General features: G+C 41.0%; 28 protein-coding genes, 3 long non-coding RNA genes and 4 pseudogenes across 47 annotated transcripts in view; 12 read left to right on the top strand and 23 right to left on the bottom strand.

The window, feature by feature from the left end:
• Nucleotides 1-3,480: 3,480 nt before the first annotated feature.
• On the top strand, nt 3,481-4,029 carry LOC115750178. Its single transcript, XM_030687362.1, has one exon. The coding sequence runs from the start codon at nt 3,481-3,483 to the stop codon at nt 4,027-4,029; it is 549 nt and encodes a 182-aa protein (XP_030543222.1).
• A 13,043-nt stretch (nt 4,030-17,072) lies between these two features.
• Nucleotides 17,073-21,157, bottom strand: LOC115750189 (transcription factor MYB11-like). 3 transcript variants are annotated; one of them, XM_030687376.2, is made up of 4 exons: nt 20,879-21,157; nt 20,182-20,311; nt 17,991-18,265; nt 17,073-17,957 (listed from the first exon to the last, which is right to left on the bottom strand). In XM_030687376.2, exons 1-4 carry the CDS (start codon nt 21,009-21,011, stop codon nt 17,338-17,340), a joined length of 1,158 nt encoding a protein of 385 aa, XP_030543236.1. In that variant the 5' UTR covers nt 21,012-21,157; the 3' UTR covers nt 17,073-17,337. The 3 variants fall into 3 exon arrangements, with proteins under 3 accessions (XP_030543236.1, XP_030543234.1, XP_048128968.1); XM_030687374.2 differs by having other exon boundaries at nt 17,073-17,963; nt 17,997-18,265; XM_048273011.1 differs by having other exon boundaries at nt 17,073-18,265.
• Nucleotides 21,158-38,371: 17,214 nt separating this feature from the next.
• On the top strand, nt 38,372-42,469 carry LOC115750188 (phospholipase A1 PLIP2, chloroplastic). The gene is made up of 5 exons (XM_030687373.2): nt 38,372-39,451; nt 40,222-40,728; nt 40,874-40,933; nt 41,046-41,462; nt 41,701-42,469. Exons 1-5 carry the CDS (start codon nt 38,726-38,728, stop codon nt 42,280-42,282), a joined length of 2,292 nt encoding a protein of 763 aa, XP_030543233.1. The 5' UTR covers nt 38,372-38,725; the 3' UTR covers nt 42,283-42,469.
• Nucleotides 42,470-44,056: 1,587 nt separating this feature from the next.
• On the top strand, nt 44,057-46,727 carry LOC115750190 (pre-rRNA-processing protein TSR2 homolog). Its single transcript, XM_030687377.2, has 4 exons — nt 44,057-44,308; nt 44,497-44,585; nt 44,702-44,815; nt 46,411-46,727. Exons 1-4 carry the CDS (start codon nt 44,128-44,130, stop codon nt 46,615-46,617), a joined length of 591 nt encoding a protein of 196 aa, XP_030543237.1. The 5' UTR covers nt 44,057-44,127; the 3' UTR covers nt 46,618-46,727.
• A 498-nt stretch (nt 46,728-47,225) lies between these two features.
• Nucleotides 47,226-48,687, bottom strand: LOC115750180 (annotated as a pseudogene).
• Nucleotides 48,688-50,202: 1,515 nt separating this feature from the next.
• LOC115750181 lies at nt 50,203-52,776 on the bottom strand (annotated as a pseudogene).
• A 9,993-nt stretch (nt 52,777-62,769) lies between these two features.
• On the bottom strand, nt 62,770-65,865 carry LOC115750236. The gene is made up of 3 exons (XM_030687453.2): nt 65,446-65,865; nt 64,730-65,169; nt 62,770-64,152 (listed from the first exon to the last, which is right to left on the bottom strand). Exons 1-3 carry the CDS (start codon nt 65,593-65,595, stop codon nt 62,850-62,852), a joined length of 1,893 nt encoding a protein of 630 aa, XP_030543313.1. The 5' UTR covers nt 65,596-65,865; the 3' UTR covers nt 62,770-62,849.
• Nucleotides 65,866-90,171: 24,306 nt separating this feature from the next.
• LOC115750143 (probable beta-D-xylosidase 2) lies at nt 90,172-95,001 on the bottom strand. The gene is made up of 7 exons (XM_030687322.2): nt 94,516-95,001; nt 93,283-93,564; nt 92,236-92,405; nt 92,019-92,116; nt 91,550-91,900; nt 90,987-91,400; nt 90,172-90,792 (listed from the first exon to the last, which is right to left on the bottom strand). The coding sequence occupies exons 1-7, from the start codon at nt 94,933-94,935 to the stop codon at nt 90,200-90,202; spliced, it is 2,328 nt and encodes a 775-aa protein (XP_030543182.1). The 5' UTR covers nt 94,936-95,001; the 3' UTR covers nt 90,172-90,199.
• Nucleotides 95,002-99,228: 4,227 nt separating this feature from the next.
• On the bottom strand, nt 99,229-100,164 carry LOC115750145. The gene has a single exon (XM_030687324.2). The coding sequence runs from the start codon at nt 100,149-100,151 to the stop codon at nt 99,552-99,554; it is 600 nt and encodes a 199-aa protein (XP_030543184.1). The 5' UTR covers nt 100,152-100,164; the 3' UTR covers nt 99,229-99,551.
• Nucleotides 100,165-108,739: 8,575 nt separating this feature from the next.
• On the bottom strand, nt 108,740-111,663 carry LOC115750146 (GTP-binding protein SAR1A). The gene is made up of 3 exons (XM_030687325.2): nt 111,293-111,663; nt 110,650-110,781; nt 108,740-109,256 (listed from the first exon to the last, which is right to left on the bottom strand). The coding sequence occupies exons 1-3, from the start codon at nt 111,419-111,421 to the stop codon at nt 108,936-108,938; spliced, it is 582 nt and encodes a 193-aa protein (XP_030543185.1). The 5' UTR covers nt 111,422-111,663; the 3' UTR covers nt 108,740-108,935.
• Nucleotides 111,664-113,394: 1,731 nt separating this feature from the next.
• Nucleotides 113,395-115,020, bottom strand: LOC115750148 (universal stress protein PHOS34). The gene is made up of 4 exons (XM_030687326.2): nt 114,621-115,020; nt 114,188-114,297; nt 113,922-114,040; nt 113,395-113,653 (listed from the first exon to the last, which is right to left on the bottom strand). Exons 1-4 carry the CDS (start codon nt 114,826-114,828, stop codon nt 113,566-113,568), a joined length of 525 nt encoding a protein of 174 aa, XP_030543186.1. The 5' UTR covers nt 114,829-115,020; the 3' UTR covers nt 113,395-113,565.
• Nucleotides 115,021-124,124: 9,104 nt separating this feature from the next.
• LOC115750144 lies at nt 124,125-126,904 on the top strand. The gene is made up of 7 exons (XM_030687323.2): nt 124,125-124,335; nt 124,490-124,561; nt 125,128-125,195; nt 125,590-125,731; nt 126,209-126,289; nt 126,423-126,518; nt 126,645-126,904. Exons 1-7 carry the CDS (start codon nt 124,141-124,143, stop codon nt 126,744-126,746), a joined length of 756 nt encoding a protein of 251 aa, XP_030543183.1. The 5' UTR covers nt 124,125-124,140; the 3' UTR covers nt 126,747-126,904.
• A 4,455-nt stretch (nt 126,905-131,359) lies between these two features.
• LOC115750182 (histidine kinase CKI1-like) lies at nt 131,360-134,096 on the top strand. Its single transcript, XM_030687365.2, has 5 exons — nt 131,360-131,582; nt 131,674-132,248; nt 132,489-132,660; nt 132,709-133,622; nt 133,875-134,096. The coding sequence occupies exons 1-5, from the start codon at nt 131,360-131,362 to the stop codon at nt 134,094-134,096; spliced, it is 2,106 nt and encodes a 701-aa protein (XP_030543225.2).
• A 388-nt stretch (nt 134,097-134,484) lies between these two features.
• On the bottom strand, nt 134,485-136,712 carry LOC115750239. The gene is made up of 2 exons (XR_004016457.2): nt 136,579-136,712; nt 134,485-135,040 (listed from the first exon to the last, which is right to left on the bottom strand). It is a non-coding gene; the product is annotated as an uncharacterized LOC115750239 (long non-coding RNA).
• Nucleotides 136,713-142,463: 5,751 nt separating this feature from the next.
• Nucleotides 142,464-162,325, bottom strand: LOC115750156 (bromodomain and WD repeat-containing protein 1-like). 2 transcript variants are annotated; one of them, XM_030687335.2, is made up of 25 exons: nt 162,108-162,325; nt 157,996-158,364; nt 157,278-157,432; nt 154,479-154,718; nt 153,793-153,902; nt 153,615-153,692; nt 153,420-153,526; nt 151,693-151,787; nt 151,477-151,607; nt 151,195-151,298; nt 151,003-151,080; nt 150,737-150,815; nt 150,421-150,589; nt 149,812-149,882; nt 148,296-148,376; nt 148,136-148,206; nt 146,999-147,095; nt 146,836-146,895; nt 146,341-146,395; nt 145,853-146,247; nt 144,970-145,760; nt 144,017-144,893; nt 143,346-143,918; nt 143,160-143,218; nt 142,464-142,825 (listed from the first exon to the last, which is right to left on the bottom strand). In XM_030687335.2, the coding sequence occupies exons 2-25, from the start codon at nt 158,352-158,354 to the stop codon at nt 142,630-142,632; spliced, it is 5,031 nt and encodes a 1,676-aa protein (XP_030543195.1). In that variant the 5' UTR covers nt 158,355-158,364; nt 162,108-162,325; the 3' UTR covers nt 142,464-142,629. The 2 variants fall into 2 exon arrangements, with proteins under 2 accessions (XP_030543195.1, XP_030543197.1); XM_030687337.2 differs by lacking the exons at nt 154,479-154,718; nt 157,278-157,432; nt 162,108-162,325 and having other exon boundaries at nt 153,793-153,843; nt 158,324-158,347.
• A 5,132-nt stretch (nt 162,326-167,457) lies between these two features.
• On the bottom strand, nt 167,458-175,002 carry LOC115750231 (DNA replication licensing factor MCM7). Its single transcript, XM_030687449.2, has 15 exons — nt 174,844-175,002; nt 174,672-174,739; nt 174,307-174,366; nt 173,991-174,214; nt 173,437-173,614; nt 173,078-173,200; nt 172,849-172,938; nt 172,025-172,167; nt 171,090-171,267; nt 170,516-170,707; nt 170,090-170,262; nt 169,779-169,982; nt 168,870-169,035; nt 168,293-168,514; nt 167,458-167,851 (listed from the first exon to the last, which is right to left on the bottom strand). The coding sequence occupies exons 1-15, from the start codon at nt 174,872-174,874 to the stop codon at nt 167,747-167,749; spliced, it is 2,157 nt and encodes a 718-aa protein (XP_030543309.1). The 5' UTR covers nt 174,875-175,002; the 3' UTR covers nt 167,458-167,746.
• Nucleotides 175,003-176,204: 1,202 nt separating this feature from the next.
• Nucleotides 176,205-179,032, bottom strand: LOC115750134. Its single transcript, XM_048281904.1, has 5 exons — nt 178,926-179,032; nt 178,748-178,862; nt 177,341-177,511; nt 176,586-176,717; nt 176,205-176,471 (listed from the first exon to the last, which is right to left on the bottom strand). The coding sequence occupies exons 2-4, from the start codon at nt 178,841-178,843 to the stop codon at nt 176,634-176,636; spliced, it is 351 nt and encodes a 116-aa protein (XP_048137861.1). The 5' UTR covers nt 178,844-178,862; nt 178,926-179,032; the 3' UTR covers nt 176,205-176,471; nt 176,586-176,633.
• A 1,557-nt stretch (nt 179,033-180,589) lies between these two features.
• On the top strand, nt 180,590-181,809 carry LOC115750132 (bZIP transcription factor 53-like). Its single transcript, XM_030687304.2, has one exon. The coding sequence runs from the start codon at nt 181,068-181,070 to the stop codon at nt 181,503-181,505; it is 438 nt and encodes a 145-aa protein (XP_030543164.1). The 5' UTR covers nt 180,590-181,067; the 3' UTR covers nt 181,506-181,809.
• A 994-nt stretch (nt 181,810-182,803) lies between these two features.
• On the bottom strand, nt 182,804-189,546 carry LOC115750130 (putative disease resistance RPP13-like protein 1). 5 transcript variants are annotated; one of them, XR_007198382.1, is made up of 3 exons: nt 185,537-189,546; nt 183,063-183,955; nt 182,804-182,935 (listed from the first exon to the last, which is right to left on the bottom strand). XR_007198382.1 is itself a non-coding variant. In XM_030687303.2 (2 exons), exon 1 carries the CDS (start codon nt 189,415-189,417, stop codon nt 185,581-185,583), a length of 3,837 nt encoding a protein of 1,278 aa, XP_030543163.1. In that variant the 5' UTR covers nt 189,418-189,546; the 3' UTR covers nt 182,804-183,955; nt 185,537-185,580. The 5 variants fall into 5 exon arrangements, 2 of the variants coding, with proteins under 2 accessions (XP_030543163.1, XP_030543162.1); XR_007198383.1 differs by having other exon boundaries at nt 182,804-182,926; XR_007198385.1 differs by having other exon boundaries at nt 182,804-183,570; nt 183,702-183,955.
• A 1,251-nt stretch (nt 189,547-190,797) lies between these two features.
• Nucleotides 190,798-191,429, bottom strand: LOC115750133 (calvin cycle protein CP12-1, chloroplastic-like). Its single transcript, XM_030687305.2, has one exon. The coding sequence runs from the start codon at nt 191,336-191,338 to the stop codon at nt 190,955-190,957; it is 384 nt and encodes a 127-aa protein (XP_030543165.1). The 5' UTR covers nt 191,339-191,429; the 3' UTR covers nt 190,798-190,954.
• A 5,341-nt stretch (nt 191,430-196,770) lies between these two features.
• LOC115750161 (probable glutamyl endopeptidase, chloroplastic) lies at nt 196,771-203,847 on the top strand. Of its 2 annotated transcripts, XM_030687347.2 has the most exons (12): nt 196,771-197,169; nt 198,283-199,267; nt 199,926-200,054; nt 200,301-200,600; nt 200,694-201,152; nt 201,278-201,343; nt 202,048-202,108; nt 202,196-202,345; nt 202,504-202,641; nt 202,846-203,003; nt 203,037-203,159; nt 203,650-203,847. In XM_030687347.2, coding segments are annotated over exons 1-12 (2,877 nt in total). In that variant the 5' UTR covers nt 196,771-196,862; the 3' UTR covers nt 203,651-203,847. The 2 variants fall into 2 exon arrangements, with proteins under 2 accessions (XP_030543207.1, XP_030543205.1); XM_030687345.2 differs by having other exon boundaries at nt 202,846-203,159.
• LOC115750162 lies at nt 196,796-208,940 on the bottom strand. Its single transcript, XR_004016449.2, has 2 exons — nt 208,768-208,940; nt 196,796-196,988 (listed from the first exon to the last, which is right to left on the bottom strand). It is a non-coding gene; the product is annotated as an uncharacterized LOC115750162 (long non-coding RNA).
• On the top strand, nt 208,768-215,326 carry LOC115750129 (annotated as a pseudogene).
• Nucleotides 215,327-217,315: 1,989 nt separating this feature from the next.
• On the top strand, nt 217,316-219,836 carry LOC115750183. The gene is made up of 2 exons (XM_048278726.1): nt 217,316-217,830; nt 219,059-219,836. The coding sequence occupies exons 1-2, from the start codon at nt 217,389-217,391 to the stop codon at nt 219,607-219,609; spliced, it is 993 nt and encodes a 330-aa protein (XP_048134683.1). The 5' UTR covers nt 217,316-217,388; the 3' UTR covers nt 219,610-219,836.
• A 485-nt stretch (nt 219,837-220,321) lies between these two features.
• Nucleotides 220,322-228,256, bottom strand: LOC115750191 (histone-lysine N-methyltransferase EZA1). 6 transcript variants are annotated; one of them, XM_048278685.1, is made up of 17 exons: nt 228,126-228,256; nt 227,666-227,767; nt 227,253-227,506; nt 226,940-227,101; nt 226,447-226,531; nt 226,152-226,307; nt 226,010-226,057; nt 225,855-225,926; nt 224,747-225,480; nt 223,736-223,892; nt 222,738-222,955; nt 222,284-222,415; nt 222,120-222,207; nt 221,977-222,024; nt 221,633-221,761; nt 220,849-220,938; nt 220,322-220,783 (listed from the first exon to the last, which is right to left on the bottom strand). In XM_048278685.1, the coding sequence occupies exons 1-17, from the start codon at nt 228,162-228,164 to the stop codon at nt 220,598-220,600; spliced, it is 2,700 nt and encodes an 899-aa protein (XP_048134642.1). In that variant the 5' UTR covers nt 228,165-228,256; the 3' UTR covers nt 220,322-220,597. The 6 variants fall into 6 exon arrangements, with proteins under 6 accessions (XP_048134642.1, XP_048134654.1, XP_048134661.1 ...); XM_048278697.1 differs by having other exon boundaries at nt 220,849-220,926; XM_048278704.1 differs by having other exon boundaries at nt 224,747-225,468.
• Nucleotides 228,257-233,046: 4,790 nt separating this feature from the next.
• On the bottom strand, nt 233,047-235,518 carry LOC115750184 (annotated as a pseudogene).
• Nucleotides 235,519-236,532: 1,014 nt separating this feature from the next.
• Nucleotides 236,533-238,552, bottom strand: LOC115750185 (DELLA protein RGL1-like). Its single transcript, XM_030687367.2, has one exon. The coding sequence runs from the start codon at nt 238,550-238,552 to the stop codon at nt 236,849-236,851; it is 1,704 nt and encodes a 567-aa protein (XP_030543227.1). The 3' UTR covers nt 236,533-236,848.
• Nucleotides 238,553-240,857: 2,305 nt separating this feature from the next.
• LOC115750186 lies at nt 240,858-241,724 on the bottom strand. The gene has a single exon (XM_030687368.1). It carries the CDS (start codon nt 241,722-241,724, stop codon nt 240,858-240,860), a length of 867 nt encoding a protein of 288 aa, XP_030543228.1.
• A 1,586-nt stretch (nt 241,725-243,310) lies between these two features.
• LOC125312757 lies at nt 243,311-250,030 on the bottom strand. Its single transcript, XR_007196805.1, has 3 exons — nt 249,896-250,030; nt 248,754-248,755; nt 243,311-243,323 (listed from the first exon to the last, which is right to left on the bottom strand). It is a non-coding gene; the product is annotated as an uncharacterized LOC125312757 (long non-coding RNA).
• On the top strand, nt 248,362-249,928 carry LOC115750234 (probable WRKY transcription factor 65). The gene is made up of 3 exons (XM_030687452.2): nt 248,362-248,693; nt 248,866-249,003; nt 249,187-249,928. Exons 1-3 carry the CDS (start codon nt 248,608-248,610, stop codon nt 249,800-249,802), a joined length of 840 nt encoding a protein of 279 aa, XP_030543312.1. The 5' UTR covers nt 248,362-248,607; the 3' UTR covers nt 249,803-249,928.
• Nucleotides 250,031-257,842: 7,812 nt separating the features above from the next.
• Nucleotides 257,843-261,921, bottom strand: LOC115754565 (ATP-dependent Clp protease proteolytic subunit 5, chloroplastic). 2 transcript variants are annotated; one of them, XR_004017004.2, is made up of 11 exons: nt 261,546-261,921; nt 260,843-260,956; nt 260,646-260,760; nt 260,447-260,539; nt 260,211-260,256; nt 260,035-260,107; nt 259,292-259,326; nt 259,108-259,196; nt 258,489-258,721; nt 258,342-258,402; nt 257,843-258,216 (listed from the first exon to the last, which is right to left on the bottom strand). XR_004017004.2 is itself a non-coding variant. In XM_030693619.2 (10 exons), exons 1-9 carry the CDS (start codon nt 261,671-261,673, stop codon nt 258,518-258,520), a joined length of 897 nt encoding a protein of 298 aa, XP_030549479.1. In that variant the 5' UTR covers nt 261,674-261,921; the 3' UTR covers nt 258,056-258,402; nt 258,489-258,517. The 2 variants fall into 2 exon arrangements, 1 of the variants encoding a protein (XP_030549479.1); XM_030693619.2 differs by having other exon boundaries at nt 258,056-258,402.
• Nucleotides 261,922-264,910: 2,989 nt separating this feature from the next.
• Nucleotides 264,911-265,709, bottom strand: LOC115754566 (probable pectinesterase/pectinesterase inhibitor 13). The gene has a single exon (XM_030693620.2). The coding sequence runs from the start codon at nt 265,651-265,653 to the stop codon at nt 264,961-264,963; it is 693 nt and encodes a 230-aa protein (XP_030549480.1). The 5' UTR covers nt 265,654-265,709; the 3' UTR covers nt 264,911-264,960.
• Nucleotides 265,710-269,241: 3,532 nt separating this feature from the next.
• On the top strand, nt 269,242-273,738 carry LOC115754576 (DEAD-box ATP-dependent RNA helicase 24). Of its 3 annotated transcripts, none has more exons than XM_030693636.2 (5): nt 269,242-270,025; nt 270,496-271,724; nt 272,584-272,623; nt 272,925-273,324; nt 273,416-273,738. In XM_030693636.2, the coding sequence occupies exons 1-5, from the start codon at nt 269,437-269,439 to the stop codon at nt 273,459-273,461; spliced, it is 2,304 nt and encodes a 767-aa protein (XP_030549496.1). In that variant the 5' UTR covers nt 269,242-269,436; the 3' UTR covers nt 273,462-273,738. The 3 variants fall into 3 exon arrangements, with proteins under 3 accessions (XP_030549496.1, XP_030549495.1, XP_030549494.1); XM_030693635.2 differs by having other exon boundaries at nt 273,413-273,738; XM_030693634.2 differs by having other exon boundaries at nt 273,410-273,738.
• Nucleotides 273,739-274,500: 762 nt separating this feature from the next.
• On the bottom strand, nt 274,501-277,299 carry LOC115754582 (beta-carotene isomerase D27, chloroplastic). Its single transcript, XM_030693650.2, has 9 exons — nt 277,259-277,299; nt 276,934-277,063; nt 276,763-276,855; nt 276,418-276,522; nt 275,969-276,068; nt 275,719-275,810; nt 275,518-275,598; nt 275,228-275,296; nt 274,501-274,931 (listed from the first exon to the last, which is right to left on the bottom strand). Exons 2-9 carry the CDS (start codon nt 277,048-277,050, stop codon nt 274,797-274,799), a joined length of 792 nt encoding a protein of 263 aa, XP_030549510.1. The 5' UTR covers nt 277,051-277,063; nt 277,259-277,299; the 3' UTR covers nt 274,501-274,796.
• Nucleotides 277,300-280,179: 2,880 nt separating this feature from the next.
• Nucleotides 280,180-280,457, top strand: part of LOC115754579 (pentatricopeptide repeat-containing protein At1g02370, mitochondrial-like) — a 3,199-nt gene continuing 2,921 nt past the window's right edge. The window contains exons 1-2 of the mRNA XM_030693644.2: nt 280,180-280,269; nt 280,301-280,457. The exon at nt 280,301-280,457 is cut by the window's right edge and continues 140 nt beyond it. Of these exons, the coding sequence (XP_030549504.1) occupies nt 280,331-280,457 (127 nt within the window). The 5' untranslated portion in view covers nt 280,180-280,269; nt 280,301-280,330. The remainder of the gene's footprint in view (nt 280,270-280,300) is intronic.

The following is a 280,457-nucleotide window of genomic DNA, read 5'->3' as shown; positions in this document are numbered from 1 at the left end:
AGTCAAACTTCAGTTCGGTTTACATTTGTGTAATTACTTTCAAGTATGTATTAATTTCCTTTGAATTGTGCTTATTAAGTCTCTCCATTGAATTAAACTTTGCGTGAGACCATGTTTGTGTAATTTTATCGGAATCTTAATGGTTGGCAATATCACTTCCAATCATGATATCTTTATTTGTTCCATTTCCCCTGTTGTTTTTGTTGTTACTTCAATTTCACTTCACGTGATAAAAAGAAGGGTTTGCTTTTTGATTTTTCTACAATCATGGTTCAGGACTTCGTGCTACTTTGCACGCACTTTGATTGATCCACTTCCTCAGAAGGGCGCACTCCCACGCATGGGATTGGTGCATTTTGGATCTTACTCCAAGAGTGCAAATAAGAAAATTTCGGGAAAATTATTCAAAAAGTCCTAAACTTATTATACTTTTGCTAGTTCAATCCTAAACCTTTTAATTTTGTCAATATTTTTATCAACAATTTTGCCAAACTTTCATGCCAACCTATGCCTTATTGGATTTTGTTTGGATGTTTTGCAGGCCAGCCTCTATAAAGTTCAAGCTCAAGAAGTGTTTCTTTCTGTCCCCTTAAAGATTTGTCCCTTGTTTGCCTCATCTGTGCACACCAGAAATTCTCCGGGAAATTGTCTAAAATGTCATATACTTATTACATACTTGCCAGCTTAGTCCTAAATCTTTTCATTTTTTGCTAATTGAGTTCATCCGACCAATTTTGATCGAAAATCACCGACGTTGACGGTAGTCTTCCTATGTGGCACGACTAGCATTGAGGTAGACATTTGTTAAACAATTTGTAATATTTTTTTATTTTTTTATTTTTCTTTTCCTTCTATTTTTTTCCCTCTTTGGACCAAAAGGCCGATGACCCCCGCCAGCCCTTGGGCGAGGGCTACGATCGACAAGGGACCACAAAGAGGGCAATAGAGGTCGCCGGCCCTCATTCAGTGCCACCAAATCATTGAACAGAAAAAGAAAAAAAATGGAAAGAAAAGAAAAAGAAAAGGAGAAAGAAAACAACAAAATAAGAACTTCAAAAAATATATTAAAAATTGTCCGTGTTAGTGCCAGCTATGTCACATAGGACGGCCGACGTCAACGTCGCCTATTTCCGATCAAAATTGGTCGAATGGACTCAATTGGTAAAATGTGCAAATGTGGAGGACTCAATTGACAAAAAATAAAAAGATGTATGACTAAATTGACAAGAATGTAATATTAGATGACATTTTGGACGATTTCCCGGAGCATTTCTGGCGTACACAGATCAGGCAAACAGGAAAATCTTTAAAGGGAGAGAAAGAAACAATTCTTGAGCTTGAACTATATTACGGGCGGGCTTGCAAAACATCCAAACAAAGGCCAATAAGTCATCGGTTGGCATGAAAGCTTGACAAGTCAGGCATCTTCTTCTTACGTGTGAATTAGGTTAACGATTTAAGGGCGACGAACAGCTAGCAAATTGGCGTCAGAAAATTCTTTTTTCGAACATGATTGCATGTAGTGTTAGAGTAAAACCAATATCATTTCGGTTTTCAAAATGTAAAGTTTACAGAAAATTACGTGAAGGTGCATATGCGAATGCGCTATTGTCTTAAACATTGATCTTTCTACTCCTTCTAGCGGAGGCATTGAGGTACATATGGGGACATTCTCATTCCATGTGCATGGATTTTTTTTTTTTTTTGGATGGTTACTATGTGTGTTGGGCCTGCTGGGAAGGCGCAGCAGAAATCCAATACCTTCATCCGGGAAGATCACTAAGAGGGAGTCAAAGTCCGAGTCTGTCAACATATCAAATTGGATTCAAATTCACTCAAAAATTTAAGCTAGTGAGTTATGAGCTAACTATTTGGATGCACGTGTGAGTGAATTGTGTTAAAAAAAAATCTCACATCGGAGAATCTAGGTGGTATAGAGTAGTTAATATATACATGTAAGCCTATAACTTATTAGCTTAAGCTTTTGAGTAAATGTGGATTTGACCGTCAACATATTCAATTACACCCACATTAATTTAAAAGCTTAAATCAATGAATTACGAGCTAGTTTGGATACATCAACCGTTTCACACCGCACCCATTTTTGGAGTTGAGACTTCTCTGACACAAAACAATGCGCATGAAAAAAATAGAGGTCCCTCAGAATTGAACTAAAAGTCATTGTCTGTGCGTAACATATTGGCTGGCTTTCGTGTGTTTCTCCACTATTGGGGTTGTCAATTTTGTCACGTTTCATCTTTGGGCTGGATGGCACCGCGGTTTTCAGCTGCATGAAGATAGCTTATGCTTTAGGTACTTAGGTTTTTGACTTCAAGTTAAATAAGCAAGCAAAAGGAAACATCCTACCAATAGGTGAAACTCCTCACACGGTTTAGAAGAATCCATGCAACAATCCAAACGCACAGCCAAGCCACCCTCTCGCTTAAAATAATTCCTAATCGCCCTATCAAAAAAGAGTATTTTGACAACTAGCAAGCGTTTACTTTAGGTGAATTCCTCAACTTTTGTTCTGTCGCCCGGAACCAGAGGTCGACCCAAACGAAGGAATCGGTCGAAGTCGTCGCCCCTTGGTCGATTGATGCCCTAGATTTTTTTTTTTTTTTTTGGTCCAATTGATGCCCTAGATTACTACTACATACTTTTGGCAACACAAGGATGCTAGAGCAGAAGTCCGACGATCCAAGGAACACGGAACGCTGTATAAGCCCCATCAATCGGTACTGTCGGTTATTTCTGATCACGCGATCTCCTAATCAATGAGTGCTTTACTCATATCACGCGATGTTGGTGTGTTGTACCGTCTCGACAAGATCAGTCAAGAAAGCATTTTCCTTCGAAAATATGTCCTTTCGCTCATTAGCCGGAAATTAACTGAAACCTTTTTCTTCTAATAATCTAGGAACATCAGTGCTATGGCTCGTTTACTCAAAAGTCCATCGAGCACTCCCGACAAGTCCAGTGAATTGGTTTCAATCCAAGATTCGGCCTATGCATATAGCCCCGATCCAGAGCAATTTTCATGCAGTTTTTGAACGTTGGCGGTTTATGACTAAGCGAGGGGCTTGGGTTAAGTTCCTTGACAAAGCAGGGATTTTTTGGTCTCTTTGCGCCTCCTAACTGAATCACTAAACGCTATTTTCTTGATTAACATAAATAAAATGACTCTATTGCGGCTTTTAAGCAGAAAGGAACTAAACTAAACACAACGAAAGATCCAGCAGATCTATCAAGTCCGCGTACAACCATGTTGCTCACCAGTTCACACATCAAACAACTCTCTCTCTCTCTCTCTCTAACGCCGCGTTATCGTACAAAGTTTCCCATCCAGTATATAAACTCTCTGAACTCTGCTCATCTTCTCAGATCATACAACCCACAACAGCTTTTTGATCACTTTGCACACCTTCATCACCTCACTCATATCTCTATCTAAGTATCAACAGAGGGAAACCCCGGAAAATGCCCAAGGCAAAAGAGTCCAGCGTCTCTCGCCGGGCGTGGAACCTCCTGCACCTCGCGTTGCTCTGGGCGAGGCGAGGCGGGGCGTTCAAGCACCTGCAGCTCCGCCTTCTCGCGCCCAAGTTCCTCAAGACCATTGGCCATACGGCAACCCCTCGCAGCAGCCACACCTGGCACCGTGAACGGGAGCTCTCATTCGAGAAGACGCCAGTTGTCCACGTGAAGATGCACCGCCCTGGGTCGATGCGGTTCATGCTCCCGTGCATCAACCCTACAGTCGACTTCGATATGGAGTTCGACGACGAGGACGGCAATAGGGTTTGTCATGGATATGACAGCACTAGAAAGAGCTTCTCCCTCGAAAACGGAGATGAGGAAGAGTGCTCTTACGACGACAGAGACTACGGGAGGATCGAACGCGAGGAGGAAGAGCGGGAGATCGACTCCAGAGCAGAAGAGTTTATAGCCAAATTCTACGAGCAAATCAGGTTGCAGAGGCAGATGTCGTACCTCCAGCACAATGAGATGCTGAACCGGAGCGCGAGTTAAATAGATAATCCTCCGGCGCCGAAGAACTTTAGTACCATATTCCAAATTTTCGCCCATGAGTTTGTTCTGCGACACAGAGCCGCGGCACTATTGTCTACAGCACGAGATATCCAGGGTTCCATTGGTTCTTGCTTCAGTGCTTTTGTTTTGGAGTTAAAAATTGCAGTCACACACTGATGTACAGCTCGTAAGTTGGGAAGAAGAGAGAGCGAAGAAAATCTTACCAAGTCATTGGCACATTCTGTCAGAGAACTAAACAGTATTCTGATTTTGCAGGCATGAATTGGACATTAGTAACTCCGTTTCTGTTCCAACGGTTGAAATTAATCATGCTGCGACCCAACATGGGTGTAGCATAATTTCTTGTTTACGAATTTTGTAAAGAGAAATACAAACAAAGATCAAGTTGCATGTGATGTGTAATTGGTCACTTAGGTCATGCATTAGGAATAGGATTAGTTGTAAAATTTCATGCATGTTAAATTAAAATTCGTATATTCACAGAATTTAGATTCAATTGTATCCGTGCTAATAAAAAGAAAACCCCAAAAATAAAGAATGAATAGACATTTAGAAATCATGTTTAGGGCATGCATGCATTGTTTGATAATTAGTTAATATTTTGCATAACACTTGGTGCATGGAGTGATGATAAAGCTTCCATTTGATGTGTGTAATGGGAGGAGGTTCTTTTCCAACAATTTGTTTATAGCTTTAATTATTGAGTGCTAAATTAATTATTTGTGCACTTACATGATCACATCTCGCATGCTAGTGGCTTGAGATAAAAATCAAACCAGGCTGCTTATAAAATATTTTTGAAATAAAGAGAAAAGATAGCGAAAAAGCGTTAGATTAATCTAACATAACCAAGTCCCCGTATCCATAAAATCTCCGATTCGCAGAAGTGAAATGTTCACCTCACATTTTACTTGGATGTCTAATCGGCTCATAATAGATTAGTGCCTACTTCTAGACGAATTGAATCGCCTGTTTAAATATGCTTAATTAAAACCCCAAGCTAGGATTGATATGAGTTTCCATGCTAGGCAACGGTGCCATCTCATTAACGAGTAACCATTTGTGTCTGGCTCGGTGATTCATCTATAGTAAAGTCGTGACAAAGACCAAAGAAGAATCATGCAATCTAATGGTAATCCATATCTGATGGTAATAACATTTCGTTTTTTGGTTAGGTTACTATGTGCATGAATTTTTTGCGTCCCTCAGAGTGAACTAGGTCATTTTCTTGTGCATAATATATAGTGGGCATAATAAATTGGCTGGCTTTCGTGTATTGGCCTGCTGATTTTGGGTATGTTGATTTTGTCATGTTTTATCTTTGTACTGGGTGGTATCGCAGTTTTGAAAGGAAAATTACCAAAAAAAGTCCTAAATCTATTGGAATTGTACCAGTCCTAAACTTTTTTTGTCGGTTGAGTCCTAAGCCTTTTGCATTTATGTCAATTCAGTTCATTTTGCCAACCGACGCTAACGTGGATATTTTTTTAATATTAAAATTTTATTTTATCCTTTTTTTTTCTTTCTTTTGTTTTTATTTCCTACTACCACTATGGCAGGCAAGCTTCGGCGAGCGCTTCCCAACCCCCAACCGGTCTCTCCCAAGGTGCGCGAGACCATGGCGGCCGCCGATGAGGGAAGCCTCGCTATGGCCTTGCCGACCCGATGAAGGTGGCCTCTGCTGAGGCCGGCGAGGCCATGGCCGACAAGGATAGCCTTGCCTACAGCCGCACCTCACAAAATTCTCACGAAGCGTGGACGAGGTTACCCTCGCCTTAGATCCGGATGAGGCCTAGTGAGGTTGGTCGGGGGCCGCAAAGCCCTCGCCCAATGGCTAGCGAGCTCTGGCGACCCTCGCAACACAATTCGCCATCCACAAAAAAAAAAAGAATGAAGAACAAAAAAAAGATAAAAAAAATTCAAAAAAATATTAGGAATTTAAAATTCTATTGAGATATTATTAAAGATTGGCCACGTTAGAGCCGGTAGCACCACATTTGTGCCGACCAGCCAAATGGATTGAATTGACATAAATGCAAAAGGTTTCAGACTTGATTGACAAAAGAAAAAGAAAATAGGACTGTTTTGGTAATTTTTTTCGGTTTTCAATTGCATGAAGGTTAGCTTGATTTTAAATTACTTTGGTTTTGACTTGAACTTAAGTTAGTCAGAAAAAGGAAAGATCCTATCAAATTGGTAAAACCTCCTTACACAGTTTAGAAGCATCTAAGCAAGAATCCAACGCACAACGAATCCTCTCGCACGATCGATTGATCGATCGATGATTGACCTTCCTTCCACGCATAATACATTGCGTTGTGCGGGACCAATGGTGGACCTAAAAGGAGGAACCCGTAGATTCGTCGCCCCTTGATCTCTTGACCCTCAATATTATTGTTGTTGATGTTGTTATATTTGGTAAGACAAGGATACATTCGTAGATGTGTTACTATCTAGAGGTTGTGAAACATCATGCAAGTTTTATGAACAGTTTGCACGCCGTTGGAGAGATTCAACCACATGACATTCAGTTCATGAGCTTGAAATTCTCTGAAACTTTGTTCTTTTTAAATCTAGGAGCACATAGGGAAAGTTCCCGATAAGTCTCATGAATCAGTTTAATCTAATCCTTGAACTTGCGCCTTTGACCTAGAGCAGCTTGCTCGTAATTGTTTAGGGTTTGAATAAGTGACTTCAGTTCCTACGCCAAACATGTTATATGCAAAAATCTTTATAGAGAAAAGATCGGGCCTTACGATTATGGAATAACTGTATATCCTAAAGTCACCCCTCGATACATCAACACATCGCAATTCGGACAACCTAATGGGATCGCACTCTTTCTTTCATTTCTTTCCTTCTCACATTTTCTTGATTTTACCAATCTGCCATTTCCCCTTCCCCTGCCCTTCCCCTTCCTCCGTGGTCCCGGCCAATTGTTTTCGCGGACAGGGAGGCATAGACATAAGGGGAGGGCGACCATCCGGGCAAGAAGGGAAACAACCGTGGGCGGAGGCAAATTGGCGGGATGGTTTGAGTGGCGGCGCAGGAGCGCGCGGTCCGCGGGCAGACGAGGGGAGAGCGAGGTTCGTGCTTGGGGTAATTTCAATGACAAAGCATGGGTATTTTGGCCCTTTTTGCGCCTCCCTAACTGAACCACCGAGCGCTATTTTCTTGATTAAGGTAAATAAATGACTCTACTGTGGCTCTTAAGCAGAAAGGAACCAAACTAAACCCAACAAAGACCCAGCAGGTTCTATCAGGCCCGCGAGCAACCGTGTTGCTCACCAATTCATACATGAATCAAAACAACTCTCTCTTTTGTCCTCTTTCTCTTCCGCCGCGTTATCTGACAAACTCTGCTCATTCTCTCTCAATTCATACAACCCACGACAGCTTCTTGATCACTTTCCACACCTTCATCACTCCCTCCTATCTCTATCTAAGCATCAGCTAAAAATTGTGGTCACGCGCGAGTTAGTTCCCTGTTATACAAACTCCTCAGTTACTAAAGAAGAGACAGCGAAGAAAATTCACTAACCCGTTAGTAATCACCAGGTTTGGCAGACATGACTTGGACTTATAATAACTTTGTTACTAGTTCCAACACTAGAGATTAACCATGCTGCGATCTAACATGGAAGAGGCAGATCATCGAGCTTGAAACTTAGGCTCCGTTTATTTCACGGAAAATATTTTTTCAGAAAATATTTTCTCCAATTTATGTTGTTTGGGGGCGAAAAATGAGTGGTCAATAGAAAATATTTTCCAGTAAAAAAAAAGAACCGAAGAGAAAACAAGAATGACGTCCAATGCCAGTCTCCATCAAAGTGTTCCTCAGCTATGTTGGATCGTACATATTCCACGTGCCATCCATTTTCACCCTCACACAACAAACGAATTGCATTATTATCCGTACGTTCCTCATTGCATCCAACCCAATCCCCACAAACTTAGCTCTCAGTCCTCTCAAAAGTGGAGAAAATTACCAAAAAAGTTTTAATCTATTATAATTGCGTCAATTCAGTCCTAAACTTTTGTTTGCCGATTCATTCATAAACCTTTTGCAATCATGGCATTTCAGTCAATCCGACGAATTTTAGCCGATTGGCAACACAATATTTCAACATTTTTTAAATATATTTTTGAAAATTTCCTTTTTTTTTCCCCTTCCCATGCCCTCTTCTACCTCCAACGGGTCGCCGAAGTAGGCGACAGCAAGGTCGATCCTCGCCATGGTCGAGTGAGGTCGGCGATCCAGTGAGGCTCGGCCTCACTAGCGATCGTCTCTAGTCCGTCACCGAGATTTTGCAACCGGCTAGATGTACAAGAGGGAAAAGGAAGAAGAAAACGAAAAGAAAAAGAAAATAAATAATTATTATAATATTATGTCGTCGGCCGACGGGCGTCCACGTTAGCTTCAACGGGTCAAAACTCGTTGAATGGACCGAAATGACACAATTATAAAAGGTTTAGGATTGAATCGGTAAAAATAAAAGTTTAGGACCGAATTAGCACAATTACAGCAAATTTAGGATTTTTTTTTTTTTTGGTAATTTCGCCCTCAAAAGTGAGATCGAGATTGCATTTTCATGCATTACATGGCAAAGTATTGATGGTTGGGCCAACCCGAATCAAGCCAGAACCTGCCTTGGGCCTTTTCTTTTTGCAGATTAGGGCTTGAGGGTTTCGAGTCCTTCATAATGTTGCTTTGAATTTGGATTCTGGCAAAGTTAATGAGTTTAGAGGAATGTTATTAATCAACTTATAATGTAACTGATGGGTGCTTTTTTCTCTTCTCTTTTTGGTTAAGCTCCCTGTAAAACTAATGAAAGATTAGCTCTTTCATTAGTTGAATTGTGTGACTTAGCCAAAGGGCCAACGCATGAAACTGCAAATAGATGAGATGGAGGTCTTTTGACTTTCGTTTGGGCCATGGCGGCCAGTGCTCCTAAGATCATAGAAGCAATGCTGCATAAAAAAGAAGATTTATTGCAATGTAGCTCCATAGGAACCATAAATAGAAACACGTGAAATATTAGTAGAAATAGAAGATTCTAAATATGATAAGTCCCCCTTGGATTCGAGAAGAAGGAAAATAAAAACGGGAACGTTATAGGTCCTGACACAAGTTTAGAAATCTAGCTCTTCTAGTGTGGTATCTCACCAATGGCTCCCCCCCTCCCCTCGGGCCCCCGGCGAAAGGAGGCCTTCTTCGCCTTCCACCTAAGCTGCGCAGGAAACATGATTCTGTTTGGACTAGAAAATTCCATTTCCATAACAATTGAATTAAAAAATTCCTTTGAAGTTTTCGATCTCTCAGATTGATTTATTTAACACTATGCCATGACGATGAAGAAGGGTAACCAAATGATCTCTCTATTAATCATTGTTATCAATTGGTACTAACAAAAAGGTAGAAGCATTGCCTGTGATGAGAGTGAAAGGAAAAATTAGTGGGTCAAAGAAGAAGATGAATGGCTGAAAATTTGATCTATCATAATAATTGGAGTATGTCAAAATATATCCTAAGCGAATTTGGAAAGTACTGGAGATTTTCCATGGGCTTGTAGGGAGTGATTAGGGAGGGAAGAAAGTAATCACTTGTCCAGATGGATCAAGAGAAAGGAAATGAAAGGATTAGGAGAGATTTTCATTTTCCCTTACCGAGCAGTCCAACTGTATAATGAAGATTTTGGAGATTGACTCGGATGGATAGTATATAGAACTTTCGTACTTTTCATTTATGCTCTTCTATTATCAATTGTTCTATTCACATAAAAGGATATTTAGGACGTAGCGGATTCTTAAAATGGTACATGATTCGATCATGTGACCTACGTGGAGGACTCGGGGATCATAGCAAAATATTTTACCACAAACAAGCTTGATGATCCAAACATGGAAGTTGAGCCCGAATTAACTCACAAGCAAATCCTTTACAAGAATAGTTGGCGTGATTTTCTCTCCTATCTTAAGAAAGGAGATTTGTTAATGCTGTATCCCTATAATTCTGGGGTGCCTTCCTTTTTTCTGGTTATCTTCCTTTTTCTGATTGCTTGTTTCCTTTTTTACCTCTTGGCGAGCCTAAGGCCTGAGTTTGAAGACACCAAATGTGACATTCTTATGAGTCCGCAATTGCCACCCTTTAATACCGTTTTTCCATAATGCAGAGTAAAGAAACAAGGAGGAGAGTTATGCATTCTAACTTGATTGTGGCACCATCAGCAAGCTCATTGGAGCACTCGGCAAACATTGTTAATTCTAATGCCAAGCAAAGTGATCCTGGTACTCAGTTTGTCAAGGGGAAAGGAAAGAAACCCATTTGTTTTCATTGTGATCGAGATGGGCATTCCAAGGAACGATGTTGGATTCTATATCCTCACCTGCGTCCAAATAAGGACAAGCGTCCGGACACTAAGACAACAATTCAAAGGAATACCACAGACTTCCAATCCAAGTTGTAGCCCCTAACATTGCAGGTTCATCAGCTACTTCAGACACATGGTATGGGTCCCTCTTACATTGAATCCGTAAATTTGGCCAAGACCTCTAGCAATATTAGTACACTTTTGTTGAGTCTAGAAATCAGTTTATTGTTGATTCTTGTGCTACAGACCACATGTGTAGTTCCCCACATATTCTATCTAATATTGCTGCTAGTTCTTTATGTCCACCGATCACAGTGGCTAACAGAATGCAAGTGCCAACCCAAGGTACTAGGCAACTGAATGTGCTTTTGAAAAAAAACTAAGGCTTTATTGATTCCAGAATTATCTTCTAATTTAATATCTATGAGCAAATGTACTAAATAGTAGAATTGTAATACCATTTTTACTCCACATAAAGTGTTGTTTTAGGATCACAGTACCGGGAGGATGATTGGTGAAGGACAACTTCGAGACGGGCTGTACACCTTAGATTTGCATGGCAAAACGTTAATGGCTAAGAAGGGGGCTATGAATACCTCTCGTCTATGGCATTGGCGCATGGGTCATCCTTCAAATTGGGTGTTGCAATCCTTAGACATGTCTTTGACTCATGATTCTAGTAGTTGTGGTCCATGTCACTTTGCTAAGTAGCATAGGTTGCCTTTCCCTAAACATTTGCCTAAATCAACTAAATTGTTTGCTTTGGTACATTCATATGTGTGGGGATATTCTCATATTGTTTCTAGAGAGAGTTTTCGGTATTTTGTTACCTTTATTGATGTTAAATCGCGAGCTACCTGGCTTTACCTTCTTAAGTACAAAAGTGAAGTACTTATAGTTTTCCATGATTTTTGCAATATGCTGACTAACCAGTTTAATACTTCCGTGAACATTCTTCTTACCGACAATGGTACTGAATACACTAATAAGACATTTTAGTCTTTTTTACGAAGCAAGGGTATTACTCACGATACATCATGTGTGGGTACTCCCCAACAGAATGGGATAGCTGAAAGGAAGAATCGTCACCTCCTAGAGGTCACCCGTGCTTTGTTATTCTCCGAAAATTTGCCTAAATCCTATTGGGCGGATGTTGATCTTCCTAGCTGTCATTTAGTTAATAGACTTCCTAGTCGAGTGTTAGGGTATATAACTCCTATGGAAGTGTTGTATGGGCGAAAATTTGATATATCTCACCTACGGATTTTTGGGTGTGTCTTCCATGTTCACTCTCGAACCGGTGGAAAGTTAGATCCTCGTGCCAGGAAATTTGTATTTGTTAGTTATTCTTACGTTAAGAAAGGGTACAATTATGATGACCCTTGTACGGAGCGTGTCTATATTTCTCGGGATGTTGTATTTGATGAAACTCATATGTTTTTTCCTCACAAGAGCCGTATTCAAGAGGAGTTCACAGATTATTATAAGAAGTTTTTCTATGAATTTGCTCCTATTCCTATGGATGTTAATGGGACTGGTGAAGCGGAAGTCGGCAATGGGGGTGTCGAAGTCGGCAATGGGGGTGTCGAAGTCAACAATGGGAGCTGTGTTTTGGGTCACAAATCTACAGAACAAAATGCATTGGGTCATGAATCTGCAGATCAAGAAAATTCATACCAAGAGATTAAGTTAGCCGTTATTCCAGAAGCTAAACCTGGAATTGCCACCGAGGGGCTGGCGGATGAAAGGGCTGCATATGCAATCCCATTACGAAGGACATCTCGTGTCACTAGACCCTCAACTCTTCTTCGAGATTTTACTACTTATTATTTAGTTCAACATCCTATTCAAGAATTTGTTGGCTATGACAAAATCTCTCACAATTAGTTTCTTATTTGCCATTGAAGAATAGTAGGAACCCTACAACTATGAGGAAGCAAGGGAAAAAGCCGTGCAGGTTGGTGCAATGAAGGATGAACTTCAGGTTTTAGATTGAAATCATACTTGGAAACCGGTACAACTACCGAGAGGGAAGAAGACAGTTGGTTGCCGATGGATCTATAAGATCAAATACAATAGTGATGGATTAGTCAAAAAGTATAAAGAGAGTTTGGTTGCAAAAGGATACACTCAAACGTATGGTATAGATTACAAAGAAACCTTTGCACCTGTGGTTAAAATGAACATTGTTTGTGTTCTTTTGTCTATAGCTGTTAATTGTGGATGGCCCTTGTTCCAAATGGACGTAAAGAACGCATTTCTTTATGGAGATTTGGAGGAGGAGGTTTATATGAATCTTCCTCCTCGTTACCCCTTGTAGAATAAAGATGAAAGGTTGAAGAAAGCCATATATGGTCTCAAGCAATCACCTAGAGCTTGGTATGGTAAATTGAGTGCTGCGCTCATCAAGGTTGGATTTAAAAGAGGGGCAGCAGACTCTTTAATGTTCACCAAGGCTGATGACAAAGGTATAGTTATAGTGCTTTTTTATGTTGATGATATTGTGATTACATGCATCAATCAACCTAGAATCGAAGCACTTAAGCGACATTTGAGCAAGGAATTTTATATCAAAGACCTTGGCAGCTTGATGTATTTTTTGGGTATTGAGGTTGCGAGATCCCACAAAGGATTAGTTTTATCTCGGAGAAAATATGTCATGGATTTGCTGAAGGAGATTGGGAAGTTGGGAGTTAGACCGGCCAACACTCCTATAGAGTAAAATAGTAAGTTCATTTCAGACGACACTCAATTACATTATGTTAGGCAATTTCAGCGGCTTGTCGGACGGTTAATTTATCCAACTATCACTAGAACCGATATAGCATATACTGTTAGTTATGTAAGTCAATTTATGTAGAAACCAACTCGAGGGCATATGGAGCTAATAAATCATCTGCTACGGTATTTAAAGGCCACACCTGGGAAAAGAATTCTTATGAAAAATAATGGTCACACATAACTTGTTGGCTACACCGATGCAGATTGGGCTAGGAGCCCTATAGACAGGAAATCTACTACGGGGTTTTGTACTTTTGTGGGAGGAAACATTGTCACTTGGAAAAGTAGAAAGCAAACGGTAGTTGCTCGTTCGAGCGCAGAGGTAGAATATCGAGCCATGGCTACTACTACCAGTGAATTTGTGTGGTTGAGACTACTACTTCAAAAATTGGGTTGCAATTGCATGACCAAGCCTACGAAGCTGTTTTGTGATAATCAGACTGCCACTCATATAGCTTCAAATCCGGCGTTTCATGAGAGGACCAAACATATAGAGTAGGATTGCCCCTTTGTGAGAGAAAAGGTACAAGACAAGACAATTGAGACCCCATACATTTGGAGTGAGGGTCAACTCGTCCACATTTTTACGAAAGCAAGTTGACCTCCGATGAAATCTTTGGCCCAATTTGAGGGAGAGTGTTGGCGTGATTTTCTATCCTATCTTTGGAAAGGAGATTTGTTAATATTGTATTCCTATAATACTATAGTGCCTTCCTTTTTTCTGGTTGCTTGTTTCCTTTGTTGGAGCAACCTTTCCTGTACATATGGTTGAACAATGGCAGATGGTCAGATACAACAAAATATCGAAAAGAGAAAGAGAGTTTTTTGTCCGAGGACGTAGGCACATTGCCGAACCTTGTTAGCCTTTGTGTCTTTGTATGATTGTCTGTTTTTTCTACAAGAATCTTCAAGAATTGTCATTTTAGTCTCCTTTTAAAAAAAAAAAATCTCTCAAACCCTCAGTAGGATTTTAATCTCCACATAACTTCAGTATTATCGACACGATCACATACGTTTGAACTCAAGCCATATGGACCACGCAAGATGAACTATAATAACTCTCGAACAAGACCGCTCCATGCGCGACTCATTCCATTGTGTCAAAATCAACCGAATGGAAGTCCAAATTGATGTGTCGAGACGTCGTCGAGGGAGAGACGCGTTCACTTGTTCACTGACAACTCCTCCTCCCATGACGTTTTCAGGCCCTCGAAAGGTTTGACATTTCAAAGAGGAAAAATTCAAAAGGAATTCGACGACGAGTGAGCGAACGTGGAGGTTTATGGCTGTTTAAGTAGAGTGCTGCGTTTTCGTACCCTACACCGATGCAATTACTGATCGCTTGGTGTTGCCGTGAGGTAAGAGGTCGCATTGATTGATTCTACTCAGGTCTCTTTAACGAAAGACAAGAACAAGACCTCCTGGAATGCACACGTTGATAACTAGACGTCTCACCTTGATGGGCGTTGTCGTTGTGTCTTGCACGCAAGAATCTGAGACCGCCTATATTTTGCAATCATAGAGGAGAGAAGGATTTGATTCTTTCTTCTTCTGGTTTTGTGGCTATGGTGACAAAAGCACTCTGCCGACTCGTGTGTAAAGTGCGATCGCAGGTGCTAAATTTGTTTACAAAGGTTATGTGTGTTGGGATTTATCCTGCATCGATTGCGGAAGAGACTGGTAGTCAGCTTATAAATATGAGACTTTGAACTAGCTTTTGTCTACAAATCTAGACTCAACAATCACTCGGAGAGGGTTGTTGCTGTTCAGACCTAAGCCTGATGTGTGAGGGGGAGTGGTGATCACCTCATAAGTGTGAGTGAAAGCCTCACCTTTTGAGCAAAAGATAGGCCGAAGACTATTTTCAGAGTGGCGTAACAGTTTAAATAAGGAAAAGAACTCCAAATAATGTCATTTTGGTTGGTAACCAACGACAAGATAACGACAAGATATAGAAATTATTTTTGGGTAGTAACGTAACATAAGGCAAGGGTAATTACATCTTGATTACTTAAAGTTCCAATAATCTTTTTGAGTTTTGGGATTTTAGTCATCACTGGATCTATAATTGACTTGCGTTAATGATCATCGTTTTGGTGGGCAACAAACAATCTCAGTTCTAACATGCCAATCGAGCTTAGTCATGAGATTTGCACACTAATGATATTAAGGTCATCTCAAGCATTTGCGATCTAAATTGCATTTACATTTCGAGAAACTAATCGCACGACAATTCAAGTTGCCATTTCTACACATTATTCGATTGAATCGCAAAATAATCACTTCACTAATGAGTAATCCAAAGATATCCAAATAATTAATACGGTTTTATTGTTGTAACTTGGGCTTGCTAGGATCTATTATGGGGAAATTTGTGGTCAAAGTTTAGTGTGGTCAACGCCCAAAAAGTAGCATCGTTAGATGGACATGCATATATAATTTGGAAAAGTCAATACAATAGTTTGAAAATTGTGTGTGGACAATTGCCACAATCGGCATAACGTGGCTTCCTTATTGATCGTTAGGATTGTAAGTTCGAAATACTTGCCTGGATCACGATCCATGACCAGGTCCATTCAATTTTTTTTTAGAAAAAGTAGTTACTCATTCTGAATTTTTAAATGGTCAACTAATGCAAAAAAAAAGGAATGATTTTTTTTTTGTCGGAAAAAAAAAAAGGAATGATCAATAAGCAAAATTCAAACGGATCACCTTAGATTTCGGTTAATCATCTTTTTATGATTAAAAGGACATAATTTCCTTTTAGAGTTTTACGAAATAACTTTATCGATCCATAAATTAAGATTAGTCAACTCTTTAAATATATCCGACGAGTAACCAATTTTTGTCATTTTTCCCTCTATTGATTTAATTTGTGTGTGCTCTTTTTATTGAGATATCTTATTTAGTTATATTACAGCGGCTATAGTTATCATATTTTACCGAATGTCATCGATGTTTCCTATTGTTAGCACTTAGTAACTTAATATGGTTAACAACTCGCAAAATATTTTCCTAAAATCTATTGTTTATATTGCTTATAAAAATGAACGAACTAAGGATATGTCCATAACGAAAATATTTTTCATTGATTATTATTTCAAAAGCAATACAAATGATCAGCTTCGAGAAAATATTTTGCGAATCATTCTTTTTTCGCTAAAAAAGCCAAACCTTATAAAAATGTTTAAACAAAAATCTCTGCTTGATAGAAATAGACAGCTATGATTAACTGATGATAATCGAGCAAGACCATTCATGCTCATTACTGGACGGCTGGGCCATAGAAAAAAAACTCGTACTCGAAACACGGACATTTCTATAAATAAATAAATAAATAAAAACTCCGAAAAATCGGGTTCTCAAACACGCCGTCGGTTTGGTTTCGAACGAACAAATGTCGGTCGTTCGCAAAAACCTTTTAAAGCATCGGTGATAGTGATACGACGTTTTGCATGGAAAGCACGACAAAATTAAGTTTTTAAGAATGATGAATTAGTTAGTCTGCATGTCATAAAATCACCAATAAAATATACTTTTTTGTTTTAGTCCCTACTGATTCTATGGCAACGTGGACTGTCCGTGTTCAACGAATGTCGCGGCTGCTGGTCATTGAACTTACATAGCTTGAAAGAGACGCTATCCCATTTATTTCAAAGTCATTACTATACCCTCTTTTTTTGTTGGAAATTTCCTCCTTCTTTCGTGAACCGCCTTGATTCATAATTTCGAGCTCGATTTTTTAGACATTTTGCTAAAAGAATGGAGAATTTAGACCAAGCGAAAAGATTTCAAAATTAGGAAATAGCGCCAATTGAACTTCGAAATTAGCTAATGAACACCCCCCCTCTTCTCTTCATCAGTGGCCCATTAAAACACCATCAAGAAATGAACATGCTGATTTAGGCCAATCCAAAAGAAAAAAAAAATAGACATTAACGAAGAAAACCAAACGCATGCTAATTACCACTTCCTACTAACTAGGTTACAAGAGAAGGAACATTTCCACACGTAGACCTTGATCCCACCACTTCTTGCTTCTTCTTCTTTTTTTGGGTCCTCTTCTCTTTGTGAACACGCCAATTTTGTAGCCAAAAAAATAGTGACCTAAGTTAACGTCCTAATTAGGCTCGCCCTAAGAAAGCAGCCAAGCCACCATGGCGTTTTGCTTCTCCCGTTCAACCTCCCCAAGGCTTTGACTTTCCCACTCTCCCACGTCACTCTCCCAAAGCCACGTCAGCATCTCCTGGCCAGCCCTCTCCCCCGCCGCCTGATCATTCCCGTGCCCCAGAATAATCTGGTTCTCCCAATCCCAGTTCCCACTATCATCCTCCACACAAGAGAACCAGTCGCCGCCGATCCGATCTTTGTCCCCGCTCGTCGTCGTTGACGACGACGATCCAAGGGTGATCCTGCTCTCTCTCTCCAGCCCCGACCCCACTGCCCTGGCCTCCTCATGATCCCCGCTTCTCTCGATGCTCATGTCCATGACCCCACTTGATTCAAGAGGCAGGGCCGAGTACACCATGTCATCAAAGCTCCACGACAATTCCTCATCAATGCCTGCCAATGGTCCTAGAATCATCTCGCCCTCTCTCCCCCCACTTGGGCTCAGCATTAATGGATTGCTCGGGTCGTTGGACGATGATGGCGACGTCGCACCGTCCTCTCCGAGGGAATAAGGAACAATACCAACATTAGTACTGGCCAAACTCTCCCTAACCGTAGTTTCCTTATCCTCGGCACCGGCCTTGGTGGCGGACAATCTCTCTCTCTCCGCCGGTGGCATGGCGGGCGACAAAGGCACGTCGGAATGAGCATTGGTTACTTTATTAGGGTTTCTCTTCGGCGGGAGCAAGTTCTTGTTCTTCTTCATTGCCCACCTGCTTGTCCTCCCTTTCCTCTTGGGGGGGCTGACTTTGACGAGGTCCGTCGCCAAAGGCAGCGGCTCGTCGTTGGACGGTCTTCGAAAAGTGTCGATTTTTCTGCTTAAGTGCGAGTTCCAATAATTCTTGATCTCGTTGTCTGTTCTTCCTGGCAAGTGGCTGGCTATGAGAGACCACCTGCTCCCACCCACAAAAAAAAAAGGCCAAATTTTTCAACTGATACAAACAGCCAAAGAGGGCCACGAAAAAGTACAGAAAGAAAAAGCCGAAGATGAGCAGAAAGTGGAAAAAAACACAGAGTTAGAAGGGAAATCTGAAGGGAAACTAGGATCAGACGTGAAGCTTCTTCAGCTTTAGAAAAGCACTTGCCAGCTACAAATTTAACTTCTTTCTCTTTCTTGGCTTTCCATCACATCATGTAAAAGCGCACGGAAAGAACAGCCCCACCGAACACCCCATTTCCAGGACAATCTCTGGGTCCGGCGCATTTTCAATGTTCATGTGATCATTGCTCATATTTAAGAGAAGAAGAAAGCGACTCTTGCATGGCGTTTCGCTATCCATCGCTTGCGTGATTAAGGCCGTTCTTACGTTCTTGCGGTTCTGCAAAAGGTCACCGTCGGACTTCCGTGATTTGAAAAACATCTCCGTCCTTTTCATCCCTGATGTCCGTGTACATGACAATGCTTTGGCCACGTCGCTTCCTGGGCCTCGGTACCAAGTCAAAACGTTTTGCGTAACATTACTTGCCCTGAGTACTGTCAGAGTCAGACCGCATTGTCACCAAACTTTCCAGACTTTCTATTGCGCTCGAGACACGAGAAGAGTTTCCGCCACACGAAGCGTAGTCTTGACCGGTAGGTGCACTTTTTCGAAAAAGAGAAAAGATGTTAACACGGTTGCCTTAACGAGCCCTTATATTGTCTAATTAGTGCATTAAAACTTGCACGATTAGTACGTTCTCAAATATAAACGTGAGATAGAGCTTTTTTAGACGTGTTAACATTTACTTTTTCTGGTTCAAGAATCTTGATTGTGACGCGACATGACGATAATCTGATGATAATGGACATTTATTACGTTTGGAAACCCTGAGGAAAACACAAAATTTTACCAGATAGTTAACTTCATCGGCTTGAAACTATTACCGCCAGGTCCTCCTCAGCGACACCAAGGGCAGTGAAGAGAGGTTACAGGGCCAGTTAAAAAAAAAAAAAAGGAAGTCGACGAAGTAAATAGTCAAGACAGGATCTGTCATTTTCGACTTAAAAAGGTGAATCGAGGTGAAGTCAATTTCCAACCACTTCATTTTGGGCCACGATAGCGCACGGGGATTATTCCGTACGACCACCAAAATAACAAGAAAAAAAGGTATTTTTCACCGACATCCAAAACAGCAGAGAACGTTTAACTCTAAGCAATTTGCGTTATTATAAATGTCCTAAAAGTGACAATTTTTCTTTTTTGGTCAAAACATTTCGAACGTACAAATGAAGCGTCGATGACAACATCATTAGACAATATTAAGTGCGAAAATCTATACAACTTGCGCTGGCAATTTACGTTATCTTCTTCACATAAATATCAGGTGCCTCAGAAGAAACGTTTTGATCGGGCATTCCACTTAAAAGAGGTTGTGGGACGTGATTGGTTCAGAAGAAAACACAGTAGCAACCTAACGCTTTTTTCTTTTTCTTTTTTGTTCTAGGTACGTCGGGTACTTTTCCGAGGTTACACATGTCACACGGTCCAAGGTAACAACAATGCATGCATTATAGTCAATCCGTGAAACAGACAGATGCGGTTGCATAGGAAGAAGAGTCAACAAATAAAAAAAAATCTAGCATTAACTTGAAAGAACGAGGATGAGAGAGACAGTGGCACGGAAACACACGGAGAGATATTTAGAGAGACAGAGCATCTAATGGTGTGCGGATGATCTTTTCGTATGATTTTTCACTGTTTTATCTCCACTTGTTCCGCGAAAACGTTCGTGTCTTTTTGTGGTTCGACCGTTCAGCTGAAAGCTAGCAGTAAGAACGGAGGAGAAGAGCAAAAAGAGCACGAACGAACAAGCACGTAGAGAAACGAACCTGTTACCCAGAGAGGCATGCAGCTTGATGATGACAGTCTCCTCCACCTTGGAGATGTTTCCTCTCTTCAGGTCTGTCCTTAAGTAGTTCACCCACCTCAGCCTGCAACTCTTCCCGCACCTCAGCAACCCTATGCCCATCCCAAGACACAAAAGCCCGACCCGTCAATCGGACTCTCTAAGCTCGTCTCTCGTCATGTCGCGTGCATCAGGAGACAACAGGGGAGTCGAGAATTCGAATCCTCATGTTCCATTAAAAGGAAGAAAAAAAAAAAGAGAGAGGGGAAATTGGGAGTGTATCTGTAAAGTCGGGCTACGGCATTCTTTTTTTTTTTTTTATTGGACGATTTCTCTAAGCAAAAGAAATTTATACATGTGTTGGTTTACGAAAAGAGGAAGTGCTCGTTTCGCTCGCTTGGCCTAAAAATAGAATGTAGACCAGACCAAGTGCATTGCCGTAAATTAGTCGACCTAAGGATTCGAGTTTTGAAAAATGCTTCTTTGACAGTTTAATAATACTGTCAATTACTTCTGACCATAAATTCACACACTATCATCGCGTATTTTGCATAAATCACTCGTTAAATAAAAAATCTTGGGATCGAAATAATTACAGATCTTGTCAAACTAGCGGCTTCCTTCGAGTTTTAGTGCCTGTCGTGTTCGTTTAGGAGCGAAAGGAATGAGTGAAAATGTACCTGCATTCTTGGGCAAGGACCTCCAGTAACCCTCGCCGTTGGCCTTGATGTAGTTCATCAGGACGGCGTCCTCCTCCGCCGTCCACCGCCCTCTCCTCAACCCCACCTTCTCGCAGCACGGCGCTCTTCCCATCCTCGCTCGCCTCGCTCCCTCCTTCGCCAACTCGCTCACTTGCTCCCACTCCCACTCAAATAGCTCGCTCACTTTATTGACCCAGTTGGTGGCTGCATGGGTTTGGCGGGTTCAGCTAGACGTCGGGAATTGAAGGCGGCGAAAGGACTCGAACTGGACTAGTGGAAAACGTCGCCGACGAATTATTTTTATAAGGGGGGCTCGTGGGGGTGGCGGTGGGCCCAGGTCGGCATCAGACTCGTCCGTGGCTGTGGATTGTGCCACGTATGATCGACGGAATGGGGCAGTCGTGGCATCTCCACCGTCGAGAGGGCACTGCCTGCGCCCTCCATCGCCCACGTCGGACGACCCTCGTACCACCAAAACGGACGACCCCTGCTTTTCGCATTTGCCCTCGCAAATTTGCATGCATGCTCGAGCGAGGGGAGGGTAACTTCCTCCTATTCTTTACTTTGTAAGTACCTAGATCCGTTCGATTTGTTTGGTTTTTTTGTTTTTTTGTTGCCAATCTCTTTCAAAACAATATTCGCCATCGAAGCATTAACCTTGGCCCCCTTGCTCCAAATATCAAAGTTGACATATAAATCGTGGTATAAAATTTTTGGATTTCTTCTATCCAAATTATCTTTTCCTCCATTTTCTCAATTTTTTCTGAACAAGACGATGGAATTATCTTCACCAAGGACATATGCCATTGCCAGGTAGCGACATATGTACTCAGGACTTTATGCTAGTGAAAGTTCGATCGACGATGCATTGATATCGCGACGACAATCCAACGTGGCACTAGCATAATCTTAACCCTTTTAGGGCTGTGTTGATCATCTTTGTTTTCTGGATTTGATTTGTTTGCAGCATTTTGGGTTTTGCTTTGTTTCTATTCGCTTTGTTATGAAGTCTATGTACTTCTGATGTATCCTTTCGAGTAAAAAATCGACAAAATGAGAAAAAACTTGATGGCACTTTCGTTTATTATATGATCTAGAACGATCGGTAGCAACTTGAAATTAAAAAAAAAAATTATGATTTCTATCAATTGTGGATTTAATAGGATTCCACTCTTCTTTCCCTAAGCGAGAAGTAAATCTCGTGCTTTGCTTTTAATGTTTTCATCTACCCCTTGTTGAATTTCTGATGGTACAGCACCCACCCTAACGAACGTTCTGGGCCCCAAGAAACTTGAATTTCTCCAAACAAAGTACTTTTTTGCTCTTAAATGATTACAAGAGTATTTCATGCTAATTTTAACCCTCCAACCGAAAATACATTGGAAGAACATATCGCCTAAAACTATGATTAGCGGTAATTTAAGTTTAATACTATTCCAAACCCACCTTAAAGTTGAACGAAAGTCGACCACTTTTTTTTTTCAATTGTAGACATCGATGACAACTTAGTACATTGAGAGAACGCAGGGAATATGATGAAAATATGTCAGTGTGTGATAAAGAGATGTATCGCAAATCGATTCAGAATGATCTCACAAATAATAGAAGAAAAATAGATGACGCACGGTTTACCCAGATTTACCTTAGAATAGGGCTACGTCCCGCAAAGAGATTTCACTATGATTTTTGGTTTACGGCCGCACAACTCGTTACAATGATTAGCCAAAAACGAGACGATATATATATGCCCTAAACGGGCCCAAAACCTAATCTATCTGAAACCCATTTAATCCCTCAATAAATAGGCTAACTTAAACAAAAGCTCAAACCCGTTGAACGGAACCCCCGCCTGTTGACCGGCTAGCGGGACACCCGTGTCGGAGGCGCTACCTCCGAACCCCCGCATTCCGTGCGCGGGGGTCACATGTCGTCGGATTATACTTCAATTTCCCTAAACTCACGTGGGCATGTCCAATGTGAGAAATAAGGGTCCCCGAAATATTCACCAACTCCAACATGTGATTCATGACGTCGTCCTGTGAAATATCGTCTTGTTTGAAAGACCGGTAAGTGGGATTGATTGCAAAATAAGATTGTTAAGCTCCGCTTGTTTCACGAAAAAATGAATTATTTGGACATATTTTGTTGTCAATAATGAACGCATCTTACATTGATCAATTACTTCACGCGATAGAGATGATCGTCTTAAGAAAAACGTTTTTCCAATCACGGAGTGAACGGAGTCTAAGCGAAAAAAGTATTGGCAGGGAAGGGTGGAAGGGTGGATGAATGAAGGGAAAAAGGCAGGGATGGGTGGAAGGGTGGATGAAAGAAGGTTTCTACTAGGGATAGGAATCAACGCTAACGCTTTCCAAATCGTGGGAGTGTGTATCGGCAAAGTTTCCCCCTGTCTTGACTCATTGGATGCACCCTTTTCATGAGGTGCGTGTAGTTGAGTGCCCAATTGGAAAGGGATTTTACAATGGATAGATGAAGTTAGATGAGCAATCGATTGGATAGGGAGTCTGGAGAAATACATAGTGAAAAGTACATGCAATGGGCGCGTCTCTCTGCGCTTCCACATGGATCCGCATATTTTCTTAAATGCCTTGTCTCGAGTCCACCTCGATTCAGTACAACAAGTCATGTGAGAAAGCTAATGGCGGCCCCGGTTGTAAGTTTTTTTTTTTTTTTTTTTTGGGTCCAACCCCGGTTATAAGTTGACTGCATCTCTTGGAGAAAAAATAGAGATCAAATCGAGCCGAAATGAAGCGTCCAAAACTCAATCAGTCATCCATTTATGTGTAAACATTAAAAAAAAAACATCTATAAAGTAAGCAACCCAGGAATCAATTTGGGGGCATAGTAGCTCGAACATCCATAATGTCTTCAATAAACATCCAAGCATTCGTTGCTGTCCATGAATTTAAATTGGAAAGGACCCCATCAATCGACAGAAGCTCTAAAAGCAATAGCTTAGGACCAGCCACATGGCCCCCTCCAAATAGGCCGAAATTAGCAAACTTTTAAGACGGCCCTTGTCCAATTCACGACCACGGACGAGCCCACCTCAATTATTATTATTATTTATTTTATTTTATTTTGCAATGAATGCGTTGTTTCTTATGCCTTCTTTTCTTTCTTCCTTCCTTTCTTTCTTTCTTTCTTTTTTAAGTTCGTGCCTGAGGTATTAAAAAGGGTAAACCAAAAAATTTAAATTATTAGGTGAAAAGAAACCTATAAATAATATAAAGGACCCGTTGTCGAGTAATGTCGGATAATTTTTTAACATCCTCTCTCATATGCAAGCTGGATTAGGGATAACACGTAGAATTTGACCGATTGGGGTGGATGCACATATGCGAAAGAGATAATACTAATTCTAATACCATGTTAAGAATAAAGCGAAAAAAGATAATTGTGGAATTCTTTGTAGTTTTTTTTTTTTTTTTGTACGTAATGAAGTACATTCACAATTTTCTATACATCATAAGTATCTCTAAAATCCATCAAACTCAATGTGACGTAGAAGAAAACAAGTGTAATTGAGAGAAAAGATCTTGAAAGCACAAGGATGAATGTGCCTCCATGAAAACACCACCAATCTGATCGATCTAGTGGAGGACAAGTCGTTCGATGCCAAGAACCACGTGATATCGCATCAAATGACAATCTATTTCAATATGCTTAATGTACTCATGGATAACATCAATATGTGTTAGTTGAAGCACTCTAGTTGTCGCAATACATGACTTTTCATCATTTTGATGAAGAAATCTAAAGCAAACTCCAAGCCTTGAAAATAACCGAGTCACATGAGGTCTTTCATGTCAAACCGGTGACTAACATACTACTAGCCTTTTGTAATGTATGTATGATCATCGCTAGTAATAATCACATCATCCACATATAAAAGTAGCGGAATATATCGAAAACACGTTTGTTGAACAAGGAGCACACTGTCATAGGAACTGGATTTAAAGTCAAGACATTCCATGGTTGAATTGAACTTGGATTGCCACGCACGAGAAGCCTAATTTTGTCCATGTAATTCTCGAGGTAATGGACCCACTTTGTTATAAGTATAAATATATCCGGAAGAAGGTTTTATATATAATTTTTTCCGTAAGATTACTATTGAGGAAGGCATTTTTGACATTCATCTAGAACAGAGGATATCGCTTCATAGTGGCGACCACAAGTACAATTTCAGTGGATGCAAAATCTAAAGCATAGAGAATTTAAGCTTCAGATCTCGGCCAAATCTTTTTATAAGTCTATTTGGCCGTAAAATGAAAATGCCCCTTTCTTGTGCGCACCAGAAAAGGAGGAATGAAGTTTCAAATGTACAGAGAATTTTAAGGAATACACAAATAATTTGAATCATTTTAAGAAACTATTGTAAAACGTGTTGGGGATTTATGAAATTATACGATGAAATATTTTGGAGTTATGGAGAAGAAAAAAGAAGAAGCCGGACTCATTTTACATTTGAGTGGTTATTTCGAAATGACCATTTTTTTCGGTGACAATATGATTACAAAATTTTTACCGCTTTAACAAAAGGTACAATTTTGATGAAATTGTTTTAGAAAACTTGCAAATAGAATACTACCCTTTCAACCGAAAAAAAAATAAGAAAAGAAAACGAATACTTCCCTTTTCGACCGACAATACTCACTTTTTTTTTTTTTTTTGGCTAGTATTCATGCATTATTTTTTGTTCATATTTAATTGCCCATGCCCACACTCCCGGCTCTCGCGTGCACCGTCGGATACTGTCGGGCCCGGACGAGACTTCCATGATCTAACGGTGGATGCGAACTGGAATCACGTGATCCGAACGCACATGATATCTCGAAAACTCTCAGCTCATACGAGAGCATATGCTGCAGGGGAATCCAACTTCCTATTTTCCTTTTTGGACCTTTTTTCAGATCAAATTAGAAATTATTTTCATTCTTATGTAAATAATTTAAATAATGTTTCGCCAATCTATAGCCACTGGGGCTCACACATGCCTTTACAATTGTCGGCTAACCTTCTTAAAAAAAAAAAATTGAGTTGGACTTCATGGCTTGCCTCGGACCACAACCAGCCAAATCTAAACAGGACCAAACAATTGATTGAGCTGTTCTGTACAATGTTTTTTGAATATGAGTATATAAACTTTTGTCTTTTTTTTCTTTTTTTTTTTCATTGGAGATTGAACTATTGTTTAATCATATATAAAACTATGTCAAATCACTTTATCTATTTCATCATATTTCAAAAAAAAAAAATTGGGGGTCGGATCCATTATCATTTAAAGTTAGTAGATACCCAAAATACAGCTTGTGATCGGGCTCTACGTTCTCTTGTGGAATGTTAGGATGTTATTCAAATTCTGAACAATTACGGTGAGAATAATATCACGACCTATAAATGATTATTGATATATAAAGGTCGAAGTGAATGGGCGGTGTTAATTATATCTCGAGTTTGAACCGTTTGTGGAATCCGACCAGGTTGAAGAATGTATATCGATTTCGTAAACGGATATATTTGAGAAGAAAAGAAATCTTGGATTAGAACGTCTTTTCTTGAAAACCTCGTTAAATCACGTGCAGATTTGTTATTCTGTTAAAGGAAGGTTATTCAAGATTGCACTCGAGAGAATCACTCTTTTGCCCGTACAGTGGACTCCACCTTTATGGGATTGGTCGGTCAATAAAGAAAGAAGTTGTTTTGACTTCTTAAAACTGCACAAACAAAGGAAATGAAATATAGAGCTTTTATTTCCAAGTTCCTTTTGCAGTAGAGAGCTGTGGCTACCGCGCGAAGAGAAACAAAGGTGAGAACGTATAGTGTTCTGGTTTTGAAGGTCATGCGCAAGAATTTTCGTTCAGGCTTGAACATTCATCGTTTTATTATGTGTGGGTCTTGTTATATCTAATTGTAAGTTATTTTATCTGTAAACACTTCGGTTTGGGTATAATCTAGGTACATGAAACACGAGCGTATTGAGCAATTACAATTTCGATTATCTGATTATAGTGAATTATTCGTATTGGCTCTCTCGTGGATGTATGTATCGATATTCGGAACAAACTACGTAATTTCTGGTATCCTTTATCGTTTCTCGTTATTTCTTTAGACTTTTCACATTAACTTATTTGCAAGATCTTGATTAGCTTCTGCGTTATATTTCAACAATTGGTATCGGAGCATCGGGTTCGGATATTATGGATTATGATTTGAGGCTTTTGCTTGTCTGATTATTATCTGGATATTCTGTTATTGCAATTATGTCTGAAGTGAAAGTTGAAATTGAGAAGCTTAACGGGAGGAACGACTTTGGGTTATGAAGTCTCAAGATGGAGGCGTTATTGTTGACATCTACATTTCGATTACCTTCTTTAGTCATTTAATTTTTTTCATAAAAATTAGGAATTAATTTTAGTTCCTACAAAAAAGAAAAAAATCAAATCAAATTTTTTATGTTTACTTCCGGCATTCACGCATTGCATTAACATTCATCTGGATCCGCAATGGAGCTGAGTTTAATTTGACAAGGCCCAGGTTTACTGGAGCTGATGTTTGCCATCTCAACCTCCACAAGACATTCTGTATTCCTCATGGAGATGGTGGTCCTGGGATGGGCCCTATTGGCGTTAAGAATACTGCTGGAATTGAGCCTGAAGATATCGCCAAAGGTCTTATGGACTATAGATCCCGTGCGCCAACCAGGTCATGGCCCGTACCTAGCACGTTCATGATTGAACCCGCTAAAAGCGAAAGCAAGGTCCATTAGTGGTCAGCTCTCTAATGCACATGGAAAAAGCGTTCACAAGTAGCCAGAGAAAAACTGGCGGTGAGCTGGAGAGCATTTCAGGCTTGATGGACCTTTGGCGATATCTTCAGGCTCAATTCCAGCAGTTTTCTTAACGCCAATAGGGCCCATCCCATGGCCCGTATCTAGAGAGCACGTTGCAGAGGAGGATTTTGTTTTCCTCTCATCTTCGGCCAAGTTTCGTAGTAAGGGGGAGATGGAGAGCGCTGATCCAAACATGCTCAACACTTTAAAGACTTTCTGGAAGAAGATGAGATGAAAAAAAAAGGATAAAAAAGAGAGTCCAGAAAGAAGAAGTAGGGGTTTTTGGGACGAGGACGCTTTTTGAGAGGGGGTTGATCGAAGTAATGAAACAGAGAGCTTAAAGCTCTGGTTCCTGGCGGTCCGGGGGAGGCCAAGAGGCCCTACCGCTACTCCGAGTCTCGCGGAGTCCAGGCGAAGCCACTACACCGCCTTAAACACACCGACACCCCCGGAAAAAGGAAGGTGTCGTACTCGAAGCTACGGAGGTCCGTAAGTGGCAGACCTCCATTTTTCTAAGTTTCTTTATCGTTTTTAGTCCAAGATCCTTTCCGTTTTTATTTTCGACGCATGAAACCTCGAGTTGACCCTGAATCGCTCCAAAGCTATCACGAGCTCGTAAGGTCGTTTTTGACGTCATTCGAAGCAATCGGACCACATGGTAAGTACTAATGAACTCTAAGGATGCTAGTCGTAGCTTTGATTTGGATTGATATCATGAAAAATGTGCACCCGATCGGCACCACGACCAAACTTGTTGTTGCTGTTTTCATTTAGTTTTCACCGTTGGATCGTGCTCATTTTTGGATATGTGATAGCTGACGTCGAGACGATTCCAACGGTACCTAGATCGCTCAAATCGGACAAGATCTCACCGTTAATCATCACCGGAAAACCCTCGGTCGTCCGTTGGTTTTCCTCAACTTTAAGAGGACTTACCAGTCAACCGTCAGCATGGCGTTGACGTGGTACTGACGTGGCGTCACGTCAGCAGAGGCTGTTTTAAAATTTTTCTTTTTAAAAGAAAAAAAATCGGTTAATTAAATATCCAAGAAAAGAAAAATTATGAAAAATTCAAAAAAAAATTGAAAAAAAAAATCAAGAAAATTTCCAAAAAAAATGCCGGAAATTAGGGGATGGGTCGATTTAGGTGGTCAATCCTATTTTTGAGGCTGTTCACTCCGGATCTCTCCCGAAATGACGATTTGACCCTTTTTGGTAAATCGTTCCTAAATTTTGTCAAAATTATGATTTTGCCCCTCATGGGTGAATCATGTTCAAATCACTTTTGTTTACCTCTTGAGTCATGATTGATATTTCTCTAGGTCAATAGGGCCTTAATAGGAATGCCATGCTGATTTGATGCTATTTATCCGCATGTTCTAATTTCTTAATTTGTGCACTTTCTTTATTGATTGTGTTTGTTAAGTTAGTCTTTCAACTTAACTTTTCATAAACCCGAAAATATACAAAAAATACCAAAAATATGATTTACGTTGCATAGCATATAGTTTAGTTTGCATTATCACGTTTTCCATATCATACTGTTTAAAATATTTCTTCTGAAAATTTTAAAAAAAAATCGTTGTCATGTCATCTTCGTCACTTCATCATGATTTGCCAAATTTGCCTTGCTAGTGGATAACTTTACTTTAAATTTTATCTCGGATTGGTTGCATTATCATTGATTATTTGATAATATATCCATGGTGTTGTATTTTTTTGCTTGCAAGACCCACAATCGGCGGGTTTTACCGTCTATGGTGTGTAAAGGTACTGTTCCTTTACTTTCTGCAATTTATTTTCTATTCATACCCCAGAATCGGGAAGGCCGAGTCTACTGCTGGTGGTTTGTAAATTACTTTCAACAATCTACTTTCTGTTCATACCCCGGAATCAAGAAGGCCGAGCATGTTGCTGGTGGTTTGTAAATCTACGTTCTGTTCATACCCCAGAATTAAGAAGACCGAGCATGTTGCTGGTGGTTTGTAAATCTACTTCTCGTTCATACCCCGGATCGGAAAGATCGAGTCTCCTACTGGTGGTTTGTAAATTTATTTTTAGCAATTTATTTTTTGTTCATATCCCAGAATCGGGAAGGCCGAGCCTACTGCTGGTAGTTTGTAAATTACTTTCAGCAATCTACTTTCTGTTCATACCCCAAAATCAAGAAGGCCGAACCTGCTGTTGGTAGTTTGTAAATTTACTTTCGGGAATTTATTTTCTGTTCATACCCCGGGATCGGAAGATCGGGCTTCCTGTTGATGTTTTGTGTGAGTTTTGCATATGAATATGTGTGGTATAAATTAAAAAAAAAAAAAAACAAAAGTTCAGGGAAAAATTCTTAGAAAATTTCAGAAATTCTTAAAAATTGAGGAATGGCCACGGTTAACCGGCCAATCCTATTTTTGATATTTCTCCTTTTGATATTCTCGAAATGACAATTATACCATTTAGGGGTAAATCATTCCCAAAAATTTTCGGGATTTGCGAAAATGCCAAAATTAGGATTTAGGTCGGGTTAGGTGACTAATCCTTCAGTTTGAGTTTTCGAGTCTCGTCTTTTCTTGAAATGACGATTTTACCCCTCAAAGGGTAAATCGCATTTAATATTCAAATGAGTTGTGGAAATTGCTCGGAATTAGGGTTTGGGTTAGGTGGGTGGCTAGTCCTTCTGTCTGAGACTTTCACTTTTCATTCCCTTTAAGAAAATGATGATTTTACCCCTCAAGGGTAAATTGTCCTAAAAAAAGTCAAAAAATTCTTAAAAAATGTCAGAAATTAGGAAATGAATCGGTTTAGGTGGCCAATCCTATTTTCGATGCTTTTCACTCCGGATCTCGTTTGAAATGATAATTTTGCCTTTTTAGGCCAATTGTCCCCAGATTTTCTCAAAAATTACGATTTTGCCCCTCATAAGCAAATCATGTCCAAATCACTTTTGTTTACCCTCTGAACCTTGATTGGATGTTCTCTAAGCCAATAGGGCTTTACTAGAAATGTCATGCTAATTTGATACGATTTATTCGCATGATCCGATTCCTTGATTTGCGCACTTTCTTTATTGATTATATTTACTAGGGTAGTTATTCCCATCCGCATGAACTCTTAGATTTAGGATTCGTACCCTACTTATCCGCATGAAATCCCGATGTTAATTATGTCTCGAGTTTAAATTGTTTGCGGAATCCGAACAGATTGAAGAATGTATATCGATTTTGTAAATGGATATATTTGAGAAGAAAAGAAATTTTGGATTAGAATTTCTTTTCTTGAAAACCTCGTCAAATCACGTGAAGATTTGTTATTCTGTTAAAGGAAGGTTATTCAAAATTGCCACCCGAGAGAATTACTGTTTTGCGGGTGCGGTGGACTCCACCTTTATGTGATTGGTCGATCAATAAAGAAAGAAGTTGTTTTGACTTCTTAAAACTGCGCAAACAAAGTAAATAAAATACAGGGCTTTTATTTCCAAGTTTCTTTTGCAGTAGAGAGCTGTGGCCGCCGCGCGAAGAGAAACAAAGGTGAAAACGTACAGTGTTCTGGTTTTGAAGGTCGTGCGCGAGAGTTTTCGTTCAGGCTTGAACATTCATTTTTTTGTTCTACGTGAGTCTTATTGTATCCAATTGTAAGTTATTTTATCTATAAACACTTCGGGTTTCGGTATAATCTAAGTGCGAGAAACACGAGCGTATTGAGCAATTATAATTCTGATTCTCCGATTATAGTAAATTATTCGTGCTAGCTCTCCCGTGGATGTAAATACCGATATTCGGACCGAACCACGTAATCTCTAATATCATTTATCGTTTTTCGTTATTTTTCTGGACTTTTCGCATTGACTTATTTGCAAGATTTTGGTTGGATTCCGCGTTATATTTCAACAAGAGGCAAAATTTGAAAGGAACAAACAGAAGGGAAAAAATCACATAACATTGTACATGTACCAATTGCATGTAAGAAATGAAACCCACACGAAAAATAATTTGATTCTTTAGTATACATTATGGTCTTCTCGAATTGGTGAATAAAAAAGGTTTGGTAAAAAAAGTTGGCGGGGTTAGCATTTTACTACCAGTACTTGATGTGCTTCCGACCAACAAGAAAGACCACGTTCCATGTTGGATCGTCTCCCTAGTACCGTACGTCAAACTAGATACATCTTCCTATTAGAATCTTTAAAGAAATTCCTAGCTATGCGTGGCCTATTGACTAGTAGAATTTTCGGTAATGGCATTAAAAGGACCTGAATTTTGAATCGATTTCCAATTAATTATGTGAATTTAATCTGTTGTTTAATCGGTGATCTAACTCCGCCAAACCTGCTTAATCTAGCACTTGTCACGTCACGTACTTCTTGATGACGCAGTTTGCTTGCTCAACGATGACAATGTATATTTGCTAATGTGGCTCATTAGTCGGCATCAATTCTGCCAACTCAGCTATCTCATGTGTACGGTGAAGAAAGATGACGTGGAAGCATCTCCACCATATAACATGTTTTTTGGGTGATGTGGTATCATCTTAAGAAGACACTTTTGGCGGTCTAGGTGTGATGTAGATTAGGTCTCAGTGCGAGTAGGTGAATGCGCCTTCTGTTTGAGCAATCCTTCTAAGTATTGATTATCACCCGATTTAGCAATCATAAAATGATTACTAGTAGCTCCTATATTTACGGTTAATAGCAATTTGATTAAATAATCAACCACTTCAATTAAAATAGAGTATGAATATGACCAATTCTAGTAATATTTAAGTTATTGCGTACCGTAATTTTATCAAGCAATAAGTAAGTAAAAGCTTAAAGATAGAGGACTTTGCACACAGATCTTTATAATGGTTTGACTTAGTGTAAGCGTACGTTTACTCTCCCACACTAACAATCCACTGGTTAGATTCATTAATCAAATCAATTAGAAGTTACAGTAACAAGTGTTGCTATTATCCAAGCAATTCTTCACTATGTAGGTGCTAATAATATCCAAGCAGATAGAAATCACTATATCACATCTAAATACAAGTTATCACTCTGCCAACACTTCTCAATGTAATTACAAATGAATGGCCGCCAAAGACAAATAATAATATGGGAAGCTCTTCAAACTTTTGAATTTTTGTCTCTTGACTCTACGACACCTTGTTTTTCTTTTATACTCCTCGGTATTAGGAGTGATCGGTTCTAGGATGGATGGTTCTCACTCTAGAAACGAGGACCGCCCGCCAGGGACCGGTTCCGCAAAATGAGGGCCATGAACTGCTTGTTCGTTTCATGGATCCACCCAAGAACCGAACTACCGATCGGGTCTGGTTCTCGGGTGGGTCCATGGAACCTGTCCTACCGAGCATCAACATCAATTAAAAAAGATTGTACGCGATTGTGTAAAAACAATTCCATGTCTGTAAATAAAGAATTCCCCGTTCAATTGAAAAGGGAAAGTACCACTATAAGATGGCACAAATCAACAATTGGAAGTTCTCAAAATCTACGGAGGGCCATCAAATAAAGAGGACATGGCAGCAATAGTGGGCTAACCCTCCAGCTTCAGAAGTCATGGCATAACTAATACGCAAACTTGAGAAACAAAACATCAACCACATGATCAACGAAACCTTGAATTACTTTCAGTTTATTCATTAAGGGAGCAGCAACATAATCTGTTCTGTGGTATGACAGACAATTAGATTCACCTCACACGCGCTCAAAATTCAGGCTTTCAGCTTAACACGCCAAATTGGCCCTAAGAATGCACTACTATCTACTCTTTTTGCTTCTTCAACAGCAAAGGACCGACATTGTCCCTGGTACCTTTATTATATAAATAGGTCCGGCCTAGTTGATCCGGATGAGTGGTTTCCACTTGGAACCGAGAACCGGATCGGTACCCGCCGATTCCAGCAAATAGGAACCGGGAATCGGACTAGTACCCGATGAGAACCGCCCAAAATCAGCCGGTTCGGTCTGGTCCGGGTAGATCTCGATTTTTTTGCACACTCTCTGCGCAGTACTCAAAAATTCTCACTGGGCCATTGGGCAGTTGATTTGAAGATTAGGTATTCGATGAGATTGAATGATCACAAATCCCGTCGATTTGGCCTACCATATAATCAAATCTTGGTTTCCATAGATGAAGTTCTTCGTTTATGGAAATAACCTTGTCTCCGGGATGATTGTAAATCAATTAAATATCTCGCTCGATTGAAGATTGCGAAGATAATCTCTGCGATTGATTTATCAATCAAACCCTTCTAAAGTAGGAATCCAGATCTGATTGCAAGCTGTGGAGTAATCAGATAGAGCATCTCAAAATAATCTCCTTGAATATCGCAACGAAAATTGTGTAGGATAGATGTTCTGCCATTGCTCAGCTAGTGTAAGTCATCTGATTATATCCAGCATTTCTGCTTATACTCGAGAGTAAATCTCGCTAACATTCATTCAGTAGACTTGATGACATCCATGCAATGGATTTGCTGATATTCATGCAATAGATTTGCTGATATCCATGCAATAAATTTGCTGATATTCACGCAGTATGTTCCACGGTAATGATGTATATTCTTGTAGCTATAAAAACTTAATATTTCCAAGTCAAATACGAATTTCCCATTCTTCCAAACTTGTTCACCTAAGTCTTTCAGACATAAAGAACTGCTTCATCTTGAATATTAACTAAGGAATAAATACTTTCTTGCATTTATCAAAACCGATATAAATTACGGATAGTTTTGTCAACTTGAATATATATAAAGAGATCTTCTCATATTAGACCTAACCCAGACCGAGTCCGGTTAATATTTTCTCCTCATTACGGGCCATGTGAGCATACTTCGAGGTGGATCACAAATACGGGTCGGACTCGTCTATTTGAAGCCCGACAATGTCAAGTAGTCCGATAGAATGGCTGGATTATTCCAACCTTTACACGAACGACTCAGATTCGTCATTTTCAACTTTTATGGGCCTTGTTTGTGGGCCTTTTGTGTAGAGGTAATTGATTATGAAGAACGTTGCAGGAGAGAGAGTTTCTGACGTAAATGACAGCCCTTGCGATGCGCGCGAAAAGTATATTTACTTGGAAATTCAATTTCCAATCGTCTTCCGGTTTCATATGAAACTTCATTTTCGTCACTGTACATCAAATTTCACTGCATTACGCAAATCTGAAAACTTGCGGCTAAGAAATATGCTGGAACTTAACCGATGACGCGAGCCTGAAAATTACAACTATGGTGCAGAAAATTAAGTATGATTGAAAGATAACATGTTTGTTTGTTTTCCGGTAGACGAGTGCTGGTTCGCATGCTCTCACGATGCCATGATCTCGTCTACAAGCGATTGCTCCCTTAAAATCGTGTTTCGATCATTTGTGTCCATTCCTGGCCAAAAGAAAAGAAAAAAGTCCATTGCGCCCCATCTATCGCCACGCTCATTTCTTACTCCACGACTTCCTAGGCTTTGTGCGCTTCATTCACCGGAGGTTGCAAATTCAAAATTTCCATAACCGCATCCCGAAGCCTTGTAGGTACCCAACCTCCTCCTGGCCTTTCAACGGGTAGTCCATCGACCCTTTTTAACCGATATTCCCGTCGACAATCGCCAACCGTGCACTGTCGCGTATCGGCAGCTCATTAATGATCATCGGTGTGCGCATCAGTCACGGCAACATTTCTTGTGGCCTTCGACAATGGCTCGCGTGTTTAATAGCAACCCGTACTCTGGTCACGTGCCTATCCACATCGACGACCGGGCCTTCTTGCCAGCATCAACGTCGGAAGGGGGTTGGGTCCAAGAAAGAGGAAGGGCTTATTGTCCTAAGCTTTGGACCGGGCGAGCTCGGCCGGGCCCAAGCGAAGGCCCGTCCGTCGTCGTCTGAAACTACCTGTGCAACCGAATGCCACGTTCTCACAACCTCCACCAACTTCGGAGACATTAAAATCTAATAAGCGCCGGCCCAACGTCGGAAAGCTGTCTTAATCTTCCATTTCCCACCTACAATTTTTAGCAAAAAGGGGGTGACGTGAGGCTATTCATTCTCCAATGGACTCATTTTCCACTTAATTTAATGGGGGGACACGCCTTTCTTACCAAACGTTTTTAAAGCCTCTGTAACTACAAACCCATATTGGGTCCACGACTTTGGCAATAGGAACCCCCCAAAGTTAATGAATTGCCGGTGCCAAAGATTTCACAGACAGGGCTATAACGACATTTTTTTTTTTTTTTTTCTTTTTTTCGCGTGGTTGTTTATTAGAGTCAAATTAATCGGGCCCCTGGGAAGGACTCGATCACTTACGCGGGTCTCGCTACTCGAATTCCTAGCTTGAGTTGGGGAATCGGTCTTGATCACCGGCGACAAATTAAAAACTCGGATCAGATGGTCCAAGTCCTGATGTAAGAAAGATGTGAAGCTCTTACTATGATCTCTCTTTAGCTTTGAATCTAACGTTCGAAAGAGGAAGAATGAATGGCCCACGATTTACTAAGACCGGCTCTTTAGTCCCGCTTAGACGCCTAATTAATTGCAATGAGCATAACTTGCACTACCGACTTATGTGATTTTTTGAGTCAAAAATGGAAAATCCATCTGTCTTTAGAAAAACTAGTACGACAGCCTAATGGCCTGGTGAGATTTAACCTGAAACCTAACCATAAATACATGATGAGAGAGAGAGAAAAACAGGGACCGCACAAGTAGTTCGAAAATCTAGGGTTCCCCTTTATATAGTAGCAGTACGGAAAATAATGATGTTAAGACCCAAAAAAAATAAAAAATTGTAGCATAGGACGTAATTATGTGAAACAAAGAAAGTATTATGCTGTGTCTGACTTGATCCGTGTTTAATCTCCATATCGTGAGTAGATACACCAGATTTGGGAGACATTAAATGTTAAGTCTTAAGATTGATCCTTTAGCAATGAACTCTCGTACTTTTAGGCTCTCGTACTTGTGGACGTAAAATGTTAATCGCGCAATTCGTGGCCGATTGATATGCAATTTGGGTGTTTTTCTACAATGACCACTCGTAAGATTGAGGTTACCAAATTCGATTGGTGTGAGAATTAAGTTTAGGTCGTGTCTCGCAAGGATGCACGCTGTGTTGTTGATAGGTTTAATTCTTTAAAAAAAAAATTTGAACTTTATATTCAATTTCAATTTTGCTTCGACCAATTTTTTTCGATAAAAAGCATAAATTTTACTCTAATATCAAATCTACCTCGCGTCCAAAAACGGGCACCAATTACTTCAAAGTTATCCTTGATTTGAGGATTTTTTTTTTTAGAGAATTGAGTCGTCGGTGATATGAGGGCTGGACATGGGGTTAAAGAGGAAACTATACAAACGTCGTAATGAAACTAATCAATCGGGTCATACAAGAAAAAAAGAATCAATCGTCTGCTTGTTATTTAAAAAAAAATTACGCAAATTGAACAAAACGAGAATAGTAAAAGGGTCCATGAAAAAGAGAGAAGAAAAATTAGAAATCAAGATCATGCGAATAACATTTACGTGTCAAACTATACGAATGTCGTGACGAAATTAATCAATCATATTGTCCGCGTCCGTATCGTGTAATCCAACTAACTTTGGCGTTTAGGATTGCGAAGACCTCTTCTCATGTTGATAAGTTTTTCCCACGTGTTATTACGATTTTCCCATAAAATTTCCATTTCAGAGATAAATGAAATTGTCCGGAGGGAGGGATTTGGCTTTGGGGCAACGTACCGACAAACCAAAAAGGGCGGAAAGAAACGGATCCCCGGGGGGGACACGTCATATCGGCGGCCTCGGTCAGTTAGTTCATCTGCAACGGCTGACATGGCCAAGTGGGACACGTCATCGAGGCCTTGTAGTTCATCTGCAACCAGCTGACGTGGCTAACCACGTGCTGCGATCTCCGGTCCAATCGAACCCCCGAAACTTTTGAATCTCGCGGTGCGGGCCCCACCCGCGCTTTCGCACGAAACTAGAAGCCGCCGTACACATACGCCGCCCCCACCACCCCCCCACCCACGCTTGCACGTCGAGCGGAGGTACGCCCCCAAGACGACGCCGTTTCGGGGCACTCCAAAAGCAAACCTATTTCCGTTGCTGCCACACACACTAACGCGGGTTGCACACGCCGTCGTTTCCGCGATTCTCCAACCAATAATAATAATTATTATTATTTTATCAATTTTTTTTTAAAAAAATTTCCCAACAACGTTCCAGTCGACAAAAGCGTCAAGAAAAAGGAAAACAACGTTCTCGACTACCCGACCGAAATGGAATTAGTAAGATAATCAAATTTTATTCACCAAGGATCTTTCTTTATTCTCTTGAGAAAAAACCCTACTAACGTTTTATTTTTTAATGACCGCGCGATTTTATGAAGGACGGTTTAACAAATTTTCTCGCCATAAGAAATACACTCAATTTCCAACCGCTCGAGCATAGCAACATCATTTTTTTTCTTCGATTTAGGTTGCTCGATAAACAGACGGAGATAAAATCAATAGAAATGTCAAAATATGAAATTTTTCGACGCCGAGGAGAGCGAAACGTGCAAAAAGGGGGAAGCGGGGGAGAAGAAAAGATCTGGGCTACAAAAATAAAAAGGGTGTGGAGGTTTGGTCACCCGTTTCGCTACAAACGCATGCCAGACTTTCTTCCTCTTCTCTCTCTCTCTCTCGCCCTCTGAGAATTGATTTCCACGTTGCGCAACAGCAAGAACAAATTATAAGAAGAAGGAAGAAGGAAGAAGGAGGGAAGACCCAAAAGATTTTCGAAGGTTGCTCGCACGTCAGCTCCTCAGGCCACACGGGGTTCGCATTCTCGCCAGAAATCTAAACCATCCCCCCTCTCTCACGAATCGCCCGCCCCCTTCTCCTCGCCAAGAATCCCCTCCCCCCATTAAAACCCTGCGATTCCTGCGCCTGTACGAGGCACCTAAACGGAGCGCACCGTTGTACCCACGAATTAACGAGAGCCAAGATGGACGCTTTGTGCCTGAACACAGGGATTCACGCGATCTCTCCTTCGATCTCGGCCACCGGGTTGCTCGACGCCCGGCCGAACCCGGCCCACGTGAGCACCTTGGGCCTGTCCGCCCTCGACAAATCGGCGGCTTCCTCTTCTTCGTCGTCGTCGTCGTCCTCTTCTTCTTCTTCGAGGTTCTCCTTCCGGTACCCTCTCAAGTCCCTGTGGTTCGGAGGCGGAAGTGGGGACAAGAAAAAGTACAATGGGATCGCCCTCGACGACGCCGTTCTGGTGGACAGCGGGGAGCGAGTGGCCGAGGAGGCGAATAGGGTCGATTCTGAGGGGCAAAGTGGGAACTGGGTCTTGAAGATATTGCATGTCAGGTCTCTGTGGAAGGAGGAGGAGGAGGAGCAGCAGCAGCAGCAGGGGAAGGTGATTGAGGACAAGGGAAATGTGAATAATGTTGGTGAAGATGAACAAGAAGAAGAAAAAGAAAAAGATAGGGGGTCTCGTGACATGGTGGTTGAACAGAAACAAGATGGTGGTGATGATGATGAAGACGAAGAGGACTGCGATGCATGTAGGATTGGTGACCCTGATGATGATGATGATGAAAAAGAAATAGATTTTGATAGAGATTCGTTTTCTAGGTTGCTGAGGAAGGTGCCTCTGCCTCAAGCCAAGCTCTATGCTCAAATGTCCTATTTGGGGAATTTGGCTTATGCCATACCCGAAATCAAGGTACACTTTCTTTTTTCTTCCTTCTTTTTTCCTGGATTATAATGGCACAGCAATTTAATTTTTCTCAGAGGATTTTCATAGTGATTGTTTTCTTGATCTGCTAAGTACTGGGGAACCTGATCTGAGTTTTTCCAGCAATGACTGATTTAGTTAGATGGGTGATATTGCAATCCTGCCCCTTCAATGTCCCTCTGCGTTTTATTGTTTGAGATTCCAGAGTCCATCATCTTCATGGATTTACTAGAGAATAAGCATATCGTTGTAAGATCAGGTAGGCTAATACACATTACAGTAGATGGGAATTGGGAGCCTGAGAGTAGGGGTTTTTGAAGAAGAGATTAGGACTTTAAGGATGTTCTAGATCCTTTGTATTTCGGCCAATCGGCAATAGCTGGTGTTTTATATCTGTGCACAATATGGTTGGATCCGCATCCTGACAAAGCTTGCGCCAGAAGGTTTTCATTCATTCCTAGTTATATAGCTCGCAAGCATATGTTCTCGTGATCTGGAAGTAGTTTTTGAGAATTCTAAAACACCATTTATCGGCATCTTCCATGCAAATCGGAATAATGCATCAATTCAACTGCACTTTTCATGCACGAAACACCGATTATTTAATCCAAACCTCAGCACACATTACGTTGTACTTCTGCCGTTTGTACATATTTCCAAAGATGGAAGTGATTCAACAAATGCTCTGCCCTGTTTGATCAAGGAATTTCGAGTTTAACTTATGGAAAATGCTAATATTTGCTCATTGTTTTCTTTAGCCGGGAAACCTCCTTAAATACCGTGGTTTGCGGTTAATAACCTCATCAATAGAGAAGAGGGAATCAGTGGCAAAAGTCGAGGAGGATCAGGCCCTAGAGGATGTTCAAGAGGAAGCAGTGCCATTGGAAGATGATGTTCAAGGTCAGGAGCAGAAGAGCGGTCGGAACAAACTTAGCGCATCTGCTGCTTACCATATTGCCGCTTCTGCAGCTTCTTGTCTGCACTCTCATGCAAAGAGCATTATTCCATTTAATTCCTCGAAATCAGCAGAAGCATCTGGTAGTGAATCCCCTGAGGGGGATGGTGAAAGAAGTGATGGCATTGATGTGATGAAGCCGGATATGGCTTCTCTCATGGCAACTACCGACTCTGTGACTGCTGTGGTTGCTGCAAAAGAGGAAGTGAAGCAGGCGGTTGCAGATGATCTGAAGTCCACTCACTCATCACCTTGCGAGTGGTTCATATGCGACGAAGATCAAGGCACTACAAGGTTCTTTGTGATTCAGGTGCGCTTTCTTTATATGCACTCATCCCTATATTCATTCTTTTTTAGGACAATTTGGTTTGTCTGCCTGTGGCTATTATCAATTCACTGCAAGATCATGGATGATTTGTAGCTCAAAAGGCTGAACTCAGAACTTTCATATGCAGGGTTCTGAGTCGCTAGCGTCGTGGCAAGCAAATCTACTCTTTGAGCCTATCCTGTTTGAGGTGACCTTTAGAAAACTTCTGCATTCTTGTTTGCGTTTCCCGATGTTGTTATATCTGCTTAGAATGATTGCATATTGTTTATTATGGTTCTTTTTTTTTTTTTTTTTTCCAGGGGCTTGATGTGCTTGTGCACAGAGGTATATACGAGGCTGCGAAAGGAATCTATGAGCAGATGTTGCCTGAAGTTCGTGGTCACATAAAATCCCACGGGGAGAGGGCTACTTTCCGTTTCACCGGGCATTCTCTCGGAGGAAGTTTGTCATTAGTCATAAATTTAATGCTGCTGATCCGGGGTGAAGTGCCTGCTTCTTCCTTGCTTCCTGTGATCACATTCGGTGCCCCGTCCATCATGTGTGGAGGCGACCATCTTCTTCGCAAGCTTGGATTACCTCGAAGTTATGTTCAGGCAGTCACAATGCACAGAGACATCGTACCTCGAGCTTTCTCTTGCAATTATCCTGATCATGTTGCAGAGATTCTCAAGGCTGTTAATGGGAAGTTCAGGCATCATCCATGTCTGAGTAATGAGGTAAATGCTTGACCAGAGCCATGAAATCTTGGTAGTGTGAAAAATTATAGGCTTGGTTTTTAATGCCTCTACTTATTTGTATTCTAACATGTGGGAAATCGATCGCTAGACAAATTAAAAATTGTTACAATTCTTTTTCTCCTGTGATTAATAGGTTTGAGTCACTATCTAATAGTTTCTGTACATTAACAACATTTGTTCTTGTTCGTTTCTAAGAATCTGCTCCATTTTTATGTAGAAAATGTTGTATGCGCCGATGGGGGAGCTTTTGATTTTACAGCCAGACGAAAAGTTCTCGCCGCACCACCATCTCCTCCCTTCAGGTAGTGGTCTCTATGTTTTGAGCTGTGAGCTATCGGATGTCGTCATTGCAGAGAAGCAACTCCGAGCGGCACAGAAGGTTTTCTTGAACTCGCCACACCCGCTTGAGATTTTAAGCGATCGCGCCGCTTATGGTTCGGGGGGAACCATCCAAAGGGACCACGACATGAATTCCTACTTGAAGTCCGTGCGATCTGTGATCCGCCAAGAGCTGAGCCACATGAGGAAAGCCAAGAGAGAGCAGCGCCGCAAGTTCTGGTGGCCCCTCGTCGTGTCCCACGGCAGAGATGATGTCGGCCTAGCTCTGAGCAGGCCGATCGGGTCGATCAGTGCAGGCCACGAGCAGCTCAACTTCTCGGGCATCTTGCAGACGGGCAAGGACTCCCTGAAGCGGTTCAGCAGGCTCATCGCGTCTCAGCACATGCATTTGCTCGTCGTGATCCTGTTCCCTGCTCGATTGCTACTGCTCGGCACCTACGACACGGTTAATTGGTCCTAGGTCATGAGATGGCAAGACGGTTAGCAAATTCTTTATTCATGGTTAGCAAATTCTATGTCCTTCCCTTTCATGTTGGGGAAAATAAATTGCTCAAAAAATGTTACCTGTAGAAAGAAACATTTGATCATGAGCAGGAAAAGAAAGAAGAAAGCAAGGTAAAATGGATTACAGGGGTGCATTTTTCGGTGCAAAATTCCATTCTTTTCCTTACAATTTCCTAATCTTTGTGGTTGAATGACTTCCCAACATTTTTGGGTAAGTAGTAATTGCAAGTTTCAAACTTTCTCTGCGTACTTTTGTCATACACCTGCACGTCGGTCTCTCTGCTGCCGGGGAGGGGGGGGGGGGGCGGGGGGAGGAGGGGAGGATACAAGAACATGGGTCTTTGGCAGTTTGTCTTGCGATTAGATGAACGCAAAACCCGTGATTGAAAGCGAGGTCTTTCGTAAGTTTACTTGAACACGCACGAGGACCATGTTCGCTCAACCATCGCCAGGAAAAGATAGAAACAATTCTCAATCGATGCGGCGACAGTTTGGCTCATGCTAAAAAAATTGTTGCTTACACGGATTTAGGCTGACAAGCGAATCCAAAACGGGGGTATTTTTCCCATGAATTGACAGCAACCCTTTTTGCAATATTTGGTTTTCCTCTTCCTTGTTATTCTTAGACAAAAATCTAAATATTTTGAAAAGGGTTTTCCAAATTTTGCGTAGGGGAAAATAGAGAATATGCAAATGGGTCCACTTTGGACGACACTTTTCCTTTCGAGGCCACATGCAAATGGTCCATGTCAAAATTGGCAAAGTCGACGAGCCACCGGGGGTTTTTGTCTAGTTGTGCGAAGCGTGCGCGAGAGCTCGATTCCGGACAAGGACTCTGGAGAAAGGTTGGCGTCCCCGGTCCAAAAGGGCTGTGCTCATGGTTCCTATCCATCCAACAAGGCACTCTTCTTCTTTTTTTTTTTTTTTGTTCAAAAGGAAAGTACTTCCATTAATTTTTCAATAAAACTTAAAAAAAAAAAATTGGCATGCTAATCTCGTATCAATTCATTTTGTCTTGAGAATTGCAATATCGATTTTAAATTACGTGTGCACTATCAATTCGCATAAGAAAATAGCCATCCCTCTCCTGCCCAATCAAAGCTAAAGTTTCCTCCCTCACCCCCCCCCCAAAAAAAATTTAAGTATGTTATTTTTATAAGGATTCGACGCATAATCACAACGAAATAAAATTCAAAAGCGAGAAAAAGATATCGAAACACAATATTTTATTCTGATTTATCCTTAAATTAAAGTTACGTCTAGCAAATAATTTCACTATAATTAACACTTTGTATATTTTGTTATACCCCTTAATTACAAGAGAAAGAGATAACATGTAGCAGTAATTATTCATGGGCTTAAGCCCAAACTATCAATTCTTTCGATTTACGTCATTGAAAAGTATGAATCATATTCCAACAGTTTTTAACCCATAAAAAATTAACGTGCTTCGTAAAATCAACTATCTCTGCTATGCGGTCTAAACATCGAAAACGGTTTTCCGACCCTAAGAAGTCTCACGAAAACAATGTTGCCGAGCGATGCGATAAAAAAAAAACCGAGCAATGAAATAAAGCATATGATAAATAAAAAAAATCTGTCACATTCGTTGTAAAATGGACTTTCGATAAGATTTTTTTTTTTTTTTAGCATAACATTGCTGATCCACGACTCCCTCTTCAACCTCGCCGCCAAGCAGACCGATCCCTCGAGTCCGTGCCTCCTCCCCGCCTCGATTCAGAGCGCGAGTTGGTCAAGACGATCGCCAAGAAGCTCTGACACGGTAAGTTTTCGTTGAGAGATGGAACCTCCGAGGCTGCTGGAACAGGCGGTGCCGATCTTCAGGGAAGGCATATCGCTGACGCTCGCCAGGTGGTCGGCTCTTCAGATGGCCGTCGACAACGAGTGGGGCGGTCGCAACTCGCGGCAGAGGGCCGATGAGCTCGGTCACGAGATCTTCGACTGGTGCACGCAACCGACAGGTACAGGTGCACCGATTACGATGCGGCTGACGTACGTGGGGGTTTTTGAGTAGTTCGTAGTGTGTTTCGTTCGGTGAACTCTGAGCTCGAGTGTCTGTTGGATTGTTCTTCGTGAATTGAATTTTGGGGAATGAGCTTCAATTTCCGCGCCGTTGGTCTAATTTGCTTCTTCTTTTTTATCCAATTAGAACCGCTTTACATTGACGATTTGGAAGATCTTCTGTACGAAGCCATGATTTCTCTGAACGTCGTGGCCGAAGATGGCAGTGTAGAGGAGGTAATGCCTTTCTTCTCCCCGAATTGACTGTGGCGTTGGTGCGAATTAGATTGCGCGGCCGGCCATAGCTGGTAAAACATGTTATCGTTATTGCTTAAGTCTACGTTACTGTGCAGGTGGCGGAGAAATTAACGTCCATGTATGAGGAATGTCTGGAAGGGAACTTCACAACAATTGAGAAACTAAGGGAGGCTTCTTTGAAGAAAGTAGCACCTGCGCACATCAAGCAGGTAATTCTTGTGAGAAACTTTGCCTGGATACCATAGGCTCCTTGTTTTTGTTGTTCGAAGTGATGGGTGATTGCTTAATGACGGGGAGTATTGTAATTGTTGGAAATAGTTTGAAAGGAGACTGGTTACTCATTGGCAATAGTACCTCCGAAGAGGAAGTGATTAGACTGTTGTTCTAAAGTGTAAAGTGCCTCGGCGGAGCAAGTCTTGTAGCTCATGGCCTATTTTCAGCAAGGCACATATGTATTTACAAAGCCTTTTAGACGAAAAATTAAGAGAACAGTGGATGAAGTTTTCGTGTGGAATTTTACTTTGGTTGGACCGTAAAGAGGATGAACTAAATAGATGAATCTTTTGCGATATGTCTTGCTCTCTCCGTTGTAACCAACTTTGTCTTTTGCAATGAGCAGAACTTTTCATTCACTTTTCAGTATAAAAAAAAAATCTTGTGACGTAGGGTCGCTGCTATAGGTGTAATCGACATTGAGTTTCTGCTGAGTGTGATAACATGGAATTGTTCAACCATCTACAATCCTGTCTTTGTTGAGACATGAGACATCCTTGATGGAACTTGATTTGGTTTCTGGTTGCTCGTCTTTAATTTTAAAGTTGGGAGCATATTCATGCGATCATTGTGATCAACAATAGACTCAATCGCTGCTATAGCTGTGATCGACATTGAGTTTCTGCTGAGTGTGATAACATGCAATCGTTGAACCATCTACAATCCTGTCTTTGTTGAGACTTGAGACATCCTTGATGGAACTTAATTTGGTTTCTGGTTGCTCGTCTTTAATTTTGAAGTTGGGAGCATATTAACGTGCAATCATTGTGATCGACAATAGACTCAATTGCTGCTATAGCTGTGATCGACATTGAGTTTCTGCTGGGTGTGATAACAGGCAACTGTTGAGCCATCTACAATCCCGTCTTGGTTGAGACTTGAGACATCCTTGATGGAACTTGATTTGGTTTCTGCTTGCTGGTCTTTAATTTTGAAGTTGGAACATATCAAAGGAGAGAATGAGGAGGAGCTAGAGTAGGGCCATTTATGTATTATTGTGATGCTAAGATTCAATTGGGTGGGGTCCCCTGCATTTCAGTTTTTCCCCCTTCTCCGTTGTTGATGCTAGGAATCCATTTTCTTTGTTTTGAGATCTTGACCAGGGAAATGTCTTCTTATAAAACCATTCCGTATACTTTGGTCTTTTTAGCATGATGTGTAGCTCTGGTGTCTTCAACATTTAAGTCCTCATTGAAGGTTTGACCTTTGAAGACTGTGTAATTGGTATCCTCATTAATAATAAGGGTTGCCAACGCTTCTCTCAGGGTTCTACATGAAATTTATCTTATCATGCGCAGGTTATTTCCTAGGAATGCACTTACAAGGGGACATGTCTATTATATTCTAGGAAAACATCATCTGCATGAACACACTGTGTATTGCATACAACACCAAAAATATTCTATGTAAAGTGCATCTTCGTCTTGACGGAGACATTAATCTTGGATTGGAGACCACTGTAGATATCAATCCTACGAGAGTTGTTATACAAGTCACAAATTCTCCTTGACACAACTTCATGTCTACATAGGTTGTTGAAGGTGAAGAAGACGAAGAAGACAGTGATAGCGAGGACATGACCGTGGATGATTTGCCGTACATGATGGTGGATGCACCAAAATCTCAGTCGAGCCCGACTGCAGTCGACAAAGCTGGAGACGAGGGGAGGCCACCTAGGACGGCTGATGCAGATGGATGGACAGTGGTTAGTTCAAGAAAAAGTAGGGCTAAAAATTAGTAAGACCGAACTTGTCTAAGGTTCTGCACGTATTTATGGGTAGTTTGTTGGTACTTCTCTTCTTGCCAAGTTCAAGAGTGATCCTTTGTAGTTGATATTTCTCACTAACGTAGTGAAGGGCAGATGCGGTAGCCATTTTTGAAAGCTGCCCATTAGCTTACTAGCTGCGAGACCTGTCGAGTTACGCTCTTCCCACTCTATATCGGCACAAACAAGCTGGTACCGACACAAACCGGAATTTTTTATCTTCTACTCGGAAGCGCTCTCTCTCTCTCTCTCTCTCTCTCTCTCTCTCTCTCTCTCTCTCTCTCTCTCTCTCACACCGATTCGCTTGCTCTTCTCCCCCTTCTCCGTGATAGTCCAGGAATGAAGCTACATTTGTTGATGGTACTTAATATAGGCGGTCGAGGAGGAGCAGGAGATGAACATTAACTTCTGTTTTCCATAAATGTAATGTAACATTACAGCTTCATCATAGATCCATTCATGGAACAGTGCACTACATGTTTTCGGAAAGAGAGACTGTTCTTTAACCGGACCGTATTTTGAACATTTTATAGAAGGTTTTTCCGAACCAGCTCCTTTTACCTATATTGCAGGGTGAGCTGTGCTATTCTACATTACAAACATCCATGCTGGTAGATATAATTGTATATCGGATAGGAGATTCATGGACTTAATATGTCCGGGACTTTATCTTTGTCATTCCGGTTATTGTCGCTAATGTTGATTTGTGCCGCTGCCGCCACTGTTGCTGCAAACCCTGCGGGTGCGTGGTCAGGAATGGGTTGTTCCTCATCTCGGCAGCTGTGATCCCTTCTGCATCTGCACACATCGCTGGCTTATCCGAAGCCAATTTCGATGAAGCGCCCTGTATGGAACGATCAGCATTTCCTTAACCTGAGTCATTACATTACTAGGAAAAAACTTGCTCCTGCATTGCTTGGTGTTTTCGGAGGAACGTGCAATCTCTTGCGACCTCTATGCCAGAATGCCAATTTCTAACCAAATGCTAAAAACTACAAAGAGTTATGTCAAATCGATTACCGACAAAACATCCGCCAATTTAGTCTTCTCCTCAGCCCGTGTTGTCCTGGCATTGAGAGTTGCTCAGTTGGCGGCGGCTGCGACTACCCCGCGAGTTATGGTGGTGGGACCCGTCGCTCTAACTTCTGCAGCTTGTATAGCGGCTGCATCACTCTGCTCCACAGGCTTCTCTCCGACCATCAGAGCAGTAACTTCCACGGCTTCGCCAATTGCGATCGGACCGCCACTGGCTGGTCATCATCACCGCTAGTTTTATTTTATTTTTTTCAGCACAAGCGGACCAGACACCAGAGGAGCCCGCTGCGAGTGTTGGCCTAGGACCTGTGTAAATTATCCTCAACAAAAGAGCTTCAAGTTATAAAACCATAAGACACTAGATTATTTAGCAAAAACTTCCGATATGATCTAAATTGCGTCGATGACAATCGTGACATCTCACAAAACTAGTTCGTGAATTGAACTCTTATCATGTGGCCATATGGTTTTTATATGCTATTGTTCTAGCGTTTGAATTTTCAAACAACTCGATTTCAATTTCCAAATTAGTCCTTGCCCAAAAAAAAAAAAAATATTGTCAAGACACTATAGAATCAAAAGTTTCAACGACTATTTTAAAATAGAACTACTCGAAAACTGCTCACTTGAAATCACACATGTCGCTTGATCACTTGGGGATTACTCTAGTGGCCACTATTCCCATCCGAAAAGAAAGAGTTGGAAGATTCGAATCTCCACCGTCGAAGGGAATGGGGTGGAAAAGCGTGAGGAGGGAGCAGGGTTTCGCAAGCTGCACAAGACATACAGCGCACGTAATATGACTTGTATAATAAAATAGGGTAGCGTAGAACCAAATAAAAAAAAATCACACTTGTCACCCAATGAACTCGGTGATGACGCGCCAGCCCGGAAGATCCAAGCTGCCACGTTCACTCCCTGCTCTGCCAGTATTTGACCGGCTCTTGTTGCCGTTGAGCCCCCCTGTGCGGATGTTCTTGGCTCATTTCGGAAAAGAAATGGTGACATTCATTTGCAATAACCAAACATTAGAGGCGATCGATCCAGTCCCATCAACGAACCTGGAACCGGACTAAAATCACCGGTTCTAATTTTTGAGATTGGAAACAGTACCGGATGGTATTGGGATAAAACCCAATCTTGGGCAGTCCGGTTCTGTCCTCCCTCCCCCCGAAATCATGGACCGGATCGAAAATCACCGGTTCTAATTTTATGGAATCGGAAACCAAACCGAACCGATCGAGTCTGTCTAGTTTGAGCAGTTTCAAATTCAATCGGTTCATCTTGGTCACCCCTAGGGGTGAGCGGTTCTAGGTTCTTTACGGGTTCTACCTAGAACCTAGAATCTACCCGTCGGAACATGTTCCTCATTTTTTGGAACCCGGAACCTACCCAGTCACAGGTTCTAGGGTCGGTTTCAAGGTACCCGAGAACCTATCAATTTTTTTATTTTTTTTTTTTTTTTTCATTTTTAGTTAAGCAAAATAAGAGTGAACGGTACAACATCTAAGAGAAAGTAGAGGCGAGTGATTTTAAGTTTCGTACATATTACATTTAGAACCCGAAACCAATCAATTGGAACACGTTTATCATTTTTTGGAATCAGAAACCTAAAAGTTTGTTTGGCTCCAAATTATACACTCAGCATCGAATGTCATAGAACATTGCAAGATCGTGCATAAACACATACCAAGAAAAATATAAAAATTTATTTCGGGATCTAGGTTCCAAGTAGTGGAGCCCGGAACCTACCCACTGGAACAGGTTCCTCAATTTTTGAAACCCGGAACTTACCTTACATACCTTGGAACCTGGAACCAGACCGGATCCTACTGATTCCGATTCCAGATTCTCGGTTTTACCCTAGAACCATGCTCACCCCTAGTCACCCCTACTACGTATGCAACAGTGTGCGATTATTGGGCCAAAAGAAAGCAGTCTTTTTTATGGCGTCATTCATGAAAGTTTGCTGACCTTGGCTGTCAGAACATTGTAAACCTAATGTACAGAAATTCTAAAGAGGCGGATCAGAAATAACAAAAGTATCAGAGAACAGACGGACATGACCTTCAACCGCTGAGTACGGAAAACTAGATCGAATTTAAACTACTGAAAGTCGACGTTCTTGAATTGATCAGCCCCATAAGGAAGCATGGTCTGGGGCCAAATTGGTAGTAACAACACAAAAGATGAACTTCTTGTTTAACCAAACCGAAGTACATGGAGAGAAATATTTAACATTTGGTGCAAGCAAAGGCAGGGAAATCAGCTCCAGACATCCCAAAGTCCAGCCTCATCAGTTGTTATGATAGTCTTCAGTAATTACCCAAGAGATCTCTACAGGTCCTTAAACACGAGGGTTCTTCAACATTCGTCGAAAAGTTTCTCCCCAACGAAACACTACTCGTCGCCGTCGTCGTCCGCTCCTTCAGGGAGTGGACAGCCTTGGTAGGAATTATTGTCGATGCACTACTGCAACAGCTTTTCCCAGTAAGGGTCCTAGATAAAAGCCAAGAATCATGGTCAGTCATGAACATTGTAATAGGTTGTCAGTACAAGCAATATACAAGGTGCATAGCCTTCAGAGATTCGAAATGGGTCAGGTGCATTTACGTCGCTCACAACGTGAGGGTTCCCGATGATGACAAGCAGAGACGGAGCGCGGGTTACTGCAACCTTGAATCTCCTCGGGTTGATTAAGAATCCGAGACAATGAGCTCTGTCAAACTCAGTATGCTTCAGTGTCGATCGGACAGTTGATTAAGAATCCGAGACAATGACCTCTCTCTCTTGACCCTGCAACCGTTCGACACTCCCCACCTTGACACCCTTCATACCGGACGATTCAAGTACCTTCCTGATGTTCACCACTTGCTAATGATATGGTGTTATTACCCCAATGTCGGCTTCCCTCATGCTCGAACTGCCTCTCAACTTTTGGATGAAATCGACGACTTTACTTGCTTCGGTTCGATTGAACCATGACGGGTTATTACCCTCTCTCTCACCACAGCCTTGTATGCCAATAAACAGAACGGGGAACTCCTTGTTTGGAAGCAGATCGGACGATGGGCTCACCAGAAGAGGAGTTTTCTTTACATGCTAATAATTGCCCTTCATAGAAAAGCTTTGACGGAAGATCTAAAATGGCAGGGTGGCACCGGTAGTTTCTCACCAATTTTGTCACAAACCCGGTGTCCTCATTCAGGTAGAAGTCGGGTTCAAAGAGCCTCTCCACGAAAGATTTTCCCAATCCACGAGCCTCGGCATCTTTGGAATGTATAACGGGGCCCCAGTTGCTTCGTCTCTCCAGCTAGTACAACCACCATTTCCTTCCGACAAAGGTTGGCAATGGGAACCATGAATTCAGGCTCTGAAGCTTGCCTGGCCTCATCCAGAAAAGTATGGGAATAGTGATTACGTTCTACGCCTTCGGCATGGAGAAGGGATGAGCTTGTATAAGTAGATGTGATGATCCTGCAGCGCATTAAAGCCCACAAGAGGAGGACATCTGAAGACAAACTCCACAAAATAGCAGTAGCGGATATGTTCGGCCTGAAGATCGTGATAAGGACTGCTGGTAGCACACAGCCTGAAGATCTCACTCTCTTTGACTTGGGCAACCTCATTTGTGATTAGTTTTTCCAGTACGTGATCTGCAGCGCTGTTGGAAGCAGCACAAATTAGAACCCTTGAACTTCCCCGTGTTTTGTATACCTGTAAAATCGCTACGACCAAGGTCATTGTTTTACCGGTTCCTGGAGGCCCGAAAATCACACAGGGAGGGAGCACCTTTGCAACCAAGGATCAGCTGAATGCAACGCCTTTGCTCCTCGTTCAAATTAGGCGTAAAAGGCACAAAGGGTGCTCCTTGGATCAACCTTCTGCCAGTTGAAACTGTTGGAAACAGAATTTCATTTCCTAAAAGCTCCGTAGCTTCAATGGCTTGATACAACCGCCTCATGTTTACCCGACTACAAGCAAATTGAACACTGTAAAAGATATCGTTACGACAACGGTCATGAAATTCCTCCGCAAATCTTAAAAGCACTTAATCAGCTTCGACGTGGTGAATGTAGCCCTGAATAGTGCCCCATCTACCAGTAATTTCCAAACATGTAAGTCACTGGATACCGAGGTATCTGTCAAGGAGAGTAATTTCAACTGGGAATACAGCAATAAAAAGCACAAGAGCATCGATTCTCTCCGGAACTTGTAATATTAACAGCTAATCAGGCCATAGCTGGTAGAATATGTTATCATTATTGCTTAGTTTACGGAACTCTCCAGGTGGCGGAGAAATTAATGTCCATGCATGAGGATCGTCTGGAAGGAAACTTCACAACAATTGAGAAACTAAGGGAGGCTTCTTTGAAGAGAGTAGTACCCGCGCACATCAAAAGGGTAATTCTTGTGAGAAGCTTTGCCTGGATACTTAAGACTCCTTGTTTTTCTCGTTCGAAGCGATGGGTGATTACTTGATGATGGGGAGTATTGTAATTGTTGATAAAAGTTTGAAAGGAAACTGGTTACTCATCGGCAATAGTGCCTCCAAAGAGGAAGTGATTAAGCTATCGTTCCAAAGTGTAAAGTGCCTCGGCGGAGCAAGTAATGTAGCTCATGGCTTATTTTCGTCAAGGCACACATGCATTTACAAAGCTTTGGGGACAAAAAATTAAGAGAACAGCGGATGAAGTTTTCATGTGGAATTTTACTTTGGTCGGACCGGAGAGAGGATTTAGGGTTCAGGGGTTTAGGATTAGGGGTTAGGGGTCTAGGGGTTTAGGATTCAAGATATAAGGATTTAGTGTTTAAAGTTTAGAGGTAAGGGATTAGGTGTTAATGGTTTAGCCTTTACGGTTTAGGGTATTGGGGCTAGGGTTTAACATTTGCCGTTTAGGGATTAGGGGTTAGGTTTTAGGCAATGTGTCCATGCAACCTAGCAAACGGCGGCCCATCGCCGAATCTTGCATCGTCAATTGATGAGCACACACCGAGAAATTCTTCTCCAGCAAATACGGTTGTGCCAAAAGGCGGTGCGCGCCTAAATTCTGCGTCCCCGGCATCATCACCAAATAGCAACCACAACAACCCCATTGAATTGGAAAACATAAAATTGGGAGAGACCCAGAACCGAACGAGGTCTCTAAAGATGAACTGGGTTTGCTCGGTTCTCATCTCACACCTAGACAACGCCCACCCATCGGCTCGGCTGTCCAAAGCCCGTTTCCATCTTTGCACCATGCTCGTCACTCTCTAAAACCCTAAGGCCTTCTTTATCGTAGAGAGAGAGAGAGAGAGAGAGAGAGAGAGAGCCACCGAGGCTGCTACCAGAGGAGGCGGCACCGATCTTTAAGGAAGGCATAGCACTGACGCTCTCCAGGTGGTCGGCTGATGGCCATCGACAATGCTTGGGATGGTCGCAACTCGTAGCAAAGGGCCGATGAGCTCGTTCACGAGATCTTCACTTGGTGCACGCAATGGAAAGGTACACACACTGATTAAGATGCAATAGACGTATTTTGAATAGTTTGTAGTGTATTTTATTTGGTGAATACTGAGCTCGATCTTAATAAATAAAAAAAAGGCTAGTAAATTACTCTTTTTTTTTTTTTGGTTGAAAGCTAGTAAATTACTGAAATAGTCGATTTTTGAACAATCGATCTTAGTTAATTTTGTAATTACCAATACGTCGATTTTGGAAATAGTCGAATAAACAATTTTCTGTTGACAAAAAAAAAATTACTGAAATAGTCGATTTTTAAACGCTAAACCCCTAACCCCAAACCCCTCAATCCTATATGCTTTTGGATATGATTCGTATTTTTGAACTTGGGTTCTATTTCTTCTCCCTCCTTTTTGATTCCGTGCCACTTCTATTGCGGTGGTCTCGATCCGCAGGAGCCGGAGATTCGCATGAAAAAAATTAGGGTGAGAGTCGCCTTCGCTCTTGCTTGACGCTGAAGCAAATGGTCAAAGCTCTCTTTTTATGAGGCTGGAATTGAGGAAATGGTCAAGGAATGGGGTGGTCAAGGCCGAAACCGAAAGGTCGTGAATACGGGTGTTATGTTGCCGGTTCTTGTAGGAAATTTATGGGGCCGGCAAAGTTGGCCGAGACCCGAAATGGTGGAACATTGACCGAAGAAGAAGACCCACTTCGATTTTTTATTTTTATTTTTCTCTTTATTTGGCCAGTACCCACTTTAAATATTGGCCAGCAAATGCTTGAAAGCTCCCCCCACCCATGAATTTGGAGGCGTTAGAAATGGAAACTAGGGTCTCGAAAGGTAGATATGAACCTTCACTTGGGTCTGGCGATGGAAGATAGGGGTGAGCGGTTTCGGGTTCCTTACTGATTTCACCTGAAACCTAGAACCTACTCGTCGGAACAGGTTCCTTATTTTTTAGTACTTGGAACCTCCCGTTATACTTTGGAACCTAAAACCTACCTCGTCACGGGTTCTAGGGTCGATTCCAGAGTATCCGAGAACCTATCAATTTCTTTTATTTTATTTTCTTTTTTCATTTTTAGTTAAGCAAAATAAGAGTGAATGTTACAACATCCAAGAGAAAGTAGATGTGAGCGATTTTAGGTTCCGTACAGATTACATTTAGAACACGAAACCAATCAATTGGAACACGTTTATCATTTTTTGGAATACGAAACCTAAAAATTTGTTTGGCTCTAGATTTTACACTCATCATCGGATGCTATAGAACATTGTAGGATTGTGCAAAAACATATACTAATAAAAATATAAAAATTTATTTTAGGATCTAGGGTCCAGATTTGAGATAATGGAACATGAAGTCTACCCGTCGGAACGGGTTCCTCAATTTTTGAAACCCGAAACCTACCCTACATACCTTGGAATGCGGAACCGGATCGGATCTTACAAGTTCCGGTTCCAAGTTCTCGATTTTACCCTGGAACCATGATCACCCCTAATGAAAGATCCAACATTTAACGCCCATAAAACAGGAGAAAAACGCCGAAAGATCAGCATTAACACGAGAATAGAACGTGTAAAGAAAGAGCTTTTATTAGCAGTCCATTTTGTTTTGGAAAACTTGCAGGAGAGGAAAGGTTTAACATCAAATATGGGATAAGTGTCCCATCAACATTTATTAGTTGGGTTTCAATTTCAACGGCAAATCCACTTGTTATTTTAGCGGTTGACCTTGAACTGGTGTACGAGGTAGTTGGATCGAGCATGAGGTTCTGTTGTTTATGGAACGCGGTCTCTGCTTATGTTCGGTCCAAGAGATTAGCCCAAATACGTTTCGCAATCCAGCCCATGATCTCTCAAGCATGGGTTCTCTATGAGGCAATCAAAATGGGTTGCGAATTCATGTTTTAACCCAAATTAATTAGAGGGAAATTTTCAAATTAGGGCTCAAAGTACCCTCATTTTCTCAAATAGTAGCCTAGTGGTTTTTGTTTCAAATAAGGGACTAAATTGCCCTCTTTGTCTCAAATAAGGGCCTGAAGTAAACATGATTGTGTCAAATAAGCGTTTGGCCTCTCCGGCCAGCCGACCGGATAAATATTCTAGTTGATCAAGAACATTTTTGTCAAAATACAATTTAACCTAATTTTTGGTTAAAATAAATCAAAAATTAAAAAATTTAAATGTTAAAAAACAAAAAAGAAGGACATACTCGCGGGAGGGCGACCTCACTTCTGTGGCCACCGCCCAAACGTCGGTGGGGTGGCGGCAATGGCCATCGAGGTCGCCGGTGCCTCGGCGAGGGCCGAGCCAACGGGCCCTTGCCTAGGTTTGGGGGAGGGCCGTAGCCCTTGGCTAATCGGTGTCGCCAATGCCCCCACCTTCTATGTACGAAATTGCTACCCCGTTATCTCGATGGTCCTCTAGAGAGTCGAACTCATCTAACTTCACCTCGTTGGCCTCCCCGCTTTCTAGTTGATTTGGCTTCGCACACCCGCAGTGAGTAACTCGAATAGTGTTGCTTCTACATCCTCCGTCTCTCTTAGGTTCGCTTAGTCATCACCACCGGAGTTGCCATCAAAAGAGGTCGTTGATGGTATGATCTAATTAAATGGGTCCATAGCTGAGATTGAAATTGTAGTTCATCTTTCCGCCTTACCATCACCTTGACGTCCCTGTCCATAACTCAACCCCCGAGCTCCCTCATTGACGTGGCAAGCTAATCCATGGAGTCGCCCATTCTTCATAGTTAATTAGTTGAGAAGAAAAATCACTCGGAGTGGGGCCTGGGTTGCGTGTCGGGTATGGATCGCTAGCATTGTGTGACATAAAAATGGATCAATTCGGGTGGAATCTTTTTCAGCCACCTGTTTATCGAGCCTAGCTCTATCACATGCAAGCCAGTAAGTGACTCAGTATGCATATGTGACGAAGGAGGATACACGGGTTAGAGAATACCGTATCCGAATATATTTAGAGGAACGTTGCCTGGCCGGCTACTGGGCCTTAGTCCACAGGATTCGGCCATCCTATCATGACCTAAACTTTGAATGGGCCTTGTCATGGGCCCTGCATGCAATTTGGCCTTTTCCCTCGAATACTTGCACCTGATTATTGTGAACGAATAACACACACATCGGGCTTTATTGAATACCCAAAATTAGGCCCATCGAACTTGGACTAATCCTTCGACCAAAAAAAAAAAATCCTTAGACTAAAACTCTGGGATCTATCTCTTGCATTGTGTTTTTGGGCTTATGGCCTATTGTAACATTGGTTATTGGACAACCCTGGGCCCTACCTCTTGCATTGTGTTTTTGGGCCTCAACGAAATTGGTTTTTTCCACAGTCTCATCAGCCCAAGTCTGCTTGATGAGAAATTTGTGTAGCAGTACCATTGTGTGCTTTGGTCAAAATTCTTTAAATGTTTGGTTGATATGAAAAGAATCATGAACTTTCTTTTTTTTTTTTTTGGTCGAATAAAGAATCATGCACTGATTATGCGGCATTCCGCCCTCGAATTACGGTGATATGCAGTCACTGTGGCCGGACATCAGGGGGGCTTAGACAGCCCAAGTTGAGCGACAAACGATTGCATTCCCGATCGCCTTTGTTCCGTTTCGACCCTTCGTTTAACATAGGAGCATTTCCATGGATGAATCCATTAGCGAGCTTGGTGCGTGAAAGCAGATCCGTTGCACCACGTACCCATTACGCTATATCAATAAATTTCCAATTTTTACCCAAACCGTCTCTTTTTTCTCCCCTCGAACGTGATCATTTAGTAACTACTCATCTTGACAAGTGATTATGGTTCCTTTTTTTTTCCTTCCTCCTTTTTGCCAAAGTCTACTTCTCTTCTAGATCTTTGCACAAAAAGTAAACTTTCTTTGGTTGGTCATCTTGATTTCTCTTGACTTGGTAAAACTTGCAAAGGTGGCACCCACATGTTTGACAGACCACAATTCAAAGATTTGTTGAAGACCATGATGATTAATAATCCTATTCTCTTAAAAAGCTCGATCCCTCCAAACTCGGATCTCAATGGAAAAACAAGCGCGTCCTAGGGCCGCACTAATTAAACCCTAATTACATTAACTATGAGACCAAAAAATATATAAAAACACACATATTCCTTGTTCCTTTCCTCTCGGTTTTACACCCACGAACGAATGTGCCCCAAATGGGGGTGGTATGAGAAGAATTTGTCAGATTTTTGAAGCACTTAGTCATCTTTGATGGGTCGGTCCTCCTTAATCATTATTAATATTTTTATAATTTTTTTGGGTCAAATTTATAATTTTTCACTAGGTTACAAAAAGGGGTCTTTGTTATAATTATTAGGAGATTAAAAATCACAAATGGGGGCAGCTGAGAGGGGATCATGATGCCCATCACATGTTGCCACTGACATCATCATATCTGGCCACGACTTCCCCTCTTTTCGATGTTTCCCAACATTCAAACATCACGTGTCCATTTTGTTTTTTTTCCAGTCATCGATCTTTGTCGAATTACGCTTCTCTCCCCTATTTACATTTCTAAACCTACAGGAAATATTTACATTGACAAGCGTCCCTAACGCACTCCTTTGACGGTTTGAATGGTTTGATTTTTACTTTTTCACTCAGCTAAAAAAATGTTGAGTTCACGTGCTTCGACTCTTTTCAATTTGAGACATATAAAAACTGCGTCATCGATGGCGGCTCGTGACACTCCGACCATGCACTTATAAAAAGGAGTTAATAGAATGAAAAAAGTACAGTAATGTTTGTAGCTTCTCGTTCTATAATTGACCTTAGCCGGTGAGCTTATTGATGGAAGTCTTCTCAAGCAAACGCCTAAAAGAGCAGCAAAAAGATTCACCCTTTTGGAAAATAACATGCTAGTTTTGCCAAGAAAACATCCATGCGGCTCTTGTTCTCGACAAGGGCAGAACCGTCCTTCGGAAGACAAAGCTGCTTGCGAGGTAGACTTGGCGTAAAAAAGTCATATAAAAGAAAATTGCTCCATAAGCCACTGACCATTTTGATCAAAGAATGAAATATAAGCTGACGGCCCTCGTAGGGAGCTGTGCCAAAAACCCCACCTAAACTTTCGCCTCAAGTTAATAAACCATGCATTAGGACCCTTGAGAAAAAGGAAATATACAATTAGGAAACTCATATAATCTCATTGAATACACATTAAACCCTAGTTAAGAAAATGGGGGTGTCCTTCTGACATTGAGATTCACATCTGTCAGAAGCACCCTCCCACTAATTTGAATTATGCCTGGCTTCCACTCCAAGGAAAACCGAAGATGTGCATGGCATGATTCCAACTTCATCCCACACGAAACATATCTTATATGTCCGTGACACTTTGGTCTATTCTCTTTGTTGAAGTTGAGCTCGTCTAGAATAATGAGCAGCTGTGCATGTGGAGTCACGCGGAGCCAGTCGAATAATAATTCCCGTCTACAGCCAAATTATTAGGTAGGCCAAAAGAGGAAAAAAACAATGTGGAGTAGTGGAAGCATGAGCTGAGACCCAATACTTGTAGTTAGAATTTATATGAGATGATTGCACTGGAGAAGCTTCTGCTATCGCAGCTGTCTTTATCCATATGAAGCAAACGAGTTCCTGGTTAAGTTGTGGGGGTGTGAATTAAGATCTTGTGTAGATGACATTTTTAGGGTTTAGTATGAAAAGAAAGCCAAAGAGAGAAGGAAAAAAAAGGCTTGTTAGCTGGAGTAGCGTGGAAGGGCAAAGACCAAAACAACATGTCACAAGACTCAAGGCTGACGACTATGCAACTTGCAAGCAAAGAAAGGAAACAAAAAAAAAAGTTAGGTGAAATTTGGAAAATTTATAAATAAGCATTTATTTATGGGGGGGTCAACACGATCGGTACTTGGTAGGTTAGGAAAGCCCTCTTTATGAAAGTGAAGAAAAAAAAATGAGAGTGACAATATCTGCTAAACAGCTGCTTATATAATCATATGCTGGCACATGACCAATTCTCACATGTTCTAGAGTGCTCTCCTCCTAACTGCTGCAATTTTGGCACTGCCCTATATATGTATATATATATAATCATGTGACCGAATATTCATGTTCTTCAGCGAGATGTTAATTAAGGCCGGTATAACTTACCTATCCGGACAAAACCCATCAAATTATAGTAGAAAAGGAACGGAGTAAAACCGCGTTGTCGCCGTTCAAAAGCGTGCGTGATGAATACACATCGCAATCCAGATCACAATGCTCTTTCTTCTTAGTAGGAATAAACTAATTTCCTTCTTGCTTAATCGACATATATTTAAAACTACAACCCTTCCAACTGCATGTGTACTTGCTGTCCCTCTTCGTTTTATGGCACAACAACTGCAAGAGTCGAAAAGCAATCGATGAACACAGGCAACATGTGAATCCCGCCTCCCCTAATTCGGGCAAAGCGACAAACAACAAGCGAACCCTCCAAAAGGAAATGAGCAGACGAAGTTTCATGAGAGCCAAGCGGGTTAATTCAATGTTGGGTTTTGAAAAGAAAGGCAAATGCACGCTATCGCAGTAAGGCCATAAGTTTGGCCACCGGGGACTCTACACATGCAGTGCGTATAATAATGATCGATTCTCCAACCAAACTCTCTCTCTCTCTCTCTCTCTTACTAGTCATTGTCCATACAGCTTTCACCCAATTCATGACTCCTTTGCTGTGTTTTTTTGGCTGCATTATTGGCCTTCTTTGTTGGTTCAGGAATTTTGCAGAGATTAGACCCTCCAATTGCTAGAGTAAGGAATTTCCCAAGGCATTTTGTGATCGTGTTTGTCATCTCAAAGTCATTTCTACTCAATGAATTCGTAGATCTTAGCTTGCCTGCGACGCTTTTTGGGAATGGAGCTTACATGGACAGTCATAAAAAGAAAGCAAACTACAAGAAACTCGGTTAATTTTCTTTAAATTTTATCATCAAATTATCAAGTTGGATAGCATGTGATAGTTGTCAGGTGTACACATTTGGGGTTTTATCCTCCGTTTGTCACATGTGTATTAATTTAAAATTTTCCGTGGTATTAATTCAAAACGGAAGGTAAATTTGTCACACGTGTACCGGTTTGAGATAAATTTATCACGGATGTATCGGTTTGAGGTTTTTGATTATCGAAAAAATAGTTTGGGATAAATTTGTCATTGATATACCAGTTTGAGGTTTTTTATGATAAAAAAAATTAATTTAGGATAATTCTGTCACAGGTATATCAGTTTAAGATTTTTCGTAGTGTTTTTTTTTTTTTTTTTGGTAAGGAGGTTTTTCGTGGTGTTAATCCATCAAAAAATAAAGAATTGGTTTCGAAAGATAGATTTTCAGGTAGAATCTGAAGAGCTCACCCCCTACATCGAAATGCGGACGCCATCTCCTTCACGGCAGTTTTGGATCGTCATACTTAATGCACCACTAACCTTTTCAAATTACTAGAGTGTTCCCTGTTCAGGAATTGGCAGCACTCGGTCAATTTACAAACTTCACATGGCCGAAATTGAGCCATGTCAGGGGGGCGAAAAGCCCCTATTGTCAACATAATTACTCACTCCGGAGGCAAAATTTAACATGCCTTCTCTGTTTTTGTTTTGTTTTTGGGTCTGCTTTTAAATTTGTTTCTGGTATTGAGTGTTTGATTAGACCCTTTCGTTCTCTCTTTTCGCGTTTTTCAAATCAAAGCGACTGACATACACTTTTGGACTGTGGTGGCTTCGTTCGCACTTCGCAGTGTCCTTTTTGGCTTCACCCATAATTCTTGGTTTTGTCACCCCTTCTTCGCACCATTGGAAGGAGAGCAGCGTTGGTGCACTCGAAGTCATGGCCCCATCCACAAATTTATCTCGTGCTAGGAGATTTGGAAATGAAGGAAAGATTAGTCTCGTCCTCACATGTAATGGAACGTAATGTAATGAGATGTCGCTGGTCTATGAATTTCTCGCGCATTAATTTTTCTTTTTACTGATGTCACGAAAAAAACCAAATCGATACACATACGATAGATTTATCTCACATTATTTCTTGATCACGAAAAACCTCAAACTGCTGCACATGTCACGCATTGACCCGAGACTGTTTTTTTTTACTATAAGAGATCCCAAGCTGGTGCATCTATGATATATTTTCTACCTCAAACTAATTTTTTTTATCATAAAAAAATCTTAAATTGGTACAATTGTGAAAAATTTACTCTCTGTTATTTTTCGTTAAATTGAGTTCAACACTACGAAAAATCTCAAACCGATACACTCGTGACGGATATAGAATAAAAATCTCAAATTGATGCACCCTTCAACTGTTATGTGTCATCCAACTTAGCAATTTGGCGGTAAAATTTAAATGAAAACTAATTGAGGGTGAATATGTCACAAATATACCAGTTTGAAGATTTTGGTGGTCAAAAAAATAGTTTAGGGGCATATTTGTTACGGGTATATCGGTTTGAGGTTTTTGGTGATCGAAAAAATAGTGAGGTTCGTTGTCAAAAAAATATTTTGGAGTAAATTTATCACGGATGTATTTGCTTGAAATATTTCATAGATATTAAGCGTTTTTTTTCTTGCTTTCAAAGAGGCCGACCGGGTAGACAAGAGCGCGAACTTTCCGCGAAGACACAAAAACTCGAAATGAATTATAGGGGACAGAATGATGTCATGGCATATCAATATCACTTAGGATATTTTATATATGACAACAATTGTATCATGGAAATGGATATAACTCGACAATGTCCGGTCGAAATTTTTGGTATTTTGTAGTGAATTATCCAAGCTAAGTTGAAGCGCCAATAAGTAAATGGAATTCCTTTGGCATACTAAAATATGATATAATAAATTAATTTGCGATAAATTTATCAAAATTACTAATTTAGGGTGTATTAATTTGAGGTGGTACTTAGGGGGTTTTTTTTTCTATTTTTTCGGTCGATACTTACGGGATTTTTTTTTTTTGGGTCGAAACTTAGGGGTTGTTTAATCGAAGACCTTTTTGTGTTTTTTGCATGGGGCGAAGCAGAAAACGCTTCGGGGGGGCGGGGCGCGCGTAGCCAAAATAAATGAAATCTAGTAGAATGTCAGACATTGTCAGGTGCTTTGGATGAACCAAAGTTACAAAGCCCTCCCTGCAAACAATCAATTATTTTTCAGACAAGACATGGCAAGAGGAACCCTATGCCACCCTCCCCTTCTCTCTCTCTCTCTCTCTCTCTCTACAGTAATAAATTCATCAGACCCTTCTCTCGCTTTCAACTGCAATTCACTACTGCCACAGCAGTACACTAGATTTTTCTTTTTTCAATTGATAGATACAGCAGCACCCATTTCCCCAAAAGATTTACTAATTTGCTCCTGTATGAATTTTAGTGGATGCAGCGACGCGATCTTAACCATCCATTCGGACAAAGCATATGTTCGAAATTCCTAAACTTAGAACCGAAGAAGAAAGAGGGAGAGAGATTCGAAATGGAACTAAAGTCCAATACAGAAAAGTTCTGTACATATGCATGAGATATCCATAGATGAAGAAGCTAACAAAATTTTCTTCCAGGCTAAGGTCCGACGTCCTTTTTAACTTTGTACAAATAGACGATTCTTTCCCCTCCCCGCCCCCCCCCTGCAACCCCCTTCTTTTCTCGGCGCCGGTCAAGAAATCCCTGTGGAACGTAAAACTCAACGAGGCTAAAGGAGGAGCAAAATGTGTCAGCAACTTAGGGCCTCATACTTCACCGGAAGCGGACGATTGATCCCGACCTGAGTCAACAAGCTACTGACCACCGCGAGATCGCGGCAAAACACCCCCTGAAACCCTGTCCCGTTGGCTCCTGCTCCCGCCGTTGCTGTGGTATTCTTGTTCTCACCAGAAAGGATCCTGTTGCTGGCGGAATTCGCACTTTCTATGGACGGTATTGCGGCCTGGTTCGCCTTGGGCTCCTCGGGGTTGTTGCTCTCCTGCGCCTGATGGAGCTTGACTGCCGCTGCCGCCTGGATTGCAGCTGTGGCAGCTTGCTTCCGCTGCTTCTCTGCCGCAACCTCCTCCTCCAGGATGCACGACAGGATGCTGTTGTAGCCCTTCTGGATCAACCGGTACAGCAACAATGCCGACATCCTGGAGCGGTCCCGGACGGACTCGAGGTCCCGCTCGTCCGCAAACTCACAACGCTCAATGAAGCCCACGGCCTTGTCGGGCTTGTGCTTTAGGGAGAGCAACAGGTGGGCCCGATCCAATTCGGACCGCGAGCACCCCCGTCTCAACCCAATCAGCCCATAGTAGTCCACATTCCCGGTCTTGCCAGATGCCACCAATTGTTTCAATTCCTGGATTTTTGTGGCGAGTGTGCACAATTTTCCTGGAATTTCGCGGTAATGCACGTGGTGGCGCTTCCAGGCTGGCCCGGGGAGTTTCCGATCGCGCAGGATCGTGTTGTAGAGAAGCTTCAGGTGTTCCAGGTCGTGGAGGCAATCAGGGATGCACCGGATTCCCTCCAGGAGCTGGGCTCGGGTCTCCAGGGCCTGGATGCAGGTCGGGTCGAGTGCCAAGGTCCTGTTGCAGTCCGCGATGGACTCTGCAACCCGGCCAGCAGAGCGGTATGCCGAGGCCCGGTGCATATAGCACTCAGCCAGGAATCCCTGCGGCGCGGCCATACCGCGGCGGCTGTCAACTATTTTAGTTAAGTGGCGGATGGCCTCGGAGTGGAGGCCCACATCAAGTGCAGCAAGGGCCGCGGCGCGGCGGCGGCGTAGGAGCTTGATGTGGCTCAGGAGCTGGTTGACGGACTCAGGATCGGAAGCGGATGCAGCGGCCCGGGGCGGCGTGCCGGGCAGGATGTTTGGGGAGGCGATCTCGGCGGGGATCGGGAGGTCCAACAGGGAGAAGCTGTCGTCGGACCAGGAGACCGACTCGCGGCGGAAGGCCGCCGTGGCGAGGCGCTTCCCGGTCTGGAGGAGGACCATGGCGTCCTCCATTAGGCCCAAGTGGCAACACGCCTGGCCCAAAACCAAATACCTGCAACACAAAATAAAACTCGGTCAAAACCTGAACACTTCTGGAATTGATGCAAACGTTCCACCTTACACACCGTCCATTAAGACTTTCAATATTGTATTAGGTCACACATCCTAGAGAAGTCCACGTTCTACCCACTGACAAAGCTTCAATTAAATAAAGCAAGAATTAAACAAAGACAGAGATTAGTCTTGGTTCTTATGCAACTTTTTTTTTAAGCAACTGCTTAACCTAAAGTTAAAAAAAGTTTAACAATGAAGAAAAGTAGCGAGTAATTATGGGATTTTTCCACTTTTGAATGCATAGTAATACAAGCAAAAAGGCAATTTGCAGGATTGATTCATGGTCAAATTAAGGTAAACAGATCCTTAATCACCGGATTTACTCAAACCCATAAAGAAGAGGGTAAGAATGATGTTCCCAACACCCGACTCATCAAAAGTAGAACCCCGAAAAAAGACCATTCATTCATAATGATAACCCAAAAAAAAAAATAAAAAAAAGGAAAACCTGCAAAGAAATTAAATAAAAAAAAAGGCAGCAAATCTCAAAAAACCAGTAGACATAGCGAAATTACCTCCACTGCCCTTCTTTGTCGCAGTTCTTGCACAGCCCGGCCATCACCTTCTTCTTCAGGTCCGACACGGAGAAGCACTTGAAACTCGGATCTCGGCTCGGCGACCCGGGGCGCGAGAGCAGCTTGACCCGCTCCCTCGACAGCTGCTGCGACGACCCGTCCGACGACGACGACGACGAAGACGAGGAGGAGGACGACGTCGACGACGACGTTGTGTCGTCGCTGGCCAGCTTGAGGCTGGGGATGTAGTCCTGGAGCATGTCGGCGACGTCCTTGAACCGCCGGAGTTGGAGGAGGCACCTCGCCTTGAGTTCGAGGGCGGGTTCGAGCCGAGGCGACCGGGCGAGGGCAGAGTCGAGGAGGCTCAGCGCCGACGCGATCTCGCTCGGCTCTTGGCTCGCCATCAGATGCTTCGCTTCCTTTATGTACCTACCCACGGCCTGCGAGACCGGAACAACAATCAATGCGTGACGACGAGAGCCATCAATGACTGAATGAACCAAACAATGTCAAAGAATCGATCGAGAGTACGGTAACCAAGTAAAACTCAGAATGCAGATACAGAGAGAAGGATGAGAAAGAAGGAGAGACAGAGTGAGGTCGAGATTTGACAACAACACTGCGCAAAAGATGCTATTTTTAGACTCTCGACCTCCGCGAACGACCGATCGTGGGCCGAGAGTAAACGGCGAGAGAAGCTCTGTTCTGGGCAATACCTTTCGGTTGGTGAGCCACCAGTGCCTTCTCTCGCCAGCAGTCAGACAAGGAGAAGAAGAAGCCATGGCCGTTCTGGTCCTGGTTCTGGCCCTTGCCGGGGTTGATGCAATGTGGGTTCTTGTTCTTGCTACTGAAGAACAATCGACCATGGACGACTCTCTCCCTCTCCCTCTCCCTCTCCTCTCCTCTCTGTCCCTTCTCAGAGGCTAACAACGCATTCTCGCGAGGGGAAATAATAAAGGGGGAGGAGAGAAATGAGAGTGGGGAGGAATAAATGAGAAGAGAGGGGAAATGGAAAGGAGTTGGTGGTGGCGAGAGTGAGAGAGAAGGGAATGGGAATGGGAGGGATTTAAATCGGGCCTCGAAGAGATTTTCGGAGAGTTAAAAACGAAACAGGGGAGAGAGAAAATGTCCAGCTTTGACCTCAGAAGAAAGCTTTGATCCTTCATCTTCACAGCTGGCAACACACCTCAGATTATCTCTCTCTCTCTCTCTCTCTCCCCACACAGGGCTATGTACAGTGGCCTATGCTACGACCATGGTGGTGTAGCGGAATGATCCAAGAGATGTTTACCTATGTCCACATGAAATAAATGAAATCCCACCACCATACTTAGGCACAAGTTAATTAAGACAGAACCGTGCGGGAAAAAGAGAACTATATTTGGATACATTAAACGATGAAAAAGCACGGAGAGATGACTATCTAAAGTTATTATATCGATTAAAGATATGCTGAATTAAAGAGAGATATAAATGGAATCTAGTCATCTCATTATCTAGTAACAGAGATAATTATCTATTAAAAAAGCACAAATCTAAATACATATATATATCCATACAAGATGCATAAAATTCGAATAGATATTTGATGTTTTTCTCTTCGAATGAGATCTCAACTCCAGCCATGCGCAATCTTGAGAGATCTACAGAACAAAGAGAAAATGTTCTCATTATCTCTATTACGGGAAAATATCCTAGAGAAATATCTCTAACCGTAGATAAAAGTACGGTTAGGTAAATTATACTCAATACATTCTCTTTCGGCTACAAAATTTTATTAACGGCACGTCCTCGGATATAGTATCTCGAATTCGGTTGAATCCGTGAGATTAAAATTTTCTTTTACGAGAAAGGAAAAAACGGCCACGAGGTTAAGTTAGATTATTTTGGATTCGATCGAACTGTAGGTCATTCACACTGGTGATGGGAGAATTGCCAATATGGACTTCTTCATGATATGGTCAAAAGATCGATCTATTGAGGAAAAACTTCATTAACATCATGATCATGTCCCCACACAAGAATGTTGATTTAATAGCTTTATTGATTTTCATCCGTTGTGATTGAACATGAGGGCATTAGAGAAGAGCATATAATCAATCGGGGGTGTCTTGCCATTTTTGCCATTATGGAGAAACTAGTGACTGCCCAAATAGAGAAGAGCACACAATTAATGAGGATTAAGGAGGAGAGAGATTAGTATCAAGCAAACGGTGCCAATGCATGCACATAGAGAGAGAGAAGAGGAGAGGAGAGGAGGTTAAAAAGTGACGAATCCGGTTGCAGTCATGACGGCCCGAATCGAACCGAACCAAAACAGCATCCAATCTTTCTAATAGAAAGCAACCCGTGGTTCGGAAGGAACGGGAATCATGCTTTTCTTTATGCCCTTTTGGGGTTTGCCTTTGCTTTTCATCTCATTCACCCACATTTGATTAATGAATGCACATGTTCTTGGATAGATGGCCAGATGGGTTTTTCCCCTTTAAACTCTCTCTCTCTCTCTCTCTAACTTGCCTTTCCTCAATCCACAAGGAACACCATCTCTTTAGAGAGTTTCTGGCAAAACCCCTTCCTACAACCTCGTGCATCGCACGAGTCTTCATGCCCATGTCATCCCAGCTCATCTTGTCCAACCGGGCTTTGGCTCTAAGCCAGACAAGATGGGCGTTTATGGCCGGGTGCTCGTGTTAAGTACCCCATAACTTTCATCAAGTGCCACATAACTTTCACATAAAGGAGATAGTACCACGCAACTTTCTCCACTTCGTTTTTTTCTTTCCCCTCGCGATAAGTGGTACATGAAGTCATCTTTTCTGCTTTCATATCGTTCCGCAGTCGTATCATTCTATGTTGATGGAAGATTATATCAAAAGAGTTAATACCACCAAAAATCCAAAACTGAAATGACAAATTTATTCCAAACTAATTTTTTTATCACAAAAAACCCCAAACGGGTATACTTGTCATAAATTTATCCGAAACCCAGTTTTTTGACATGCAAAAATCATAAACCGGTACATTTTTGACAAATTTACCCCCGTTATTTTTCGTTAAACCTTACCATCAAATTGCTGAGTTAGATAATAGGTGCCAATTGGCACGTGTACCTGTTTGGGATTTTTATCCTCTATTTGTTACAGGTATACCAATTAAAATTTTTTTTCGTGATATTAACATAATTTAACGAAATCTAACATAGGGTAAATTTATCGCAAGTGTATCAATTTTCAATTTTTTGTGGTAAAAAAATTAGCCTGAATTAAATATATTACATTTGTGCCAGTTTAAAATTTTTTGTGATATTAACCCTTTTTCAAAATGGAAGAATTCCATTTATAATAGCTGCATTGCTATCTTGATTAGAGAAGAGGTATCAATTGGAAGTAGATCCATCAAGGATGTAACAATTTTTTGTCAAATTCAAATTAAAAGTCATTTGCATAAAGCTTGAAGTCCACGATTAGAGTCGTTTTCCAATGAACTTATAGGATGATTAACAATCATATAGGAAAATCAACTTCTCATGCCTAGCTATATTAAGATTATGGATAGACTAAATTTTTACATCAATCGATTAAAGTTAAGCGTTTTTTCTTTGATTTTACCTTTTTTTCGTTCTTTCTTCTTCTTGCTTTCTCCGAGTAGCTCTTCCTTGTCCATCTTTGCCATCATCATTGCCACCTGCCAACCGTGTTGTTACAACCCGGTTGTCGCTGGCCGCCGCCGTCCCCTTACCACCACCCCCCCCTGGGGGTCCCCGGCATCACGACGAGCAAGCTCGTTCTCTCATGTTATGTACTTCATGCCTAAGGCTTAGTGACAATGGAGAGAGGTGGAGGCCGCAACAATTGGGATGGTGGAGTCAACGAGGAGGAAAGGAAGTGGAAGTGCAAACTATAAAGAGAGGAGATAACTGTCAGGATCGTTGAAGAGAAAAAAAAAAAATAGTAACTACACATGAATTTTAACGTGAAAAATCCTTTTAAAATTAGAAAGAAAAAATCCACGACCCAGGTAACCATTCTATTTCTCTATTTTTCTTTTTTGAAACTCTTTGATAACGTAATTTTATGTTTCTTTGAACTCACCTTTCTCGAGAAACTGTACTAGACAATCTCTTCAATGCCGTACTAGTTTAGGGTATACATAATTATGACGGAAATTACACATATATCATTGGCGGCATTACTCTCTCTTCTCAATTTTAACATAAAAATTACATGTATGCCATTTGCAGTAGAAAGCCTCTATATTTGAATATTACTTTCCTCTATCGGACTCGACAACTTCATCAAAAAGTGTAGGTAGAGATTTTTATGATGTCGTGTCTGCAGTATCCTGGTTTGTTGCACCAATAAATTGACTGCTTAAAATTCTTTGCAATTATCTACTCTTCTCACTTAGAAATGCGCCCAAACAACATACCAAAATGTTTAGGGTTTTCGTCATAATTATTACTGGGGAATTTGTGCATCGGTTACTGTAGAATTTCAAAGAACCATGAAATCGTGATCAAGTGTTCTTCTATTAGATAAAAGAGTGATCTGCAGATCTTTATGCGACTATACTATCGAACCACTTTGAATGTCTAAATAGCCAGATTAAGACACGGTTCAATATATAACGTTGTAGCAAATACATTGATATCAATTTATTGTCCACGTCATTCTTGATCTACGAAACATTTCATCTGTTAGGAGCGCTATTTTCAATGATGATCTTGATATGGTTGATTCGTACGAAATAAATACGGAAAATCTCACGTCTCATTTGATTTGCCGCGGCATTCAATTTCACGGGAAGTAAGATTTCAATTCCTTGAACTTCCATGTTTAAAGAAATACTACAGATTGAATTTGGATCACTCATGGAATCGAACTCCTTGACCGCACTCCGACCGGCCTATCAACCCCGCCAAGAAATATACATAACAGAGAAATTAGTTGTCTTATATTAGTTTTTTTATTTATTCAAACCTTGCACTTTCAAACATAATTAGTCTTATACTATTAATTTCATTTAATTATCTAAAACGTTCTTATTTATATATCCAAAGACCTTCAATGGAATAAAAAAAACCCTCATCAGTTGTTAGGCAAGAAGAGAAGTTTTGTCTTTCTTAAGTGAGGCAACCTTATAACTTTTATCACTAAAATAATGTGAGACTAAACTTCTGAGATAACCTTACTTACAAGCCTTTCATTTTGTGTCTAGCGCAGCGCCTCGAGGCACCATTGCCTCTCGATGGCTGCCTCACCCTGCCCTGCCAAGGACATGCGGCGGGGAGGGGCAGATCCTTGCTAAACAGGGATGGGGTTTGGACTCCGTCCCCGCCCCTTCCCATGCTCATCCCTAAGTACAGTAGTAGACGAGTTGAGTCAACAAGGGGGTTGGCGTCATCTGCCGATGTAGGCGTACCAATGAGAGATCATGGCAGTGACCGTCGACGCCGGCGTAGGGACTAGTGACTCAATGGTGGGGTGATGTGATCTTAAAAGATCCTTATTTCAAAATGCTTAATCTTCCAACTAATTTGAAAAGGGCACAATCCGACGGTACGTGGAATTTCGAATCCATGGGAGAAAGTTTGCGGATCCCTTATCAATGAAATCAAACTAGACCCCAACGATTTTAATGGCGCGGAAATGGAATGGAAGCAATCAATCATGGGCCAGTTAGTTAACATAGCTTCTCCAATTTCCCACCTTAGGAAGGTTAGGTCATACATTGATGGGGACGAGACGACATCATTGTCAATACCAACCCCAGTGTGTCGAAGGAGAGTCGCCATTCCCAAGTTACAAGAGTCCTCAACCCTTCACATGATCGTGTTTGGTCCAGAAGCAAAGATGGAGATGGAGACCAATATTCGTGGGCAGGGCGATTCATTCTCGGAAGAGGGAAATGCCTTCGTAAAATAAGAGTATCATCTCTAATTTTGGTGCACAAAACTGACGAACCCTCGCTAATAAGGGCCATTATCTCTAATTCGGTTTAGAGATTGGTTCACGACAAGACGGTCTACGTTTACCTAGTTTAACAGCCTTGTATAAACTGCATCTTCTCCTATAATGAACTAGCTTAAGCTAGTTAAATATTCATATGAACAATACTATGATTTTTCCCTATTTCAACAAACGAAATAATGGGATTGCAAACTCGCAATTAGTGCAAACGAACGACATCATTGCATCCTTTGGTACGAACCAAGCCGCGGCCGATCAACTTCCCCATCATTAAAAGAAACAATAAAACGCCAAAGGGGCAGAGAATTCAGCACAACAAGAAAACCCAAATAATTAAAAGCTTCAACGAAACCAAAGAGGGGGAGAAAAAAATACGAGATTTGGTCATCCTATAATTGATGTTAGATACAGTAGATGTGTCCTATAAATGTAGCAATTATTCTGGTATTTTCTATGTTCCAACAATAGGTTCGGGACCATTGGACCCACGCCTTTGACAAGCCACAAAGTGTCCTAAGAAAAAAAATGTTGGGTCCGTCTATGCTTCCCGCGACCATATGGTTTGGAGCTCCAGTACAAATGACAGTCGATCCAGGTTGTATTCCAAAGTTATCATAGATGGATACATTGCTCTTGTTTTTGTAACTATTATTATTGTATGAAATTCTTAGGTAAAGGTCATCAATGGAGGGAAGCGGCCATTGGCATGATCAAAAGGTCCACTTTCGGTTCGCTAAACTTTATAATTCGATAGGCTGTTCTGAACAACCCCCACCCTTGCCTATACACGCACTTCCAACACAAGTACTTCTCTTATGTTCCGATTAAAAATCTTGCCCTAGGTGTCCAACATTTTCAGCTACCAGAGAGAGAGAAAGAGGGAGAGAGAGAAAAGACAAGCCATGAGATTGATTTAATTGTTGAAGGAAGAGATTCGGGTATGTAGGCACGGCATCGTTTCAATTCTCCACACTACTGAGTAGAAATAATTTGTGAGAGGCACTAATACTGATCCCGGCTCGCGTCTTTCCTAGTTCATGCAGTTAGCACAATACATATGTATGGAATCTATGGATTAAGATGGGCTTTCTCATTTGAAAGGCCGGGCTAACTATATATATTTTGCATCCCTAGTCAGAGCAATTCCTTCAATGATATCTCCAATTGATGGAATACGAGTTATATACATTTAGCCGATTATGAATGTGGGGAACGTCCATCTCTGTGACTCACCGATCAAAAGGGTGGACAGAGGGAAGCCCCTCGGAAAACACGGCGAAAGGAGGTTAACATGTCGGGTAGGCGGCCACATAAGAATTCGTCGTTTCTTAGCTTGCATGGATGATCTTCACAACCCTAGGAACAACAACAACAACAACAATACTAATAATGGGGAATGCTGCCACGACTGAGGTGTTGCTATCCTGACAGCTCCTTCTATCCACAAGGACAAATTTTCACAAAAACGAAAGAGAAAACATGGAATGTTCAATCCCTTTCGACATCCAGTATCCACACATGCCGTGTCTTTGCCCCTACCTCGTTGTAAATGAATTGACCAATTCTCACAAGAAGGGTTTATGGATCGTTCATGTCCGTCCCTCCTCGCAAAGGACTATTATTGGTGGTTGCTGTTCAATTTGTAACATTCTTTTGGAGACGATCCACTCCTTTTCTTTTCTTTTTTTTCTTGCGTTGTCATTCCAAGTTGTTGCCCAATTATTTCAGTGCAAACATATGAGGTAGATGGATTCGAATTTAATCGATGACGGCCGTACTGGCATGTGGCAGCTGCATTTCGAGAAGTACTATATAGTTTCTCGTCCCCACTTCCAACATACGATGGGTTCGTGGTTCGTTAGTAGTGCTCCACTTCCTAACCCTTCTTTTTTCTTCCATTATCTTTCGGGGTCAAGGACTTGATCCGAGGATGGTTAAAGAAGATTAGAAAATGAATAGCGGCTCGTCCGAAGGACGTTAATTATGATCTAGACCTTTTCTAACACATCATATCAATCACATGTAAAAAAAGAAGAACGAAAACCGCATCGAACTCCAGGCAAAATTGTTATGATTAAGTGCACAAACACTACGAAATAAAGAGTAAAGGCGAGAAAGAGAAATCGAGACACGGGATTTATCTCGATTCACCATTAAGGTAAGGTTACATCTAGCAGAGAATTTTACTATTCGGCAGAGCGGTACTCTTATGACTTTTTGTCGATAGGGAGTATGAACCACACCCCCAATAAAAATCGTGTGTTCCAATTCAAACGTTTCACACATCGTGATTCCTTTTGTTCGTACTATAAACTGATTCATGCAAATGCATTTATATCGTGGTTTTTTATCATATCGGATCTTGATCGACCAACCCAACCAACTCGACCATAATTTAATGAAGCTAGGTAAGTCCTAGTGCGCCCCCATTACTTTGGACCTGTTGTGCGCATGGAGAATGTAATGACAACGGGTTGTCAGCGAGTCGCTGGCGAGACGTTTCCAACTTAATCAAGCATTAATTATCACGTGCTCCTTTAGTAAGGTTTCCATGATCTTTAACCTTAACTTCCTCCAAGTAAGAATCCTAAAGCCGAAACCAAAGACAGCCCACGAATTCTTTTCTTAAAAGGGATGGTCTCCACACGATCGTAACAGCATAGGTGTAATGCATTGTGGCTACCCAATTCAATTGTCAGGGTGGCTAATCCCAGCCCCTAAGACAACATGCTTACTTAAAAAAGAGAATCGAAGCTATCCTCGAATCTCTCTCATGCTAATCTTAGGAACATGAAATGACAATCTAAAATCAAGAACTGTAAATTAAAAAAAATGAAATAAAAAGAATCTCTTGTGGTGGCAAAACTCTCCAATTCTCTAGACATGTTTGCGCCGAAGGGAGCATTCGTGGGTGACGTGAAACCCTAAAGATTCCACTCCCCACCCATTCCTAAGATGAGGTTCTTGTAAAACTCTCTCTTTTTTCTCATTTTGACGGCAGAATAATTGGGTCTCTAAATATTATATAAAAATGTAAAGAAAATCGGTCATTAAAATACATGGGAAATTCATCTTTCCATCTAGAAATTCTCAAAAAAGTGGAGGGGAAAAAAGAAGGAAAAAAAAATGGGTGGGGGCACTGCAGAGCTCAGAGGAGTGGCTGTGGTCCACACGTGTCTCGTGATGACAGAAGCACGTGGGTTTTACGTGGAGGGAGCCAAAAACGACTTGCAGCTTTTGCAAGCGAGGCCAGCCTAATACGGGGCGGGTTAAAGTGCAGTGTTCTTGCATTAGCCCGAAAAAGTGGCTGATTATTCACCTAATATTGCAGAGATTAACCCAAACTCACATGCTATGGAAATGACTTACTGTTTATTTATTTGTCTATCGCTTTTCGAGAGTTGTAAAGTTTTTCACGTTTCGCCTCTCTTTAAGCTTGCTTTTCAGGGGAGGTGGATATGTCTCTGACATTTTTTGGGCATCATACAATAAAGCTTCTCATTGATTTTAACTCTTATTTAAAGCTATCAACTGGTACATTTGCCAAATTCGATAAAGGGAAAAGCCCAACAAAATATAGAATAAAATATAATGAAGGAGTGGGGAAGTGAAAATGTAAAGAATGTTGGGATGTGATTCATACTCTCCATTGACAAAAAAACATAAGAGTTCCGCTCTTCGATGAGCAGACAATAGTCCAGGAGAGCCACCCCAGCAAGGGTCGCCGAGCCAACGCTCCCCCGAGCTACCACAAAGCTTTTATAATTTGCGCTCATTTTTTTTCATTAGTAGTTTGAGTTTGGGTTTATAAATAGCTATTACTATATATAATCTTTTTACTTGTAATTGAGTGATGCAATTAGAGATTCGATGTGATAATTATAGTGAAATCTTCTGCTCGTCATAACCCTAGTTTAAGAATGAACCGGGATAAAATCTTGTTTCTCGATTTCTCTTTTCGTTTTTACACTTTACTTCGTTGTGGTTGTGCGCAGAATCCTAATAAAAAAGCCATTTGATTTTGGTACTAATTAGCATATAAAGTAGATAACGTGATTTAGTACTAGTAATAAATTATCTAGGAAGTCCACAAGAAGAATTAGAATAAGGTTTCTCGGTAGATAGGAGCCTAAGTTTTCAATTAACTCACAGGGACAAGTGCCGGGCACGGAGCATGTGTGTTAGAGAATAATTAATTAGCTAATCATGGGGAGGCGAGCTTTCATTCTCCTATTTTTAAGCTGAAAATAAGTGATGCCATTAGCAGCCAAATGTCCGTTAGACATCGTTTGGTTTTGACTTCCAGAGTCGTACTAAAGACATAATATGCGGCTGCGTCATTATTCTGATCCTTGGGGTGTTGAGAAGAGAAGCCCACCGAAACCGAATCTCGAACTGAACCGAATTTACCTTAATAATAACAAAAAAAAAATTAGGATCTTGTCGAGTCGGATAGTAAGTAAAACGAGGGACTCCCGCTTGTTCGATTTGATTTCAAGTTATAAAACCCGAACCGCCTTGAAACACATTTCTTAACTTGTTTTGGAACCAAGACAATTAAAGTAAACAATGTTTACTGGACAGTCAACACACGCACGAGCACATAAAAGAACCGAATCCGCTCTTTTATTATTTTCGATCCGGTTTTTACTTCGGATCGAATCTTGAGTCGGGTCAAATATATATTTTTATACGTGCTCTCTTCGAAGCAGCTCGTGGACACTCCTAATAATTACCTTTCCTAATTTCCTCGAAGATCGTTGTTTTTCACCTATCTTAAAAAACAAAAGAACATCGTGTAAACACAGCATTATCCCGTACGTAATAATCAACTAATATTTTGAAAAGAGAAAGAGTAAATTAACATTATCCCTGCTGAAAATTTGCTTTGACAGGAGCAAACACAGCATCTTTTTGCTTCGATCAGCAGCAATATCCTCTGCAACTGATCGTCGGACAAACCCTATCTTTTGGAGATTACAAAATTATGCAGATCGTGCATGCAACTGCACAGTGCTCCTAATTGTTAATAATGCCTTGGAATTGCCAATTCATGGACCGGGCTGTTCACTCATATTCCATACCCCTTATCTTCACATATGATCTGGAGTTGATGTTATAATATCTCCGTCTGAAATGGATTCTAAGCCACGCTTCACATCTGTACCACCTCTGAAGTCGCAACAGATCGCAATACTCACCTAATTTTGAAGTGTTGGGATTGTGAAACATGCACTACTAAACATACTCCAACACTTTGCGGCACATCACAATATAGTTTAACCACAGCTATATCAAACTTGGCATAGAGAAGGCTTATCCAATTAGGATAATGACACAAATGATTCATGAACTTTGATTCAATATGCAATGTGGTCCCCGAACTCTTTGAACATGTTCAATTCAGTTCTTGAACTATAAGAAAATGTTCAAAGTCGTTCTTGAACTTGAATTAATGGAAAGACTACGTTGAACATCTTCTTCTAATTCAGGGGCTAAGTTGAACATATTTCAAAAATTCAGAAATTATATCGGTCAAATTAAAAGTTCAAGAATCACATCACATATTAGGTCAAAAGTTAGGGATCAATTGAGCTATTTTCCCTATCCAATTTGTCTTTGGAAGCTAAATTATCTAATAATGCGTGAAGATAGTCAATGATCTATCTTCAACGAAATAAAAAGCAAATGCTTTTTGCAAACACAAGATGTAGGCACATCACCCTCCTCTCACATAATTATATCTACCATCACCATGTAACTATGGTCCAAATACATCCTGACACCTTTTCATAAAACCGTAACATCTAAAATCAAGATGAGACCCGAAAAATCTTGATTCGTGAGGAATGCCATCTTCAATTTCTTGTTTTTTTTTTTTTTTTTCCAAAAAAAAGACATATTGATGCAACTTTTTTTTTTCCAATTCAAGTCAACCCATATCTTGAATCTCAATCAAAGTAGGATTAAGGCAGGTAAAAGTTTACTCAAATCTAGCTTTATCGGTAATTCGACGTTCCATAATACTCCTCACAAATCATATTAAGCATAGATTTTTGGAGAGAAACGATGCCCCTTTTGAGTGACTCAAGTCTCCTCCTTTTTTGGCTATAAACTCAAAGTCTTTTACTTCATCAATCATCTCATCATCTGATCTTCTAGGGGGCCAAAAGAACGAAAGGTGGACTAAATGAGTGGGTTTCCGGCATTTGGGAGAAGTAAGTGTTGTGGGATCTATATGTCAAATATACTTGATTGGAAGTTTCTAAAAAACGAAATAAAAAATAATAAAAAATATGTTTTCTCTTTCTCTACTATTGCTTGAAGACAAGGCAATGACAAGCCCAAAGTCAAGCGCGATTTCCTCGGCTTTTTACAAAGCAGATGCGGCTGATTTTAGTACCTTCGGCCTCACGCAAAATGGGGTCAACGAGATCTCCATAAACAAATGGAACTTGTAGGGAAAACGAAGGACGATAGTGAGGCCACGACAGTCCTATAAGACCAAAGACCACAGACCACATAGTTTATATACCAACATGGACCTAGATCTGTTAAAATGAGTCATAGATCCATTTCTTAATCCATATATGATGAGCCGAGTTGTTATAGGGGTTATATTCGAATAGATATGTCATAAATTGGTTAACACAAAATATGAGTATTAAATAGGTGATAAATGGGTTTACAGTTTACTTAAACTCAACTCGCCTCTACGACTCTTTCTTCGTTCTCGATCTTGCATTTGCTCTTTGCACTCTCACTTCAATTGGAATATGAGTTTTTCTAAATTAGGTTAAATATGAATTTTTTTTTTAAAGAATATGGGTCTGATCATGGGTAGGATCGGATATTGATCACTAGATTTATATCACACAAATGGATTATAAATGGGTCAACTAGGTCTATTTGGTTCGCACTAGCTATTTATGATCCGATCCACCTATTTGACGGGTTTACATGGATCTCTCATGACCATCTTGAACGAATGAAAACTTTTGGACGATCGCTAGCTATTTTCTTCCTCATTGGTGAAAAGAAGTGAATAGAACATAGTATAGAACCTCGATTAAGCCGATGCTAATCACATTGAGCGAAGAAGCAAGGAGTTCATGCGTTTAAAACATAATACTAATGCAAAGATATTAAAGAGACAAAACACCTGAGAGAATCAAAAAGTGTGGTGAGCCTCGTGAAACTTTTGCTGCAAGTCACGGGGATCTTTTCGAGCCCCAATCAGTGAAGTCGGCTTTTGCATGAAGCTTTCACAACCAAAAGAAAAAGGGGGAAAAAGAACTGAGAGATTTCTTCTCAGTAGGAATAAGCAAAGCGGCTAGATTCAAAGCCACGACCGTAGAACTCAAGCTAAGTACAATCATCCGAGGGAAGCATCGTCCACATGTGGAAATGATTCATGAAAAAAGTGTACCAAGAACTTGGACCGAGACTCCGATGCCACATGACGTGAGAAAAAGAGTTCGTGCGCGTTGAAATCTTCTTTGGCACGAGCGGAGTCATTTCCCGCTGATTACGCTGATCACATACAAATGCTGAAGATCCCATAAGAGATGTCTGCTAGAAGAAGGAAAGCTGATGAAATTTGACCCTAAAATTGCTCTCTTTCATGGCAAACCAAACACATGCAATTTTCCGCCCTTATTCTTTGGAAACTTTGATGTGATAACAAGTAAGTAATAAACATCTTATAGCACAATGAGGTAATGTACAACATTTACTTCATCTTAGCATAGTTTAGCCGCGTTTTAGATGCGTTCAATCTCGTTCTCAGTTCGATTACTTCTTTTAAACAAAAAAATAAAGAAAAACCTCAATTCAAATGTTTGTCCGAGTCTAGTCTAGAAGGAGATGAAAGGCCGAAATTGAAAGTTTCATTTATCAATAAATCTTCAGACTTGACTAACGAGTTTGGTTTGGTTGCTGTTCGTTCTTTAAGTCAGAATGGAATGATGAGCTCCTTAGTATCTACTTTTAGTTCGGCGTAAGATTTTTCAGCCAACACCGCTTAGCTTCCTTTGCCCGCACGCGATAACTAGATCGAGTTCCTTCGGATTTCTCCGGTTTCTTATGTATGAATTGATCTTTGCTTCGCTTTCTACTAAATCAAATCTCGCGCTTTACGCACTTTGACTTTTTCTCAAATTTGAAACACTTAGTGTTTTCGCAAAATGCGAATGTCTACACCTAGGTTCACATATATTCTTATCGTGATTTTTTTTTATTTTTGGAAATTCAAATAATATATTTTGATTTTGACTAGAAACTGCCCGTGTTGGAAATTCATACTAGCAAAAGTAGATAGCACGTGAACATTTAATGGAGAAAGGACTTGGAGGACTAGTTCTAAAAAGGACTAATAACACAAATAATTCGTAAATTTTGACCCAATGTATAATGTTACTTTTGAACTTTAAATTTGTTCAACGTGATCCTTCAACTTTAGCTCAATGTGAAATACCGTCCATGTTTAATGTGGTCACTAGACTTTGAATTGTATGAAAATATTTAAAGATCACATTGAACATTTTCATGCATTACAAAAACTAAATTAAATATATATCAAAAGTACATGAATTATATTAAACAAATTAAAATTTTAAAGATGACATTACATAATTTAAAAGTTAAAGATCACTACATATTAAATTAAAGTTCATGAGTCATTTATGTTATTTACCTTTCTCAAAAGAACGCCCTTGTCAATATGTGAAGCTGATCTTAATAGCCTTCCCGGGCGAAGAAGTGTAGGACTCTTGGAAAGCGACAGAGACCGCAATGATTAACGCCCAATGGATAGTATCCATTGGATAGATAATGGAGGGAGGGGGATCATGCTCCTTGGGGTAGCTTCAAGTACGACATTTTGGGAGAGCCAGTCCTACACTTTCGACCCATTCGTAAAGAAGTTATGGCAAACACATGCGCGATTCATTCATCAATGCCGTGGCTCACGAGACAAGTGATGCGATGGGGTTGACAACTTGAAACCCAAAACGAGAAGATGGCGGTGAGTAAATTTATCAAAATGAACCATAAATTCATTTCTTAACTCGTATATGATATGTCAAATTGTTATATTTGGTTGATTATATTCAATGATTGGGTCACAAATGAGTTTAAACGTAATATAAGTATTAAATGGATCGTAAACGAGTTTACATTCTATCTAGAGCCAATTCACCTCTATACTCTCTTTTCATTCTCTCTCGTCTTCAATCGATCTCGCACCTACTTATTCCGTAGTCTCATTTCAATTTAAGTATGAATATTTCTAGATTTGATTAAATACGAGAGTGTCATGGGAAAGTGGATCAAATTGGATTGAGTATGGGTGTTAAATTTGTACCTACATAGATATGAGCATATTTGAATCGGGTCGTTTTCTATTCGACCCACGCTTCTGACGGGGTACGAGGACGAGCGAAGAGAGAAGAGAAGAGAGGGCCAGGCATGGCCGATTCTGACCCACGATGCACGATCCAATCATGGCTCGGGCGCAGTGGGGAACAGAGATGCGATGATTGGTGGTGGATTTGGGCCTTCTAGGGCCACGCATTTATTGGGAATGTCAATTTGTCAAGGGTCAGTGCGTCACCCTGTTTCTCGCTCGTATTGACGTGAAGTTTGTCAATACCTTCTCTGCTCAAGCCTCCCACATGATGGGTCTGGTCTGTCTGGGTTCTGAACGCAAAGACCACAGCCCGAGCTGGGTCCTGTTCGCGACCCAGGTTCACACACGCCCTTCACATGGGACGACAGGAACATGTTCCGAGAGACTTGGCCTCTTCAGGGTCCATGTTCTTGACCTTTAGTTTTTCGATGGTTTCCATGTAATTAATGTTTGGACACTTCCTTTGATCAATCATGGGGTTCTCTGACTATTTTTTCCCAGGAGTGGCTCTGCATTCTCCCCATTTCCCTCTCCCCCACTACTCGATTCCAACTGTTCAAGCACAGCTCACATGCGGTGTGAACTCCTGGAAAAGGAGGGAGATGGGGGATGGGCGAAGGCTTATCCTTTCGGGAACATGATGATTGCCTGCACCGCAAGAGTGCGTCTGCCTCCTGCAATGGGCCTTGCTCTGTTGCTCCGACTGAAAATCGATGCTGATGAGTAATGGCTGTGGTCCTGTGGATATCGCCGCAATGAGTGCTGTTACTCTCGAAGTGTAGAAGGTGCGACGAAGATTAAAACTATCCAAAAGGATAGCGTCCCAGACACCGTGGCCGACCAGGTGAGGGTTATCGGCCCTCGCCGGCCCAAGATTAAGAAATAAGAAAGTAAAATAAAACATAAAAACTTCAAGAAAAGTTAAACAAAAAAAAAATTGTTCATGGCAATCTTAGCCGTGCTACGTAAAATAGACAACGCCGACTAGACCGCTACATCGATTGTTTTCGGTCAAAATTGATCGGAATGATTAAATTAACAAATCGTCAAAATGTTCAGGATTAAATTAGTACAATTACAAAGTTTAGGATTGAATTGGTAAATCGCTAAAAGGTTTAAGACTAAATTTGCCAAATTAAAAGATTTATGACTGAATTAGCATAGGTACAATATATTTAGCACCTTTTCGATAATTTTTTCAATGATTTTGCGATAGTAAGAGAGTAAAGTAAATAGCTAGTTACCAACTGTTTAATAGCGATGACTTTTTTTTTTTTTTGGTCGAAGTTAAATAGCTACGATGATGATGATGTGAACTTTTGGGTTACAGCGACCAAGTTGATATGCCAAAGTCAAAAATAATGAACAAGATAATATTATCTAGGGAAATTTTCAAAAAAGGGAATCAAGTATTCTAGTTTTTTTAGAAAAGGGCATGAAGTAGACCTTGTTTCAAATAAGGGTCCGAAGTGCCTTGTTGGTTTCAAAAAAGGGCCTCGGTAAGGGTGTTTTTGTCTTTTTACATTTTCTAATTTTTTCCCATTTTTCCTTTCTTTATTTTTTTTCCTTCCTTTTCCCTTTTTTTCTCCTTCCTTCATTGCAGGTCGTCCTCGACTCCCCGTCATCATCTTCCTCTTCCTCCTCCAACAACTCCAATTCTTATTTTGATTTTTGAGCAATAGAGGAATCCATAGAGTCCACGGTCTCTCTCTACGCTCCCTCCTCCTTCTTCTCCATCTTCTTCCTCCTCCTCCTCCACCAAGCTCGCCTCCTCCTCTCTCAGCAAGTGTACATCAACAACAAGCAACTCGCCAGCGAGGACACCACCAACGACAACTTCACCGAGGGCTTCGCCTTCAACGGCCTCCGCAACTCCTGCTGCTCTTATGTCACCCTCCGATCCAACCCCTTCTACGCCTCCCTCGTCTCCATCTCCTACCCACTCAACTCCCATCCGACCACAACCTCCCCGACAACAATAAGAAGGCCCTCCAGTTCATCAAGGTAGTCACAGCCATCGATGAGGTCCCGAGGTGGGTCCTTGCCGAGACCCCCGCCCGCAATGCTCGCGTCGAGTACATGCGCCGCCATGGCCTTGATGGCTAGACCGATCGCGAGTCCTTCAAGAAGACCATACCCGTGATCACCTATGAGGACCTCCCGTCGGATGTTGCTCGTATCGCCAGGGCGAGAAGTCTCCGATCCTCTGTTCTCACCACCCCATTTCGGAGTTCCTCACCAAGTGCGGGGCATGACGGTTTTCTTTTCGGCTCTTGATTTTTCCAGCAAGCGTTGGGTGGTTCTTGCTTCTCGTCGAACGTTTGCCGATTTTTTTCTAAGTTGGGTTGATTATTGATTTGGTGCTGCTCAAGGACGTTCGGAGGAGAGGGTAAGCTGATGCCCACAATTGAAGAGAAGCTGAAGCCCATGATGGGTGGGAGAGGGGAGAGGAGAAAGGAAAGGAATAAGAAAAAGAAAAGTAAAAGAACACGGGAAAATTAAAAAAGAACAGATTTTAAAATGCAAAAGACGAAAATATCCCTTATTAGGTCCTCTTTTGAAACAAGGAGGACACTTGAGGCCCTTGTTTGAAATAAAATTTACTTCGAGCCTTTTTTTGAGAAATTAAGAGCACTCGAGGCCCTTTTTTGAAATTTTCTCTATTATCTACCTGGGGAAAAGTTCACAAGTTTGATTTTTGCTTGTTTCACACTAAGCAAGCAGCAAGTAGTTAATGAATGCGTGGGTCTCTTGGCCCAACTTAAAGGAGTTGTCGTGGAATTCTATCCCGGGGAAGCTAACTGTTGGTAAAATATGGTCAAATAGGATGAACAAAGGAATCGGACTCTGACGCGTGATAACACTTTCTTTAAGGAATTATTTGCCCCACAACATTGCTAATGGTTTTCGGCAAAAATCCTCTAGAATACAACAGAGTCTCAAGCGAGAATATTAGATAGCAATTCTAATATTTCTCCGAGAACTCTCTAGGAAACAATTGGAAACGAAGGCTGTATTTCTCTTATTTGGAAAGGATGAAAATTGAAATTAGAAGTTGTAAATAATGAGCAGAATGGTTGAATATATAATGAGAAAAGAACACACATTTTCGAGTCCAAAAAGGTGTTAATTCTCACACACCTTTTCATTGTTCGAAGCAGTTTTTTTTTTTTTTAAATTGTAACTCTTCATGTCTAATAACCGATAGTTCAAACATATCTCTTCATGTTCGAAACTATACGTTCAATCATACCTTTTCATGTTTGAATCGGTAGTTATTTTCGAATAGACACAAATACTCCAAAGGTTGTAAGAGTGTTTTAGAAAATAATCGCCAATTGAATAGACACGACCTTTGTATCCTTTCATCAATTGAACAAATAAAATAACTGTCAAGTGAGACAAGACACATCTTCGTTTGTTTTACAAACAAACCACCAACAATCCCCCACTTTTTTTGTAAAACAAAATTAAAAATAATTTAAAAAAAATAAAAAAATTACAGCCAACATTTCCATGAGATTAATATACCTACATAAAGGTCTCTTTCGAGTTAAACCTCTATTTAGTACAAGTATCTCAAAATTTTGTCAAAGTTACAAGTAGCTTGGCTTTGAACTTGTTACTCTAAATAATAGAATCGGACATACCGCACATATACCGACGTCTTGTTTCTGCGAGAAGTTCATAATTACTCAACACTATTATGGCTTTATGCTTGTTTTTGTTTCATAAGCTCTCTAGAAAGTAACCCCAACTTTCGTAAAAAGCGGCATCACTTCTTAGCCCATATAGGTGAAGTATTACTACGTGTTTCTGTTACTAATAAACACGCTTCTAAATCGTATTATACTTCATTAAGAGTATAACTCAGCTTCTAAAACGTAACAAGCGATACCGACTTCTCATGTCTAGGCTAATGTCAATATCAAACAATCACTTTCAGTAATTTGTTTTTACCCATTAAACCTTATAACTAGTGATGCGCTAGTATTAGGTCGGGTTACCATTACTGGTGATTTTAATCAAAGGGTTTCAGCCCCATTTCTTTTGAGATCGCCTTTACCACATCTCTTGTTAGAGCCTTTATAAAAGGATCCGCTAGATTCTTGCTTGACCTCACGTAAACAATTGTTATGGTACCATCATGAATCAATTGTATCACGTACTCATGTTTTAGACTGATATGTCTAGACTTACCATTATAAATGCTACTATAAGCCTTTGCTAAAGTAGCTTAACCGTCACAATGAATAGCAATAGGAGGCATAAGACTAGGCCATAATTTGATGTCTATCAACAAATTTCTTATCCATTCAACTTCTTTCCCACTTGTTGCTAAAGCAATAAATTCGGATTCCATAGTTGAGTGAGCTATGCATGTTTGTTTCTTGCTCGCCCAAGAAACAACACATCCACCTAACATGAAGATTCATCCATAAGTAAAATGTTTATCTCCCACACTAGAAATCCAACTAGCATCGGTGTATCCTTCTAATATTGCCGGATAATTGTTATAGAACAATCCCAAATTTTTAGTTCTCTTAAGATAACCAAAAATTCTAGTAATTGCATTCCAATGTTCTATATTTGAATTGCTAGTGTATCTACTCAACTTGCATACGGAAAAAGCAATATCGGGTCTAGTACAATGCATCGCATACATTAAAGACCCTATAGCACTTGCATATTCAAGTTGTGCTACTGTTCTACCAATATTATAATTTAATTTGACACTAATATCATATGGAGTACTTGTTTCTTTGAAACCAAGATGTTTAAATTTATTTAATATTTTCTCAACATAATCACATTGGCTTAAGGAATAACCCCCACTATGTTTTTTAACTTTAATACCTAAGATAGTATCTACTTCGCCCAAGTTTTTCATTTTGAAATTTGAAGTTAGATACTTCTTAGTGTTAATGACTCCGGCCATATTAGTTCCAAAGATAAGCATATCATCAACATATAAGCAAACTAGAACACCATTGTCTTTAGTGAATTTAGAATAAATACACTTATCAGCACTATTATGCTTAAAACCATTAGATAATATAACTAAATCAAATTTCTCATGCCACTACTTTAATGCTTGCTTAAGCCCATAAAGAGATTTGACCAATTTTACATACTTTCCTCTCATTTCCAGAAAGAACAAAACCCTCTAGTTGTTCCATGTAAATTTCCTCATTTAAATCTCCATTTAAGAAAACGGTTTTAACATCCATTTGATGAACACAAAGATCATAAATGGATGCTAGAGCAAAAAGAATTCAAATAGATGTTATACGTGCTACATGAGCATAAGTATCAAAATAATCTATTCCTTCTTTTTGCCTATACCCTTTAGCTACTAACCTAGCCTTAAAAGCTTGGACAGTACCATCGAAATTGTATTTTCTTCTGAAAACCCATTTGCACCCAATAAATTTAGATCCTTTTGGTAAATCTGCCAATACTCAAGTATTGTTGGACATGATCGAGTCCATTTCATCATCTATAGCTTCTTTCCAAAAGGAAGCATCTCTAGAAGACATAGCATCACTAAAAATTTTAGGATCATCTTCTAAATTTAATATTTGGGGGTATTTATTTACCACATTATTATCTCTGTCTCCTTCTACGAGGAAAACATGAGTGATAAAATCTGGATCAAAATCCTTTGATTTTCTTGCTCTAGTGCTTCTCCTAGGTTCAATCACGATTTCATAATCATTTGTTATTTTCTCATGAAAATCTACGTGTGTTTCTATGGGTTCCGAATTATTTGTATCTTGTATTTGAGCATTATTCTCAATAACTTCAGAATCCGTAGAATACTTATTCTCGAAGAATTCAACATCTCTTGATTCTACAATGACATTTGAATCTAAATCAAGAAGCCTATAAGCTTTATTTATTTTTTTTTTTTGGTAAGGTAAGAATGTATTGAACTTTCCAAAAGGACTAGGTACAAGAAGAGAACCGGACACACAAAAACCATGAACCATAAATGGCGCCGTCGGTGCGCGAGATGGTTCAACGGTGATCCGGTTGCAAGATACATGCGAATGTATTGGACGCAATACCCGTCGGCAAGCGGACCGCAAGGGAGAGGGCAGCGGAATACAAGATTACAAAAAGGCGACACAAATAAAGAGAAAAGAACAGCAACAAAAGGCGTGGAAATACCGAAAGCGAGGAAAAACCAAACGCCCCAATACACCCGAACTAGCAAGATCCTGGAACCGAGGATGAGTAGCTCCAAAACCAAACTCCAAAAACTTGCTATAGCCGCAGCAAGACAGAAGTGGACCAGCTGCACCGAGGCATTCAGCACCGGTGGTACGTGGAGGAAGGGCTGTGAGTTGACACAACATAAAGGCGGTGATCCACAGCACCCATAAGCTTCATTTGGAACAAACCTCCGAGAAGACCAGCCCTAGCGGGAGGGATATGCGCATTCAGCACCGTATACCCACGGATATATGAGTCGGTGGGAAGAAAATGCAACAAACGAGCTGGAGAATGTAGCCTAGCCTTGGTCCATGGAGGTGTAAATGCAAGCTCAGCTTTCTGCGAAAATGGTGGGAGAAAGGGTCCAATTCCTCTGTATGCTTCTATTTCGAGGGTTGTCACGGATGGGGGCCATAGACACGACTTTGTCCTTCACCATTTTAGTGAGGTGCAACATCATGGCCGGTATAAAGAGGCCTGTCTTTATTGTTCTCAGCATATCCAATAAATACACTTTTCATAGCTCTAGGACCAAGTTTTGTTCTCTTAGGATCCGGTATTTGGTAATATGCCAAACACCCCCACACTTTAATATGTGACAAGTTTGGTTTTCTGCCTTTCCAAACTTCATATGGACTGATGTTATTTTTCTTGGATGGTATCCTATTATGAATATAACATGTAGTAAGCAATGCCTCTCCCCAAAGATTAATTGGTAGCTTTGAATTCGAAAGCATACAATTAATCATTTCTCCTAAAGACCTATTCTTTCTTTCAGCCAAACCGTTTTGTTGTGGAGTGTACGGTGCCGAAACTTGGTGAATAATACCATGTTCTTCACAAAAGGCTGACAAATCATTTAGGAAATATTCTCCGCCTCTATTTGAACGTAGGACTTTAATTTTCCTTTTTAATTGATTTTCCACTTCAGCATTATATTTTTTAAACATAGTAAACGCCTCATCCTTTGATCTTAGGAGATAGACATATAAGTATCTACTGCAGTCATTCACAAAGGTAATGAAATACCTTTTACCACCACGTGTTATCATGCCATTGAATTCACATATGTCACTATGCACCAAATCTAATACATTTGAATTTCTCTTAACACTAGGAAATGATTTCTTTGTTAACTTGGACTTAACACAGATTTCACATTTATCAAATTCTCCATTAAAATTTATCAAGTCTAACTTTTTCATATTCCGTAAATAGCGAAAATTTAAATGTGCCAATCGATTATGCTATAAATGAGAAGAATCAACAACGTAAGCGAAAAGACACAATATTATTATTGATACTCAATTGATACATGCCATCATTGGCGTAACCCTTTCCCACAAACAGCCCATTCTTCGACAAGATAACCTTATCGAACTCAAACAAAACCCGAAACCCCCTTTTACAAAGCGGATCAACGGAACCCAGATTTCTCCTAATTTCGGGTACAAATAGTACATTAACAAGAGAAACATTCTTTCCGGAAGTAAAATCTAAAATGACAGTGCCTTTTCCAGCAACCTTTGCAAGAGTTTTATTTGCCATCTCAATCTCTTGAAGATGCACTTCAACAATCTCTTCAAAGTGCTTAAACATTGATTGATCCTTGCATATGTGCACATTTGCACCAGAATCGACCCACCAAGTAGATTCGACAGTGGCAAAATTGATTTCAGAAATCATGGCTACAGAATCCTTAACCTTTTCGGAAATATTCAAGTTCGAAAACTTGGTTGAAACCATGGCCACATAGTTTTCTTCAACCATATTTACATCTGCCTTAACTCATAAAGTATTCTTGTCCTTGAATGTGCTCTTGCGATGTCCGCACTCCTTTGCATAGTGACCCTCATTGCCACAAACGAAGCAACAACCCTTTTTCTTTTTCTATGGCTTCTTAAAATTCTGCTCTCTCTTGCGTTTCGAGTTTTGGTAGATTTTGGACTGAAATCCATTTCCCTCCACAGAATTCACTTTGGTATCATACAAAACAGATTTATCATGCAAACATGACTCTTCCCTAATGCGAAGATGTTTTTGAATTTGATCCAAAGTGATGTCCTCAGATTTATGCAGCATTCTTTTTCCATAATCTTTCCAACTAGGAGGCAATTTTGCAATAATTGCTCTAACTTGAAAAGATTTTGGAATATCTATCTTGAGAGCACGAATTTTATTGACCAATACTTGCAATTCGTGGACTTGTTCCAACAAGGGTTTAGTATCAACAAACTTGAAGTCAAAATACTTAGCGATTAGATATTTGTTCGTACCTTGCTCCTCTGCTTTATACTTGAAATCAAGCGCATTCCATATTTCTCTAGCAGACTTCGTCTCGGTGAACAAGTCATAGAGACGATCGGATAACGTGTTCAGTATATGGCCTCGACAAAGCAATTCGTCTTCTTCACGTTTCTTCCTCTCCTTGTTGACCCTCTCGACATCGTCTGTACTAGGTTCTACTCCTTCGGTGGTAGGCACCGGATCCTCTATAGGCATTAAACTGGGGTCGAGCATATAGGAAATCTTCAGGGCGGTGAGGAGAAACATTATCTTGTCTCTCCAAAGAGCGGAATTGTTGCCATCGAACCGATCCAGTTTCACCATATCCCGGTTCATAACATTGATTGATTCTGACTCCATTGTTGAACGAATAATTCTTTAAAATTGTTGGTAAAATATTGGTCAAATGGGATGAACAAAGGAATCGGACTCTGAGGCGTGATAACACTTTCTTTAAGGAATTATTTGCCCCACAACACCGCTAATGGTTTACGGTAAAAATCCTCTAGGATACAACAGAGTCTCAAGCGAGAATATTAGATAGCAATTCTAATATTTCTCCGAGAACTCTCTAGGAAACAATTGGAAAAGAAGGTTGTATTTCTCTTGTTTGGAAAGGACGAAAATTGAAATTAGAAGTTGTAAATAATGAGCAGAATGGTTGAATATATAATGAGAAAAGAACACACCTTTTCGCGTCCGAAAAGATGGTAATTCTCACACACCTTTTCATTGTTCGAAACAGTTTTTTTTTTTTTAAATTGCAACTCTTCATGTCTAATAACCGATAGTTCAAACATATCTCTTCATGTTCGAAATTATACGTTCAATCATACCTTTTCATGTTTGAATCGATAGTTATTTTCAAATAGACACAAATACTCCAAAGATTGTAAGAGTGTTTTAGAAAATAACCACAAATTGAATAGACACGACATTTCAAAGGTTGTAAGTGTGTTTTAGAAAATAACCGTCAATTGAATAGACATGACCTTTGTATCCTTTCATCAATTGAACAAATAAAATAACTGTCAAGTGAGACAAGACACTTCTTTGTTTGTTTTACAAACAAACCACCAACACTAACTACCGTGCCGATCGGATTGCAAAAGCTCATAGATTAGGATCCCTCCCTACTAATTGGCTCTCGAAATCCCTCAACTCCTTTGGAATTTGTTATGTTCATATACTAATCGTTGTTGTTATTCTAATTTTAGTAATTAATGAGAATATTTTGTCTTTATCTGAATAGTTCCATCACGTATATTGTCGACAGAATTTTAGGTGGTCTCAGGAGCACGACCTACCCATTTACTCAAAGTCGAGATCTGTAAATGAAAAGAGAGAGTACCCAATTTTAGAGCTGCCTCTGCACTTTCTATGCAATTTCCACTTCTTCATTCCCCGCTTTATTCACAGTTGGATGTAAATACGACAAGTTTCGTGCATGGCCTTGGCACAATACAATGCCAATTGAAAGAATCAAAGCCCTTGGCGGCTCATCATCTTGCGATGATGCCCCAAATTTTCAAAAAGAAAAAAAAAAGGAAAAAAAAATGGCAAATTCCTCTCGAGTCTTGATCGCTCCTAGAGTCTCTCAGCTTGAAGCGACACCGAGTGCTTGACATCCCCAATATGAAGCCTGTGCTCCCCCAACGGAATCCTCCTAACGCCGAGCCTGTCCACCACGCTCAAGTACTTGCACACGTGGATGTTGATCTGGACCCTCTCGCGGGCCCCCGCCGCCACCTGGACCTTCTGGAAGCCCACCAGCTGCTTCTGCGGCACCCAGCTCCCACCACCGCCTCCCGGGGGCGTGGAGTACACGAGCACCGTGTGGGCCCCGTCCCTCGCCCCGGCGTTCGTGATGTCCAGCTGGACCCCGAGAGAGAGCCTGGCGCACCGGACGTGCGTGACCCTCACGGCCCTACCGGAGTTCGTGGCGTTCGCCGGCCGGCGGCCGTCGAGGGGGACGGCCACCGCCGCGGGAGCGGCGGCGATCGTGTGGACGAACTGGGTGTAGCTCATCCCGTGGCCGAACGGGTACACTACCGGGCCTTGGTAGAATCTGTAGGTCCTCCCCGGGTAAAGGTTCGATCCCGTGGGCCTCATGTCCATCACGGTCATGGGTACGCTTGCTAGGTAATCTTGTGGGTACCATGTCATAGGTAGTTTTCCTCCTGAACAAGATAATGTTAAGTTCAAAATTATTTTAGCGGAATAAAAAATGGTAAATTAATTTTCATTTTAACGAATCTAGTCACTTCAAACTTAAGGGAAATGAAATAAGACAATTAACTATGATTTAAGTCCAAAATAAGTTCAAATAACTTCTACCCTTATAAGGAATTATTAAAAAAAAGAAGGAAGAGACCTGGGTTGGTTGACCCGAACAAGATATCGGCAATGGCCGCACCGCCAGCTTGGCCGGGGTAACCGGCCCACAAAATGGCGGCCACCCGTGGATCATTCTTAGCAAAGGAGATGTCGACAGGACCACCGGACATCAAGACTAGTACGGTCGGACCCTTGGAGGCCATGGCCACCTTCGCCACGAGCTCTTGCTGTCGTCCCGGCAAGAGGAGACTGTCCCTGTCCTTGAACTCGGCCTCGATACTCTGGTCGAGCCCCATCACCAAGACCGTCACGTCGGCTCCGCGTGCCGCCTCAATCGCTGCTCCGAATAGCTTGTCGTCGTGGCAAGCTACGTCCACGCAACCTTGTTGGTGTATCGTGTTTGTGTACTTGCCAATTCCTTGAAGAGGAGTTGTATATCCACATGCAACACCTAATAAAGAAGAATCATTGTTAAAAATTGGTCTAATCTCATATTTTAGACTTACATGTACATTGATAATTTAAATTCAGATCGTTATTCCAATCTCACATAATTAGAAATAGTTTTTGATTTTTGGGCTAAGCGACCAGAATGCTCACCGGCGTAGTTCCCAATCATCGTGACAGTGACATCCGAGTTGGGGCCGACGACGGCGACGGTGCGGTGGCGGCGAGGGGAGAGAGGGAGGGTCGGTCCCTGGTTCTTGAGGAGGACAATGCCTTGCCCAGCGGCTTCAAGGGCGAGCTCCTGATGGGCCGGGGTGCACACGTCATTCGGACCGAGCGTGCCGTACGGTTGGGCCGACGGCGTGCCGTCGAACATCCCCAGCCGCATTTGGACCGTCAGTGTGTTAAGCAAAGCGCCATCGACTTCGGCTTCGTTCAACAGGCCGCCTCTCACCGCTTCCCCCGAGTGCGTAGCGAGGAACGGGCCACATTCCAAATCTAGTCCTGTGTGAAATGTGAAAATGTGAGATTACCCTTTCTCAATTTTTGATTTAATTTTCTGACTTTTGTCCATCTTTTCCAAATTATCACCATCATTAAAGTGAGAAATCGAAGAGAGAACCTGCTTTAATCGCATCGGCAACGGCTTGTTGCGGCGTGGACGCGTAGTGTTGCTTGTCATAGAATACCCCGACCGAATCGCAATCGGAGACCACGTACCTGCACTCCCACGTCGAATCGCACACAAAAATTAAACCCATGTGCAGCCTAGCTTAGCACATCATCGTCCTTCGATTTTGCGCAACTAATGTAACGAACCGAGGAGTAGAAGGCATTACCCATCGAGCCGCCACGCACCGCGGACGGTTTTCCTGAGGAGATTAGGGTCGGCGCAGGCCGGGACTCCATTGACTTGATTGTACGAGCACATCACACTGGCCACCTTCCCTTCCATCACGCACATCCTGAACGGGACATTGAACGTGTCCTCCATGTCCTGTTTGCTCACCTGTCCAAAAAAATGTTTCGAACATGAGAACGCGCCGCTAGCCATATGTTCTCATTTTCATAACAAATTAAGTTTGGATATCACATTACACGTTATGTTAAAGTTCGGAGAATATATTTTAAATAAAAAATACAAAGATCATATTACACGTTAGATTAAAGTTCAAAGATCATTCTTGTCATTATTCCAATTCATTTACTAAAGAACTAACCAATTTTGTTTTTCCGCTTCGATAGAGATGCTCTAGAAACTTCTCATGGAACGAGATGGGCGGCCATTAAAAAGCTATCGTGACAACGATATTCTTGTCGTCATAGTGCCATAAAGCCTACGCAAGTTGATCACCAACCAAAAGTTCAAAGTCGCGCCATTAAATTAGCCATACCGTACTGACAGGAATGGATGGCCCTGCTCCGACGATCGGAATCCGCACCCGGCGTCACGATTCATTTAGCCCACTTTTAATATAAGAGTCTCATGGTAAATTTGACAAGTAATGACTAAATTCCATCGGGTTTTTCAATTCAATTTTTTGAGTTTAATTTGATTGCCGGATGCGCTTCAAACACTCAGATCTTGCTAATATCGATGCACTCCGATAGAAATTTGACTACGTCGCTCAGACGCGCCTGAATTAAACGATCGACTTCTAATTCAAGTGCATTGATCTACCCCATTCCGATCGGCTCCACATAAAGAGTTCAATAAGTTTTTTAAGCACGAGCAGACTTAGGTGAGGACATTCAGGTTCGATTGTGATGTCAAGCTTGACGGGTCCAATACCTCTCTATTGATCAAGTCATCTGTCACATCAATAAACATAATGGTTTCGTATGTTAATTTGATAAAATTCACGGTGAGCCAAGCAAAAACTTACCCGCGCGTTGAAGTGGAAGCGATCGACCCCGTTCCAGTTATCGAGATCGTAGGCCGTGAAGTGCTTGCAACAGGCCGCCACCTTCAGCCGGCCGCTGCCGTCGCTCCCTTGTAGCCCTCGCACGTAGCTGGCGGCGTAGCGGCCAACCACGATGGGGTCCTCGCCGGGAGTCTCCTGTCCCCGGCCCCAGCGTGGGTCGCGCAGGATATTGATGTTGGGGCTCCAGTAGGTGAGCCCGCCCATGCCTCCGTTGTACATCGCTCTCGCCTCGTCAGACACTACCTGCGCCGAAAAGGTGAAGCATTAAACGACGCTGCGCTTTTAGGACTTGCAAAATTCGGGAGGCTGGTCGCAACGGCATGTCGCGCGATTGGTGAGAGAGGATAAAGGTCGTACGTCGTTTAATCCAGCCGACGTCCGATTGCGACTCCCGAAAAAGTTGCCAAGAGATAAAATTGCAAACTGGGTCCGCCCCAATAATTTTGATTGAGATTGCCTAAGCTCATTATTTTTCAGGCAATAATTACCTAGACTGTACTTATCTCACTAAATCAATAAATAACCACAAACCCAAAATAATGTGACCCTTTCTCGGGACCCATTTGGAAAACAAGAGGAAATAGTCTAATCTATTGAATATTTAGGACGGACCCACCATATTCGAACAATTATATGCGAAAAATCTCACACGGAATTCACTATCTATTATAGTTCATTTTTCGTACATTCTTAGTCAATTCAGCCATAATCTTCCTGAAGAAAATAAAACTTGTTTGTCCGACGAGCGAAAGCAGTGCCTGCATCATACGAGATCTTGGGAAAATTAAGTCATAGTTCTTCGCTAACCCTTTATAATTTATTGTAATCATTAGTCGCTAATTGGGTATTATTTAAAAAGTTCCCTTTTTGAGCCTTTCGTGCATTCAAAAGCATTATGTCCGATGCATTGTTCTAAAGCGACGACGTTTCCTATGCTCCCACATTGATGATGATGCACACGGACACAAACGTCAAAACCTAAGAAATGTGTCAAGAACACACATAGAAAAACCCGTACAAGATAAATCGAATAATCCCATTTTTTTTATATTTTTTTCAAAAAGAAAGCATCTGCGGAGATGGTGGGCCATTCTACTCAGAGGATAGTGTTCTTGTGCTTCTTTTTCTAATTGTTCTTTCGGTTAATGCAGCTTTATGATTCACCAAACCGAGAAGAAGTGGGCAGATGATCACCTGCCCAATCGCTTCCCACAGCGAAGCGTTGAAGGAAGCGGCGGTCGTGATCACTTGAGGGAAGCTCGTGGCGCCGGGGAAGTCGCCGCCGAACTGGGTCCCCGGCCCCACGTTCGAGACCCCGTGGAGCGCCTCCGACCACCACTCGTAGCCCCTGATCCCCAGCCGCGGGACCGCGGCCGCGGTGTTCCCCAGCAGCTTCACCTTCTCCTGCAATGTGAGCCACCCGACCAGGTCCCTCGCTCTCTCCGGGATCGGGGACGACGCGCGGCAGAAGGGGAAACCCCTCGTCCTCTCGTCCTTCGGGTCGCAAGCGAAAGGCTCGCGGGCGTCGACAGCAAGACGGCAGATGCCACCGGAGGTGAGGAGGAGGACGACCACGAGGGTTGCCGCGGTGGCGGGGACAGCGGTTCCGATCATCGCGTGGCGGTTTTGAGGGGAGTGGGGGTGCTGGATTGAGTGGGGTGTTATAAAAAAAAACGTGAGTATTTATAGAAAGCGTGGTGGGCTAAAGAACTGCGATTCGTGATGATGCAATTGGAACTGCTCGGTGAAAGTGACGTTCTTTTGCTGGTCGATTACATTATTGGTTTTACCAGCCAATATTTTTTGGGAACGTACTGATGAGTGATTAATTATATCGTGATTTTGTTAGGGATGTCCGTGCGTTGTCACGCACCGGTCATATATATATTTGTTCATTTTTTACATTGATAGCCTTTTTTTAATTAGTTGTGATCACGTATAATTCGTATTGTAAAATATCGACACTTGCATATTTTGTTATGTTCTTTTAAAATAACATTGCCCCAAAATTGGATGGGGACGGATTTTTCGAAAGCTGTTGTCTTTAATAAAAGTCGAGACTTCTTTTTCATAATTGTAAGTGCAGCACAAAATCAAACAGGCTCTCGTATTTGAGATTGTGTGGTTAAGCGCACCGATCACAGGTTTTATTCCCAAGTTGAGCACCCGTGATTTAAGTGGGAGACCATGTCGGTGGGTTGCTGTACTAGTCTCTCCCGAGGAATAGTAGAGGTGCACGTAAGTCGACTCCAATACCTCGGTTATAAATATAAAAAAAAATCAAACGGGCTCTTGCTGGGGGAGTGGAACCGAGATTGGTTAATTAAGTGTGAGACATGTGACATTTTGTGTGGTACGCGACATCATGGGCGGAAGTGAGACTTGGTATTGCGGCCTTCGCCGGCCTGCGGTTGGGAAAAATAAAAGGAAGAAAAGAAAAAAAAAGACGAAAAATAAAAAAAATCATCGAAATTTTTTTTAAAAAATATTTACGACAGCGCCGTCCATGCAACGTAGGACGGCCGAAGCCAATTACTACGATTTCCTATCAAAATTGACTAGATGGATTGAATCGGCACAAATGTAAAATGTTTAGGATTAAACTTATCAAATTAAAATATTTAATACTTAATTAATACAAATTTAAGGTGTTTATGAGTGTTTTGGTACTTTACCCTATTTTGTTGTGTTCTTTTACAACAACACCGCCACCACCACCAAACTTGAACGTGACAGGTTTCTCGCAAGTTTCACGCGAGACGTACAAAATCAGAGACTCGGATTTGCTTACACTGACCCGAGAGCGAGATGCAAGTCTCGCATAAACTCGGCTCCGTGGGATCCGAACGCGTCATGATTGTTGTTGATCTGGTGTGACCTACGTGCGGAGCCCACATGATTCAGCGGCCATGATCGACCGGCCTCACGTGGATCTGGATCTAGGCAAGCATTCAAAGCCGATCGACCCCCAGAGAGAGAGAGAGAGAGAGAGAATTTCGATGGGTCGTGGGGTGGTGGCGGATCGTGAAAGAGGATTGTGGGGTGATTGGTTGGTGCGGTTCCCAAGGCAAGAAAAGAAGTCGGCGGCCAGTTGGGAGATTGACAATTATGAGGGGCGGATCAGGTGAATGTTAGCTCGTCCGAATCGGACCTCTTCTCTTCTCACATGCACGGCCACTCGAGCTTTTCTCCCGATCCGCTTATCAGAAACCTTCCCTTATCTTCCACGCATCAACAAGAAGAAAAAAAGCCCCACCTTTTCTCCCAAGTGCCATTTCCTACTCAGATCTATGAATTCGGTAGAGTATTTCGCGAGCTCCAAATTTCCCTCTGTGCTCGATTTTTTCAAGAATCACTGACGAACCCATGTGCCGTCGAGGTGCTCCTAATTGGAGAATTACCCTTGTTGAGAAAAATTGTCCAGAACGTCTCATATTTATTGCATTTTTATCGATTGAACCATAAATCTTTTAACTTTATCAATTAAGTCCATCCGATCAATTTTAGCCGAAAAATCTCTTACTTGACTTGACTGTGACGTGAGCAATTGTTAGCGATATTTTGATATTTTTTTTTTTTTAATTTTTATTTTTTGTGTGTAAACTCTGATGGTCATTATCAGATCTGGCGGTAAATGGAGAAGAGGTATGTACGGCCAACATCGTCCTAGCGCGACAAAAGCTTGGCTTGGAAGAGAGGTTGGCCATCAACTCGCACTGCATTGGATTCAGATCTTTTGACTTTAGGGGACTTTAATGATTACATTTCATTTCATTTCTTTTTTTTATTTCATCTCTCTATTTCTGTTTTTTTTTTTTTTGCGCGCTCTTTCAAAGATTATTATTCCACTTATAAGCATGTTTCCAATTTCGTGCAACAATCATTCACAATGACGGGCAATTCTTTCGATTTTTTCGAGGTCGCTTAAAATAGGTTAATACGACATTAAATTATACCCACGTTATTCGATGTCTATGAAATACATGCTCTTTCGGTTTTTTTTTTTTTTATATTTTGGCAATTCACCTTTTAAGATTTGATTTTCATTCGATGCTGAGCGCAAGCAATTTTTTGAGATATATGAAATGGCCCGGGGCATGTGAAATTTCGTAATTTTTTCTCAAATTCAAAGTATTCTTTGTTTACTTGAAAAAGCATGAGGAGAATAAACTGAAAATGATTGAATCCCGGAACTAAATTTCTGGAGCTATTTTACTATCCCGGAGCTGCCCCCCAGTCCTATTGTTTAGGTTTATCCCCCTTACACTTGAGGATATAAATTAATATCATCTCCCATCTTGTTCCAATGTCCGAATTATTATTATTATTATTATTATTATTATTATTATTATTTGGATTCGAAAAGCTTGAGTTAATGCAGCAAACAAACCACTGCGTGCAAACAGTATGCGCCAAGCATGAATAATTTCTTTTAGATTTATCAATTGCAGTCGTTTTCATCGAGGACAGATTCCAAATAAGGATCTAAAGTGTGATAATTTTATCAGAAAGGGATCTAAAGTAAATCTTGTTTCAAATAAGGGCCAGCTTGAAGTGATAAAGTTAATCTCAAATAAGGGTTTGACTCGTTGACAGGCAAGCACTTGATTCTTTCGGCCGTCGGAACAAAGCATTTTTTCTGACACTTAATGTGGTAAGTTTTAAAAAGAATAAAAAGAAACTAAAAAACCAAAGAGAGAGAGAGAACCTTTGTTTTTATCTTAAATAATTGATTTTTCTGGCGGCACGACATGGTCACCGCGATCAAACCTGCCCGCCCACCATGCGCCAACCGGTCGTCGTACCACCTCGCCGGCATTTCGCCACCAGCTCATCGTTGCCAGCCCGGGCACAACCTCAAGTGCTAAGCAAAGCCCCTTGCCTTTATACTTTGTCTATGCGGGTCGCGAGACGGATCTGGGCTTAGGACGTCGGATCCGACTTCGCCGGCCTTGGAGATCCCCAGATCTATTGTCCCAGCCCATGCCCAACCTCAAGGGTCAACCGACCCCTCTGTCTCTGCGGGTTTGGGCTCGAGATGTCGGATTCGACGTCCCCGGCCTTGGAGATCCCAAATCCGGTGTCCTCCGAGCCGACGACACCGTTGGTGACCTCCACAGCGTCTAGGAGAGAGACAGGACATAGAATGGCGATGACAATATTCTTTTATTTTTTTAAAAAAAATTTGCTCTTTTCTCTGTATTCTTTATGCAGTTTTTGATTTGGACAATATTACCCTATACCGGCTGCCGGAAAAATCAACTACTCGCCGATTGAGACTGATCTGTTCACTTTCGGCTCATTATCCACCATTCACTTGACTAAAGTACAAGACCAGTTACTGATTTGTAAATCATTCATGATGTTCGACACCCAAAAAAAAAAAAAAATCATTCATGATGTGAATCCAAATCCCAATTTCATTTTGTTCGTCCAACATTTGAAGCAAGAACTGTCAAAAAGTAAAGATGGGTCGGTAAAAGTGATCATTGTCGATCGTGTGAACAACCAATAGGGGGGCAATATCATGATTGATTTGCCAAAAATTCAGAGATCTTGAGGTCGTTTGATGTATAATTTTTCATAATTATAGCTTTAGTCGTAGGGCATGTAATTCCTTATAACGTGTTGTACAATTTATAAATGCCTCACAACTTTGCAATTATTGTTTTTTGTCCAAAGTAAGTTAAATCATCCACTTTTTATGCACAATAACATTTGGAAATAGATTGTTTAGAATCCGATATGGACAATATATTCCGAACGATTAATTTCTTTATCGTGGTGATTGAATATGAGATGCTATGGGTAGCCCCATTTACAAGTTTTCTTCACATCATTTTGCTGCACTGCGATTGGAGCACGAATATCTGACTCCGCGACACGGAGAACCAACTAGGAAACTGAACAAAAGATAAATCGAATCGATTACATCAAACCGTTGCATATGGAAATGCAACTACCGACCTGGCCCAACGCGGTGGATGGGCTCAAATTTAGAACACCGGGCCTTGTCATAAACAGACTTTCGGGTCGAACTGCCCACAAACAGGCGGACCCCTATAGCTATAACTCCCTAAACTCCTGGATCATTACTACGTAGTTCTTCCTCAAGATCCTGGTCAGGACATGTGCCGTTGACTTTGGTCCCTCCAATTTCTCTCCATCGCCGTTAGTAATTTTTCACAACAACTATGATTCCCTAACGCTTGAAGACCTTGTGAAAGTGACTAGAACAGCCAGTAAGGCACCTTCTTCTCAATCCTCTTCTCTTTGATGGTGTCTAAACTCGGCTTCCATCCCTTCCCCGAGAGCTGCCTGCTCAAGTACTCCGGCCTCCCGTCCATGATTTCCGACATGATCGGGTCCGCCAAGGTGCACGTCTTGGCCACGCTCGTCTCGTCTTCCCGGTTCCCCTCCCGGGGCGGCGGCCTGCTCTCTTTGCATCCATCGCCGAGAATGCACATCCACGCAAACAACGGCAAGAGCCTCGAGGACGAGGGCAGGAGAGACCTCGACCGCAGGACTGAGTTCGCCGCAAGGAGGACGTGCCGGGCCTCCTCGGCAGACAGGGACATGGGCTTCCCCTGCTTCACAGGGAGCATGAGGTAAACTTTCCCAGGTTCGAGCTCCCGGTCGGCGGGCAGCGGGGCCGGCCTCTTCCCGCTCGCCTTGGGGTCGAACTCGACCACGACTTGCCGTGGGTGCTCCAGCATCAGCTCGGCCGCGGTGAGGCCGGGGTCCTCCAACCGGTGCACCGTGCCGTCCCACAAGACGACCTTTCCGCCCCTGGAGGAGGAGGAATGATTCCTAGACTCCTGATTCCCCATGATGAGAGAGCGAGAGAGAAGGTGAGTTAAGTTATAAAGTACGGTGGTTAGGATGTGTTGCATTATATTGAGGTTGAAGAACGAGTCGACGTAGGAATGTGTCGGAGGTGTTGGTTAAACGGCTCCATCTCGTGATGTGGGTGGACTTGGTAATTAACCGAAGACAGGGTCATTAGTTTAGTATTTGTACACTATCTGAACCTACGCCACTCGATAAACAACAAGGTCCAAGGAGCCATCGATTCTCCCATTAAGGTATCTAAATTACAATCTTTGCCATAATGGGTTTCCCTAAGTTCGATTGAATTTGACAAATTTTAGCTAACTAATGCATCTCCTCGTATGTACATCGGTCAATCCTACGATACTCACCGATAACTGAACCTTCGCATTCTTGGCTAGAAACGGCGGCTTTCGAAATCCCGCCGCTCTTAAAGTTCGTTTCGTATAGGACGATCGAATTTATCTGGAATTTGTAATCATGTCTGCAACGGACAATACATGGATGGAAATGGAACATTCAATCCGCAAGCTCCAAACATACACACCTCCGGTAGCTGACAGGTTGGTCGACATTGATTCGATTTTATATGTTTACGGTGCAGTTTAGATTGGTGTGGTCCTTTTCCGGAGATGATTTGGTCTCCTACATCTTGCTCTACCTAAAACAAGTGGAGGAAGAAGTCAAGGGACGGTTCAACTGTAACTGTTGTTAACTAATTGGTTCTTTTTCACTGGGAATGGAGTAGATCGGTTTCAAATATATTGAAGATGTATGTATTATGTGGTTATGCAGGGAGTTGAAGCGGGGGCGGTCCAACTACAACTTCCCTATGTTCCACATCCGATATTAGAAAAGATTATCACATTAAATTGAACTCCCTTTTATGATTAGATCAAGTCAATTTAATGTAGAAAACCAGGTGGACTATCCATAGTTTGATCTCACCTGAACACCTTATGTTTTCATGGAGTTGTTGTTCTTTGGTTTGCCTTGGTTCCTAGATGCACTTGCCCAGTTCCATCGGAATCCATTGTCGGGAACATTCTCTAGTAATTCTTGTGGGGCTCGTTAGGATATCATCGGGGTCGAGAAACACTCGTGAGCGTGCGCAATTGTGATGTGATTTCCTCTTTACCTATCATAGATAGGAAAAATTATAAATAAAGTCCTGAAGTGCTCTCATTTTCTTAAATAAGGGTTGAAGTTGATCTTATTTGAAATAAGGACCTTTAATGTACTCATTGTTTCAAAAAAGAACATGACCAAGGGCATTATCACCATTTATTATTATTATTATTTTAATATTTTATTTCCTTTTTGGGATGTATTCACTAAAAGTCCTAAAATTTGTCACGAAAGTGCAATCTAGTACTAAAACTTATTAAATTGATGCAATCGAATCATTTTGTTAACTCCGTCTAATTTGACTAACGAAAAATGCTAACGTGACTTTCTTAATATTTTCGTGCCTTTTTTTTAAGATATTTTCTCTCTCCAATATGACGAAAGCGTTGCTAAAATGACGTCGTTTTGGTTCGAATCTTATTTTTAATATAATTTATATTTAAATTAAATTTTAAAATAAGCTTTAAAAAATAAAATAAAAAACACACACATGCAGCCCTCGCCACTGGTTCTGTGATTTTTTCTTAAGCTTATTTTTTAAATTATTTTAAATAAAATTTATATGGAAAATCAAATTCGAACCAAATGACGTCGTTTTAGCCATGTTATCGCCATGTTAGAGAGAGAATATTAAAAAAAAAAAGGCACGTCAGCATTTTTCGTTAATCAAATTGGACGAAGTTAACGGAAGGGCTCGATTGTACCAAATTTGACAAGTTTTAGGATTCGATCGCATTTTTTGCAAATTTTAGTACTCAATTGCACTTTTTTAACAAATTTTAGAACTTCTAATGAATATACCCTTCTCTTTTTTTCATTTTTTTCTTTCTTTTTCCCTTTTTTTTTCCCTTCCTTTTCACCGGTGGCCGGTCTCAAGTTATGTTTGGCCACGGATGAGGGTTGGGCAAGGCCGGCAAGGGCCTGGGCTAGGTAATCCTAACCGGCCGCAACAAAAAAAAAATAAAAAAAATAAATGAAAAAAAATAAAAAATAAAAAAAGTAGATGACGAAAATGCCTTTGTTGTGGCCCTTTTTTAAAACAATGAAGGGTTTTCGGACTCTTTTTTGAAACAATGTCCCTTTTGTTGCTCTTATTTGAGAAAATAAGGGCACTCAATGCCCTCATTTGGAATTTCCCCTCGTAGATAAATCATGCCCGTGAGTTTCCTCTTTACCCATCATCGAAGAGAGCCGGGTTTTCCTAAAGGTGGAAGGTGTCCATTGTTCCTGAGAAGACTAATCCAGCCGTCGATTGGATCACCAAGGCCTATCGAAACAAAACCCTCCCAACCAATCGGTTGTCTTTGCTCCCTCGACGCCTTTGAAATATTTTGTGTTCGAAGACTTACTTGTCTAACTCTAATAGAGCTTGCTGAATGAATGAATGAAAACGTTTTTCCAATAAAAAAAAAATGAAATCATAGAGAAATCATGCTGTGGATCTTTAGCTGTGAAGTAGGCATGCTGCCAAATCACGTAAAATCCACCGCGTCAAGTTTATTTTTCCGCATTTATTCTTTGCTCGAGTCATTTTGATATTGTCTGCTCTTCCGATGTCGTTTGTTACATCGGATAGAAAAATCTTATTTTAGCACGTCTGGCATTATAAGTTCTAAACACAGGTTAAGTTCGACTAGCACTTGTAATGCTTTCCTGCCATGTTATGACCGTTCTCGTGGTTGTCATCGAGGGAGAGCTTAGCTTAATCGCCGTGCTTCCTTCAACTATTCACGACTCAATCAAAGATCAGTTTATAATAGCTTATTAAGAACAACCCAGCTCTGTATATCAACATGAAGGATCCATTTGCCAGATAGGAAATGGAAATCTGAAGACCTTTTTTGATCTTCCAAGAGGAACCGAAGAAGAGGAATCTGTGGTCCTAATTGTCTTCCAAGATGGGCTCCAACACAGGGTTCCACTGTCTCCGGCTGTAACTATTCAACTGAGGTTGGAAGCCGCCGCCTGCACCGCCGCCGTTTTTCTCTCCTTCTGAAATAGCCACACACAAAGTCCTTCCCTTGCTCTTCTTCATCTTCGCCTCGCTCCGCTTGCGAGTATCGTTCCTTTTCCTTCCGAATGTCAATTCTATCGCCGCCAACTCCGCCTCGTCCACCTTGCCGTTCATCCCACACGCGAGCACCGTCAGGTACGTCTTCCCCGCTACGAGCTCGTCGTCAGCATGCATGGCCACAATCCGTCGGCTCCTCCATATCTCATCGACTGGAGCGACGACCCACCCCGGCGCCTCGAGCATGACCTCGGCCGCTTTGACCGGGGCAGGGAGTCGCCAGAGCTTCCTGTCAGGATCAAGGAGCACCGCTTCTCGAGGGCATGGCCGGGCGCAGCAAGAAGGGAGATTACCCATGGCTACGTTCGTGGAGGTACGATTTTCTCAAAACTGAAGGTGCAAACGATTGTTCTTTAAAAAAAAGTTTTTTTTTTTTTAAAACTCGCGCGTCAACTAGGTGGTTATGAGAGTTGGAGGAAGCATGGTGTCGCGACCTAAAAATTAGATTTAGGCTAATGAATTATCAGGTTAATTTTGATAACTAACCTAATACGGACTCTCCCAAGCCCTACCAAATCGCAACTTTGGTTAATTAGAATGATTTAGGATTCGGAGTCGCCACTAACCATTTTGGGTAGGTTGATTAGAAACCTAAATAAAAATAGCAGGAGGACTATTCTTATTTCTACGAACCAGAGATTGTGGATTCGGGGACTTGATTACATTAACTAATTAAAGCTAATGCCCTTTCGGTACCTTAATTTCATGAAATGTCTTAGGTTGGCAACTCAAGTTTGATTGAATTCGCAAGGAGTTTTTCATGTTCAAGTGAGGTTTCTTTTTATGTTTTCACTTTCTTAGAATGAATGCAATGCGTAACATGCGGAGGCTAAAATACATGCCAAATTTGTGTGACTAAATTAAGCAATGCTAACGACATCAAATTAAAGTGGAATGCAAGGCAATGTGCAGACAATTATGCAATAAAAATAAACATATGGAGACCGTAACATGCAAAATGTTAAGTCAATGTTTCCCTATATGTAACAATTAACTACTTAATTAAAACATGCAATATAGCACAACATTTACGTAATATGAAACAACATGCAAGATAATGAACTCGAACAAACATGATATGCCAATGACATGACCATGTGACATAACAAAAAAATGAATGAATATGCAATTTTCGAAAAAAATATGGTATATGATGCTGGTGATATTCAAAATACGCCAATGAACAACATAGGATGTAAAAGCATGACACGCGATATGCGAGATATGATTTTTCTAAAAATATGATATGAGAAAGATATGCAAAGATGGCATGATATATGCAAGAGATGCGCATGGAAAACACAAGATATGCAATGAGGCATATTTTTGTATTTTTTTGTGAATAAGATAAAGATATGCATGAAATCACATAAGACGACATGAGATATGACAGGAACGTGATGAGATACTCAAAATATGCATAAAATGATGCAAAATGGCATGAACCGATCTTTTGTATTTTTACATGAATTTTTCCCCAATATGAGAGATGCATGAAATAAATGAGGTGCATGATATCTTTAAATATGGAATGCAAAATTAGGGATATTCGAAAATATGCAGTGGATATGCAAGATATGCAAAAAATTTGAAATATGCGCGAAAATGACGTGAGATATTCAGGATATGCTAAATATGCAATGAGATAATGCGAGATATGCATGACAAAATTCTCTGATTTCTGTCCCCTTTCTTTTGAATTTTTGGCCAGATTAAAAGTATTCCGATTTGATTCTCTTTACCTAAATTTTCAAGATAAACTTAATGAGATAAAGTTTTTAAGGAACCTTATCTTCCTAAAGATTTAATCAGACATGATTTATAAGAAACCATATCTCACTAATTTTTTACGATTCTTTTTTAAGTTTTTCAGGAAATTTAAATCAAACAAGATCTCAATCAATTGCAGAATATCAATCCAATCAAATAATTCAAGATTGCAATCCAGATAAGCCGAAACGAATCAAACCCCATCCTCTTGCATTTTTCAAAAAAAGGATATTCATAAATCTAAATTCGGCGTTTTGAAGATAGCAAATCGGATCTAAACGGCAATAGATCAAGTCGGCTATCTTTCCCGAATTTTTCTAAACCGGAGGATCGTTCCCGAATGGCAACGGGAAAAATCATCCAAGTTTAAACTCGTTGCCTATTAAGAAAATGTTTTCTTAATTCAGATTTAATCCTTTTTAGTATTCTGAAAAATATGTCCAATTAATCCCAAAATTTCGAAAATCATGACAAAATTAGGGTTTTAATGCAAAAAGAAAGATTTTCATGAATTTTCAGAAAACCAATGATTCACGCCCCAAAATCAGCGAGCAAAAAAGCACGAATCCATGCAAAACAACATTAAAAATGCAGTAATAACTTACCCTAATGCCTCCGCAAAATTTTGCATGGTTAGATATCATAAAACATGTAAAAGGGGCCTTGATTCGGATAAAACAGCACACCAACAACGTATAAACAGCATCAAATCAGCATGTTTTTCAACACCAATTTAACCCTAAAAAGTGTAAGGAAGTTACCTTGTATTGCTGAGCAAAAATTCTGCACCAAACTAGCAGCCGAAACGCTTGAAATCAGCTTTATATTAGGCCTGAACAGCAAAGAAAAATCACCTAGAATAGCAACCGAACAATCTCAAAATCTGTGGTAGAATTCTGCACTGAATTGTAAGTAAACCGGGGCTAGGCAGCACTGTTTTGGCACCAAAACAGCAACAAAACAGCGCTGAATAATGGCGAAACGGTGCTGGATTAGTAGTAAACAGTCCACGACAGCAGGTGGGTTGCGGCGGCGGCAACGAGACAACGTCGAAGACTTGGGGTTTGGCCGATGGAATCGAGGACCAATAGAGTACCGCCGAACTCTCTCTCACGTCTTTCTTTGAATATTTTCTGAATTGTGCGTGTGGAACCCCCATAAACCCTAGACATAACTGTGTATTTATAGAACAAAGGGTTGCACGCAAGCGTAGGGTTTACCGACAACCGTTCGATTCAGAAACTCTTATTAGATATCGATCGTCGGATTGAAAATTCTAACTTTTGAGGAGTCCTATTTATTAAAAATAGTTAGAATTTTCGTCCAAATGAGGACTCCCACAAGTTGGACCAAAATCCTAGGCTTTTGTGGGCTCATTTTGTCATTCCGGACCCAATTGGACCTTAACTAATCAAATGGATAATTAATTTATGCCTTTTTGCAATTTTAAGAGCTCAAACGGGCTGTTTTAAGTCCAAAATTATGATGAAAAATTCGGCATCCCTTCTGGGCCTCATTCAAAATTTTCAAACTAGTTTGGTCCAACCGCCTATCAAATTAAGCTCAATTGACCCGACATCCGACCCTAAATACCATAACATGCTTTTGACTGACAGAAAATAAATGTACTATGCATGATAAAATTATTTTTGTGAGAACTATTATTAATTCTCATTTTTATGAAATGATAAATGAAAATTAAAATTTAGGTGTCAACACATGGCGGTGAATGAAGTCATTAAATAGGTTGTGTCGTGGAGAGGTGGGAGAGGAGTCAACGGGGAGAGTAAGAGGAAAGCGCAAGGAAAAAGAGTCAAAGGAGAAAACGAAGAGAGGGTTGACTTCGATTGTGGACAAAGAGGAGAGACATGTAAGAGGAGTTCTAAGGTTGGTGTTCGAGAGAAGGATCTGATCCTCTACAGGATTGGGACGTGGGTTCCGATGTAGATTGGTCAACTCGCGTTGGTGGAGCCATGTGGCGACTCGAGGAGTCACCACGACCGTTTTGGGCTCCTTTCGATTTGTTCTAATTCCCCTGGCTTGGCCTTTTTCTCTCGTGGCGAAGACATCGATGCGGTTCGCGTGGGGAAATTCCAAGTCAAAAAGGTTGTCCTGGAAAGATTCGCAGGACCGATCTCGTTCGTGGGAAGAACGGATGATTAGCGTTCGTTGATGACTAGGTAAAATCTCGGGCGCAGCCCGCTCCGCTTATTAAATCCGGAGGAAAGCTCGATGATAAGCAACAGCTTCACGAGTGGGGAAAAGCATATTTCAGGACAGGTGAATTGTCTTCATCCCCGTGTTTACCAAGCGAAAATCTGGGATGGAAATCCCATTACGAGGATTAGTCTGCGAATCGACCATTACTGTCACGTTGTAGAGCTCCCCCTTCACGCATCCTTACATGTTTATTGAAGACATCGGATCGCATCGATTGTCTGCATAGGAAGATCATTGGACAAGTACTCAATCAAGATCAAGCATTATCTGATTCGGGCTTGTAAACCCAAGGCTCAATACCCAAAAAAATAAAATAAAATTCCCCAAATTTAGCATCCATCCTAATTAAGTCCAAAAGTTTTTTTTGTCTCATAAAAAACACCCAATTTTTACTTTTGTCCTAGTTATACCGGCTTAATACCCAAAAAACTCCTCCAACTTTAGCATTTATCACAATAAGATCCAAAACTATTTTTTGTCTTATAAAAAACACACAATTATTACTTTTGTTCCAATTCTACCATCGTTAGCATTTCATCCATAATCATTAGTAATTAATTTAACATGAAATTTTCACTTCGTTAATGAATTGCTCAACAACAAAGCTAACATAAAAAAATTACATACTTTTCTTCTATTATATGCTTCCCCTATACATAGTCGGAGATATAGTGCCACTCAAGACAGCGCGTTTTGAATTATCCCCGACACTCAACAGCCCAAAGAACGGCTAGACGTGGTGATCCGATTATTTGGACAAATGATCTCAAATCCCATCGTCCGTGAAACCTATTGTTTCCAAATTTCAAAGATTTGTTGGAAAATTTGGCAAGAAAATTCGAGTCACATGAGATTAAATAACGGTGATTATGGACAAGATTTTTTTTGGTCGAAATTATGGACAGAAGATTAATAGTGACAAAACCGAGACAAAAGTAAAAATTGAGGGTTTTTTTATAAGACAAAACGAAATTAAATATAATTGAAATAGATGCTAAAGTTAAGATTTTTTAGATAATAGGCTAGTAAAATTAAAACAAAAGTAAAATTTGAGGATTTTTTATGAGACAAAAAATTGAATATAAGTAAGATAGATACTAAAGTTGATGGGTTTTCTTGGGTATTAAGCTGGCCGTAAACCCAACGTATCAAGTCTCCTCTTCAGGTGAATAGAAGCTATTCCTAGGTTCACCAAATGAAGCAAACATCCACTTGTGTACCATACTGCCAAGCTTCCTTCTAATGTGACGTTATGAATATTACTTGATATACTTGCCAATTTCTTGTTGGTTTCAATTTTCAAACCTAGATATAACTAAAGGGGACCATACTTGGCAATCAAAAATAGAACCCTATGTCCCAAATAAAGCAAGGCAGGGAGAACTTTGATCAGCAAACTACAATATCGGAGAGACGAACTTGTTGCCACAAGTAAATCTTACAGAGAGAGAACAACGATTCCTCCTTCCAAACACATTCACAACATATATCCAGTTTAAAGCAAAGCTCCAGCGCTAAAACAACAGGAGGGTGAATGCTGAAAACATACATTTTTTTTTCAAGGGGGCTGTACTGCATCGTGTGGATCGATATGCTACTTAATGTACTGAGAAACCCACTTGAAACCATCACCATAGCCCATTTTGCGAACGATGCTGCACATGAATACCTCCAGGGGACGGACATTTGAGTCTGCTAGATTTACCTTTCCCTTTCCAGTGGTAAAGTTGGCCAAACCAAGATGGTATCGCAGTTCATCTTCAGAGGCAGCATAGGGTATGTCAATCTTGTTCCCTAATACAAGGAATGGAACATTCGCAAGGGCCTCATCAGAGAGGAGTGCATCCAGTTCCTTCTTTGATTCTGCAAACCTCTCCTTATCATAAGCATCAACCAGGTAGACAACAGCATCCACCTATGAAGCAGAAGATGTCATTTGCCCATAGCACTAGAATTGTTTAAGTAGAGAATCCAAGTGCAGCTATACACAATTGAAACATTAGAAAATGCAAAAAAGAGCGAACAGGTGCATAAATGCACAAAAGAGATGGAAAAAATTGTACGAATGGCTAACTAAAGTTTCATGTCCGAAAGACATGCAGTCAGCAGCTGCAAATGTGATTATGAAAACGACTTATACATTAAGAATATCATTTTCTTTTACTTTGTTAAACATGTTAGACAAAAAAGAGAGCTTAGAGAAATGATATAAACAAAATTCGTCATTTTACCCATACAACTTACTTATTTGAAACACCATGATAACAGGAATTGCAAAACTTCCAATGATACCATAGGTCACGGAAATTTCTTGTTTACAAAAAGAGAGAACTTTGATTAGATCTAGAATTAAATTTTATTTTCACGGCCACCGCTAAATCACGACACAATTAAAGATTTGATTGCTTAGGTTAACTTATTCTGCACACATAGTACAATCAAGGGTATTTAAATCTAAGGGCCCTTTTTTTAGGATTTTTTAAGCAAAAAGTTGCATGTTCAATTTCCTGCCTAAACTTGACATGATATTAAAATTTTTGAAAAAATATTAAAATCTGACATGGGATCTTATAGATCAATATTAAACTGTCTATACATTTGGAAAGATTGGTGTTTCACACAAAGAAGCCAAATTGCCAAATTGGGAAAAAGAATTAAAAAGGGAAACAGTTACAAGCTATCCCTAATATCAATCCCAGGAGCCAAAACGATCTCAAAGATTTTACAAGATACCTCATATATGTCTATAAACAAAGTATGGCAATAAATTTCCATTCTTGTAGGAAGCATAGATCCTTCCCAATATGTCAAACTTGCCATCCATCACTGTTCAAAAGAGGAACCTTAGATCATATAGTAAGTGTCGATCTACTGAGAAACATGTAAAAAATTGGCAATACAGGAGAAGGGCAGAGTTAAAAAAAAAAAAAAAACATAGATGAGGCTATAACTTCCTTGGCCAAAAAGTTCACAAAAAGAAAGCCAGAATTAAGATGTTTTCAAAAGGGGATTAGCGTGGGAAAAAGTGCAATTAGTCACTTGGAGAAAACAAGAGAACACTGAGGCAAATCATCACCACAGAGAGAGAGACACAGAGAGAGAGAGAGAGAGATGAGGAGAGAGAGAGAGAGAGAGAGATGAGGAGAGAGAGAGGATTTGTCATGTTGGTGACAATAAAGAGGAATCTCGGAGACAAATAAATGCAAAATGATTAAGGAGGTTGGAACATTAACATCATTTACACAACTAGACACACTGCACTGCTGGATGCTGTGCAAGACGGACTAGGACTTCCGTTAAAAATATACCTTGGCATAGTAATCCTTCCAAACTCTGCGAGCAATCTGATGGCCTCCCAAATCAAAAGCCTTAAACTTAATTTTCCCAATACTCAACTCTTCAGAAGTTGGGTACTGCGTGGGCTGATGCTGAACTAGTCTCTGAAACAATAAACAATCTATTAATTCCCGTGATTACACCAAAACTCCTACCTTCCAGTCGAAAACTACTTTGCTATGTACCGACCTCAATCAACATAAATCATAAACCAGCTCAAATCCTACAAGTTTCACTAAACTAGTCAATATTACCATCCTGAACAATTGCAAAACATAACATGATTCGTCAACCAAGAAGAAGAAACTCCGACCTCAGATATCAACACTATTTAACATGTTCTGACTCCATAAGAGTAACAACACCAGAACTTACAGCTGAAAATAATCAGGATTGCAAATATTGGAATCTAAAAATCCAAATCCGCAGTCACCTAGTCCATCAATCAGCCATAGCCACCGCTTCCTCCAATTCAATCCCATCACCAAACAAAACCATTTCAAAACCTAAGATCTTTCAGTTACACGTTGCCGCGTCAACTACTAACAGATTGCCGAACCGGCAACAACTAACACACGACCTGAATCGAACACGAGACAGAACGAGAAGCCAAACCTCGTCCTTCAGCATGTGAAGCAAGGTGGTCTTGCCGGCGTTATCGAGCCCGAGGAAGAGGATCTTGGCCTCCTTCTGCCACAGGCCGAGCGAGGCCAGGACACCGTAGAACCAATCCAGCACAAACATCTCTCGATCAGCTCAAGCAGCTCCCCGGGGAGAAGTCGCCGGATCCGACCGGTGATCGCGGAGGCGAACCGGGGTCGAGCTCAGCTCTAGCACTCCGGAAGGGGACGATCAGCTCTCGCGAGAAAGGAGATCGCCCGAAGCGGAATCGACGAAGACCATGCCGCTCATCCGATTGCGTTTGTCGTTGCCCTAATTGCGATCGAGGACGATGGAAGAAAGGAATGTGATGTGTGAGAGAGAGAACGGCCAAAGGAAAATGGAAAACTGGTGACGAATTATTGTCAGCTGGATCTGGTTTTCTGGTGGGGCCGGAGACGGGTTCCCGCGGCCCATGGGTCTTGGGTGGCTAGTTGGGCCAACAGAAAATGATAAAATATTTTTCCAAAAATGACTAGATGGACTGAATTGGTATTAATGCAAAAGGTTTAAGACTCAATTGACAAAAAAAAAATTAAAGGACTAAATTAACACAATTACAATAGGTCTAAGACTTTTTTGATAATTTTTTTACATTGATGGTGTTGGTAATATAAATCGACGTATCTCTTGTAAGTAAAGTGAAAATACTCGATCGATTCACTTTTCTTCTTTTCCAATATTAATTTTCATAAAATAATAAAAATTCAACAATAAATTATATTAAAAACCCAAGGCCTCACTCATTTTTTTCTATTCAAAAAATAACTAACCATTTTTTAGGTAATTCTCAATCTATTAATATTGTTATTTTCCTTTTACATATTTCTTCAGCTTTGTGTGCTCAACTCTAGGACTAATTAACCAAATCGGGTTCAGCATGGGAACCACACTAAATCGAACCGGCCATACCCGATTGGTTTTGGGCTGGTTCACATGAGGATTAATTCGGTTCTTGGGTAAATAATTGAAGAACCGGCCTTGACTTATTTGATTCTCAATTTCCAATCCCGATTTAATCGGTTCTGTCTAAAACTCGAGTAGATGCTTTGTAGATTGGAAATGCAGGGGACGAGGGACTCCGAAGTTCATGTGCTCTCATCATCATCCGAGGTAACACGCGTCATTTTTATTATCCTTAATTCTGATTATCCATGCTAGATATACATAAAAAAAAATGGAAAATAAAGGGAAAAAAATATAGAGGTAGGCGGGTTCCGGATAAATCTTAGAATATGCTCGGAACCAATCGATTTGGGCTCCAAGTGATGAGGATTGGTCTCTTCCCGTCCTCCCTACGAAGGTTGCGAGAATCGAATATTCATCAATTCAAATTAGCATGTATAAGAAAAGCTTGAACGACCTTTAATAAGAAACTGTAAGCTCGGGTCTGATCTAGATTCGATTGATTAGACTAGGATGCCCTTAAGCTTTGCCCAAGTCTATGTCTTTCCCGATATCACAAGACTTCCTTTTCACTTTTCACCCGGACGTGGGCACTTCTATGAATCGAACGGCACAAGCTCATACCGACTGGCCTAAGTCACACTCATAGCTGTATCAGTCAATTTGGTTCTGCAACTGATGGCACCAACTCTCTCTCTCTCTCTCTCAAACTTCAAGTGCCTGTCCTTGATCAATGCGTTGCCGTCGGTGTTTAGGAAGCCAAACCTGCCAACTACACGAAGGGCCGGGTAAGACCTATAAATTATGTCCTTGATGGAGTCAATCGCATGAGAAATAACAATAATTCACAAGCTTTAATCTAATTTATAATATTATTCTTGAATTTAAAATTTATTCAACGTGGTCTCTAAATTATAATTTAATGTGCAATGTCATCTTTAAATTTTTTAATTTATTCAATTTGATATCTAAATTTATAATATATGTCCAAGGTAGGAGAATCGCATTGTTCTCTTTTAGATCGAAGTCTCCAAAGTCTCGTTGATCAAAGAGTCGAAATAATTTTTTTTTGTTCAGTGGAGCCGACCCAAGTTGCAACCGAGAAACTTCTAGATTCCCGCCACGACTCCAAACATGACACGACCACGGAATCAAAGTGAAAACAATTCGCTGCAAAGCCTATTCTGTCCCTCACATTAATTGCGTATATGCGCAACTGCCCACAGATCGACGCCACTAGTAACGACAGGATTAGGGCTACGTAGCTTTTTCCTCGACATCGAACAGAGATTCATGGAGTTCAAGAAGGAGGAGAAGATTTCTCAGTTATCCTCAGCTTGATGCTTCACAATCACCATGGGACACTTGACGTGCTTCGAGCAGTAATCGCTCACGCTCCCCAGTAGAGCCCTGCCCACGTCAATATCAAAGCATTAATAAGCTCTCTTCGTCCTCTCTCTCTCTCTCTTTCTTCCTCTGTTTTGGTATCCTCTGTTCTTATCCATGGAATGGAGAAAGAAGCGAAGAAAAGGGACGAAAGAAACTAGAAGGAGATTGCCAAGAAGCGAAAGCTGATTTTAAAAGGGTTTATGAGAAAACTAGATGTAAACGACGTTTTCGCGTTCTTCCTTTGGAATTGAAAAGAGACTTATGGAGGGAGGAATCAAGTGGGATGTACCTCTTCATGAAGCCATACCCATGGCTACCCATAACCAGAGTGTCCGCTCTGAGTTTCTCCACCGCGTTGCATATCACGGCTTTCGCTTCCCCTTTCCCGACGAACCTCTCCACAGTCATCTGCCAAATCAATTCCCCAAATATTAATTTGACTTATCAGAAAATCAAAGTAAAAAAGAAACGCAAGGAAAAAGACGCGATCTTTTGAATAGGAGGAATATCTGGAATCAATCAAAAAAAGAGAGAGGAAGGTCAAGAGAGGTATACGCTGGTGCTGAAGCTCCTGTAGATCGCCTCTGCTCGTCCCATCACCGAATTCACCAAGTCGCACCCGTACTTTTCCATGGCCGCATTCACATCGCTCGAGAACATGTACCCTGCGACAGAAATGAATTGATTAAACCGTTAATTTGGTTCTTGATGAGAACTTATCAGAGCACAACCCCGCTCTGCTTCGACCCTATCATCTAGTTTCCCTCTTCATGCTTCTATAGCAGAAGCAACCCAGAAACAGGGAAAGAAACGAAGAATGTAAGAAGAGTGTGATGCTCTGTTCTGTATCCCAATCACTAATTTGCCAACGCACGCTTCCATAAAAGAAGACCCTTTTACCGGGAACAAGGAAAAGAAGCACGAAACAACCCAGAAACAGAGAAAGAAAGACAAGAGCAGCGTGATCTGAGTGGTTGATGACGATTACCCGCAGCGTCGAAGAAGGAGGAAACAGGGGGAGGAGGCTTGACGTAGAGGAGTACGAGGGTGGGGTTGCCGTTGCCGGGCTGGTCAGCAGAGATGAGGTGGGTGAGACACCACGACAGGGCGTGCATGCTCTCCTCGCTCTCGTCCACTGCCACCACTATTCTCTTTCCTTTCTTCATCATCATGTTCATGTCCACCTCTCCTTCCATCGAATCCTCCAAGAACGAATGGAGAGATTCTTGTTTTTTTTTTTTTGTGTGTGTTTGGTTGGCCACAGAGATCTGAGAGATCGAGAGGTTTCTACTTGCTCTTTCGGTTTCGGAGATGTTTAGGAAGAACAACGCAGGGTCTTGTCTCCTTTATAGGAGGAGGCGTTGCAATTTTGAGCTGTGATTTGTGTCTTTGGGATTCGGTGGGGGGCTCCCTGTTTCCAGTTTTCTGGCTTGTCTGTTTTCAGGATTTTATCGGGCGAGTGGTTTTCAACGATGAAGTCATTTAATTGGCGGCTTCATAAGTCAATACCGATATTTTTTTTTTTGGTCAAAAGTCAATACCGAGATTACAAGAGAGATTCTTACACTGTTGGGTCCACAAGAATTGGTATCCTCTAAAAATTAATGAAGCAAGTCTACTTCTTAAATTTATCTTTTGAGTAAAAAGGAACCTGTCTTTTTTTTCTTTTCTTCTATTTTGTCCTTATGCTCTTCCTCCTTTTTCTCTCCTGCTCCTTCCCTAATGAAAGCCTCCCCGTTGCTGCAGCCGAAGCCAAGTGCCACTTCCGTCCACCGTGTCGTTGCCATCCTCAATCGCCAATGCCACCCGCCCCGAGTGACACGAGCAACAGTTACGCCAGTTGCCTCTAAGAATGGTGATAGGCTTTGATCAGGAAATGTCCAAAATGTTCTAAACCTATTGTATGACAATCAATTTAGGGATAATCTTTTTCAATTTTGTCAATTTAATCATAAACTTTTCAATTATGCCAATATAGTCTTAAAATTTTTAACAATTTGTTAATTTAGTTCTTCTGATCAATTTTGGCCGAAAATCATTGATATGATGGTCTAGTCGGTGCCGATTGTCCTACATGTCACGACCGATCTTGATGTGAACTATTTTTTTTCCTTTCCTTCTTTCTCTAGACGACAAGGTCGAGCCTCGCCGCATCCGACAAAGGGTGCCTTTGCCGGATCCGGGCGAGGCTCGACCTTGCCCTCGTGCTGTTGCTTGGCCAGGACCCTCTTGACCACCAAGTTGAAGTTGAGAACCAAGAGCAGAAGATGCCAAACTGCGTCGACTAGATCCCAAAATTTATATTGCAGAAACAACGAAACAAATCTCAACAGCAACGAACGAAATTTCACTTGACAGTGGGAATGACGCATGAAAAAACAAGAATGGTGTCGTTAGCCGTAACCCGGGTAGCCGAGGAACTCTGGTGTGAAACCCTAAAACCGTTAAAGGCTTTCTTCCTTGGCCATCGCAGGCCTTGAGCAAGGGAAGCCCTAGCCGGGCAAGGGCTACCCTCGCCCGAGTCCGGCGATGGCTAAGAAAGAAAGAGGGAAAAATGAAAAATGCAAAACGAAAAAAGAAAATAAAATAAAATAAAATAAAATAAAAATTATAAAAAGATAAAGGACAAAAATGTTCTTCGATCGGGCTATTCTTTGAAATAGTGATGGCACTTCAAGCCTTTATTTGAAATTTCACGAAGGAAATAACATGGGTATTACACGCGTAGGAAATTATCAATTGATTGAGGTACTAAGGATGATTGAATGTGGTCATGCTTAATACCAAATTAAAGCTGATTGTGCAAGCCTTTTTATCTTTTATTTCCTTTAGTGGTGGAGTGAGCAATTTTAAGGGCAAATCCCCCTTACCAACTTTGTGCATTCACGGTTTTGCTTCTGAAATGAAATTGGCCGATATTATGACAATACTAAGTAGCATAGATATCATTATCGAAGAAGTTGATCATTAAAATTGTAATTGATACAACGGTTGCGCAACCCTTTATTCTAAACATGTTAGCCTTTAGGGGAGATTACACGTGTATAAAACCTCTAAAAATGTGTAGGATGCATTTCCCAATTATAACTCCCTGTCTCTGAAAAAATATCACGGGAACTGTGGCTTTCATTGCCAAGATCTCACGCACTAGCAAGAAGCTTAAAAAAAATCGGCCGCTTGAAGTTGTTCACGATCTTCATCGCAATCGAAATCGCACGACCTAAGGGTTATTAGGACGTAAATTAGGTTCAGGCACGTCTCATTCTTTCTGTTAGTTTAGATGTATAGACACATCATGTCGTGTTATGTCATGTCGAGCGTTGTTAAAATAAGGCATTTGGAATAAATGCGAAAACTCTCAATATTTTCTTTTTCCCTTGGCAAGTAGAGAGAAGAGGTAATTTGAAGTCCGAATTGCAGGTGAAGCCGGGCAGATGCGGGTCTCGTCAGAGGATTACTTGTGTAAACTCGAAATGATGGTAGTCCGAAAAAGAAAAAACAATTAAAAGAGAATTTCGCCTTTAGACAAAAAAAAAAAAGGTTATAAATGTAAAAAGGAATAGCTTTAGTCGTTTGAGGGTGGCGGCGACGACCCTTGCTTGCCCCGCCATACCTTTGTGGTTGGCCCTTTGCGGCGGCAGTAAACGGTGGCGCAATTCGTCATGTTCTACATGGAAAACAACACTTAATATGCACCAACTCGAGCATGTTGAATGCAATTTGATGATATAAAATATTGAAATTCTCGAAATAATTTTTTTTTGAGTTATGAGTTGATTTATCTCGAAAATTTCAGTAGAATCACCAGCAGTTATCTTATTGTGATCTTAGTACGTTGGATAAAGTGAGCGCTAAATTATTCCTTTGAAATGCTAGAACAAGAGCTCCGGCGCACTTGTTACTCGCAAACAAAAATTCATTGCTGATCATATTTGAGAGGTCATAATTGGATTTTGTAAATTATTGATTACATATAACACGAGACAAATCATTACATTAGCTATAAATCGTGAAATCCTCTTAGCTAGCTACCTAAAATGTGTTTGGAAGGGCACTTGTCGTCCATGGAAATATCTAACGTGCTCGGGATTGGGATCGGGGACTCGACGGTCGCTTTAGATTGTCGAGTTTGAATTTCGATACCAAAAGATGCGTCGTATGCATCCTTAGAGATTAAGAAAGAAAAGGAGGGTCCAAATCAATTGCTATTGCAAGTTGGACAGTGAAGAAGTGCAAAAGGAAGATGGGAGTGTGACCGGTGGCGGTCTCTTTCTCTCCATAGAACCGCTTCTTATCCCCTCTTCCTCATCCAATATCGAGTGATTCAAGAGCAATCCTCGGCTCGAACAGGCTTTAATAGACATAGGTGGTGCATCATCTTTCATCCCGGTCACATCCGAGAAAAATCGCCCGACGAATTTATTTGTTTTGAGAAAAATGAACGATTCGAAAAAATAAAATATCTCTCGCATCACTTACAAAATCAACGAAGAAAGTTTTTTTTTTTATCGCCTGCGAAAATATTTAAACGCAGATCATTATCGATAATAAAGATATTTTTTATTAACTAATTATTTCAAGTGGCACGATGGATCATGTTTAGAAAAATATTCACTGAATCATCCATTTTTTTTCATGATATAAAAGGTGCCTAAGAGTATTTATTTATTATTTGAAAAAGTATGAAAATATAATTCACATTTTGCCCGATGATTACTGTTATTTCTCTTTCTAACAGGCCCATGTGTGTTACGATGGCTTCGAATAATACTCAAAAGTAGTTTGGGCAACAACCGTTTGCTCGTTTCGTAAACTCAACATACATATCTACTAGACTATTGTCCCCGGCGACGCTTCAGAAGAAAGCTTGCAATATAATTCACGTAATGGGGAAATTGATTAGTAAAAACGACATTAGTTCAATCTAGAGGTGTCAAAAAAGCCCGAGCTGGCCCGACCCAGCTCGGTCCGAAAATTCACCAAATTTTCGGGCCTTTTTGAGCCGGGCTTTGGTACTGTCCGCGTAGGCTCGAGTCGGGCCAACTCCAGCTTTTTTGACACCCACGTTTTCTTTTTAATTTATTTTCTTTTCGTTTTTCTTTTTTTTTTATATTCTTTCATTCGACGAGCTTATCAAGTGCTTTTGATTCTAAAAAAAAGAAAAAAGAATCCGACCCGACCCTACTCAGCCCGAAAAGTTGGGGGATATGTAATTCGGGCTCGGGCCGGGCTAGATCTTGTTTATTTTCAGGCCGACTCGGGCCGACCTGGGACACCCCTAGTTCAATCAATGATGAACCCAACCAAATACGAGAGTCACAAAAATAGTCAAAATGTTGCCATCTCGACTCTCTATTCGGTAATGTGAATGCTAATTACACCTCCATCATCGAGTTAACGTTAATCCATAATTACTTTCTTGGAAAAAAATTTATTTATTTATGTATTTATCTTGGCAATAAGTAAAATCAAAACCAAGTCAGTTGCATTTTTTCGAGGGTAACCAAAATTTCAAGTTTAAATATGAACTTCGTTTTACTATATGTAAGGTGATTATCTAATCTATAGAGACAGGGCAGCTTATGGTCGAACAATTTCTTGATCGAGAGACCCAAAAGAGTTGTTCCCGAGCCCATCACGTTGCGTCCGGTCGATTTTTCTTAAGCGAGATAGAACACCACGAGTCTAATGAAATTCTGTACTTGGTCGAGATGGGCCTAAAAGTTCTGATTGGAAAACAATGGCGAACCTAATAATGCTCGAGTCATGGGCCACACTCCACCACCAAAGTGTCCAACGTTAGGTGAGCTTTCGAAGGCAACGCTTCTCCAATCCGGCGGTCCAACTCAACCACCAATCCCCCATCACCAGCAAATCCAAATCACAGAATCTCAAACGTTACTCCATGCATTTCGATTTCCAAACTATACATTACCAAAAATCTCCCACCAAAATGTTCATGGCAAGTTGGTTGCCTTCTTCGTGTCATTGGTTCCATTGGTCGTACTGCTTTGTCGCTCTCTGCTTTTTTGTTGGGCTAAGTGAATCAAGATGGTGAATGGTTTTTATCCTTGGAACTATAGTGTGGGGCGACGTCTTCAGTTTTGAACCGATCAGCCGTACAGGTTTACGAATCCCATGCGTTGGAACCCTCCTCCTAATGACATGAATTTAGGCTTATCTGTAGCATGACTTCTTTTTATCGAGTCTTTCAATTTTCGTCTTATGCAAAGCCATGGATCCAGATTAGGGAAAATTCCGAATAGGGGCACGAAGAATTAACCAAGTTGTCTCAAATAAAGACTTTTGGCCGGGCCGGCCACGAGCATGTGATTATTTTGGCCATTGGAGAAAAAGGCGTTTTAGTTATAAAAAAAATAAACATACTTTTTAATTTTCTTTTTCTTTTCAAAAGGAAAGGAAAAGAAACAAGAAAAAAAGGAAAAAAAATTCAAAAATATAAAAGACAAAAATGCCCTTCAATGGCGAGATCATGCATTTTTTTGAGACTGATATGAGACTGCCTCCATAACCTTATTTAAGGAGGGCCTCGAAATTTTCTCATTAGATTATATAGGATATAATTTCATTTTTCCTAGTTTATCAATCGTCTTACGCGGTCTCCACTGCCGGAAGGAACGGTCCAAGATTAATTTTATGTGAGCCGGAGTTCATATGTTGATATAATGTGCGTCCCAAGCTTAAAAGTCGACATTTCTCAAGATTGCTTCTGAGGAAATCCACGTCAGCATCCGATTTCAGAAGAAAAAAAAAAAAAAACCAATCCAGTCAAAAACCGCCCCCCTTCAATAATAACGTCGAAAACAAGTAATGTATTTCCTTTTGACTCCCTAAGCGATGAGCATGTCCACTCCATTAATGACCGTATTATGTCCCGGCCAATCGTACGGGAAAAATCACAGGCTAATGTTTTTAATTAAAGCCATTTCCTGAAACTATCCTCTGATTCCCCCACGTGGTCCAATCGCCAAGGTTCTAAGAAAATCCACTTTCCACTTCAACACAACATTTTTCTTGGACGAATGATGCTGAATTTAAGGACGTGGAGGATATTGATTATTGACGGTGGAAAGCCGACCCGAATTCGGCAAGACTCCAATCCGCCGCCGCAACTAAGTGGAGTCCCCACATAGCCGCCCACTTGCTATATGCTTCAGGTCTAAAATGGCTCCTAAACTTTCTTTTTTTAATAATAAATACATTAAAAATCTTAAAATTTATCACAAAAATACGCTTAAGTTTTAAAACCTTCAAAAAGTACGATCAAGTCTTAAAATTTATCACGAAAGTGCGATCGAATTCTAAAACCTTCAAAAGGTGCAATCAAGTACTAAAACTATTGCTACGATGCAATCGAATCCTAAAATTTTCAAAAAATGCAATCAATAGAAATACTTAATTTCATCAATTTGACAAATTGTAAGACTTGATAGCATTTTTTTGAAAGTTTTATGACTCGATGATACTTTCTGACAAGTTTTGAGACTTAATTGAACATTTTAAAAGTTTTATGACTCAATTGTATTTTCATCACAAGTTAAGGACTTCCGACCCATTTGTCTCCCATTTTTTTTTCTTTTTTTGCAAAATGGCTCTTAAACTTTTTTTTTTTGTCATAAAAATGGCTCTTAAACTTCAAAAATACAAAAAATTAACCACAAAAAAAAAAAAAAAAGATTCTGGAACCCTTCTCGAATCATCAATTCTTGCCATTTGATAAGACTGCCCAAAAATAAAATCCAGAAAAAGAGAAGGAGACAAAAAAGACAATAAGCCTAAGCATAAGAAAGAGAAATGGCGACGGACAAACGATAAGATCGAGAAGGGGATAAGGACAAATGTCGGCGTCCCACGTACGTACCCAAACCACGAAACAATTTGCGGTTCTCCATAATCCCAAAAAATTTGTTACTTTTCTCCTCGAGGAGAGTATCGTCATTTCGCCCTGAAAAACTCAAAGGGCGAGAAAAGAAAATGACGACATCGCGCGATCAATCGAATAAATAAAATTTGGGAGAAGAAAAGAAAAAGCAACGCCATGGGAGCTTCAAAAACGATGGGGGCCCCGCTGGATCACAGCTAGCTCACTCGAGCTTTTTTCGGCGGACCGCGTTTCCCCGTTTGTTTTATCTCCGACCGGGCCCCACTCCCTCCTCTTTCAAAATTCTTGGCGTTCCGGCGCCGTTGATGTGTGATCGGACGGTCGGCGTTTGAGCACGAGCGGAAGCGATGATTTGAAATTTTTTGAAGTGCTGCACGTGGGGACAAGGAATGGGGGATTTTTTTTTCCTTGGTACTATTATTGCATCGCTTTTAGGTTTGTGAGGAGATTTTAAAATTTCGGCCAACCATTTTACCGCTACTTATCTGGATGACGTGGCTGACCACATCATGTAAATAGATCCTCAACTTTATCCTAAATCTTCCCCATCCTACATTAATGTACATTTATTTTCCGAAACATGGTAAAATCGAACCACCCCTTCTTGTCATATGAAGCAAACGGTTTCTTGCATCTCTAATTCAAGTCTAATCAAATCGAATCGTGTTTTTTTCACGATAGATTTGATTACGAAATTACGACACGGGTTCGCTCGAATATTGGTTTAAAATCTCGGAATTTGGAAAATAGAGGGCAATTTTATGTTTGAACTTCTTGTTTTGGTCCAACATTGGTTGATGCATAGCATCCCATTTTGAATTTTTTGGCTATTGATAGATAAGGGGTGATCAAATCTCGTGCTCTCACTAATGCTCCAACGTGTCTTGCACTATTGTTGGAGTTGCTCCACTTGTGCAAGATGAGACCCCCACAGATTTAGACAAATTTAAAAGTTGACATCACATATACTTAACGAGGGAAATTTTTTTTCAAGTGCATGATAATATAGGTTAGGGTTAATACCACGAAAAATTCCAAACCGGTGCACGTGTGACAAATTTATCCCAAACTATTTTTTGACCACAAAAAACTATAACCTGGTACACTTGTGACAAATTTACCCCAAACTAGTACATCTATAATAAGTTTACCCTCCATTAATTTTAGTTAAATCAAATCGTCAAATTACAGAGTTGGATAACACATGGTAGTTGATGGGTATACCGGTTTAAGGTTTTTACCCTCTGTTTGTCACAAGTGCATAAATTTGAAATTTTTCGTGGCATTAACCAAATTTTATGGAGGGTAAATTTGTCATAGGCGTATTAGTTTGGAATTTTTCGTGGTTAAAAAAATTAGTTTATGGTAAATTTGTCACGGATATACCGGTTTAGGATTTTAGGTGGTCAAAAAAATAATTTGGGGTAAATTTGTCACATGTATACCGGTTTGGAGTTTTTCGTGATAAAAAAATAATTTTGGGTAAATTTATCACATATGTACCAATTTGAAGTTTTTCATGATATTAATCCTAAAGGTTAAGCCATGCGTGGCGCAAGCGTAGTTACATGATTATGCATATAACAACTATGGATTTTGGATTGTTGCTTGAATTGTGTGATTATAACTGACTGATGGTAATGCGAGGATAATTTTGAATATAAGAGAGTGAGATAAATGTCACTTTTCTATACATAACATAGATCGGAATCGACGGAAAGAATTAATGCGTGATAATAGAGATCACAAAACTGTCAGCATTTTACACCTTGGGAAGCACAAGCTTTTAATTTGACGCGACGTAATGGCCATAAAGAACTACTTCCTTTGCTTTTAATTATGGATGGCGTTCCAGAGATTTCGGATAAGGGAGGTGGACTTAATCTTGTTGTTCACTGTAGCGTCGAAAACCTAAACACTGGATTAATGGGGATAGCTAACAATTTTCCACAAAGGAAAGCAACGTAAGAGCGCGTGCGGTGAAGTGATCGCACTTTCCTCCATGAGGTTAAAAGTACGGTTTCGTGTTTTTGTGTAAAACCTCCGATCAGTTTGTGTTTTAGTACGAGGCTCGAATCGGATTTAACGCGACATTTTATGATAACCCTTCTTTCCCCACCTTAAATCGCAGCAATTTATTGTGCATAAAGAAAGGAAAGTTCTAGACCTTAACCAAAGCGAAATATGGTCGGCCCGACACAGCTATGAGGGTTGGAAAAATTGCTCTATTCCTCCCCATTGAAGGCGACTTTTTCCTTAGACTCTTTGACTTTTGGCCGTGTCCCAGGCGTTAACCGGTCAAAGCCTAAGCCTTGGCCTTCCCATTCCCATTTCACGCGTCGAATCCTGTCATAACATCCAGAAAGATGGTAAGGAATTAATGAAAACAATTTCACGAAATTGAGAATCGCCTTCCTTAAAATATACGGTAAGATATATACGGGGCATGATGAGAGGGCATTCTCGGAAGTTCGAGTCCAATTCTTTTCAATCTTTAAAAAGTCCTAAGCCTCCACATACGAAGGAGGAGGCACGGAGATTTGGAAAAAGGAAACAGAGGATTGAAAACAGAGCAAGTTTGAATCATCGTCGTCATCCTCCTGACATGACAGACTCCCACGCAGAGAGAACCGAAGAGCTGCTCGGGAAAAAAAGAGAGGGCGAGATGGGAGATGTTTCGCTGTTCGTGGATGATTTCCCGTCGAGCTCCGCGATTCCGTGCTGCCGGATTTGTCACGAAGCGGAGTTCGAGAGCGAACAGAGCTTGGAAGCTCCTTGCGCTTGTTCAGGGACCGTCAAGGTGAGAGAGCTCGTGAATTCTTCCTCTGTTTTGAGCTCTTGCTGTTGTTGATTCTCTGTTCTCTGTTTTGATCGCCCTCTTGAATTTTTTCCCTTTTCCCTTTTGTTTTTTTTTTCTCACCACGGTGATTCTGATTTTGCCTTGCTCATCGCAGTTCGCGCACAGGGATTGTATACAGAGATGGTGCAACGAGAAGGGAAGCACCACTTGTGAAATATGTCTTCAGGTAAATTTTTTGAAAAGAAAATCGATTCTGCTTCTGAACAGAACAAGAACGAAAAGTGGCACGTTTATGCTCTGTCTTCTTCTTTTCGTCTTTTCCTGTCGAAGAATAGCTGTGATTCGGGCGAAATTTCCTTGCTTGTTTTTCTATGCATGTGTTCTGTTGCAATTCGAATTGGACTTTTGCTCCTTTTGTTTTTTTTCTTAAATGTTCAAGCTTTTTCTTCCAACTCTCTCAGACGTCGTCTTCTGCGTCCATGTCAATGTTCAGATTGCCTCAAAACCTGTCTCAATTGAAGTTTTCCTCCTTCTGAATTTCTCTATCCTCTCTCCCTCTGGCTCTTGTCATTAGATTATTTAGGAGGACTAATTCCTAAGCTATCATCCAAACAAATTTGGGTTCTTGAAACTCACAACTTTTTTCAATTTTTATTTTCCCTGGAGTTTTCTTGAAGTGAGCTTTTGGCCATCTCTTTCACACTCCCGTCCTCACCATCTTCACATGCTTGAGTTTTCTTGAAGTGTTTGTTCTAATCTGCTCTGTTTTTCTTCGTCCGCAAATTTCTGCAGAACTACGAACCCGGTTACACAGCACCTTCGAAGAAGGCTCAATTGATTGAAGCAGCCGTTACTATTAGGTAGTGTTCCCCGTTTATTGGTTAATTCTACTTTATTAGCCTAATCCCATGGCCTATCACCTACAAATTATAAGGTGATTAGTCTTTTCTCTGTGACAGCCCCTACATTCTAATTAGTGATCACCACCCTTTTTCGCGCCGCTTTCGGAATGCTGTCCCCAGAAATGCACTCATCTTTGTTGACTAAGGCCATATAAAAAAGCCAGACATGCTTGACAACTAATTATTCTGCTAACATGGGACTACTTGCATTACAAAGATTAAGAAATCCCTTTTGCTTTTTCTTGTACCAATTGTTTCTGGCTCCTTGGAACGTCTCTTTGTAATCCATGTCAAAACAGACGGTAGTCTTAATTCATTTACAGCACACATCCGAACTCATTTGTCTTTTCAGGGACAGCTTGCAAGTTCCGCGACTCGAACCCGAACCGCAGAGCCCGAGATTGGCAACAGGAGTGCCGATCGAAGCCGTCTACTCTGAGTGCGCCTCGGCTGCCAACCGGGGCGCCGCTTGTTGCCGGACATTGGCTCTCTCGGTAAGTCCATTTGTACATTTCATGCTCCGCCGCCAGTGATCATTGACTTATTATGAAAAAAATAAAAAAACAATTATGTAGTAAGCATAAACATCATATTGGGTGACCACAACTTTGAAGGAACTGAGCAGTAACCCACGATCTGCCACCTGGCAAGTTGGCCACCAAACTGGATCCTGCATTATCCGCACTTAAAAACAATTTACGGTTCGAGAAATCCTATTGGGTTAGCGTAGAATTGATAAAGAAAGGGAAATAAAGTCCATTTAGCCCAAGAGTTAGTTGATTTGGTGTTGGTTTGGTGGGGATCTTTCCTGTCTCTTCCTTTACCTAGGAAGGTTGTCGATTTTCATGTTTTCCTAACACGAGTTCGCTTAAATGGGTCGTCCACTACATTGCTTTTGTACTTTTTAGGATTCCTAAGTGGTTCGATGTGGTTGTAGGTTCTAACTTCCTTAATCATCTTTTTGTGGGCAGTTTACAGTTTTCTTGCTTGTAAGACACACGCTCGATGTGCTCTCCGGCAAACCGGAAGAATACCCATTTACCCTCGTCACCGTAAGTTCTAAGACTCGTGCTTGAAAGAAGAGGGGGAAAGGATTGAAATTGAAATTTGTTTAATTGATCGCCAACTCAAGATTTGTGGGATTTTGTTGGTCTGAATTTCGAAGTTTTGCTGTGGTGAAAACAGGTTCTTGTTTTGAGAATGAGTGGGATTGTTGTCCCGATGTTCTTATTGATTCAGACAATCACGGCGGTTCAGAACAGCATCCGGCAACGTTACCACGTAAGCTTCTTCCCACTTTTTAAATGGGAAAAATTAGGAAAAAAGAAAGAGAAATTTTTTTTTTTACTGCGTGTGATAGTTCACAAAAAAAGATTTAAGTACTAATTAAACCATTGTATGTTCTAGGTTGTGGATGATGAAACTCCGAACCATGAAGAAGAAGAAGAAGAAGAAGACGAAGACGACGACAACGACGACAATGATCGGCGGCGTCAACATATAGTTTGACGTTTCTTGTTGATATTCGTGCAATTTTTTGTTTTCTTCTTGATTCATTTGGTGTAATTTATTGAATTGCTGCTCTCATCATTTTGTGAAGAGCACCTCGTGCGAGAATGATGAGTAATTAAAGAGAAGCAGAAAATAAATGTAATTATATTCTTTCACTGGCGAAGGAGGAGTCATGTATATGATATAACATCGGATTTATGGAAAGATAAATGATGAACGTGCTCGTGGTACATTGCTATTGTCATCTATAGAAAATAAAAGCACCATAAAAAATTAATTGAATGATGGCTTCAATAATGGCCCATTAATCATTCTCAATCCATAATCGAACGAATTGGGGATGAAGAAGGTATACTCCTTGTGGATTTCTACGCAAATATTCATCATAGTTACATGATACGAATGAATGACACAAGACAATTGCGTATGTTAAAGTACACACGTTCACATACCAATTGATTTCTAGCTCTTTGAAAATCACGTGGCTTCAGGTACAATTCCGATTCGGCAGGGTCACTAGGATTAGGGTGCTAGTGACTTGTGCATGGACAATCTTTCTTTATCCCTGTGTCAGTCGAAGAGAACAATTGCTTGCTTGAAGTAAAGCCTTAGCCTTAAAAGAGAGAATTCCGCATTTATCGGTAAACTTTCCTTTTTCCGGATTTTCGGTATTGCAAAAAGAAGTTAGGTCGAGGAGCACTAGTTCCGACCGAGAAGCAAATCCCAGCTTAGTATCGGCAAGATAGGTAGCGACATCGGTACCGATTATGGAGGAGGCAGTCCGGTTAGTCTAGTAAGCAAGCACAAGGTAGCAGTTCTATCGAGAAAGGGAGGCGCTTCAAAGAAGGAAGCTATATCTCTATTCTCGACAACCTCTAGTGCATCGCTTATGCACATAACAATTCGAGGAGGCCACCAAACAAACCAAAGGGTAGGTCTTTGCTTGCTTTTCCCGTTAGAGATGCTAGTCTATTTTGTAATAATCGCTCCGCATATGTTTTCGGGAATAAGAGAAGACGGTGCTCTTTCATAAGCTCTTTGGCTATTTGCTTGCGATAAAGAAATAATGAATTGACTTGAGCCAAGTGGTTTGGCTAAGTCGAAAAACCTCTTCTCTGAGCCCTTTGTAGTTTGGCCGATCTTCGGTTTACACCAGCTGTCGATCGCAAAGTAGATGCCAATAGTACTCTTTCCACACTGGCATACACCGCAACTTACAGGCTGCTCACTCAAAGAATGGAATTCGGGTCCTCATCCCCCTCTGCGCCATTCCTTTCTTTATCACCTCCAGTTCCCAGGACTTCTAACTTAGAGGAGAGAAAAGGTTGGCGCTTTCCTTATCTATTGGCGAGAAACCCGATTATATAGGCCACCCACCCTCAGAAGCCTCTCAATTCCTTAATATTAGTAGTATTAGGTATCCCCAATGTGTCTTTTGTTTTTGCGAGATACAACATAATCCCATTCTTTCGTACTATGATTCCGAAGAGTTTCCCCGACGATACTCCGAAGAAGCACTTTGGAGGGTTCATCTTCAGGTTGTATTGCCTAAGCCTAAGGAAGAGTTTGCGGATTGATACGAGCACCGCGCCCGGTCTCAATGGACCCCGAACCCGTGCACCAAGGGCCTTACCATGGGTACATGGATCCTAGGCACGAGCACGAGCACCGATCCCGGGTCTACAAAAGCCGGGCTCGAGAGCTAGCTCGTGCCCCGCTCCCTAGTGCCTTAGCTTGTGTCGACGGAGGCCGGACCCGAGGCTCTAGTGCCATATGCTTGACTTCCGGGCGCCCGGGCCTGGATCCATCAAGGCTGGGCCATAGGACTTTGGTGCCCGTGGTCGGGTCCATAGAAGCGGGGCTCGGGACCTTGGTGCCTATGCTCGGGTCCTCGACACTGGAACTTGGCTCCATCAAGCTCGGACACGAGCCCGGGTAATGGGGACCCCGTCCAAGGTGTTGGGGTATTGGGCCACCCTCAATGGATCAAGGCATAAGCGTTCGGGACCCGGGCACTAGCACGGTCCCCGGCTTAGTCTTGGGCACCGGAGACTCGAGCACCGGCACTAGGGCTCGACCTCAATAGACACGAGCCCGAGCTCCAAGTGCCCGATCCCAGGCCCACGGCTTCGGCACATGCACCGAGGTCTCGGGCTAGACATCGATGGACCATAGATCGGGCACCGGGTTCCCAGGCTCGGCCTTTGTGGACCTTGGCCTAAGCATTGGGGACTTGGTCCTAGCACCGGCATCTCGAGGCGAGCCCGAATGGATCTAGGTTCGAGAGTTGGGCATTTGAGCACGAGCACCGGGGTTTCGGGTTGGGGTGTCATGGAGCTAAGTAATGGTATTGGGGTCCTAGGCGCAACCTCCGTAGACATGGACCCTATCTTTGGGGATTTGACCATGGTCACCGAGGTCCCGGACATAGGTGTTCGTGTCCCGAGTCCAACCTTTGTGGAAATGCCCTCGGGTACTAGGGTTCCGGGCAAGACCTATTTGGACTCGGGCTTGGCCTTGGTGCACCTCGATGGACACAGCCTTAGCCTCTCGACTCGAGTTCGCTACCTAGGGCTTGGGAACTAGCGTTGGAGTTTCCACGCCCAGTGCAGAATTTCTGGTTCAAGCGTAATTTTTTTGGTCATATTTTGAAAAGTGATTTTCAATTTCCTAAAGAGGAATTGTTTCCCCGAAAGCATATATTCTCCATTGACTTGGCAAACATTTCCTGTTAATTTATTTTCGTAAACGATTCAAAAATATGCTCGATTAGATGTGTTGTAAATGTATTGTCAATGGGCAAATACGTAAATGAATCATGATATCTTATTTCTAACGTAATTCAATTTTAAACTTCGAATCTTTCCTTTTTCATAAACAGTCTTACCAAAAAAAATTAAATCTTGAAATATATTTCTCTTTCCATATAATATTCGATATTTTATTTCTCTTTCCATATATATTCGCTTTTGCTAATAATAATGAATGAAAGAGGCCCTCCAATTTCAAATATTTAATACCAGATCTTGCACTAGATAGCAAAAATTTTGGGATATCTTCCTTAAACAGTTAAGTGATATCTGATCCGACCATTAAATATACTTATATCTTCTATGTCCTTATATAGAAGATACTCCTGTAAAGAACAAAGACTAATTCAATTGGGTTGAGGATTTTCCCTTTAAATTCACGTGGTTCACTCAGACATAAATTCAATCTCGCACATTGAATTGCCCTATACGATCTGATTGTGTTGAAATTCCTCGTCATGAATTAATTAACAGTGAAAATCATATACATGACATCGTTTTTGTGTCATGTTCACAAACTAATATGGCGACGAAGAGACCAATTTCACATGCAAGAGCACGAGAGAGGAAGACACGGGTACTCTATGAACTTTTCGGAGTTTGTTCAGTTAGGTTCCTAAACTTTTTCAATTTTCGTAATAGAAGTATCGCGGTCTTGACTAGCTATCAACTTAATTGATTTGTTTATTTTTGGTAGTAAATCTTTAATTTAACTTAATTTTTGCTTTAGGGGTTTTTCTTGTCATGAGTCCTAATCTCTTTTCCGTTTTCTCTGTGGGTCATGTCGGTGCAAGAGATTTAGACACACTTATTAGGAAGTTTACAGAAAGGGTAATGAAGATCATACTTGTAGAATCTGATTTGTTTCTCTTTTTTTCCTTTTTTTATTATATCTTTTTACCACCAAGATACATTGTGCAGTCTGACTGGCTGTGAGGTCTTCATGAAGATACAAAGGTGTGAGAGACTCTTGTGACAACTTTAAGACAAGAACCTGCTGCAATATAGTTTCTTCTGTTGAGAACTTGATCAAATGTTCTATGAGCATTCTTGCACTTGAAGATGGGATCTTTAGCTATCAAGTTCTGTTCTGAGTTGGTGAGTCGATGCTCTATAAATCCCCGAACTTGACCAAATGCTCTGTGAAGTCCCGGTCGGGAGTCGATGGCATAGTTTGCAAGCGTGTCGGGTTGCGCGGTTTATGTTATACATTTCCTTTTGGGTAACTACAACGGTCGTAATGCTAGAAAACAACTAGATTATTCCTATCCTATCGTCAAAGACAGTGCGAATGCTCGCTTGTATTGTGTCGATAATACTAGAAGCAAAATATCATTATCATCTGAATAAAATTTCTTGCCGGTAGATGTTTACTCTTGCTAATGACTTTCTAGTTAATTGCCCTTTTGTAAACTTACCTATATACTTGTCATGCATGTGAGAAAATTTCCATGTCATGTCATGTCCTAGCTTGTTAAACAGATTTCAAAGACATACCTACACAGCTAGTCTGCTGAGAAAGGGAAGATTTAAATAGGAGATGATTTGTTCTGATTTTATGCCTTAAATAATACAAACAAGCGTCTGATTACATGGTGTTTCGTGTTGGATTCTCTGCTCTTTGAGCCTCAAATGCAGAAGAGTCCCGGACTCTCCTGCTCATAACTGGAAGATCCAATGATCGGTTTCATTTGCCATGGGAGCACGCGGACGGTCTTGCTTCTCGCGATATCGGTTGCCGTGGGGGTCATCACCATATTCAGTCTCGTATGCTTGATTGCGAGGGCCTGGGTTATAGAGATGCACTTGCGAGCTGTGCTTATAAAGCAGATGGAGGCGACTAGGCAAGCCGAGAGCAAGAGTATGAGCAAGAGCAATGCCTTTGCTCAAGCCAGCCACGACGTTCGCGCGTCTTTGGCCGGGATCATCGGCCTTATAGATATAAGTTATGAAGAAGTTTCTCCAGGTTCGGAGCTCGAGAAGAACTTGAAGCAGATGGAATCTTGTGCAAAGGACTTGTTGGGTAAAACCTGTTGATGAACTTTTGTAGTTCCTTGAGCAAGTCGACGGATTTCGTAGAACTGACAGTTCAAACATTCCATTTTTTTTTTCAGGTTTTTTGAATCGCATTCTCGATACGAGCAAAGTTGAGGCCGGAAAAATGCTGCTGGAAGAAGAAGAATTCGATTTGGCTCAGCTTCTTCAGGACGTGGTTGATCTGTATCATCCAGTGGCCATGAGAAAAGGTGTGGATGTTGTTTTAGACCCTACTGATGGCACAGTGCTCAGATATTCACTTGTGAAGGGAGATAGAGGAAAGCTTAAACAGATACTATCCAACTTGCTGAGCAATGCTGTTAAATTTACGGATGGTGGTCACATATCCGTCCGGGCATGGGTTAAAAAACCCAGCTTAGAAGATTCGATACTCGCTTCCCCTAGGAGTAGCGGGTGGGAACGCTTGATGTGCTTGGTCTGTGAGAAGAAAGACGAGGACAGTGGCGATGAGGTTGCGAACGAATTCCAGCGAAGTCCTAATTCTGCGGAATTTGTATTCGAGGTGGACGATACCGGCAAAGGAATTCCCAAAGAAAAGCGGAAGTCGGTATTTGAGAACTATATCCAGGTCAAAGAAACAGCTCAAGGACAAGAAGGCACCGGCTTGGGCCTCGGCATTGTTCAGTCTCTGGTATGTTCCCAATTTCTGTACCTCTTATTTATGAGCATGCCATATTCTGTATTTACATTCTGTAACCGTACTACAGCATTAGGACTATTAGCCGCTATAATCAATCGGAAGCAGCTTGCTTTATAAAACTGTACTGCTCGCGATCGAGGGGTTTCGTCTGGTGGAAAGAGAAATTATCATCATACCATCTTCGATAGTATAAGCAACTATTCGTCTTCACTAATCGAGACACTGTAACAGGTCCGCCTCATGGGTGGAGATATAACGATCAGGGATAAGGACATGGGCGAGAGAGGAACGTGCTTCAGGTTCAATGTTTTCCTTGCCCCATGCGACGCAGGTGCTACAAAACTGTTAGAGGAAGACCTCGAGGCCGGAGGTTATGGAGCAGCGTGTCGTCTTGGGCTAACCAGTGCCACTAGTCCTGGGCTGAGCTTTCTTAGCTCGAGCACCAGACAAGCGCGTAGCCCCAAGTCGGAAGGATCTCATGTCGTGTTATTGATCCAGAATGAAGAGCGCCGGAGAACTTGTCGGAGTTACCTGGAAAAACTAGGAATAGAAGTTCTCGTGGCGAGCCAATGGCAGGATCTTCCTATGATTCTGAAGAAGGTACAAATGAAGGTCGTCAACGTTGCATACCATAGTTCTTCAGGAAAATCAGAGATGAGTTGGAGGATCGAAAGATTGAGCAAATCCGCTTCGTGCAAGAAGGCTCCAGGTAGAGTCAGGGGCGTGCCTCTCAGATCACTGGACGGAGCAGACCAAAGTCTCCCCGTGTACAGGAGTCCTAGTCCCAAAGATCAAGCGGCCTTCGTGCTACTTATAATCGACGCAAGTGCTGGACCATTTCAACAAATATTCATGGCAGTGACTGAATTTAGGAAACTCATTCCGAGCGCTCGTTGTAAGGTTGTGTGGTTAGATAAGCCGACAATGAGAAGTATTGACCTAAGGGCCATTAAGGGCAAACTCGACCCTGACGATATCATCATGTCCAAGCCCTTTCACGGCACCCGTTTGCTTCGAGTGATAAGGCTTCTTCCAGAATTCGGGGGCTCATTGCAGAAAAGACCGAGCGAACAGGTGAAGGCGAGACCGGTCCAAAATGCGGAAGCAGCCAAACCTTTAGCAGAAGAAACTGGAAATACCAGCAGGGAGAAACCTTTGAGTGGGAAGAGAGTATTGGTCGTCGATGACAGCGAGATAATGCGAAAGCTGGCTCTACGTAATCTTTCCAATCTTGGAGCAACGGTTCAGCTATGCGAAAATGGAAAAGAAGCTGTACAATTGATTCGTGATGGTATTGACGAGCTAAGGGAGCGAGGAGTTTCAGATATTTGCCGTCCTTACGAGTACATATTGATGGACTGCCAGGTATAGCTTTTAGACTTACGACCATTTTCAAATTAAGCCGAAGTTTACCATGATATTAGAACATGCTTAAACTGCCGGAAACACTAATATCAGCAGCGAGTTCTTAAACTCCCCTGAAGAGCTCAAAAGATTGTTAGGCCTCTCGAAATTTTCCTTGTTGAGTTCAGATAGTACTTACAAGATTTGGACTTCATAAAGACAACTGAAGTAACCTTAAGCTAGTATTTTCACTGATCTCCTGTGTTCATGTAGATGCCCGCAATGGATGGTTTTGAAGCAACAAGAAAGATCAGAAAGGAGGAGAGACGATATGGAATCCACACGCCGATCATAGCCTTGACTGCTCATTCTTCAGGCGCCGAAGTGAAGAAGATATTCGAGGCCGGGATGGATTTCCACGTTGAAAAGCCTGCGAACGGGGTTCGCCTGATGAAAGCCATCAGTGAGATTCAAAGTAGAGGAGGAGGTGTGTAATCAAAGTGCATTTAACGCGTAATATGTGGATCCTATGCAGCATATGAATGGACTTGGACAGTACATGTTTCTATGTACAGTCAACCTAAGAATTACTATACAAGATGGCAGGATCTGCTTTGTGAAAGTTGTATACTCTATCCAACAGCATCAGGAGTTTCTATGAGCTTGTACAGATTGTCGTGAAGCTGCTAGATTTTCAAAAGGAACTACATTGTCATTAAATGATAAGAAAAAAAGGTTAAATTCCTCTCTCCGGCCGTTAAAGAAGTTGCAATATAGCTTGTCCAGATACTACATACAACGTTGTAGGCACAACGTTTACGATGCAGCCTGTCGAACCTCTTGTAAACGATAGAAGCGACGGTCAGGGTGATTTTCAAATTCTATAACAAATGATTCGCTGGTTACTAAAAGCAAACAGAATTTTTGCTAGCGATTCACCATATAAACCTCATCTTTGTGTCTCTGAAACCTGAAGGAGAAACCAAGAACAGAACGTACATCGAAATGAGAACGCCAAAGTACATTAATATCAGGCAATTTGATTAAGCAGCCACTTTATTGGCATTTAAAAACTAGTTTACCAAGATAACTAGGTTAATGAGCTCCTCGTACACATTATAATTGGCATTCGTTCTAATAAGAAGATTAATTTAGTTTTGTTTTCTTCAAGTTCACTGGTGCCTTCTCGGTGGGTTCAACATCATCTTCGGAAGAGCTCTCAACAAGGTCGTCCGGAACATCAGTGGGGACATTATGTTTGGTGATGTACTCCTTGAATATCCTCATGCTTTCCTCTTTCATTGAAGCCAGCTGCTCCGAAAGAGGGCCGCCATTAGCAGCTGCTGCAAAGGCATATTTTTCTGATCCAAGTTGAAGCGTGGCTTGAACAAGTGGCTTTGGAACACCAAGAGATTGGACCTCCATCAAGAACTTGTGGCCTGTACTGAACAAAGAATTAGATCAGAAATAATTGGAGGCAAGCAACTCCTACCAACAGCCAGCCAATTTGCAACAGCTGTCATTTGAACGTAAAAAATGCGTAGAACAACTTATTAAAGGGAAAAGAATCCAACAAAACTAAACAAGAACAGAAATCCGGCAGCATTACTATCATCAACCTGGGCAGAGCGCCACTCTGATATAAAAGTTTTCAACTCATACCAAATTCACTTCCATCTATTGCCATACTCTTCTTAACCAAAATATGCAAAAAAAAGAGGAATCACTCAGTCCAAACACCCAAACACGTATATGTTAACCCAACATTAACTTCCGAATCCCCGACACAGTTGGTGAAGGTCATACTCCAAAGGTATTTGTTTTTCTTTCTAACAGTGTACTTAAATGTTAAAAATGGCCAAGCAAATAATCAAGTGGCTAGATGACCATTTGACTAGTTGGAGTTGTAAACCTGATGATGACATGGTCAATGTTCAAGTAGCAAGCAAAAGATATGCAAGCACCGAGACTAATGGTGTCAGGGTAGTCGGAACTGCACAAGTGCACATTATATAACAAACAACATCCATATCCTCACTTCCAAGGTAGCCACATAGGCTCAACAAGCCTCGGTGTGGTACATGGAAGATCGAGCCAATCTCAACAAAGAAAAAAAAGCCGAAGCAACTACATCTCCTTCGGACCCTGAAGTGAAACGGCCGCTTTTTAGCAAAGATCACTTTGCAAATTCAAAGCTTACCCTTCCTGACTAGCAGGGAGAAAAATCTAATGATCACTTTGCAAATTCAAGCTTACCCTTCCTGACTAGGAGGGAGAAAAATCTAGGGATGGTTTAGTTTAACCTTCGACTTCTGCAAGCACTGGTTATATGTGCAGCGTTACTTGGGAGCTAGCCGATACCAATTAACTTTTTCTAGTAGCTATCCATGAACATAAGAAGAATAGTGCATCTCATCAGAATGCATCTCATCATAACACGATTATAATGCCCCAAAAAATCTGCCACTTCATTAACTGACAACTCTTTGCCGCTCAAAACACACATGCCATTGCTTGCTTCATCGCAATTAGTGAACTCCAAACCCATTTAGACAATCAACACATACTTTGAATCCTTTTGCCAAAGGAGCCAAACAAATGCAGCTGCTAAATTATTTCCCATAACAGCACTACCACAATTACGAAACTTATCCTTTTAAGTACCAAACACTCCACATTTTTTGGTGAGGGAGAATCCATTTCTGGCGTTGATGGATAGCTAAAACGTACTCTTTGCGTTCATAATAACGAATCACCACACAAAAGCAATCAAACATCGAAAAAACCCACAGAAATAAACGAGGAACTGATGCTGCATCATTCCAACGAGCCACCAACAGAACACGAATCATCGCCAGCCATTGAAGCTCACGCGGGTAATTCGAGTGAACATACTGACCAATACTTCGCAAATCTCTTTCGTTCTCGTGAAAACCAAGATAATCAGAGAGAGAGAGAGAGAGAGAGAGAGAGAGACCTGAAAGGTGAAGGGAAACGGAGGGATTCGTCCGAAGATGAGTGAGAGCGGTAGAGGGTTGGAGTGGCTCCGACTCTTGCCGTCAAGGCTTCGATCTTTTTCTCTATTTCCTCCTCCCTTGGGGGTTTATGTCCGATTCGATGCCCACACCAGAAGCACAAACCATAAAATTTGATCTAACTCTGACCTGATAATTTTGACCCCCTCTCCAAAAAATTTAATCTTGTCATTACCCTTTTTGCTAGATATGGGAAAGAACGAATTATCACAAGAGAATTCAAGAAATGCTCTTGCAAAAGAAGTGGCCATATCGGTCTACGAATGGCTCGTGATGCTATTTTGGCCAAGAAAAATAATTTAACAAACAAAGACATCTTTAGTCTCTTTACTTTCGGCGAGGTTCCGTCTGTTTCGCAAAAAATAAATGATATAGAAAATATTTTTCTAAAATAAATGCTCATAACGCTTGCGAAAATGAATAAAAAAACAATTTCATCGCCTAAGAAAATATTTAGATATAAATTATTATTGATCACAAAAATATTTTTAGTGACTGATTATCTTAAGTAATGCAAGGGCAATTATTTTTAGCAAAATATTTTTCGAATTATTTATTTTTCGTAAAATAAATAGAGCCTAAATATGTCATTAAATTCTTGATTTTTTTTAATCAATTGAATCCTTAAACAATATTGAGTTTTGAATTTAAGTTCATCCACGCAAATTGCCACATCAATACCACATTGGTTATGACCAGACTTATATGGACTTTTTTTTTCGAGCCATGAGGATTGATGACAACATGGATTAATATGTAGGAAAATTTAAGGGGTATATTGACTAGAAGTACTAAAACTTATCGTGAATGTGCAGTTGAATTCTAAAAATTTCAACAAATGCAATCAAATTTTAAAACTTATCAAATTGATGCAGTCATTCTCTCAACACCGTCAACTTATCTAACAGAAAATGCTGACGTGACATTTTTTACATCATTTTCTTACTCATAGGTAGACATGGCCGGTTCCTTGGAACCGCCGCTTCCGGTTCCACGAAAAGGTGGAACCGGTGGTTTTGAGCCGGTTCCCGGGCCAATTCCGGTTCTATTTTTTAATTTTAATTTTTAAAATAATAAATTATAATTAAATTATACATTGTAATAAAGTGTGGGAAAAAAAAGAGAGAGATGAGGAATATGTTTGAACTTAATAAATTATTATTAAGCGCATACATATCTTCTTAGAGATAGAAGAATCAAAGTTAATATAGTTCTTTTACCTTTGATAACCCTAACTTACCTCATCGTCCATCGTCACTACCCATGGCGGTGGTATCTCCACAATCCTCACTAAAAAATTCGTGTTTTCGATCCAACTCTTGGTGTCGGAATCTAGCATTTGTTCAATCGTCAACACAAGCTTGAGCTTCCACGGACTCCGAGCTTAATCTTGAACGGCGAGAGTCCAAAACTAATCCTCTAGCGCTAAATACTTGTTCAACAGCAACTATTGAAGAAATGGTTGCTAATATTTGGCGAGCGATGAGGGCAAGAACTGGGTAATCGATTGAGTGACTCTTCCACCACTCTAGTATTTGGAAATCAGTACTATGTTACGTATCACAAAACTCAAATTGAGTGGTTAAATATTTTTCTAATTCAGAAATACTACATGTTGCCCCTTTTTATTTTATTTTTTTGTCTACTCTTGAGCATATTGTACCCTCTACTAAGTGAACTACCAGCTTCGTTTCGTGAGGCGATGGATTGTAAAGATCCACAATCACTTAAACCATATCTAGTACAAAATTCTCCATATAATACTACTATAGATTCTTTAACATCTCCTTGTATATTTGAAATATCTATTGAATCTTCCAAACGTAAACAATCATGATAATACACATTCAAATAATCTAGTAAACTGTCTAATTTAAGACGTGGATAAAAAACAATACCAACTAAAAAGACAAGAGGAATTTTGAAACAATAATGCAACCATTTTTCTTGCATTACTAAAATAGTCCGATCTAATTCAAGATCTTTTTCATATTCACTAAAAACGCTACCAATATTAACACACTCTATTAAAAATAAATGCATAGTAGGATAATAAATACCAGATAAAGTATTAGTAGCATTATTAAAAATTTTCAAAAAATCTAAATTTTTTTTGCAAACATCCCAATGTTGCGGAACTAAAGTAATTTCGGGAATATTTTGTGAAATAAACATACATAATAAATCTTTGTAATAAAAATTTTAGCGAAGCAACTCGTAGATAAAATTCCAACGAGTCGAAATATCTTTTGGAAACCTTTTTGCCATTTTCCCATGTTGTTTACAAAATTTTCCCCATGCTTTCATAAAATGGGCACGACTCTATAAAAATTTAATTGCACCCTTTATTGGGGCGAGAGAAGTGTCAAGAGTTCGTAAATTATCTTGTACACATAAATTTAAAACATGGGAAGCACATCTAATGTGAAAAAATTGTCCGTCAAAAGAGGGTTTGTAAATATTTTCTAATTTGAGAATGGAGGCGGTATTTGCGGCGGTATTATCAAACCAATTGAAAATACTTTATTTATCAAATTATATTCTTCTAAAACTTGTCTAATTATTCTATAAATATTATGAGCCGAATGTTTTTCATCAAAAACTCGAAATACAATAAGTCTTTTTTGAATGGTCCAATCGTCACATATCCAATGACACATAACACCCATATAAGAATGAATTTGCCAATGATTACTCCAAATATCGCTACCAAAATGACGTATTCCGCAAAAAATTTTGCTAAATATTTTTTTTTTGTTTTCTATAAAGATGCAAAAGTTTGCGTTTAAGAGTACTTTTTGGAATAGTTGGTGTTTGCGGAACCAACACAGTATTTATCAAATATTTCAAATTAAAATTTTCACCAGTAGTAAACGGAGCATGATCAAGGGCAACATATTCAGCTAATGTTTGTTTATAAAGTGCATCGGTGTAACGGAATAAAGGATGAGGATTAGAATTGGCGTACCCGAAAATTTGTTGTTGCGTAGTGTCGATCCCCGCTTGCGTTGGATGTTTTTTCGTCAGATGCCGACGGAATGTTCCGTAGCCATTTCCTTTCGTAAATTTGTATGTTTGAGAACAATATTTACAATTTATAGTATACTTACCTTCGCTTTCATCACGTACCTTATCTAAGTGCAGCCACAAGTTGGATGTATTCTCTCAGCCATTCCATTCCGGCTCATTTGCCGTCGACGTTTCTTCGACATCGGTAGGAGGATGAATACTTTTTTGTATTAGGACGTGCTCGACGTTCGGAATGGGAACAACGTTGATATTATCGGGTCTTCTCAACATGCATACTCACGAGGATCATATCCGGGAATATGATACTCGGAATCTCTCATCGCCATCTTGGCATTTCCAGTATTTCTGCTTTCACTTGCCATTTTTAAGAGAATTGATCGGAAATCCGATTGAGGCGGGATTGAGAGAATTTAGAAGAATTTAGAGAATTTGAGAGAATTATTGAGAGGATTTGTGAGAAAAATGAAAGGAGGAGAATATGTATTTATAGAAAAGAACTAAAAAAATCAATTTTTTTTTTAAAAAGTGTGCAACTTGCTCTTTAGGGGGCCCGCGAGGTGCGGCTCTTTCCCCCCTGGGCCCACCCCCATTTAAAAAAAAAAAAAACGGGTCGGAATCGGCTCGGAACCGGCGGTTCCTACAATTATGGAAACGCGGGCCCGGTCAACGGGCCGGTTCCGGGCCCCGATTTCATTTGGCCATGTCTACTCATAGATAGCTTTTTAAAATTATTTTCTTTTCTTAAGTGACATTTTTTATTATCTCCTTTAAATTTTATTTAAATTGGATTAAAAAATATAAAAGGCTAAATTTTTTATTTTAAAAAAAAAAAATCTGGAAAAAAAGGACAACGGCGGGGGGGCTCGTGCGTGCCGCCGCTGCCTCTCTGCATCGCCGAAGGGGCCGGCGGAGGTCGCCGGCCCTAGGCGAGGGTGGCTCGCTCGCCGGCCGTTGCCAGGGGCAGGCAAGGGTCGCCCGGATTTGGGCACCCGGCCCAAATTTCCTCAATCATCCGATGTTGACGACTCGTTCTTGGGTGAGGTCGAGAATTCTCTCCGCACTTGAAGAGCTGGGCGCTAGCGAAATTGAGGTCGTTGAAAAGAGGGGAGGTGTCTAGGGGTGAGCATGGTTCTAGGGTAGCCTGGAATCGGAACCTGTAAGATCCGGTCTCGGTTTCGGTTCCAATGTATTCGGGGTAGGTTCTAGGTTCCAAAAATTGAGGAACCTGTTCCAACGAGTAGGTTCCAGGTTCCACTATATAGAACCCGGAATCCGGAACCTGGACCCTAGATTCCGAAATAAATTTTTATATTTTTCTTGGTATATGTTTTTGCACGATCATACAATGTTCTATGGCATCCGATGATGAATGTATGATTTAGAGCCAAACAAATTTTTAGGTTTCATGTTCCAATGGATTGGTTTCGGGTTTTAAATGTAACATGTACAGAGTCTAAAATCACTTACCTCTACTTTCTCTTAGATGTTATAGCATTCACTCTTATTTTGCTTAATTAAAAAAGAAAAAAAAAAGAAAAAGAAATTGATAGGTTCTCGGGTATCATGAAACCGACCCTAGAACCTGTGACAAGGTAGGTTCCGGGTTCAAGGTATGACGGGTAGGTTCCATGTTCCGAAAAATAAGAAACTTGTTTCGACGGGTAGGTTCCAGATTTCAAGTGGAACCCGTAAGGAACCTGGAGCCGCTCACCCCTAGAGGTGTCGCAAGGAAGAGTCAAAGAGAGGTACTGGGTGTGGTTGGATATCTGGTTGAGGTCCGGTCGAGAGGGCCTCGCGATGAAGATTTAGACAACGAGGACGTTGACGACAATTATGAGGGCCACCATGAACACCTTGAAATTTCGGGATCGCTGATTCCGGCTCTCCCGCTTCTTGGCGTAGTCTTCGTCGCTCGCCATGCCTCGTGAATCTAGCCTCATGCGGGAGGTCGCTTCCGCTTCTCCGAAGAGACAAACAGGAAAGTTTAGGTCTGGGCTGGGCTGGGCGAGGCGGATCTGGGTCTAGGTAGGCCTCGCCGGCCCTAGGCGACGGCCGGTGAGGCTTGAGCCGGAGCCGGCGAGCGCGCCACCCTCGCCTAGGGGTGGCGGCCTCCGCCGGCCCCTCCGGTGGTGAGGAGCAGCAGCGGCGACACTCACGATCCCCCGCCATTCTCCTTTTTCTTTTTTTCCGCATTTGTTAACCCGTTATATTTTTTTAAATCCAATTTAAGTAAAATTTAAAGGAGATAATTAAAAATGCCACTTAAGACAAGAAAATAAATTTAAAAAGTCATTTAGGAGAGAGAAATTGCGAATAGGGAAGGGAGATAGCCACGGCGGCCGTGACGGCGCCCGACCACAAGCATGAGGCAGACGTCCCCGACCGAGCTCGGGCGATGTTGCCACCAGTGTCGTGGACGGAGGTCGAGATCAGCCACAAGCATGAGGCAGACGTCCCCGACCGAGCTCGGGCGATGTTGCCACCAGTGTCGTGGACGGAGGTCGAGATCAGCCACAAGCATGAGGCGGACGTCCCCGACCGAGCTCGGGCGATGTTGCCACCAGTGTCGTGGACGGAGGTCGAGATCGCCGACGCTGGTAGAAATCTTAGATCCACCATGTTCGATGGAGCCCGCACCCGTGCAATTATTCTACTGCCACGGTAAAAACCATACCGAGACCCAGACGTGGCACTGATTTGAAAACTCAAATCACTCGGCTTTCGACCGATAAAAGGAAAAAGAAATGGCAACAGCAAATGTCTTGACTTTCTCATTAATCTTGACGTCGACGACTCTGCAAGTGTTTGCCCAACCAGTAAATGCTTACAAACTACTCCTCTCTGTCTGCCTGTAAAGAGGGTCTGTTGACAAAATTGTTTTCTATGTAACTGGAGTTCGAGCTCAGCCCCACCCCCCCAACCCAAAAAAAGAGTTAGTGAAGTTTGAAAAGGAACACGAGAATCTAAAATCCCGACATTGTCTTGGTAAACCAATCAGACAGGCGCCTCATCTTGACAGACGACTCGGCGTTTGTTGCAAAGTACGATTGAGCATTGCGCATCAACTCCATTATGTCATGCTTCACCGCTTCCACTCTCCGATAATAGTTGTTCTCCAACCTCAGCTGGATCAGTTCTGGATCCAAACCTACTGGAAATCTGCAAAATCGAACATTAAAGGGGTAAAAGAAGATCAGTAATTAGGTTATCCACTGTCTCAAAACCAAAGAACATCATTATACATGACAATTGCACGAGTTAGAGAATCAACACCATAACAAAAGTAGCTGTGATCCTATAGAGGGATCCTCCATTAAAAAGGCTAATGTTTCAGCATCTTGCCCATTTGAAAACTACACATTACTTGCTAGTGGCTGAACCACCTCCGTTTGTAAAGAAAACTTCCGCAGCTTGCTAGACCCATCAACATTACACTTCCAAATTCACGTGTTTAAGTGACATGTCAGAAGATGGCCGGATACAGAGAATTTACCTATTTGAAAAATCCAATTTCTGAGCGGCTTCATTCAATTTTTGATAGCCATAATAGTCCTGCCACATTTGCACAAGAATACTCGTAAACATCCAGACTCCCATTTCTAAAACTGATAAAATTTTGTACGCACGACAGGACAAGCAAACAAAAACTGATGTTAAGATATGGGACTGAAGACAAAACCTGGTTCTTGCCAACTGAACGCTCTAGCTTGGAAAACACGGACAAGAGCTTATCTCGGGTCTCGGGATCTATATGAGGATGATCCCAGGATACTTCAAGATCATGTAATTCCCAAGGACTGTGCAGATGGTTTTCAGGAGGATCAGTCCTGTAACGAACAGAATATCTTTCCCACGGACTGTCAGGAAACTCAGGTGACTTAGCTTGTACAGTTATTATTCGACCCTCCCACCAACTTCCTCCTGTCCCATTCTCATTTCTCCACCATACAAGGCACTTATCCCTAAGGCTCCACTTTCTCTGCATAGAATTATCATACCACGTCTTTTCAACCAGAAAATCAGGAAAATTGATCAGCTCTGGCAACATCAACTTGAATGTCCGTCCAAACACATTAGAAGCAGGATTCACAAATTTAAGAGTCAGTTTACAGCAGCTCTCCCCAGAGCCTGGACTATTGGCATAATCAAGGGCTTCAACCTTGCAAACTTCCACAGCACTCAGACTCCCTCCAAGTGACCTCCAAGGGCCAACACCTCGCAAGCAACTCGATTCGATGAACTCTTGATGTCCCTGAAAATCAAATAATCAATACATAATTGATGAGGAAGCAGCTCGTAGAGCTTAGTATTCATAGTAAGAACTGCTTGCTGTCAGTAATCAAATGATACCTGTCTCAAGTAAACAACTTCATCGCCTAACTGAGGTATATAGCGATAACCCTCCTCATGTTCTGACAAAGTCAGCCATGACTTTTTCCTGAGATTCTGGCTTGACTTTCCCCCCCAAGGGAAACCTTGATCATTATTATTACTCTCGCCCCTTTTATTCCTACTAGACCTCGGTCTGACCATCATTTTTGAACCTGACACCCAATCTTTAGATACAAGCTGATCACGTGCTTTTCTTGAGGATGTCTCTGCAAACTTCGATGTCCCTGAAGTCTCATGTCCTCTAACCTTGAAACTGTGATGGATGATATCTGGCTCTGTGGATGTTGCCTTCATCTTCAAGGATCTTGCTCTACGTATTGCATCTGTCGCAACTTCAGGGTAGTCAATAGCAATATCATCGGGATCTCTGAAGGCAACGAAACCTTCCTCCCTGCAGTAACCAAGATTTTTCGCATCTGTGTCAGAGCTCTGTGGCCTTTCCCTGTCGAAGTCTGTATCAGACACCACCGCATTTGAATTCAAGTGCAGTGGCTCCATGGAGGTCAACCGTTCAGCAAATGGAGCCTCTTCAGGAGCTTCAGGGTATTGATTGTGCTCCGCATGTGGAGGATGTTTTATGTTCCTATTGCTTTCATCGCCAGTTGAACCTTCGACTTCAGTGGATTTCAGTTTGGACGGACCCCTTGTTTTGATTCTTAAAATAGTTGATCTTTGTGGAGGATCCTCTTCAACTGCACCTGAATTTCCATCTGGTTGGCTCTCCGGGGGAAAGTCAGCTGATGAAAATGTATGTGCACCCTCAAGATTAGCATGGTCATCTGTTCTTGTGAGCTCCCCAGGTTCGCATACATCAGCTCCACACTTCTCCTCACCCCTGCAAGACAAAAGTTACCCAGAATATACTAGAACTTCTAGAAGTAAGATAGCTTAAATTTCCTCTCAGATCATACCTATTCAGATCAGTCTCATTTTCCTTATTCGCCCAACTTGCCCTAGTTCCTTCCGATGCATCAGTCAACAAAATGTCTGACCTCAGACGCACTGATGACCGCATCTTGACCTCTCCCCATCTGATGTCATTCTCGTTGTCACCAGCAGATGCAATCAGGACGTCATCAATATTTTCAGGTATTTCTTTATCCTCATATACATTACTCGAATTCACAAAGCGAGAAGCCACATCGTTGGATGTGGTAGCATTCATGTTCTCTGTCATTTCTTGAGAAAGAGGAGGAGGTACATTCAGCAGATCAGCATCATTGTGCATTATCATTCTAGTGTTTTCTGAAGGCACGACTTTCTTAGAGTCACGAAGCGAAAACTTCAGAACCAATCTTTTCCTGTTTCCAGCATTTGATTGGTACTCGGGCAATTCATCAGGTTTGGTGATTGGTTCTTTGACTTTTCCACCTTCCTTCTGCAGACCAGGGAAGTTCCTGTCACTATTGTCTCTTTCTTTGTTTGGGTTAAGCCCCAGTAACTCACTCTCGGACAATGAGTCTCCTGAGTTGTCAATATTTTCTTCTTCAGTAGACGTATCACTGATTTCACAAATCATGTTCAAAGCGTTCCGTGCTGCAACACGCTGGGGCCTCAAATTATGAGCTTTGATAGACTGCCTCTTTGAAGATTTCCTGCGATTTTTTGATTTTTTATTTTGAGTATCCCTGGATGTAGAGCCTTCACATTCTTCCAAGTTCCTTTTCTTGACACGCCTTCCCGACGAAGTTACCCATTCAACCTTGACAGCATATGAGGCTAGATTCACTCCCAAGAAAATGAAAAAAAGAAAAAGAAAAAGAAAAAGGAATCAACTTAAGCACACAGAATTACCTCAGTTCTATACTTTTTCCTTCCTGCCCTACGGCGGCTATCTCTATGGCTTTGTTTGGTATCACTGTCTCCTGCACTGCACTCAGGATCACTGGAAAATCCAGCACTTAAACTACCCCTCTCACCTTCACTTTCCTCAGTAACATTGTACTCCGAGTCATTATCTTCACTGACAATTTCATTTTCCGGTTCCCAGAAAACGGCATCAATGAACTCAGGTAAAGGTTCAATCATCCTTTCCAAATCTGCTAAGGGCAGCATCTGATACTCCTGACCAAGAGTAAAGTCGGGGCCAACAACAAATCTAATGGTAGGAGGACGCCACTCAATACCCAAGGCACCAAGTCGTCGTTGCTGGTACATAGTTTGATAGGGTTCTGGATATGGAACCAGACCTGGGATATATAGGATCGGAGATTATGGTGTTACCTATCAATGTCTACAATTAAGCAATCTGATAATAAGCATGGTGTAAAGAAGCCACTTACTGGAGTCACAAAGAGGATCCTGGACATTTCTTCGATGCGGTGGAAGTTGTGACTCCTGCATATAAATATCTAAGACAATTATACTGACAGCATATTTCAAGGTAAATTCAGAGGGTGGCAGTACATGAGGTGCCAGAAACTTGAACCATAGGTTTGGGTGAAAATACTAGCTTATGATACTTGAGCAGCGAGTTCTTCTCAAGAGATTAGAACAATAAAGATAAAACAAGCAAGACATCCAAAAGCATCACTAACGAAAATGACCAACTATTGTGCCCGCTGTCTCTAATGCACGAGCATCCCTTGCTAAGTGATTCAATGTCCAACAACTGTCGACTAAATATTTGAAGCTGATGTTTCATCAAAAGCAATTGACACTCCGCTGCTAAACTAGATGCCCACAATATGATTGGCACTGCAGATTCAAATAGATTCATAAATTTGGCTCAAAGCCATAGATAGCATTAATAATCAACAAAAAACTAGAAATTTCACCTGATCAAGAACATTTCCAACAGTGTCACGTATAAGGGGGCGGTAGTCGCCAAGGAAGAACTGTATAGAGAAAAAAGGAATCATGGATTTGTGAGAAAATAAAGGATGAAACTGCACATGGAGTGACGAAAATAAACTAGCTCAAAACAGAAATTTCAGCGACCTGATCATATTTGGCATCCTTTTGGGATTCACCTTCACCAGTGTTTATGAGATGTATTTGCCCAAAATCATCAGAAAGTACAATTGAAGTCCCGTCCCTGCATAACAAAGCTCCTTACATAGAAAAACATGTGCACTAAACTTCACCCAGTGACCTACAGTGCCAAAACTAACCAGAGGAGCAAAAAAGAAAATCGAGCATTGCTATTGATCCACACATAGAGAAATTCAGTCACAAATTGCAGAAAGACTTCAAGCATCAAACAGACAGTTTTGTGGCACTCTAATATAACATCAATTGTCGGAAATCAGATAGTGCGAAGAAACCGAAGATGGTTATACTCACTTGAGAGCCCTCCCTGTTAACGATTAGCTTAGGATTTAGCTGTTACTTGTTAACAAGCAAATTTCATCGTTTTAGCTTTGCCGGGAGTGAGTTGTGTTCCAATCCCACTGAAGTTTTAGTTGCTTATAGTTTACTGAGATGACAAGTTATGAGCATCAGCACGGCTCTTAAAGGCAGTATGCCCTTAGTCCTTGATAGATTCCATATATGGCCACTATTGAATGTAAAGGTACAGAAACAGCAACCTTGATTTAGTTGTAGCAGCTGCAATGGCCCATGTTACTATTTCAGTAACTTATGTATCCCAAGCAACTCAACAACATGAGATCGACTTGTTTCTCCAATTCTCAACCAATCAATACCAGATTGTTCCTAGTAATCTATGAAAGACTGGGATACTAGGTTATTTCTGAACTAATCCTCAATAGATCTTTTCTACAATGAGCTATGAAGACTCTGACGCTTAGGTTATTCCTGGCTCCTGAGACTCCATAAGCCTCTTCATACAAACATTAGGAAAGTTGATAATGGTCAACAAATAGCAGAAAATTATCTGAATCAGCCCAAGCTAAATTATGAGCTGCTTGCGAAAATTCTCAGATGAATACGAATGATAAATTATCACAAGTAGAGAAAGCGTCCCAAGGCTCAGGAGTGAAAATAGAATTTAAAAAATTGAAATAGCAGCAAGGGAAAAAGCCTTCTGCTCTTCTCTCTGTGGGTGCGAGAGAGAGAGAGAGAGAGGCAGACAGACTGAACCATTACTCAATAATAGAAAATATCCGAACTTACGGAGAAAATTTTCCATCAACCAGCTTCACGCGCCCAATTTCATACACCCGAATAGGTCTGCCTTCCCATATCTATAAAGAAAAAGGAAGTATCTGAAACAAAGTATTGACGAACGGGAAAAAGCATTGGCATTAATAGTTTTGAGAACCACAAAGCTTACATCCCAAACGATTGCTTTTCCATCGTACCCAGCACTCATAGCTATCCGGGGATTGAATGGATGAATATCTAGCACATAGGACTGCAAGTGAACAACAACTAAGTGCTGAGCCAGAGCCTTTTAAGTCAAATCAGACAGTAGATTGGATGAAATTCCAGAATAAAGATGTTAATCTGTAACTATCACAAGGCTCGATGCAACTGACACTTTGCAGGTACAGAAACCACTTTATCGACTTACAATAAACTTGTGACAGCAACCCATAGCTCTGATACTAGACTGCAGATTAGATTCTATGGAGGCTATGTTTTGCGCGCTCATTTACAATCTTTTAGATGCCTCGTCTCCTCATGTATTTTCTTTGTATATTCTGGCAATTGTTACATCATATCTGCCCTCACATGGATGAGTCACAGACCTCAACTAGGCAATCCACACATTTACAAGTAAACAATGCACTCATCACATTAAGAAACAGAAAAAAGAGATCTGTCAAACAAAGGAGCATTCTCGAGAAACCATCAATTTTGATATGGGATGCACTCCTTCAATTACTTAGTCGATTGTGCTGATACTCCTTCTCCGTCAAAGACACCAGACGACAACATTTTCTTGGGAGTTTGTAATATGTTTTGTCATGTTCACCTAGATTCTTCCCTTGCAAAATCAGATTCTAATTCACCCTCAGGTCTCAATGCTAAGTGGGCTGCTAGTTCAATTGAGAATTTTTTTTTTAAGCTTTAGATGCTCTTGTGCAAAACTAAAGAGCAATCCCTTCTTTAGCAACTTCAGCAGTTCTCTCCCCATGGAACTTTTTCGACTCTGAAGATTCAATGACAGTTTGCGACAACATAACTGAGTTTCCACACTCTCATCCTCAAGCTTCTGGTCAATTTGTTCCCAGGGTCCTTGGTAATATGAAGGTTAATAAAGGGGTTTTCCTGCTTGCTCAATTTCTTCATTTGAAGGAAGATCTCTCGTTTGATGATCATTAACAAGAATTTGCTCACCATTGTGAGATCAGCAGCAAAAGAAAGAAGAAATTAATTGCTCCAGAGGGACCAGGCTCTAATTCGACTTCAGCATATCATATATTTTGCAGGAACATCCTCTATACCACTCAAATTCAACAGACATGTTCAGAAAGTAATACGCATCCACATAGATTTCTGAATAAAGAAATTTATCTTTCAGACAAATTAAATAATATGCTTCCAAAGTCCGGCAGATTTTTTCTAAATAGATTCTTTGAGGGGTGGGGATAGTGCCTATAAGGCTTGATGTGTCAAAAAAAGAAACTAATCAAACACTAGCCAGAACTCCACAGTAAAGGAGAAATTGAAAAGAAAAAGGCCATAAATGGAAACAGAAAACAATAAGCATGCTGCTGGACAGACAGATTGTGGGGAAATAAACAAACAATTGCTTTGTATAATATTTTTTTTTCCTTTGCATGGATTATCAGTGTTAGGAAACTGCTACAAATTAAACATGACAATATCAAGAAGTGACTTACGGAGGCACTGTGACCGGTCAAACAATGAACTAAACTACCATCACCAGCATTCCACACACATATCCGACAGTCTGCATTGATCGTAAAAAAGAACAATTATAATGAGTACCGAGTTAAGAAAAGCCTGAAGAAATCAGAGGGACAATAAAGAGATGAGCTGTAGCTGAATGGCTAAAAACAAGCAAAAATTAGATACATTAGTTGCTTGACAAATGATTAGTTCATTTACAAACTGAGAAAATGCAACAAGACAGGGAGGCAGGCCAAATTGTGTAAGAGACTGGAGGAAGGACCAAGATCGTGCACTTGAACAAGGAAAGAGAACGCTTATTGCTAGTCATTAAAGAACGCCGAATGTTTATCAAGACAGTCAAATCCTAAGCAGACTGCCAAGAATCACACCACAGGGTGCAATCTGATAGAGGGAAATGACTTCACCATTTGGGTAGGATTGTACATATTTTATGAGAGAAAGATGAGGTTCCATCTAAACAGAAGGATGTTGCATAAAAGAAGTAGCATATGAGTACTGCAATAAGAGTCTTCATCGGATTAAGACGAGGAAATCGCGTTTTCATATAGACAGGTTCTAGTTCAGTAGGCCTCTACCCATAATAGCTGCAAGAACAAAGCGATTATCCAAACTCCACACAATCATATTAACACCACGAGGAGTCGGAAGAAATCTCTGACGTGGACCTCCTCGAGGAGGTTGAGGCGGCAAAGGGGGAGGTGGAACTTTCAAATGATACGCTCGCACCCAACGTCCACCTTTTCCCTATAAAAGCAAAAGGGTTTAATATACCTCAAAAAAAAAAAAAATCCCCAAAAGATTGATGGATAATGCAAAAGCAAAATGAAGGAAAATGCTCCATCAAATTCACAACTGACAGTTTTCTTGCTGGATAGTCTAGAAAGTACTCACATTGGATTTGCGGGATCTCGGCACCCATATAATGGCACTTCCATCACGAGAACAAGTGACAATGTTGTCATGACAGAACCTGAGAATCTCGGTGTCATGAAGGCATGTGATTTTTTTTTTTTGGACAAAGAAGGCATGTGATTAATGTATCAACAAAGGAAGGGTTAAGCAAGCAGCCACATATTAAACAAATGAAAGCAGACAATTGCCATTTGGAGTATCATAAGATATGCAGTCAATTTTCATAAAATAACAAGACAAGATACCATGAATTTCTAAACTTTGGAAAATTCTCCTCCTTCAAATTATCAGACATTGACGATCGGGGAGCAACAGAACAACCACTGCATGTGCAAAACAAACCAAATAAGATCCAGAGCAAACTTTGGCCAAAAAGAAAGATCCAGTGACATCTGCCAAGTGAAAAGAAAAAGGTATAATTTTCATGATTAACTAACCTAAACTGGACATAATTGACATCGTTCTCATGCCCACATAACACATCCATCTCATGAACCGGTTGTTCTGGATTATCCGCGTTGGATTTACAAGCATTCCAGACCTGCAACAGTATATCTTCATAAGAAATCATGACAGACAGAAAAAATAAAGTAACCGTGACAGTCTCAGCACAATTATTTTTTCTCACACAGTCCACATCACTTACTGGTATGATACTAAGAACAACATAAATTATAGACATAAGAATGTCAATAGACAGATTATGAGAATAAACTTGCCCTTGCAAAGGTGTCAGAGCTACCGGTCACAAATACAGTTCCATTGGCATTGTAAGCGCAGCATAGTATTTGGTGGCTTTGCGGGGCAATACTAGAAGAAAGTTCATTGTTTGAAGGACCGTTACTCTTCCCTGCAACACGCTTGAGAGTTTTTTAAGCTAATACTCGTTGCCAAAACCGGTTTTGAAATAACAGATCTGGAAGCAAATATCTGACCGGCAATAGCATCTGGTGGTTTTGGCAGGTATATTCTTGGAGTGCATTGAGAATACCTAGCATCCCAGAGTCGACAAGTTCCATCATCCGATGACCTACAAATGATAGAAACAATGGCTTACTAGAGCTGCCAAAGGAAAATCAGCAACTCCACAGTCCTGATAAAGGACACTTCATAAATTGGAGGACAAACATGCTGCATAACTTGCTGGAATAAATTTTTTACAGAGGCAAAATCATAGAGCTCCCTGTGTTTTGTCCAGTGTCTTAGAAAACCCAAACAGAGCCTACCTGCCTGCCTTCCTTATAACAAACCATGTGCCTTACTTGTGATCCACTTGACTTGGAGATGATAAAAGATCCATTCAAAACCAGAAATAGCAACAACTGCTGGTTAACTCGGTTAAAGGCAATAATAACAACCACCAAACCCTTCATACTAAGGAAAGGGTACTACATGGATCCTTTCACGCCATGAAGCTGCACTCAAAATCATATCCTCCCACCTATCTAAGTACTTGAGATCCTTCCTTAAAGTACAACCCTAGGTTTCCTTAGGTCCTCCTGTCACCTTTACCCTGCACCTCCATCACAAGGTCACTCTTTTTACCAAAGGATCCGAATCTACCACTTCACGTGTCCAAACCACCTACAGAGAAACTCTCTCATCTTATTCTCAACTGAAGTCACACAGACTTCTCCTTTTAATGTTCTCATTCTGATTTTCTAAAGCGCATAAACTCCTACTAGACTTTCAACTCTGTTACACTCTTTCTGTGTGCATGTCGGTACTTATTGATAAACCATCACAGATGTAGAGTTCATTTGAAAAGGATTATGATAACTAGTGCCTCAGGAGCAATTGTTAAACACCTCAATGAAGAAACTCTGTTACTTCCAATGCACCGTCTTCCTCTTGTTATATGTAAGTAGTTTCATCGGAAACGAAAACATTTCCCTATTAAGTACGGTAAACCACTGCCCCATTGCACTCGTTAAAAAGATCCGTTTTAAAAATGCTAAAGCACAAAAAACTCAAGAAAGGGAATGAAGAGGTAAAGAGATGAAGTTTGCCTATCAACTATAAGTTCGCATTGGCCGCTACCTATGAATCGTATTAGCTTTGAATTTGAACTTGTTGTCAATCATTGCATTTTAAGCACCACAACACACTAATAGCAAGAGAATAGTGAGTTACGTATTCACTAAAACTGCATTAAATTATTACCCTTAGATCATTCTCTAGATTTGATTAAAGAGCTATTATGTACACAATTTTTTTTGTACCTTTTCTTCTAGTTTTCTCAATGTTTTTAATTTCAAAATGATAATGAGTTGCAAATACCTTGTTGGCCTCAATGGGGTAGAATTAATTAGTAGAATTTGGGAAATATTGATTTGAATCCCATCATTTCGAAAATCAACTATCCCCCTATCATGCTGTTGGAGCATCAAGACAAATACTGTCTGATTGTAAACAACGTAATCCATTATCCCCGATAAGTTGGTTATTGTGACTCAAGAAAGACTGTTGTTGTATGGTATATAATTTAAGTGTTTTAAGCAAAAGATGTCTTGGTACAAGGTATAAACTGTATCAGTCCTAAAAGTTTGAACATGGAGAAACTACAAAAAATATGAAATGAACAAAGTCATCATCCTGAAATATAGAATCACAGAAGATGAAGTAAAACATTGGAAAAGTAACAAAAAGAACAGGGTCTCACGATAATAGCTGATATACAGCGCTGGGCCTGGGATTAAATGCAATAGCAGTGACAGCTCCAGTATGCCCCCGCAAGACTGAAATTGGGAATCCATCAGGTAAGCGCCACTGTAAAACAAAAGAATAATAACAATCGTGACGCAGGAGGTGCATAATAAAAAGAAGTGCACTTAGATACAGAGCAAGGCATTCTTACAACTCGAATAACGAAGTCATTTGAAGCAGATGCCACCAGGGCATTGTTTGAACTTACAGCTAGATCAGTAATATCACCCTTCAGATTTTCCATGAACAATGAGGAAATTAGCAGTTATAGGGGGGTATAAATCTAAGCTTCACAAACTGATTTCATTATGCAGAAATGATAAACTAACTTCATGTCCCCGGCAGCTTGCCAAACAAAATGCAGTTTCCATTGACCAGATCTTCACAAGACGATCATCTGACCCCGTGATGACATATCTTCCTGATCGATCAAATATTGCTGCAAGATACAAGTACGTAGGGAAAAATATGTTGGTGAATCCATGCTTTGTCATTTGAGTCTACTAACAACTGCCCCAGTAGTAATAAACTTCTGGGATGTAACTCGACAAAGGACCGACTAGACGACTAAATCGCCTTCTTGCCACAAGGCTCAAGGACATGAGCGGAAGCAGTCAAAAAGAGAGGAATTTTAGAGAAAACCTGGTATTCCCAGGGAATTGCTAGTAAAATCGGACAAATGTCTGGGAAACCACAATTACTAGAAAACAGTCAGCTTGTCATTGGTTTCCAGAAAAGGGAGGGGAAACTACCCAAAGCATAGTGCACTAGTGGGCATGTGAGAGGAGACGAGAAAAGGAAGGAAGAAAGATTGTCAAAAACATGATGCAGTTTCGCAGTAGGATAGTACCTTACATCTTCCAGCTAGGGAACGACAAAGCATTTTAAGGATTAAAAAATGTCATAACACTGAATGTTGAGAACGAAATAAACAAATGCAGCATACTACTGAATCAAAGAAAATAGAAAAGATGAAGACATCCTCACTGTCAAATAAATTATCATGAAATCCTACCACAATAGACAGCAACGCGATGTCCCCTTAGCTTCTTAATATTTTGCATCCTTTCGACCAACATCAATGGCTTCGCAGTAGCATAACATGCAGAGTGAATTGATGGGGCACGATGGTGCTTTCTAAAACCTCCCCCTATTTCCCTTAAACCAAGCCCACGGACCTGATCAGCCCGCATATGTGGCCAGTGCAAGTAAGCTGGTAGACGCTTAAGTTGCTTATTGATCTTGCTCCTGTCAACTGTAAATCATCGATCAGAAGTTAAACTTCTCATCGGTTGGTCATATTCAGAGTGTATTTATTAGAGCAAGCTAAGCTCGAAGAAAAATGTGCTATCAACCTTTACAGATGATAGAATTCAATATAGGAAAAAGTCAGAATCCACAGAATAATGTAAATAATGTTAAAGAGCACATTTCATGCATTATCCCTTACATAACACTACAGAGAGAACTAACGAATAAAACGAGGCTACATGCTGAAATGCAAGCTCAAGTCTCATAAATGCCAGTCGAGGGACAGGACAGAAAACCTCAATCCAGAACAATTCAGAACAGTAAGACCACTGCTGCAAGAAAACTGACTATTGTAAAAATGAAGATATAACCAATAAGTAATAACTATCGCATGAAGTGGATAACGAACCTCCTATTGATGCACTTTCAGGAAAAAAAGAAGTATGATCTCACTCACCAAAGATAGGCCACAAATATGCATATTAACAACTTTATCAACCTTTACATAAATAAAGTTACATAAAGTAGCATCACTATGGTGCTAATCAAGAAAAGTTCATAAAAGAAAGTCGCTTTCTAGCCCAAAGATAAAAGTGGACCTCCTAGGTTAGAAAGACAAACAGGCTAGAATAAACTGAAATCACAGCACTTGGCAAAACATATCACTCACGCATGAAAACAGGAATAGAGACCTCCTGATTTTTTGATATTTGTAGATATATTTATTACCTTTTGCTGTCCACTATAGAAGCTTTTCCACCTTGTTTATGATGGAGGAACCCTACTAGAAAGATAGGAACAGCAGCTTAACCATATTTTTCTTACATAGGGCTAACGAGGCGTTCATACAAAACATCTACCGCACCGACATGTGGCGGAGTGACGTACCGAGTGTCCTTGGCCATCCACTTTTTCTATACATTCACTCTTCATTTGCAACACACATATGCCAATCTGGACATGCCTTTTTATGTATAAGTCACATTTATGCGATCTACCTTTAAAGTCTGCAACATTACTTGAACATTTTGTACATGTCCATCATTGAGACCTAATATGAATGTAACAAGTCTGCAAATTCGAAAAAAAAGAACTTATATCGAACACGATCTGCACCTGATGAGTCTAATGCGGATTGGATAAAAATAAAGTAGTTGTCATGCAAAGTGCGAATACAACGTCTTTTCGATGTGCTAATGCTATGTCTACCATAACCTAAGTGAACGTGCAGATGCATAAAAAAGAGTGAATTTACTCATATATCCAACAATGGACATGCATGGGACTTGATCTTATTCGTAGAGTATGTTACGTTGTGATAATTTTAAATATACTGTATATTTGGAGTACATAATATTTAGATTAGCTCACTAATTAAATGTGACAAACCATACTGTGTATCTTCAGTTCATCCATGGAGTATATTTTGCTGCCATCTATACATTTTTTCCCTCTTAATTTAAATCAATTAGGCCTAGCATAAAACTCAAGTACGCTCTGCGATAGTTTTAATTGTAACTTTTTACACTACGATGCATGTGAATAAAATGTGGAACCTGCGCGAGCACAAGGCAGCAGACTAGGATATAAACTAAGGTTTTGCTCAAACTGTTGCGCTGCCGCCGCACCGGTACATGGCGCATCCCTTGTCGGTCCTCATCTGCTTTTTCGACACGTTTTAGCCTTCATTTTCAACATGTATACCAATGTGGGCATGTATCTTTATCTAAATTGCACTTTTGTGATCTATATTTTATTTGTCTACTTTGTTTTGCCCTCAAGTATATTTTACATGTCTACAACTGAGACCTATTATGACCATACAAATCTAATAAAGTTAAAAACACTTGCAATTAATTTAATTCACAAACAGTTGGATAAGAAGGCTTATGTTAAATATGATTTGTCCACACTTAGACTAAAATGATGATTATAAAAGGTTCGTTGTTGTGCAAGGTGCAGACTAAGTCTCTTCAACTCATCTATACAACTCATGAGCCCACTATGACAAATCTCATCTAGGTGCGGTTTGTTCTTTATTGTCTAAGACTTCAAATACCTCATGTGTGACTAATTCTTGAGTTCATGAAAATAAATAGTCCAAAAAACTGAACAAATTATTTTGTTGAATAAAATATGATTTTTTGTGTGTGTGTTGACATGCAAAATGCAGATATATAGGAGCTCTTAAGCTTATCCATATAACACATGACCCCACCATTAATTCGAGACAAATCACATTTAGGTCAATGTGATCTGTCTTTTAGTGTCAAGTTTATCTGTTCGAATCCATTGTCAGCCTCCTCTATTTGGCGACAAATTTGGCCATTATGAAGTATTTTCTGGGTGCCTATGTGGAGCCTCCTTTATGTGCAATCTATCTTTTAGTGTCTAGTTCATCAGCTCAAATCCTATGTAAAGCCTCCTCCTCTATTATAAAACATAATTGGTTCGGGAATAAATGGGAAAAAAAAACTTACACTTATATGTGGTAAGCTGAAAATAAAAATTAATAGGTGCATTGTTATGTAAGGTGCAAATAATACCATGAAACATCACATACCATCCAACAAGGAAAAGGAACCAACTCCCAGCAACGTTGGAACATCAGCAGCGCTGAGTGCATCTATTCCAACCTTGTCTTGCACTAAATGGCCTGTATACCGCATCAGTTGCTTGAGAAGCTTTACCAAGTGGTCTTTCCCAACGTGCGGATACCTATTTACACACAATGTCAGATGATTCAGTTTACATTATCTAACGTAGGATAATATGAAGGAGCACGCTGCGGTTAATAACACTGATGTCTCGTGCTTTTAAGATAACTACAGCCTGAATTCAATCTCCTTCTGCATCTCACTTTCTGATCTGTTCATTCCCCCTCAAACTATAGTCCCACCAAGTGAACATTAAGAAAGGTTTTGATAACTCTCAGATTGATTAGAACATTCAATTACAGACAAGACCATAAATTACGAAAAAAACTGGGCTTGGATATTAACAAACATCATTTAAATACTCAATAACCAGCAAAAGAAAGTCACGAGAACAACTCCAGATAATAAGGTCATGACATTATATCTAGCTTCTATCCACTTAATATAATATTTGAGATAAAGCAAACTTATAAAGCATGAGGTTATACCAATACACTGCACAGATGTCGTGTGATTGCATGAATTTTTAAATGCAGATCACATGGTTGATTCACTTGGATGATAGGATTTAAAAGTCTTTTGGTGCGAAAAGGTAACAAGGCTAGAAAGTAGAAGCTAACATACCTTTCCACCAGATTACTGTAATTTAAAGGGAAAGAGATGCCATCATCATCCTCATTCCCACTTCTTATTCCACTCCTAGAAGCCCAAGCATGATACCTTCTAGGAAGCAGCTGATGCTCCAAAAGTTCACTCCAGAGTTGGCCAAAGGTCCTTTGGCATGGGCCAATCGACAGAAAATGCATGATCAAGAAGTATATTTCGCTGAGGTCTACATCAACATCAGTCTCAACAGCATGACCAGGAGCTCTCACTGGCCTCCCAATTTCAACCAGTTCATGCACCTTATTAGAGAAAATCAAAGGTCCCATGCTAGAAGAAAGTGCTCCACCAGAAGAAGCACACTTCGTGAAATCCATCATCTACTAGAGGCTGAAGCAACAAAAAGCAACAAAACAAGCACTCGTTCACCACTCTAAGTAATTAAGGATGCATCTAGAAAAAGATAGCCATTTACAAGAGTATCAACTTGTCAATGCAATTCTTCTGAAGGAATGAGGATCCAAATATGCTATTGATCAAAACTCTAAAACCATTATGTTGAACCTTTGATTCAAAATGAAAACTGCTAGCCCTAGCAACAGAAACATGAAGCTAGAACCACATATCTATATTGTTCTTTCTTATGTTATCCAGACATCATTTGTGAAAAGCATCTTCTTTGTCGCTATGTCCTGGGAAAGATGTGATGACCATACCTATTCCAACACTTTTTAGAAGAAAGACTCCCAGAGAATGGGATAACAGCATGCTTGGATGGCAGTGCTGTTTTAGCACTTTGAGTACTGGATATTATAGCATCATATAATAAACAATGCCTTCATCTACCACCTCAAGTTCTAGAGAAATACAATATGGGCATTAAAAGAGAAGCCACAAAAAGAATAATATGTATAAAAGGAAATCATAAAAATGTTACTCTTGATCAATACTGTCATACCATATTTAGACGACCGCTTTTCCTCTGCAACTTAAATTGAGATACAGACCGTAATAAGTCAAACATGTTCCTTAAGATCAAGTACAAAAATGAACCAACATTCTTTAATAAATCTACATGTCAACCATACTCATAAGCAGTTTCACAATTTGAAAAACATGAAATTGAGGGGAGTTAGGTGCCATGGACAAAGCTCAAGTGTCATCCAGCCATGATGGCAAGACTAATTATCGGCCTTAAATCAGTTACAACAGATTAAGAGAACCAACAAACTCAAGGTTGGGCTGCCATTATGATACAGCAGGAAAGCAGTAAATACAAAATACATGTCTCCAACAGAGAGCCAAAAACATTTTGAATGAGATTAAGTTCCTTATGCCAGCTTTCCTAAACAAGTACGGTAAAAGGACTTCATTCACTCTTTCAAGGTGCAAATTAAAATGGCCAGCAAACGATCTTATGGGATTAAGCCACAAGAGAAGGGGTTTAACTCAAGTAAGGAATAAATGCATTTTGAACAGACTCGACCTCCACATCCGAGCCGAGCTAACCAATGTGTTAGGCATAAAAGGAAAGAAAAGAGAGAACTTTCCTGTTACATGTGCTTCATGGACATGGCTTTTAGGGCACAGGACAGTCATGCGTACGGAAAATAGCTCAAAAGCAACTGAATCCCTTCTCACTCTAGTCTCATGCTAACAGAAGGTAGGGCTTGTGACTACCTCCTTCGATCATTGAACATTGGTCTTTTGATTACTGTATTTTCTTCTGGTAGTTAGTACGTTTTGTATCTTTTTCATTATTTTGTCATTTAGTTCTTCAGCCTATATTTGCAAGTGGCACCAAGGGGGCGCCAGCTCATGATCAGTAAAAAAAGGTCTCTCTTTTTGCTCTCCTTAGGTTTGGATCCTGTTTCTATTTCACATGCCCCAACCTGCCCACACGGAAAACCCGCTTCCACAGGCCGAACACCTATGGCAGGATATCATGTGTCAATGAAGTCCCAAAAAGACTACACGCCACTGATGTTTTACCAAAAATTTCGTTCAAAGAAGCATCTATCCATGAAAGTAAAGTTGCAATTTCACTATTTTTAAAGGCTTTGCAGTTTCTCTGCTTCTTGAAGCTCCTAATAATGTGCATTTCTGTGAAATTGCAAGTTCCAATTCGTACTACCCAACGGAATGAAAAGGACATATATGGTAGAATCATAAGCATAGAATACGACCCCAATCAAAATGCATCCATTTGTCTCATACACTATGAGGATGGTGAGAAGAGATATATTTTACATCCCAGTACCATTAATCACCCACTTGGCATACTTCAATTGCAATTTCCAGGACTTAATTCCAAATTTCTGAAAAGCCTTATGACATAATTGTACCAATTGAAAGGTTTCGGGCTCGATTGCACTTATGTGATTACATTTCACACAAAAAAACTTGTGGTGTAATTTGCCCTATTTTGTTCGATCTATGAATTGTTTCCTAAAGCAACATGCAGTTCAGCTACATTAAATAATCAATTTAATTCCATGTCATATGGGGAGGATCATCGTAACTAAAATCAAAGCAATTTCAATCTAATTCAACTCATGGCACGAAGTTGGTCAATAAAAAACATGTGGTGCTGATATAGCATAGCTAGCTGCTTCAATCAATGTTAACATGAGGGCCTCATTGACAAGCAATCCAATCTCTTGATAAAATCACTGGATTTTTTCCTTTTAAATTCTGAAAAATAGAAACTGTCTCTAATGTGCTTAACCCACCCCATATCAATTCACTAGCCAAGCAAACCCCCAATACCCAATGCATCAGCATATAAAAGATTTTCAAAGGATCAAAACTAGATGCATGACTAAACTCCACAAATTTATTAAAATAGTTAGGTAAAGAGGCAACTCATGCTGATAGGTTTATTTCTTTAAAAGATTTCTATCCATTGTGGGAAATATACAAGGACACCATAAAAACCCCACAATATTGGACAAGGAAAGTATTGAAGTCCAGTTCATCTCCACTCCGACAAGTAAAGTTATGATAGATAAAACTTTTGTGAATGTTCCTACTCAAAGGAATGGATGTACTATCTATACAGCATTGAAAATTCAGATGTCACCATTGATGAATAGAGAAGTATCCCTAGACTGGTAATTTGAATAATGCTCATAGTTGACAGGTTGTTTCTGTTGTTGATATGAAGAGGAATTTATGAAACCTAAAATGTGTTTAATACTCCAATGCTCCATCTAATTGTTCCACTAGAGCAAACTACAAACATCAATCTTCAAGAATATAGGAAATAACATTTCTTTGTACTCTGCAGGAAAAATTTAATATGATTTATCCGATCTTTGATTAATCCCTTGAAATAGGGAGCAGACATCCAAATAAAGCAGCCTATTTTATATCAATAGTGGGAGAAAAATGATATTTTGGCAAATGACTGAAAATGGAGTTCACTTTACTAACAGAGTGGTTCCATTCTTTAATTGGATACTTCTATCAATCAGACCATTGTAGAGCCTGAAAGCAGCAGTCATCCCGTCCTTTACCGTGTCAACTTTTCTCCAGTTTCATCCAAGGAAATACGTTTGTTAAACTACAAAACAATGACACTAACTTGAACCTAATAACTAGCAGGAATTCCACTAATTTCTCCCTTACAGACATTCAGCAAGTGCAAATAAAGCAAGCAAACAGGAGATGGCACCAAACGGTGACCGCCACGAAAAAAAAAAAAAAAAAAACAACTGAAACAACAAAGAACTACAAGCTCAACGGAAATCACATAAGCTTTTTTACTAGATTTTCCAACAACATCCACCCAATGACGTGAAATTCCTCGCTCAGAAACGCCAACACCAGAAGAAACGCCAAAGCAATCATGAAATGCACAAAACCGCCATGGAATAAAGATGCTGCAGCCCTAGTCAAAGGCCAAAATTTACACCATTCTATCAGTCGATTTCTGCGAGAACCGACAGAATTCCCAATCCACAATAACTACTCCAACCCAAGTTCACATGCATTAAAAGCTCCTTAAAGCATGAGACAAACGCAAGATCTAACGCATAGCATAATCAAATGAAACAGCCCAACAAAACAAAAAAAGGAAACTGCCCAAAACTGAAGCTGCGATACCGCTACCGGTCAAGATTCTTGCTTACCCGAATCAGAACGCACTCAAACGCCGACCCGCTGCGAGAAATTTGCGAAGTCGGAGACGAAATGCGAGCTCGCATTCAAGCATTGAGACAAGCGAATCCCTCCTTCATCGACGAGTACGAGAATCCAAGCTACACACCAGGTGACTCAGAGAGAGAGAGAGAGAGAGAGAGAGGGGATGATGGAGAAATGATCGTTGGAGGGACATGAGAATTGCTTTCGATTTTTTCTGCAGAAACGCGCGAGTAAATTACAAAAAAAAAAAAAAAAGGTAATAATAATTAAGAAAAAATGATTATCGCTGGGTCGAATTATTTATTTATTTCGGAAAAGTGATTAGGGCGCACCCGAGCTATGATGACCGGAGCTGTGCTCGCCCCAAAAGTACCGGAAATGCCCTGCCCCGGACAGAAGATTCGGCACGGTAATAGGGGCAAACATATCTTTTCACCTCCCGAACGCAGCCAGGCCGACCGTCTTCTGTGTTCCCGGTATTTACGATCTTGCCACGCTTGGCGGTTTTCGGACATTATCATTTACGGGAAAATACTTTTGGTCTCGCGATCACTGTTCCTCCGAAATGTGGCGGTTGGGACTTCTTATTTGGAAGTTTTGAGCCGAAAAAGAAAGGGAAAACACCGCCAAAAATTTTAAAATATACTCATCGTGACATATTTATTTTAAAAATTTTCTTGTGACATCAAAAATCTCAAACTTGTATACGTGTGATATATTTAGGCCAAATATTGTTTTATGACACAAAAAATCTCAAACTTATATTAATATGACATATTTACCTCAAATTATCTTTTTGTGATATAAAAAATCCCAAACTTATAAGCATGTGACACATTTACCCAAATATTTAGGGTAAATGTGTTACACAAATACAAATTGAAGTTTTTTAGTGTTACAAAAAAAAAAATTTGAGGTAAATGTGTCATACTAGTATAAGTTTTGGGTAAATGCGTTATATGGATAAAAGTTTGGGATTTTTGGTGTTACAATAAAAAGTTTATGGTAAATGTGTCACTGTGACTATACTTTAGGATTTTTGGTGGCCTTTTTTCAACAAAAAAAAAAGACTCGTTTTGGAATATATATATATATATATTGTCACTCTTCACAAAAAAAATGCATGACTTTTATAAATATGAGAAAAAGGGAAAATTAATTCCCCTGCCCAAAAATTCGCGGGTCTGTATTTAAAATTCTTAGTGATATTTCTGCTTTAGGTGATTGGGCTTTGAATTTGGGTTATCACATGAGTGAAAGAGGAAATGCTGATTCGATCCATTGGTTACCGAAATTCATCAAATATAGCCTGAAGGCGGAATGTTATTTTATGACGCAAAATTTGTTATATACTCCGAGTTGAATATCTTACCTAATTTTTTCTGTTTTGTTGTCCGTTGCTCAAACTTACAGGATTGGAAGCCAAATCGGCAACTTCCATTAATATGAATTAATGAAAAGATGACATTGAGTATTTTCATAAAGCATGGGGACTAAATTGTGCATTTTAAAAAAAAATTCAATGACCGAATTGAATAAATTAAAATTCAGGGACGACAGTACTCATTGAGCGGGAAAATTATCAAAACAATCGTAAATTTATTACGTTAAGACGAATTCAATTTTGAACCTTTAAATCGGACCGGTTTAGCTCTAAACATTTTCACATCGTTATCAATTCAGTCAATCCAATCAATTTTTGTCGAAATCACGAACATGCTGGCGTGGACTTGTTTTTACCAATTTTAGATTTTTTTTAAATTTTTTTGGTTCTTTAGTTTCTTTTCATTTTGGCCGGCAACCCTCTCGCGAGATCCAGACGAATCCATTTTGAATTAGGATAATGACATAAACTATCCCTGAATTTTGACCAACAAGCAATGTGGCGCCTGATTTTTATTTTTTATTTTTCTAATGAATTATTGATGTGAAAACACGGAGACAAAGAGCAAGCGGCTAGGAATCCGAGCATAGTTTTTCTTTAAAATTATCGAGATTGGTTTTTTGGGCTTTTTCTAGAGTTTTGCAGTTCGGGAAAGATCGGAGATGTGCATATTTCAGCTTCGTGGATCAAGCAATAGACAAGGCATATGTGGTTATAGCGGTGAAGGTAAAGCCAAATTGAAGAGAGCGAGACAGTTAAGGCTCAGTTTAGCGATGATTCTGATCATCCGTTTCTGTTCCCAGAAACAAAAAAGGATCAGAAACATGTTTGGTAATGAAAAAAAAAAAATGATTCCGGTCCCGGGAACACTTTTGGACCACTTTTCGAAAGCAAAAAAAAGATGATTCCGGTGTTTGGGAACACTTTTGGGGGATCACTTTTTTGCACGATATACTTATGACTTATCCCTCATACTTATAATTAAATTTTCAATATAAAATGGTATTATTTAAAAAAAAAAGTCCACGTGGATTTTCAACTTTACATAAATTAAAATAAATTAAAATTCAATTTTAAAATTGCTAAAAACTAATTTTCTTAAATTAAAATTTTTATTTAAGGTAAAATTAATAAAAAAAATTAAAAATTTAATAAATGGGGGAAATGAAAAATATTTAGATTTTTAATTTAATAATTAAAAAATAATTAAAAAAATTAAGATTGAAAAAAGCTAAAATTTTGAAAAAAATTTCTCGTCACTAGATTCTTCCCCTCCCCCCTTTTTTTTTTAAAAAATTAGTTTTTTTTGTAAAATTTTAAGTCTATTTTTAAATTCAATTTATATTTATATTTATATTTAAAAAATTATTTTTATAAAATTTTTAAATCTAATTTATTTTTTTATATTATGGGACCTCTAATACGCATATATTTTTTTTTCGAATTTTTAGCTATTTTATTTTTTATTCTAATTAAGTTTGTATTTTTTTTATTTCCTATTATGTTTTTTCAACTTTTATCTTTTTTTTATTAAAGACTGGACCCAACCCTCCTCGTCGCAAACTAAATATCCATTTTTTCTCCATTTTTCGAGCAGCACAAAAAATTTGTCAAGTCGAGTGAAAAAAAAATCAATGCGGTTGAGTTGCGGGTCTTGTAAGCTTGTACGATGTGTAATTACAAGAATGCAAAACTATAAGCGATTGCACAATGAGAAACTTTTCTTTCATTTTTTTTTTTTTGGTAATCAATCTAAAAGTCACAAGAAATAATAACAAACAAATGATTTAGACAAATTCTGTAAATATAATACAAATTACTTTTCAAACAATATAAACGATTGCATACTCATGACAAATCGACAAATGAATTGGAAACGGAAATTTTGTTGCTTTTTCTTTTTTTGCTCCATAATCACTATTTGATTATTTTCAAATTTTGTTGCTTTTTCTTTTTTTGCTCCATAATCACTATTTGATTATTTTCCCTATTCTTTGCCATCAAATGTGATTATATGATTATTTGATTTAAATGACAAATTGGGAACGGAAATTTTGTGCGGCTATCAAACGCGTTTACGTTTCGGGAACAAAAATTTTAAACGGTTATCAAACGCGTTATGATTCTCAAAAAATCATCTAGGGAACAAAATAAAAAAAAGTGATTTTAATCAGAATCATTTTTTGGGAACAGAATCCCCGCCAAACAAAGCCTAAGAAGCACTTAACTAAGGAGCAATCTCGTGCTCTCTCCCCTCCCTTTGGTTCTTCATTTTGGGTGTAGGAAAGTTCTCGTGCTCGTGTGATCTCTCCCCTTCGAATGGTTTGCTCAGTAATGCATTGTAATCAGTATGCCATGAGGTTTTCGACTTTGTCCTGAGCGAGAACGCTTAATAATCTCTACCCTGAAGTACCATATGAAGTAGGAGAAGGTTCGAAATGTTATTAAAAACATGCCATTTATGGCTGCCATTTGAGTACTCATAGGTCTAACTCATGTAGGCTAAACTAAGGCTTCGTTTGTTTCTCAAAAAACAGCTTCCAGAAGTTTTCCGAATTTTCTAGCATTTGGTTCGTAGAGAATAAACTAGTCAAAGAAAACATTTTCCACTAATGGAAAAAACATTCGCAGAAGTGGAAAAATATAATTTTTCTCATTTTGAAAAGAGAGATTATTTTCCTTCGTTTTTCCTCCCTACGCTTCTTCACCTTCCTTTTCTTTTTTTTTTTCCTGTTTTTCTTTTCATTTTTAAATTTTTGATTTCTTAGTGATTTCTATAATTTTCCTTTTCTTTTCTTCTTTTTTCTTTCTTCATCCGTCGGCCGCCAGCTACTAACCATAGACGAGGTACAAGCTCGCTTGTGGCCAACGAGCTCGAGCCTCTAGCAAAGAAAAAGTAAGGAAGAAAAGAAAAAGAAAAGAAAAAATATTAAAAAATAAAAATAATATTAAAAATTATCCACGTCGGTGCTAACCGTGCCACGAAGAATGGTTGGAGCCCTCATTAGCGATTTCGAATCAAAATTGACCGGATGAACTTAATTAGCAAAACGTAAAAAGATTTAGAACTCAATTGGTAAAATGAAAAAGTTTAGGATTAAATCCGTAAACGCACAATAGATTTAGTACTTTTTGGACAATTTTCTTGTTCTGGCATAATCATCTTTGTAGTTGGCTTGTTTCACTTTTCAAGCAGCGGCCGACGTTTGTTTTCTTTAGCTTCAAGCTTGTCTAGCATGCCGTCTACAGAACGCATGGGCAGTGCAAATCATGTCTTTGTAATTTAATATTGCTGAGCTCACTAGCAGTAGAGGTACTTCGTGTCATTACATTCATGATGTTTCGCTTCTTACTGATGAGAAGATATGTTGTGATTCCATTTAGTCATGTTTATGCTGTTGCTTCTAATTACGTGATGAGGCAAATTTGCGAAGAACACAAAGTCAGGCCATCAAATTGTTAGTGGCTCAGTGCCCCACCGGACTCCTTTCCCAAGAGAGATTTCGTTCCTCAATTTTGAGACATCGGAAAAAAGGTATGTAACATAGGCTAGACCAAACAGAAACTATCTCAACGACTGCAAATAGACCCATCAATCTCCCTCTCAGGCAATGAATCAATTCAGGTAGATATACAGAAATATGCTGGCCTGAAATCGCCCAAACATGGATGGCAAGGAGTCAAGGTGTAGCAGTTGCTACTTGCTAATGCCATACCGGGGAGAGTATACCAAAACCATCTCGGAACGGGGCTTTTCGAATTTGCAGGATACAACATTATACAACATAAGATTGTGTGGGGCTCATTAAGAGTGTTGAGTATCTTGGGATTTCGAAGAGACAACCTATACTGTCATCGTGCCAGTGTTCATAAGGGTGAAGTTTCACCGAGTAGGGCAATACTCTTTGCTGAACACACTTAACAATTGACATTCGGTGTGAAAGTAGATGAAGTATAATCAGAGGCCATTCTAGTGATCTACATCCTAAATAAGTTGTCGATTACATCCTGTCACTATCGTTCCACTGACTACATGCTGAAGGAAAAGTTGCTCTCTCAAATCTACAGATCCGCAATACATACGGAGCTCCATAAAATTACAGTCAAAGAATGGGAAGATCAACCAACCTGTCTCAGGAGTAGCATTTACTGGACCTTCAGACAACTGTTAAGATCATGGTCTTCGGTGGGCATTACAAGGGCAACTGAGGGATAAATAGTTGACAGCGGAACGAGCACAGATCAAGCGTCGATGAATCTGATATCAAAGGTCTGGGGATGTATCTGCCAAACATTTAGGGAAGCATATTCCTCCAAGCATTCTTTCAGTTGGGCTTCACTATAACCCTGTATGATGGGACATGCCTTGATCAGTTAGAAACAATAGAAAAAAGGACAACCGTAATTTCATTAGCTGTCAAAGTAGTCGGTTTAAAGAGCATGGAATTGCCAGCAGCGCATAAGGGAATAATAATAAGCAAAAACGAAGGCTAACCACCTTTGGGAAAAATCTAGCATGTCCAGAAAAGACAGCTCATATTAGTTAATATCCAGTTGAAATAAGGCCGATCTGGCAATGCTCTTTTCTGACAATATGGTTTCAAAGAAAGAGATTACCAATACATTTCTTATCAAAGGAGAGCTCATTATCAGAGGAAAAAAATGAATTCATCTTGCAGAGAATTCATCATTTTGAGTGCAGTTGTAACTCGGAAGACATTCAGTGCTGCAGCAGTTACGACATTCAATCATCAGAAAGCACACTGCAATTAATAGCTGAGAGCTAACCTTTCTAGAAATCCAGTTAAGTGCATCAGAATAAATCACACTCATCCTGTTTGTCCGAGCAGCTTCGTCTCGTAGGATGGAATAGATGTCAGATATAGCATCAAGACCAGCTCTCTGCCGATCATCAGAGTACAAAGAGAACTTCGACATCTGCATTAACCTGAGTGCTTCATCCACATCACTCTGGGTGACAGATTCGGAGAAACGGAGCCTTGCTAATGCCTACAGGGAATGACAGTCATTTAATTGAGTGAAACAACAATAACTCTCCATTAAATGAGCAATGATTTTACTCCCTTCTGCTTAGTAAACTAAGACCAGATTAGAAAAAACATGCTAGAGTTCTATTCTCAACTTATATGTTAACTTCAACCAAAAAAAAAAAAACTTACATGTTAACGCAAACCATGATTCCGATAAAACTTATAAACCTATAATTTTTATCTGAAAATAAGTTCTTAGAGGATTTTGAACAAAAGAATTGAAGTTTCTGAACGGTAACCTAGTCTAAACTTGTGGACATTCATCACTATGTTAGGTTAGTCATACATGATAGTGCAAAGACATGATTACTTACAGCTGATATGCGCAGAATGCTTAGTAAAGTTCTCACTGTGGTGTAGGAATGGGGGGCATTCGTCTTGGCTTCTTCCTGTCGAATGGAGGAATAAGCACTAGCAATATACTCTTCAAGTTCCCTTGGAACACAAGGAGACACTCTTCGTGCAGCGGATATATATGCACTGCAAACAACGAAAAGAGTCAATTTATTACCAAAGTGAAGGGTTAATGGAGAAATAATTGATACAGAGCATATGTTCTCAGGCAAGACGAGCAAAAATATGTTCCTTTCCAAAGACTAGATCTTCACCGTTTCATGTAAAGGTATATTAGTCTTCCATTATCGGGACCTTCTAAGTGTAGATTCTGAGAATATATGCGTAAAAAGTAGCACAAACTGAACAACAAGAGTCTGCACAATTATAAAATCAGCATTTTCACCAAATTGATGTGATAAGATATTAATCCACATCCTAGCACAGAAGTAATCCAGGAAGACATACATTAACAAACAATCAAGCTGCTAAAACTTATACAATCAAGATGCAAAGGCATCTTAATAATTTTAACAACTAACAAGCAAGCTCTCTAGTGCAGTCAGGCAAGCAGCTGCACAGTGCAGAAGCACAAGTCTACAAAATTCAATGCTTCCATGAATTAACATTACTACTTCTGCTGTCAAAATGAATGGACAATTAGCCTTACCATAAATTAGACTCAAAAGAACATCAACTCTGTACAGCGCATAATATCCAGAAAAGTTACAAATCAATGACCAGGAATGCTTTCTGACCTTGTAATTATCCAACTTTATTTCGAAAGCATAGCAGATGCCAACCCTCAAGACATTAATTTTGCCCTAGGCATGCTTTGTTGAGTTAGTATTACACGAATCTTCAATAAGAGAAGACATAGAGAAACTTACCGAAGAATGGATGGCTCAAGGGGAGCAAAACCAAGAGCAGGAGATTCTCTATTTTGGTGGACATAAACAATGTGCCTGGCCATTTCAAGATCATTATCCATATCTGCACGGTCAAGGATCAACCACAGAAGATCAAACCTAGACAGCAGTGCTGGAGGCAGATTAATATTCTCAGCTGGAGTTCTGCGGAGATCATATCTTCCCCTGATATTTCAGAATTAATTAGTGCTGATGTTAGTAAACCTGAGGAAAGGACTTATATGTAGGCAAGTAACACGAGCACCACCGCTGAGTACGGTGAGGAGCCATACCAAGCTGGATTAGCAGCAGATAAGACAGCGGTTCTAGCATTCAATGATGTGGTGATCCCAGCCTTAGCAATACTAACGGTTTGCTGCTCCATCACTTCATGTATTGCTGTACGATCTGACTCATCCATCTTGTCGAACTCATCTATTGCACATATACCCATGTCTGCCAGCACCTGGATCATTTTCTATTTTGTTTATGAACATGTTTAAAAGATGCACAAGTATTTATATATTGTAACTGAGCTATCCCAACTGTCATGATTATTCATGCATTTGAGCGAGATCCTTGTGTTAGGCTGCTTCATCACGAAACCATTAGTAGAGTCTTCCGTAAGATTGTAAGTAACATCTCCTTCACCAAATTCACCTAAGAACAATATGGATGCCAATTAGTTATGTGTCATTGTGCATGAGAGAGAGACTGACCAATGCTCCCCCTTCCAAAACCATCTCATTTGTCACTGGATCCCTCTGGACTGCAGCAGTGAGACCTACTCCGCTGCTTCCTTTGCCTGTGGTGTATACCCCTCTGGGTGCAACATTTATAATGTGCTTCAGAAGTTGACTTTTTGCAACTCCAGGATCACCCATCAGACAAATGTGTAGATCTCCACGAATCTATAATGCACGAGCATACGTCAAAGTTTTAGGAGAACACAGATGAAAAAGTATAAGAACGCTTCTGAAATTACAAACTGGCCTTGATTGTTCAGTACAAATGTAAGAAATGAGAAAAGGAACAGGATGTCAATACTAGTCAAAGCTGCAATAAGCAAACCATAGAGGTCCAGCGAAGCATGCTCAAGAAGGAAGAAAAGGCATAGCCCGAAAACTGGCGGTTCTCTCCACTTAAGAAATTTTTTATAAGTGAAACTCATGTTGCTACACATCAGCCATATACTGGTTAATTACATCACCTCTACCGTCCTAGTATATGAAAAGAGAAACCAGTCAGTCAAGAATATGAAAGTCCATCATACAACACTACAACTGTTTTTACCTTCATCCCATCCTTCAGCTTCCGGTGAGGGGCTCCAACAAGAAGGAGAAGCAGAGCCTTTTTAATGTCCTCATGTCCAAAAATTTCGGGTGCTAATGAGCGTGCCAACTTGTTATACAAATCACCATCCTCAGCTAAACGTGCAATCTGTTCTTCCTCATCCTCTTTAAGTTCATAACTGCAGTGGAAATTATACAAATTCTTCTTCAGGCCTAAGATAGATGATGATCTTTTCACAGCTGAAAGGTGCAAGTGCAGTAATTTCAATTATGAAAGAAACTATGTAAGTTATCTGTCCCCAAGCAAGTCTAGACAAGAAATGATTTGACAAACATTTTTTACCAACAATTAGCCCACCAATTAATCTGAATGGTTAGTTACTTTGCAATCCAGCCTTGCATTCAAGAAATTGCCATTACAGGTCTATTCAGCATAAAGGTGAAAAAGTCAAAAAGCAGAAAACCTTGAAAAATAAACAAGCATATGAGCACATTTCGTAGGAAACTCCCTTTGCAAATCACATATATTGCATCAACAGCCTTTACAATCATCTGATATTCTCCTCCATACAATATAATCCAAATCACCAATGTTTGACTCCCACGCAGGATGAATTGAACAGAAATTCAGAAGTGTTTCACCGATGGAACATTAATGCAAGAGTAATTTGAAAATGGAAAGTGACAAGAATAGGCCTCTTACTACCATCATTTCAGTAGTATGATGCTACAATTCTTTCCCCAAGGAGTACTATTTATTGTCCAACAATTATTTTCCACAATGCAAGCTTGAAACTAGTCCTATTCACTCTCCAGCACTCCAAACCAATAAGGAGGGGGCAAAGCAGAAAGTAAGTGGATCAGTTCATGATAATTCATGCAACTGCTTTATATTGAGGACCTAGCAGTTAGCAGCAAAGGGTTGGAGTTGCTTACTCCTCATATTTTTTCTTGAAATGGGAAACAGACATGGCCTCCAGGTATGTATCCGCAACTAAGCCAGCACGCATAGCTCTAAAGCCGGTATATGGAATCGGAAGGAAAATTCCTGACAATTCAACAACATCACCTGGTGCTACCTGATAATGTTTTACAAGGACAAATGGAAGTCAACATATCTTCTTCAGCTTGAGGAACCAAAAACACTACGCCTTCTAGTCAACAATACATCAAAAACTGAGATTCTTGAGAATGCAACCTTTCACACTACTCATCTATGCCATATCAAACTTCATTCATTCTAGGGACATCTTTTGCATGACTATACATGATCAATTGGTGTTGTCAAAAATAAAGGATCATGGTGACAGCTATGGAACTTTTATTTGTAACCAAACTTTTTCATGCTAAAGATCAGCCAAGTCAGAACAGTTATATAGAAGACCGCAAATGTAGCTACAGAAATTACTTCAGGCCTTCAAGGTATAGGACATAACACATATAGATTATCATATTTTTCTCTCAAATTGGAAAATCTTCAAGTAAGAAAAAATTATGACGTTCGCAATACACCACTTAACAGTTATGGCAATAAACTAATGGAAATCCTTACAAAAGCAGTATATCTCAAACCTATACAAGTCAAGTAAAAAAAGCTGCTATGGTTATGCTGTTACTTTTACTAACTGGTGATCGTAAAATAATTAGTTCGAACAATACATTTGGTTCAGCCAGACAAAATTCACAAGCCACTCTAACAAGAAGTAGAGAGACCAAACTCCATTCACTAAACTGAAATGGGAAGATTCTTCTAATCCAACCTTCCTTGTGAGTTCTCCCCTCAAATGAATGGTCATTGTCCGAGGAATATGGCCTTTTGGGACATGTTCTGCTAACTCTTGAATTTTTGCCTGCATTACAAAGCCGAGAATTTCCTAATAAGAAATGGATACCTTCTAGACCATCACATGAAGATATAGACCATCATACTAGCAGAGCTCCCTTTAGAGGGAAACATTTCAGAGTCCAATATGTTAAAGAGCATCTAACCTCCTGAAATTTCAAAAACTTGGAAGCTCTTAGTTGAAGGATAAGGTTGCCCTTTGTTTTGTTTATTGTACATTTCTTTGATGGGCACTCAAGCAAAGGCATGAAAACTCGAGCCGTGACTTCCTGTATCAAGAGTAGACAAAATGAGTAATTATTCTACACTATGTTTAGCGATAGATTGAGAAGCCAATGCAACATATAGGCATCCTCGACATGGCCATATGACAGCTTCCATGCTTTAATCTCTACACATTCCATTGACCAGATTACTTGAAAATGAAGGTATGGCATTTGATGAATCTTAAATTGGATAATGCCAGATAATACCAAGGAAATTGGCAGGGATTAGTTGCAATTACCTGATAAATTTCAAAACCACAATCTTCACATGTATAAACAGCCACTTGCATCAATGGCTTGACATCTGAACAGCGTGTAATGATCCCAGATGTCCTTACTAGCTGACCGATATAAGATGCTTTGACCTCTCTAATAGTAAATGGCCGTCCTTTCGAAGATGGTCTAATGTAAACTTCACTGAACAAAAAAATTCAAGAGGAAGTCACAACTTCTGAAGAAACATGATATTTTGCTTGGAAACTGACAAAATGGCAGTCAGTGATCAGGTACTGGCCAACTAGCAGAAAGCCAAAGCATTGCACAACGTACTAGAGAAAGAGGAGAAAACTTTTCTCACTACATAAATTGTACAAATCTTGACATCAACAGAACAGATTGCCAGCAGCCCGAATTCTGTAGTTTTGTCGATAAATACTGATGCAAGAAAATAAAATTTCTTTGGGGAACCCTCAAATTTCGGCTACGAATGCATTGTTATAATCAGACTACTAGTCAATAGAAAACAAATTAGACATTCAAAGAATCAAAGGACAAGGCCTCTGATGAAGCTTACAAGTATCGTTTGATTTCAGAAGGCATCTTCTGAAGTGGATCCACACCATCCACGTTATCTCTCCTATCCTCAGACCTCTGGGTTAAAAGTATGTCGTGATCATCATCTGGAAAGGGCTCTGTGGGTTCTGGCATGAGCTCATCGATGGCCTCTGCGAAAATTCCAATATACCGCCGAGTATTTTCAGTGACCCGTCTAAGGAATCCTTCATCAAAGTCCTTGTACTGCAGACGTGATACCACATTGTGAGAAGCAATTACAGAGCATAAGGAAACTTTGCATGTATGACAGCAATAAGTGAAGTGTAGAAACTTACCTCAACCAAGTCCTCGAGCTCGATCTCAACAGCACGAATTTTTCTATTTGCTACTTCTTGCTGAAATCGGGAAAGGCGGACCCTCGTGTAAGTCATTTAAATTGCAAATAAAAAATTAACTACGTTCGATTCAATCATAAATCTAGGGCTAGTCGTTTTACAAGTACTAAAGCATAATTGCACACGAAAGAGGCTCCGCAGCTACAGTCAACGGACATTAGAAAAGGATTGGCACGACGTGTGGTCAAGCACATACCGTTTTCATTGATTTCTACCTCATTCTAATTCCAAACACGAACCGTTTACATCCAACAACGCTGAAAAGGACATCCGTATGTAAACAACAGTCGAGAGGACGAACTTACGAGGACGTTCATGTACTTGGCTTCCCCATTTGCGTCGGCGAAGTTCGAGAGGAAATCCTTCGCGATAGCTGTCAGCGTCACAACGTTGAATTCGATTCCGGTTTCACATAACGCCACCGATTAGTTCCACGCATACCCACAAAAACATAGCGAGAGAGAGAGAGAGAGGAACCTTTGTCTGCCTTGAAGTCGAGGTCCTTCATGGCTTCACTTCACTAGAGTGACAGAGAGAGGGCGGCACAGAGAGAGAGACTCGCGAGTGAGGGTTGGGAAGAGAGAGAGAGAGAGAGAGAGAGAGAGAGAGATTTGGCGGTAATGAAGATGGAGGGGCGAGTTTTTGGCGGGAGAAGGGAAGGAGAGAGACAGAGAGCCGCGATCCGGTGTGCGCAAACGTACTTGTAGCTGGCGCGTGCATCGCCTCAAGTAACGGCCCTCATTCATCTTCAGTTACGCGCCTCGAGCTCATGTCGTGTCACAGCACCGGTTATGGACACGTTCAACCTGAATGTAATAGGCTGACTCCAAAAATGATAGATATATTACAAATTACAATATGTCCTAAAGTTTATTAGGAATGAACTAGGCGAAATATGAAATTATCAAACATCAAAATTTAGGTTATCTGAATCATTTCATACAACAACGAGCAACTCATACTTTGCGAAAATGTCAATGGAATTTGATGTACCGATCTTTTCACCAAATTTATTTATAGGTAATGCTGATGATAAGTAAAACTATTGCTTTGGCTAGGCAATGTCACGTTTAAAATCATGTGGGCGATAATCTTTCCAATTGTGAAAGGTATTCTTTTCTTTGCCACATGAACAAACCTTAGAATGATTTCATCTATCGCCGCACGCCTGAGGATGTACTTTCGTTACTTATTCAAATAAGCACCACAAGCTGTAACTTAATTAACTTTTCATCTGTGTATTGAAAGATCCAACTCATGCATTTCTCCTTGGTCATAGTAGAAGTTAACAGTACGGATCGTTTTTTTCTGAAAATTCCAATTAGATAATAAATGCAAGTGAACAAGACTGGTTGATTAAATTCTATAAAAAAAATCCTCGATAAAAAATTTCCTTATTTCTGTGAATTAATAAAGGGCAAAAAGGATTGAATGTGTCGAAGAAAGAGAAGTTCGAGGCAAGTTCTAAGACAACCTTGGCCCATGACGAACGACGCCCATTAAATCCTCCACATAATCTTCAATACCATCAGTACACAGCATAAGCTCCCATATAAAAACCCTCATCTATGTTAATGTAAAGATGATCTGTGTTGGATTACTGGTTCTCGGAGAGAAGTTTCTCGGCTGCTGAAATCAGAGTACCGAAACAATCGCAACTCCTTGAATGCACTGTGGCGTCTTAATTTTACGCTTACAAAGCGTGCACAACGCATGAAACGTTCCTAGAGAGTACTTATGATCTTGGCATTAACAACATTGAGCGCCTAAACTAAGGTTCACTTACCAATGTTTTAGCCTACTCCCTTGGTATAGTGAAGAGGAAGATCCTGCATCTCTAAACACAAATCCATGCTCTTTGCAGCTTGCCTTGTAGCTGTATCAGCTTCGAGATTTGGTGGTCACCGTTAACAATAATATAGCAATCTTGGCATTAACAAAAACATAGCACTCTCGACGCTGCCAGTCGCAGCAAGAAATGATCGTTCACGCGAAATGACGGCCAGGAAGGAAACACTCTTCTATCCTCAAGTCTCAACTTCCTCCCTTTGCCCCTGGGGAGCGGCACAAGACTGGAAATTCTGATCTCTAAGTCATTTACAAACCTACAAAAGATAGTACAGGCAGTTTGAGGCACTTACAAGAGAAAAGGAAAAAGAAAACACGCATCAGAGCAGTAGAGCAACTGCTGCGTGTTGCCTGTAGCAAAAAGAGGCAACCTTCAACTTCAAGTATGGGTTATGGCATCTCTCATAAACAGAGGAACATCAATCAACTCTAGTTTTCCTCTCAATACTTGATTTGCTGAGAATAAGCACACCAATTACTATGAAGAGTGCACCTGCAAACCACTAAGAAGGGGACTTCATGTGAATTTTGTGAAAACTACTTTCATAGCGCAAAGCAAGTGTGAGTGAGAATCTCAAATAATAATTAAACCTGAAACACAAGTCATTATCAGGAACTGGGAAGTACTCGACACCTTTTTATTGAAAGGTAAAGACTACACCAAGAATCCCTGAACAATACAGTTCCATCTATTGCCATGCAGCGAACCAGCTCTTTCCCTTAGCAACTACATTAATCTCAGAAGCTTTCATCTGAAATATAAAACCCTCCTCCATTTTCTTTTTTCACATTTGTGATGGCATAATTACCCTCACTGCATGAAATCATGAGGGAATGAATTATAAAGTTATCTTTTGCATAATTTGTCTGTTAGCCTATTTGATATATTCATGATAACCAGTTCCAATTCTCCATAGGAAGAATTCTTCTCTTGAGGGAACTAAAATGCAGTTGCGATATTACTTGTATCCGCAGAAGAAACTTTTGATTGCTTATACTACAACAACAGGAGCTTGCAGCAGATCCAAATTTAATAAAGTCACATCTTATTTTAAACATGCTAAATAAACAAAGCTTGAAGTATTTGAGTTTGCATGACAAGGCAGGAAAATAGTTGATCGCGTACCTGAAATCTTAATGATTCATCAAACAAAAAGAACCCAGCTAATCCAGAAGTGAGGAAATTTGTCGAGAAGTTTGTAACCGTGGCTTGAAGAGACGAGAGACTCTTCATGCTGTTGACATAGCATCCCCACATTGTAACATTGAATAGTATAACAAAACAATACTTAATAACCTGCCAAAAATTTTGAATTTTTAGGCGTTAGTCCAGGAAAAATATGTCCGAGTTCATGAACTGCAGGATTTACCAACACCACCGAACTAACAGCAACAATTACTGGCAAAATTTATCACGGTGATGTATCATGACTGAATAAATGCTTAACTACGCATATTAGATAATCAGTAAACACGTGAAAATGCATATAGACAATCTGCCCTGCAATCACAAGAACTGGAGGAGGAGGAGGAGGAGGAGGAGGAGGAGAGGTTCCTGTCAATTGTCAAATAACAGGCTTTAGTGCAGTGCAGTGACCAATCATTGTCAAGTCCCAGCAATCTAATTAAATGGACTCAAGACAAATTTTGTTCTCATACAGAGAAACAAATGCTCAACTCTTTTTACATAATTGTGCCAGGGAATGACAATTTGACATTTAAAGTCGATCCAACCAAATGAACTCTATTCATCATAGGACTCAACTAGTTCACTGCAAAAGCACCAGATCTTAGATTGAGTTGATTAGGAAAGGCTTATATCCTCAGCCAAAAACACCACACAAAGATTCACATATCCACCGGGGAAAATAGCAGCAACAGTAAATAATGAAACAATGTTCCTCTCTCTTTGTTCTTCTTCTTCATCCCTGTGAAGATATAAACCTCACAAACGACATTCCACTCTGGAAAGCCCACATAGACCCAGTCCGAGATCTACGTGTTCGGTGTGTTTTCAATTTCCTATGCGATATTCTTTGAAAGTTCATGTGAAAGTTCTACATCCCCATCTCATAAACTGAGATTTTGCACAAATTTCCTAAGCTTGTCCCCTTAACTTGAAACTCTCCCCTACCACTGAGCCAGGCGTCGACCAATTGCCACGACAGGCCTCCGCTCGGACAGCTTCCAAGCTTACTGACCGTAAGCTATTTAACCAATCTACACAGAGGTAATGAAATTAGCAGGAGCTTTCCTCCATTAGAGCTCCAACAAATCCTTATCCAAACAAAATTGGACGCATAGCAGGGCAACGGCTACCGACCACACCTCCCACGCGCCACACGATGATGTCGAATGCTTCGGCCGGAGATACGTTAGGGACATGGTCCAACAACACGCCAGATTTCAAATTGCAATAGCTGGAACCCAATCGCAACAATCTCGAGTACCAAAGCAGAACCGCGGGGGACAATTATAGATAGCTCGCGTGAAAACAAGCATGGTCGGAGATGAGGAATGAGCTCGAGTCTACCTGAGAAGAGAAGAACTTAGCGGAAATGGCGGCGAGAGCGGCCATGAATCCGGCGGCGATCGCCCACGCGTAGCCTCTTCCGATGCGAATCTCCATCGCAGATCGTCGGAGATTTGTCGAGGAAATGGAAGACGACGAAAGATCGGGAATGGGATCAGAAACCCGCGCCCGCCAGTGATGGGCCGTGATCTTGAAATCAAGTTTCGGGGCTCCAATGCAGGGCCTAGACCCACTTCCCGAACCGAATATCGTACAGAAGCGCAGCACTTTCACGATGCGATGCGATGCAATGCGATGCCATGCTTTGCTTGCAATTGCCACACACCGTCTTCCACTTCCGATTTCTCTCCTTATTTTCTCTCCAACAACAACCTGCGTCTGTGTTCACCGTTAAGTTCCAAACAAAAAAATTATTCAAAAAATCCTAAATATATTGTACGACGATAAATTCAATTTTAAATTTTTTAATTGCATTCATTTAATCCTAATTTTTTTAACAATTTATCAATTTAGTTATTTCAATTAATTTTGATTGGAAATTGCTAACCCGGATGCCGGCCATTTTATTTCACACGGCCAGCACTGCCATTTAATTTTTTTTTTAGATATTTTCAATTTTTATTTAATTATTTAGTTATTTTTTCTCTTTCTTTTTTTTTTTGTCCATTTCCCTCCACTAGCAAAGGCTATGGCAATGGTTGGCCGCACCTCGAAGACCTTAACAGTGGGAACCAAAAAAAAGGAAAGAAAATAGAATAAAAAAAAATTCAAAAAGTGTCCAAGTCGACACTAGTGCCGATCATGAAACGTGAACATTCACATCGGCGATTTTCAATCAAAATTAGTCAGAATAACTAAATTGACAAATCATCGAAGAATTTAAGATTAAATTGACACAATTAATATATTCATGACTAAATTGGCTACCACCATACAATTGGACAATAATCTCTTCCAAGTAGTTCTCCTCTCTCACCAACCAAATCTCTTATTTTATCCGGTTTCAATTTCAGAAATCCAAGATATAAGCCCGTGCTTCCAAAAATTAAAGATATTATATTTCTTCATCTTAATTTGGCGGGCGCATGGATTACTATTGTACCTACTAAGATGCAATTTCTTTAGTTATAATATTGCCATAAGATCCGAAACGTGATGTTTGACCTGGTCAAACCCGCGGGTCTTTGCCTGCCCTACGAGTATGATGTACAAACAACGTGCGCATTCCGTGGGCCCCGACGATGGAAATCCAACCGAAGACCAGGCCACATCAGACGTGTGCCATGACGTCATCATCTACCCACCTTTTCCTTCTGCTTAATTTAATAACATTTATTTCCCACCCCCACCCCCCCCGATATAAGTTACCTTAGTTACCCACATCGTAAAGAATATCAAAGCACCAAAAAAGAAACCAGAGATCATGAATAGATTAAGCTGGATATTAATTGCCAAGATAATTAAAAAAAGATAAAAATTGCAATTGACGAGATAATTAGAAGAAGATCTTCGAAATTCTTCATGTTTCCGAACCGCTTTCATAGGATTGAAAATAAATCAAGTTTTCGAAATCTTTTTAATTCTTAATTGCTCTTCATATATTTTTCTTTCTTTCATTCCTAATAAATTGTTTCAGTTTTTTTTTTTTAGAAAATATTAGTTACCCTTACGAAAGTGATTGGCAAATCGTGATACGCCTAAGCAAAAATCCATACTAATAAATTATCCCCTAAATCCAAAAAAGTTATGGAAAATTCGTTTTCCCAGTGGGACCAATCATAGTCAGCGACCCTCCTCTATATAAACCCTCCTCCGCCTCATCTTTTACCTTCTTCGACCTCTCTCTGGTTCGCGTGTTTGGTAGTCCGCTGAGCCGTCGCCAGCTAAGTATTAGTTCCCTTCTCTCTCTCTCTCGCTCTCTCTGTTTCTCTCTCCGTCTTTCCATTGCGTTGTGTCAATTTTCCTGTTCCCTTCGCCTTCGTTGTGTTGGGCTGAGAAACGGGGGGGGACTCTTCGGGAGCTTTTCAGATGGTCTAGGGTTTCAGATGTGGGAAATCGAGAGGTATCGTCCATGAATTACGCGATCCACATGTTCCGGTTCCGGGTCCGGATCCTCCATTCCTTCTCGGTGGTGTTCCTGTACTGGTTCTACGTGATCTCATGAGCCGTCTCTTTTCCCGATCGATCGCGATTCCTACCTCCCTTAATTCGATCGAAATTGTTGTCCAAAGCAAAATTGAAATTATTCCCGATACGCGGAGACCCCTTTGATTAGTCGTTACTGAATTAAGTGATTGCTCGAGGGGAGAGGCTTTAAAAAATGGGTTCGGTTCGGCGTCAAGCGAGCTCGGGATCCGATAGTGATCCAAGGTGTGGGGTAGCCGATGAAAGAAAGAGGAAGAGGATGGAGTCCAACAGGGAATCTGCCAGGCGCTCGCGGGTGAGGAAACAGAAGCGGCTGGCGGATTTGCTCGGGGAATTGGGGCAATTGCAGCAAGCTAACAGTGAGCTCATAGCGAGTATCAATGCCACTGTGCAGAAGTACGTCGAGGTTGAGTCGGCGAACAATGTCCTTAGGGCCCAGGCCATGGAACTTACTGATAGGCTGCGGTCCTTGAACTCAGTGCTGGAGATCGCGGAGGTGGTCAGTGGGCTTGCGGTTGATATTCCTGAGGTACCCGACCCGTTGATTGAGCCCTGGCAGATCCCTTGTCCAATACTACCCATCATGGCATCTGCATACGTGTTTGAGTGCTGATGTATCGTTCCCCGTTGCAAATTTGGAATGAGTGCTTTGGAATTTAGAGTCTCTTTACCTCTGTGGTTGATGCTTATGTTGTCCATTGTCTCTAATGGTCATACTTTGTCGTATCGTGTCTCGTGACTGGATCGGCTCACTGTTGTATAAGTGGGTCGTTTTCACCCGCATTAGCTTTTGAAATTTCCATGATGATGAATGTTTGTAAGAATCCTATATTTGCAGTTTGTGGACAAGACAGGTTGTGATTCTGTAGCCCCGTTCTTCTTTCAGCAGGATAAGGCTTCTCAGATTTTCATTGCTAGGGCCAGGATATGATTTCTTCTTTTCCTCCACAGTAGTGCTAGGGACCGGGGGTATATAGCTTAGTTTGTAAATTGCTGTTCATCAAGCGATGCGGTAAACTTTGAAATTGTATCGAACCAGATGGGCATTTTCGAACTATCCAATAGGAGTTTGCCTCATGATCGCGCCCATTACCATTTTCACTTTCTGATTCCGTTGGGTCATTATTTGGTTTTCTTGTTGTGCTCTATTCGTGGCACAATCATGCACGACTTCAGTTCTTGTTCACAAGTCTAGCCTAGTCGATGCCCGAGAATGGGATGCTTGAAGTCGATTAAGTTCAATTTAGAACAGTGTTCGTGCGATGCTGTCCCTCAGTTGGACGAGTTAAGACCAGGAGATACTATATTTTAACTGCCTCGAAGATAATTTGTTGCGAGATATGACTTGGGTCCTGTATCTTGTCTCGCAGTCCGTCCTTTTTCCAGATTCGCATCCAACTTGCTGTTGGTTGTTTGGTCGGATAAACGCTATTGATGGGGTGACCGCAACTTCTTGGTCTGGACGCCCAAATTATTAGTCAAGCGAGTTAGTTTCTCTCTTTCTTTAGATGCTTCATCTCCCTTTCTCACTTGCGAATTTGTGGGAGTTAAATCAGGATCCGCATCCACTGCTAGTTGTGTCAGTGTTGATCAGTATATTACATCATGTCAAAATAATTGTCTATCTCGCATAGCCCCAACGTTTACCTACAAATTTTGAAATTGGAAATGAAGGTTATTTGATTCATCCTTCTCGATTATGTGATACATACAAATCAGAATGTTCGTGATGCATGCATCCTTCTATACATACACTGCTACTTTTCATGTACATATGACGACTTAAAACCCGAAAACAATAAATAAGTCGGACTCATACATGACCTTGAAACTCACTTATTCATTATACGTAATAGCTTTCTATAGCACGCAGTGGGTACAGCTTGCATGCAGAGGTGTTATTCCCCGGTCTTTGGGAACAGCTTGCATGCAGAGGTGTTATTCCTGCTCTTCGCTTAAGCCTGTCGCAGCGAATTAGACGAGCTTTTGATGAAGAGATGAACCACTCAACCAATTCTCCAACCCCTCCAGATTCTGTATAGGCTATAAAGCTCAACTCAGGGCCCGTTTGGTATTAACCATAGTTGTGATCATTTTGGTAACACACAGCAACAACTAAAAACTAGATGGGAAAGCTTCCTAGTTCCAGATGGTAGCTATGAAATGTTACCTTGAGAAAACTGGAGTGTCCAGTTTTCCGATCGTAGCTAATATAAAAAAATATGTATCAAACAATCTCTCCATAACTTACTCTTCTTATGCGCATAATCAGTTTCGATTATGATCCTTGCTTCCAATGCTACAACATCGAACACCTGGGATGTACAACTACAGATCATGCGTTGTCTCCGTTTTACCTTGAATGGTTTCTTGTTTCTCCACTGCGACAAGTATCAGCTTGCAAAAACAACAATCCAACCAAACCATTAGGCAAGTACATCTCCCATGGCATGTCACCGCGTTAAACTGCAACCCATGTTAAACGTTGCAATCACATTGGAGTGCCTCTCCTGCACTTGCTCTCATTAGTAAACAATTTCTCACATTGGGATGTACAACTACAGATCATGCGTTGATGCCGTTTTACCTTGAATGGTTTCTTGTTTCTCCACTGCGACATGTATCAGCTTGCAAAAACAATAATCCAACCAAACCATTACATCTCCCATGGCATGTCACTGCGTTGAAATGCAACTCATGTTAAACATTGCAATCACATTGGAGTGCCTCTCCTGCACTTGCTCTCATTGGTAAACAATTTCTCACAAGCTGCAAACCAACAATGAAATTTTGAAACTCCTAAATTGACCTCGATTCTTTCATTTCCGGCAGTCTATCACTCAGCTTGCTGACTTCATGAAAAATGGATTTATTTTCATTGCCGATTTCCACCATCTCATTGCCTATGCTGCTACTGATCCTTATAATCCCCTTGTCTTGTGAAGACTAAGCACCATTTCTTTCTCACCACAACTTTGTTACTGAAACTATCTTGATATTGTGGGAGAAGAGTAGGTCCATCAAAGCTGCATCAGGAATCCACCATCAGCATGTTCATAGCGCCTAGCAGAAACCCGACACCATCAACAATCTCCCCCTACATGTGAGCTCCATCTTAGGTACACTCCACCTTAATCCATGTTTTCTTTTGCACCAACAGGTTGTCACCAATCAACCATTGGCTCTGATACTGGGAGCGCGTGGCGGGAAGCCAAGACAGAGCCCAAGTCCGAGTCCGTCAACGTCTCCAGTTAAACCCACTTTCACTCAAAAGCTTCAATCAATGAATTATTTGGTCAACTAAGATATATTAACTATTTTCCCCCATACCAATCGCCCGTTGGGGGACTTTTTTTTTTTTCCCCCTGGAACTCCTACGTCATCTCAACACAGCATGTGGCTGTTTTGCAAACCGTGTATGCATCATATATTTTTGGAACAATAGTTAGTCTAGCCCCATCTAGAAGCACTCAACCTGTAATGATTGAAAGACAAGTATTAATAACTAAAGGATACTCTAATCGAGCGAAAAAGCTAGCAATACATTTCCAACTCTATGACCATCCATAGAAGCTTCTCAACAGTTAATGCCCATAAAACTGCTTAAGTTCCCTCAAAAGAAACTATATTCTCTCAAACTAGGGTAAATTACAATAGGTCCATATATTTTTGACTGAATTGCAATTAGAGATGCAAACTTTCAACTTCAACAAATAAAAACTTTTACATAATATTTCTAGTTCTTCAGTTTGGATTTTGTTGATGTCACAGTATAAAATTAGTGACTAAAGTAGATATGCCAGTACAAAATACTGGGTCACTCGCATCTCTTAAACAGTTCCATTTTCACATTCCATGGATCGAAATTCTACATGTAGGCAGGGAAATTGTTAACAGGAACAACTTTAAAGTGACGTTAAGCCAAAATTGACAAATAAAAATACAAAGCAAACAGGAATACACTCCACCCATGATACCACATTGTTCTGGCAAGCGGAATACAGGTCAATCATGAGTCATGCCTGTTCTTAAGAATTTATGTCTCTCTCGCAATATCATGCGGCTTTACACCACATAAATCATCCGTTAGTAAGAGGAAATTTATTCTCTTTATAACTTGAGGATGTGACAGAATTTGTGAAAACATAATTTCATCCGGATAGCCTAATCAAGGCTAGGCCTTCATTAGATGGCCATGAATCTCTTTGCTCTGTCTACTATTGTTAGCTCATGCACAAACAGTTCCATAAGTTGGCATTTGTAGGTATCGACAATCATGATATGAGTGGGATCTTAAAGCTGAAATTATCTGATGAAGACCAAAAGTAGCAACGAAAGAATCATTTTCAGCTGAGAGTATAAGGACCATGACAGATGCTCGGCTGAAGTATTGGAGCGTGATTTAAATAGAGAGAATGGAGAAGGGACTCCAGCTAAATAACTCAGCAACCAATAAGCAATTTATGCAGTGCGAAAGTAGGAACAATAACGGAAAGCCGGTGAAACTACAAATAATCTCCATGGTGGAGCGTTACCAGAGTAGCATGCAGTAAATACAGCCAGATGGTAGAGCTTGATCACAGAGCAAGCGACTAAAGTACTTGAGAATAAGTAAATGGCTTAGTGTAGGGTCAAGAGAGATACCTGAGTGAGATCTTGGTACAGGGGTTGAAAAGCAAGCAATTTAATCATGTGATGAGCACATCTTCAATCACGATGCAGCGAATGTGAGAAACCAGGGGCCAATCTTTCCCTTTCTTCCGCTGGCATCTTTTCTCCAGCAAAGGGCACCCATAGATGAAAAGATTGGAAAGGGAGGATGACAAGCCCTCCGCTGGCATGGATCGAAGACTTTGGCAGCCAATTATGTGAAAGTTTTCAAGACAAGTGAGGTGGTGGAGCCCTAAGTTATCCAGTGATTTTAGACCCATATCATAAATCAACAGAGTGGTAAGAGAAGCGGGCAGGATTTGTCCCTCTTTTGGGAAGGAATGGAGCTTAGGACATTCTCCAATGAACAGGTTTTCAAGGGACCCCAGGCTCTGAAGCCCTTTTGAGTTCAGGGACGTCAGATTCTCAAAGCCAAAGATATACAGAGAGGTGAGAGAGGTTGGTAGAAGCCCCATCTCAGGAAATGACTCAATATTTTTCTCCTGCTCAATGACAAAAGTTTTAAGAGAGGCTAGTGATTGCAGACCCCAATCCTTGCGGCCAGTGATGAGCTTGTCACAATTAGAGATTGAAAGCGCAACCAAGTTGGAGGGTAAACCCTGCTCAGGAAATGACTCGAGTTGTGGACATGAGGATATTTTCAGTGACCGAAGTGAAGGAAGGAGAGCCTGCATGTTTTCTGGCAGATACTTTAGATGATGACAGTCATTCAACTCTAATGAAGTGAGGCATGGGGCAGCCAATCCTCCGGCAGGGAAAGATCTAAATTCAGGGCAATCACTAATGTTCATCGAATGGAGAAGAAGTGGAGAACCGTCTGAATTTGAAAGATGTTCCAATTTTCCAATCTCCACTAACTGCATATTCTTAACTGAGGGGAAAATTTCCAGAGGCAACGATATAAGTGAATCGCAGCTCTGCATCAAGTTCAGATATTGGAGAGATTCATGGCATCTGTTTATTGGCAACTCTATCTCATGACTGTCTTTGAGATTGAGTCTTGTCATGGTAGGAGGAAGAAAGCTCAAGGGAAGGGTTGAAAGATTCTTGATTTCCATATCTTGTAACTCAGTGCCATTTAGGAGAGGCTCAACTCCAGAAACCTTTCCACAATCATTCAAATCGATCTTACGGAGAAGTGGTGCAAATGGTAGAGAAGACGTCAGCTGTGGGCACTTTTCAATTGACAAGACTGATAGAGAAGGGAGATGGCTGGGTAAACCTTCACTCAACTCAGGGCAATTTCTAATACAAAGCTCCTGCAGATGTGCAAAGGCAAGACCTCCTGTCTGTATTGCAAAAGAAGTCCACTCTTTCCAGCAGCACATGTCAGCAAATTCCAAAGACTTTAGTGACTGAAAAGGTATACAGTTACTACCATTAAATTCAGTACCCACCCTTATTACTCCATCAAATCCCTTGATTATCAACTTCTCCAGAGATGGTAGCTGTCCTAAAGGAGGCAATGACACACAGTGCTTGCAAGATTCAAGACGCACGACTGACATATTTGAGAATAAACCATGTCCCAGCCAATCAGGAAATGACCTACCACTATAGGACATAATGATAAGCTCTCTCAAGTTCCAATGAGGTTGCAGCTTGTCCAATACATTTAAGCAATTTTGCTGCGTAACATTGTTATCAGAACCCCATTCCAGTACTAACTTTTTCAAGTACCTTTTTCCCTGCAAATTGACTATCTCGGCATCTCGGTAACTCTCAACATTCTGCAAACCCTGAATGGAGAGTGCACCCATAAGATTCCCAAGCTCCCCTAGCTCCCTAACCCTGGTCCCCCCGTTTTCGGCCACCACGAAATTAGTTAATGTCTGCAAATTCTTCAGTCTGTTCATCTGCAACGGCATTCTCTTCAGGAATGTCTCCCTTATATCAAGATGACGCAGACAGGTTAGGCTACCCATGTTGCTCGGTAACTCAATGAGAGACTGACAGTAAGCAAGAATTAAAGTTTGCAAGTTGTATAGAGTAGTAATTGAATCAGGCAATCTGCTTAGACTTCTATTATAGGAGAGGTTCAAGTAGCGCAGTTGTTTCAAACGTCCAATTGACCTGGGCAACATAGAGATTTTCTGATAATGAGACAAAGATAGCACCCTTAACTTTCTCAGGGTCGGCAACAGAACATGCAGTACCTCATCAGTCAAGAAAAAGAACTCATTAGATGTCACATAATCCACATTTAGTGGCAGGAAAGTGCGTAACTGCATTGCCCCAGCCAATACTCCGAATCTAGAAGCGACATCATATCGCGTTCTTACAAATGACAAATGGCGGGTGCTTGAGGACACCTGGTGTGCATTGCCTCCGTCCAAGCTAAAAAAAGATTGACCAGCTACATATCTTGCTAAGTCATTGACTAGTTCATGCATTAAAAAACTTGATTCGATATCGCTTACTCTATGAAGCAGAGATCTAGAGACAAGATCACAGAAGTACTGATCACCTACTTCCTCTAATGTCCTGCTGTCCTTAGGTTGTTTTATCAAGCCCTCAGCAATCCAAAGTAAGATCAGTTGGTCCTTCTCATATTTACAATCCTTTGGGAAGATTGAGCAATAGGCAAAACATCGTTTCAGTTGTGGAGGAAGGTAATGATAACTTAACAACAACGCAGGGAGAATTTCATTCTTTCCAGGGGCCAAATCCCAAATATTACTCTCTGCAATTATTTCCCACTTTCTGATATCAGACTCCGAGCGTAACAAACTACCTATAGTCTTTAGCGCAAGAGGCAATCCATCACACCTCTTTACAATTCTTTGCCCAATATCTTCGAGTCTCGTGCGTGCCTCGAAGTTATGCTCGTCAAATGCATGTTTTGCAAACAAGTCCCAACATTCTGTGTCTTGTAACTTCTGTAAAGAGTATGTTGAGACGGCACAAGCAACCGATGCCACGCCCTCATTTCGTGTTGTCACGACGATTTTGCTTCCTCTTGCTCCATAGGTAAAAGGAACGAGGAATGCATCCCAAATGTTGAAGTCCTCATTCCAAACATCATCCAATACCAATAGAAATTTTTTCCCAGTCAAGACGTTCTTCAGTTGGAGCTGAAGCTGGTTGAGATTTTCGGTCTCCTTCCTAGACAAGGAGAATTCCTCAAGAGCCGTCGCCGTCAGCTTGCAGATGTCGAATTGATGGGACACGGAAACCCACGATCTCAACTCGAAACTCCCCTTCACCACACCATCATTGAACACAAGCTGAGACAGCGTGGTTTTCCCAACACCTCCCATCCCAACAATGGCGATCACACTGGTGTTCTTTTCGCTCCGATCCGACAAAAGCAACTCGATTACCGCCTCCTTGTCCTTCTCTCTCCCAAAGACGCCTGATTCCTCGACTAACGAAGTGGTAGGCAAAGTCCTAGGCATCCTCTCGCGAATACCTTCTCTTAGGCCCAACACTTCTCTCTGCTTCACTACACACTCCAATCTCTCCAGAACCTTCTCTAGCTTATCCCCAAATCTACTCACACAAGCATCCGAAGCGAAGCTCCAAACCTTACAAACGAGAGGCCGAGACTCGATCCCGACTTCGCGCTTCAGATTCTCGGTCGCGATTTCGTCGAACAGGTCGTCGGCGTCGTACACGGCGTCCTTGAGCTCGTCGACCCACCTCCTGACGGAGGAGCTGGTCATCTGCTTCTCCTCCGCGTCGTCCAACACGGCGTTCGCGGACAAGAGCGCGACCTCCAGCTTCTCCAGCAACCTCCTCTTGCTGAGCTTGCTCGATCCGAAGAAGTCGACGACCTCGCGAGAGGCCATGCGGTCGAAGAGCACCTGGAGGAAAGCGGAGAGAAATGCTCCGCCGACGAGCGCCTCCGCCATAGATTTTCAGTGTCCAGGAGAGAGCTGAAAGTGATTGGAGAGGGAGGGAAGACGATCGCCAGCAGAAGAAGCGCCAATCTGTGAAGTCCTCCTCCTTCGAAGATGGACAGTCGATCGCTTGGTTCCCATTTTCCGATTGCGATGATCACTGGGAGCGGGGTCCGCTCTGTGGGGGCCCCAGCTGACGTAGAAAAGACAGAAAGAAAGAAAGAAGAGCAAGTCAAAAAGTCAAAGGAAAACAAATGAAGAGAGAGAACTGTCTCGCCCCGCTAAAAAGGAAAGCGAGAGCGTCCTCGCGGAGGGCAGGGAGCGACCCGCGGGGCGGAGGGGAGAAAGGGGCAGATTTTTTCAGTCCAGTTTCTACGACCGAACGGTATCAAAATCAAAATTACCTGAAACGTCGGTATATTACTCCAGAGACCGAAGCCCATTGAGTTCATAGATTTCGTTTGTTGAAATGTTTCTCCAGGTTGTCTCTCATGTTATCCAAATAAGATTACATTTTCTTGCTTTATTTCGTTAATCCATTTTTGCTTCGATGAGATGATAGCCAGTAATGTACAACCAGAGAATAGCTTTTGTATATTGGGTATCGCATGTTTTGCTAGCATATATTATTGATTGTTGTTGGATTTAAGTTGATATTGATCGGTTTAGTTTTTTGAAATACTGAATTGGGCTATTTCTTGATGATTCATGGATGCGTCTCGCCGGCCAATGCACAATCCCATCGTTCCGCAATGATGGTCAACGCGATGGAGCTGCCAGCATGCGGTCTTGACTCCTTTTCTCAAAAGAAAAATCAAAGTAACTTAATTTCATCAAACACAAACATTGAAAAGCTGATAACAAGTTAGATAATCTTACCTTTTAATTTTAACAAAAATAAAATAATAAACGAGAATGACACCAAATGACAACCTAAATCATTAATCTCCTTGTCATTTGGCATAATACCCTAGATTAACTGATCTATAAATATTATTTGATTCGACAGACAAACGTGTAACTTTACACAATAAGATTTTAAATATTCAAAAAAAATTCCTATCATTATACTAGCATAAATTTTCATATCGAGGCAATAATTTCCTTTCTTTTAATCCTTTTTTTTTATTAGTCTCATCTCTAACTTTTCTCTCTTCAAATTTTGTCACGTCGTTTTGCAGAACGCGAGAATTGAAACCTGCACATGTGATGCTAGCGTTCCCAACCCTCAATCCCCTTTTTCAAACATCCCCTAATAAGGTGATTTTGTAAAATTTTCTGAGTTCAATTTTTTCATACATACACTAGTACCTCGGTTACTTTTTTGCTAGTTATTTGAGGAGGAGGCAAGATCAATATTCCAAGGATAATAGATGGCATAGTACTAGATGCTAAATATAAAACATAATTTGTTATTTTGCAGCAGAAAAACAAGCCATAGCGCACACCACCACATATTGCATTTGCATGCACCTCTTAATTTTACAAAAGCTAAAGTAAACCATAGAAATAAAAATAAAAAAAAGTTGTTTCAAAATAAAATGGACTTCTAATTATCGTAAGTACGGCACTCGTCGGTCTCGGGGTTGTCCTTGCAGTAGTTCTCGAGCGGGTCCGACTCCTTGCTCCGGTCCCGCGCATGGCTCGCCGCGGCGCTCAGCTCCTCCACCTCGTCCCACGCCGCCGCGCACTCCCCGCTCACCGGGTTCTCCGAGCACTTCTCCTCCGCCTCCTTTATGCTCTCCGCGACCTTCTCGTCTATCTGCTCCGGCGCCGCCGCCACCGGCCTTATCGACCGGGGCGCGCGGCCCCCGATCCTCCAGGGGCGGCTCGGCCGCGGGAAGACGATCCTCTGCGGCCGGGGATGGAACGGGCAGTGCGGCCTGGTCGCGAGCCTGGGGGAGCAGATGTTCATGCCGGTGAGTGTCGCCATCGTTTCCCGGTTGGATTTTTGAGATGTTTACCGTAATGAAGCGAAGATGAAGGCACGACGGAGTGAAGATAGCCGAAGAGATGTGTTGAGGCAGAAAGGCTTTTACATAGGGGCTTTTGGGGGGGATTGGAAAACACACATTTCTTATCTGGTGGGAACCAATTGCGTGCTGCCACGTGGAATGGGTGTCAGATATTTTTGGGCACAAATGGTCATGGCAGCTCGACCAAAAAGGGAAATGATCATGGCATCCGGTTGTGGTCCTTGTGGAATGGTCGTGGCGCGCGAAAAGCCCATACGCGTAAAGCGCCTTTCCCCCGATCTGGATCAAGTTGAATCAGATTAAATCGATCCGGTTTCCAAGTTGAACCGATTTTGAACCGGTCTTTAAAGAAAAGCCACTTTTGTATGCATGGATAGCTACGTTGCACGGACACGACACGAAATAAGGGACGCGATACGACGCGACACGCCGACACATAATTTCTTAAAAAATAAAAAATTTCGACACGTTAGGACACTTCGTGTATTAAATATATATTTTTATATATACGTAATAAATTATTATTCTTATTATTTCAAATATTATGATTCATAAAATACCGATCCGAAATGGAATCAACAAGGTAGAGGATGGATGGCCCCAACAACAATAACATAGAAAATTATTTTCTTATTTTTTATTTTGGTCTGGTTCACGTAGAAAATTATTTCATCGAATATTGATTGATCGTTATTTTTTATGGAAATAGAAAAATTTAAAGGGAGATGGCAAATCAGAGAAAAAAAATATTTTTCTAAGAGATAATACTGCAAGAGGGAATGAGAAAAAAGTGAAAAGGGAGGAGTAGCACATGAAGGAAATATTATTTTTATCGCTTGCTTTCTTGGGGGGTCTCAATAGTCGCTTCACATGTCAATGATAAATTAAAGCTATCGTCACCCCCTCTCTCCATCTACCCAAAGCAGGAAAACAACCCCTCTCTCTCTCTACTTTCTCTCTCATCTGTGCATCAAAGCATCCCAAATGTTTCCTCCATTGACGAACCTTTCTCGTGTCTCCCTCTCTTTCGGTTTCAGTTTCCATAGGAAGGGCTATATTTTCGTCTAGCTTCTCTGTCCATCTTCATTTAATGAGCTACTACCCATTATTCTTTGAAGAAGGCGAGGCGAGCGAGGATGCAAGCTAAGGCGAGGCCGGTGGCCACGAGCTGTCGAGGGGCCTGATCTTCTAATGCAAGGTGGCCTTTTCTCTTCCCCCGGAAACGAAGGCCGCCGAGCTGCGAGGCAGTGATGGGAGGCGAATGGACACGCAAGTCCCTCCGGTGTCCGGTCGATTGACCATGTGTCGGAGCTCGAATACACGTTGACCGCGTGTCTGAGTGTGTCCGGCACATGTCGGACACCAACACATGTTCAACACTCGAAAATCTGCTTGAGGGGTGTGTCCGTGCTACATAGATGGATAGTCAAACCATAGTTTTCGACACGTGAAAAAAACAATATAATCACTTTGGTGCAGCATTAAGGTTATGCTTGTTTCGAAAAAATAACTAATTTAAAAAATATTTTTCTAAAAATAATTGGTTGAAATAATTAGTCAATGAATAATGTTGTTATTATTGAGAATAATTTATGTCTAACCATTTTCATAAATAATAAAAGAAAAATTAGTTTATTTATTTTTGTAAGTGATACAAATAATAATTTTCAAGAAAGAATTCTCCCAATTAGTTTTTTTTTCTGTGAAATAAACAGAGCATAATACAACATTATAGAATTTTCATATTTTTGGATAAAACAAAAATGGATCAGGAGTCATAGAGTTGATTTTCAGTTCTAGGTCGGGAACCGACTCACCATGGTACTGATCACCCTTGATGATCACTAACTTAGTTGCAAGTACCTTGTCCAATAGAGCTTTTGTTCACGAGCTCTTGACACAGGCATAACGTCTTTCTTGAGCTATGATAATCGAAGGCGGTGTAATTTGCTCTTTTAAGCCAGTTTGAGAGTTTCAAACACAGAGGATGCATAAGGGGTGAAATGTAAGTAGGATATGTGAAGGATTTCCAAGGAAAAGTACTAAAAAAGTATTAAACGCATTGCATTGATACTAATTTAGTCATAAATATTTCAATTGGGTCAATTTAGTCATAAATTTTTTTATATAGGTATTCAGTCAATCAATCGGCTAATTTAGCTCGAAATTTGTTGATGCGAATACCGTTGGTCCTACATGGTATGGCCGGAGTTGACATTAGCATATTTTTAATAATTTTTTTCTTTCTTTTTTCGTTCTTTTTCTTTTCCTTCTCTTTCTGCTAGTGACCGATGATCGGCGAGGCCGGACCTCCCCTAGGCCAGGGTGTCCTTGTCGCCCATCGGCAAAAATATAAGGGAAAAAGGAAAAAAAAAGAAAAATTATAAAGAAATAAAATTTTTATTATTTAGTTATAAAAAAAATTATGTTTGCGTCAGGAGTGCCATGTAGGACAGCCGGTGTTTATGCTAGTAATTTATGGTCTAAATTGACTGGATTAATTGAATTAATATCAACTTGAAAAAGCTCCAAGGCTAAATTGATCAAATTAAAAGTTTATGACCGAATTAACATGAATGTAATAAATTTATGATTTTTTTGGTTATTTTTTCAAAATTTCAGAGTACTTAGAGTCTCGTGTTTAAAAACTCCTGTTTGCAAGTCGAAGAGGATGGCTGCACAACTCTTAAAATAAGCTTGATCAAGACGTGTACCATTGTATCCCATTAGTTGATCCGCAAACTTAACTCGCTACTTTTGTCAAGTTAACATTATTTTATGTCGTAAATGCCCACAAGAACAAAATGATCGCCTGCTCATTTTGACATTGAACATCATGTCGAGGGTGCTTCGTACAATTTCTTTGCAGCGACGTCTTAGATGTTTAGGATGCGCATGGTAACACTTCTCTCCGAGAAATCAACTTTTGATCAGAAGTTGATTTCTCTACTTCTCCTCAAAAATAGAAGTTGATTTTTCTACTTCGCTCCCAGATTGGCTTCCGATAAGAAAAATTCGTTTGGTAACAGTTGAAAATTTCTACTTTTGAAATATTATTAATAAAATTTTTAGCGGCGATGGTCGACGGCGGCGGTTGGTGGCGGTGGGCGGCGGTCGGAGGCGGCGGCAGCCGGCGGCGGCTGTGACGGTGGTTGGCGGTCGTCGGGGGAGGTTGGCGATGGTCGGCGGCGGTGGACGGGCCGCGTGGCAAGCGGGCGACGACGCGCAGCGGCGGCGGCGGGTGGGCGGCAACGATGGGTGGGCGGCGGCCGGCGGTTGCAACAACGGTGGTTGACGGAGACAGGTGTGGTCCAAGAAGTGATTCTGGGGTCGAGAAATTAAAATTTTTTACTTCTCAAAATTGGCCAAAAATCCTATCAGAAGTGAAAAATCTTATTAGAAGTGAAAATTCCTACTATAAGTCAATTTTTTTCAAACAGATTTCTACTTCGATCGGGTTTTTGTCAAACATATTTCTCTACCGGATGGGCTTCTGACGGAGAAATGAAAATTCTGAAGTGATTTCATGCGGGCCCTTAACGATCACTTCCATTGGCTAAGCCACCGCAATTGCAAAATCTCTATGGGAAGCTAACCCCCCGCTTCAAGGTGCAAGCATAGCCATACGTTGGAACGTGATAACAACGCTATACAACCATATCACAATCATGTTTTTATGGGATTGATTCCGAATAAATCACATTTCGATAGAAAATCGAGTTGACCTGCCTTTGGTAGTCTATTTTTTGTAAGTCGAGATTTCGAATACACAACTTTCGCTACTCGGAGATCCGTGAAGCACCTTGTAAGTAACATGAATCGGTTAAGTTCGGACTTTTAACCCGTGCAAGTACTCTTAATCTAGAACAATTCTCATGACCTCGAACCAAATACGCCGATTACAGGGGCGGACTCTGGTGGCCTCTCGAGTCTTTAGATCTTGAAAATGTAAATCTTCGCGTCTTCACCCCATCATTCCTTAAGCTTCGGTTCGCCAAAGGTCAAAACAAGCTTGGAACATATCACATCAAGTCCGATACTCTTATTATCTATTTTTGAATGGGAAAATAGCACTAACGATCATCATCCAAACTATCAAATATTTTGCCTATTCGGTGCTCAATTTGTTGAACTGATTCCCGTGTATATCTGGCTAAACCTAACAGTTTTCATAATACGGTCCCTGAAGCATAATTAGCATTTTGCCATCATCCAGGAGTTGAAGTGCCCTTCTCCATTTCAAGCATCTAGCTACTCCCTTCTAACAAAGATCTCGAATGAATCCTCGTGATTTCAATAGAAGGTTCATTCGATCCATTGCCAACGGAGCTAATTCCACATGAAACGTAGGATACCGTACATTTAAAGTGCTTTTATTTTCTCAAATAAGAGCCCTAATCGAATCTTATTTCAAATAATGATTTGAAATACCCTCATTTTCTCAAAAAAGGATATGAAGTGAATCTTGTTTTAAATAAAGGTCTAAGGCGTGATAGATTCTAAAAAAAAAGGTTGATTTCAATGGCATTGTCGTTATTTCTCTTTATTTAAATTTTTATTTATCTTTTCCTTTTTATGTTTTGTTAAAAAAATTCAAAAAAAGAAAACAAGACACTTTTATGCAGCAAGTACAATCGTGAAAAGGGCGCTCTATCTTTTCGCAAAAATTATTCGACGAACATTTAAAGCTGCAACGCCTCGGTCGCCACAAGAAAAAAGATTCAATAATTGCAACTTTTGAAACATTGTCTCTGCTTTTTTTTTTTTTCGCCTTCTGGGTAAATGCCATGCATAGTTGCCATCACAACCACAGTGCCTGCGGTCCCGGGACGCATGGGCACCAAAGTCTACATGATATTTTTTCATACCAAGGAACATGGAAGAATCCTACGCCAAGGAGCACCCGGACAACCCCCAAAGATGGTGGCGCGCACCGGTCTCGATCCAACTCAGGAGCTAGATTGAACAAAAACGGCCGATTTTGAATGGTTTTCAGTTCCAAAAATTTAGAATCGGGAATAACTGGTCTGGTTCCCAGCCAAACCAATCGAACTGCCCGAATTGGACTGGTAGTTGAGCTAAGATTTCTTATTTTTTATTATTGTCAAACAAAATTTAATTAGTTAATTATTTTTTCTTCTAATATTGGGAACTCTCATTTGCAGGGAACGAAAGAAACTAACCAAAAAAAAAAGACGAAGTCATCGATTTCAAGACGGACATAAGATCGGTTGAGCCGGTTCTTAGGGCCGATCTTATCCGGTTCAATTCGAGATTTCAGGATGGGAATCGATCACCCTCGATGAATTTAGTTTCATTTTTATTTTTTTATTTTTTTTCGTTTTGGTCGGAAAGATACATTCTTTGTGGCCGGATACACTAAGCTTGATTTCCCCACAGAACCATCCTTTTTCCCCAACAAAGAAGACGATGGACATGGGACGCTTTTAGATTATTAATCCATCCCATCCATCCGCTGAAATGATGCGTCCTCACAAAGTCTACCAGTTTCACCGCCTCTCCATCCTCTCTCTCTTCCCTCTCTCTCCTCCTCCCTCCTCCTCCTTGACACTCTGCAGGTTCTCGTCGCTCCGTGCGCCTGGCCACCTGAGAACTCAGCCGGCCGCGGGCGAGGCGGCAGTGGTGTCGAGGACGATCATGACCTCGTCGAGGCTTCGCAGCTTAGTCCCCGTCGGCTCCGCTGCCCCCTCCGAGAACGGCGGCGACAGTGGCTCCGCTCCTAATGCTTCCGCGAGCAGTTCCGGTCTCGGCTTTTACGAGGACGAAGGTAGCTGATGTGTCCGGGATTGAATTCTCGTCCGTTGCTTTTTTTTTTTTTTTACTATGTTCGAGTGGGTTGTGTCGTCTGGCGATCGATTATTCTCTGAGTAGGTGTATACGATGAGAGTGAATTGCATGTGGACTGTAGTCTCAGAGCTATTGCTGGCAGAGACTTCAGTAGTGTGAATCTCGGTTTATGCGGAGGGGAATTAGCCGAGATGGTAAGAGAATAGAGGCGTTCGGTAATTAACTTTTCGGGAGCAGGAGGTTTTGTAGAGAAAGCTTTACTTCAAGTGAGGTTTCCGATGTATTGTCTCTCCGATGGATCCTGATATATAAGGTGCCAACAATGCTTCTGCTGTGCGATCTGTCTCCAGTTTTGATCCTCACATCCACTCTTTTGATGGACTTTGAATCTTACTTTGTCTATGTCCGAAAAGGCTATAGTAATTATTTCCATTCCATGCCCTTTGGTTAGAGGAAGTAAGGTCTGAAGGAAGTGGCGCTAGACCATGTTCAGTTCTACATCATAACCTTGAAGCAGGCTTACGTCTAGTCTGTTGAGCAAAGATCAACAGCATTTTCCTTTGTTGTAGTTCGAGGGTCTAGGCTCCAGGACAATGACCAATGATCTGATTTTTCTTAACTTGTATGAGCTGATATCAAGCTTTACAAGTCAAAGGTGGTTGCCTGGACACAAAAGTGGCAAGGCAACACTCTATTTGTGTACTGAACCCACTCTGAGAGCTTCTTTTTTCTTTCCCTTTCCTGTTAATTATGGAATCACCAACAGGTCACTTTAATCGAAAAAGTGTTGCCTGGTAATATGTTAAGCTTGTTTGTTTGCTTGCATTCATCAATAAGAAGTACTTTGAAATATAACTCTCTGTCAAATGTCAAAGGGTGGAACCGTGCTTACTTCAACCCTCTGATTTTCTGTTGGCAGACTGAGGTTTCCCGTTCGTATTATTTATTTATATTTTGGGCATATTGTTTTCAATATCCCAAATACACGACTTTCCCTAGCATGCACTCAAACGATCTTGGATTTACTTTTTGGGGTTATTGTTGCTGTACAATTCCCAGTAGCAGAATACTCATTATGAATTACATAATGCAGGTTCGGCATTGGGTGGCGCATATCGTCTTCCTCCGCCAGAAATTAGAGATATAGTCGATGCTCCGCCACTTCCTGCATTGTCATTCTCCCCACAAAGGGATAAAATTCTGTTTTTGAAGCGGAGAGCTTTACCACCTTTAACTGAGCTTGCAAGACCCGAAGAGAAGCTGGCTGGCATCCGCATTGATGGAAAGTGCAACACCAGGAGTCGGATGTCATTTTATACCGGTATAGGGATCCATCAATTATTGCCTGATGGTAAATTAGGGCCAGAAAAAGAAGTACATGGGTTTCCTGATGGTGCTAAGATCAACTTTGTCACCTGGTCAAATGATGGTAAACATTTGTCCTTCAGCATTCGATCTGATGAGGAGGGCAATAGCAGTGGTAAGCTTCAGCTTTGGGTTGCTGATGTGGAAACAGGGAAAGCCAGACCATTGTTTGAGTCACCTGAGATATGCTTAAATGCAGTTTTTGACAATTTTGTTTGGATAGATAACTCCACACTAGTAGTTTGCACAATACCCTTGGGCCGTGGAGAACCGCCAAAAAAACCTTTGGTTCCTGGTGGTCCAAAAATCCAGTCTAATGAGCAGAAGAATGTCATTCAGGTTAGAACATTTCAAGACCTGCTGAAGGATGAATATGACGAAGATTTATTTGATTACTATGCCACGTCTCAACTTCTTTTGGTTAGTTTGGATGGAAAAGCTGAGGAAATTGGTCCACCAGCTGTATATACCTCAATTGACCCCTCTCCAGATGGGAACTACCTTTTAATAAGCTCAATCCATAGGCCATACTCTTTCATTGTACCTTGTGGAAGATTTCCCAAGAAAGTAGATGTATGGACTGCTGACGGACAATTTGTCAGAGAACTTTGTGATTTGCCCCTTGCAGAGGACATCCCAATTGCATTCAATAGTGTGCGCCAAGGGATGCGCTCAATCCATTGGAGAGCTGATAAACCTTCTGCCCTATACTGGTAATTGTCTGAAAATCTTTGGTGTTTTGTTTCTGTTCCTTTTGCGTGTATTTTTTGTGTCAGTTTGATGATGAAGTTTAGCACCTCACTTTTCGTGGTGAATATCGTCGTATTTTCTGAAGAAATGTAAGGGCATGTAAAATTGAATTGGTCATTCAATTTTAGCACTTTGCACGGGAAGGTTAAAATTAGTGATAAGACTGCCCAGTTCCTGCATGCTGTCTCCAATCATACATGTGTTTTTTTGCAGCTTTTCTTTCAGGAAGTCTGCTTCTCATGCATTCACTTCTGATGATTGGTAGTTCTGCAAAGAAGGGTAAATAATGGGGATCCAAGTAAATATCAAACAGTTACATATTAGGATCGTTCTTGGTCTGTGCTTTTCTTTCTTAATCGTCCATGGTTGATTTCAGGGCCGAGAACTTTCCACATTCTTTCACTTAAGGAGCACTGGTTACAGATTTACTTGGATAAGATGTGTCAATTTGTTAAGCAACACTTCTGCGTAATTTGCTAAATATCCCTTCTTCTGAATGTTCTATTGTTGGGTATATGATTATGATAGTGTTAGATAATGTGACTTTATATGGGATTAATTGATATGTTATTACTAGTTTCTGTGTATGTGGCTTCTTTTTAATTGATTTAAGGCATTTAGGGTGGAGACACAGGATGGGGGGGATGCGAAAGTTGAAGTTTCTCCACGAGATATAATTTACACACAACCAGCTGAACCACTTGAAGGTGAACAACCAGAAATCTTGCACAAAGTGGATCTTCGATATGGGTATGAATTGTTTTTTCCCTGAGATTGAAGTCACTATTAGCAATAATTTCTTCCTGTCGGTTCAGGAGATTTGGATACCTCTCTCCTCCTCCTATCGTTTTACTTGTATTTTATCTAGTTAGTTCAAAGTGATTAAGTCATGACTCATAGCCACATGATTTGCAATCACTACAAAAGACTCAAATGGCTAACTGTGCCTTATGTTGCAACCATTGTAATATGGACTCTTAATTTATTTCTGTTCAGAGGAGTTTCTTGGTGCGATGATTCATTGGCTTTGGTATACGAGTCTTGGTACAAGACACGGAGGACGAGAACCTGGGTTATTTCTCCTGGATCCAAGGACACAAATCCTCGTATACTATTTGACAGGTCATCCGAAGATGTGTACTCGGATCCTGGTTCTCCGATGCTCCGAAGAACACCGGCTGGAACCTATGTTATTGCAAAAGTGAAGAAGGGAAACGATGAAGGCACTTATGTCCTATTGAATGGGAGTGGCGCAACACCAGAAGGGAACATTCCCTTCCTTGATTTGTTTGAAATGTAAGCTTCTGTAAGTCCATGCTCTCCATTCTCCAGCAAGTTTTTCCCTTTTAGCTCTAAAGCATTGGCACTGTTTTCTACATGTTTGTTCAGGAATACGGGCAGCAAGGAACGAATATGGCAGAGTGACAAAGAAAAGTATTTCGAGTCTGTTGTTGCTTTAATGTCCGATCAAAATGATGGGGACATTATTCTTGATCAGTTGAAGATCTTAACTTCGAAAGAGTCAAAAACTGAAAATACACAGTACTATATTATGTGCTGGCCAGATAAGAGAGCTTGTCAAATTACAAACTTTCCTCATCCCTATCCTCAATTGGCCTCTCTCCAGAAAGAGATGATACGATATCAGAGGAAGGATGGGGTTCAACTTACAGCAACACTGTATCTGCCCCCTAACTATGATTCATCGAAAGAGGGTCCTCTTCCCTGTCTAGTCTGGTCATATCCTGGAGAATTTAAAAGCAAAGATGCTGCTGGACAAGTCCGTGGTTCTCCTAATGAATTTGCTGGGATAGGTCCGACATCAGCTCTTCTTTGGCTGGCTAGAAGGCATGGGTTTCCGTTGTTATTTTCCCTCTTCCCATTTCTTTTTTCAGTTTCCTGGCATCTGTATTGACTGATTTATCCAAGTTTAGGGACTGGTAAATAATTGTCTTAGGTTTTATCTTGTCTAGGTTTGCTATCTTATCAGGACCAACAATTCCAATCATTGGCGAGGGCAAAGAAGAGGCAAATGATAGGTAAAGCAATCTTTTTCTGTTTGGATAAAGTTAGTCTTCATGTTCGCGAGTTTCCTCTGTGCAATAAGCTAACAAAAGCCATTTCTTGACAAGAAAGTATAGGTCTATAGAGACGGTAATATTAGAAACGTTTTGCCAAATTGATTGTGGATTTCTTTGCTGTGGATATGATTTGCTTAAAGTTAAGTTATGCATCTATGGATGCATAACTCGTTAATGCTTCTGGTGGATGCTTCTCCTCGCCGGTCTGTTACCTCCTTTAAGGCAAACATTACATGCTGTACTTTTTTCCATAGTCTGTCTGGGTGTTTTTTCCCCCACTTCTTGTTCTCCTGGTTCTGATTTCCATATATTCTTTGGCATTAAAATCTAGTGAAAAAGTAAACCTTGAGAAGCTGTGTAGGAATGAGCTGCTACCCTGTAGCTTTTTGGCTCACGCCTTTGCATTTGAGTGAAAATGAATCTGAAAAATGTAAACATTACGCCTTTTAATGTGAAAGGGTTGAGTATAGTAGAGTTTTAACTGTACATTTTGACATAACTCGACAAAAAGTCCAAAAGATTTAGGACAAACTTCCCAACACTCTATCCAATAGAAGCCACATGCTAATAATAGAAGTCTAAAGCCATAGCCAAAAAGCCTGAGCCACCCCAAATATGCTCTTAGACTTGAACTAAAAATTTTGGCTCAATTGCTTGGTCAGTTATGTAGAGCAATTGGTTGCAAGTGCAGAGGCTGCTGTGGAGGAAGTCATTCGTCGCGGAGTACGCTCCTTTTCTCTTTTCAACCCATAAAATTATTGTCAATGAGATTATTTTTACCGGTTTCATTTATGTCATTTGCTGATTAAGGTTGCTCACCCAAACAAAGTTGCCATTGGAGGACACTCATATGGAGCATTTATGACTGCAAACCTCCTTGCACATGCCCCTCATTTATTCTGTTGCGGAGTAGCTCGTTCCGGAGCTTACAACAGGACACTCACACCTTTTGGGTTTCAGGTAGGCCAGTGATTGGATTCGTAAGGTATATCTTGTCTGACTTTTTTTTTTTTTTGGTCGGATATCTTGTCTGACTTGACCTTGTGTCTTCTGAAGTTGCTTTGTGTATTTTATTTATGATCGCTGACAATGGGCACTGTGCCTCTTTGTTTGTATAGAATGAGGACAGAACTTTGTGGGAGGCTACCAATACATATGTGGAGATGAGTCCTTTCATGTCGGCTCATAGAATTAAGAAACCAATCTTGCTTATCCATGGAGAGGAAGATAATAATCCAGGAACACTAACCATGCAGGTATATAGATGTTTTTGGGTCTATTTTCAGGTTTATTTGGAGAAATGATTTTATACACAATACTCATGGGTGGTGTCTTTGTACTTTCTTATCCTCTCATACTCTCTCCTTAACCGGTTTATTTCAGTACTGATTGATTTTCTGATTGCAAATACAAAATCACTAACCTGCTCGCCACTTTGATTTGCATTGTGTTTGTTGCAGTCAGACCGCTTTTTCAATGCCTTAAAGGGTCATGGTTCTCTTTGTCGCCTTGTAGTTCTTCCCTTTGAGAGCCATGGCTATGCTGCTCGTGAGAGCATCATGCATGTACTGTGGGAAACCGACAGGTGGTTACAAAAGTACTGTGTATCAAATACTTCTGATGCAAGTGCAGATCTCAATGCATGTAAAGATGATGAAAGTAAAGGAGTGGTGGATTCAGAAGCCAAAGTAGTTGCTGCTAGTGGTGGTGGTAACCCTGAGCTGGCTGATTTTGATCAGGATCAGTTCAAATGCATTCCAAGATCATCATTGTGGTACTTACTACATGCTTTCATGGAAATACTCCAGCATTATTCTTTCCTCATGTATAGCATAAATGAAGTACTGCCACTTTTACTGAGGTTAACCTGGAAGGAACGATTAATACCTAGTTAATCTTTTTTAGCATTATGTGCTTCAACTTTGCTATAAATTCGTCTGTTGTCTGTTGCTGTGGGTTTGTCCGTATTAAATGGTGGCAGAAGAACTGTTGCAGATTTTACCATTTCTTCTGTGTTCTTTCCCACTTTGTCACCAATATGTCAATGGCCCCTTAATTTCGTTTCCCTTTGTTTTGGACTGAGTAGTTTGAGAGCCTTTAGAGAGATTCACTTTGAAATCTACGGTGTGCATCTTTCTGAGCTTCGTTTCATGTATAAATATATATAGTCATTTGGATTTTTTTAATTAACTTCATAAAGTGAATTATCAGATCATGGATGAGACTTGTATGTATTTTACCTTATGAATTATTGTAACTTGCAGAGGAATGGAAGATGTGGATAGAAGAAATTTGGATCGGCAGCTCTGTCTGTTAAATGGTTCCTGAGCAGAGCAGACTCTTTCCTAAAGGGCAATAGAAATGACCCCTTTGAGGTTATTTGGCTGGCAACGCTGCACTGGGTGTCCTCCAGAATTCATTTAATTCCACTGCAAGAGTTGAAATCAGGGAGGATTGGTTGAGGCTGTGCCTTCACGAGGCATCTTGCCTGAAATATTGTTTAATCCGCAATGGAGTAGCAATTGCAAAGTGCAGAGTTCTCCGATGCAGTTGAGCATGCCGCGGTTTGATGGTATGGCCTCATCTTTCAGTCAAATATCATGGAAGACCGATGAGTTTTGTCTGTTGAAATAATGGAAGGGTCGATTTGTCTTACTCAATAAAGTATTGCTGCGCAGGGAAACGTGTCATGGACAACTTTTCTATCATCCATTAGATGTTTAGACATAAATTATTAAATTTAAGCGATATAAGCGATCATTTTCAGGGAAATGTTTTTTAAATCATTTACATTTGGTGAAATAAATGAAGCCTAAAGTTTACAGGGTTGTGTTATATGGTTTAACTGTTGCTCACATCACCATGTTTAAGTTATTTTCATGCACGCAAAATCACAGTTCTCATCACTGGTTGCAATTACATTGTGCCTGGTATTCAGGTTTAGCTAGTAATGCTATCGGGTGTGTTTTTGGGTACCGTAATTTTACCAATTTTTATATGGTACGTGTACTTAGGGTCAAAATGTTATCTTCTTTAGTCAGGCCGGACTTCTTCTGTCTAGAATATATGAAGGTTTAAAAAACGATTAAGATCATTCAGAGAAAACGGTGGGTGCTTTATTGCTTTTGAAGTAGGCTGAATGTTCAATCGGAGATTCTGTACAGCATCATTCATACTCTGAAAAAGAAAAATAATCTCGAAACTTAACAAAAAGACAAATGTACTTAATTCAAAACATGATCGGAAGGTGTAAATTAGCTTTTTATTTGTTGCGCACCGTTTTTCTTTTCTATTATCATTAAGTGGTATTTTGAGCTCAATTTTGCATATAACGGTCCGGTTAAGCAAGCATCTACATATGACCGAGCATTCAAGGGACTAACTTTTGGTACGGCCTTGTAAAGGTGTGACGAAATTTGGAATCAAAGTCTAGAATCAATGCTCATCGAAGTACAAAATCAGTGTTCATTTTACCAACTTAGCTCCCTTTCACGAGCATGCGAGGCTGATGCGTTTGTCTTTACAGTCAAGCCACTTGTGTACGAAAACATCATTAGCATAAAAGAGTAGGTCGATACCATGAAAAATCACAATCAGATATATCTGTGATAAATTTATTCTAATTAATTTTTGAAACGAAAATTTCAAAATTTGCAGTTAAATTGTTGAGTTGGACCATACATGGCAGTTGACGTGTTAAATCCATGAAAATGGTTAATACCACAAATTTAGTATAAACTAATACAACTGTAATAAATTTATCTCAAACTTGTAACGCTTGTGACAAGTTTATACCAAATTAACTTTCAGGTCATCCCCAAATTAATTTTCAGGTAATCAAAAAATATTAAATTGATATATCGGTGATAAATTTATTCAAAATTAATACACCTATGAGAAATTTACGTCAAACCGGTACATTTATAACAAATTTACTTCAAACTATTTTTTGAGTCAGTAAAATCCCGAAAATTGAATTTTAACATCAAGAATGGCGTGTTTAGTGATTTGTAATGGTCGTCTTAAACGTGCATATGCTCTTTCTATTAGCTGAATGTAGCGAGTATCGTTTCGTGTGGCTTTAGTTTCGATCTCTCCATTTCGTGTAAATGATGTCATTGGCATTTTGATGATGAATCTGGTCGATTTCATATGACTTGCATGCTGTAAGGGACTCTCTGTCTCTCATGGACATCTAGATTTATCAAGAAAAATTGCCACCACAAATGTTCAATACCCTCTTTTAAATGAGGTTTGAGATTCTTACATGTACGACGTACCACCTGACACTGCTTATGCTCACCTTGAACAGGGAGTATTGGCAGAAGGTCAAGTAAAACTCTCAAAAGCACAATCCATTGTTAATTTTCTTACGCGCGATGTCACATTAGGCAATGATTAGGCCATATGGTGGTACTTGGTTGAGCTATTTTGTCAACACTAATACTAGAGTTACTAAAAGTGTTATCAAAGAGTTCTCGCTAATCGGTGTTCGTAATTTCCAGGACCTTAGACAAACACGACAATAAAGGACTCGATGAAGAAGAAGGCGATCTAGAGTTCTCGCTAATTCAGTAGTATAATTGAAGGAAGCTCACGGAGGGCAAACATGTCATGCACATATCGGTTTGGGGTTTTTTGTGACCAAAAAATTAGTCCGAGATAAATTTATCACATGTGTATCACGTTGGAGTAAATTTGCCTCGGATGTACCAATTTGAGATTTTTCATGATATTAACCCATATATTTTCACGTGAACTTGACATGTTAAGTGTTAACCACCTTGTGTCGTCTAACTCAGCAATTTAACGATAAAATTTAACATAAGCTAAAGAGGGTAAATTTGCCACGTGTGTACCAGTTTGGAGTTTTTGTAATCTAGAAATTAATTTGTGATAAATTTGTCACATTTATATGAGATTTTTCGCGGAAAGAAAGCAAGGTGGATCTTAGTGCTTTGCCTCATTTTCAAATTACTATGATCATTGTTATAATTACCATTACTATCATTTGATAAACCGACTGAAAGTTTAAGTCGCAACAAAAATCAGAATATCCAAAACCCCCACCGGTTATTCCCCTCGCGCACAACGCTCAACTCAAAAACTCTTCTCTCTCGCTCTCCCCCATAAACGGCGGCCTCTCTCTGGGGGGCTTCACCGACCACAAGGGCGGCCGTTCGCCGTGTGGGGCAGCTCAGATCGTGTCCTACCTCGATTCTAATGGTAATTTCCTCGCGGCGTCCTACCAGCGGACGCGGCCATCAGCATACATAGCAACTACATAGTGAATCGGTCCGTGCTTTTGCAGAGGTCGGGAAACTCGAGCTCGAGGAAGAGGCTGAAACCCGGCGCTTTCATGGATGCCGAAATCATTCGATGCCTCGATAACAATAGATATTGATCAATCTCTCTCCAAATCCCGACATCGATGCTATGCTGGAGAGTTCTTCCTTTTGGGCTCGAATTATTCGGGCAAAGCCCCGGCGGGCACGCCACGGTGGTGTTGGAAAAGCGGAAAAACTCGCTCCCGTCGGCGAGGCACCATGGGTGCTTCCTCCTCAAAGCCATGGCCGCTCTTCTTTTCCCACTCACGACATGGCTGCCTGGAAGCAGTGTTTGAACCAAAGGAATAATGATAACTTTGAAAGTTTAGAACATTGCACGAATGAAAACCGGAAGGAAAACCTTTTATTGAAATGCAAATGCTCCCGCTTGCAACTCTCTATTTCTGAATCCCACTCTACTTCTTAGGCTTGCTTACAATGCTTCAAAAGAAACTATTATTCCCTGACAAACATAGCATTTCATGGAGCAACAAAAAAGTACACAAAGTTCAATCCATGAAGAAATCTTTAATGACTTTGTTGGCATTATTCGTCTTCAGTAGCTTTCTTCCATTTACTACATACAAATTTTTGATTTTCAATCTTCTTCATGCGCCTGTTGGTGGTTTGTTTATAAAACAAACGAAGAGGTGTCTTGTCCCATTTGACAGTTATTTTATTTGTTCAATTGATGAAAGGACACAAAGGTCATGTTTATTCAATTGACGGTTATTTTCTAAAATACTCTTATAAGCTTTGAAAGATTGTGTCTATTCCATTGGTGATTATTTTCTAAAACACTTTTACAACCTTTGGAATATTTGTGTCTATTCAAAAATAATTACCGATTCAAACATGAAAATGTGTGATTGAATGTATTGTTTCGAACATCAAGAGATATGTTTAAACTATCAGCTATTTGACACAAAGAGTTGCAATTTTTTAAAAACAAAAAAACTATTTTCGAACAATGAAAAGGTAGGTGAGAATAAATACCTTTTCGGACGCAAAAATGTGTGTTCTTTTCTCATTATATATTCAACTATTCTGCTCATGGTTCACAACTTCTTTTTTCAATTTTCATCCTCTCCAAACAAGAGAAATACAACTTTCATTTTCCAATTGTTTGTTCAAACTTTCTTTTTTCCGGATTTTCGTGCCCTGTTGCGTGATTAGTTAACGGGATATTCCTTGGAAACGACAAACCGGCGGGGCTGAGGAGCGGGAAGTAGGCCCCCACCATTGGCGCCATCAATCCCGCTATCGACGCCGGTCTCGCCACCATGTACTTCCTCCCGAAAATAATACAAATGACATAGTTGTTAGCGGTGAGCATGGTTTCAAGGTATGCGGGATATGTTTTAAGTTTCAAAAATTGGGAAACTTGTTTCAACCGGTAAATGGAACCCGAAATCTGTAATAAGTTTTTGTGATTTTTTTTCGTAATTCTCGGAGAAATATTAGAATTGCTATCTAATATTCTCGTTCGAGACTCTATTATATCTCGGAGGATTTTTACCGGAAACCATTAGTAACATTGTGAGGTAAATAATTCCTTAAAGAAAGTGCTATCACGCCTCAAAATCTGATTCTTTTGTTCATTCTATTCGACCATATTTTATCGACGGCGCCTGCCATAAATCATCTTTGGTCGATTCGTTTTCGTTCTTCTTCTTACGCTCGTCATAAATCGAGGCGTCCTTTCAAGAATGCTGGCAACCGAATCTAGAACCACATCAAGTCATCAACCCATACGCTCAAATCTTCGACCATGAATTTTAACGTTATTTGTTCGTCAGAAAAGAAAAGTCATTATTTAAATTTTTTCCGAGCGCGCTTTGTGGACTGAATAGAATTACACTCGAATCCACACTGAAACTCCCATCTTCCACAACGAAGAAGACGATGGAAATGGGCTATATACATATATCCATTATCAGCCCGTCACTCCATTGGAATGATGCCTCATCACGGAGTCTTACCACTTTCATCGTCTCGATCCTCTCTCTCCTCCATCTCCTCCTCCCTCCTCCTTCGCTCCGTGTGCCCGGCCACCTGAGAACTCAGCCTGCCGCGCCGCCGTCCAGGACGATCATGACCTCCTCGAGGCTTCGCAGCTCAGTCCCCGTCAGCTCCGCGGTGGCCGCCGTGCACGGCGGCGGTAATGGCTCCGCTTCTGATGCTGCCGCGAGCAGGTCCGGCCTCCGGCTATTACGAGGACGAAGGTAGCTGATGTGTCCGGAATTGAATTCTCGTCTGTTTGCTTGGTTTTCCTATGCTCAAGCGGGTTGTGTCGTCTGGTGGTCGATTATTCTCGGAGCAGGTGTTTACGATGGGGGGTGAATTGCATGTGGACTATAGTCTGATAGCTGTTAACGGCGGAGATTTCGGGAGTTGAAATTGCGATCTATGCGGAGGGGTATTAGCCAAGATGGGAAGAGAGTAGACGCGATCGGCAATTGTCTGTTTCGAAACAGGAGGTTTTGTAGGGAAAGCTCAACTTCAAGTGACGCTTCCGATGTCTTGTATCTATGACGGATCTGGATATATATGGTGCCGGCAATTTTTATGCTGTGCTAGCTATCTCAAGTTTTGGTCCTCATATCCACTCTTTTGGTGGACTTTGAATCTTCCGTCGTCTCCGTCCGAGAGGCTAAAGTTACTAAAGATCGGATTTGTCTTGACACGTATGAGCTAATTTTAAGCTTACAAGTGAAAGGTAGTTGCCTAGACATCGAAGTGGCAAGAGCAAATTCTATTTGAATACCAATCCACTATGTTAGTGCCCATCCACTTTGAGAGCTTCTTTTTTCTTCCCCTTTCCTGTTAAATATTACATTACGAGTAGCTCACTTCAATTGAAAAAGTGTGGCCTGGCAATATGTTAAGCTTGTATGTTCGCATTCATGTTAAGAAGTAGTTAGAAATATAACTTTCTGTCGTAGGGCGGAACCATGCTTGCTTCAACCCTCTGATTTTCTGTTTTCCCCTTGAAATTAAATATTTTCATTTTAGGCCTATTGTTGAATTCACATCTTTTCCTAGCATGCACTCGATTTTGATCTTGGATTTAATTTTTTGGGTTTATTGTTGCTGTGCAATTCCCAGTAGCAGAATACTCATTATGAATTACATAATGCAGGTTCGGCACTGGGTGGTGCGTATCGTCTTCCTCCGCCAGAACTCAGAAATATGTTGATGCTCCCCACTTCCTGCATTCATTCTCCCCACGGAGGGATACTTCTGTTCTTAAAGCGGAGAGCTTTACCACCTTTAACTGAGCTTGCAAGACTGGAAGAGAAGCTGGCTGGCATCCGTATAGATGGAAAGTGCAACACCAGGAGTCGGATGTCATTTTACACTGGTATGGGGATCCACCAGTTATTGCCTGATGGTAAATTAGGGGGCCAGAAAAAGAAGTACATGGGTTTCCTGATGGTGCAAAGATCAACTTTGTCACCTGGTCAAATGATGGTAAACATTTGTCCTTCTGCATTCAATTTGATGAGGAAGACAATAGCAGTAGTATGCTTCAGCTTTGGGCTGCTGATGTGGAAACAGGGAAAGCCAGACCATTGTTTGGGTCACCTGAGATATGCCTAAACGTTTTTTCACAATTTTGTTTGGATAGATAACTCCACACTAGTAGTTTGCACAGTACCCTTGGGCCGTGGAGAACCGCCGAAAAAACCTTTGGTTCCTGGTGGTCCTAAAATCCAGTCAAAGGAGCAGAATAATGTCATTCAGGTTGAAACATTTCGAGACCTTTGGAAGGATGAACTTGACAAAGATTTATTTGATTACTATGCTAGGTCTCAAATTCTTTTGGTTAGTTTGGATGGAAAAGCTAAGGAAATTGGTCCACCAGCTGTATATACCTCAATTGACCCCTCTCTAGATGGGAAATAACTTTTAATAAGCTCAATTCATAGGCCATACTCATTCGCTGTACATTATGGAAGATTTCCCAAGAAAGTAGATGTATGGTCTGCAGATGGACAATTTGTCAGAGAACTCCGTGATTTGCCTCTTGCAGAGGACATCCCTATTGCATTCAATAGAGTGCGCAAAGGGATGTGCTCAATCCATTGGAGAGCTGATAAAACTTCTACCCTATACTGGTAATTGTCTGAAAATGTTTATTTTTTTTTTTTTCTGTTCCTTTTCTGTTTACTTCTTGTGTCAGTTTGATAATAAAAGAAATTCACGCGTTACTTGTGGAGGCCATTTTCATTCTACTTGTGAAGAAATGTAGAGGCACATAAAGTTGCATTAGGCATTCACTACTGGCTTGCATGGGGATGGTGAAAATGAGTGATGAGACTGCCAAGTTCCTGCATGCTGTGTACGATAATACATGCCTTCTTCGCAGCTTCTCCTTCAAAAGGTGCTTCTCATGCGTACACTTCTGGTGATTGGTAGCTCTGCAAAGAATGGTAGATAATGGGGGATCCCAGCAGATATCAAACGGTTTCATATTAGTGTAGTTCTTGGTCAGTGCTTTTCTTTCTTAAATGTCCATGGTTCATTTCAGGGCCAAGAAATTTCCACATTCTTTCACTTAAGGGGCACTGGTAAGGGGCACTGGTTACAGATTTATTTGGATAAGATGTGTCAAGTTGATTAGCAACACTTCCGTGTAATTTTCTAAATCTCCCTTCTTCTGAATATTCTATCATTTGGTTTATCATCATTGACAATGTCAGATAATGCGACTTTCGACAGAATTAGTTGATGCATTATTACTGGTTATGCGTGTGTAGCTTCTTTTTAATTGATTTAAGGCATATAGGGTGGAGAGACAAGATGGGGGTGATGCGAAGATCGATGTTTCTTCACGGGATATAATTTACACACAACCAGCTGAACCACTTGAAGGTGAACAATCAGAAATCTTACACAAAGTGGATCTTTGATATGTGTATGAATTGTTTTGCCCTGAGATTAAAGTACTATTAGCAATAATATCTTCCTGTAAATTCAGGAGATTGGGCATGCCTCTTCTCTACTTTTGTTTTACTTGAATTATATCTAGTTAGTTTGAAGTGATTAATTAATGAATGATGGCTACTTGATTTGCCAATCACTAAAAAAGACTCATGGCTACTTGCGCCTTAAGTTGCAAAGGTTGTAATATGGAGTTTTGATTTATTTCTGTTCAGAGGAGTTTCTTGGTGTGATGATTCATCGGCTCTGGTTTATGAGTCTTGGTTCAAGACACGGAGAACTAGAACCTGGGTTATTTCTCCTGGATCCAAGGACACAATCCCCGTACACTATTTGATAGGTCATCTGAAGATGTATACTCAGATCCTGGTTCTCCATTGCGTCGAAGAACTCTGGCTGGGACCCATGTCATTGCAAAAGCGAAGAAGGAAAACAGTGAAGGCACTTAAGTCCTATTGAATGGGAGTGGTGCAACACCAGAAGGGAACATCCCCTTCCTTGATTTGTTTGAGATGTAAGTTTATGTAAGTCCATTTGCTCCATCCAGCAAGTTTTTCCCTTTTAAGCTCTCAAGCATTGGCATTGTTTTCTAACTCATGTTCTTTCAGAAACATGGGGCAGCAAGGGACGGATATGGCAGAGTGACAAAGAAAAGTATTTCAAGACTGTTGTTGCTTTAATGTTCAATCAAAATGATGGGGACATTAGTCTTGATCAATTGAAGATCTTAATTTTGAAAGAGTCAACAACTGAGAATACACAGTATTATGTTATGAGCTGGCCAGATAAGAGAGCATGTCAAATTACAAAGTTCCCTCATCCCTATTCTCAATTGGCCTCTCCCCAGAAAGAGATGATACGATACCAGAGGAAGGATGGGGTTCAACTTACAGCAACACTTTATCTGCCATCAAACTATGATCTATCAAAAGAGGGTTGTCTTTCCTGTCTGGTCTGGTCATATCCTGGAGAATTTAAAAGCAAAGATGCTGCTGGACAAGTCCGTGGTTCTCCTAATTAATTTGCTCGGATAGGTCTGACATCAGCTCTTCTTTGGCTGGCTAGAAGGCATGGATTTCCATTCTCATTTTCCTTCTTTCACATTTCTTTTTCAGTATCCTGGCATCTGTATTGACTGATAAATGCAAATTTAGGGACTGGTAAATTATTCTTATAGGTTTTATCTCTTCTATGTTTGCTATCTTATCAGGACCGACAATTCCGATCATTGGTGAGGATGAAGAAGAGGCAAATGATAGGTAAAACAATGTTTTCCTGTTTGGATAAAGTTAAATCTTCATGTTCGAGCGTTTCCTCTGTGCTATAAGCTGACAAAAGCAATTCTTGGCAAAATTATGTAGATCTTTAGAGACAGTATTAGAGATGTTTTGCTAAAATCAGACGGTTGTGAATTAAGTTATTCGTCTATGGATGTGTAACTCTAGTGGATGCTTCTCCTCGTTAGTCTGTTTCCTCCTTCACGGCAAATGTTACTTGCAGTGCCTTTCTCCATAGCCTGTTTGGGTACTCTTATCCCCCACTCCTTGTGCTCCTGGTTCTGATTTTGATATAGTTTATACTTTGGCACCAAAATCTAGTAAAAAGTCAACATTGAGAAGTTGTGTAAGAATAAGTTGCTCCTCTGTCGCTCTTTGGCTCATCCCTTTGCTTTTGAGTCAAAATGAACCTGTAAATTGTGAACATTGTGCTTTTATATGCGAAATGGTTGATTTTAGTACAGTATTATCTGTAGGTTTGACATTAGTTGAGTAAAAGTTCCAAAAGGGTTAGGACATACTTCCAAACACTCTATCCAATAGAAGCCAATGCTAAAACTATAAGTCAAAAGCCATAGCCGGAAAGCCTGAGCCACCCCAAATAGGCTCCTAGACTCGACCAAAAAAACTGTGCTATTAATAGTTTTAGTTTCTTTTTGTCTATATATGGTTTGGCTCAATTCCTTGATCAGGTATGTGGAGCAATTGGTTGCAAGTGCAGAGGCCACTATGGAGGAAGTCATCCGTCACGGAGTAAGCTCCTCTTCTTTTATCAATCCACACAATTCTTGTAAATGAGATTATTTTGACAGGTTTCATGTATATCATTTGCTGATTAAGGTTGCTCATCCGCACAAAATTGCTATTGGAGGACACTCATATGGAGCATTTATGACTGCAAACCTCCTTGCACATGCCCCTCAGTTATTCTGTTGTGGGGTAGCTCGCTCTGGAGCTTACAATAGGACACTCACACCTTTTGGTTTTCAGGTAGGCCACTGGTTGGATTCTTAAAGTATTTCTTGTCTGACTAGACGTTGTGTCTTCTGAAGTTGCTTTTTCTTACTTATGTTTGAGCCCTGACAATTGGCACTGTGCCTCTATGTTTGTATAGAATGAGGACAGAACTTTGTGGGAGGCTATTAATACATGTGTGGAGATGAGTGCTTTCATATCGGCTTATAGAATAAAGAAACCAATCTTGCTTATCCTTGGAGAAGAAGATGATAATTCGGGAACACTACCCATGCAGGTATATATGTGTTTCCGGGTCTAGTTTCAGGTTTGTTTAAGGAAAAGGGTGCTGATTTAATACACAACACTCTTGGGCGGTGTCTCTGTATTTTCTTACCCTCTTATACTGTCTCTGTAACTGGTTTATTTCAGCACTGGTTGATTTTTCGGATTACAAATGCAAAATCACTAACCTGCTCGCCACTTTGATTTGCGTTTGTGTTTGTTGCAGTCGGACCGCTTTTTCAATGCTTTAAAGGGTCATGGTGCTCTGTCGCCTTGTAGTTCTTCCCTTTGAGAGCCATTGCTATGCTGCTCATGAGAGCATCATGTGTGTCCTGTGGGAAACTGATAGGTGGTTACAGAAGTACTGTGTATCAAATTCTTCTGATGTAACTGCTGATCTCAATTCTTGTAAAGATGATGAAAGTAAAGGAGTGGTGGGTCCAGAAGCCAAATTAGTTGCTGGTGGTGGTGTTGGTAACCTGGAGCTTGGCTGATTCTGATCTGGATGAGTTAAAATGCATTCCAAGATCATCACTGTGGTACTTCCGATTCCAGCATCACTCTACATTATGGTTGTATCAGCATGTATATCATGCAATATGTATGAAGTACTGCCGCTTTTACTGAGGTTATCGTGAAAGGAATGACTAATACCTAATTAATCTATTCTAGCATTATGTGCTTCAACTTTGCTAGAAATACGTCATTTTTTTGTGTTGCTGACGGGTTTTGCATATATGATAAGTTGCAGAAGCTCTGTTTTAAATTTCACCATTTCTTCTGTGTTCTTTCCCCACTTGCCACAGATAAGTCAACGGCCCCTTAATTTGTTTTCCCTTTGTTTGAACTGATTAGTTTTGGAACCTTAATATATATTCACTCTGACATGTGCGGCGCCTTTCTGAGCTTCATTTCATGTACAGACGAACTCAATCATTTCGATTTTTTGAATTTAACATCCCAAAGTGCGTTAGCAACTCCTGGATGGGACAGCTTGTATGTGCTTACCTTCTGAATTGTTGCAATTTGCAGAGGAATGTAAGATGCGCAAAGAAGAAACTTGGATCGTCAGCTCTGTCTGTAAATGGTTCCTGAGCAGACCAGACTCCTTCCGGAAGAGCAATGCCTACCTGATGATAGAAATGACTGCTTTGAGGGCAACGTTGCACCCAGAGGCCTCCATGATTCATTTGATCTCACCGCAGGTTGTCAATTGGTGGAGGATCGATTAATGTTGTGCCTTCATCGGATGTCCTGCATGAAATGTTGTTCAATCTGCAATGGAGCGGCACTTGCAAAATCCAGAGTTCTCCATTGCAGTTGAACGAGCCATGGTTTGATTGCATGGCTTCATCTTTCAATCAAAATATCACGGAGGCCAATGAGTTGTTTGTCGCTCACTCATGTAATTATACACGTGGTAATAATGAAATGGTCGCTCTCGAACTCAATAAAGTACTGCCGCGCAGTAAAATTCAGGTTGAAATACTATCTTCCTTGTGTCACGACAGACTTTTTCTATCTTGCATTTGGGAACGTCTAATGGAGCAAGGAAAGGCGGAAAATCCGTTTAGGTGTTTCATATTGCTTTTGATGTATGTTGAGTGTTGAACCGGAGATTTTGCAGGTTTGGCTTACTTGGTTGGGTGTCGGCATTTCATGTTTGAATCACACCAATTGCCTGGAAATTGTTCGGATTGAGTCTACCCGTAAAGCCCAAAGGTACGAAATCAACCTGACTCATAGAGCTTGCATGTTCCTTTACTTACCTCTACGCAGAGGATTATCCGAAAAAAGAAAAATACCTTGTAACTAAGCGTTTAAATATGGGCTAAGCATTTAAGAGGCGAAACTCGGAATCGAAACCGAGCATCGGGTGCTTATCGGAGCACAAAATTCCAGTCCATTTTACCAACCAACTCTACTAACCCCTTGTGAGATGAAAGATAAAATGGTCTTCCTGGTCCTGGAGGAGAACCAGGGTTTCCGTTTTCACTTCGCGAGCATGACGATGCTAATGAAGAGACCTCGTTCCATTTTCACGAGCATGACGAAGCTAACGCATCTTGTCTTCATACTCAGGCAGTCAGGCCACCTGTCTTTATACTCAAAGACACCTGTGTACAGAAAAACATGAGGTAGCATCCTCCACAAAATAAAAAGCAAGGTGGAATCTTGGTTTTTTTTTTTTTTCAAAATTTTTTTTTCTTTATTTTGGATTAGACCCGCCGCAAAGACCGAGGAGAAGTCAGAGCTGCTCATCTCTGACTGACCAGGCTTGAGTCTGACCAGATCGAGTGACGATTTTCCAGCACCTTGTGTTCAATTCACATGTGAATTCTCAAAATTACTTTTTAATTGATTTTCCCATTTTAAGTAGGAATGTAAAGTCACTTTTTTTTTTTGGTTTTTCGAGTCTTGTGTACGCACTGAAGCACATCGTTGAATAGTGAATACGCTCAGAACGCTGGCCACCCACTTTCCCAGCAGATCAATTGAAGTGGAGCTAACTGAAGTCCTAACAAAGGACAAAGTGAAAGCTGACAATAAAATATCCCAACCCCAACAGCCCACCTTCTCGGAATCCACGCCCGCCAAAAACTACCCAATGAAAAATGTGTTGGCCCCACTCCTCTTCCTTAAGGCAAAGAATTAGCTCAACTGGCCACTTTGTAACTTTGATTTCGTGATTTAAGGAAATCTTTAGCTTACAAATTTTACTTATACGGAAAATCTCACATTTCGACACATGAAAAATTAGTATCGGCAAATGGATAAGACTTCGTAGCTTTCGATACATCGTTCGTTATTAGTGCAGGTGATATAATCGCCGTTGCAAAATGTGACATTATTTTCGTTTGGTAGGCATAGTAAAATGTCTCGCGAGCGCTAGTGAATGGATTTTTTTTTTTTACTTTCGCTCACATTTTCTTATGTTAATAGCACGCTCATCTCACGGATTGATTTTAATGTGCCTAACATTACCCTTTGAAAAAATAACACCCTTCATATTATCTGTGTTATTGTTGTTGTTATTATACTAATTTGTGCAATGACTATCACCGTTGTTTGATACACCAACTCGAATTTAAAGTCAAGCAAAAAACATAATTTCCAAACTCCCACCTATAATTCCCCTCACGCACAACGCTCAACTCAAAACCTCCTCTCCTCTCTCTCTCTCTTCTCCTCTCCCCTGTCTCTCTCTCTAAGATGGCGGCCTGTCTCTGCTCCGCCAAGCTCATCGCCGCTTTCTTCCTCCTCTCCGCCGTCCCCTTCGCCTACCTCATCTCCCTCGAGCTCTCCCCGCCCTCCACCCACGTCTTCCACTACCACAGCTCCGGCTTCCTCCGCGAGTGCGCCAAGTGGGACGATCCCCGCCGCCGGTTCCTCGTCTCCTTCCTCGAGGGGGGCGTCGGCCAGGTCCCCGTCCCCGACGACTACTCGCCGGGGCCGTCCGCCGTGCTCGAGGAGGCCACGGTGGTCAAGGACGCCGACCTCGCCGGGAACGCCTCCCTCGGCCTCGCCGTCGACGGGGAGAGGGGGCGGCTCCTTGTCGCCGTCGCCGACGTGATCGGGAACAGGTACTCCGCCGTGGCGGCCTACGATTTGTCAACGTGGAAGAGGACGTTCCTCACGCAACTCAGTGGCCCAAGTAAGTGGGTGAGAGAGAGAGAGAGAGAGAGAGAGATTACTGAGTGAATTCTGATTTACTTTGACTGTTGCAAAAAGAAAATTTTTTGTGGCATTTATTTTAATTATCTTAGGGCGTTCGTAAATGTGCACTGCGACGACACTTTTTGATAGGACCCGGCAAAACTTGATTTGAAGTGATAGATAATTTTCTTAAAAATTCGATCTTGCAAAAAAAAAAAAAAAAGTAAAACTTTATACACATGATCTATTCTGGGAAAAGACATTTTCATCCGAGGTTTTTGATCTCGTCGTAAGTCACATATTCGAGTCATGTCATGTCATGAACTTTTAGTCAAATTGTAAATTAGACCATCCGCAACCTCATGCGGTGACCGGCTCGTACGCTTATTGATGAAGGGGGTGTCGAACATTTTCTGATGACGGGTAGGGCTGCTTGTAGTAATGTTTTAGAAAGACAACTATTCTGGTCGATTCTTTCCATTGAGAGTTTGAGATTTTGTATTTGGATTTGTTTTCTTAACAACCTTAGCTTGCCCTTCTGCATCATCATCATCCATCGTGGGTCAAATCGATGGGTCGGGTGATTAGGCTGCTCTTTCCCTTTCAAATCACGTCGAGAGGAGGACTTGTCAGGCTGTATTGGCAAAAGTTGGAGTGAAAAAACTGACTACTCAGACTGGCAAATATTTATCGGGAATGTACTCAATAAATGCAGTGCCTGAATATTTGCGCTCCATAAGAATGGGGCATCATTTCCATCGCCACACAATACATCAAGCACCAAAATCTTGCTGACATAAAAACCTTCGCAAATCATTTGTAGCATAAAGATTTGGGAATATGAGGATCGGAGCCAGATTCATACCCGGCCCGCACCCAAATCAGCCCCCACCCGTATCTTGTCATTGGTCCTTTTTTTTTTGGGGGGGAAGGGGGAGGGGGGAGGTGGAATTACTGTTTTGCCATTCAGTTCATCGCATATGATGTCATATGAGTTTGCTAATTGGGATCATATGAATCTATAGTCGCTTGCCGTGCTCGATCTAAAGATAAATTTCTCTCTTTTCTCGGTGCCTTGAATTAGATTTAAGTCTTGGACAGACTAGAAGGTAAGGATATTCATTACTCGCCTCATGCATTTTGAGTCCTTTTGTCAATGCTCAATGTCCTTGGCAAGTTTTTGCCCTCACATCCTCCTAAGGAGTTGCTTTCCTTAACCGGCGCAGGCGATGAGAAATCCTTTGCGGATGATGTCGCAGTGGATGCCGAGGGCAATGCGTACGTCACCGATGCCAAAGCGAGCAAAATCTGGAAGGTCGGGGTGGACGGAGAGCTCCTCTCGATCATCCGATCCCCGCTCTTCATCGCGAAGGAGTGGTACAGAAACCTGGTGGGGCTGAACGGCATCGTGTACCACCCCGATGGGTACCTCCTAGTCATCCACACGTTCAGCGGCAATCTCTTCAAGATCAATGTTGGAAACGGAGGGGAGGAAGTGAAGGTGGTTGATGTTGTGGGAGGACGATTGACGTTTGGGGATGGTCTGGAGTTACTGTCTCCTACCAAGATTGTGGTTGCCGGAAATCCTTCAGGGAGATTGGTAGAGTCACTTGATGGGTGGCAGAGTGCTTCTATTGTTGGGAGGTTTAAGGGCCCTTCGCATAGGTTGGCAACTGCCGCCACAGTGAAGGACGGGAAGGTGTATCTGAATCACATGTTTGGGCTCGGGTACCCGAGGAAGAAGCACGCTCTCGTCGAGGCGGTTTTCTCGACATGAGGAGAGGAAGGGGACGAACTTTTCTAGAGAAAAAACCAGAATTAGGCTAAATTATAGCGAGCCTGGCTAAATCGTACTTTTCTGGAATCATATTGTATGTGGAGAGAGGAGAACAGAGGTCATAGAGCTCATGGATATTCTGTGAAATGTGATAATGCTTTTTTACCCTCTTTGAATTGGCAAAAACTTTTGGTTTTGGTTGAAGAGGGCCGTGAATTCTTGGTCAAGTCCTTATGGATCCGTTTGCCAGGCACGTGTTATGCTATAATGTGAAGGATCATAAAGCTAGGAAACTCGGAACACCCAAATTGAAATGGCATAGAACGAGTCAACTTTTCCAGCTTGCCCCCTAATTTCTAGGTGAATAGATAGCAATAGATAGTACTGGTCTATGCTTGAACATTAAGCTAAGTCCTCCGTTATTCTATATCCTTGTTTCAGTTTTCAAAGCACTACGTTGCATTGACTTCCCCCTTTTTCCCCCACTAAGTGGCACATTTTCCCGGGAAAATCAGATTAAGTTTTGGCTTAAATTCTAAATGGGGTGTTGTTGGGTCGATTAGGATGGCATTGCGTCACATACGTCTGTTTGGCTAAGATATGAAACAACCACAAGCAGTCAACAAGCCGAGGACAAGGCCAGTGGCCAGAATCACTGCCAAAGTGCGTTTAGACTTGGCACCCCAAGAAGGATCAAAATAGAACCATGCTAGATAAATAAACGACTGTCAAATAGCTTCATGTGTTCTAGAGCAATTACACTGTGAATCCACTCGTTTATTAGGTCGAAATTTATTCATCTCTCTCTCTCTCTCTGATGTATATACACAAATGTACAGTACTACACTCAAATCCTATGTTTGGACGATTTCTATGGTATAGCCTTACAAGTAAAGATTGAACTAAAAAGAACTGTCTGGTCTCCTGCCAGTCTTACCAGTAAATGTTACCTGGGAAGACCGACCCTGCGCATGTAATGACAGGCTGATCACTGGTGCTTCTTTGCTCTACCTTGAGAGACCAATAAATCATCTCTCTTCGAACTCTCAGGTCTCCGGGCCCATGCAGGAGCTTGATCTGGCCCATAACGATAGTCATAAAAGAGCTCCTCACTCGCTTCAATATGCTCCTTCGCAAAAATTCCCACCCGATGATCTCCTGCCACTAGCATCACCTGACAATCCCTCGGTGTTAGCTAAATGACACATATCTAGACAAGTCAATGAGGCTTTAAGGTACCTTCGCATAGCAATTAGGGTTGGATGAGTGATTTGCAAATTTAAGCTTGTCTCCTTTGCGGAAAGCATCGAGGACATACTGCACCAAAAAGTGGCACCAGTTTTAGGTCGGGAATATCACGAATAACAAGCATGGAATGGACATTGCAGAACACAACTGGAAGACTTGTAAGATGGCATGCCATAAACTTTACAGGCACAGCACAGGTGCATTCAGAATGTTGGTGAATCGTGAACTCAAGTCCTCTGAAGCTTCTATTTCCAGACATGATGTGCCGTGTATCTATTTTTGGTTCTATTCACACAAAAAGCTTATGGTTTCAAGAGCAGCAATTCTGCCAGTTAAAACAAAGTGAAGCATCGCTAACATGTATATAATATTCAAATTCCCGATCAAGCCAACAGAAGAAATGAGGATCTTGAGTGACAATCTGCATAAGTAACATTATGCTGAATCGCTGATCCAGAGAAAATATCCCTGTAAACCAGGAACTGTTCAACATTGACTTCCACTATGACAAACCTTTCAGCCATGAACTTCTACGTTGGAGCCTGATGCAACTTAACTTAAAACATGCCAAGAAACCAATATTAGCGACAGAACAGCTAACATAGAACTCGTGGAAAGTGCATCAAGCTTTTGTTATGGTAACAAACTGCCTTATTTTACATACAATCAAACATAAACATGTGTACGGGGTACACATAGAGACTTAAACAAGCACGTGAGCACATGCACACACATGTGCACAGAGAGAGAGAGAGAGAGGAGAGAGATTACTTGCCTGATCATTCAAATCAAAAAGAAATGACGAGTTAGCCCGGTCATAGATTTTCCCACGTTTGTCTGCCTCTCTATGAGATATCAATTCTCCTGTATATTCTCCAAGATAGTCATTTCTGTTCACTGGGTTCTGAAATCATATCAGCCAGTCAGGAAAACAAATTAGTAAGCACATGGAGATGAGGTTTTCTATTACTCTAATAACAATGAACCCAAACTGATGGAAGAACAGGGATTATTAAAAGAAAGTGCAGAGGGATCACCGGATTAGTAAATCTTCCTGTGTATAACAAAAGCAACACCTACAATGTATGATAATATAAAGAACTCTTTTACTTTCCTAACCTTCAAGAAGGCACCCCATCCGGCAACATCAGATTTTGCCAAGAGGATCTGAATCGGATCAAAAACCAAAATATAGTAAGACCATGTATCTTTGTATCGCACATATAATAAACTAATTATTATTGGGCATAAGATTCACTCACTCTTTGCTGCTGCCTCAGCAGGAGCCTCATGTTTCCACATTGGCCTTCACCACGCCTGGGGGGCTCACCCAATGAACCATCTCCACAACTGTGTAAAGCAAGCGGGTAGAGTAAGTTACAAAAGCTGAATCTGCTTACCAAAATTGGTGGGAAAAGGTTCGTACCTCACCCAGCAGTTCCGGCAAACATCCGGATCACATTCACGTCCGGCAGCAAAGCAGGGGCATTGCCTACTTCTACACTGACTTTTTGCACAATGACATCCCCTAAAACGGTTCTTGCAGCTTTTTGAGCACCTGAAGATCTCATAGGTGTCGTTATTGAAAATTGAAGGTCACTTCTTCTATAGTCCAACATCAAGAGCTAACCCACACATTAATTGGAAAAGAAACCCTGAAACCGATTCTCTTGTTTACTTGTAATGCTTCTTTGATTTTTAAATAGCTATCAAGTGGCTGTTTCTTAAAAGCTTAAGGAAATAGTCAAGAAGATTCCCCACATGATATATAATATCTGAAATTGTATCAACACGACAAATGCAATTCTAAAGGAAGCTTCAGCTGAGCTTAAACGCACTTTATCAACTGAAGCAAGACTTTTAGATGTGATTTAACCTACCCACAATACTTTTCACAGCAAGTTCCATTACGTAGACACGTGCATTGCTTTCCGCACATAAACTGGCAGCCACATGGAGTAAACTGCTTGCAAGACCGATTTTTACCATCTGCAATTCTTTTCCAAATTGAAGGATGACCAGCAGACTTCCAGGAATATTTGAGTTTCCGTGTTCTGCCCCTCCTTCTAAGTAACCGAGTTTTTGTAGGCATTTCTTCCTGCGACATTGGTGTAAAAGTTGCAACTCTATGCATCATGTCATCTTCGGTTATAAAAAAATCCCAGTGATGAAGTACAAAGTCACCCAAAGTAGAACTTAATGCAGATATTTTTCTCAGGATTTCAGACTAGGAGAAGTGTGACATTCAGAGATACAGGATGGAAGCTACAGGCCCACAACTACATATTTAGGAATTTAGCCTGCATGCAGCTGCTACTTGAGGTCTACATGGTAATAATCTTAAGTACTTTCTGTGCTCTCTTTTCTGTTTTCTCTAGTTCCTATTTGTGGCTAAACTTACAAGAAGCTGTTGCTAGATAGTACTTTTATCATTGGACACAAAATCGAGACATGAAAACTCTCTACAAAATGAATTATCCCAGCACTTACAGTTTGGACGCAAAATCTTAAAAGAATGTCTGTGTTGCCTCCAATTAGAGGTGATCAATGGGCAGGCTCGGAGAGGGCCGGACCTGATGATCGGGCCTAATGTGTTTGCCAAGCCTTACCACATCACAAGTCTGGATGACCAGGGCTAGGGCAAAAAATGGGTGGGGCTGGCTTGCTCAAGTAAGGCCTATGCCCAAACCCGCCCATTTACCTCTCAGGCTTGGGCGCACGAGCGGGCCGCCTGCCTGTTGATCAACTCTACTTTCGGCAGGGATAGACCTTCTATTCTCCCTTCTAGCTAAAGTAACAATAAGAAACATAAACTAAAATAGAGAAAATATAATAGCACAATCGATCCTCATTCACATGAAGATCATCTTGTACTTACAGTAGCATGATCCATATCTCCATTTCCATTGTCTTCTAAACACGAACTAGGTGCAGCACCTGATCTATTGGATATAGAAGGCCCAACGTCATGCATGTAGCTTGATACTTCCATGCATGTTTTCAAGCCAGAAAGCATGTTTCTGGCAATGAGACAACTGGAAAGTAAAATAAGCTTTAGCAGAAAATTGGAGGCAAAATGTACAAGCTTTTCTTATTATAATACATAATCTATGAATCACAAATTAAACATCAAGCAGCATAGCCATCTGCATATTACTTAATACATATCTGTAAAGCCACTGGCCTTTTTCACCTCTACTTCCTTTCTATAGGAAACAGCAATTGCCACGCTCTGAAAAAATATTCTGCCGCTTCATGTGCAGCCTATTATCAGGAATATTTCAGGATTCTGTATGACGTGACGAAATTACATTTGGTGACATGTAATCATAAAAGAGTATTGATTTAGTAAAAGATGATAAAAGAGTGGAAAAAATTGGTCCAATTTCCCTCAGAAGCTAGCGCAAGCACTCTCATCAACGCTTGATGTGGATGAACTTCAAAGTCATCAATCGTGTCTAAAAGAGATAAGGGAACCAGCAAATACACATTACACTCAGCAAATCATGATGCATTAGCCATAGAATCTGTTAGATGATAATTGTCAGAAGTCAAAACATGAATGATAAGCGAAGGCCTGCCACTGCATAAACCAGTATTTTAAAAAGTTAATATCTCTAAAAATATTCTCCGGTCATGCCAATTATGTTAGCCAGATATATCCTTACAAAATTCTATATTTATTTGACTAGTAAAGTATGGTTTCACAATGAAACAAGAAAAACGCAGTAACTCATACACAAAATTTGCTGCCTCACAGCAATTCGTAAGTTTGTTAGATTGTTCTTCCAGATTTCAAGAATGACAAATCCTCATAAAATGTGACTGTATTAGCTAAGAATGTACAAAGACGTCTAGAGTAAGAAATTACTTGAATTGGATCCTGTACCTGTTTTTACCAAATATTTCTACTCCCTTCGTATATAATTCTTTCTCAATAGGTTTCCACTCACAGATGGGCACCATCCTTTCACCTGCAATTTCATTAGATTTTTGCTTTTCTTTATGTGCTTCTGCAACAACATTACCTTCATCTCTCATAGTGCCCTGTTCTCCAGTATTATTGGAAGTCTGTACTGAAGCAGGTATCACCACGACATCTTCCTCTTCATTTATAATAAGGTCCTCTGTCTTATCACTAGAAGGACTGCCAGAAAATCCGAGTTTGCCAGAATCACTGAAAGTGGACTCCTTTGCAGCGTCAACAATGACCGGGTAAAACTCCAATTTACTAGATACATCGGGATGAGGTGATAGCAGTATCTTCTGTTTCTTAACAGGGGATCCAGCAAAATCATCAGAAATGAGTTTTGGGTCTTGCGGTGGTGTAATTTCCTTCTCTATATCCTTGCACTTTCGGGTGATCTCGGTGCACAGCCCAATTACAGATGTATGACACTGTGGATCTTCATCAACACCTTTTGAGGAAGAAGGTATTGCTTGCTCATGCACTTGGGCGATGCCTGTGCTGTGATCTGCAATAACCAGCTCTGCAGCACTAGAGGATCCCATGCTTTCCTCTTTCTCTCTTAAGGTTTCCCTTTTCACTCCATTGGAATCATCAATATCAGAACATTCCAATGAAGCCTTGATAGTATTGAACTTACTCAACTGCAAACAATCCTAATTAATTTTAGATTGCCACAGGGGCAGATTCTCAAATTGCATGATATACATAAACAATGTTCTTATGCTGTAGGTTAGATAATGAGCAGATAAAAAACGGAGTAGAGTTGAACAAGAAGATGACTGAGACTTTTTAAAGAGAAATTTACAAGCATTTAGAAGCATTTCCATTGCATCCCCTACATGATATGATGCAAACTGTAAAGCGCACAACATATAACCTCATCCTCCATCACTTAAACTGGCTTCACTCTTTGTCCCATATCCCATCCACCACCCACTTCTCTCTCTCTCTCTCTCTCTCTCTCTCTCTCTCTCTCTCGATCTCGATCTCGACACTATTTCTTTATGGGAGATTCATTTGTTCATACCTTCAGGTAGCACTGATCACCACAAGGTTTTCCATCTTCTTCATGCTCTAGAGAATAGGGCTGCTTTTCACCCTGTCAAGAAAAGCCTATAAGAAAATATAGTAAAATTAAAGTAGGGGGAAAATGACTTGTGATATAGCTGCCACTCCACTTACAGGAATAATTAAGCTTTGGGAACAGCCATGAAGACGACAATCAAATAGCTGTGGAAATTCCCAAGAAGATAAGCATGGTTTTGATGCCTTCTTCCTTAGCCAAAACAGAGAGAAGGAAAGGAAAGGGTCTCTGAATGCATACCAAGCAACGACGACAGAAAAGATTGTCGAAAGAATCTAAAGCAGCACTGAGGGTCTTGTCCAGATATATTCCCTTATCAGTTCCCACATCTCCAGAGTTTTTGAGATTTTTGTTCTGTTTCTTTTCATAGTTCTCTTTAAGAAATTTGTATCTCTCCTGCAGATCCAGAATCAAATACATCTCTCAAGTCTCAAGTCAGCACACGGAGGATTTTCTTATGAACAACATACTTTTTCAATCAAAAGAACACAAACCACCAGTTCAAAGCTTTTGTTATAAATCTTGTTTCGATCACCTGGATTTCTAATTTGGTGCCCCCAACAAACTGGCTCACAATGTTCTGTACATCCTCGCTGGAACCATACTCCTCAAAAGCCATCCTGGAATCATTACAGGGAGACGTGATTCTTATCAATAAGCTGATTTTAATTGAAGTTTGGACTCTCTCTTCATGGGTTCTCACTTATTAAGGTCTGGCTAATTCATGAAACCAGTTGTTTTAGCTGCCATACTCTATCCTGTTTAACAGGAAAAAGAAAACTATGCTTTTCTTTGGAAATTTCAGGAAATCAGCTTTTCCACAAGCAGTTCCTAATCTCTTCATGACAAAGTATATGTTTGAATTTCCACTTTCAGCAATCCCAAGTATTAACTAATCTCGCCAAGAGACAACTCATGCAAACAAACTCTCTCCACCTATTGCAGACACCTGATCATGTAATCCTTAAACCTCTCTAGAAGCAAAGAGAACTACATGACCTGACATTCTTTTAAAACTATGCACTTACCATAGTATGCGATCTTCAGCTTCAGAGAAGTCATGCTTCTCGTCCTCAGGCTCAGTCATATCTTCCTCACTATCGCTGCAAATGAGTGCTTCACTGCCATGTTGGTCATAGTAAATACGTCTTCTCCCAACCACTGACTGGTCTTCAGCCATTCTCTGATTCCTGCAAGATGTGTCCAATTAGAATCATCACTTATAGATGGCAGTGTGAGCACTTGCCCACACTCATGACAATGAGAGAGCGTGTAAAACACACTACCAAGTTGGCTTTGGTGCTTTTACCAAAGCCAACGATATTTACCAAGAAGTAGTACCTATCCAAGAATATCCATGTGGTGTAAGGAGGTAATTTCTCAGTATAAGGAAGCTTGGTGCCCACAAGGGATGACAATTCGTGACCGTAAATGCCATCTTTATCACCTGATCCTTGAACATACGCACTAAACTTCCCAAGAGGATTCTCAATCCTAGACAACAGTATATTACTGAAACCATCGTTTTTTGATGCTTCTGACAGAAGCTGGCATACATGATCTTCTACTTTCTTCCCATTTTTCTCAAACTTCTCCTGCGCGATAGAATCAGAAGCGGGTTCATGCCATATCGCAGCATTCACTACAAAAAACTAATCTCCAGAGACTTTCTCTAGCAGAGATTATCAAGTGAAATGATCAATCCTAAAAAAATATATGCACATGCACATCCAACGAAACAAAATCGACTTAACTTTAACCGAAGAATTCCTCTCAGCTTGAATTTGCTTTCTGAGCAGGTTTATCTTAGAGACCAAGTTTCCAACACCTTCATTCGACTGCTCCCCATTCAACTTCTGCCGTGCCCAGGAAAAAAAGCACGTGAATATTGAGAAATCCATAGAATCAATCAATCAAAAATTGAGATGATCAACTATACCTAAAAGGGAAATCATCATGACCAAGAAATTAGACAGAAGAAAAATAGCTGCTTTATCATGAGATGCTACCATTGGGTCGCAGATAAAAGGACATCCTCGTTCAAAGTAACAACTTCGATCGATGAAGAACAAGCAGGGGTCCGGGCCTTCATTAGTATTGATTGTACAGTGGATAATTACGATACATAGGAGATTAGAGACCCTACTGATGAACGGCCATGTCCGCTCCGACCAAAGGTGACTCTAGAAAGCAGAGAGAGAGAGAGAGACTGACCCTGGGCTTGGTGCCAGAGTCGCTCGCCTTGGACACCATGGCTGCTCGCTGCTCCGCGTCCTCCAGCCCCCCGTACACGGCACTCCGAGCGAGAACAGCGTGAGAAATTCTTGTGGTCTTTGGAGTGGGAACGGACACGTGTCGCCACATTGACGTGGGCCATTCTTCTCTTTTTTTTTTTTTTTTTGGGTAAGGTGAGCTGTGTATTAACTTTCCAAACACAATACTTACAAGAGATGGTAGGCCAAACACAAATGGGCCATTCTCTTTTTTTTTTTTTTGGTAAGGACAAATGGGCCATTCTCTTTTAAGATTGTTTGTTTCGAAAAAATTAAATAATTAAAAAAATATTTTTTTAAAGATATAAATTGGTGATTATAATTTTTTAAACGATTAATTATAAAAACATATTTTTCAAATCATTTATTTTTTACAAAATAAAATAAAATCTAATTACGTTCACTTATTTTAAAGTATGAAAATTACGTAATTTGGTTTTCATTCACCTTGAAAAATCGTAACACCATGCTTAAAAAAGTGATCAAGAGGAATGAGGAAGGATCATGGAAACACATTCTTAATTTGATGGAGGAAAAGATCAGGGGATAATGGTCGATTAGTAAAGTCAATTTTTTGTGCCTTTTATATCCCTTCGAATTTCTTCAAATAAGAATAAATAATTTCTTTTCCTTCTTTCTCACTTGTGTATTTATGTCATGCTCATTTTCTAAATGTGAATGATGAACATTCATACCATACTACATATTTCTCTCTCTCTTTTTCCTCGGCAGTATACAACTAACATTATATATTAATGAGACAATTCCAAATAAGGACTTGTCTTTTTCCTCATCTCTTTTGGAGGTGATCACTTGTGGGTCAGGTTGAGCGTAAGTCACGAGGAAAAAAACTTTGGCCCGTTTGGTTCAACATTGAAAATGAGCATTGGGGCTCTAAAGTTCCTTGGCCAAATACAAATGATGTTTCGTTCATTTTTTGGCTCACTTTGAGAAGATGTAATTGCATCTCAAATGCTCATCAAAGTCTTTTAACCAAAAGTATCTCTAGAAGTACTTTGAGCTAAATGACTTTTACAAAATGCAACTAATTGTTTATTTATTTTAACTTTGTCACTTTTGCTTGCCGCCACCCGCCCGTCCGCCCCCCGTCGTCGGCCGCCCGCCGCCCGCCCTCCACCGGCCATCGACGCCGCCTCCTACCCCCCACTGCAGCCCTCCATCTGCCGCCCGCCGCAGCCGCCCACCCTCTGCTTCCTAGCCACCACTCGCCGAACCCCGACGCACGCCGCCACCCCCCCCGGCGCACGCTAGGGGTGAGCAAAAAGGACCACCCGGACCGGGACCAATGGTCCAGTTCCCGATTTTAGGGAGAGCCGGTCCGGTTCCCGGTTCCAGGGCCCAGGACCGGACCGGTCCTTTTCTTTTAATTTTTTTTTTAAAAAACAAACCTAACGTTTACTTATTGTTTAGGTTTATGTCATTTAGAGTTCGATCCGGAGCTGCCACTTGAAGAGATCTTGACTCCGCCGAGCTCGCGATACACCGACCCTTATTTCCTCGACCTCGAGCTCGACTACGTCTTCTATCAAAGTGTGCATCTACTTTTCGGAACCGCGAACCGGAAACCCTTAGAACCGCTCGGGAACCGGGCCGGACCGACGGTCCGGTCCGGTTCCCGATTCCAAGGGTGACCGATCCGGTCCACGGTTCCGAAAAGTGGGAACCGAGACCACCGGTCCAGTTCCCGATTTTGTATGGGAACTAGACCGGACCGGGAACCGCTTATCCCTAGCGCTCGTCGTCACCTGCCCACCGTCCGCCACCACTTTTTTTTTTCAAAAAGTAAAAATACTTTACAAAGTTCATTTTTCACCAAACAATATTTACATCAAAATTGCTTTCCAAATACGTTTCTAAAATATGTTTTATCAAATACTACTTGCATTTTGAAAAATGCCTTTAGCCCAAAAGTATTTGCATTTTCTCAAAGTCATTTGGCCAAATGCTGAACCAAATAGGACCTTTTTTAGTCCAATTGCATAGATTAGATTCAGTCTCACACTTACCTTTGTTTGTCCGATAAATCGCATTAATAGTCAATGTTTTTCAATATGGAGCAAAATGTTTGCGTGTCGTTAATTCTCACTAAAAAATACAAGTCGTGCCTCAAGAGTTTTATTTGTCACTTCAAAATAAAGGCGGTTTTTTTATTTATTTATGAATTTGTGGAAGAGATCAATGAGTGATGTTGATGCTCGGCACTGTATTGGATCGGATCGGTGGTTCGGGTCTCGAGTGGATTCATGAAACGAGCGGATGGTTTACGATTTTTATTTGGCGGAACCGCCTTAGCGGGCGATTCTCAGATTTAGTGTGGGAACCACCCACCCCGGAACCGATCACTCCTACTAATAACAATTTATATTTCTTCTTTTTTCTTTCTAATCACTTATAGCTCAAGCAAGAGTCGAGAGAAAGTTTACTTTCATAGTCACCACATGATATATATATATATATATATATATATATATATATATATATTTGCATGCTTGACGCGTGGTTTTAAAGATTTTCTATTTAGTTATTTAAAACTGCAAAGACAGATATGGCCCCACAACTATCAAATTATCGTATTAATTGGGATATTTTCATTTTAAAGCATCATAAATATTCTTTTTCATTTTTGTACATTTTAAAGTAACATTTTCTTTTTTAAGTAAATTAAAATGAACTCTGAATTACGAAAAATTACTAATGAAGTTAGGCAAGCTTTACTCCTACTCGTGGCCACGGCTTGTTGTTAGGATACACGGAAATAATTACGTGTCTACTTTGGTCACGGATAGTGTATTTTCTATTGGATTTCGGTACACAAAAGCAAGGAGAAACTACGCAATCAACCCTATATATATTGTACGGATATCAATTAAGTCTTAAACTTTTAATCTTGCCAATTTAATTAGAAACCTTTACATGAAATTTTGATGTAATTTTTTCGATCAACTTTCGCTGGAAATCGTTGATGTAGTGTTCAATCATCATTGGCCGGTTGTACGTAACACACTGCCACATCGGTGACTTATGACGAAAATTGGTTGGAAGAAACTTAATTGGAAATTTTTTTTAAAAAAAATTCAAAATTGAATTGGTATTTGTAAAATTCAAAACTGAATTGACATTTGAAGTTTTGAACAGTTGGTTTAGAACTGAGAAAATGAATTTCATACTTATCACGCTCAAGCCTTAATTGAACGCATGAAGTCAGAATCAAACATAAACGGGATTGACGGACTCATTGACATCAATATCAATATTCGACACATGTTGCGATGGCTTCATTGTCTGTTGCATTGATGTTCGAATTTGAGATGCACAAAAATTACTACCAGAAATGTTCTTTTAGTGCTTGTAATGCAAAATATGAGTGCAATCTATTATATAAACTCAAATAAGATTTTTTTTTGTTCGGACAAATAAGAGTTGATAACGCAGAAAAAATTCAAATTTAATCAAAAAAAGTTAATAATCACTTTAATTGAGGTTGGCAATTTCTAAAAGAGATTGTAAATTTTACAAATTGCTAGGGTAAATTACAAAAGAATCGAATGTACATGGGCAACTTAAAACTAATCAACTAGCATAAGAAAGTTTTTCATTGATACAAATCCACATACGACGTTACGAATTTTTTCAGAACTAGTTGGTAACTATATTGGAAACAATGTTAGTATTACAAATGATGGTTGACAACTTTAAGGCGTTGGTAAAAACTAAGAAGTGTAAACGAAAATTTCTAAAATTCAAGAGAACTTTCATGGATAAGAGAAGTTGCCAATACCAACGGGGTAAATGAAAATTTCTAAAAGACGAGAGAATTTTCATAACTAAGAGAAGAAGCCAATTGAAAAACCAAATAAATGCCGGTAATTAACTCAAATAATTGTTAACGGAAAATTAGGTGCTGGCTCAATTGGAGACATGTTAGTAATCACTTATTAATTTCTCATAAGAGTTAGTAAATTTAGAGAGTTTATAAGCAAGACAAGTTAAAAATGGTGACTCTATGGAATAATTACTAAATTTAAGTAAAATAGATGAATGCAGGTAATCAGCTCAAATAAGGGGGGGTAAACCAAAACTATTTGTTGATCAAATAAGAGAAAAGTTGGTAAGTCACGCAAATAAATGTTGGTAAATTCATTAAAAAAAGTTGATAAATTTAATGTGTTTGTAAAAAAGGACAGATATAGGCTAATAAAAGATAACAAAAGTTGATAAATGACAAAAACACTAAATCATTATAAAATAACTTAAAGAAGAGTTGATAATCCAAAAGGACCAAAACGAGTCGGTGATTTAATCAGAACAAATGTTAGGAACTCATTCAAATTGAGATTTGTAAACTCATATTAGCGTTTGCAACTTTAATGCGGTGTTTTTCAGGAAGACAAATAAAAGTTGGTAAAAGATAAGAAAGTTGGTAATTTCATGAAAGTAATGGCAAGTTTACCAATAGCATTATCGAAAGACCAGGTGACGGACGACAAGAAATCTACTTCGTTTTAAAACGGAAGATCGTCCATTTGGCGGGATTTGTGAATCTCACGCTTCCAAATGCAAGAGCTTGCATTTATGTCAGCAAAGCATGATCACGGACCGCAATAAATTGCAAAACGAAGAGACTATTCAAATTACAAGGTTTGCAGCTATAATTCAGCTCTAGGAATCGAACATCGTACTGATCTCTTCTGGGATCTGCGACCCGAATATTCTTGACGACTTGGATTCACGTTCACGGAGACAGCATGTGTCAAAAAAACCGTTCAGAGGAGAGAACTGGGTCCTGAGTACAAGATCAAGATGTGATTCAGGAAGAGACCGTTATATAGTCTGCTGATCGAGAGTCATAACTTCATTCACCGAAACTTCCAAGCCGAGAGAGAGAGAATCGGGGTCCCTTTCCAGCCAACCAACAGGCAATTGCCGTCTCGGTCGAGCGTGCAAAACCTCTCACAAGTGAACTGCTTCGCGACCAGGGTGGCCTGGTAGAGCGAGGCCTCACTGAACTCGAGCTCGACCATCCGGTACCTCATGAAGAAGGCCCTCCACACCTCGATTTTCACATTCCTCGTGACCCTCTCGTGGCCCTCCGTCGAGACTATGTTCCTGATCCCGATGCTGAAAATTTCCTCCGTGATGGTCTTTTATGTTGGGATTTGGTTGCAAGAAATCCCATAATAAGTGAATGAGAATGAAGGATGGAGAGTCCCACATGGGAAAAGGAGCAGATGGAAGATGGGTTTAAATATTGGAACCTCACAAATGGGTTTGGGCCTCAAGGGGCACCCCACTTTTGTGGAAGGGAGAGGACCTACGCGCGCCGCCGCCGCCGCTCGGCTCGATTCGGGCCCCCGCGTTCCATTGTTTTTTATTTATTTTATTTTTTGCTCTACTTCCTTTAAACCGAATGGACACGATTCGAACAGACACTATTGAAATTTTTAAACACTTCCTTCGTCCGAATAGATGTGTTTGTTCGGGAACCTTTTCTTTGAACAGGTGTTTCGGTTCGTAATACTTCATAGATCGGGAACCTTTTCTTTGAACGAACATGTTTGTCCGAAAGGAGGTGTTTCGATTCGTAATACTTCATAGACGAAACCGTACGGTTTCATGACTTTCGTGACTCTTCATCTATTTGATTTACTCGTGACTCTTCAATTGTTTGTGACTATATATATAACTGTCGGTTTTTTCGAAAAACATACATCATCATCATTTTCTCTTCGCTCTCTTTCAATACATTCATTTGCTGCGATTATTTCTGCAAAATTGCGTTCGGTGGAATCCTCCGAACACGTACCATTTCGGAGGAACGAGATCCGTTCTATCCCGGGAGTCGTCCAATTTCCTCGGGTACTAATTGAGGGGGCGAATTTTGTCTTAAGGACACGACGATAATACGTTGGGCTCGGATCAACTTTCTGTATATTCATCTGCATTGGCTTCAGGTTAGTTGTTCGTCGTTCAATTGCAATTTCTTACATACGAACTTAGCCGACAACATTGTACTCGGTCTCCTAAGTCATGCACGCCTCGAGGCAGTCGAAGTACGCACTGTAGAAGAACAAGGCTTCGATGAAACGGGCCACGAAGGAAGGAGAGTTGTGGTTCGCCTCCACTTCGGTCATCACCATCACGGACGGGTTGAGATTCCTGACGACACTGATCATTTTCTCGAGGGAAGTTGGTCTCGAGATCATAGTCCTCAGCACCATCGGTGCGTAAACTGCTATGGCTTCGCCGTCCTCTAGGTTAAATTGCTCTTCCCTAATGTCTTCCAAGTTTGGCAGAAAGAGTAATTGGAACGAAAAGGGAATGTTCATTGATTCCGCGACGCTTGCTAATCTCTTGCCTGCCTCTTCCATCTTCTCTCTGCCTGCCGACCCGACCGCGGTTATCTTTAGAAGCTCAACCGGTTCTCCTTTCCGTTCAGCAAGAGCTTGCATCAAGACTATCCACTGGATCCCGCTTCTTATTTGGAGATCTATCAAATGGATCCGGGTCACGGATAGGGTATGGTCGAGGATTACTTGTAGCGCAGTGAATTGGGTGACTTGATTGAAGGGAAGTTGCGCGTGGCACTTAAGACTTATAAGACTTGTGCTCAAGCCTTGACTCATATCATCCTTTAACGCCTTTCGTTCGAATCCCTTCGCACTGATCATCCGTCCAGTTTCTTTATTGATCCTGTCTCGGAGAGCCTCCACGAAGTACAGGACGATCCTCTGTGCCGGGCTCGCTCTCTTGGACGCCAACAGTTCACAGTATGAAAGCAATCTGCTGGCGCGGTCGAATTGTCGGTCATCTACTTTGTCAGCCGCCGCGAGAAGCAACTGAGCGAGTTCAACCTCTTTCAAGTCATCCTCGGAGAGGCACGAGAAAACAGGACCAAAAGGGTGTGTGAGCATGGAGAAATGGTTGTCCCTTTGATGTTGAAATTGGATGTACCGAGTCCCAGCCACCTTCATTATCTCTTCCGCTGACAGTTTCGGCTGGCTTACTGGAACCTCGCAATTCGGCTCCCCAGGCTCGTCTCCCTTCGGCTTCTTGAGCACCGACCAATAGTTGCTGAGGAGCTCCAAAGTTGCCTTCGAAGATGGAGGCATCATCGGTTTTTGCATATTCCCGGATTCCGGACTCTCCTCAGATCCTGATGTTGGAGGATAGGAAACATTCAGATTGAAGTGATCAAGGACCATAGAGCTCGACCCGAGTTGTGATTGGTCGGGCAAACGGACTCCTTTGTTGCTCAAATCCTCTTGCCGACTTCCAAACCTGGAGAAGAAAGGATCGAGCCTGGCGAACGACATCTTCACCTCTCTCCTCTTTGCCTTTAGCCACTCTCTCCTGTTCATCCCAATCATCAAGAACGCAGCCTTGGTCGAAAAACGACGGAAAGGAGAACGAAACATTCGCCATTGCTGAAGTGAGAACCTTGTCGGCAAACTCGATGCAGAAACCAGAGGATTGAGTTATCCATGACGTATTTCAGGACAGGGATCTCCATGTTCATTACCCGTCGAAGTAATCACTTACGTACGTAGTAGACAACACTTCGACAGTGATTTGTCAAGTGTTCGACAACTACAGCCTCATGAAATCTACTAGGACGGATTATTTAACTCTTCTGAGAAAACTACGTTTTGAATTTGGAGAAAACGTCGACGCAGGAACAAGGGGAAACGGTCCAAAGACGTAGCCATCCCAACATATAATACTTCCACATTACTTTCAGGCACAATCGCAATCGTAGATTCATTAAATGAGAAATCGTGTAGTCAGAAATAACAGATTGACAGGCTAGCAGCTTCCATAATATTATTTTCCCGAAAAATAAGCTGGAAAATCTTGCCTAAGAAGCTTAGCCGACCAAAATTTATTGTTGTTTGTAAAAAAAAAAAAAAAAGGCAAGTATAGGCTAATAAAAGATAACAAAATTTGATGAGTGACAAAAACACTAAACCATTATAATTAACTTAAAGAAGAGTTGATAATTCAAAACGAGTCGTGATGTAATCAGAAAAGAATGTTAGAAAATCATTCAAACTAAGATTGGTAAACCCATATAAGAGTTAGCAAATTTAAGATGATGATAAGGAAGACAAATAAAAGTTGGTAAATGAAAAAAAAAAGTTGGTAATTTCATGAAAGTAATGGCAAAAAAAAAGTTGGTAATTTCATGAAAGTAATGGCAATTTACCAATGGCATTATCGGGAAATCAAAAGAATTCGACATCCTTTTAGAACGGAACAATGAGATTATGAATCTCCTGCCTTCAAATGCCAGAGCTTAGTACAAATGCCTTCATTTATGTCTGTAGAGCATGATCACAGACCGTAATACATTGCAAAGTGAAGAGGCTATTCAAATTACAAGGTTTGCAGCTATAGTTCAGCTCTAGGAATCGCACATCACACCGATCTCTTCTTGGATCTCCAACCTGAACCATCTTGACAACTCGGATTCGCGATCATCGAGCGAGCATGTCTCGAAATCACCATTCAGAGGAGCGAACTGCGTCCCAAGCACGAGAAGTGACTCAGGACGAGACTGTTACATAGTTTGCAGACCAAGATTCATACTTCATGGAACTCTCGGAGGCATCCACATCCCTATCCTTCTCTCTCTCTCTCTCTCTCTCACCAAAACTTCCAAGCCGAGAGAGAGAGAATCGGGGTCCCTTTCCAGCCAACCAGCAGGCAATTGCCGTCTCGGTTGAGCGTGCAAAACCTCTCACAAGCGAACTGCTTCGTGACCAGGGTGGCCTGGTAGAGCGAGGCCTCGCTGAGCTCGAGCTCGACCATCCGGTACCTCGCGAAGAATGCCCTCCACACCTCGATTTTCACATTCCTTGTGACCCTCTCGTGGCCCTCCGTCGAGACTATGTTCCTGATCCCGATGCTGAAAATTTCCTCCACGATGGTCTTGTACTCAGTCTCCTGAGTCATGCACGCCTCGAGGCAGTCGAAGTACGCACTGTAGAAGAACAAGGCTTCGATGAAACGGGTCACGAAGGAAGGAGAGTTGTGGTTCGCCTCCACTTCAGTCATCACCATCACGGACGGGTTGAGATTCCTGACGACACTGATCATTTTCTCGAGGGAAGTTGGTCTCGAGATCATAGTCCTCAGCACCATTGGTGCGTAGACTGCTATGGCTTCGCCGTCCTCTAGGTTAAATTGCTCTTCCCTAATGTCTTCCAAGTTTGGCAGAAAGAGTAATTGGAACGAAAAGGGAATGTTCATTGATTCCGCGACGCTTGCTAATCTCTTGCCTGCCTCTTCCATCTTCGCTCTGCCTGCCGACCCGACCGCGGTTATCTTGAGAAGCTCAACCGGTTCTCCTTTCCGTTCAGCAAGAGCTTGCATCAAGACTATCCACTGGATCCCGCTTCTTATTTGGAGATCTATCAAATGGATCCGGGTTGCGGACAGGGTTTGCTCGAGGATTACTTGTAGCGCAGTGAATTGAGTGACTTGATTGAAGGGAAGTTGCGCGTGGCACTTAAGACTTATAAGGCTTGTGCTCAAGCCTTGACTCATATCATCCTTTCCTGCCTTTCGTTCGCATCCCTTCGCACTGATCATCCGTCCAGTTTCTTTATCGATCCTGTCTTGGAGAGCCTCCACGAAGTACAGGACGATTCTCTGTGCCGGGCTCGCTCTCTTGGACGCCAACAGTTCACAGTACGAAAGCAATCTGCTGGCGCGGTCAAATTGTTGATCACCTACTTTCTCGGCCGCCGCTAGAAGCAACTGAGCGAGTTCAACCTCTTTCAAGTCATCCTCGGAGAGGCCCGAGAAAGCAGGACCAAAAGGGTGCGTGAGCATGGAGAAATGATTGTCCCTTTGATGTTGAAACTGGATGTACCGAGTTCCAGCCACTTTCATTATCTCTTCCGCCGACAGTTTCGGCTGGCTTACCGAAACCTCGCGATTCATCTCCACCGGATCGTCTCTCTTCGACTTCTTGACTACCGTCCAATAGTTGCTGAGGAGCTCCAGAGTCGCCTTGGAAGAGGGAGGCATCATCGTTTTTTGCTTGTTCCCGAATTCCGGACTCTCCTCAGATCCTGATGTTGCTGGATAGGAAACATTCAGATTGAACTGATCAAGGATCATAGACTTCGACCCAAGCTGAGATTGGTCGGGCAAACGGACTCCTTGGTTGCTCAAATTCTCTTGCTGGCTTCCAAACCCGGAGAAGAAAGGATTGAGCACGGCAACATCTTCACCTCGATGCTCTTGCACGCCTTTGGCCACTCTCTCCTCTTTATCACGATCCTCAGGAACACAGCCTTGGTCGAAACCGAACGACCGGAAGGAGAACGAGACATTCGCCATCACTTAAGCGAGAACCTTGTCGGGAAACTCAGTCCAGAAACCAGAGGATTGAGTTATCCATGACGTATCTCAGGGCAGGGATCTCCATGTTCATTACCGGTCGGAGTATTCACTTACGTACGGTAACAGGAAACACTTCGGCAGTGATTTGTCCAGTGTCGGATAACTACAGCTTCACAAGTAGACACCCACATTGGGAAGACGGCTTCATGAAATCTACTCGGACGGATTATATTTAACTCTTCTGAGAAAACTACGTTTTGAATTTGGAGAAAACGTCGACGCAGGAACAAGGGAAACGATCCAAAGACGTAGCCGTCCCACATATGATATTATTTTCCGGGAAAATAAGTTGGAAAATCTCGCCTAAGAAGCTCAGCCGACCGACATACGACAGAAGAGTGGAAGCCAAAGTTTTGTGGAATTGAACAAAGAAGATGACTCAGTCAAAAAAAATAAATAAATAAAGGAAAGTATATGAAATTTTGTTTTTTTTGGTTTCATCTCGTAAATTCTTACTTATATCTTCTCTGAACTTGATCCGTCTTGAGATTGAATACTAGAGTTTGGAGACTCGTGGAAATGGACTACTTCTCTTCGATCGATCAGCTATGGCGATCGATGCAAGAAAAAACGTACAAACAAACTCAAGTTTCTTCTATTTATGAAACTTCGATGCATTTAACGATGTTGTTCGGCACATAATTACGCCTGATGCAATTTTAAATGTCTCGTGCAGAAGCTTTAAGGACGTGATTTTAGTGCCACAATTTCATGAATTATTATTTTTGGTGCCAATTTTTTTAATAAATGGCGCATTGAAGTGACTTCTTGATTCACTTGAATTTTTAGTAACTTAAATTATCGCTCTTTAAAAGTTGTGGTATTTAAATGATTATTTAAAAAGTTTCAGTATTATAGTGGGCACAGTTAGGGCATTCATCCCGTCCTTATGCCAGAAAACGGATGATTGATATATAAAGACATAAAAAAATAAACAACATAAAAAAGTATAAAATGAAATATTAAAACAATAAAAAAAAATTCAAGGTGAGCAATTTCGAAAATTGTTGTCAGTTCTTTAGATTTAGGAATTTATTTTTTGAATTTTATGCATGAATTTTTTGTGAACCAAATGGGTGAAAGTCTGAAGAATTAATTATCAAAAATCAGTTTCACCCAACAATGGAGCCTTACAATGCCTTTGGCTTGCTTTTGGAGAAATTTTTTGGGAAAATGCATTAGGTTAAAGGTGTTTTTCGAAGTGCAATCAATACTTGGTAAAATGTAATTTAACAGTGCATTAGGAAACGACTTTGATTCAAATGGTGTTTTGAAAAATTTGCACTTTGTAAACCATTTTTTTTTAAATAAAAAAAGAACTCAAAGCTGGCGAAGGACTTAATGGCTGACGAGGATAAATTTGGTTGTTGGTGAGTCAAATCTAACTCTGACAACCTCCCCTGAGGTTGCCTAGGTGGCGCGACCCTAAGCGATGCGACCTCAGGCGAGGCTAGCCGATGCTAGACTGGCTTGTCGGTAGCTAGATTGGCCTTGCTGAGCTAGTCGGCTAGCCTCATGCAACCCTCAACGGAGCTATCTATGTGAAAAAGATGAACATTAGTTGCAAGGGCAAAAACAAAAAAAAAATGAAAAAAAATAGTGAGGGTAATTTTAGAAGGAAAAATTATTGAATCCCTCAAATTGGCATTCCGAAAATGCTCAAAGCCCAACCTATCTTGGGCTTTAATCTTTGGCAAGGTTAGCAGGGGTCCTAAAAAGAATTTCAAATACCTCAACTTTTCCCCAAGAGGCTTTAAAGGCCTAAAGCCTCTTGGAAAAACTGAACTAAACGTAGCCTTATTTTAAGGCATTTCTATTTGGTGATTAGTTTTGTCGAACATATCATTGTCATGCCTTTTTTCCCCAAATTGGCCTTACCAATTCCTGTGATGATTGCAAGCATAATTGCTACACATCATCTGTTTTATATAATCTGGACCTAAGTTGAACTAATTATCTCCAAATCCAACTATTACCTGCCTTCCTGGAAGTGGAATCTAATCATTTCCAGTCTTCAACACCATGATCAATGATTCAATGCCAATACAAATTCTTGACAGGTTCCTCTTATCATGATTCTCCAAAGAGAGTCAATGCAGAAGCAATTGCCAATCAATAGACATGGTACAAAGAAAAACATCAGGCATTGACCCAGAAATGGACAAAGAAAGAATTCAATATCTCTCGTGGAATTAAAACGAATTACAAATCGAATGGGGTGGAAAGCTTTGCACCCACCTTTTCAGACTATTTCCTCATCCAAACAGGGCTCACCCAAGTCCTCTTTCACTTGTCTACAGAACAGAACAATCCCAACCCACATGAGGCCCTTCACAATCCTGATCATCCCTATTGTCACCGTCAGGTAATACAACCACCACCCCACAAAATCAGAAGCCCCGATGCCCATCATCAGCTCCTTCTTGACCTCCGCCACCACCACCATCGCCTCCACCTCCCCCCTCAGCCTCCACCACCACAGCCCGCCGAACCCCATTGCCACTGCCGCCCTCCCGAGCGGCCCCTCCGCCCGTGCTCCGCCGAACACTGTGTCGTCCACCACCGGCCTCACCACCGCCCTCGACCAGTAGACCGTGGTCTCATGGAGCCCGAGGAAGAATATTGTCTTGCTCAGCAGGCTCCTCTCTGCGCTGCCAAGGCGCAGTGGTGACCCGTCGACCCCGGCGGCAATGCTCCCCTCGATGCCAAGGCAGACGCAGAACTGCAGCATGCAAAGGGCAGCCCAGGCCATGGGCAGGCGAGCCTGGCGCAATGCCGCCCCCGGTGGCGGCTCGGTCAGCGGGGTGATCTTCCCAGTCAGGCCGTGCAAGAGGGTGCAAACTGTGAAAATTGCCACGAGCGCATGAAGCAGGGATGGATCGGTATAGAACAAGAAGGGCAGAGGGAAAGGGAGGATATGCGGGATCGAGTCGGCGAAGACCGATGAGTAAAAGCTGACACGCGAGAGCCTCGCCAGCAGAAGGAACGAGAGAGGAAGCGAGAGGCTGAGCAGAGTGACGGTGAGGACATGAAAGCTCTGCTTCAAGATCGAAGAATTCAGCAACTTGGGCTGGTGCGGCCGTGGAGAATGCGTGGTCAGCCACGCCATCGTCTTGGGTTGATGACGGTGGACCAAAGAATGAGAGACTTAGGACAAATAAAAAGCGATGAATTGAATTGAATTGGATCGCAAGAGAAGGAACAGAACAGAGCAAGAGCATCTGTGTATTTATCCAAATTTCGGGGAAATGGTCAATGGAGTGGTGTCCACGTCCATTGTTCTAACACTGATGTAATGTGCCGGGGTGCTTGCCTAGACGCCAACACATTACATTAACTAGGTTAAGTTATTGATCTCTTGAACCCACCAAACACATTAAAAAAAAAAAAAAGGAATCAACCCAATATTATTTTAATACGTATGCTCCGTTTGTTTTAGAAAAAATAAATTATTTAAAATATATTATTTCAACAAATGATCGGTTGGATAGCTTGAAATGATTAGTTAAGGAAAAATATTGATAACAATTTTTGTCTAAATATTTTTTTTACGATAAAAAATATTTTTCATTTATTTATTTTTATGAGCGATTAGTTTGTTGAAATTATTTTTCTAAATCATGACATAATTGCAAAATCAGACCAGCATATGTTGATATGCGAACCGGTTTGGGGTCATCTCAAGGCGTTGAAGCGTGAAGGTCTGGTGGTTAGAGGATGGGCTTATGCCACCCGCTAAAGATGTGTTAAATTGATAATGAAGCTTTATGCTTATTGCCCAGTTAATATTTACACGTGTAATTTTTTAATATCCTTGCGCATTATTTAGGCAGCCTAACCGCTGGAAGTTAGATAGTTCATGGTCTTCCACGTGTCTTTTTTATTTTTCTTTTTCATTTTTTTTGGAGGGGGGGATCTCAAGATAATTGCAATTAGCCTTAACTAAAGTTGGTGCAACAACAACTGCATCAAATCATAGCTTATCTCTCTATGTAGGGCTTGATTAGTTGCAAGAATCTCGTTACCGCATCTCGCTCAATTCTTTGTCGGATCATCCGTAAACTCTAAAATGCTTCATATCTTTCCTTATCATCTCCTTTCACGTCCTTTAGAGTTTCTTTGTACAGACCCGTCAAACGGATGGATCATGTGGAGTTTGGATTGGATCATAAATGATCCGAACCAAATAAACCGATTTAACCTGTTTACGATACATTTTATTGCAATGCAATTCTAGTGACTTGTACCCGACCTGACACATGTTCCTATAACACTTGTATATTTATTACAATGCAATTCTAGTAGCTTATACCCAACCCGACTCATATTCCTATAACACTTATATATTTCGTCGAATCTAGGAAAAATTATTCCCAAAATGATGTGAGAGTACGGAGTAAGTGAGCGCGATATTGAGTGAGGGCGAGAGAGAATGAAGAAAGAGTCATAGAATTGAGTTGAGTCTAAGTAGGTTGTAAACTTATTTTGTGGCCATGTTAGATTTTTAAATGCCCAACCATTTCTCAAGGTCAACGATTCGCGTTGGCCGAAGAAAAGGTCAACGATTCACTCGTCTCGGACCGGACCTCAGTGAAAGCCTCGAAGCTCGCCCATGTGCTGGATCTGGCTTGGGCCTGGGCCTGTCCAAACAGAATTGCTTCGTCATTGGCCACAAAAACATTAAAATGCGAATAGACTGAACCCCTTTCTTATGTCATCGCCCGATTAGACAAGATATGTCCCAAGCAAAAAGTAAAAATAATTAAGTTTAAGTAGAATCTAATCTTAGAATCTCTCGTCAATGGTTTTTTTTCCCCTTTAAAGTGGAGCTTGTGCGGAATTTATACTAGACCTGTCAAAATAGATCATAAATCCATTTCTTCATCCATATATAATGTGCTAAGTTGTTATATGTATCACTTATATTCCCTAAATCGGTTTAAATATGATACGAGTGTTAAATAGGCTATAAATGGGTTTATAACTTACTTAGACTCAATCCACTTCTATAAAATTCTCTTCATGTTTTTTCGTCCTCACTCGATCTCGCGCTCGCTCGCTCCGCACTCTCACCTCGGTTTGAATACGAGCTTTAAAGTGATTTAGGAATATGGGTTACTAGATTGACGTTGTAATAAATATGTCATAAACGGGTTAAATAGGCCTATTTAGGTTGAACGACCCAAATTCAACTCGACCAACCCGTTTGACGAGACTAAATTGTAAATGAGCGATATAACAAGAGTGAATATAAGCTGATTTCGTTTGTAATTAGGCTTCGTAAACCCCCCCCCTCTCTCTTAAATTTCCCCTAATGGACCCCAGAAAAAATGATTGAAAAATATGTGTATAGGCGTGCCTCGTAAGGCACGTGCCAAGTATCCAATAGCGAATGGTAACAAAATTCCTGATCCATATATCAAGTCATCGCCATCGATGATTTCGATTAAAAGAGAGACGGAATTACCAGGCTAATACAGATCGACGAAACGAAATTGCTTTCTGAGCTACCGCTTCCGCCCAACGTGCTCGGACTCATCTCGAGCCCGTCTCAATAGAAAATATCCAATCTTGGACAAGTCCAAACGTACGTGGGTCCTACGTGACCCCCAAATGTGACCTCCATACGAAGAACAAGCCCTGGCCTTTGACATTTCAATCGAATGGAGGAAGACAGTCTTTAAGGTTTATACACTTGCATGGATAAGACAAAGCAACGTGATGTGGACACCTTTATTTTATTTTTTTATTTTGTGGTGGATAAACACTAAACTTCGCCGACACAAAAAAAAAAATAATAATCGAAATATCTATATACACATGTAATATTATAAGATGCTACTGTGATATCGTGAATTTAACTCACTGAGATATTATCCGCTTTAGGCCGTCCTATTTCAAGTATCACGATTTTGTCTTTTGGCTTACAAATGGGCACCTTCCAGGATGTAGTTCTTCTTGGGAGTGCCTCCACCTGAGCACGCTTAGCTTTGGAGTTCCAAATGTAAGCATTGCCGTTACGTCAAAAGGCGTATCCATGAGTTAATTCAAATTTTTATGTATATTTCAAAATTACTTTCTCCCTGTTTGGTGCATATAGTTCGATTTATTCCTACCTCCCTCGCCATCCTAAAAGTCTACCAAGAACAGCTCATTGTCCAGGCCCCTCTACCCCCAACGGTCACTCTCTATCCTTGTTGGACCGGATCATTGCAGACCTACCAATTTCCGTCCGGTTCATCCCCGAGCCACACATTTACTGGAGGGGTCCCGCTCTGATACCAATGTTGGAACGGATTCCAAAACAACGCACGAGAAAACACACAAAAACATATCCAGAATCTCTTGAATCATTGATCGAAAATAGTACATCACATAATGAAACGTACCTTGCTTTCCACGTATTAAATGTTCGAAGCAGCCCCGAGAGAGCGTTTGTCCACCGGTTTCGTGTTCGGGGAGAGAAGCAGGAAAAACGCTGTCCGCTTTCGCTGTCTTTCTTCTCTATATTCTAAGATCGTCGTAGTAAAACCAACGTAAAGAAGAGAAGAACGTGATCTTTATCATCACGTTCCTTGGGCTGGAGCTGCGTTAACCCGACATGGGCAGCCCACCCGTGACCTGTAAAACCCAATCAGATACATTGCATGCCGCCCCGTGGAAAATCTCATCCACAAGAAATTAATTTTGGTAAATACCATATGATATAACGTGATAGAAAATAATTAGAGTTGTTTTCAATATTGAAAGCAACTTGCCCCAATATTGTCCCTTGTGCAGGCTCCATGCTCCGAGGTTACGTCGTATGAAGCATAACCGGATGCCGAGAAAAGTTCAGAAACGTGAAGGCGACCCGACTAAAGTTAGGAAAGAAAATAAAATTAATTGCTTGCATCATTTAAAATAATTAGTCAATGAATTTTTTTTTCCATTTTCAATGACAACTTATGTCATTTTTCTTTTATTAATTTTGTAAGCAATATAAGAGTTCTTTTTAAAAAAAATGTTCTCCAGATCATTCAATTTTTTTTTTTTGGCTAAACAAAGGCACACTAATATACCAAACTCGACCGCCAATCATGTATCAAAGAATAAGCTTTATCTCTATGTCTTTTCTCTCTCTCTTTTTTTTTTTTTTGGCCGGAAGAAAATATCATTCACTTGTCACGATCAAACATGAGAGGAACATGAAAAGCTTCCAAGCCGAGCAAATTCCAAAGAGCTACAAAAGCAAAACGAAACCCAGAAAAATAACCGAGTGGAGTATGCAACCATAAGCAGTGAAAGACCATGTTTATCATAGCATTAAAAATAGTGATGGCCACACGCTGAGATCTTTTCCTTTAGAAAGTATAGCTTATAGTGCACGCCTAAAATTCAACGTCCTCAACCGCATCGCCATATAGAGACAACAACCACATGTTTAACTATCATGGAACGAATGACTTCAAGGAACTCTCGGATTTATATCTAAATTGAAAGAGAAAAACTCATAGATTTAGATCTATACCTAAATCGGGAGATGAGAGCATCCACCGAGTCTCGCAAACGTTATAGAACTATGTCTCGAGCATCCTAATAGCGTGACGACGTTCTCATAGAGTTTTCAACTGCAAGCAAATTTATTCACCACGACGAGCGAAGAAAGCCGACAACAACGAGCGAAAGAATACGCCAAATGAGGCGAAAAAAAGACTCCCAAATTAGATCCGGGAAAGATAAAAAAAAACAAAAAGTCAAAACCTAAAAAATAAAAGCAGAGCAAATCACAGAAATTGAAGCTGAGAGCCTGCACGTGAAGTCTCTTTCTTTTGAGGGAGATTTTTTGCTTGTTTGGAAGAGAGAGGGTTTGCCAACACAGAGAAATTAGGGTTGTACACAATCACAGTAACTTTAACTTAAGTTGTAAAATGCACCGAGGCTTTGTCCCCATGTCAAAAAGGTAATTTCTTGTGAATGTGACCTCACTGATTTGGATATATGATAGTTTAATTCGGTAGGGTTAGAAGCAAAGAAAAACAAAAGGAAGCATGCGATAAATGATTGATCCGATTCTCCAAGAAAGTTGATGGAACTATATACCTAACTAAAAAGGGAATAAAAAAATTGACCGGAGATAGAAACGCCAACGAGGGCGTGTTCAATTTTTCGGCGTTCGTACCACTTATAAAAAGGAGATGATGACATAAAATCTTTTCTTAGCCAATAGAAATGTTTGCATTCAGAAAAATGATTTTCTCTTTGAAATGTTTGAAATTAGTAGACACGAGAACCCCAACGCCTGTTGTTGGGTCCTTTAAAGAGGGCCCGAGTCCATCAAGGCAGGACCCAAGATCCCGATGCTTGTGCATGTGCCCGATTAATTGACACTCGAGTTTGAGAGTCCACAGAAATCGGGGTCTGAGACCTCGACACCGAGGCCCAAGACCTCTGCACTCTTGCCCTAGACCTTGATGCCTGGGCCCGAGACCCCGACGCCCAGGTTTGAGTCCATCGATTCCGGGCCTGGATCCACATAGGTCGATCCTGGGTCCACCGAGGCCAAGCCCGCAATCCCAGTACCCATTCCCGATTCCTCAGCTGCCCATGCCCACAGTACTAGCTCTCGACTAGTGCATGCCTTATTGACGAAAACAAAAGCATATTTTCCTTTTCAAAAGCCAGAAAATAGTTCCAATTCATTTTCAAGTTCGAGCTAAACTGTGGAAAATTTCGTTATTCTCCTAGCAAAAATTTCCTCGAAAATGTTTTCTAACGTCAAAGTTCCCACGAGATAAAAATAGAGCGTAAATGTGCGCACATAAGCAGTGCAGAGCGCGAAGAAACCCGCGATCGATGGGCCCGAATTGCACGGTGTGGTGCCATGACCATGGATCTCATGAAATTTGGATGCCGCACACAAGCGAGAAAGGAAGGCATATTCAATCGAGAGTTCCCTATGATTCTGCCCAGATTAAAGCCAAAAAAAGGACGGGCAGATCGGCAAAAAGGAGGCAACCCACTAAAATCGCCCCGTGTGATCTCACCCTTTTTGGGTGCGTATCTTCTCTTCTTTCGTGCCGCTTCTCAGCTCAGCCCAGCCCCAAAAAGGGCCGCCCTCCCCCTCTCTCTGCCGCGCCACGTCACCACAACTCCACCGAATCCAGTAATCACAACCGTACTTTCCTTCCATCCCTCTGCGCTAGGCAAAAGTCCATCAGCGTACGTACGTTCGCCGTTCGCTTAGGGGTTTTGGAAGTCCAAATTGGCTTGCTCGTCCTCTTGTCCACGTGGCGACGAGGGATTGCACGGACGCACTCTGCGACGTCGAAAATTAACTACCGCTACGAGAAAAAAAGAGAACTATTAGACAGAATCATGTCATTGATCATGTGATGGATCAAATTAAGCACGATATTCAGAAAAAAAAAAAACAAAAATGAAAATGAAAAAACACGCGGATCGCGACTTTTCAGTGCGTTTGGGAAAAAACAGATATCCTTTCAACGATCTTGAGATTATATTTCGGGCCAGTCGGGTTAAGTCTGTGAGAGAGCGATGTAAACAGGATACATGCCTATCGCCATTGATTAATTAAGACACGCGGGGCCAACATGGTTCATCAAATTGGGCAAATTAGCATGTTTTTTTGTTTTTTAAGTCACTTGTGTGTGTTACTGTTTGCGGTCGGTCGGGTCGGGTTGAATATTTTATCGGAAGGTGGGGTGGAGAGGCTAGTGGGGATGGAGAGTAGTGACATGCATGGTTGTGATCATAGAGCTCTTTTAATAAATGAGTGACAAGAGATGAGGGAAAGCAACTTGCTCTTTGTCATTTCTCTCTCTATCCTCCTTCCTTCTTTCCTTCCTCTTTTCCCCTCTCTCTCTCTCTCTCTCTCTTAATCAATTGGAGCACATCTTGATCCATACTTCTTCTCTTCCCTGCTTCTGGGGTTCTTGAAAGTTTTTGTTTTGCGGAGCAGCAGCAGCAGAATTTGTGGGCACAGATCGTTCATGGCTGCTGATTCTCCTCCCACGCCAAAGCTTGACATGGAGGATTCTGACGAAACTAAACCAGAGGCTCAGGCGTCCAAGAGAAGGTAAAGAGTCTCGATGAGCATGCATCTTTGAGAGATCGGCACTTTTTTTCCAGGGAAAACTTCTTCTGCATTTTGCCCTTTCGAGTCTTCCTGAGTTGATTCGAAAAACCAAGACTTTCGCTCTTGGATCTTTCTTGGGAGTAATGGATCGCGGCGGCATGGTCTGTTGCAGGAAGGTGGTCCACAAGACGGTGGTGAGGGTGAAGATGGAAGCGAACGTGGGGAAGCAGAAGAACGAAGGGCCGCCTTCTGATTTTTGGTCTTGGAGGAAATATGGGCAGAAGCCAATTAAGGGATCGCCTTACCCTAGGTATCTTCTTTTTCCCTTGTGTTCTTCTCTGCGCAATTTCCCTCGATTAGGACACTCCTGGCCCTCGAGAATCTCTTTTCTAGTATCTGTTTTGGCCAGGGTGGGTTAATCTCGTGCCTCTCCTGACAAGAGCATGGCGAGTTCCTGACATTTCTGTCTTTGCTGTGGAACTTAATTTTGCAGAGGGTATTACAGATGCAGCACATCGAAGGGGTGTTCAGCCAAGAAGCAAGTGGAGAGATGCAAGACGGAAGCATCGGTCCTGGTCATAACCTACACATCCACCCACAACCACCCAGGCCCTGACTTTCACTCCCTCAACCCCACCATTCAACCATCCGAGGCCGATGATGATGATCCTGGAGAGACCACAATCGCAGCCTCTCCCGCCGTCTCAGCCCGAGAAGAAGAGCCCGAGCAAGATCGAGAACAAGAACGCCATCTCGATCGGGATCGACCCACCCGCGTGGCGTCCATCGATGAAGAAGACCACGCGCGAGAAGATCCCTTCCACTACCTCCGATCTCCGACCAACTGCTCTTCCCAAGACTTGGTGATGGAACAAGAGCACACGCTCGCTCTGCAGCTGCACGTGTTTGAAGAGCCTCTAGTTCCTCGTTCCCGCTACGACAACGACGACCCGAGCGCCGCCACCGCCGCCGCGGCTCTGCCCCGCGAACCTGAAGAGGGCCACGACGTCTTCGACGAGCTGGAGGAGCTACCCGCGTTCTCCCATTTCGTGAACCTCAAGAGGAGCAACTGCTTCTTCGACGACTGGATTCCCGTCGTCCCTTCTTGATCCGAGCGCGGACTGCGTTGCTGTTTTGCCACGGTTCTTTTCCCCACAACCTTGGGAAGGAGAAAGACTGTACACACCCCGCCCCTCTGAAACTTTTTTGATCATAAACCTCATGTGGGCTGTAGTGCGAGTTCTGTCGATGGTGTCTCAGACGTTGCGTCTTTCGAAGCGCATATTCGCAATCGATCTCCGCAAAGACGCCAGAGAGCGAGAGCACAACGAAGATGGTGGCGGGGGCAAAAGGGTCATTACATCTCTTCCTAGGGAGAGAGAGTTAGGGAGGGGGATCGAATGGCATCTTGCGCGATGATGGCAAGTGAATCGAACACGCCACTCTTGTTTGTTCAACTTACTCGTCAATTCTTATGGTGAAAAAGACGGCAGGAAAAGGAGGATCGCGAGTGGGTGTTGGGCGCGCTCGGGTTGATCGTTCGAGGATAAGGCTAAATTTGGATGATGGAGTGGTTGAGTTTTAAGATAAAAGACAGATTTTTCTTGTAATTTCTTTGGCGACTTTTATGTATAAAATAGAATAGACAATGCCGTAAAAGTTTCGCGATTAATCGGCGAGATTAGTCTTAATTTATCAGTGGATCGAAGCATTTTGTTCTTTTGTTATTAGCCTGTTTCATAGGTTTCATCAAACCTCTCTGGTTTGTCTCTTTCTTGGGGAGTTGCAGCAGATTCGCCGGGCAAAATGCCAAAGGGAAAAAGCTTTTGCGCACTCCCAAAATCCACCCACCTGTTGGGAGTTTGTATGCGTTTGCGAAGGACGGTGTCCATACTGTTCCGTATAGTGAGTGCCATTTGGGCCCGTGGGCCCGGAACCGGCCCGTTGACCGGCCCGGAACCGGCCCGTTGACCGGGCCCACGGTTCCGAACCGCAAAAAAAAAAAAAAAAAAAAAGATGGTGGGCCCGGGGCAGAGAGCCGTTGGGCTCTCTGCCCCGGCCCCCCCCCCCCCGCGGCCGCGCCCGCTTTGGGCCGTTGCTTTTTTTTTTTTTTTTTTTTTTTAAAAAAAAAAAAATGATTCTTGCCTATAAATACATATGCTTCCCCTTTCATTTTTGTCACAAATTCTCCGAACAATCTCTCGAATTCTCTCCGAAATCCTCTCAAATCGTTCAAATTCTCCCAATTCTCTCAATCCCGATCAATTCTCTCAAAAAATGGCAAGTGGAAGCGAGAAATGCTTGACAAGGGCAAGATGGCTATGGGAGATTCCGACTATCCCTTTCATGAATACGATCCTCGTGAGTATGCAAGTTGGGAAGACGACGACGATAATATCAACTATGTCCCGATTCCGAACGTCGAGCACATCCCAACACAAGAAAGTCTTCATCCTCCCACCGGTGTCGAAGAAACGTCAACGGCAAATGAGCCGGAACGGAAGGGCCGAGATAATACATCGGACTTGTGGCTACACTTCGACAAGGTACGTGATGAAGTCGAAGGTAAGTATAATGTAAAATGTAAATATTGTTCGCAAACTTATAAATTCACGAAAGGAGACGGTTACGGAACATTCCGTCGGCATTTGACGAAAAAACATCCAACGCAAGCGGGGATCGACAATACGCAACAACAAATTTCCGGGTACGCCACTTCTAAGCCTCATCCTTTATTTCGTTTCACCGAAGCACTTTATAAACAAACATTAGGTGAATATGTTGCCCTTGATCATGCTCCGTTTAATACTTGGTGAAAATTTTAATATGAAATATTTGATAAATACTTGCGTTGGTTCCGCAAGCGCCAACTATTCCAAAAAATACTCTTAAACGGGAAGTTTTTCATCTTTATAAAAAAGGAAAAAAATCTTTAGCAAAATTTTTTGCGGAATTCAATGGACGTGTGCATATAGGTAGCGATATTTGGAGTGATCCTTGGCAAATTCATTCTTATATGGGTGTCACGTGTCATTGGATAGATGACAATTGGATGATTCAAAAAAGACTTATTGCATTCCGAGTTTTTGATGAAAGCCATTCGGCTCATAATATTTATAGAATAATTAGGCAAGTTTTAGAAGAATATAATTTAATAAATAAAGTATTTTCAATTGGTTTTGATAATGCCGCCGCAAATACCGCTTCTATTCCCGAATTAGAAAATATTTGCAAACCCACTTTTGGCGGACAATTTTTTCACATTAGATGTGCTTGTCATGTTTTAAATTTATGTGTACAAAATGGTTTACGAACTCTTGACACTTCTCTCGCCCCAATAAAAAGTGCAATTAAATTTTTATGGAGTCGTCCCCAATGTATGAAATCATGGGGAAAATTTTGTAAACAAAATGGGAGAAGGCCAAGAAGATTTCCAAAAGATATTCCGACTCGTTGGAATTCTACGTACGAGTTGCTTCGGCAAACTTTTGAATATAAAGATTTATTATGTATGTTTATTTCACAAAATATTCCCGAAATTACTTTACTTCCTCAACATTGGGACGTTTGCAAGAAAATTTTAGATATTTTGAAAATTTTTAATGATGCTACTAAGACTTTATCTGGTATTTATTATCCTACAACGCATTTATTTTTAATAGAGTGTGTTAATATTAGTAGTGTTTTTAGTGAATATGAAAAAGATACCGAATTAGGTCAAACTATTTTAGTAATGCGAGAAAAATGGTTGCATTATTATTTGCAAATTCCTCTTGTCTATTTAGTTGGTATTGTTTTTGATCCACGTATTAAATTAGACGGTTTACAAGATTATTTGAATGTGTATTATCATGATTGTTTACATTTGGATGATTCAATAGATATTTTAAATATATTAGGACATGTTAAAGAATCTATAGTAGCATTATATGGAGAATTTTGTAGTAGATATGGTTTAAGTGATTCTGGATCTTTACAATCTACCGCCTCACGTAGCGAAGATGGTAGTTCACTTAGTAGAGGGTATAATATGCTTAAGAGTAGGCAAAAAAAACAAAAAGGGGCAACAGGTAATATTTCTGAATTAGAAAAATATTTAACCACTCAATTTGAGTTTCGTGATGCAGAACATAGTACAGATTTCGAAATCTCGAAGTGGTGGAAGAGTCACCAAATCGAGTATCCAGTTCTCGCCCTCATCGCTCGTCAAATATTAGCAACCCCTTCTTCAACGATTGCAGTTGAACAAGCATTTAGTTACGGAGGATTAATTTTGGACTCTCGCCGTTCAAGATTAAGCCCGGACTCTGTGGAAGCTCAAGCTTGTGTCGGCGATTGGACGAGGGCGAAATATCGACACCAAGAGTTAGATCGTGAACACGAATTTTTTAGCGATGATGTTGGAGATACCACCGCCACAGGTACCACAACGGGTAGCGACGATTGACGATGAGGTAAGTTGGGGTTCTCAAAGGTAAAAAGAACTACATGGGCTTTGATTCTTCTATCCCCAAGAAGATATGTAGGTCGCTTAATGATAATTCATTAAGTTCAAGCCCATTCCTTCTTTTTTTTTTTTTCCCATATTTTATTACAATGTACAATTTAATTGTATTTTATAATTTATAATTTATTATATTTATTTTATTATTTATTATTTTAAAAATTATTATTAAAAATGAATCGGAATGAACCGGAACCGGCCCGGGAACCGGCCCGGAACCGCCGATTCCGGTTCGGAACCGGAACCGCCATTTTTCACGGCCGGTTCCGGTTCCACCTTTTCGTGGAACCGGAACCGCCGGTTCCTGAACCGGAACCGGCGGTTCCACCGAACCGGCCGCGTCTAGTTCCGTATAGAATCTGCCAAAGTAGAAGGTTTGCGTAGAGGGAAGAAAAACGAGGGGTGGCACTCTTGAGGGACCAATCCGCCGGACAAAAAAGCTCCGGCCCCTTTTCCGCTCCCAATAAATATGACATAGGTTTTCTTTTCTCTTCTCTTCTTTTTTTTTAGTCAAAACATAGGTTTTCGAATGTCCCTAAATGTTTTTTTGGTTTTTTACTTTTTCGGGATCGAAATTAAAAAACGACACCACTTTTTCGGGGTAAATTTGTTACGATGTTACTAGTTCGGGGTTTTTCGTGTTGTTCACCCAAATAAAAGTAATGCAACTTGTCGCACGTATTAAGAAAAGACCGCTCTTTCTCACATGGGATAAAAACGACACCCCGTTACAGATTGCATCCCTTCCCATTGTTAAATCGACACGCGCCATCCGGCATGGCTCCGTCGCATTGACGTGCACGGAGAATAACGTTAAAAACGACGATGTTCTTGGCATAAAATGCGGCAAAAAAGTGGTAAGCAAATGTAATAAGTTAATAACAAGGCCGTTCTTTTCATGCTGGTTGACGTGGCTCGTAGTTCACGTCGGTGCAATGATGATGCGTTTGGCTCAGCTTTCCTAAGGGATTTTGGGCCTATAAAGCTTCTCTGGAAAATGTTGAGGTATTTAGTAAGCCTTTTCAAGGGGCATTGAGCCAACTACTAACCTTGGGAAAGAGAAAAGCTCAATGTTAATAACGGACCAACATTAGGCTTTCAACATTTACGGAATGTTGAAGGCCCCACTAATGAAAATTACTTAGGGTGCGTATGGTAACGTTTACGTTCCCGGAACAACTTTTGGAACAGAAACACTTTTTTTTGTTTCTGTTCCCGACTACAATTTTTGGGAACAGAAACGCGTTTGGTAACTACAAAAAAAAAATGTGTTCAAAAGCTTTGATAAGAAGTCGTCGTCTTTGAGAGTGTGAAGGAGTAGTCCGGGAACAGAGGGTTGCAAAAAGTGTTCCTCTTGCGTTATAAAATGTGTTCAAAAGCTTTAATAAAAAGTGTTCCGGGAACAAAGAAACAAGTATTTTTTGTTTCTCGTTTCCGCTTCAAAAGTGTTCCCGTTTCTGAAAAGTGTTCCCGGAACACTTTGGGAACACTTTTTTACCATACGCGCTTTCGGAGCGTTACCATACACACCCTTAGTTGCCTATTTCGCTTTCAAAACCTTATTGAAAATCCATTTTCACCCATCTTTTAAAGATGAAACCCCAGTTATTCATCTTCTTCTTCAGAGTGGGGTCGGCGACGGTCCCACGGGTTGCTCGACCTCAGGCCTTGTCCTCTGCTTTCGCCGCTAGCGCCAAATCTGGCTCGTCGGCCAACAAAGGGTTTTGATTTTTTGTGAAAAAAATAAAAAAGAAATAGAAAATATGTAGTCAAAAGTCCATTGCAGTTTTTTTTTTTTTACCAAATATTACTTCACCCAAGTTACATTTCAAAATATTTTTTACCAAATACGATTTGCATTTTCCAAAAATCACTTAGGTTAAAGACATTTGCATTTACTCAAAGCCCATTTCCAAAATTGAACGAAATGCACCCTGAATCATGTAGGCCGACACATAGTGATATGATTGGAAAGAATGTATGGAACTTGTAATAGATGTCATTTTTGTCCCACAAGTAAAAATTTTAACCTTTTTTTGTCTCGACCCTCGGCGACGACCACCCGGGTCGCTTGAACCCATGCTTTTTTACTAGCTAAAGCTGCTGGCGCCAAATCTAGCCCACAGGCTGGCGAAGGGTTTTGATTTTTTTAAAAAGAAATGAACAAAAAAGAAATATGCAACCAAAAGCCCTTCGTAAATTTTTTTTTTGGCCAAATACCACTTCATTCAAAGTTGCATTTTAAAGTAACTTTTACCAAATACCATTTGCATTTTTTCAAAGGCACTTAGGTTAAAGACATTTACATGCCGAAACCAAACGCACCTGAATCATGTAGGCCAACGCGTAGCGATGTGATAGGAAGTGTACGGAACTCCTAATAGATGTCATCTTTGTCTCACACAAGCGAAAAGTTTAACCTTTTTGTTGGGGACATCTAGAAGTTTGTGTTACTTTGTCCCTACAAATAAAAGTTGGGGCTTTTTCAATGGGACTTTCTAATTATTATTTTTGTTTTGCCTATTTTATCTCTAACTCTACTCTCTTTGATTTTTACTTTACCTCTTTACGGAGCACGGGATTCGAACCCTCATCTATGATATTAGCGTCCACATCCCTCCAATCTCTTTACCAGCAGAGTTGTGCATGCCTATTGGTCTTATAATTTAAATTTCAAGTACTCGCCCTCTTGCAATTGCAGCACAATCCCGACTAAGATGGTACCACAAAGTCATAACGATGTCCAAATTCCTTTTAAACAGACGATACATACGGAAATTATATTATAGAAATTTTTTCCGAAAATCCGTTTATGTCATCGACCTCCGAGTCCATGTTGACTCAGCAAAAACCAACTCGAAAACTTCATGTCGTCGTCCTCCTAAGCTTATAAAAATGGGATAATGACATAAATAGTCCCCGAACTTTGACCTAATGTGCATTATAGTCCTTGAATTTTAAATTAGTTCAATATGATCCGTGAACTTTAGCCTAATGTTCAATATAATCCTTGAACTTTTAGTTTGTTCAATGTGATCCTTAGACTTTTGCTATATGTTTATTATAATCCCTGAACTATATAAAAATATTCAACGTAGTCCTTCTATTAATTTAAAATCAGGGACAATAATGAATATTTTCATATAGTCCAGGGATTAAATTGAACATTTACTAAAAATTCAGGGACTACATTGAACAAGTCAAAAGTTTAGGGACTAAATTGCACATTGGGTTAAAGTTCAAGGATTACATTGAACAAATTAAAAGTTCAGAGACCATATTGCATATTGGGTCAAAGTTCAAGGACTATTTGTGTCATTTTCCCTATAAAAATATACACTAAAAAGGGAGACGGCATCTGTAACAAAGTTTACTAAAAAGGGAGGACGAGGAGAAGTTTTACAACTATGTACAGAATTGCAATTGTAGGCTCAAAATGAACTGAGTGGGTAGAAAAGTGACTGACCTGCGTTGCTTCGGTTGTTATGGGGCCAGAACTTTTAGCAGACTTCAAAGGAAGTTCGGATAGTTCAGACAAGAACAAAAACTTCCTTACTTGAACTGAGAGATTCCTTTGATGGTCTGATAATGCACGTATCCTAAATGTCTCACCAGAAGCAAACAAAATGTACTTCTTCTAATCTCTCTATCAAATTTTTTTAGTAGAAAAAATTATCAAAAAAGTCTTAAACCGATTATATTTGTGCTAATTCAATCGTATACCTATCGGTTTGGCTAATTAAATCCAAAACCTTTTGATAATTTCTCAATTTGCTCGTTCCGGCCAATTTTGGCTATAAGTCAATCACGTGGACGCTAGTCGTGCCGCCCAACAGAGACAATTTTTATGATTTTTATATCTTTTGTTTTTTACCCTTCTTCCTCCACCAATTGTCGGGTTTCGATGATGGCCAGCAACAACCAGCGAGGCGACCTCGCCCGGATTTGGAGAGACCAACCTTTGCCCGCTTTGGGTGAGGCTCACTTCACTAGTTCCGGCGAGGGGCGACCTCGTCGGCATCGGGCAAGGCTCGATTCGCCATGTTGACAAGGTTGAGGAAGTCGGCCCTTGCCAAAACCAAGAAGGCGAATCGTCATTCGTCGTCGGCCATCGCCTAGGCCCTACAATTTGCAGAGGAAGAAGGGAAAAAGAAGAAAATAAAATAAAATATAGAAACAATAAAAAGTCACTAAAGTTATTTACATTAGTGGTGGTCGTACAACATAAGATGACATGCATCCATGTCAATAATTTCGGATCAAAATTGACAAAAGAGACTAAATTAACAAATTTTCAAAAGATTTAAAACCAAATTGACACAAGTACAATAATCTTAGGACTTTATGGCAATTTTCTTTCCTGATTGGGTTTCTTCTTCACGGGCTTGTACGACAAGATAATAGGCTCTAAATTGGTGGACGAGCCCAACAATTCTTGAATAGCTCGAAATTTCTGAACGACTAAGAAAGAAAAGAAACATATCCACTAATTCTACCAATGTCTACACGTTTTCGAGGAACCATTCCGAATGAGAACTAAGAAAGCATTAAGCGAGAGAGAGCTGAGGCAAATCAACTTCCACAGATGAGTTTGATTTTGACAACATTGCATTCTATTGCAAATCGCAGTCGGCCAAACAGAGCATGATGCAGGAGAGCCAAAACAGCAAAAATTGCTTTACAAAATCAAGATCTGCCTGCTAAATTCAAGCCAAGGCAACTCAAGGCTTCTGAAACCTAAACCCTGCGGTTCCCAGTTCTCATGGTAGACTGACATATCTACACTCTTTCATTAACATTTGGATAATAGGAAAGAACGGAGTTGGGGGAGAGCCGTGGCGAAGTGCAAAAAGTGAAAGGAAGGGAAAAAACTACAAACTGCACTGGAAAGTTGCACATCTCTGAGTCTTCAAATTATGTAGATCCTCAACAAATTAGTGCTCTGGAAATTACAAGAAATACACCAATTGACGATTGGCAAGGACCACATTAAAGGGGCCAAGGAAGACGACTTAGCTCCTGCGTCATCACAACTAGGTCAGAATGACGCAGAGCAATGAAAAGCTTTAGCCCATGCCTTGAAAGAGAGGCCAAAAGAGACGATTAGTAAAGTTGAGATTGAACTTATCACAGTCGAGAAGTACCTGTATAGTAAACTCACTTGTTCCCCAAAAAACAAATCTAGCCAAGATGAGATCCAATCCTATTTTAAATTCGTGTTGCAGGTATCAACCATTGTTTAGCACAAATGAACACTTAAAGAGGACAAAATGGTCAACCCTCCAACAACCGCCTAGAAAGCTTAGAGACGGAGGTGCCTTCATGAATCTGCCGCAGCTGCCAGGGGCTGAAGAGCTTTGAGAGGATTCATGATCACACCATCAATAAGTCCATACTCTTTGGCTTCCTTGGCACTCATGAAGAAATCACGATCTGTGTCCTCATTGATCTTCTCAAGACTTTGACCCGTGTGATAAGAGAGATAGCCATTAAGGTTTGCCTTATGATGCAGCATTTCATTTGCCTGGTAGTTAATTCAAATTCCCACCCATAATCAGAAACGTAGCAGAAAGTTTCACTGACTGAAGATTCAATACTAGGAAGACCTTCATTCTATAGAAACAAGATCCAGCCATTTCCCAAGGGAGATGAGCACTTCATTCAAGTTGAGAGATTCATCCAGACTACAGATGTAGCATGTGAATGAAGTGGAGCAGGGATTTCATTGCGACAATTACTAGTGTGAGTGCTTGTGCACGCGTGCATGCCCACACCCACAAGTTTGTTTTTGCTTGTCATACATGTGCATCCACGCCCTGTGCACATGGGTGCTGATAGGTGTACGCATGAAAACTCATGGCTATACATATTGATGCAAGTGATGTTCACGTAGGAAGAGCGTAGACAAACCTGGATATCTATGTCAGTTTGTCCACCTTGTGCTCCACCAAGAGGTTGATGTATCATTATTCTTGAGTTTGGCAAGCTATATCGTTTCCCTAAAGCCACGAGTCAGAAACATACTGTCAGGATCTAAAGCGTAAAACACATAGAGCTTCACACAGTGAGGATATAGTTCATGACAATGAGCTACCTTTGGTCCCGGCACTTAGCAAGAAAGCCCCCATACTGCAAAGAAGAACACGGATCAATCAACAAACAGATACTGAGACCGGCTAAAAGAGTTTGAGTAATTTTTTGAATAAACAGAACAAAAACAATGGGAATGACAACAAAACAACAGATTTCAAGATTTGTGTATTAATTCCACCTGCATGCTACAATCTATACGAGTCACTTCAAAAGTTTTGACCTCCTCATTGTAGCCTTTGTAGATTATATTTCCGACAACCTCAAATAGGTTTCCTTCATCTCATTCCCTATCATACCCCCACACTTGTTTGCAACACATGCAAGTTAATTCTTGTACTCCCGCTTTTTCTTACCAGTTTGGATTTAAGATGGGTCTTCAAAATTCCTCATAGATAATGCATGGAGAAATCATGAGCCAGATATACAGGCACACTCTTTATCATTTAATAGCTTATACTTTAGGGTTGAAAATCCTTCCAACAACTTGCCTCCACTCTTACACAGGTAGTATAAAATATTAACACTGTAGCTGGTAGCATCTTTAAACCCTTCAAATTGAAAACTCAAATCACTAAAATCATCCACATTCTATGAAGGTAGAACAATTGCCTAGTTCGTTCAAAAACCTCTAGGCTACCATTGTATTACCCTACAATGACTGGAAGCTTTTATAAAAGACCAACAAATTGCATTCCTTCTTGTGGCATATCAAGCAAGAAAGAACCATGTCAAAGAATATGATACCTAGCTGCAAGTCCAACACACACAGTGGAGACATCGGGACGAATATGCCTCATCGTGTCAAATATAGCCATACCTAAGGGACAAAAGGTAAACAAGTCAAACCAAGAACCATCCTCCGAAGACCAAACTATAAAACAATGAACCACCAGAAGAAAGCTCCCATAATAAGGACATACCAGCTGTAACAGATCCTCCAGGAGAATTCACGTACATCACAATATCCTATTCAATTATAGAGCAAATGTGTAAGAGCTCATAATACAATTGCTTTTGACCTATAAAATGCCAATACATGCATTTCCAATCAAACTGCCCAGAGCGTCTGAGAAAGTATATGAGCATGTGTCATGGTCGTGCTCATTGTCAATTCTACAAGATGTTTTTTCCGGATATAAGAAGAGACTAGAAGGACCTTGTTTGGATCAACAGCATCTAGGTAAAGAAGCTGAGCGACGATAATGTTGGCCATGTCATCGTCAACAGCACCACCACAGCGTATTATTCTCTGTCAATCCACCAGATACCATCATGATATTCTAAAAGGCCAGCTAAAGTTATGTGACAACTGTCGAGTCATAGGTGAAAACCAATTTTAGAGCAAAGAAACTCACATATTGGAAAAGCTGGCTGATTACGCTCTGAAAACGCTCTTGTACCATTGGCGGAGGCCCTTGACCTTGTGCATAAGTAGGGAAGTATGGTGAAGACGGAATTTGCAAATCATCCCTAGAAAAACGAAGCAATAAACATGAAGCACCAAATACCCTGAATTTATCAAAAGTTGCAAAAATTTCAAACTGACAACTACCTTATGGACCAGATGCCCTGCAGAGAACTCCCCTCGGAAGCCCAGAACTCACCCGAATAAGCGGCCTTTGCCGGCTGAAGATTCTTTCTGCTGCAAACAAGCTTGTTAAATTTCCTGCAGATATTACAGTCAATGCTTCTTCATCAGTAATAGAAAAGAACTATCATCATACCCCATTGCATTGAATCATATTATGAGCAGACTTCTAACAGTCTTCCAGACCACACTTCATTATGCTAGGACAAAGAGAACAGAACCCTAGCAATGAAAATATTAGCAGAGCGACAGAAATTTCCACTTCCAAACAAGACCTTTGAAATTCCTATTTCCCAAAGCATTCTTACACTCACATTTCAACCAAACGTTTCGGGTCAGCTTTCTGCAATCATGTATTACAAATGGACTCTCGATTGTATCAGAATCACGCGTAAACACTACAACTCGAGTTTCCATCACTTTTTTTCTGAGGTAACTACAACACAAATAAGCTCTAAAAGCGACACTTTTGAGCGGTAAAATCGGGCACCAAATCCAAGGTCACCTACTACTGAAGCTAACCGCAAACTCGATTCCGGTTCAATTCATGCTTCGGCAAACTCTCTGGCCCGACGAACTATGACGATTAGGCAAACCCAAAAAACCCCTCAAGACCCTCAAAACCCTTCAACTTCGGGCGTTGCCTCGGCAAACCAAAGCGGAGTACCTGGAACGAAGCGGCTCCGAGGCGAGGGCGAGCTTCTGAGAGTCGAGCGAGGAGCTAGGGTTCGGGGAGGGAGCGAGAGAACTGAATCTGAGAGGCGAGGAGGCCGTCGACACACACGCGTGCGCCATCTCCTCCTATCGCTTCGGTCTCGGCCCTTCGATTGAGCTATGCGCAGGAGCGAGCGGAGGAAGCTACGATTAGCCGAGTGGGGGAAGTGGAGTTATCCGAAGTGGGGTTGTCGAGGAGGAAGAAAGGAGGAGACGGCGGTTTTTTGTGGCGGTGATAAGAAGATTGCTGGAACAAGAAACCGCTCCTACAACTACACTAACTTGATGGCAACTCGTAGCTTCTTCCCGTCCGAGCTCGACTCGCCGAGATCATTCCTGCCGTTCCCAATTGAATCGTGACCGTTAAACGGAGGTGACCGATTTTTTTTTTTACTTTTTTGTGGGGGGAGGGTTTCGGAGAGGTGATCGATTTCAGGAAGGATCATTTGGACATTAGAACTAAACCCGTTGAACAGATAGATCGGATAAAAAGTTGACTCAACTTGAATTTACTATGTAATCCATTTTGATTTATTTTCATGCTATATAAATTTAATGTATCATATATGACCCGACCAAGTTTGCAAATATAATTTCATATTTAATCAAATCTAGAAAAACTCATTTCTTTGAACCGAGTGAGAGAGCGAAGTGAGTGAGTAAGAGATCGAGTGAGGGCGAGAGATAGTGAAGAGAGAGCTATAGAGATGGATTGACATATACATTATTTTGGGCTTTATAATTCTAAACATATTTTTAACCCATCTACTTAATATAATTAACTCATATGCTCAACCCATCAATTATGGAGATAAAAATGGGTTTATAACCTCGATAGATTTCATCAAAACCTAAAAGCAGAGTCTGATTTGTTTAGTAAAAATTTACATAGTTGATAGTATAATAGTTTTTTTTAACATATGACTGATAATTTTATGGTGCGTTTGTTTGAGTAAAAGTGTTTTTCGAGAAATGATTTTCCAGATTTTTCATCCATTTTGTTCGCGAAAAATGACTTGTTTAACGAAAAACACTTTCCGGTTAATGAAAAATTCATACACAAAATTATGAAAGTAAATTCCTAAATCTAAATTGGTGAAAAAATTACTCCTCTCAAATTTTTTTAATTACTCCTCTCAAATTTTTTTAATTGTATGTATTTTATTTTTTTACTTTCCTTTCCTTTTCTTTTCCTTTTCTTTTCTTTTTCTTTTACGCATCCGTTGCTCGACCGGTGAGCTCAAGGCTCGCCCCGTGGCCGCCGCCGGTTGGTTGCGATGGAACGTTTCGCGATGGAGGAAGAAGAAAGAAAAAAAACAAAAAAAATATGATACAATTTTTTTTTTCACTTAAGATAAAGTCATGACATTGAAATCATTTTCTGAATGAGAACCAAATATCGAAAAACGTTTTCCGTCACATCTCATTAAACAAAGGAAAACAAATCATTTTTTTTAAAAGTAATTTCTAGAAAATCATTTTCTTTTTCATGAAAATTTCTGTGAAACTGGGGCACTGTTAATAGTTAAGTGATCAAGCAGGAGATGGTGTGTTTTATTCTCCCCAATTGCATGTCGTTATATGTTTTTGTAAACAAGGCATATGAGACCGGTTCGACCCTAGAACCTATAGTTTATTCAGACTTGGCACGTACTAGCTAGTTGGCTTGCCTATAGATTTTCTGGCCGGAGATATTAGCATTAGGTTGCCTTTCTTGCACAAATTATCTTATTACAATGTCTGATGAAAAAATCGAACGGGAGCAACAAATTCAACATCAAGTGAGGTCGACATTTTTTTTTTAATCAAAACGAAAGATTTTATTTATTAATCTGGATAATACTCAAGAGATACATAGAATGCTTTCAAGCCTAATAACTCCAAAATAATGCATAAAAGAAAATAAATATCAGAAAGCAAATGACAAAACATATTCTCCAGCTAAAACCATACTCTTATACTTCAAAAATAGATCTGTTGCTATAAAAGTTCAGCGGTCATCGGCCGATCACTAGATTCAATGATGAGGACACATCGAGAACTCTTGCACCAATTTGCAACAACTTGCGGTGTGCGTCTAGATTCGATGTCCCCATCACCATTACCGAATAATAGCACCAATATCGGTGTGTTGAAGAAGAGCGGTCTAATCTCGGAGATTTTATGGGGTCACGTTACGAACATCCTCATTGGTAGCTGTCGATTAACACGGATGGCCGAACCGGTCTTCACGTTCACCCAAGATCAGCTGCACAAAATTTTTCACAAACTACCAGAACAGGGTGGGGGGCGAGAAAAAGGAACACAATCCAAGCGAAGAAGAAAGTTTTGAACACTCACGGAAGATCCCTATACTTCGAAATCAAACAGAAATTTTGAAGACGAGAGACAAAGAGGTAGATATTAAAGATGGGGGGAGGGGGGAAAGGGATTGAGAGAGGGGGCTCTCCTTTCGTAGCTAATATTTTGGGCATCTTTATCAGCACTTCTTTCTTAATTAACGGTCAACGCAAAAGGGATTCATTGACTTAAAAAGCTCACGTTACAATATTGAAATAAAGACTACAGAATGTAACAGACAATCTCTTTTATTCCCATGTTTGGTATTTTCTTGAGTTCATGTTTGAGGAGTTCTTTTTCTTTTTTTTTTTGGTTTTATCAATTGTTTGAGGAGTTCCTTTTAAGTCTATCGTAAAGCGAGTGCTGCAGTTTGTGGCCGAGGCCGCCGAGCATCGTCCCGACCTTGCTCTCGTCGCGTGGCGCGACGGCCTTCTGGGTGGCTATCTCGAGGGCCAAACTGTAGAGCTCCATGCAGGCGGCAAGAGCGGCCTATGCTGAAGGTTCAGCTGCACTCTCGGTGATCTTCACGGTAGCGCTCTCCATCTTCACGTGCAAGCCTGGATCGCCGCGCCGACCTTCGGGAGCCCGTTGGTCGTCTCCTTTGCAAGAACATTCATATCATAACAGTTACTCGGAATGAACCAGACCCGCCGAAGACACCAGTCAAATCTTCTCTGAATATCTGCAACGAGGGTTTTGTCTGAAAGTGTTTACCATCTCAGTCCATGTAGTATTGCATCATCATCCTCGTAGATTTCGAAGATGAAGTTGGTCTAGCGGTCCTAAGATTGTAGCTATGTAATGGCGTTTTCCTTTCATGAATTGTGGCTGAATGTTAGGTCAATCACGAGTTTAAGACGAGGAACAGCAAATTCTCGTGCAGAGAGCAGGTAAATGAAATTTTTAGAATTCAATTCCTTGTTTAGAGTCGGTTTCCAAAGGGGAAAATTCAAATTCAATCTGTGTGCATGTCAACACCGCTTCCTCTTCAACACATCCGCGAATTGATCAATAAATCCGCTCTACATTCAGAAATGAACTTGAGCAGCAATGGCGAGGCAATTGCTCCCGAGCTTCTGCAGAATGCGGTCGGCCCCTTCCACCGGTGACTTCAAGCTCAACTCGATGAACGAGTCGTCACAGGTGCTGGCGTACGTGATCACGGCGCTGAGCTCGCTGTTCAGCGTGCCCACGTCATGCGCCGCGGCCGCCTTCTCCGCTTTGCTCAGGCTGTCGAGGGCGGAGTTGTAGTTCTCCTTGCAGGTGCTGAGGGCCATCTTTTCGGCGGACGATGTGGAAGGGTCGGCAGCGATCTTGGCGACCTCAGCGGCGGCGCTCTTTGTCTTCTCCGTGCAGGCCTCGATCTCGGCCGTGAGCATCGAGAGCGGGTTGGCCGTCCCCTTCAGGTGGGCGCTGACGGTGGGTATGCAGACGTCGGGGTAGTCGGTCTGGTGGCAGATGTCGACCACCGTGTGATCCACCTTGTCGAGGTGGTTGAGGCCGACCCCCTTCACGGCATTGGAGGCGAAGAGCGAGACCTGAGGGACGGACGACTGCTTCTGGAAGGAGGCGGGAGTTATGGGGAGTTCCTTGTGGGCGACGGCCTCTAACGAGAGGGGCTTGCGGGCCACACAGACGGCGTCAACGATGGCGGAGGAGAGGAGCAAGGCGGAGGTGGCGGAGACGAGGAGGAACAGCGAGCAAGATTTGGACGTCGCCATGGTTGTCTCTCTCCGATCTCCAGATGATCAGAGGAAGTAAAAGACGAAGAAGGCTGACGGAGATTGGCCTAGAGGAGGAGAGATGCCTGTAAATAGGGTTTGTCAATCTGGTCAACTTGGTAACTTCCAATGCTATTTTTGGTAGCGAAACTAATTAACAGATTTTTTGTATTTTTAGCTAGGTCTAATTGGGACCTTTGGATGGATGATTTGGGTACTAATCTTTTGGATTTTAGTTAATCTTTAAATAGGCTATAAACAAAAACTCATTTAATGTGTGCGCAGGTAGACATGGCCAAATGAATCGTGGGCCCGAAACCTGCCCGTTGATCGGGCCCACGGTTCCGACCCTTTTTTTTTTTAAAGGAGGAGGCCCGGGAAAAGAGGCTGCTAGGCCTACGAACCGGCGGTTTTGAACCGGAACCGGCCACGTTTATGCGCGTGTCGAGTTAAAGAATAGAGTAAAAGAAAAGAGAATTTGGAGAATTTCTGTCTATTTCAAGTATCATAATAAAAATAACAATTGAATCATATCTAAGGGAATATATTAAGTAAGATACGCACAATCAAATAAAGATACAGAGAATCGGTAAAAATATTTCTAATAAGAAATTATTGCTGAGAATCCCTAATTATCTCCAACACGTGGCGTGAAGTGAACGGACGAAATCAACATTTGAAAATCAAGTGAAATCACCTCATGAAATAGAATTTAACATAAAGAATTCGTTTATAAGATACATTATACAATTTACAACGAAATTATAAATATACGTGGAAGGAGAAAGGCGTTTTCAGTAATTTTAACCGACATGTCTTCCAAGTCTTGAACCCGCCCATAAGCACAAGCCACCCCAAATTCACCCCTCTCGAAAAGGATAATCCGAAGACACCGACAACCTACCCATTTGACACACTTCAAACGGCTTAAATTCCGACCAAAACAGATAAAAGGCTTAAACATTCATTGCATAATTCAGACATCCAAACACCCATTTTCGGATGCCGAAATTAAAAGAGAAAAGGGTTCAATCTTAATTCGTGTCACGTGGAAATAAAAATTATAACGCAAAGGTTATGAACAAGATACGATTAATAAAGTGAGTCACACGATAGGACACGGTTAACATGATTATCGAACGCGTCATCATATTTGGTGCCAACACAATACTATACATCGACCCGTTTATGATGGTAACACGTAGAGCACGCTATTACACGACACCTTGTGTCAACATGTTTGATACATTTCAAAATGTTTCTAAACGATGTTTAAGGGAAAATTATCAAAAAAGTCAAAAACCCGTTGGACTTTAGCTAATTTACTCCTAAACCTTTTAATTTTGCCAATTCGGTTATAAATGATTTATATTTATGCCATTTTTTTTTGTCATAAATGTTTTGTATTTTTTTCCAATTCAATCTATCCAACTAACTTTGGCCTAACGGTATTGACATGGCGTTGTCGGGGCAATTTTTTTACAACATTTTTTTTTTTTTGTTTTGACTCTTTTCTTTCTATTTCTTTTGTTTTTTATTCTCCTTCTTCCTTCAGATGACAAGCCGAGGTCGCCCGGTAACAACAACGACGATGCCATGGCGAGATCCGGCCTTGCCATCGCCCAACCATGGCAACCTCTAGATGTTACAGAGAGAGAGAGAGAGAGAGAGAGAGAGGTGGCTAGCTTGAGAACGAGACGAGAGATTTGAAGGGTTCGAGTTAGAGAAAGGTTACGGTAACACCGACGCCATGGCTCGGCGATGGCGAGGCCGAGCTTGCCTAGCAATGCCGGCTCTATTGGCCCTTTGGCCCTCTCTTCCAACCGGTCTCGATTCGGCAATCGGCTGGAGGAAGAAGGAGAACAAAAAAAAGAAAGAGAAAAAACAAAAAAAACTTGAAAAAAAATATTAAAATCATTTAAAAAATTACCCTGTTAGTGTCGGTTAAAGTTGGCCTGATAGACCGAATTGGCACAAACGCAAAAATTTATGATTGAATTGACAAAAGTACAATAATTTTATGACTTTTTTGACAAATTCTCCCATTGATTAATGTTACATTTGTAGCAAATTATTGAGTGAGGGTTTTTAACGACATGTGATATTTTTAACCCTAAAAAAAGCCATTGGATATGAGTATTGAACACATAAAACACGTCTAATCACGTTGTATTAACAAGGTAAATATACATGTCGATTTACATTGACGGATCAATCGTATTGATCCGTGTACAAATAACCTGTGTGGTATCATAAATGAGTTGACTTGTTGATGACATTGATCAATTCCAAACTTAGCAGTATATTTTCGTGAAAAATGAATAGTACGAAAAATATTTTTTTTATAAAATGGTAGATTTTTTTTTTTGGTAAAGTATAAAACGGTAGTTTGTATCTTTTAAAATAATTAAACTAATAAAAAAATACTATCATTATCAATAATAGTTTATGGATAATAAAAATATTTATTGTTTGTTGATTTTTATGAGCCATTCAAATTCGCCGCGATTCTTTCAACTGAAAAAAAAAAATTGCAGCGACTCAATCCAAGTAGCAATTCGAAAAAAAAAATCCAAGTAGCAATTGGGCAAAAAAAAAAAAAGGAACAATTCCAAAACAGGACCTCAAGTCTTCTTATTTTCTCAAAAAAGGGGCTCAAGTGAATATTGTTTCAAATAAAGGCCTGAAATGACATAATATATTTCAAATAAAGGCATGGGGTGGCCATAAAGTTTCAAAAATGGCTTGGTCTAAAGGGTATTTTCATCATTTTCTCATTTTGACTTTTTGTTTATTTTTCTCAATTTTCTCATTTTTCTGGTTTTTAAAAATGAAAAAATTAAAAAAAAAATTAAAAACTACCACACAACCCGTGGTAATCGATCCACCGCCGTGGGGGGGTCGGAGAGGGCGAAAAAGGCTGGTGGGTCTCCAATGACCCTACCTGCTAGAGGTAAGGGCCTCCGGCCCTCTCTCGGATCTAGGTGATGGCCGGCGACTCCTCGCCCGGACCCTAGGCGAAGATCATCGACCTTTGCCTTAACCAGGGCGGGCCCTCCCCTAATCGGGACGGGGGTTGCGGACCCCTCGCCCGGATATAGGAGAGGGCTAGTTGGCCCTCGCCTTGGTCGGGGGGGTTGCTGGCCCTCGCCGAGTCGCCGACGACCCTACCAGCTTTTACCACCCCCCTCAATAGTGGGGTGGCGGCCAGAGTGGGCCTTCGTATGTTTTTTTTTAATTAAATTTTAAATATATAGAAAAAATAAAATTTTAATAAAAATAAAAAAATCATATATAAAAAAATCGAAAAATGCCCTTGAAATCAACCTTTTTTTTTTTTAAATTTCGTGGCTACTTCAAGCATTTATTTGAAATAACGTTTAATTCATATCATTATTTGAAAAAAATGAGGGCACTTTATGTTATTATTTGAAATAAGATTCATTTTATGTCTTTATTAGAGAAAATGAGAGGAGTTTGGGCCTTTTTTTAAATTTCCCAAAAAAAAATCCAAGAAGCAAATTCGGGTCGAATGAAGTTAGTATTTGACCCGAGTTGGCGACGATCCAATCCAACTAGCAAATTCGTGTCGAATGAAGAACCCGAAGAGAAGCAAGCTGAAAGCTGGACATGTATGCGAAAACCTTCTATCAGTCGCACACAGCGACACAATCTCGAGCTCTCTACTTCTGTTTCGTCACCAACCTTCTCAATCGCAAGTCGATTTAGGGTTTTTTTCTCTCTTCTTTCCTTCTCTGCCGCTCTGAAACTCGAATTTGAATCATGTCGAAGAGGAAGTTCGGATTCGAAGGGTTTGGAATCAACCGCCAGGCCACCTACAACTTCGAGCAATCCCAGCCTCCGCAGCGTCTCTACGTCCCTCCTTCCTCTCGCGCGCACGGCCATGACAACTACGAGGACACCGACCTCGACAACATCGAGTACGAAGACGAAGACGCCGCGAGGGAGAACGGCGCCGGGAATGGCGAGAACGACGAAATCGACCCTCTCGACGCGTTCATGGAGGGGATACACGAGGAGATGAAGGCCGCGCCTCCTCCGAAGCCGAAGGAGAAGGTGGAGAAGTACAGGGACGACGAGGAGGACGATCCGATGGAGAGCTTCTTGCGGGCGAAGAAGGACGTGGGGCTCACGCTGGCGTCGGACGTGTTGCACGCCGGTTATGATTCAGATGAGGAGGTTTATGCGGCCGCAAAGGCAATTGACGCCGGGATGTTGGAGTACGATTCGGACGATAATCCGATTGTGTTGGATAAAAAGAAGATTGAGCCGATTCCGGCTCTGGACCACAGTGAGATTGATTATGAACCGTTCAATAAGGACTTTTACGAGGAGAAGGAGTCAATTTCAGGTGAGTGTTGCGGACGCTCTTGCTGATTTAGTTATGCTGATAGGTCAGAATCTGCTTCATTGGTATTTTTCATCTTGCTTTTGCTGCGTGGTAATTTTCTCGGCATAGCTAGACTCTAGTCATTATTATAGGTAGAATTATTGATTGTTCATGTTCATCAACGTTTCTGCAGTCTCTCTTTAATTTCTCGGGACAAGTATTTTGATGTTGTCTAGGTTTCCAAGCAGCGGAATTATCAATTTGGGGAATTGTGGGATGTGAACGTTTTTAGTACGAAAGTACATGGGTGAATTACACACCCATTCCATCAGTTTTGACTGTTCCAAGTCACTGGTTAGTTTCAGATTAGAATACCCACATCACACTATCTGGATTTCCATGCACTGCGGGTTATTATGTTGAGCTCCTTGTATTTTTCCTTTTGTTATTTTTGCTCCATGTGGTGTGACGCCCAAAATTGTTGCTTTTAGGGATGAGTGAGCAGGATGTCGCTGATTATAGGAAGAGTTTGGCTATCCGGGTGTCAGGATTTGATGTCCCAAGGCCGGTCAAGGCATTTGATGATTGTGGCTTTGCTCCTCAACTTATGAATGCTATTGCAAAACAGGGATATGAAAAACCCACTTCAATACAATGCCAAGCTTTACCAATTGTGCTCTCAGGAACAGACATCATCGGTATAGCAAAGACCGGTTCCGGTAAAACCGCTGCTTTTGTGCTTCCTATGGTAGTGCATATCATGGATCAACCTGAACTGGCGAAAGAAGAGGGCCCTATAGGGGTGATATGTGCTCCAACCAGAGAATTAGCACACCAAATATATTTAGAGTGCAAAAAATTTTCCAAATCTTATGGCATTCGTGTCTCTGCCGTTTATGGTGGAATGTCCAAACTGGAACAGTTTAAGGAATTGAAGGCAGGATGTGAAATAGTGGTTGCAACTCCTGGAAGATTAATAGACATGCTAAAAATGAAGGCACTGACAATGTTGAGAGCAACTTACTTGGTTCTAGATGAGGCTGATAGAATGTTTGACCTTGGATTTGAGCCGCAAATAAGGTCTATCGTTGGCCAAATTAGGCCTGACCGTCAGACATTACTATTTTCAGCAACTATGCCTCGAAAAGTTGAGAAGCTAGCCAGAGAAATCCTCTCGGATCCCGTAAGAGTTACTGTGGGAGAAGTGGGAATGGCCAATGAAGATATCACACAGGTGGTTCATGTCATTCCTTCTGACGCAGAAAAGTTGCCTTGGCTTATTGAGAAACTACCTGCACTAATTGATGAGGGAGATGTTCTAGTATTTGCCTCAAAGAAGGCTGCCGTGGATGAGATTGAGTCACAGTTGTCTCAAAGAGGATTCAAAGTTGCTGCTCTTCATGGTGATAAGGACCAGGCTTCTCGGATGGAAATTCTTCAAAAATTTAAATCCGGCATATATCATGTTCTTGTTGCGACAGATGTGGCTGCTCGGGGTCTCGACATCAAGTCTATTAAGTCAGTTGTGAACTTTGATATTGCACGTGATATGGACATGCATGTCCATCGCATTGGTAGAACAGGTCGTGCAGGTGACAAAGACGGGGTTGCATATACTCTTGTAACGCAAAAGGAGGCTCGATTTGCTGGGGAGTTGGTTAATAGTCTGATAGCCGCTGGTCAGAATGTTTCAGCGGAGCTCATGGATCTTGCCATGAAGGTAAAATTCAAACCTTGTGCTAGTTCTGATATTACACATTCATTACATCATTTATACAGCCAATTGAGTGATCTGATGGCCCGTTGCATCTGTTATAGTTTTTGAGTTTTCCAATTGTGCAAAAATGCGAACTTTAAGTGTTACCCTTTCTTCCCAGTGGGGACTTCATAATGCGCACAAGTGATGTTGCATTGACAACTGGCCTACATGATGCCGGCCCCTTGTGTTTATGTCGTCTATCAGTGGAAGAAGATGTAGGCAGTCATTATAACATAGGAAGGATGGAAAAGTGGGATAAGAAGAGAATTGATGCCTTAGCACTGCATATTTAGCTTGAATTAATGGGCAATGTGGACAAATATTGGCTTAAGCAACAGTTTGAAGCTTTCTTGATGTAATAAAGAGACTTCTGCCTTCCTCGCTCTTCTCGTCCATCTCTTCCCCTCCCCCACAAAAAAGAAATGCATTGTTGCCTATGTTACATGAAATATGCAAATGCAGATCTTCCAAAACATGGGACTTTTGGCATCCATGAGAAAGAGTTGAGAGCGAAAAGATGGTGGAATGATTAAGATGGACAGCTTGCAAATGATTATTTTGCTTTGCATTCTATTAATTTTAGCGCCTTTATCATATGCTGTCGTTTTCACTCTTTGAATATATATGTCATATGGGCTTGTCTTTTGATTAGACTGTTTTTTTGTCAAAATTACTGAGACTTTCTGGCCAGAAGATGTATTCAGACTCAAAATGTCCCATTTTTGGCTTGAAGTTCAGTTAGCTCTTCCTTCAAGCTCTCTTGATATCATTTTGTGATGGTCTTAGGTTCTGATCAGTCATTTTATTTGTCAATTATCAGGATGGAAGATTTAGGTCCAAACGCGACTCAAGAAAAGGAGGTATACTTAGCTTCATCTTGTCCGGCAACTTGCTCCAGTTTTGATTTTTTTTTTTTTGTCTGGACATTGGAAGTCCTACTTTGCAACATCTCTCTCTCTCTCTCTCTCTCTCTCTCTCTCTCTCTCTCTCTCTCTCCACACACACACACACACACACACACACACACACACACACAAGCGCGCACAGAATGGTGATAAATCATCTCTGGATTTGTCATAAAACATGGAAGAAAAAGTTTTAAAAGCGTTATTTTCTAATTGATTGTTATGTTTCCTATTCATGATATAATTCTTTAAGCAGGTGGGAGAAAGGGTCGGGGAAGAGGGGGCGGCGGCGGTGGTAGAGGCGTTCGTGGAGTGGACTTTGGTTTGGGTATAGGATATAATCCGGAGTCAAGTACATCATCTCAGAATGCTCCAAGTCGATCAGCAGCTGTTAACTCGTTGAAGACCGGGATGATGGCTCAATTTAAAAGTAACTTCGTGGCTGCTGCTTCTAACTCCCAAAATCAAGGCATAAATAGCAGTTCAAACATGCATGCAAGCAGGAGACCGGCGATGACTGGATTTGTATCTGGTGGTACTATAGGAGGAGATGATTATAAAGCTCGGACAACTAAGTCATATAGTACTCCCACATCAGGAGTAAATCCTACTGGTGAGAGACCTATAGAGAATGCTGGTCATAGAAGTTCAGAAAGGTTAGCTTCATTTCCTGCCTATGTCCATTTTTTGGTATATGTGCTGTCATTGAGTCTATACCTTTGTTTGTTTCCAATTTTGCAGCAGTAGAGATCAAACAAGGGAAAGGCGCCGCCCCTCTGGCTGGGACCGTTGATTTAATGAAAACTGGACCTATGTTGACAGAGTCTTTTCATCCCTGAGGATAGTCAATATGTTATTTGTCTGTAATTTTGTAGATTGAGTAAGTTCCTCATCTGTAAGTTAATGTTCAAGTATGTTTCATATCTACAGCATCGAAAATCCACTCCAGATGTAGCAGGAGTACATGAGTTTTTTTACTCTTGTAGAAAGGCCGCGTTTCTCTTTCTCTGAAAATTCTTTTGAAAGAATCCAATCGAAGCAGAAGAAATGCATGATTTCTTTGTTTATAACTCATGGATTGCCCAGGAGATGTGGCCTGAGGGGATCCTGGTTTAATGCATGCCTGGTTTGTTATTCTACGCGTAGTTGTACCTCTTTGCGTGGACGATTCAGAATTGATGGGAGTCATCACGGTGTTGTTGCTGTTGAATGCGATGCTCCCATTGAAAACTGTGATTCCTGCTCAAAATTACATATTCTTTGGCTGGCTCTGCTATGGTTATTCGTATTCCCATAGGGGATCGCTCTTATGATGCTTGAACGTGGCGTTGCGTCCCGGATAGTGCTTGTCTTTGTAGTTATGCTACATCGGAGCAGGATAATTGTTTCTATCTCGGCCGGTTATTTTTTTGTATGTTCGAAATATCTAGATAGACATCATTATTTACTTATCAATAACCTGCGATGATGTGTTACATTCGTGATTTGAACTTGCTCTTGATAAGAATGACGCAGTTGTTATTCGGTCCGCTGGATGGTTAGTGCTACAATAGAACAACAATTCAGTAGGGTCATTTTTTTAAAAAAAACAGAACTGATCCGTTAGGTTATACACTCTAACCGAATCAAATCTCGCCTGAACCTAATATGAATCAAACCGAAAATTATTCAGTTCAATTCGGTTGACTGACAACTGAACCGAATTGAAAAAACTGAACCAGAAAAAAAAAAGTGATTTTTTCTAATATCCGAAACAAAATTGATCAAACTGAAAATGAGCGAAATTTTGGCTAAATTCGTTTCGGTTTTCGATTCAGTTTTTGTTTCAGTTATTCAGGACACTTTCGTTCCATATCCACTATTACGAAGTAATATCCAGAGGTTACTAATCTTCTACGTGCACTTTATAAGATCGTGTCTTACCACAAGCATAAAAAAATTGGCTGATTCAATCATCGATCTTGTGAAAAACTGCTGATTTTTTTCATTAAAAAAAAAATAAAGTAATCCTCTGCGAATAACTAACAGTCTATTTTATCTCGCCATATGCATAGAATTCTTCCGGAGTTATAAATTGTAATCCACTTTAGTACCATGTACAGTGCTTGCTTTTGCATATGTGCAATCATCATGCCTTTGGGCATCCTAATTCAGTGTTCTGCGTGACTTCTCTCCGTCGGATAGCGTTGGGACAAATCTCCAAGCAAGGCTCCTTGAGGGCCGCATCCTCTCGAGGCCGCGGAGGATGAATGCCAAACTTGAACTGCGCCATTAGAAGGAGAGATCATTGATCAGTTACTACCAATCGAGAGTAAAGTTGCACGAGATCGATCGATATGAATGACGCAATGCCCAACCACCAACGATCAATCCTCTCCAGTCCTGCCCCCGTCTATTTTCCTGTAACTCTCTCTACCCATTTAGCTATAGACCCTTTTGAAGAAAATGATGCGAGTAGCGCCGGACCCGTGGAACAAGAGTTTCCCTCGGGAACGCCGCACACATGAAGACTAAAGCTGGCACGCGAAGCAGGTTTCACTGAGTTAAATATGCAGATACCTGGCAGCTGTAGTCTTCAAAGTTCGGCTCCATAAGCAAGGGAACCCCCATGTAGTCCTTGAAGAAAGTCTGGAAAGAGTTCAATGACACCAGGCAAACCATAAGACCCTCTGAAAGAGACAAACCTCTTTTATCTCGCTTTATTCCCGGAGGTAACAGAACATTACTATGGATAAGAGGGCAAAAAATAGCAAGAACTCCGGATTTTGATGCTTTTCATGTTGGGGTCGAATCAACTAAATCTGTGTTTACTGAAGGAACCATCTGTTTCGTTCGGGGACATCACTAACCTGAGTCGGAAGCTTACAAGTATTGACGCAGATCCCGACACACTTGCTCTCCTCCAAATACTTGCATCTCTCCACAAAGACCTGTACTGCACATTATGGCATCAAAATGGGGATCTACAGCGTCCATTTCTAGCCACTGCTCTAGATGACATTCTTAATGGTTTAGAGACAGGTAAAGGCGTACTATTTAACGTGTATTACCCCACTTTCACAAGAGGTGCCATCAGGAAGGTCGACAGAATTGACCGTGCATTTTCCCATGAGCCATTGACAAGTGAGCACAGTCACTCTTGCTTGAGGGACAATGTACATGCACATCGAAACAGAACTTCATTAGGTCCAAAGAAACGCTTCCCTCTCTCTCGAAAACCCACCAGAAATGCATCTGTTGTTCAACACAAGCAAGAAGGGAGATGGAGCCAGACAAGAAACTCGCGAAAAGAAGACTTACCAACCATAACTGCAGCTACCTTTCCTTCTCCTATCGGTGCGACGAGCAATTGGTAAAGCTCCGGCAGGAACGGAGGGAACAGCGATCTTAAAATCCGAACCTATTGTGAGCACCAAAAGTTACAGATGACATCCCGAAATCAATGATCAGCATCAAAGACATTTTGTTCTCCTCATCAACTGGCGAAATATGAAGTACCTTATAGCGCAAAACACATTGGAACTGAATAATGCATGGGCACCAGAGAGTAAAACAGAGAGAGTAAAGCTCAAAAAAGATGCAGAATTTGCTCTTTCAAGCACAGATTAAGCATGTCCTCAGACACATACACACACCCCGTTTTCATTTTATTGATAGAAACGATCCCTATATATCAGGAGAGATCATTCGACCGTCCATTTTCTGCTGAATTTTAGAAGAAAAACCAAGAGGTACAAAAGGCGCTTTACCGTCGCATCTCTGGTGTCGGAGTTATTCGAACCCTTCATCATGAGGCGGCGCGCGACTTCGATCAGCCCGTCGTATCCTGGCTTCTCTGAATCCCATCCAACCTCCTGTTAATAGCCCCTTGAAAGCAACAACATGGACATCACCCACCCACCCCCCGCAAAGCCAACAAGATACCCAAAAATCGCACGACTTGCCCAAAGCAGAAGCAACATCAAACACGTTGCAATAGCATACAGCAAACAAGCAATCCCCCATGGCGGCAGATGACACGAAAACCTGTTGGGATTCCTAATCATGTCTCGTTTTCTCTAGTTCTATCAATTCAATACGGGAGTCGAGCTGACCTTGACCATCTTGCTACGGAACAGGTTGAGGAACAGAGCGTCGAACACGCCAGGCTTGTGTTCAGCCCTGGGAGTCGCACCATCTGCCACGCTCTGATGAACACGACGACCCCCATTGGCCTCATAATCAGAGAGAGAGAGAGAGAGAGAGAGAGAGTTGAAGCAGCGCACCGTCTTGGAGTGGAGAGAGAGACGGGTGGGGAATCTAGCGCTTGCTCTGCGTGGCGCGTGACCGCGGGGAGAGAACGAAGACGTGGGGAGAGGAGAGAGGAGAACCAGAGGCTTCATCTTCAATGGCAAAATCTCCAAATTTTCCAAACTTTTTGGACCTGAGCATGTCTATATCAACGGAATGTAGGAAGCGTTTTTCTCTTTTTCCCTAAGTCTTTTCACAAGGTTACGAACTATGCTAAGATAGAAACTTCATTTGATGATTTAAAACCCCTGATTATTCGTCGGATTATTGCAAGTTCATAGCGTAACACAAAGTTGACAATAGTATTGCTGCCTTGTCTTCCAGAAAGTGACTAATGCACTATATATATTGTTTGTGGTTTTTTTTTTTTTTGTGAAAAAAGTGTAAAAAAAAGTCATAAACCTATTGTATTAGTATCAATTCAGTCATAAATATTTTATTTTTGATAATTTAGTCATAAACATTTTGTATTTATGAAAATTGAGTCAATCCTGTCAATTTTGATCGAAAATCGCTGACGTGAGCGCCAACCGTCCCACGTGTCACAACTTGTGCTAACTGGACATTTTAAAAATAATTTTATGATTTTCAATAAATTTTTAATTTTTTTTTTTTTTTTCTGTTTTTCCTTTCTTCTTCATTCTTTTTTCTGCTTCCCTCTCCTACTTCCCACTTCTGCATTGCAGGTGGCCGGCCATAGGCCGCACGTCGGGAAGGCTAGCCTCAAGACGATCGACCCTTGCCCGGGCAAGGTGGCCTTGACCGGTGTTGCCCAGGCGAGGACGAGACTCGTCAAGGTTGTCCTCGCCTGGTCGAAGTCGTCCTCGCCAAGTCAAGGCCGCGACGATGCTTTTGCCATTGCGCCTCCAGCCGTCATCAAACGCCGGCCCCCTAATCACTTGAGTTGTCATCTAAGTAGCACCGATACCGACACGGACACCGACACGCGACACGACACGACACGCCGATACGTCATTTCTCAAAAATAGAAAAATCTGACACGTCCGGGACACGTTATATTAAATATTTTTTTAAATATAAAAAAATAAATAAAACCGAAATAGGTATTATATGCACCGATTCGAATCGTAGATGGCGAGCTTTCACTTACGTCAACAATTCGACAAACTCAAGAATTGTAAAAAAATAGAAAGATATCATATTCCGGAAAACTTAAAAACATGGCACCATAAAAGGATACCAAATGAGATTAGAAGGTTTTATCTTTCATAAAAGATCTAAAAGTTAGCATTGCCGAGTAGTTAAGGCTAAATTTTTAGAAGATGGGTCAGTCCCACAACTCAGAGAGAAGGAAAGGGAAACACGACGACGGGGGTCGCAATTCTACAATATTTAGGGTTCCAAAGTCCAAACCGTCGTTATTAAGTTTTTTCTCTTTTTTAATGAACTTCACATGTCCGACACGTCGGACTCGGGTGTCGGCAGAGTGTCGGCCCCATTGACCAAGCGTCGAAATGCCGATACGCGGTCAACGTGACCGACACGGGTGTCGGGAGGTGTCGGATGGGTATCGGTGTCGGACACGGTGTCGGACACGACACTCTCACTTAGGAGGAGTGTCGGTGCTACATAGATTGTCATTGCCGTCTCTCTGTTCTGTCTTTCACCATTCGCGAAGGTCGTAGGTTGATGTCGGTAGCGGCAATGGAGGTCATATAGGTCAACGTAGCTAGATTTGGCCTGTGCAAGGGTTGGTCGTGGCAAGGCTCGCTCTTGGCCCGACAAAGCCAGCGTGGCCGGACAGTGGCCGACCACCTGCAATGCAAAAGTGGGAAGCGGAAAAGAGAACAAAGAAGAAAGGCAAAAAAGAAAAGAAAAAAATATTAAAATTATTCAAAAATTCAAAAAATTTCAAAAATTTCAAAAATATACATATCGGTGTTGGCCGATCGTATTACGTGGGACGTCCAACATCCACGTTAGTAATTTCCTGCTAAAATTGAGTGGATAGACTCGATTGGAATAAATATAAAAGATTTATGACTAAATTTACACTAATAAAATGTTTACGACTGAATTAGTACCAATACAATATATTTATGACTTTTTTGACACTTTACTTTTTCTTTTCATTTTCAAACCCTACTCGATGGTTTCATTGGAGTCTCAAAAAATCCGTATCGTATCGTCGATACAGTTAATTCTAAAATTTCATGATTATCACTATTTGCGCCATTAACAATCCGAATAGATAGGACACGGATGATACTTTTATTGGGTTTCGGTTGACGTCATCATTTTTTAAATTTAAAATAAAGTAAAGAAAGCGACGTTGTTGGTGAAATTACATTAAGCCAATTGAATCCACATTCGGATTCATACTCACAAACCCTCGCTAAACCACCGCCGGGGGGGCTATCCGTCGGTGAAGAAGATGAACCCTTGACGGCACATGCCTCCGGATTCACGCAGCTGTGGCGGCTATGTGCGGTGGCCAAGACGGCGGCCCGAGGAGGCGAGTCTATACTATGAATTTAAGAGCTGGAGAAGCTGATGCGTTCCTCAAGCACTTTAGATCAAGTCATAAAAATCCTAAACTTTAATTCAAGTCCCAAATTTGTCCCGAATTCTTTTTTTTGTCTCAGAAAAAATTCTCAACTTTAGGTTCAATCCCAAATCTATCCCGAGTTTTTTTTTTTTTGTCTTAGAAAAGATCCTAAACTTTAGTTTTAGTCCCAAATATATCCCGAATTTTTTTATCTAAGAAAAAATCATTGATTTTTACTCTAGTCTCAAATTTCCTCCGTTATCCCTCTATCCAAAAATCGACGTTAATCGTCCTTAATTTTCATATTCTAGAACGGTTTCATTTTGGAGAAATTCTTTACTATGATAGATTTAATATCCACGTGAAAATGCCACGTATTGCTCGAGTGGATTTTTTTTAATCAACATGAAAATGCCACGTCAAGTTGGGACCAGAATATGGGATAGATTTGAAAATACATTGAAAATTTATGATTTTTTTTAAGACAAAACAAAATTCAGGGCATTGGGACTATGTCTACAATTTGGGGGTTTTTTCAAGACAAAAAAAAGTTAGGGGGTAAATTTGGGATTAGATCTAAAATTAAGGGTTTTTTATGAGGAAAAAAAATTAAGGTAGATTTGAGACTCGGACCTAAAATTGAATTTTTTTTTTTAGAAGTAGGCCTTCCAAATATTGTGCAGTTTTTTTGCTTTCAAAACGACAAAACGACGCAGACTTCGCTAAACGACGTGCTTGGCAGTTTGAGATGAAACGGTGCTACCTCAGCTCTGCGTCGAAATGCCGCCCTCGGTTCTCTAAACCCTCACTAAACCACAGCCCCCGTCATTGACCACCGTCGAGGGCGCTGATCGGCGAACAAAATGAACCCTAGCCGACATATAGCCTCCAGATTAACCCACCTGAGACGGCTATCCGCCGTGGCGGAGACTCCCTCGCCTGCGGCGGCGCCGTTGGAGGCGAGGCCGGTGCGGATTTACCGGAGGCTGT

Source organism: Rhodamnia argentea, chromosome 1 (assembly GCF_020921035.1).
Source record: "Rhodamnia argentea isolate NSW1041297 chromosome 1, ASM2092103v1, whole genome shotgun sequence".
Classification (NCBI taxonomy): domain Eukaryota; kingdom Viridiplantae; phylum Streptophyta; class Magnoliopsida; order Myrtales; family Myrtaceae; genus Rhodamnia; species Rhodamnia argentea.
This window is presented reverse-complemented; position numbering and strand designations above follow the sequence as displayed.

Coding starts and splice junctions, on each gene's coding strand:
- LOC115750144 (XM_030687323.2), top strand. CDS start 124,141: ATGACAGACTCCCACGCAGAGAGAACCGAAGAGCTGCTCGGGAAAAAA. Junction 125,732..126,208: donor GCCGGACATTGGCTCTCTCG/GTAAGTCCATTT, acceptor TTTTGTGGGCAG/TTTACAGTTTTCTTGCTTGT. Junction 126,290..126,422: donor ACCCATTTACCCTCGTCACC/GTAAGTTCTAAG, acceptor TGGTGAAAACAG/GTTCTTGTTTTGAGAATGAG.
- LOC115750132 (XM_030687304.2), top strand. CDS start 181,068: ATGGGTTCGGTTCGGCGTCAAGCGAGCTCGGGATCCGATAGTGATCCA.
- LOC115754566 (XM_030693620.2), bottom strand. CDS start 265,653: ATGGCGACGTCCAAATCTTGCTCGCTGTTCCTCCTCGTCTCCGCCACC.
- LOC115754576 (XM_030693634.2), top strand. CDS start 269,437: ATGTCGAAGAGGAAGTTCGGATTCGAAGGGTTTGGAATCAACCGCCAG. Junction 270,026..270,495: donor GGAGAAGGAGTCAATTTCAG/GTGAGTGTTGCG, acceptor TGTTGCTTTTAG/GGATGAGTGAGCAGGATGTC. Junction 271,725..272,583: donor TCATGGATCTTGCCATGAAG/GTAAAATTCAAA, acceptor GTCAATTATCAG/GATGGAAGATTTAGGTCCAA.
- LOC115750161 (XM_030687345.2), top strand. CDS start 196,863: ATGATGCGTCCTCACAAAGTCTACCAGTTTCACCGCCTCTCCATCCTC. Junction 197,170..198,282: donor CGGCTTTTACGAGGACGAAG/GTAGCTGATGTG, acceptor TACATAATGCAG/GTTCGGCATTGGGTGGCGCA. Junction 200,055..200,300: donor AAAGTGGATCTTCGATATGG/GTATGAATTGTT, acceptor ATTTCTGTTCAG/AGGAGTTTCTTGGTGCGATG.
- LOC115754565 (XM_030693619.2), bottom strand. CDS start 261,673: ATGGCGCACGCGTGTGTGTCGACGGCCTCCTCGCCTCTCAGATTCAGT. Junction 260,761..260,842: donor CAGGGCATCTGGTCCATAAG/GTAGTTGTCAGT, acceptor TCGTTTTTCTAG/GGATGATTTGCAAATTCCGT. Junction 260,540..260,645: donor TCAGCCAGCTTTTCCAATAT/GTGAGTTTCTTT, acceptor GTGGATTGACAG/AGAATAATACGCTGTGGTGG.
- LOC115750156 (XM_030687335.2), bottom strand. CDS start 158,354: ATGATGGATTTCACGAAGTGTGCTTCTTCTGGTGGAGCACTTTCTTCT. Junction 153,903..154,478: donor TCGCGTTGCTGTCTATTGTG/GTAGGATTTCAT, acceptor TGTATCTTGCAG/CAATATTTGATCGATCAGGA. Junction 144,894..144,969: donor AATGAGACTGATCTGAATAG/GTATGATCTGAG, acceptor TTTGTCTTGCAG/GGGTGAGGAGAAGTGTGGAG.
- LOC115750185 (XM_030687367.2), bottom strand. CDS start 238,552: ATGGCGAATGTCTCGTTCTCCTTCCGGTCGTTCGGTTTCGACCAAGGC.
- LOC115750234 (XM_030687452.2), top strand. CDS start 248,608: ATGGCTGCTGATTCTCCTCCCACGCCAAAGCTTGACATGGAGGATTCT. Junction 248,694..248,865: donor GCTCAGGCGTCCAAGAGAAG/GTAAAGAGTCTC, acceptor GGTCTGTTGCAG/GAAGGTGGTCCACAAGACGG. Junction 249,004..249,186: donor AAGGGATCGCCTTACCCTAG/GTATCTTCTTTT, acceptor TTAATTTTGCAG/AGGGTATTACAGATGCAGCA.
- LOC115750133 (XM_030687305.2), bottom strand. CDS start 191,338: ATGGCGACACTCACCGGCATGAACATCTGCTCCCCCAGGCTCGCGACC.
- LOC115750190 (XM_030687377.2), top strand. CDS start 44,128: ATGGAACCTCCGAGGCTGCTGGAACAGGCGGTGCCGATCTTCAGGGAA. Junction 44,309..44,496: donor CTGGTGCACGCAACCGACAG/GTACAGGTGCAC, acceptor TTATCCAATTAG/AACCGCTTTACATTGACGAT. Junction 44,586..44,701: donor AAGATGGCAGTGTAGAGGAG/GTAATGCCTTTC, acceptor GTTACTGTGCAG/GTGGCGGAGAAATTAACGTC.
- LOC115750236 (XM_030687453.2), bottom strand. CDS start 65,595: ATGGTCGATTGTTCTTCAGTAGCAAGAACAAGAACCCACATTGCATCA. Junction 65,170..65,445: donor GGTGGCTCACCAACCGAAAG/GTATTGCCCAGA, acceptor CCGGTCTCGCAG/GCCGTGGGTAGGTACATAAA. Junction 64,153..64,729: donor GACAAAGAAGGGCAGTGGAG/GTAATTTCGCTA, acceptor TTTGTGTTGCAG/GTATTTGGTTTTGGGCCAGG.
- LOC115750134 (XM_048281904.1), bottom strand. CDS start 178,843: ATGGAGATTCGCATCGGAAGAGGCTACGCGTGGGCGATCGCCGCCGGA. Junction 177,512..178,747: donor CTAAGTTCTTCTCTTCTCAG/GTAGACTCGAGC, acceptor AATTTTTGGCAG/GTTATTAAGTATTGTTTTGT. Junction 176,718..177,340: donor ATGAATCATTAAGATTTCAG/GTACGCGATCAA, acceptor TCCCCTTCTTAG/TGGTTTGCAGGTGCACTCTT.
- LOC115750182 (XM_030687365.2), top strand. CDS start 131,360: ATGCACTTGCGAGCTGTGCTTATAAAGCAGATGGAGGCGACTAGGCAA. Junction 132,661..132,708: donor GTGTCGTCTTGGGCTAACCA/GTGCCACTAGTC, acceptor GCACCAGACAAG/CGCGTAGCCCCAAGTCGGAA. Junction 133,623..133,874: donor ACATATTGATGGACTGCCAG/GTATAGCTTTTA, acceptor GTGTTCATGTAG/ATGCCCGCAATGGATGGTTT.
- LOC115750146 (XM_030687325.2), bottom strand. CDS start 111,421: ATGTTTGTGCTGGATTGGTTCTACGGTGTCCTGGCCTCGCTCGGCCTG. Junction 110,782..111,292: donor TTCACATGCTGAAGGACGAG/GTTTGGCTTCTC, acceptor TTATTGTTTCAG/AGACTAGTTCAGCATCAGCC. Junction 109,257..110,649: donor GGAAGGATTACTATGCCAAG/GTATATTTTTAA, acceptor TCTGCTTCATAG/GTGGATGCTGTTGTCTACCT.
- LOC115750130 (XM_030687303.2), bottom strand. CDS start 189,417: ATGGCGGAGGCGCTCGTCGGCGGAGCATTTCTCTCCGCTTTCCTCCAG.
- LOC115750145 (XM_030687324.2), bottom strand. CDS start 100,151: ATGGGGAATCAGGAGTCTAGGAATCATTCCTCCTCCTCCAGGGGCGGA.
- LOC115750188 (XM_030687373.2), top strand. CDS start 38,726: ATGGACGCTTTGTGCCTGAACACAGGGATTCACGCGATCTCTCCTTCG. Junction 39,452..40,221: donor ATGCCATACCCGAAATCAAG/GTACACTTTCTT, acceptor TGTTTTCTTTAG/CCGGGAAACCTCCTTAAATA. Junction 40,934..41,045: donor TTGAGCCTATCCTGTTTGAG/GTGACCTTTAGA, acceptor TTTTTTTTCCAG/GGGCTTGATGTGCTTGTGCA.
- LOC115750143 (XM_030687322.2), bottom strand. CDS start 94,935: ATGATCGGAACCGCTGTCCCCGCCACCGCGGCAACCCTCGTGGTCGTC. Junction 91,901..92,018: donor TGCCGATGCGATTAAAGCAG/GTTCTCTCTTCG, acceptor CATTTCACACAG/GACTAGATTTGGAATGTGGC. Junction 90,793..90,986: donor GTTCGGGTCAACCAACCCAG/GTCTCTTCCTTC, acceptor TATCTTGTTCAG/GAGGAAAACTACCTATGACA.
- LOC115750148 (XM_030687326.2), bottom strand. CDS start 114,828: ATGGAAGGAGAGGTGGACATGAACATGATGATGAAGAAAGGAAAGAGA. Junction 114,298..114,620: donor CTCCTTCTTCGACGCTGCGG/GTAATCGTCATC, acceptor TTTCTGTCGCAG/GGTACATGTTCTCGAGCGAT. Junction 114,041..114,187: donor ACAGGAGCTTCAGCACCAGC/GTATACCTCTCT, acceptor TTGATTTGGCAG/ATGACTGTGGAGAGGTTCGT.
- LOC115750183 (XM_048278726.1), top strand. CDS start 217,389: ATGGCGGCCTGTCTCTGCTCCGCCAAGCTCATCGCCGCTTTCTTCCTC. Junction 217,831..219,058: donor CACGCAACTCAGTGGCCCAA/GTAAGTGGGTGA, acceptor TAACCGGCGCAG/GCGATGAGAAATCCTTTGCG.
- LOC115754582 (XM_030693650.2), bottom strand. CDS start 277,050: ATGAAGCCTCTGGTTCTCCTCTCTCCTCTCCCCACGTCTTCGTTCTCT. Junction 276,069..276,417: donor CCGACACCAGAGATGCGACG/GTAAAGCGCCTT, acceptor TGCTCACAATAG/GTTCGGATTTTAAGATCGCT. Junction 275,811..275,968: donor GGTAGCTGCAGTTATGGTTG/GTAAGTCTTCTT, acceptor TTGTCCCTCAAG/CAAGAGTGACTGTGCTCACT.
- LOC115750231 (XM_030687449.2), bottom strand. CDS start 174,874: ATGAAGGACCTCGACTTCAAGGCAGACAAAG. Junction 173,615..173,990: donor TCTGAAATCAAACGATACTT/GTAAGCTTCATC, acceptor TTTTTTGTTCAG/TGAAGTTTACATTAGACCAT. Junction 169,983..170,089: donor TCTGCTGCTAATCCAGCTTG/GTATGGCTCCTC, acceptor CTGAAATATCAG/GGGAAGATATGATCTCCGCA.
- LOC115750186 (XM_030687368.1), bottom strand. CDS start 241,724: ATGGCGTGGCTGACCACGCATTCTCCACGGCCGCACCAGCCCAAGTTG.
- LOC115750189 (XM_048273011.1), bottom strand. CDS start 21,011: ATGGGAAGAGCGCCGTGCTGCGAGAAGGTGGGGTTGAGGAGAGGGCGG. Junction 20,312..20,878: donor GTCCTTGCCCAAGAATGCAG/GTACATTTTCAC, acceptor GGATGGGCATAG/GGTTGCTGAGGTGCGGGAAG. Junction 18,266..20,181: donor CATGCCTCTCTGGGTAACAG/GTTCGTTTCTCT, acceptor GGGTGGGAGCAG/GTGGTCTCTCATAGCCAGCC.
- LOC115750191 (XM_048278685.1), bottom strand. CDS start 228,164: ATGGTGTCCAAGGCGAGCGACTCTGGCACCAAGCCCAGG. Junction 226,308..226,446: donor GCACCAAATTAGAAATCCAG/GTGATCGAAACA, acceptor CTGGATCTGCAG/GAGAGATACAAATTTCTTAA. Junction 222,025..222,119: donor TGCTGAGGCAGCAGCAAAGA/GTGAGTGAATCT, acceptor GATCCGATTCAG/ATCCTCTTGGCAAAATCTGA.
- LOC115750178 (XM_030687362.1), top strand. CDS start 3,481: ATGCCCAAGGCAAAAGAGTCCAGCGTCTCTCGCCGGGCGTGGAACCTC.